The 286,086-nt window shown below is 51.3% G+C and overlaps 3 protein-coding genes and 1 long non-coding RNA gene across 17 annotated transcripts; 2 read left to right on the top strand and 2 right to left on the bottom strand.

Moving 5' to 3' along the window:
• Positions 1 to 55,327: 55,327 nt before the first annotated feature.
• On the top strand, positions 55,328 to 96,722 carry PRR5 (proline rich 5). 7 transcript variants are annotated; one of them, XM_084749787.1, is made up of 10 exons: positions 55,328 to 55,391; positions 73,031 to 73,150; positions 76,467 to 76,538; positions 79,819 to 79,899; positions 85,132 to 85,180; positions 85,423 to 85,480; positions 90,935 to 91,026; positions 91,609 to 91,749; positions 93,291 to 93,426; positions 94,374 to 96,722. In XM_084749787.1, exons 2-10 carry the CDS (start codon positions 73,041 to 73,043, stop codon positions 94,841 to 94,843), a joined length of 1,209 nt encoding a protein of 402 aa, XP_084605913.1. In that variant the 5' UTR covers positions 55,328 to 55,391; positions 73,031 to 73,040; the 3' UTR covers positions 94,844 to 96,722. The 7 variants fall into 7 exon arrangements, with proteins under 7 accessions (XP_084605913.1, XP_084605915.1, XP_084605912.1 ...); XM_084749786.1 differs by lacking the exon at positions 55,328 to 55,391 and adding an exon at positions 61,521 to 61,666; XM_084749789.1 differs by lacking the exon at positions 76,467 to 76,538.
• A 9,259-nt stretch (positions 96,723 to 105,981) lies between these two features.
• Positions 105,982 to 111,010, bottom strand: LOC311579346. Its single transcript, XR_014773127.1, has 3 exons — positions 110,918 to 111,010; positions 107,338 to 107,539; positions 105,982 to 106,529 (listed from the first exon to the last, which is right to left on the bottom strand). It is a non-coding gene; the product is annotated as an uncharacterized lncRNA (long non-coding RNA).
• On the top strand, positions 110,126 to 158,090 carry ARHGAP8 (Rho GTPase activating protein 8). 5 transcript variants are annotated; one of them, XM_084749778.1, is made up of 13 exons: positions 110,126 to 110,947; positions 110,980 to 111,060; positions 125,582 to 125,726; positions 130,050 to 130,137; positions 130,601 to 130,732; positions 133,618 to 133,704; positions 138,459 to 138,557; positions 139,129 to 139,239; positions 147,699 to 147,772; positions 149,372 to 149,449; positions 150,161 to 150,289; positions 152,230 to 152,333; positions 154,349 to 154,818. In XM_084749778.1, the coding sequence occupies exons 2-13, from the start codon at positions 111,055 to 111,057 to the stop codon at positions 154,643 to 154,645; spliced, it is 1,350 nt and encodes a 449-aa protein (XP_084605904.1). In that variant the 5' UTR covers positions 110,126 to 110,947; positions 110,980 to 111,054; the 3' UTR covers positions 154,646 to 154,818. The 5 variants fall into 5 exon arrangements, with proteins under 5 accessions (XP_084605904.1, XP_084605905.1, XP_084605906.1 ...); XM_084749779.1 differs by lacking the exons at positions 110,126 to 110,947; positions 110,980 to 111,060 and adding an exon at positions 111,209 to 111,296; XM_084749780.1 differs by lacking the exons at positions 110,126 to 110,947; positions 110,980 to 111,060 and adding an exon at positions 111,219 to 111,276.
• Positions 158,091 to 158,285: 195 nt separating this feature from the next.
• PHF21B (PHD finger protein 21B) lies at positions 158,286 to 232,589 on the bottom strand. Of its 4 annotated transcripts, none has more exons than XM_084749769.1 (14): positions 232,157 to 232,589; positions 231,243 to 231,308; positions 183,629 to 183,721; positions 179,983 to 180,333; positions 178,825 to 178,956; positions 171,153 to 171,204; positions 169,756 to 169,832; positions 167,981 to 168,035; positions 166,726 to 166,748; positions 164,327 to 164,485; positions 163,897 to 163,972; positions 163,617 to 163,720; positions 161,592 to 161,685; positions 158,286 to 159,633 (listed from the first exon to the last, which is right to left on the bottom strand). In XM_084749769.1, exons 1-14 carry the CDS (start codon positions 232,208 to 232,210, stop codon positions 159,347 to 159,349), a joined length of 1,623 nt encoding a protein of 540 aa, XP_084605895.1. In that variant the 5' UTR covers positions 232,211 to 232,589; the 3' UTR covers positions 158,286 to 159,346. The 4 variants fall into 4 exon arrangements, with proteins under 4 accessions (XP_084605895.1, XP_084605896.1, XP_084605897.1 ...); XM_084749770.1 differs by lacking the exon at positions 232,157 to 232,589 and adding an exon at positions 231,494 to 231,656; XM_084749771.1 differs by lacking the exon at positions 158,286 to 159,633 and having other exon boundaries at positions 159,662 to 161,685.
• Between the last annotated feature and the right edge of the window lie 53,497 nt (positions 232,590 to 286,086).

Genomic DNA, 286,086 nt, shown 5'->3' with positions numbered 1-286,086 from the left:
CCACTGCCCTCCCAGCCTCTCCTGGGCCTCCGCTTTTTTTCCCAGCTGCCTGGCAGGAACCAGCCGGAGCCTCTCCCAGACAGCTGTGCGGCTGAATAATTTATAAGCCTTTTACGGGGAGCATTAGTGAAATGTCTCTCTGGAGTCAGCCTTGTTCATCAAAGACAGCGTCATGCTTAGCTGCCCTTTCCTCGGGACGCCACCGGGGGAGCTGCCCTTTCTTAAAAATAGAAATGTCTTCATGGCCTCTCCTCCAGCAGCAGCCAGGAGGTCTTTCTCAAAGGCGGATTCCCATCTGCTGCTGAGCTCACAGGTCAGGCAATAAAGCCTGCACTTGTCACCACTGTGGTGGAGGTGGGACCAAGCTTGCAGCCCTCCCTTGGTATTGCTCCCCGAGGAAGTGACATTTGAACCAAGAGCAGCAGAACTTAGGATTGTGCAAAGGTCCTGGGGTGGGACAAAGCAGCTCCCCGGAAATTATCCTTTCTTCCTGGGCTGCATCTGGCAGCCCCCCTTGCATGAGACTGCGAGTTATGCCCCTGAGTCCTGGCCAGTGGAATGCAGTGGGCTAAATATTCATGAATGTGCCAACATCCTCTTTCCCCCTCCCCAATGGCAGGAGAGGTCTCATCTTAAAGATGAAAGTGGCCTGCACCCACTGTTGCCCATTGGTGAGCTCCAGGCTCAGTGAGAGACTCTATCTCAAAACAAAAACAAAAACAAAAAACAAAACAACAACAAAACAAAGGGGCTGAGAGTTGGCTCAGCAAGTTAACAACACTGCTGCTTTTCTAGGGAGCCCATGTTCAGTTCCCAGCACCCACACATCAGGCAGCTCATAACCCTCTGTAACTATGGACTCAACACCCTCTTCTGGACTCTGTGGGTACCCACACATCCATGCATAGAGATACACACACACACACACACACACACACACACACACACACACACAGATACACATATACACGTATACAAATAACACAATTTTTAAAGTGGAAAGTAATAAAGGAAGACACACTCAAGTTGTGTCCACATGCACGTGCATACATGTGCATGTATATGTACATGCTCAAGCACACATAAGCAACATATTCACACACATCAAGCAAGTACATGTAGCATTCACATTAAGTTAATTACTTTAATGTTAATTTTATTTGATTAATTTAAAATTAATTAGTTAAAAGATGAAAGGGTCTAGCTGAGGCTCCAAGTCACTGTAGGAAACCCAAAACCTAGGGTTCATTTGCACTTCTCATGGGAAAGAAAGGAAATTTGTGAAAAGCTGCGAGGTTTTAGAGAGAGAGGGGGAATATACGTATTGGGTTTATTGAACTAATTTATTGTTGAGATGTACTTCCTTGTCTCTTTAAGTGTGGCTACTGGGATCTTTCCTGCTGAGCCTGTGCGGCTCCGAAGACACGTCTCTTGTCTTTACTTTAACTGTAATCAGCATGGCCTCAAGTTGATTGGCATTTCTTAGAGTGCAGCCTTTGGAAAACTGATCAGGGCAGGCTGTCTGCATTTGTAGCTGGTGCTTCCACTAAATGGAAAGAGAGCAGAGTGGCACCTTTGCCATCAAAGCGCAGATCCCCACTCACTCCGGAGTCTTGTGTGGCAGTAGACAGCCTCACCAGTTGCTGCATCCCCAAACACAGTAAGTTCCGTGCTTTGGGAAGTCTGACCCAGGGCCTCATGTGTGCTCGGCAAGCACTCTACCAACTGAGCCACATCCGTAGCTCCTCTCACTAATTTCCATAGGTGTGGATGCACATACCAGTGCTTGCCTGGGGTGCAAATGTGCATGAAGAGATCAGAACACACCCTTGGTGTTATCCCTTGGGTGTCTTCCACTTTTTGATTGAGACAGAGTGTCACTGGCCTGGAACTTTGCCAAGGTGGGGCTAGGCTAGCCAGCCAGAGAGTGCCCAGGAATCTGCCTGTTTTCTACACACACCTTTAATCCCTGCACTTGGGTGGCAGATGCAAGGGATCTCTGAGTTCGAGGACAACCTAGTCTACCAAGTAAGTTCCAGGACAGCCAGGGCCACACAGAGAAACCCTGTCTCGAAAACCGAACAAGCAAACAAAAAAACAACAACAAGAAAAAAGGTTCAGAACAAATCTCAGATAAGTCCTAGACCCATTTCCTCCTGTCTCTCCCCTTCCCAGTGAAGATGAAGGACAACCCAGCCCCCCTCAGGTACCAACACTGCTGCAATGGGGCCTGTCTCGGGCCGCCTTTCACCTCAACAGCAGTGCAAGCAGAGGTCACTGGGTTGTGACAATGCACAGCCACACAACAGAGAATCCATGAGAGGCACCTCTATGCCTGCGAGTCACAGAGACCAGAGACTTAGGAAAATTGCTGGGGCTGGAGAGATGGATCATTAGTTAAAGGCACTGTCTGCTCTTCCAGAGGACCTGAGTTCAATTCCCAGCAACTACATGGTGGCTCACAACCACCTATAATTGTGATCTGGTGCCCTCTTCTGGTGTGCAGGTGTACATGCTGATAGAGCACTGTATGCATAATAATAAATTTTAAAAAATTTTTTAAAGAAAATTGCTACTGAGACCGAAGTTGATACTCTGTAGGCCAGGAGGCCTCCAATTTCATGATTCTCCTGCCTTAGGCACCTGAGTGCTGGGATTACAGGCCCATCTCATCAAACCCAATTTAGAAAGTTGCAAGCTGGAGTCAGGCGTAGTGGCACACGCCTGTAATCCCAGGACTCAGGAGGCAGAGGCAGGCAGATCGTTGTGAGTTTGAGGCCAGCCTGCTCTACACAGCGAGTCCAGGACAGCCAAGTCTAAACAGAGAGAAACCCTGTCTTGGGGGGGGGGGGGGGAGTCGCAAACTGAGACATGACTCCAGAGAGGATGACTCTGGCCTGTAAGAAGCTGACAGAACGGCTGGGGCCAGCCCAGACCCCTTTGTTTCTGTAGGGGCTGTCTTCAAGTCTTCCTTCAAGTTAGATCCCCAACAGATGACATCCAGGAGGCACTTTAGAAAGGGCTGGTTTCCTGAAAGTGATCTCCTGTGGTCCCTTTCTCCCTGTCAGCAGGCATTTGGTGATCATACGGTAACCCTGAGGAGAACAGCCACAGTGGAGAAAGACCAAAGGGAGCCTGGAAGCCTGTTGACTCCAAGAACTGGCTAGTTAGTTCTAGATGGCTGGCCCACGGGCTTCTTTGATGGATAATACATCTCTCGTTTGTCTGTGTCTCTAACAGTCTCTTCTCCCTGAGGTTTAAGTCAGTTTCTACCCTGAAGGAAGCGAATCTGACTTTAAGGGGGGATGGAGGAGGGATCTAAGCTGAGACGTAAATACAAGGGTCCCCATTTGTCCTCAGTGTTTGCCTGAGCCATGCCAAACCCTGTTTGTGCCTCGCTTTTCCTAACTATATGTAGCCATGACAAGTGGGCTCAGTTAGAGAATGACGAAGATTGAAAGGTAACCAGAATGCTATGCTCATCTCCCTCTCTCTCTCTCTCTCCCTCTCTCTCTCTCTCTCTCTCTCTCTCTGTGTGTGTGTGTGTGTGTGTGTGTGTGTGTATGTGTGTGTGTGTCTGTCTGTCTGTCTGTCTGTCTGTCTGTCTGACTCTCTCTGTGTGTCTCTGTGTCTGTCTGTCTGTCTCCCTCTCTCTCTCTCTCTCTCTCTCTCTCTCTCTCTCTATCTCTCTCTCTCTCTCTCTCCACAGCCCAGGGCACCCAGCTGCAGCTCCATGTTGCACCTGGCCTGGTCCATAGGGCCTCCCCCAAGATGGAATGCCTGCAGGACCCATGGGCATGCTGTCACAGCCTGGGCAGCCTGAAAGCTGAGGTTGTGGGGCGGCCTCTTCTCTCTATGACAGAGGTCCACAGGCCCCAGATTCTACCTCCTGGGACACCGCGTGCCTTCCAAGCCATTTACTGGAGCATGTATCCAACTAATAATAGGGTGAGTGGATCCTTTGTTCAAAAGTTACCTTTACACAGAAGCATTTATCAAGTTTAATTAGCGCGTCAGGGACTCCAGTGTGAAGGATGGCTCCAAACACAGACCTGATGGTGCTAATTTTTCTACATTAATGCCAACACAGCAACCAGCTACAAGCAGGAAATAGACTATCAGTGGTAACACCACGGAAGAAAATAGCGACTTCCCTCCCTAAATCAAATTAAACATGTGGTGGAGGTGGAAGGAGGGGCAGGAGCTGCAAGCCAAGCCCACGTGGACTGTGCCCAGTGCTGGCCAGGGACTCTGGCTGCTCAGCTGGGCCTCTGCCCTGCCCAAAGGCAGGGCCAGCTCGGCTGCTTCCCTCTCACAGAGGTCTGGTGGTGGCTGGTGCCACGACTGGCTGTGATTTTCTTTTTTTAGGTTTATTTACATATGCATTTGTGCCTGTGTGAGTGCCTGCGCATGTACAGAGGCTAGAAGAGGGAGCCTGGTATCTTTTATCACTCCCTGCCTAGTCCTCTGAGGCAAAGCCTCTTCCTGAGCCTGAGGCTTATGCTTTCTAGACTAGTGTGACTAGGGCAGGTGAGACAGAAGAAGAAAGCTAGGGCCAGGCAGGAAGTGGGTACAATGCAGAGGGGCCTGTGGGAGGACACAGCTCCTGGGGACCATGGAGAGAGCACAGAGCAGAGTCTCATGGGAGACCAGGACATAGGGCACATTCTCCTGTGCCCTGCCTGTGTGGAAAGTTAACAGCACAGATGACAGGGACACCTACCAGTGCCGTGCTGAAGTTCCCTGCTATGTGGCCTAGAGTGAGTCCCCACTCCTCTGTGAAGTGAGGCCCCAGGGCCCGAGAAGGCCTGAGACACACAGGTGCCCAGCCCTGAGCCTGCCCCAGAGCCTCAGTAAACAGATGCCACAAGTGTGAACACCCTGGTACAGACAACAAACAGTGGCCCCTGCAAGTAACTTTAGAAACTTAAAGAAAAGTCCCCAGAGGGACACCATACAAAGGCAGACTTTGCTCACAGAGGTAGGGGATGGTGATGTCAGAGATCCCAGAGACTACACTGTGAGCTCGCCAGCACAGCAACATGAAAATATAGCTGAGGCCAGGGGGAGAGGCCACTGGGCTCTTAGCTCAGGCTGTGGGTCTGGAAATGTCCCCACCTTCCTGCCCACCACGGTGACAGCATAGGCGGTGTCGTGGTCTGCTTCTGGGTGCAGAGTCATTGGTTGCTCTCTCCCGGCAGCCTCCTATCTTGCTTATGTATTGAGTGTTAAATGTTCCCTGCCGCAGAGACGCACGCTCCTGCACTGGATCCAGTCCTACTCCTTTCTCACCCTGAGGCTCTTCCTGGTTGGCTCAGTCCCCATGATGGACGCTGCCACCACCGAGGTCTGATGACCTCTGATAGCCATGAGCTACTGCACCCACTGGCTGATATGTACCCCCCGCCTCCCTCACCATGGGGACTCATAACTTGGCTTCTGCTTGGCTGCCACCCTCTTGGGTCTCTGGTCTCCCACAGTCTTCCACGGAGCCTTGAGCCCCATCCCAGCTGAGGCTACTGTCTAGTCTAGAGCCTTGCTCAGGGCTGCTGTGGCACACCTGTGACTCAGGCTGGAGTCCAAAGCTGCACCGAGACACTTTCCCATGGACCCTTGGACTCTGACTCTCGAGGCCACCTGAGGATGGGCTACAAGGGACTTGACGAACACTCAGGAGACACACACTCTTATGCTGAGAGCCATAGGGGCCTTGCAGGAGCCCTCGCCCCACTAAACACCACCCACCTTGGCTCCCACCTGTGGCATCTCTTTAGACAGGCTCCTGATCCAAAGGTCATTTAGTGACAGAAGGACTCGGAGTCAGCCTGCCACACACCCTCAGTCCCAGGTAGAAGGCAGGCAAATCAGGTGCCATCTGGCTCCAGCTCCACCCTGTGGGTCACTGAGTTTTGACCCATGTTCCCCAGGCTTCAGTTTGCAGGATGAGGGGGACAGGGGCTCACTGACTGTTCTCCCTAGGCCTGAGGTGGCCCTGACTGAAGGTCTCGGCCACACTGCCTGAGGCAAACAGGCATGCCAGAGCCTGTTAGGAAATGAGGGGACAGAACCTTCCCAGGAGTCAGCCCTAGGGACCCCACTGGAGACCATCACAGATTCCTCGGTTTCTTTGCCCCATCCTGGCCATGAGACCTGGTTCCAGCTTCAATGGCCACTTGGGAGACCCTGAAGACAGCCAGTACCCCTCGCCCTCCTCAACCCATCCTACCACCTCCTTCATCAGGATTGGCACTTTCGTCCACCTTTTCTGAACAGCTGCCTGGCTCGCTCATGTGCCGCCTTCGCTCAGCACCCTCCTCCCCTGAAGCTCCCATATGGCCTGCCTTAAAGGTACAGAATCTGGACATAAATCTACTCTGTCCCCAAGCCCCAAGCCACCTGGAGTGCAGTCCCTAGAGATGACATTGAAAAACAGAGCTGTTCTGGAAAACTGTGGGAGTTGTCAGGCAGTGGCAGACAGAGCCACTGGGTAATTGGATACCTGGGGCCCCCGCTCTGACATGGGCCACCCATGGCCGGAGGCTTAGCTCCCAGCTTTCTTCAGAAAGGTTTCCAGCCATCTTCTCTCTCCCGCAGACTTCACCCAGGTCCTCAAAGTTAATTATTCCCAGACAGAAAATTACTTCCAACTCTGAAAAAGGAGTGATTTGGGAAGGCAGATCTAATTACTGGCCCTCTTCTCTGCATGTCTCCGGGAGGCAAGGGAGAATTTCCTGGGCCTGGGAATGCAATTACGGGGAACATTAGAGCCACTGTGGTCAGCACCTACGTCAGCACTCAGCCAAGTCCTGGCAAGAACTGAGAGCCCTGGTGGCCAACAGCCTAGGAGCCAGAGACCAGCTCCTATGATTTGAAAGGGGGTGCTCAGCCGACTTCGGGGTTCATATGCGCAACCTGGCACCCTGTCCCAGTAGTGAGCTGAGCGGCATCCACCCAAACTCATGACCACTCCAAGCTTTAGAGTCCTGACCCTGCTTGGAAGCAAGGATTTGGTTTTGTTTGCAAATAAGACCAGGCAGTGTTTGGTGTCTGCTAAATTTGATGGCCTGAGGGACTCAGACCATCCATCCCCACTGCAAGGTAGGGAGTCCTCCCCCAAAGTCACTGTCTTCCCGGACCTGTAGCTGTCCTCCCAAGGACTGGGAGAGCTGAGACAGTACCCCCACCAACTCAACAGACTTCCAAACTGCTACTACAAACCTACAAAGCCACATGCGAGGACGGCTCCACAGCTAAAAATACCCAGGCAGGTAAGGAACAGGTGTCAAGGAAGCTTCCTTCCCCACCCACGTCACAGGCTCACCTGGCAGCAGGTAGCTGTACCCATATGCTGCTCGTAAATGCAAAAACACAGCCTCAAGGGGGAAAAGAGAAAGTTTACTCTGGAGTTGCTACGACCCCCAGGGAATACATTCAAGTGAGTGGTTCCGAGGCCACAGGGAAGTTTTTATTAACAGAACAAAGAAAGTCGTAAACCTGCACCCTTTCAAGTGCACAGAGGGAAACATCAGGCAGAGGGGTTACTGATGAGTGTGGATGTCTCTGCTTACAGAGTCCCAGATGCTATCAGATGACAGTTTTAGCATTTAGACTGGTGGAATCTGGTGGGGTAGGGTGGGGTTGGGTTGGGGGGGGGGAGGCATGTCTCTTCATACATTCCAAAAGATTTACCTAATAATCACAAGACTGCTAGGCCCTATACAGAGGCCCCTTTCCCAGTGAACTGTGCCCACCCTACCCCACCCCCCACCCCCCCACTGCACAGTAGCCAGCAAGCCATAAAACAGGTTGTGCTAAGAGGGGTTTGGGGGCTGGGGAGAAGATCCTGATGTTCTTGCCCAGAGGGCAAAGCAGTTTAGGTTCTTATCTCCGTGCCCCCTCCACCCCCCACCCCCACCCAAGAATTGGGCGGAGACCCACAGTTGCAGCAGAATCATTGGCCACTGATTTTCAAAAGATCTACTTCCAAGGGGTGAGCCCAACCAGCAGGGGCGCACAAGGAGCGCTGCTTGGATGGCACAGCTGGAAGGACCTGGGGCTCATTTGCATAACGCGGGCCTTGCTGCACTCGCTCTCTCTTGTAGTTCCACGTACAGCTTCGTGCATCCCATGTCTCATTGGCATCTTAAGTCTCCATCCAGGGGTGAGCCAACATGTCACCTGTAGACACTTTAGAGTGACTGCACCCATGACAGTAGCCAGACTTAAGGGTCCTCATCTGTTGTGTTCCCTCGCCCCCCCACCCATCCCCCATACTGATTTTTTTTAAAGGCCATCTAGGTCACGCTGTCAGCCCTGTTCTCCTGTCTCAGCATCTTGTAAGAGAGCCTGTAACCATGTCAGGCCACCTAGATAATCCAGGGCAATTACTTACTTGCAGGGCCCTAATCTTGTCACCTCTAGACTGTCCCTTTGGCAATGCAAGACTCAGGGTGAATTGGGGAAGGTCACCTGGCTAAAGCCAGAGCTGGCACCCAACCATAGTAGGAAGATGAAAACAAGCCAGCAGGGGCTGGCTTTGGCTCCTTCCATCCTCCCCCCAACATCTGCAGAGAACCTGGCTCTCAAGCCTCTAACCTGGGCCTGCATGCCAGAGTCAGGCCACTAAGTGGGAACGCAAGCAGCTCCTGTCTATCAGCCAGAAAGAGGGCGAAGTAGCTAAGAGCTTCCAGCACCAGCTCAGAGCCAGCTGAGCGCCCAGGCTCTGTGTGTACACACCACGCCCCTGCTCCGAGTGCCACCCAACGTGCGGGCACAAAGCTTGATCAGCCCTGTCTCTCCACAGATGTGGGAGCGCTGACATCAGCAGGAGGGCCTTGAATGCTATCTGAGGTGACGTGGAGAGCAAGTGTATTCTCGGCGCAGAACCTACCTACGCAGAAGACTTCTATGGGGGTCGTCTCTTTATAATGACACACTGGGGAGTGCACTGGCACCCCCACCAAACCCAGGCTGTACCCTCTAGTATCCTGCCCTTGCCTGTACCTGGACACCGGGAGCTTCCCTACTTCCGGCTAGCACACTTGCGTCTGACTGGAGAGAAGCCCCTTCCCATTGCTTCACTAGCCAAGAAGAATCAGAAATATTTTGCAGCTGGCCCAGTCCCAATCCTGCCCTTCTCAGCATTGCACAGCCTCTTCCTGTCCTCTAAGGGACCCCTGCCTGCTGGGCCCCCTCCAGTGTCAAGCGCCCGAGGAAATTATTTCCCTGTTCAAATATTCATGGGTCTGCCAAGCCTGAAATAGGCCTGAAAAGAAGAAAGGCAATTTGTGTCCAGCGTAAGTGCTTGACAGGGTGCGTAATACACCGCAGCTGGCTTCTGAGCTGTCCCTGGGCCCTCTTCTCCTCCCAGCCCCTGTCAGTAGGCTTCTGGGGCAAGTGCCCTATGCAGTCACCCAGGACCAGGATCCCTGCAACGCTCTGCCCTTGATCTTTGCAATACCGAACAGGAGCTTGGTGCTCCTTTGACACCACCTTCCACTTCTGCAAAGTGGTGATGTCCTGGAAACAGTGACCCCAGACTCTGGGAACACCAATGCAGTCCTCTCAGATGAGGCAAAGCAGTCACAGGCGTCTCCTCCATGAGGGGCCATCACTGTGTCACACTTCACCTTCTTCATCCTTAATCTTCCTCACAAGAATGAAGCAATCACAAGACAAGGTGTTCACATATGCCCTGCCCACCTGGAGCTCAGGTCACCCATGAGGTGGCCCCTTTACCCCAACAACAACGCCACCCCGGCCACTTCATTGTGAAGAACTGCCTGTCTGGTACTTTGGAGACCATGAGTGGTAAGCATGGAACATTCCAGAAAAAGTAAAAGGCCAGTGTGGGAGGGACAAGAGAGAAGAGGTGTGAGGCCATGCTGGCTGGGTAGGCACAGGTCCATCACTATGTCCATACAAGAGGGAATGTGGATGTAAAAACTCACAGAGGTGAAAGGTTGTGTGACTGCAGGGCAGAGATGGGAGGGTGGGACCACAAGGCCAGGGAAATGTCCCTGTTTCTAGCAAAACCTGGAGCTGGAGGAGGCAAGAAGGGACCCTCCTCCTGTATACTCAGGAGGAATCACCGCCCTAGCAACACATCAGTCTCAGATGTCTGGCCTCCAGAGTGAGAAAAAGAGAGTGGTTGTCTGTTTTAAGATAGCGTGTGTCAACACAGTCATCGTCGTGTGTGTGTGTGTGTGTGTGTGTGTGCACTCTTTGACAGCAAATGGACCCCGGAAAACACTTCCCTTTCCATCGCAGGCTGCCTCCAGCCCTGCCTGGCTCATCTGAGCCACACGTTTGATAATGGTTGATAACAAACAGAGGTTTACTGGGCTCTTGGTTCTGGAGATGGAAAGTCCCAGGTCAAAGTGCTCTCCTCTGGGGAGGGCTTCGGAGCTGCCTCATTTGTGGCAGAAGAAGGCCAAGAATGCTTCTATCATACCCAGAACTTGAGCGCTGAAGCCACTCACACACAGACAGAGCCTCACTTCATCACCTCTAAGAGCCCCACCTCACAGCGTTGTCGCATCGTGGACTAAGCTTCCAGCAGATGAACTGTGGGGACACTGAATCCATGGCAAATGGACTCAAGTCAGCACAAGCAGATGGGGCTTCCATCTGACCCATCCCAGAAAGCTGGGCTCTAGCTCTCATACCTGAGCTAACCTGGATCCTCCCTTTATACCCTGTGTCCCTTAGAGTTAATCTTGGGTCCGCTTCAGAAGACAGGAGCTTGTCACTAGTTAATGGTCCCTAGTCTGGCCCTATCATTGGTCCTGGGTGTCCCCAAAGCTCTCACCCTCATCCCAGCCTCTTTCTGAGCTCCAGAGGACTCTTAGCCTCACTCAGAGTAAGAGCCAAAGACTGCACATGGCTGAGTCCTGGTGCAGCCTGCTTTGCAGGCCCTAAATGGCTGTTGAACCCACCCTTGCCCCTCCCTGCCGAGGGTGGGAGACAACAAGGCCAGAACAGGTAGCATATTATAGACTCTAAAGATGTGTGTGCCATGCTGGAATTCCGAAAGGTACCTCAGTCCCTGGGTGGTAAGGGATACAAGATGGGTTAGGCAGAGGCAGCAAAGTCTTGTTTGGGGGGGGGGGGGCGGGTGGAAGCAATCACAGGGTTGTCTGTGTTTGTGTCCTCTGTCTAATGGAGCAGCTCTCTGCCGGGATCATCTGATGTACACTTGCATTTATCAGGCCTGCAGTTAGCACAGTAAATGAGGCTGCTGGCTCCTGACAGCCGTGGGACAAGCACAGGCTGGGTGGCATCGCGCAGCCTCAGTGCACCGGTAATTGGAAGCCTAAGAAGTGGCAGACAGATGGGAACCCATGCCAGAGGTATGGGGAGAGAAGCCTGGGAGGCAGGTGGGAACTCCTGGTTGGGGGAGGCCTGGGAGGTCCTGGAAACTTCTATCCATCCACCATCCTGCTAGCTATGCTGCCTGGAAACCCTCTAGAGGACACTGGGGAGTGCCCAAGCCTCCGGCCCACTGGATGACACCTGTGACTTAAATGAATCAGCACCTGGCACAGCATCTGCTAATGGCTGTCCCTCCCCATTGCTTTCTCTGTCCAGCCTGAGGGGGTCATGCATGGGAAGGGCCCAGGATAAGGGTTTTGGACCAGGTTCCTCCTCTGCCAGTTCTGACCAGTAAGAAGCAGCCCTGAGTGGCCCTAGGGACAAGAGGATCCCAGAAAGGAACAGCCTAGAAGGGAAGGGCTTATGGTGGAGGGGGCGGGGCTCCTGCCTCTACCAGGCTCAGCACGTAGAAGTAGGCCCTAAGCAGAGATGGAGCACGCCGCATGGGGCATGGGGCGACAGGCAGATGTGCCCTCCAGGGTCACCCCAGGCAGGGTGCATCTCAGAGGAGCTTCTCAGGAAGGTGGCAACGCTGAGGGGGAAAGTAGTGCCTGTGGGCAAGAGGCTGAAGCCTCCTAAGAAGGAAGACCCCACAACGTGCTCCTATACACTCTCCCGAGCAGCCCATACCACAGACAAGGGCAGCTGAGGCAAGAAGAGGATTTGAAGGAGATCACACAGCTGGGGACCTGGGCGCATGAGGGAAAGACCAGCTTCCTGTCCCTTCCTGCCTCCTTCTCTCCCCAAGCCCGGGGCCTCTTGCCCTATGCATCCATGTATAGGGCATCCCCCTTAAGGAGGCATGTGTGGCCCAGCAGGTCCCACCCAGTCTGCTCTGAACATGCAGACAGCAAGCTGGGACCCTTTCCCAAAGTGAGCTATGAGCTGCCACCCACAACATCACAGGGACCCCAAGAGGCTAGTAGAAGGAAGATGGGGGTGGGGCGTGACTTCAAGAAGCCCCCTTGCTGGAAGCCAAGGGAGCACCACCCTGATGTGACACCCAGGGCTCCGACCTCTCTCGGCCTCAGTTTCCCCGCCTGTGGGATGGAGTGATTACAGACTGAATCCTCGGATGCCGGATGCCGGCAGGCTCCATGAGTCAATGCCTGAGATTCAAATTAAGAAAAGCCAGGTGCTGTGGGCAGATGTGGGGATCTGAGGAGATTGGGCTGTTGCCATGGTGACGGGAGCTCCGCTTTTAGCGGTAAACATCTTCAACCCTAAGAAGCAGCCTCACCACTGTCATCTGACATCCTGAAGAGAGGCACAGCCATGGTGTGGCCACAAGCAATGCCCCGGCACAATGGAATGTCCAGGAACAGGGCACTTCCGGGTTTCCTGTACTCCACTACCCTTGTCTGTGAGTGTCTATCTAGAACCCAGAGCCAGAACCGTCCTGCTTCCTGAGTATGGCATAGACTCGGACAGTCCTCCTCTGTCTAAGTCTCCCAAGACTCTAGCAAGTATGAGGTCACCCAGCCCAGTCCCTGTACAGAGAGGGCACTCCAGCCATGCAGGTAGAAACAGCAGGACAGCGACAGGGCAGAAGAACTGAGATGGACAGGTGGAGTGGCTCCATGCTCGCCATGGCCTGACACACCTGACTCTAGTAACCACTGGAACAAGGGCTCTGCAAGCTGCCCCACCTGTCAACTACACCAGATCCTGGCAAACGGGAAGAACCCATAGGCCTGTCCACGTCGGTGCAAGGCTGCCCCCTAAAGGTATTTTTGGGGACTGCAGGGCAATTGACTCTACTTCAGGGTCAAGCGTGGAATGTTGTTGCCTTTAACACCCCCCCACCCCCCCCCCACCCCCCCGGGCCTGGGCCTGCTTTAGGAACCAGGCCCTTGCCTGGCCCACTTGTGGGAGGCACGGGAGCCAGAAGCAAAGATATGCTGTAATTAGCAGGCAGGAGACAGCCAAGGTAAATCCCCCAGGTAGAGGAGTCTTTTTTGCAAACACCTCACAGAACTCTGAGGTGAGGGAAGGAAGGAAAAAGGGAGGGAGGGAGGGAAGAAAGGAGGACTACTGGGGTTACCTGGGGTCCTTCACCTTGACCTTAACCTGGAGAGAGGTAGGATATGAACGCTTGGGAGTTTAGGGAGGGGGTAAGGGGAGACACAGCAGGTGCAAAGGCCCCCTGGGGTGTCTTTCTGCCTACCTGTTGAGAACAGGGAAACCTGTAACAGCTGGGTTGCTAAAGTTCCTCCCCAGGGAGAGACCTAAGCAATGGCTCCCCTCCTCCTCCTAAGGTCCCAATGACAAGCTGAAGCCCAATTCCACCCAAGTTCTCTCTGGGGAGCCAATGAGTGTATTGGGCATCCTTATACGGCTTGGATGAGGGGGTGACATGCAGGAGTAGGGTACTCCTACCCCAACAAGCAGCACCTAGAAAGCCCTTACCCAGCAAGGATGAGGGTTTTCCCTTAGCTGCACAGATGAAGCCCTCACCCCCACCCCCCCATCCCCACCCCTAGTATTCCCTGGTCCATATATTCGAGCCCCTCCCCCACCCGTGGCCACGTGCCATTAAGGCAGAGTTGCAAACAATAGGTGGTAAAGAGGCTAGATACTCAGGCGAAGGTCTCATAACCTGCCACTCCTCCAGTGTGGCTGCAGCCAACAAACCCTGCTGGGAAAATCATTCTGCAATGTGGGGGGCAGCGGAACTCCCCAAGATAACAGTTGCTTGGCTCAGAGGACCAGACACTCACAACAAGCCCTCGGAGAGAGAAGAGGTCAAGAGTCAAAGGGAAAACTGTGAAGGGTCCTGGAAAGTCAAGGTGCCCCGTGCTGTGCCGGAGCAGCTGGAGAGGGTCACAGGTCTGCAGTGGCTGTGAGGGAAAAGACAGGCTGGGCTAGGTGCTAAAAGCAGACAGTGGGTAAGCGACTGCTCACACCAAGGGATGGCCCTACAGAAGCTGGACACCAAGTCAGAGTTCCTGGCTCTGGGGTTGGCTTAGCAAATGAGGCCCCCAGAGCAGAGGTGAGACCTATTCCAGCTTAGAAGCTCTTCCCTGCTCTGGGCCTTGGTGCAGTGGCGCATGAGTGGGGGGGGGCGGGGGCGCAGGCAGGGCGGGGTGGAGGTTTCTGCATTGGCAATTACCAGAGGCTTCACACCCTGGAGAGCAATACCACCTCAGACCCAAACACACCCAGCAAGGAGGGGAGAGCACAGGGCCCCTCCAGGACACATCTGCCCTGGGTTGCAATTTCTGCATCGGTTTCCTCTCCAATCCTGCCAAGTCCTACTGGGGCAGGACATCCATCCAGTGAAGTCCCAGGAAAGCTGAAATAAAGGATGAGGCCAGCATGAAGGGCATTCAGATCATCTCTATGCCTCCTTTGTCCTTGTCCTGTCTGTCCCAAAGCTAGCAACACCACAGGGACTCAAACAGACAGACAGACAGACAGACAGACAGACAGACAGACCCAGGGGCTCAGGTCAAACCCACAGGTGAGGTACACAAGAGTCACTGGAGCCCAACTCCTGAAGAGTCAAAGGACAAGAGAAGAGCAGGCACTCCCAGAGACCCTGTGAGGGAAGTGGGAAAATCCCATTTCACAGACCAAACAGTAGAGGCTCTGGGAGGTGAAAGGAGCCCCGCCTACCTCAGCACCTGGGATGTATCACCCAGACCAGAAGTTCCAACCTATGGATCATGACCCTTCCAGGTGTCGCATATCAGATACTTGCATTACGATTCATAACAGTAGCAAAATTACAGCCGTGAGGCAGCAGTGAAATAATTTTATGGTTGGGGATCACCACAATCCGAGGAACTGTATTAACAGGTCACAGCGTTAGGGAAGCTGAGAGCCACTGACCTGCACCACGCCACTCTGCATCCAAGCAGCCCACTGTCTCCAGGGACCCCCAAGGCTAAGTTCGGGAGAGCAATCCTGTGCTGGGGATGGCTGCAGCCACCTCCCGACAGCCCTGGCCTTCTTAAGTGCCACTTGGGGTGCCCAGCCTGGTCTGCCATTTCCCCCAGCATCTTCAGGGCTTCCCTGCCATGTAAATCAATCCTCCTCTGGACCTTCTGAGGCTCCCTGGTACCCTCAGGAATCCTGACCTCTGCTGACCTCCCCCTTACCCGTCTTCCCGACGACTGGTAGATTCTCCCATCTTTATCCCCCTCCCTGCTCGCTACCACATTCCCATCTTTACACACCATTGTGACCCACGTGGCCCCGTCTCCCCCCAGGACCACAGGATGGAAACAAAACTATCTTTGTTTTGAAACAGGCTGACTTTGAACTCACTGTACAGACGAGGCCTCCCCTCAAACTCAAGATCTTCCTTCTCTGCCCTCTCACGGCAGGGGCCAGCATTACAGGCGTGTGCCACCGGCACCACCGGCACTCATATTAAAGCTTCAAGCCAACTTGATGCCAGGCCTCGCCTCTCAGATGTGTTACACTTCACCCATTCTTTGTCTGAAACGTGGGTGTTGATGTATGAAGGGCCCGTGTAGCCCATAAGCACGTGTGTTCACTTGGGTGTGTGTACACAAGGGGGCGCGTGTACATGGAAACTAGAGGTCGAGAGTAGGTACCTTCCTCAATCACTACTCACCTCATTTTTTTTTTAAAGACAGAGTCTCTCACTGGACAGGAGTTTATCAGGCCAATGAGGAAGCCAACCCAGGGACCCACCTGTCTCTGGTCCCCAGCATTGGAGGTACATGCATGAGCCAGGATGTACCATAACTGCTGAAGATTCCGACTCAGGTCCTCACACGGCACGGACTTTCCCAGCTGGCCTTCTCCCCAGCCCGCTCACCTACATTCTTGGAGACTTGTGAGCATAAAAGGAGCCAAGGTAGGGAAGGGAGGCCCAGAGGGTCCTGGGAGCCACAGCTGCCCCCAGGAGAGTTGAGGGAGGCCAGGGTAGAAGGCCACCGACCCTGTCAGTCTAGAAGGGAAAGGAGATCACTACATTTCTGCACAAGGAGAACCCACAGCCATGGGTGTATCACCTTGACGATACGAGAGTCTGCAGAAAACACCACATATAAGACCGCGCTGGTCTGGTCAGCCGCAGACCCCGAGAGAGAATGAGATTAGAGGGCCCAAGTTCCAGGGGCAGCTGTGTATTCTAGAAGCATTTTTGAGGTGGCTTAATTCCTTAGAGACTCTAATGAGCGCACATGAGATGGTGGGGTTTGGGTCCAGAAATCACCCTGAAAACCCATGTGTTGACTTGGTCTCTGCGAGAGGATCTCAGGGGAGACTGGGTCATGAGGGGTCTGGTCTCATGCGTGGATTTGTCCACTGATGTGCTCCTAGCCTAAGTGGCTACTAGGAGGTAGTGGGAACTTCAGCAAGAAGATCTAGAAGTCTCTGTCTGTCTATGTCTCTCTCTCTCTGTCTGTATCTATCTCTCTCTGTCTCTCTCTGTCTCCGTCTCTCTGTCTCCGTCTCTCTGTCTCCGTCTCTCTGTCTCCGTCTCTCTGTCTCTCTCTCTCTCTCTCTCTCTCTCTCTCTCTCTCTCTCTCTCTCTCTATCTCTCCGCTTCTTGCTTCCATGCAGTGAGCAGCTTTCTCCCTCTGCTGCAGATTCCCACCGTGACATCCTGCCTCACCTCTGGCTCTAAAACACCTACAGGGACCAACCCTGGATTGAATCCTTTCAAGCTAAGCTGGCAGACCCAACACAGAGGGAGGCTCGAGCTCAAGGCCAGACTTTGCCAAATCAAAGAGGCAACTGCCTGGCCAGGGTGAAGCCGGTAGCGAGTCAACGGTTTCCGATGCTGGAGGTCCAAGGGACCAGCAGAGCAGAGGGTACTTCTCAGATCTGCACTGCATTTAAATAGTACCTGAAAGTGAAATCTCTTCAAGCAGTCTTTTTCAGTTTAAAGGTTTGCACAGCCAGGGAGACCAGGCCTGGGCCTGGGGGTGCTGGGAGGAAAGCTTGGTGAGAGAGAGCCTGCCTGGCACGTGGCAAAGACCAGGGGCTCCCCACTCCCACCCCCTGTCAGGATAGTCACTGTCCCCTGAACACCGTCTCTGTGGTCTGAGGCTCTTACTCCAGACTGTCCAGCCTCAGGCTCACTTGGGGCACCACTGTATCTCAGAGGCTCATGGGAAAAGAAAGTTCTGAGAAGCCCCTTCAGACAGGGCAGACGTCGTCATGGCCCTCAGCTTCTGGCAGTTTTGCTGACAGTCAGTAAGTCTGAATAGGGAGGCTGGATCTCATTAACAACAGCACCTCAGGAACTTCCAGTCAGGTCTTGGACTGCTGGAGCCAGCAGGGACCTTTGCACTCACCTTGCCCACAGCTGCCATTGTTTACTTTGGAAACTGAGGCCCAGGGGAAAGCAGCCATGCACACCTGAACAATGGAGACAGGTGGGACTCTTCCGTACATCCCGCACAGCCCACCTCCATCCCCGCAGAGTCCCTCCTGGGCTGGGAGAATCCCCCATCTCTTCCCCTCCCCCAACCCGGGGAGAGGAAAGAGCTAAGTTCTCACTTAACAGCAGGATGCTTCTGGGCCTCATTACCATGATGCAAATTAATATTTATTATGCAATTATTCATCTTCGTAATTGCTAGTATTTCAAAGGGAGCACGGGAAGGTTTAATTAGAACACGTGGAATGTTATTAAAATGGAATGTCAGAAGGAGGGGTGCCCCCTCTCCCCTCTGCAGCCCCAAGCCCAGATACCTCCTGAAAATTCTCAGAGCTTGAGTCCACACCAGCCTGGCTTTCCTACCTAGATGCTCCCCCATGAGAGCTTGATCTTTCTTTTTTTTTTTAAGGTCTTGACTCCTAGAAACTTTGTGAATAATTGTGATAGCAGAAGTTTAGACTCAAAGAACCCGTTGATGCTGCAAGAAGCTGCAGATGTTATGAAAACCACTATCCTGGTGCAGAGGCCAGCACCTGGGTCTTCTAATAGGACAGTGGCAAACTGGACATAGTGGTGACATCTTTAATCCCGGCACTGGGAGGCAGATTGCTATGAGTTCAAGGCCAGCCTGGACTACAAATTGAGTTCCAGGCCAACCAGGGTTACACAGAGAGACCCGTGCCTGTCTCAACAAGACAAAGGCTTTTACATTTTAAAAATGAATAAAAAAGACAATGGCATCAGGGCAGGAGCCTGCCACTAGACATGTATTCTCTGCTAATGAAATGGTCCAGTTCAAACCAAATAAAGTATAAAGGCAGGTGTTGTGGGGGCCGCTCTCAGGCAGGTTCACTGGCCTCAGGAAACAAGGCCAGGGAAGTCGCTGTGCAGACAGGGAGACGGGAAAGTGGGAGTCGGGTGGGAGCACAGAGACAGGAGAAAAGGCAGAGAATCAAAATGTCTGGATTATACAGTGAGGAGCCTCTGCAGGAGAGGGAAGAAGCCCAACCTCTGGGCTGGAAAGTTAAGGCAGGGACTGAGGCATGCTGGGAGAATCTGGAGGATGGGTCTGCTGTGGTGTGTTAAATCGTCACCGCAGCCCCTTGTCCCGGGTTTGAATCCCAACACGACCCTGTGTAGTGAGCCAGCCTGGCCTCTGTACAGCTCGCCCAGCACCCTGCTTCTCCGCCCTCCTGCCTCTTCCTGCCACACAGCAGACAGTAAGAGCTTTTAGGTCTGTGCCTCCTTGTTCACGATAGGTTCTAATCTTTGGTGATAACCTGAGAAGGTCAGAAGGTAATTCTAGTGGTGAATTCTTTTTTTGTTTTGTTTTGTTTTACTTTCTGTTTTTGGTTTTGTTTTTTTTTGTTTTTTTTTTTTTTTCTGTTTTGTTTTGAGACAGGGTTTCTCTGTGTAGCCTTGGCTGGCCTGGACTCTCTTTGTAGACCAGGCTGGCCTCGAACTCACAGCGATCCGCCTACCTCTGCCTCCCAAGTACTGGGGTTAAAGGTGTGCGCCACCACCACCTGGCTGTTTTTTGGTTTTTGTTTTTCCAAAACAGGGTCTCTCTGTGTAGCCCTAGTTGTCCTGAACTCAATTTATAGACCAGGCTGGCCTCGAACTCACAGCGATCCACCTGCCTCTGCCTCCAGAGTGCTGGGTTTATAGGCATGCGCCACCACGCCCAGCTTAGTGGTGAATTTTAAGAAAGCCAATTTTTGGAACACAAAGACCTACCTGTCCAGGAGGAGCTGTGACTGACTCTGTCCCCTCCTGAACAGGCTGGGTGGGAAGAGAGTGAGTCTGAAGTGCAGTGGTGAAACCAAGGGCCTGGGAGCCTGGGAAATTAAGCGGGAATGGCTGAGAGTGCCTGCTAATACCAGGGTGGGAATAGGGGCGGGGTGAGAGTAGGGGCGGGGTGGGAGTAGGGGCGGGGTGGGAGTAGGGGCGGGGTGGGAGTAGGGGCGGGGTGAGAGTAGGGGCGGGGGTGGGAGTAGGGGCGGGGTGGGAGTAGGGGCGGGGTGGGAGTAGGGGCGGGGTGGGAGTAGGGGCGGGGTGGGAGTAGGGGCGGGGTGGGAGTAGTGGCGGAGCGGGAGGGACCAGCGGGATGCTCAAAGAGGTATCTGGTGCAAAAGTACTGGCAAGAGAGCAGGGTAAACTCAGGAGACCCTGGGGGCTTCGGGCTCCGGGTGGGGATGTATGGCTGGGTGATGAAGTGAGTCACAGCCAGGCGCGTCACTATCACAGAGACGGACGCTTTAGGAACTGAGGTGACCAGGGCGAGGCACAGGGAGACAGAACCTGTCTCTGGGTCCCAGGGCCTCAAGCTTCTTCCATGGAGTCCCTGTCTACTCTCAAGGAAGGGCCTCTCCCAGAACCTGAGGCATCTGTTTTGGCTGGACTGGTTGTCTCTCTCTCTCTCTCTCTCTCTCTCTCTCTCTCTCTCTCTCTCTCTCTCTCTCACACACACACACACACACACACACACACACACACACACACACACACGGGTTGAGGTTTCATGCACATTGCCACACCAAGCCCGGCTGTCACACCCAGCTTTTATGTAAGTGCTGTGAAATCTGAGCTCAGGTCCTCAGGGTTTGTGTCGTATTTATCACTGACAAATGCGTATTTTTGGAATGGCCTCACATAGACCAGGCTGGCCTCCAAGTAGCTCTCTGCAGCTGAGAACGGCCTTGAACTCTTGATCCTCCTGTCTCACTCTAAATACTAGGACACAGGTATGGGCCAGGATTCCACATAGGACTGTTGACAGGGAAACCTGCAGCTGAAGTGTAGAAAGTGGCCTAGTGACTCCTAGTGAGCCTAGTCACCCCAGGCTCCAGGTTAGCCCAGCTTCCCTTTACTGCTCTGGACCCCCACCCATGGGTCGCTGCACCTGTGAGTCACCACTGCAGGTGCCCTGACCTCTGTACCTTTATACCTCTCCTCCAAGGTCACCAGATGTTCATCCTGGGGCCCCAAGAGCATCGGATGCCCCAAATCCCACAGGGCCTCTACAGGCAAACTACCCTTCTATGGTACAGCTTAGGCAGGACAGACAATGGCAGGCTTTCTTCCAATGCTTTCCAACTGTTCCTAACCAGCCAGAAGTGTCCTCCTGCTGTGAGCCCAGACCACCTGCCAGGCAGAATGAATATGCATATATGCTAATCAGCAAAGCCTACGATTTGCATGATAATCGGAGGCCAATTCTCCCACTCAGGAGTGGCTTCCAAAGGCAGCTCAGATCTGCTTTGGAAACTGCCTAGGGAGGCACCATGGGACTCTTGCCTCCCAGGGCTCTGGGTGGTCTGTCCCTCAGACTGAATTTCCTACAGGGAGAGGAACTCAGGAGCCAGAAAGGCCAGATTGGGGGAGAGGTGTGAGATGCCAGCCTGTCTGTCCCTGGAACTGCACCTCAAGGAAATGGGGACAATAAGGGTGCTACCCTGTGGAGGTTCAGGGTAGCATGACGTGGGGATGGACTCACTAAAGGTCCTTCCCATGAACTTCCAAAAAGGAAGTTGTCTGGGTGTGGCCAGGTCTCTTGGCCACACCTTCCTCGGGCGCCTAGTTTTCAAAGTCCCTTCCTTTGAGATAGGACCTCACTGAACAGTCTCTGGCTAGTTGGGGGAACCCATGGCTCAGCTGGTACCTTCCATCCTGCAGGTAAGGGCATTCATACCAAGGGTTATGAAATATACAGCAAAGGGTTGACTACCTTTGCCAAGGTGTACCCCTGAGAAATTGTGCCATGCAACAGATCTGGCATAAGAGGGGTTTATTGGGGGAGAGAAAAGGAGTGGGGACCTGGGGAAGGGATAGAGCCAGACAAGTGGACATGTGGACAGACAGACAGACAGGGAACAGAGAGAGAGACATGAGAGCAGAGAGAGAAGGGATAGAGAGAGGGTGCAGAGAGAGAAAGAGGAAGGAGGGAGGAGAGAGAGAGAGAGAGAGAGAGAGAGAGAGCGCACAGAAGAGAGTTGGGTGGCAGATGGGTCCTTTTATCAGCAGCACACACCTGGCATACCTGGTGGCTGCAGGCGCTTGCTAGTCCCCTAAGAGGAGGCCAGTGGAATCTCCTGTATACTAACCAGGCATGAAGCCAGAGGGGGCCTGTGGACTGTACAGCTTGAACCACATAGATGCAGTTCGTCCCTCCTAATAGCCATCCCAGAAGGGGACACACAAAATTGCCATTTCTATTGGCAGTTTCACATAGTGAAACCACTAAGTAGTATTAAAGTATTGTGTGGACACTACATACGCCAGCACTACTGTAAGTTCTTACGTGTGTTTACTTTCTGATGTCTACAGTCATCATTCCATGGCCCAGAGCAGCTCAGTAATTCCCTCAGCCTCACAGAGCTCTAACATGCCATGGAGGTTTCTTTAAAAAAACAATCTCAACAAATTTTGGGACTGAATCTGACATGAACTCTGGTGCCCCATATTTGACCACCTCCCCTTGGTCGGGAGGCCTGGTGGCACTCAAAGAAAGAATAAGCAGGCTACCAAGATGAGACTTGATAGCCTGTGACCATATAGTGGGGGAGGAGGTCCCCCTCTGTCTTAGACCTAGGGGAGGGGAATAGGGTGAAAGTGGGAGGGAGGGAGGAACAGGAGGATACAAGTGATGGGATAACAATTGAGTTGTAATCTGAATAAATAAATAATAATAATAAAACACTGAATTGATAAACAAAAAATAAATGATCTCGAGCTGGGAGTGGAGGTGCACGCCTTTAATCCAAGCACTCGGATTGCTGTGAGTTCGAGGCCAGCCTGGTCTACAAAGCGAGTCCAGGACAGCCAAGGCTACACAGAGAAACCCTGTCTCAAAAAACCAAAACCAAAACCAAACAATCTCAACATGGTGGTGCCTGCCTGTAATCCAGCTCTTGGGAGAAAAAGGCAGGTGGATCTTGGTGAGACCCTATAACAAACAAACAAACAAACAAAAATCTCAGCTAGCCTACACCCCCACCGTTGCATTTCTCAGGTTTTATCTCAGAGAATGAAAACATAAAATAAAAGTAAACCCTGTCCACGAGGCTTGCAGTAGCTTTGTAACACCCCCACCCCCGGTGGCTTTCAGTAGAGTGGTCAGACAGAGGCCTACCCAGGCCAGGCGGAGGAACATGATCCAGCAGTGAAAAGAATACCGCCAACACACATGCAGATCAAAGTGTGCTGGTGGAAGAGGCAATCTCTCAGAGGCTTAGCACTGGCTCATGACTCCACTTATACGACACTTGAAATGACAGAGATGCTGGAGAGAGTTGGTGTCATCATGCAGGGATGAAAGGAGGTTCTTGTGGCATCAGGACCCTTCTGTATCTTGTCAGTGATGGTGGAGACTTAAACTTGCACACACGATGAAGCTGGGCAGGATTCACACTCACTAACACATGTACATACATGCACACACACACCTACACATACCCTAGTTTGAACACATTTCGGCTGTGACATCCTGCTAGTGCTCTGCCAGACGCCACCACTTCTGGAAACCAGACACTACATAGAGAAGATGTCCTTCCCCCTCTTCTCTTTTTTGTTGCCCGTGTTCTCTTAGGCTCTCACAAAGCCCAGGTTGACACTGAACTCACTACGTAGCTACAGACCACCTGAAACTTTTGGTTTCCCTACCTTCTGCTGGGATGACACGTGTGGCCACCACATCCATTCTGCTGGGATGACAGATGTGACCACCACATCCAGCTTACGCAGCACAGGGGATCGAACCCAGATCCTTGTGCATGCTAGGCAAGCGCTCTACCAACCAAGCCACACCCTCAGTCCCTTCTCTGCTATTTCTTATAACTCATGTGAATCTATAGCTGTCACCATCGCCTTTTAACTACACCTTTTTAAAAAAACTGTCACAGTGCGAGGAACCAGTAAAGAGGTGACAACTAAATGCCACAGAGGCTTTCTCGTGGAGTCTGTGGCTTTACTGTATGTACCAGTGGCCCCCAGGGTGCCGCACTGATGCCGGTGCTAGTGAGAAAGAACAGGCACAGGGTGTCTGAGAACTCAGTCCTGTCAGAATTATTATAAATCTGTAACTGTTCTAAAAGGAAAATAAAGAATGCTTTTCAAAAAAATCTTAAGATGAGTCCTAGTTAGGGGTCACTATTGCTGTGATGAAAAATCATGACCAAAAGCAAGTTGGGGAGCAAAGGATTTACTTTGCTTACACTTCCACATCCTAGCCCCTCATTGAGGAGAGTCAGGACAGGACCTCAAGCAGGGCAGGAACCTGGAGGCAGGAGCTGATGCAGAGACCACGGAGGAGTGCTGCCTTACTTACTGACTTTTCTCCTCATGACTTGCTCAGCCTGCTTTCTTTGTTTTGGTTTTGTTTTGTTGTTTGTTTGGTTGGTTGGTTGTTGTTGTTGTTTTGTTCTTGGCTTTTGAGACAGGGGTTCTCTGTATAACCTTAGCTACAGAGAGCCTGATTTTTTATTTTTATTTATTTATTTATTTTTGGTTTTTCGAGACAGGGTTTCTCTGTGTAGCCTTGACTGTCCTGGACTCACTTTGTAGACCAGGCTGGCCTCGAACTCACAGCGATCCGCCTGCCTCTGCCTCCTGAGTGCTGGGATTAAAGGCGTGCACCACCATGCCCGACTGAGAGCCTGATTTCTTATAGCACCCAGGACCACCAGCCCAGAAATGGTCCCACCTACCATGGACTAGGCCCTCCAACATCAATCACTAATTAAGAAAATCCCCAACAGCCAGATCTTAGGGAGACATTTTCCTAGTTCAGGTTCCCTCCTCTCACACATCTTTAGCTTGTGTCAAGTTGACATAAAACTAGCCAAGAAGCTGAATAATGACACAGGAAGGTTAGGAAGCTCATGAGAATGTTCCCGGGATGTCTGATCCTGACCGCATGTCCCTGAGTCCTGAGGTCAGGTACACATAAGGGAATACTCACCACAGCTCTTTGCTGAAACAGCTCAAACTGCCCACAACCCCACTCCTGGAACTTGGAGAGATGCACGCATGCTTCAAACAAAAGGCCACAAAGAGACAGAAATACCTCAGACCCAGGGAACTGGTGTATACTTGACAGCATTTGGAAAGTGGAAGTTGGGGGTGCGGGGAGGGATGGTATGAGACATTCAAGGTCATTTTCAGCTACCTAGTGAGTTCGGGCCAGCCTGGGCTACATAAGACCCATGAAATGTTGCTACTATAAGGAGGCAAGTTCTATGGAGAAGAAAAGAACAGGTCATGTGGACAGAAATGGTTCTGAGCTGCCAGATCCCAGGAACAGAAATCCAAAAACAGACAAAGCTATCTATGGGGGCAGGAGTTAGCAGGATGTCTCTTGTGTGGGAGAATGTTAAAGAGAAGACCAAGCACCCTGGGCCTGGGGCAGTGGTGCGGGTGTTTAGGTGGATACATACTGCCTGGAGCCCCGCGGATGCAGGCACCTAAGTGTATGTCATAACAAGCAAAAATAAGTATCCAAAGCTGGTATCCTTGATGCAAACCTGCAGTTCCAGGCGCCCACAGTAGGCTGAGGTAGGAGGAGGTCTTGAGGCCAGGAGTTTGGGGTCAACCTGGACGACACAGGGAGTTTCCAAATTAAATTAAAATAAATAAGTAAAAACTTTTTTGTTTAAAGTGTACAGGTATGGGCCTGCAGGTATAACTCAGAGGTAGAGAGCCTGAAGCCCCTCCCCCCCCCAGTGAACCTTCCAATAGAGGACTCTGGGGACCCAGGTCCGAGTCCCCCCAAGGGCTACACACACTCTACAACGATGTCACCAGCCATGCATGGTGCTGACATTGTGCACTGAGCAAGTTTGTCACTGAAGCATTTTGAACAGTGTCCCCGGCCTCTACTCAGAAGGCCAGTAGGCCTCCTCCGTCTATCAGGGACAACGTGAAATGACTCTAGTTGGCATTGTCTGGTCAAGTGTCCGCTAGGGACAGACTCACCAGCAGGAAGGGCAATGGCTGGGGAAGCTGGCACACAGCCAGAGAGGCCAAGGGGAATAATAATTAGGCCAACAATAGTAAAGACAGCAATGACTGTAATTAGAGAAACAAGAATCATTTTGATAGTCACAACTGCGACAGAAGTGACATAAAGCAGTTACAATAATCAGCCCTCCATTCATGCTGCACAACCCTGAGATGACAAACAAGGTTGAGATGATCTTTTAATGATTGGGGGGCGGGGTGGGGGGGCAGTCTTCATCCCAAAGCTCTGGGATGATGATGTCATAGCCAGATAGAGCATGATCCTGCTACACAGCTGCATGTCCGGCAAGATCACCCCTGAAAAGCACCTGTCCCAGGCAGTGGAGGGACCTCCTGCTGCTGCTGCTCCTCCTCCTCCTCATGTGAGTGTGAGGCATGGATCGTCCCTGTGTGTATGGGGAGGGGGTGTCTTTGTGGCTTGCAAAGTGTGTGTGTGTGTGTGTGTGTGTGTGTGTGTGTGTGTGTGTGTGTGTGTGTGTCAGGGCGCACCGTATAGGATGGTGCCCCCCCCCATGGGATGGGAAAGGATCCCTCCGAGGAAGCAGACCTAGCGAGGATGTATTGGTGGGGAAAACCACTCCTCACCAGCCCACCTTCTCTCAAGCTAATGCTGTCCGCTACAGGTCAAAGGGCAGGACATAGGCCTGACTAAGTGGGGCCTGTCCACACACTCACTGTGCCTGGGCAGGGTTGTTGCTGAAGGCAACATGTTGTCACTGAACGTAATGCAGGTGGCTGGGGTAGAACCAAGGTTCCTTGTCCCCAATATGGTCATAGGGTGCCCCAACGGACCCTTGATGGCTCCAGGAAGTTGCCTATTTCCTACAGCTGTTCTAAGCTGGCTGCACACATCCTGTTTGTACAGTCGCTAAGAGGTTTCCATGGCAACTAATAGAAGATGAAGGAAGCCTGGCAACTTACAACATCCTACTCAGATTTGGGCCCCTCTGACAGTGACTTCTGGGGACAGGACCCCCCCCAAATGGGGAGAGGGGTGGTTAGATCTGATGGACAGAAGCCAACACTCCCAGGAAAGCATATGACTTGCAACCTAGGGGCTTGAGGACAGAGAACAGAAATGGAATTGGGGTTAGGAGAAAGGATATGAGGCCAAGGTCTGGGACAAAGGTGACCCCAAGACAATATTCTTTCTGTGGCTGAGTGTGGGCGCAGGCTAGCCTTGGGTGGACACTCATGAGTGTTGGTTCTGCCTACAGCCCCTTGCCCAGGGACAAATAAGAAATCTGAGGCTGTAGGAAGCAATCGGCCTGCCCTTAAGCAATGGTCATTGGCTTGTCATTGTGGTGTCACGCTGGGCTGAGGTAGGCTGGTGTCTGCTTATCTTGCAATTAATAGCAGTCATGTATGCTGACCTTTGCCTGCAACTCCTGAAGGCACAGGCATAGGGGAGCAAAAGGTGTGCTCCTGGGCCATACAACACAAGAGAGGAAGCTAGCAGGAACGGAAGGTGGGCTGACCAGTTTTACCTCAACTTGACACAGCTAGAATCATTTTGGAAGAGGGAACCTCAATCGAGAAAAAAAAAATGCCCCCGCCAGCCTGGTTGATGGGCAAGCCTGTGAAACATTTTCTTGATTGATGTGAGAGGGCCTGGCTCACTGTGGGCAGTGCTACCCCAGGGCAGGCGGTCCTGAAGTGCTAGCAAAAGAAAAACCAAACAAGCTGAGCAAGCCAGTAAGCAGTGTTGGTCCATGGCCGCTGCATCAGTTCCTGCCTCTAGGTCCCTGCCTGGAGTTCCTGCCCTGATTTCCCTGGATGCCAGGCTACAAGTCTTAAGCTGGATTGAACTTTTTCCTGCCCAAGTTGCTTTTGGTCATGCTCTTTATCACAGCAATAGAAACTCTAGCTAAGATAGGAGATCATGACAGAAGCAACCAAAGTATCTGGTCAGGAGACTCAGAGAGGGGGGGAGGGGGAGGGAGAATATGAGAATCTAGGGACACATTGATGTCAATAGGGATGGCAGGAAATTAACCTGATGTCTGGAAGACAGAGCCGGGAGAGGACTTATTACAGAGAAGCCAAGCACCAGGAGGGCCAGGTGGAAGGGTGAAAATGGGCAGAGAGAGGTGAGCCCACCACCCCACTGCAGTCTCTGCAGCTCCCCAGGGATCCCAGGTACTGGTAAATGGAGGAGGGAGGGGAGGGGGGAGTGAGGAGGGAGTGGAGAGGGAGAGAGGGGGAAGGGGAGGGAGGGGGAGGGACAGAGATTAGCACCTGCACCTGATAGATGGAGAAACTGAAGCACCACAAAGCTGAAACACAAGTGAGTCTGTGGAAAAGCCAGAAGCAGATCCAGGCCTCTAACCCTGTCCTGGGGACCCCTCACCCCACAGCAAGCTCAAAGTAGGAAGAGGTGAAGAAAACCCCAGAAGACAGACAATCGAGTAGTCAGTCAACCCTAAGCCCATTTCTTCATCTCCTCACTCTGGTCTTCAAGATGGGGTGGGGGTGGGGGAGGGCAACAAGGCTTTTGCTACCTCTAAGGAGGTAGCTGTTGCTATGGTGACCCTTGTTACCTGGCAACTAAATTACGACGTCCTGGGCACCTGCTGTCCCTCCTCTGAAGCTAATAGCTGAAGCTCTAGGGATTGACCTGCATACGCCAACCCCTTTGTCTCAGAAAATCCAACTGTGGGGACAAGCCAGGTCATCCTGGGCCACATGAGGACATACAGAGACCAACCCTCCAGGTATGTGACAACCAGAAATGGAACATGCTTTTTCAAAGCTCGGAACGGTTGTATTAGTAAACTAGTCATTAAAATTGTGCCAACCCCTCCCCAATTAGTACCACACAGATGGAATTAGGACTCGTTGACATCGCATCTTGGCAGCATCTCCTGGCCCCCGTGATGTGTTATGCAAAGGTGGAATAGTTTTAATCCAGTTCTACACCACACACAGGGTGGCAATAAAAATCCTCAGTTGCAGTGTGCACTGAAGGGATTGCCCCAGGAGAGGGTTGTTAGCATCCATACGGGGACAGACACCAGACTCAGAACCGGAGTTCAGAGTCTTCAAAGTAAGAAGATGGGCCAGTGGATGTACGTTTCAAACCCCAGCACATCACCTGCCTCACTCACGTGGGTGGTACAGGCCCTACCTGCTGCTGGGACATCTGGCCCTGAGGATTGCAAGCTTACACAGCTGAGTGAGTCTGCCCGGGGATGCTGGTGGTCCCTTGAAGGAGATACTATCTGAGCAGAGCCTTGGAGGCAACTGGGGTATAGCTCCCCAATGTGGCAGGGTCTCTGAAGAGCCTTCTGTGCAGCTCTAAGCCCGAGCTGAGCTTCAAAGGTTGTAGAGAGCCCTGGGTAAGCGCCAAAGAAATGGAACTCTGAAGAACAGAGCAGCGCGCACACACACACACACACACACACACACACACACACACACACACACAGGCCCCTGCAGCTGCTGCCAGGGTAATAGATGTAACATAAGACATACTGATGGGGTGGGGGTGGGGGTGGGGGAGCAAGGTCCATACCCCAAGCTAGACAGGACCCTAGGCCACGCTTGGGAGACTGACTGGCCCGGGGAATTTGTGGCATGAATGTTCAAATCTTAACTCCTAGAAGTGATGGATGTTTCTTACTTAAAGGCATGGTCTCAGCATCCTGAACTGAGAAATGGGCTCCATCCCAGTCTTGGGGGTAGATATCCTTGAAAAAGGTAGACTGGGTCAGTGAGTTGGCTCAGCAGGTAAAGGTGAAGACTGCCATGACCAATGGTCTTTAATTCCCATGACCCTCTTGGTGGAAAGAGACAATTGACTTCTGAAAGTTGTTCTCTGACCTACATATGCACACAGACACACACACACATACACATACACAGACACAAATATACACAGAAACATACACACATACCAATATACACAAAGACACAGATAGACACACAGATACACATCGATACACACCTATACATACAAATACACAGACACAAACACATAGAAATGCATACACACAAACACACAACAAAGACACAGACACACAAACACACACACACATACGTATATACACATAGACACACACACAGGCACACACACTGACACACAAATACACACAAACACAAACACAGAAACACATAAAAACACACACATGTACACACACACATACATATGCTGTATACAGTGCTAAAAAAGAAACAAAGCGAAAGAGAAGACACAAGGCAATGGCCACAGGAAAGTGGAAGCAGACACAGAGCCACGTGCCCATAAGCCAAGGCACGCTCCGGCCTGTGGATCTCTATTTGCTTCTGGCCTCCAGAACTCAGCAGATAAACCCATGTTGGTAGCCTTGGGCTCTAATAGTAACCTTGGGCGGCTTGTCCCCCTCTGCACAGCTCAGGCAACTTAGCACAGCAAACTTGAGGCTTGCTCTCTCAAACAGGGTGATGGCGGCCCCTGCTGGCCCAGAGCCTTTCCCAACTTAAGGCATAGGAGGTAGCCAGAGCAGAGGTCTGGTAGGACCAAGCCCCCAAAATGGGAACAGCAGCTGCCTGTGCTTATACACCCATGGCCCATGGCGTTTTTCTCAATCATTATCTGTGGGTGCTCAGTGCCAGGAGCTTCCTGGCCACCCAGGGAGTGTCCCCTACAGTAAAGCAATGGGCTGGATCAGGAGCTGGATCAGGGGCTGGGACCTGACCTGAAGCCAGAGGCCCTAACCCAGGCTTTGTGGAGCAAGATGAACCTTCAGGACAGAAGATGCCAAGGTGGGAAGGTCTCAGGGATTCCTGCTCCTGTCTGAGCCTCAGTTTGTTCATCTGTAGAATGGGGGTCTGAGCAGCCCTGGCTACTGGAAGGGGTATGAGGGTGATGGGCAAGTGTTCCATGCATGGGGAAGAGACTCAGTCAGTCCCACAGCACAGTACCTGATGCTCTTTACTGTCATGAGCCTAGCATTCTTTTTTTTTTTTTTTTTGACAGGGTTTCTCTGTGTAGCCTTGGCTGTCCTGGACTAACTTTGTAGACCAGGCTGGCCTTGAACTCACAGTGATCTTCCTGCCTCTGCCTCCCGAGTGCTGGGATTAAAGGAGTGTGCTACCATGGCCAGGCACATTCTTAATCTTTTATTATACTCGCCTGTAAAGGTTTCTTTATTCTTATTTTATGTGTATGAGTGTTTTTGCCTGCATGATGTCTGTGCACCATGGACTTGCCTGATGCCCGTGGAGGTTGGGAGAGGGAGTCAAGATCCCTGGGAACCGGAGTTACAGACAGGTTGTGAGTCACCGTGTGGGTGCTGGAAAATGAACCACTGAACTGTCTCCCTGGCCCCAGTTTTATTGGTTTTCTTTTCTTAAGCAAGAATGCCTTTCCTCACAGTGCAGACTAGAAACCCCAAATCAAGGTGTCTGTAGGTCTGGGTGTGTTTTGGTTTTATCTTTTCATCACCCTGAGATCCTTAAGATTGTTTTCACTAAAGTATATAATATACTTGGCGCAATTCATCCCGCCAAACCCCACTAAAAGCCCCGTCTTACCCCTCCCATTAGTCCGATTTGCTCTGGTTTCATTTCTACTTTCTCACCACCTGTCCCTATGAACTTATGTATCTGTATAAAATCTTGGATCCACGAATGGAAGAAAACACACAATTCTTTCTGAGGGGACTTGTTGATACAATCACCTCTAGTTGTGTTTGTTTTCTTGCAAACAACACAACTCTGCTCTGTGGCAAAAAAACAAACAAACAAAAAACAAAACAAAAACAAAAAAACCTTGTGTGTATATGACATGTTTTCTTTATCTGTTCCTCTGTTGTCCGACACCTGGCTTGGTGCTTGTGTTAATATGGGGTCTTGGTGTATTGTTCAACCCAATTAAGAACTCGTGGGTGGGTTGGAGCAACCCTCAACTTCCCAAATAAACTGAAGGTACTTGACACTATCTCTCTTGGTCATTTTGATTGCCACCACCCCCCTTTCCCTTCAAGCCCCCGATACCATCAGGCAGGTGTGGATCATCCCAGATGCCATCTACACCCCCCGGGCCCCATCAACTCCCAAACACAGTATCCCCAGGGAAGCCCCTAACTAAAGGGTAGCAAAGCATACCTATAAGCATAGCTTCCCTACCTCCTTTCGCAACCTAACCCTAGACCTCAGCCTCAGCACAGAGCCAGGCCCTGCAGAAAGTGTCCCAAATGGTGATCATACAGAAACACAGGGGGTACAAGTATGGAGCCCCAGCTCTGCCTCTAAAGCATTAATTCTGTGCTGAAGGCATAGTGTCCATAGGGTTGGGGAGCTGGGTCTGACAGGGCAAGTGCGTCAAAGCAGCCATCTGTGGAGCACTGGTGCCCTCTAGTGGCGAATAGAAAGAAGGCAACACACAACCTTGGAAGATGCCGGAGAAGAGCTGCAACAGGGATGCCCAGGTGGGAAGGGACCTCCAGAGTTTCAGATAACTGATCCACCCCTCTCCCTGATGTTCTCTGACTAGTTACAGTCTGTCATACGGTGAATGAGGGGACCTAGAGGGAGTGAAATGAGGTCTTGAATGGCAAAGGACCCCAGGTAGGCATCCTAAGTCAGGGCTCCTGAACGCTTCCCACAGCATGCTCAGCTCCAGCAGGGTCCTCCTCAGGTGAGAAGGGAAGCTAAGGTGACTTATGGGAGTTTGGGAGCTGGTTCATCTCAATCCTAATTCCTGTCAGGAATTCACAAACATGGCTACTAGTGCCATGCCGCATGCCCCTGATGTACAGATAGACAGGAGCCATCGTAGCAGAGACCCCACTCTGATCTCAGCAGTGACTTTTGGAAATGGACAGGAGGTGGGTGGGGGTGGGGGGAGGGGCAGTTCAAAGGCAAGTTACACCATCAGACCCGGGTTCAAATCCCAGTCTCAACACTTTCCCACTCTAATTCACCTCCCTTGGTCTTCATCCCTCCTCGCTGGCAAGATGGGCTGTTGGTGTTTCTGTACGCGGTGGCATGGTAATCAAATATGAGCTGTTTGCAGAGCCCAAGTCAAAGGCAAGTGTGGAGATCCTGCAGAACCATGTGCCTGGGAGCACAGTAGCCTACAGGCGACCCAGAGGCACCAGATTTCACCCCCCACAGCAGGCAATCAATAGAGACCAAAGAGAGGGAGAGCAGGACCTGAGGCAGGGAGAGATCCAAGTGGAACAGACCCCACAGACCTGACGCATCTAGCGTGGGTAACTCCACAGAAGCAGATTGCAGGTTAGTGATTGCCAGGGATACGGTGGTTACTCTCTCATCTCAGATCTCTGGGGACCTGAGGATGTAGCTGAGGATGTGGCTCAGTTAGCAGAGCGCTTTCTCGGCATGCATGGAGTCCTGGCTTCCACCCTTAGTACCACATAAATTATTGTGGCAGAATACTCCTGTCATCTCAGCAGGAGGACCAGAAGGTCAAGGTCATCCTTGGCTACATAGCAAGCTCAAGGATAGCCTGGTCTACACGAAACCCTGTCTCAAACAACAAAAGTTCTGTATTTAATATAACTGTACTAACCACCACATCCCTCCTCCCGCCGCAGGGGGATGGATTTCGTGGCCTGTGGTTTCAGCTCAGAGTTTCAAAGGCCCACAGACTCCCTAGCTGACATGATGCCCACCTCCCTGGCCGGCCATTAAAAGCCTCTCCTGCTTCATTCCCGCTCAGCTCGTGTGTTAGTAACTTTTCTCATTGCTGATATAAAGTGTATTGACGGAACAGCGGGTGGTGGTGGGGAGGGCGTGGTGGCAGGAGCATGAGGCAGCTGGTGACGTTGCATCTGCAGACAAGAGGCAGGGAAAGACGAGCACTGGCGCTCTGCTTGCTTTCTTCTTTATATTCAGTCTGAGACTCCAACCCATGGATCGGTGCCACTACTTTCAGGACTCCCTTCAATTAACCCAATTTAGAAAATCTCTCTTTCAAACATGATCAGAAGATTGTCTCTGGGGTGGTTCTAGATCCAATCATGTTGACATTAACCAACCAACATGCGCGCGTACACACACACACACACACACACACACACACACACACACACACCAGCTGTATGTACACTGTTGCCATGGAAAGTCACAGAGCACAATCAGTCTCACCAGCACACCTGTGCCTGCATGCATATCTGACATTAGGGCGTTTGGTCTGTCTGACTGCCTCTCCTATGCCATCACGAACACCCACAGTGTTATATTGGCCACCCTTGGGTTCACCACAAAGCAGTGAGCTCATGAATCAGACAAGTAGTGGGGACAGGATCGAGGATAGATGGATGGATGGTGAATATAGGACGGATGCATAGATGGCAAAATGAGTGGTAAACAGATTATGGATGGGTGATTAATAGAAGATGGATGGATGGATGGATAGATTAATAAATAAATGATGAGTGAGTAGACTATGGATGATAGATAGATAGATACATACACACATACACAGACAGACAGACAGAGGGATGGATGATAGATAGATTGATAGATAGATAGATAGATAGATAGATAGATAATCACTGAATGAACTAGATAAATGAATCTTTAGGAGCCTGGAAAGCCATCCAGAGCCCTATCTGGGAACAGAGGACTGACCACCATTCACTCTACCCTCTCTGCCTGTTGACTAAGGCACTGTAGAATCACCGAGTCTGGTAAAATGTGTCCAGGCAGCTGAGTGAAGGGGCATTGAGGCGGGGGGGGGGGGGATCAGTATTGCTCTCTGCCTTTAGCTGACAGGCCAACCAAGTCTCCATGGAAAGGAGCAGAAGCAATGCGCTCAGGGCCCCAGGGAGTCAGAGCACACCAGGCAACCCAGGCCTCTGTCCAAGGGAGGATGGGAGGGAGGAGGCTCAGGAGTGGTCTCTTTGCTGAGCCAGGGGAAAGAAAGGCGCAGAGGAATCTGGGAAGGAAAGAAGAAAGGACCATCCACACTGAGCCGGAGCAGATCGGAGTCTCACGGATACACAGTGGCTCCTGCACACACACACACACACACACACACACACACACACACACACACACACACACGCTGTCAGGGGGCACACTAGTGCCCCACTACTACTGAGTAACACACAAATGTGAGGCAGTCAACAGGGTCTGTTATGTGTAGATGTAGTTTAAAAGCTATTTTTATTTTGGTTCCTTATATCTCTTTCTCCCTTCTCCACCCTAATCTCTTTCAACACCCCGACACCAGGTAGGAGAGAAATAAGGTTAGTGGGAAGAAAGGGCGTAGTTTTCCTTGGCTACTTACTGCTGTTCAGGGTCATCAGGTTCCTTGGGGCAAGTCCAATAATTGTTTCAGGATATCTCCAACTTCTTCTCATCCAGCTGCATCACCAGACACCAGGAGCAGCAGGAGAGAAACACCAGCAGCCTTCTTCTTCTTCTTTCTCGGAACCCCCAGTCTCTCCCTCTCTGAGTCTGGCATTTATTCTCCGCTGGCAAAGACCACGCCCCCACATGAGGCAGTTCCCAGCTGTGATAACCATCACACGCCCTCTCAGGAGGCCAGTATCAGCTGTGGAAAAACTGGAGCGGCCCCCATATCCCACACCTGGGATTAATAAACAAAAACATGGGGCTGGAGAGATGGCTCAGTGGTTAAGAGCGCCACCTGTTCTTCCAAAGGTCCTGAGTTCAATCCCCAGCATCCATAGGGTGGCTCACAACCATCTATAATGTGATCCGATACCCTCTTCTGGCCTGCAGGTGTACATGCATACAGAGCACTGTATACATAATAATAAATAAATCTTTAAAACAAACAAACAAACAAACAAACAAAACATGTTTACATGTCATAAACCAAAACTTCAGCAACAGTTATGCCCACTTCACAAAAAGCAAACTGAGGGCCCAGGCCCTAAGAAGCTCCATCTGGGCCTACCTCCCCACCCCCCACCCCCACCCCCACGGTTCCTAAACAACAAGGACCCATTTAAGGCAAGCCCACAGGTGCCTCCACCCTTCCTCAGGTAGTCAGGGTCAGTCACATCTCCATGGCTCCCCACCCTCATCCTGAAACAGGAAGGTATAACCCAGAGCCGCGTGGCCGATGCCCCAGACACATTCCAAGCTGGGGTGAGGGTAACTAGAAGCCTGCTCCCTTCCACCTAAGGCAGCCATGTGGCTGCTGCCCTCTCTGAGCTGGGTCTTGGGGGATTTCTCAGAGGAGATGGTTTTGAACCTGGAACCTAGCGGATGAGAAGGGGGTGTTCAAGTAGAGGGGAGCAGAAGAGACAGACCATCCTTGATGGAGCCAAACATGCTGGAAGCATGGCGCTAATAAGCCAAAGAAAAACCACAGCTAAGTCCGTAATCCGGCAATGAAGATGGGACCAAAGTCTGGAGGTGTGGAGCTCGTTGACTGAGCACTTGCTTCCCACACAGGAGGCTCAAGGTTTACTACATAGTTGGAGCCATTGTTGACCTGAGCGGGCCTCTGCATCCACAACTGAGCTGCGACTTCCGCACATCCATCAAAATGGCCAGCCCAGAGCATGGGTATATTGTTGGTTTCTGATGCTGCCATAAACACCGTAATAAAAAAGTAACTTGGGAAGGAAAGTGTTATTTTCAGCTTGCAGGATATAGTCCATCATGACCGGAAGTCAGGAAGTCAGGGTAGGGACTTGAGGCAGGAACTGAAGCAAGGCTTGCTCCCTTGGTTTGCTCAGCCCGCTGCTTTCTTATTCGACCCAGCCCCGCCTGCCCAGGAGTGGCCCCTCCCACAGTGGGCTGTACCATCCCACCTCAATCCTCAAGAAAATGCCCTACTGATTTGCCTACAGGCCAGTCTGAAGGAGGCTTTTCCTCAGTTGAGGTTCAGCGTCCCACGTTATTCTAATTTGTGTTAAACTGACAAGTCAGCGGGCGGCGTCACGAAATCTGGTGGGGACACAGAGCCACAGATCCGCTCAGTCATCTAAGTGGGGTGTGGCTCTGTGCAGAACCAGGAAACGTGCCACACCTATGGCTGGAATATGATTTTTTTAGTTACTTTTCTCAATGCTGTGACAGACACATATCGAAACCAGTTTAAAGAGGAAAGTCTTCGTTTTTGGCTTACAGTTTGGAGGGCTAAACCACCATGGCGGGAGGGGGGGGGTGAGGGAGTCACAAAGGCGGGGGCTTAAAAGCGCCCATTACATTGTACCGTGTCCTAGTTACTGTTTCTTGTCAACTTGGCACATCCTAGAGCTGCCTGGGAAGAGGAAACCTCAACTGAAGAACTGGCTCCGTCAGAGTGGCCGGTGGCCCCGTCGGTGAGACACTGCCTTGACTGATGTTTGGCCTGGAAGGGCCGCATCCACTGTGGGCCTGGGATGTGTGAGAAACACTAGCTAAGTCTGAGCCGGAGAGCAGGCCAGTGTGCTGTGTTCCTCCATGGCCTCCGCTTCAAGTCCCTGTGTGACTTCCAGTCCTGACATCCCTCAGCAATGGGCCGTGACCTGCAAAATGGAAGGAAGGAAGGGAGGGATGGAGAGAGGGAGGAAGGGAGGGAGGGAGAAAAACAAAATAAAAAAAACAAAACAAAGCCAAGGTGTACAGTCCCAAAGAACAATACTGAAGATTGCTCGCTGGCATCCGGCCTCCATATGTACACTTCTGTGCGTGCGAGCACAAAAAACACCAACAACCTTTAACAGGGCATGGTAGCTCACACCTATAATTCTTGAGAGTAGGGGCAAAAATAACAGAAGTTTAAAATAATTCTTGGTACGTGGTAAGTTTGAGACCAACCTTAGCTAATGAAACCTTGGCTCAAACGAATAACGCTGGCACTTTAGATGTTGAGATAGGAGTATTGTGGTGATTTGAACAGTAACCTGGGCTACATAGTAAGATGCTATCTAAAATAATAATTAAAAAACTAAATACATATTAATTTAAAACAAAACTTTAAAAAATTCTTTTTTTTTTTTTTAAAGAATAACACGCATACAATCATAGACTGAAAGTGAGGTGAGGTCCCAGAAGGTCCACACTAGGGGGCAGGCTTGCAGGATCAGTGTGCTGTTTCAAGCTTATGACTCAATGCAACCATGATTTAAAGCAAAAATGGAAACTGAGTATGGCTGTGCACTCTTATCATCCAGCACTCGGGAGGCAGAGGCAGGAGGATGGGAGCTCAAGACCAGCCTGGTCTGGCTACAAAGCGAGTCTGAGACCCTGATAAGAAGAAACAGCCGGGCGTGGTGACACACGCCTTTAATCCCAGAACTCAGGAGGCAGAGACAAGTGGATCTCTGTGAGTTCGAGGCTAGCCTGGTCTACAAAGCGAGTGCAGGACAGCCAAGGCTAACACAGAGAAACCCTGTCTCGAAAAACCGAAAAAGAAGCAAACAAAAAACAAAAGGAAAAGAAAAGTCAGAAACACCTATTATAATGTAGTTGCCTGCAGTCCGGTCTCCCAGCAGCCCAGCAGCCCACCACTCCAGCATTCAGGCTCAAGGACAGACACGGAGAGGAGCTGAAAAGACGTGGCTTTGGCGGAGCTGAGTGGGTGGGTGAGGGGAGCCCGAGAGCAGCAGCCATTGGAGGAGGAGCGGATGTGGGAGCTGGGAGTCTCTGAGCCTGTGGATGGAGGCTGTGAGCTTGTGAGCGATGGGGAGATCACGTCTATGAGCTCACTGTGGTTTGGGATACCCGTCTGCATTCTAGTGCTGTCTCAGGAGGCTGCAATGAAGGCCCTGCCTGGACTCCGCTTTTCTAGTCTGCCGCAAGCCAGGCGCACTTCTGATAGGATGTGCGGGGCTGCTCTTGGTCCGAGGGGAATGAACTTACTGCTCCTCCGCTGTGAAAATAGGGCATGTTGTTTGGCTGGGTTATTTGGGAAGTAAAACTGCTGGTTTGGAAAACCAGAAAGAGCAGAAAACTTAACCCATCATCATCATCATCTGAAGTTGCTGGCCCACAGTCATTTTCTTAATATCTGCATTTCATCCTGTCTCAGGAACCCACACGATACTTTGGCTATCGGAGAGCGCCCCCCCTCCCCCATTTACCTACTTTGTCATTTATTGGTTTTTAAGAGTCTTATTATGTACCTGAGGCTGACTCTGGACTTGCTGCACAGCTGCTGTGTCACTTTTCCTGGGGCGGTGTGGACAAATATCTATTTATCCAAGACAGAACACTGAAGGCAAGCCAGAGAAATAGTTCCATTCAAGTCTAGCTCAATGAACCACTTCTGTAAGAAACCCTGTAAGTAACTTACCAAAGTTACTTCTGTCTGGTGCTTTGTCATAGCCTCTCCCTCTCCCTCCCCCTCCCCCCCTCCCCCCACACACCCCATACACCCTGTTCCAAGAGTGGCCATTGCTAACTTCAATATGAGCTTCCGGTGTGAGTGGGCATTTCTGCAGCTATGAGCCATGCTCCAGTAGATGGTGTAAAACTTTTCTCCTGTTTCAGAAGCTCCCTGAGCCCCATAGAGTCATCTGACTTCCTAAACTCTCCAGCCAGGTTGGCCACTAGAAAATGCAGACATTTAAGTCTCCATCAGCGGTCCAGGGTAGCCCCACCGGGCCCAGACTGGCTGATTCTTCCTCTATGGCATCCATCCCTGGCCTAAACCACTAAACTTCCCAGAGCTGCCTGGCTGCCTGAGGGGTGTGTGTGTGTGTGTGTGTGTGTGTGTGTGTGTGTGTATGTGTGTGTCCGTCCGAAGAGAGAGGTGGGGGGGGGAGGGTATGCATCTGCCTTTGGAGGCTGCTCAGCTTCCGGGTAAACCATGTGTGGTTAAAGACTACCAGGCACCCAGGTCCAAAGTGCAGCCCCAGCCTCTGGACCTTCTTTAAATGAGCACACTAAAGAGGGCCCGAGGACAAGACAAAACTGCTCGCGTGGTTGGTGATGGCCGCTACGCGGTCATATGCCAAAGCCTGTGCACCCTGGCTGGCTGTGGCTGTGCTATTTGGGAGGACACTCTGTTCCAGGCCGGAATACTTCGGCCTCTTCCCAGAATGGAAGATGAAGGGCCCCGGGCTTTTGCACTTTGTTAACAATTCCTTTCTTCCCTTTGCCCAGCAGAAGTTTCCATTCAACCAGGGAAATGTTTTTCAAATTAAATGTCCCCTCCCAGAACTGCCTGGCTTGGAGGCTGCAGAGAGAGGGGGGGGGGGGGGGAGGGGGGCTGGGTTTCCTCACAGTCTGAATGACTGCATAATCTGTCCCCACTTTGGAGGCCCAGGGCCCTAGGGGCAGGCCCTTCTGTTTCCAGATGGGCTGAAAGGCCACTCAAGAGGAGAGCAAGGGTCAGCGTGCAGCCGGCCAGTGGACACTGCTCCAGTCTCTGAGCTTCTGCCAGCTGTGGCTGGGGAATGGGGGGGGGGGCAGGGACGCCCGAGGCTGGGGTGAGGACTAGGCTGCTTGGAGGCCAGCATATCTCTCTCTCTCTCTCTCTCTCTCTCTCTCTCTCTCTCTCTCTCTCTCTCTCTCTCTCTCTCACACACACACACACACACACACACACACACACACACACACACACACAGAGGCTATATTGCTGTGAGGACCCAGAGGCAGAAACAACACAATTGCATTCACTACACTGAGGAAAACATGTTTTCTGATTTCTAATTGTGAGCCACAACCTGGGCTTGAGACTGATGTTATAAAATATCTGCATCAGGCCAGGCATGGTGATGCATGGCTTTAATCCCAGCATTCAGGAAGCAGAGACAGGCGGATTGCTGTGAGTTCAAGGCCAGCCTGGTCTACAAAGTGAGTCCGGGTCAGCCAAGGCTAACACAGAGAGATTTTGTCTCAAAAAATCCAAAATAAATAAAATAAAATAAAATAAAACATCTGCATCAAGGGCTGAAGAGATGGCTCAGCGGTTAAGAGCACTGACTGTTCTTCCAGAGGACCCAGGTTCAATTCCCAGCCCCCATATGGCAGCTCACAATCCAGGGAATCCGACCCCCGCACATGGACATGCATGCAGGCAAAACACCAATGCACATAAAATAAAAATAAATAAATTTTTAAAACTCTTTGCGTCAGGTGAGTGCTTCATGCCTTTCGTCATAGCACTCAGGCGACTGAGGCAAGACGATTGCCAGAGCTGGGCTACAGAGTGAAACCTCGTGTCAGAATTAAAGATAAACAAGTAAAAATAAAAACCCCTAGATAGCTGAGGTAAATAGCAGCCCTAAGTCAGGCAGGTGCCCAGGCAGGATCCCTGTCGGCAACTGGTTGTAGCAATAAAGGAGTGATGCCCCTGGCACTCTGAGGTCAAATATCTTCATCTCATGACCTCAGACCTTCTATATTCCTTGCCACTTAATGATCCAAGAAACCAAAGATCAGAAATGCAAGATGCTGGCACAAAACCGCACAGCACACTGAAGCAGAGCCTGGGCTGGCGGACTCAAGGTCTGGAATACATCTCCCCAGAGGCATCATACAGCCAAGAAACACTACCAGGGCGGCACATTGGACACACACTCTATCTCATCTGACCTCGGAAGCTAACGAGGCTTGGGCCTGGCTGGCACTTGAATGGGAGAAGTATTTATAAAAAAGCATCTGCCCTATGCCAAGTCCTGGTATGGACACGGGATCTCTAGAGACCCCAGTAGGCAAGGATCAGCTCCCAAGAGCCCGGCTTCCAAGAAAACATTCCACACTGGCCTGGACTGCTTAAGCTTTTAGGATTCAGTTCAAGAGGATTTTATTAAAGCATTCACTCCACTCCATTGCTCCTTCCCAACTTGGGTGAGTCACTTGTTGACTCAGATCCAGGGCTGAGGCTGAAGGTTCACACACACTGAATCTGGTCACCCAGGGTCTCTGGTGCAGTGGGAGGATGACTTCAGAAGAGGATGCTGAGGAAGCCTTGTCTTAAAAGTCTGCACTGCTATATAGTAAGCAGCGTTCAAGACAACTTTCTAACCCCCTCCCCCAAAAAAATTCTGTGCCAAAGTTGGGGTCGTCTTATACTCTGGGTACTTACCTGCAGCTTGGTTCATATGTCCATCGCATATAGTAGGGGGGGTGCCACAGCCGATACTCCACTTTGTTCAGGGAGTTTGAAGCAGGGAAGAGCAAGCTGCACACATCTTCCTGTACTTTGATTGGCTCTCCACCAGAACCTGTCCATTTGACTCAGAGGGATGCATGTCTTTGGGTTGTGTGTGGAGCATGCCTTAAAACGGCAGTGTAGGCTGACACTGGCTATCTGCCGGCATTTAATAAAGTGCCTAGATGTCTGTGCCCTGCCTACAAGTAGACACATAGCCAAGTCTGCTTTTCAGGGTGTGCGTTGGAAGAGGGGTAGTCTTATACAGCAAATATATTTTAACTGGAAGTCCCTGAAACTGACCAGAATCACTAAGTTCACTTCCTCCTCAAGGTCAAATAAGCAATAAGTACTGCTGAGGAGATGCATATCAATTGAACTGTCTGGAAGAGGCTCTTTGACATATTGAGCTGCCTGCAAGTCATAGAGAAAGTTCCAGGCTTCTAGCTTTCATCAGCTGTCACCTACACTGGGATGACCTTTGTGACACAGCTGTCTTTGAATCATTCCTTCTCCCATAAGTAATCCTAAATCCATACTCCTGTAAGTAACCCCAATAAACTCACTGGTCCACCAAGTTAGACTTTGGTGGCATCCTTACTTTGGTCTGTTGAACTCTTTGTCTGGGTTGAGTAGACATTTGTTTGTGTTTCCCCAAGACTAGTGTCATACAACACGATAGGACACAGTATGCATTTGTAATGACTGAGCTGGGGCTAGGGCCTGTGCTCCGCCCATCCAGTGCTCTTCTTCATTGTACATGTATGTGCTGAGCACCTCCAGGGGCCAAGGACCACACCAAAGTTCCTGCAGTCAAAGCATATCTATAATGGTTAATACTGATTGTCATTGTGATGGTTTGAATGAAACAGGTCCCCCATAGACTCATGCATTTGAACACTTGGTGGTGCTGTTTGGGCAGGTTTGGGTGGTACAACCTTAATATAGGAGGTGTGTCATTGGAGGAGCAGAAGCCACTGACTTCTCCTCACCTGGCACCTTGCCTTCCTCTGTCTGTGACTTTCTTCTGGGGAGCCACCCCATTGTGACACGTAATTCGTGCCTATTGGAAGGTGCAGAGGGAACTAACAATATCTTCTGGCTCAGGGTGGGCAAGATGAGACAGCTTTTGAAAAGAAAAAAAAAAGTGTTGGCCAACAATGGTGGCGCACTCCTTTAATCCCAGCACTTGGAAGGCAGAGGCGGGCAGATCTCTGAGTTTGATGCCAGCCTGGTCTACAGAGTGAGTTCCAGGATGTCCATGGCTATACAGGGAAACCCTACCTAGAAAAAAAAAGTTGACTCACTTGGGCCCACAGAGTACTTCAAAGTCGGGTGTCTCTGCTTTTGTTTTCTGTTTGTCTCCTTTGCTTGGGCTCTCCTCCTCACCTCTGCATGCTGGTATGACAATCAGTGTCTCGCTTATCTGATCTTCTCTCAAGGTTTAAGACACAGACGCAAGTCATTGCCCTAAACCTGTAGTCACCTCAGATTGCAGGAAGAGCAAACCCTTGAGGGACAGATACCCTACATGTGCACAACCATCAGTGAGGAGACCCCTGGAGGGACCATCTTGAAGGAAACAGCTAGACTCTTCTAGTGAGGACAGAGATAAAGACATCTTCAGACCACCTTGCAGGACCTGAGTCAAGGAAGTGACAACGGGGCTGGGATACTCCATTATGCAAATTTCCTGCTGTCTACACCAATTCTTCCTCTGTATAAATCTAGACCTTATGTTAGCACCCAAAGTTGGACTGGGGGGATTCTCTTTACTCCTCTTCCCAGTGTGGCCACAATGAAAAAAAAATCTCTTTGCTCTTTTTTTGTGTGTGGCTTTCAAGACAAAATCTCTCTGTGTAGCCTTGGCTGTCCTGGACTCACTTTGTAGACAAGGCTGGCCTCAAACTCACAGCAATCCTCCTGCCTCTGCCTCCCAAGTGCTGGGATTAAAGACATGCGCTACCCCGCCTAGCTATCTCTTTGCTTTTTAACACTGTTAGTCTCTTTAATTGGGAACTAGTGGCCAAGTCCAGCCTGTAGTGCTGGAGTCCAGGATTTTGCCCTAAAAACTTCACTTATGTTGAGTAGTTAGTTAGACATTATTAAGCTTGAAAATCATTAAGGAATGGAGCTGGAAAGGTGGCTCAGAGGTTGAAAGCACAGGCTGCTCATCCAGAGGTCCTGAGTTCAATACCCAGCAACCACATGATGGCTCACAACCATCTATAATGAGATCTGGCACCCTCTTCTGTCTGATGCTGTCTTTTGTCATGCAGGCACGCATGCAAATAGAGTGCTTGTATACACAAATAAATAAATCTTTTAAAAAAAAAAAAAAGAAAAAGAAAATCATTAATGCTTGAGGCTGGAGAGGTGGCTCTGTGGTTAAAAGTACCTGCTGCTCTTCTAGAGGGACTCATATTTGGTTCTCAGTACCCATGATGGGTAACTGACAATTGCCTGTAACCCCAACTTCATGGGAATTGACATTATCTTATGGACTCCTAGGGCCCTACATACATGCATACACACATATGATTTTAAAATTATAAAAATAAAAATATGTCATTAAAAGAATAAGCAGGAAATATTGCTATCTAATACAGACTTTCTGGTAAAGAAGCAGGATATGCCTTCTTGTCCCCTCCTTTAAGAGTTCAACACCCCCTCCTGCAGCCAGGCCTTTAATCCCAGAACTTGGGAGCATATTGACATGTAGGCACCAGGACTCACACATATGCATCACACACACACACACACACACACACACACACACACACACACACAACCGAATAAGCTTCCACAAAAGGAAATTACAGGTTCTGAAGGGTTCACTGGTTTTTCTATCAAACACTTAAAGAGAAAATAACAGTCTTACAGAAGCTCTTTTCACGAGTGGAGGAAGAGGAAGCAACCCAATTTGTTTTTTTTTAAATATTATTTATTATATGTACATTATTTTGTCTGCCTGTATACCTGCAGGCCAGAAGAGGGCACCAGATCTCATTATTGATGGTTGTGAGCCATAATGTGGCTGCTGGCAATTGAACTCAGGACCTTTGGAAGAGCAGCCAGTGCTCTTAACCTCTAAGCCATCTCTCCAGCTCCCCAGTTTGTTTTAACATGATATAATCTTTCTGATATCAAACCTGTCAAGGAAGTGGGAGGAAGGAGCGATGGGAAGGAGGGATGGAGGATTATAGATCAATATCCTTCCTTGGTGTAGTTGCAGATATTGACACAGTTTTAGCATGCAGCATCTACGAATGCACACAAAGGGTGCTGAGCTGTGATTGGGTGAGCATTTTCCCAAAATGTAAGTTTAGTCTGTATTCAAAATCAATCAGTGTGAGTCACTTCATTCATAGAAAAAAATTTTTTTGTTTAATTTGTTTTTGTTTGGTTTTTGAGACAAGTTCCCACATAGCCCAAGCCAGCTTTGAAGTCCTGATCTTCCTGACTCACATCCTGAATTCCAGGGTTAAGCCAGGCAGTGGTGGTGTACACCTTTAATCCTAGCACTCAGGAGGCAGAGGCAAGTGGATCTTTAAGTTCGAGGCCAACCCGTTCTACAGAGTGAATTCCAGGACAGTCAAGGCTACATAGAGAAAGCCTGTCTTTAAAAAAGAAAGAATTAAAAAAAAAAAAAAAGCCAGGTGTAGTGGCTCATGCCTTTAATCCCAGCACTTGGGGAGGCAAGGGCAGGTGGATCCCTGTAAGTTCAAGATCAGCCTGGTCTACAAAGCGAGTCTAGGACACAGCCAAGGCAACACAGAGAAACCCTGTGCTAAAACAACAGCAAAAGCAGGAAGGAAGGAAGGAAGAAAGAAAGAAAGAACTTTACAGATATGTGTCATCACACAGAACAGAGAACTTTCAGAGGTTCCCATGCAACCCAAGGTGGCTTTGAGTTTGCTTTATAACCAAGAATGACCTTGAACTCCTGGTCGGTGCTGGGACCCTACCTGGTTTTATGCCGTGCTCTTGATGGAAGTCAAGCCTTTGTGCATGCTAGACAGACATTCTGCCAACTGAGCTACAGCCCCAGCCCCAGAATAAATAATTTTTAAAAGAACAAATGACTTCAAGAGATGCAAAAACTAATAGTCCTTAGACAAATTGGGAAGAGAAGGCATACTCCGTCAATCTGTAAAGAAATCCCAAGGACATATGAAGCTAACACGGTGGCAAATCAAGAGGTTCGGGCTTTCCCCAGCAGCCAGGCATAAGACATGGATGTCAGCTCTGCCCACTTCCATCCCGCTTGATCCCTGGAGGTAATAAACAGTCTGCCCATAGACTGCTCGCGCAGAGAACCTAGAGACGCTGTACACGGGCCTGGCTCTACAGAGAAAGCACTGAAATGACACGTTGAGAGGCCTAGGAATGCTGACCGCTGCCGGCTGCAGGCTCTTCAGGGCGACTGTGCCTGTCTGGACTCTACATGGAAACCTAAAAGACAGATTGCTGGCAGGCTGCCTGGCCACAGCCTTCGTCACTAATCCCTCCCCGGGGTATAGGATGTGGGAGAGTTGGGGGCTGGGGAAGGACTGCCTGCCAGGCTTTCAGAGTGGAGAAGGGAGCTGGCTAGAAGCAAAAGCCTCAGCGCGGACTTCTTTATCCCCAATTCTATGCCTTGGGGCTGAGGAGGAACAGTTACCGTCCAGAGTTCTTCCCATGGGGAGGGATCAAGGAAAGCCCCCACCCTGGGTAGGGACTCTGGAAGTGGATTTGGTCTACCCAGGAATCCCTCCTGGCCCATCTACTCAGCCTCTTCTCTGGGGACTCAGGGTCTGCGCTCAAGTTAAAAATCCTGAGACCCAGGAGCAGCTAGAGACTGCGGGATGACATGACGTGCTCCCAGGAATTGTAAATCTGTAACCTGACTCTTTCCCTCGGCTCCCTGGTGAACAAAACAACTCAACGTCCAGTTTTCTAGAGCGCCTATGGCAGTGGTTCTCAAACTGTGGGATGCGACCCCCCACGGCAGTGTCCCATATGAGATATTTCCATTACAATTTTTTTGAGACAGGGTATCTCTGTGTAGCCTTGGCTGTCCTGGACTCACTGTGTAGACCAGGCTGGCCTCGAACTCACAGAGCTCCACCTGCCTCTGCCTCCTTGAGTGCTGGGATTAAAGGCATGCACCACCACTGCCTGGCTCCATTACAATTTATAACAGTCTCAAAATTACAGTCATGAAATAGCAATGGAATAATTTTATGCTGTGGGGGGAGGGGTCACCACAACATGAGGAACTGTATTAAAAGGTTGCAGCATTAGGCGGGTCGAGAACTATGGCATGGGCTTCCAGTTACCATGGCAACTGGCAGAATTATATCTGAGTCTTGCTCACCCTGACCTACAAGATCTTCTGAATAGCCGTGACTCCTTCCGCATCCCAGATCCTAGGCCTCCATGTGGGCTTGTTACACGCACATTAAAGTCTGGGCCCTGGCAGCTCCCCGAACCAGCCAAGCTCAGCAAACTGTCCTCAACAGGCCAATTGCAGGCAAGTAACAAGCAGAAAAGAGAAAAAGAGAAGTTTATTCAGTGTGGCCACATTGGGAAGATGAACAAAGAGGCCCAGTGACTGCCTCCCATTCAAGGCCATCTTCTGTGTCCTAACATGACTTTTAGGCTCACATAGAGGGGCAGAGGTATGTAGAGTAAGGAGTCCTGGTTGGTGCGGCCCCGCCCGTCATCACTGTGTACAGCTGGTCTGTCCTGCAAGGTGACAGCCCGATAAGTTATGGAAACTGTGTGAAATCTCTTCCTAGGAGTCATGCTCCTCCTCTGGCCAGCCCCAGGCTTCAGCCTCTTTTCTCAGCATGAGATGCCTGGAAATACCCCTCAGAATCTTGGGGCGCATTGTCTCAACAGTCCAACAGCGAAGGGAGGGGCACACAAGTCTGTTCAGTATAGTTTTATTCCTGACAGATTGTTACAGGCTCAAGGAGAGGACTAGGGCAACATGGAAGCCATCAAAAGTCCTGGGCCCCTGAGGACTAGACAGGATTTGCCCAAAATGTAAGGTCTAGGTTGAGTTAGAAGGAACGTACAAACATCATGGCCTTATCTGGGTGCAGTTCATTCAGCTGCACCCCCAAGATGGAGCCAAGGTGGGGGGAATTGTGAATTATGTCTGTCCTCCCCTCCAAATCATGGGTGTATGGAACACAGGGGACACATCCTAACGAGTCCCCACAGAGAGCTGCACCCAGCATGGATGACAACTGTGGGGAGGGAGCTCTTCACCCCTGGCTTTTTAAAAAATTTTTGTTTGTCAACTTGACGTGTGTTTGGGCCGTCCCAGAAGAGGGTATCTCAATTAAGAAAATGCCCCCATCAAATTGGCCTAGAGGCCAGTCTGTTGGACATTTTTCTTGACTAATGGTTTATGTGAGAAGGCCCAGATGTCTGTGAGTGCCGTCACCTGAGGCAGGTGCAGGCCGAGAGGCTGGAGAGATGCCTCAAAGGTTAAGAGCACTAGCTGCTCTTTCAAAGGTCCTGAGTTCAATTCCCAGCAACCACATGGTGGCTCACAACCATCTACAATGAGATCTGGCGTGCTCTTCTGGCCTGCAGGTGTACACGCAGGTAGAACACTGTATACATAATAAATACATATTAAAAAAAAAAAAAAGCAGGCTGGGTGAGGCATGGAAAGCAGGCTTTTAAGCAGCGCCCCTCCATGGTCCTCCTTCAGCTCCTGCCTCCTGCCTCCTGCCCTGTCTACCCTTCATGACAGACTCCACATAAGCCGAAATACGCCCTTTCCTCCCCAAGTTGCTTTGTCGGTTATGGTGTTTGTTTCACCAGTAGAAACCTAAGCAGGACAGGAGTTGGTTCTAGGACCACGGGGAACTGCTATGGCACACCTCACCATGCTGTTTTCGGGAGGTCTGTGAAGGTGTTTAGAACTTTGAGTAAGAAAAGCTACTGAGTGCTCAGAGCTTAGTGGGAGCTTGGAAGATAGGCATGCTGAGAGGTAGGCAGGTGGCAGAGGCCTGACTGTGACGAGTTAGAGGGAAGTTTTAGAGGAATGTTCATACGATACAGTTGAATTAAGAATATGTTGTTTCGGTACTAGAAAGATGACTCGGTGATTAAGATCACTGGCTGCTTTTCCAGAGGACACAGGTTCAGTTCTCAGCACCCATACGATGGCTAACCCATACATAATGGTGTATATCTCCAGTTCCTGGGGATCCAGCGCCGTCTTCTGGCCGGTGGGGGCATTGCATGCATGTGGTGCACAGAAATACATGCAGGCAAAAACACCCATACACACAAAAATGAAAATAGATAAATCTGAGATGGAGGGAGGGAGGGAGGGAGGCAGGGAGGGCGAGAGAGAGAGAGAGAATTTTTTTCTGGTTAGCCAAGGTTAAAGTATCAGCTGCGACTAACAAGAGACCAGAGCGCCTTTTTCCTCCGTGGCCTGTATACTACCCCCTTCCTGAGATTCCGAAGGCCATATGCATTTAGGTAGTATTGCATGCAAGCAGCTGGATACTTAGGTGGAGGGACCCATGTACTTCCATGCCACAAGCCCAGCTGAGATGGTCCTCTGCAAGCAGGCACAGCTGTTCTTATGAAAACGGTGGTTGTTTTATTGAGGATGGTGTTGTGCCTCCAGAACCCAAAGAAGAGCCCAGAACTTTCAAAGAGACACAGCCAGAGGCTGCCCTGGCCTGGAAGCGGAAGATGGAGTTCTCAGGCCTGGCTAAACTCCAGGATTCTTCTAGCTTCCATGGGTCCTCTGCTCCTCTCACTAACATGGGTCTGGCACACAGGTGAGATGTGCCAAGTGTGGATCATGAGTGGGCAGGACAGTTGCAAGACATGGCCGTGAAGCATCCACGCAGAGCACAGGTGAGATGTGTAGGTGCAGGACACAGGCATAGAGCATGGGTATGGAAGACAAGTACAGGGCACAGGTGTGGAGCACAGGTGTGGGGAACGGCTATGACGCACAGGTGCAGGGCACAGGTGTGAAGGACAATTACAGCACATCAGTGTGAGGCACAGCTGTGTGGCGAAAGTACGGAGGACAGGCATGATGCACAGGTGTGGAGGGCAGGTGCAAGGCACAGGTGCTATGCTAAAGTCTGAACACAAGTAGTATGACTCTATAAACCTGCAGAGTACCACCATTAGGCAGGCATTCCTCCCAAGCATCTACCACACAGTCCACAGAGACACAGCTGAAAAGCAGGCTGTCCGCTTTCAAGGACTTTCCATTCTAGAAGGAGAGGAGGAGGAGAAGGAGGGAAAGAGTGCCTCTCAAGAGCCACTCCTCGTTATTATGTTCCAGAACTCATGGTGTGGCCGCATGGCCAGGACTGAAGCAAGCCTTCCCTTGAGCCCTGCACATAAAGAAAGTCCAAACCAAAACCAACAAGTGAGACAACAAGTCAAGACACAGAGGCTCAGTTGCAGAGGTCAAACAAAAGCGAGAAGGCAGGTTTGCACAGACACCCCTTCCTCACCAAGCCTTAACCTTCTTCCTTTCAGATCCCAGCATGCTGCACAGCAGCTGCCTTTTCATCGCAGAGCCTAGGTGGAGAGGAGGGGCGGAAGGAGACGGGAGTGAGGACTGAGCATTACAGTACAGTGGTCCCACGTGCCCCCTGATGATGGAAGAGCTGCCTGAAGAGGGACACTTGGCCCTGGTGGATTCTAGTTCTCCTACTGGGTACTCAGGACACTTGGGAGATGAGCTGTGCTCTCTTTTTTTACCACGTTGGTCCTCTACATGCATGTAACATTAAGTGACATTTAAGCACCAAGGGACAAGGGTCCAGCTGATCTCACCAGCTGCTGAGTTCTCAATGGGAGGCCACCGAGCAGGGACCCAGACATAGTAGCATGTTTGGGCCTTAAGATAGGGTAAACCTTGTGTCCAGGGTCCTCTAGAGCTGCTCCTACCAATGGCCACACGTTAGGGCTCAAAGCATCCAACTTGGGCCTCTTAAGGCTCCGGAGACCACCAGGAAGGCCACACTCCTTCAGTGGCTCTGAGGGAGAGCCACTTGTTTCCTTTGTCAGCTACTGGAGAGAGACACCTGCAGTCTTGCCCATCAGAGCCTCTTCACTATGGTCTTCTTCTATTTGGGGGTCCCAGGAATGGCCTCAGTTCTAGTGTGATAATCTGAGCCAGGAGTCCCACCTCAAAATCCCCCCCGCACAGTCACAAAGTTTCTCCTGCTGTAGGGACTATGTCGGGTCTCATAGGGGCTGAGAAAAGAACATCGCTGGGAGAAGATACAGTAGCCTGGAGCTGAGTGTGGCACTGGCAAGTCTCCTGCACTGCCTAGCCTGCTCCCCGCCGACATCGGCACACAGAGGCGGCAGTCCACAGGCTTTCGTACACCAAAGGCCCTGCTGGCCAAATAGGGGTATTGGTAGACCCTACCAGAGGGGAGCAGTTCCCCTCAGAGGCTGTGGAGGATGTAAAGAGAAGGAAGTTGTGCACCCTGAGTTAAGACACACCACACAATGCTCAGGAGGCAGAGGCAGGTGAATCTCTATATGTTTGAGGCCAAGGTGAACCACGTGGAGAGTTCCAGGCCAGTCAGAGCTATGTAGTGAGTCTCAGCGCTCTCTCTCTCTCTCTCTCTCTCTCTCTCTCTCTCTCTCTCTCTCTCTCTCTCTGTGTGTGTGTGTGTGTGTGTGTGTGTGTGACACATACACACAAATTCACAAAGCACTTCCTTCACACACAAGCAATGAGCAGATTCAAAGACTTCTTCATTCCTCAACCAGCCAATGAACAAAAGAAAATAAATTGATGTGATCAACTAGTGCAGTTGGCCTTTTGCAAAGGACAAAGCCTGAGGGTCACAGTAGATGGCCCCCTAAGCAAGGAACTACACCTGGCTGCAGGACCTGTACCAGGGGCTGCCTAGACTAGGGGTAGAGTGAGAAGTGGAGCAGACATCAGGGAGGGGGCTGTGGTGTAGCTCAGTGGGTAGTGTTTTCCCAGCCTGCACAAGGCCCTGTGTTCTATCTGCAGCAGAGCATAAACCTGGTGTGGCAGCAGCACGCCCACAATCCTAGCGGTGGTGAGATGGAGTCAGGAAAACCAGAAGTTCAAGGTCACCCTCAGCTACGCAATGAACTGAATCCATCCTGGGATACAGAAGACAGTTTCAAAAAATAAACAAATAGCTAAGCATGCACCTGTAATGCCAGCTCTTGAAAGACAAACACAGGAGGGTCTCTGTAAGTTTGAGGCCAGCCTGGTATATATAGAGTGAGTTCCAGGCCCAATCAGGGCCACATAGTGAGATTCTATCTGAAAAATTAAGACACACACACACACACACACACACAGAGAGAGAGAGAGAGAGAGAGAGAGAGAGAGAGAGAGAGAGAGAGAGGTTAGAATAGAGTCAAACAGCAAAAGTAAAGTACAGTATCAACAGGGAGGAGGGAAAAGAGGTGACTCTCATGGTGGATGGGGACAGAAGTGACAAAGCCACTCTGGAACACAGTTAAGCATCTTCTTACACCCTAAGCATGCATGTACCATACAACCCAGCAATCGTAATCCTGGGCATTTTCCCAGACAAACGAAAACATATGTTCACACGAAAACCTATATACGAATGTTTATAGCAGTTTTGTTCTGCACTTTCCCCAAACTAAAAGCAACGCAGCTGGCCTTCAGGAAGGGATGGGCTAAGTAAACTGTGCGCGCCCATCCCTTGGAAGACAACTTCAAAGTCGAGACAAGAGTCGGGCTTTTGACACCTGAACACTGTTGGGAGGGGTGCAGAGAAGGCTGTAGACTCAGCAGTGTTTTAGCTGGGATATGTTCTTTTACATTTTAATTTATATTGTAGATGGGGAGGGCAGGCTGGGGCCATGGACCACATGTAGAAGATAATCTTTTGGGAGATTCTCTCTTTCCACTTCATTTCAGGGCTGAGTCCCTCTCATTTCTGACCCTAGGCTGCAGTACTCCAGACTAGCTGGCCTGTGAACATGTGTAATAGTGGGATTACAGATGGCCGTCCATCTCCGGGGATGGAACTCAGGTCATCCCTGAGTTTGTGGGACAAATGCTTGTGAGCCAACTCCCTACCCCAACATATAACCTCTCTGAAATGACAAGTATGGAACTGAAGAGCAAGGAAGAAAACAAGGGCATAAGACAACACAGGCTGGCTTCGATCTCCCAGAGAGCCACCTGTCTCTGCCTCCCCAGTGCTAGGATTAAAGGCATGCACTACCACCGCCCAGCTTCTTTTAAATTTTTTTTCAACAGGGTCTCGTGTAGCCCAGCTGGCCTTGAACTTGGTATGTAGCCATAGGTGACCTCTCTTAATAGCCCTGCGTCTACTTCCCAGGTGCTGCAATTACTGGTGTGTACCGCCATGCCCAGTTAATCTCTTTAATTTTTTTTCTAACATTGATTTATTTATTGGTGCTCACGTGGAGGTCGAAAGCTAACTTTCAGGAGTTGGTTCTCTTCTTCCACTGTGTTGCCCTGGAGGCTCAAACTCAAGTCATCAGGCACAATGGCAAGTGCCTTCATGGATGAGCCATGTTTTTTTATTTGTTTGTTTGTTTTCTTTTTTAAGATTTATTTATTATTATGTATACAGTGCTCTGTCTGCATGTACATCTGCAGGCCAGAAGAGGGCATCAGATTACATTATAGATCGTAGTGAGCCACTGTGTGGTTGCTGGGAAATGAACTCAGGACCTCTGGAAGAGCAATCAGTGAGCTTAACCTCTGAGCCATCTCTCCAGCCCCCTGTTTGTTTGTTTTCAAGACAGAGTTTCTCTATGTAATTTTGGCTGTCCTGGACTCACTTTGTAAACCAGGCTGGTCTAGAACTCACAGCGATCCACCTGCCTCTGCCTCTGGGGTTAAAGGCATGTACCACCATGCCCAACTTGTTTTCTTTTTTTAAAATATTTATTTATTTATTTTTGTTCTTTATGCCTCTGGATGCTTTTCGTGTGTGTATATGTGTGTACCACATGTTTGCCTGGTACCAGTAGAGGTCAGAAAAGAATATCAGATCCCCTGGAGCTGAGGTTACAGAGTTATGAGCCACTATGTGAGTGCCAGTTGACTGAACCTAGGTCCTCTGCAAGAGCAGCCAGTGCTCTTAACTGCTGAGCCATCTCTCCAGCCCCCCTGTATCATTTCTTATAACTTCATATTATATCTACAACATTTTCAAAATAAGAAAATTAATTTGAGCCAGGCATGGTGGCGCATGCCTTTAATCCCAACGTTTTGAAGATCTCTGTAAGTTTTTGGCCAGGGCTGTTAGAGAGTTCCAGGCCAGCCAGGGCAACATAAACAAAAGAAAAGAAAGGTCTAAATTGCAAAAGAGGGGGTAAGTGTATGTGGTCACACACCTGGAAGCCTATTGGGTGGCCTTAAGGTCCACCATCACCTTTTGCTCTCACATCCCTCTAACACCTTGGCAACCTCAGCCTCGCCTCAGCACCCCTTCAAACACAGTCGGCTCAGACTAGATGCCTCATGAACACTTTAGCCCCAGGTTTTGCTCCAGCCTGTCTCTGCCAGATACGCCTTCTCTTCTGCCCACCAGGGAGCCTGCCTCACTCCTGGACTGTTTGGGCCACTGCATTTGGCTGGGTCAAGCCCTCTGGAGAGGAGCCACCAGGAAGGCTGGCACCTCACATGTCACCAGTGAACTCTACTTCCCAGACTTGGTGTTCTCACTCCAAATGAGCAAATGATGGGAGAGGAAAGGTGTCTGTGTCAGTGTGGACACAGACTGGCACATCTGCATCCTTAGAACCTTCAAACCATCTCTACACATGAAAACACAATAACTAAGGACCATCTGCACTGAGTTCTTGTGCCTGGACCCTGGATAGGCTTCCTGCGGTGGGAATTCTTGGCTCTGGAGTGATCTCTTCACCACCTTCCACCACATCACAAAGGGAGGGGGGGTTGTGTATATAAAAGATAACTCTCTAAGACAAGAGGATGAGGCTTTACGTGTAGGAATGCGTGTGAAGCATTGGGTATTCTCGCAAGAGCAGTTCTTTAGCTGCAAAATGGGAATGAAAGTGCTGTGACCCACCACCCCGGTGGACAGGACAATCCTTGTTTCTCTTCTCATCAAATGGAATGCTGATGTCGCCGAGATCCATGCAAGCTTGGAGAACCTTAGCCAGGATATTTGCAAATGTCCCCTCCACTCAGAACAAGGACTGTATCAGTCAGGGTTTTGTTTTGTTTTTGTTTTTTTAAATCACAGCTTGGACTCTCGGTGGGCATTTAAGAACCAGCAAGGGATGGGTTCTAGGGGGTTCTGGCCCAAGGGTGACTACCAGAGCCCCCCCTACCGAGAGGATGGGACACACAGCTCATGCATTGTACGCACTGTGATAGAAGGTGGGGCAGCACTGCCAGGAGGATGGGCGTGTCCCGCAGCCCCTTCAGCGCCCCAATTCTGCCAGCTAGAGGCAGAGCTCTTCGGGCTAGGAGGGGCCTCGCAGGGGCGGGGGCTCCGTGGGCGTGGTCTGTGGTGGGCGTGGTCTCTGCAGTCCCTCCCATAGCCTGTCCGGGCACTGCGCGGCGGAGGCGGCTGCAGCGGCTGCTCTGGGACCGAGGTGAGTGGCGGTGGGTTCTCGAGGAGGGGCGGGAAGGAGAAGCCCAGGCCCGGGGGAAGAGGACTGCACGCGCGGTCACGGGGAGGCGAGGCCCGGGCGGCACCGCGAGTGCGTGTGTGCGCGTGAGTCCTGCCGAACGCCCGGAGGTGGGGTACGGGTGGGGGCAACCTCTAGGCTGGAGCAGCCCCTGGAGGAGTACAGCCCCCGAGTCAGCCTCCCGGGATCTTCTTGGCTCATCTCTCAGAGGCCTCTGCCCCGCCCCCTTCTCTTGGTGTCTGAGTTTCCATCTCTGTGGGTGGGTCCCTCTGGGGTCCGTCCAGCCCTCGGTCTAGCCGCCTGGCCAGCCTATCACCCTCCCTCCTTCCTCCTCTCTATTGCAGCCTGCCCCTCCCTCTCCACCGCCCCCCTTAATAGAGCAAACAAAGATGGTCGAGGGAGGGGTACTCTTGTTTCCAAGCTGTTCCTGGCTCAGGCTGTGCATCCCCCCCACCCCCAACACAGGCACCCTTTGGCCTCTGGCCTGGGCCTCCAGCCACGTTCTGTCAGGGAGCTGGATGAGGACAGCAGGCCGACCCCCACATAGGCAGAGGTCCCAGGGTGGGAGCATTTAAGAATCTGTCACCTTCCCTGGCCATTGACAGGTAGGGACACCTGGCCCATTAGCCTGGCCAGGGTCTGAGCCAGTGATCAAATCACATGATTCCTACATGCCTTCCCATATGAGCAGCAAGGCCTAATGCTTTCCAAGATTTTACTTGCCAGAGCCAGGGTGAGAAAGAAGCACAGGGCTGTGGGAGGGTCCTTGGCCTTGCAGGCCCCTGGAGGCCAACTCCATCCTGTCTCCTGAGCCTCCATATCCCTGTCAGGCATGGGCGGGAATGACACTGTGAGGGACCGTGGAGAAGGTGACGTGACATGGAAGTGGAGTAGACTGCACCTGCCTCTGTGGCCAAGATCCCAAAGGCCTGGGGCCTGTTCCCTGAACTGCATTCAGAGAGGCCAGCATCTCCCCTGCCAGGGCCCAGGCTGGAGATTCTCCCGTAGGATAGACTAGGGGCTCTTCTAGTCAGGTCTCTGGCCATCCCTGGCCTTCTTTAAGGATGCTTGATACCTAGGATTCAGGCTCCTGGGCTGTCCTGGGATGCTTCTGGGGCGCTCGGAGTCTGCACTTAGCCCTTAGTCCCTCAGCCGTGTTCTGGTGTGTGTTCAGGTGGGAGCCTCACTGAGGGAAGGCTGGCCAGCAAGGGTTTAGAAGTGTCCCTGTGAGTAGCCAAGGCTTGGCTGTGTCTCTGAGCCAGCCATTGCCCTCTGTGAGCCTGAGTCCCCTTGTCAGAGGTTTTGACAAGCCAGTCAAGGGATCCTCTGCTGGTTCTGGTAGCCACGGTTCTTTGTAGAGTTGTCGGGCATGGGTGGCTATGAAGCCAGGCCAACCTGAACAAATTCTTGACACCCACTGCGGAGTGAGTGTGTGGCTCTGGGCAAGTCCCCGAGCTTCTCTGACCCTCAGAGCCTCATCTGAGAACAAGGAGTTGGTATTTCTATCCACACTGGGTAACCTGGGAGGATCCATTGATGTGCACAGAATGGGGCGGTACCAGCCACAGGGTGGGTAGCGTTTGTTTTCGGGATAACTGTGTTAATGGAGGGTGGTGGGGACAGTTGTATTTCCTCACCAGCAGGGAAAGTGTTTGTGCAGATGCCGCTTGGCAAATGGCTTTTGTTTCTAATGGATAGCTTGAAAGGCCTGGGCTGGCTAGGCGGAAATGCCTGGGGAGGAAGAGCGGGCACTCTGTGCGGTGCCAGCTTCTCTGAGCAAGCCAGGGCCTGGGGGTGGCAGTGGAGCCACCTAGAGAACCCCGCCCCCACAGAGTCAGGGAGTCAGACCCAAGCCCCCTCTAGATGCCCCACATTCAGCACGCTCCTGTTGTCACAGAATCCCAGTGAGACCCCCCCCCCCCCATCAGAAAAAAAGATTTCATTCTCAAAGCCTTCCCATGGCTGGAGGCACGGGGTGGGGAGGTGGGGGGATGGGACTGAGACCTCACAGAGGGAGCCAGACACATGGTGTGTGGATGCAGAGCTGGAGGTTCAGATGAGGGTAGCAATGGTCCCCTGGGTTATACAGCAGGGGCAGGAATCCTGCCTTGAAGCCCAGGTGGCTACGGGGACCAGTCACTCCCCATTCACAGGCAGGAGACAAGAAGCAGAGGTTTGCCTGGGATGGAGCGGATGCTCCTTAACGATCTTCTCTTTTAACCACATTCCTCTTTCATGTCTCAAAAGTGGATCTGGCTGTGGGACTTTTCTTCCTAAGAGACAGCATCTCAGCCGGGGCTTTAGCTCAATTAGTGCTTGCTCAAGGGTAGCTCAAGTGCTTGCTTTGCCTAGCATTCACAGGGTCCTGGGTTCCATCCCACCACCACATAAATTAGGCATGAAGGTGCATACCCATAATCCCAGCACTGGGGAGGGGGAGGCAGAGTGCTCAGAACTCCAAGGTCATTTTAAACTCCATAGTGAGATTGAGACCAGCCTGAGCTAGAGACTCTGATCTTGTCTCAAAAAGGGGAAGAATGGAGAGATATTTCATTATGTTATCCAGGCTGGCCTTGAACTCCTGGCCTCAGCCTTGTGCACCACCACAGCCAGCACAGGTATTTTCAAGGATTTGGGGGAAACCTAAACTTTGTAGCCTTGTGGTCAGTACTGTCCTCTAGCTCCAGGCCCTTGGCGCCTGATGGCCCAGGAAGAGAAGCTTGTAAGATGAGGGCACAAGGGGGAAACCCAGAGCCACCTGCCCCACGAAGCTGCCTGACCACCACCACCCCTCCCCAAGAGCTGTGGTTCTCTCCTCTGCAGAGTGAGAGCTGGAATTGGCAGATCTGGGCTAAGTGGAAACTCCTCCGGCCCGGCAGCCAGGATCTCTCTGTGCACCTTCGCTAGCCCCGTGGCCTTGGCAAATTCCCCAGTCCTCTGGCTGCCTCCTGCTTTGTCTATCAAATGATGAGAACGCCCAGCACGTACCTTATGTGTTATTGTGAGAATTAAAGGGGTAGCCCCAGCCAGGAGTGTTCTCTACTGGGGAGGAAGGAGGGGTGCTCCAGGGATGTGATTGGGGTGACCCTGTTGTAGTGAAGCCACCTTACAGCACTATGGTTTGGGGATCTTGGAGCACTTTAGACTCTAGGGAAACCATTCAGGCCCAAGCCGTAGTGTCATCGTGGGTCTTGACATCAGTGATGAGGTAACTAAAAGGATCTCTGTGAGGAAGGAGCAGGTACCCACGCAGTAGAGTACAAAGAACCTTCAGCAGCTCTGTAACCACCCCAGAGGAGGGGACCCCACTGACCTGCGTCTACTGAGTTCTGTTTAGTAGGGTGTGTGGGAAGAGGCCAGGGCAAAGCTCCTTGTTAGAAGATCACCCAGTAGGCATGCAGAGGCCTTGCTCCGCTTAGTTCAGCCCCAGAGTTTGGCTCGCCTTGAAATGACACACAGGTGTCCCCATGTCATGGTCATCTGCTCTGTGCTGGGCCCCCATGAGAGCTTCCTTGGCCTCCGTCTACTCTCCTAGCAGCCCAGGAGGTTGTTGTGGCCCTTCCCAGTTAGCAGATGGGTAGACTGAGGTCCAGGGCCAGCAAGGGAAAGGGCCAGGGCTCAGACCCCAGGTCTCTGTAGCCAGCTACTTGACACTTGCCGTATTGGAATGCTTGAAGATAAGATGGTTAGAGACCTAACCATCAGGGGCCACCATGTGGGCTCCTTGTATCCCAGCATGAGGCATGTGTGTTTTTCTAGAAGGTTCTCAAAGTTTGCTTGCTGGGCCGTTTGGAGGCTTTCATTAAATTGTAAAAAGCATTTTGTCAAGCAGAACGAATTGCCCCGTACCCAGAGGACGGTCCAGGAGAAAGACACAAGAGAACACCCAGCCTGGAAGACAAACCCCTCAGCCTTTAGCTCTAGACCCAAGTTCTAGACCCGGTTCCGTCCTGGACACTCTCTTTGAGTCTGAGGAGCTCTTACTGTCTGTGCCTCCGTTTCCTCAGTGTAAAACAAGCGTTCTAGCCCGTCTGGCTGCAGAATGTGTGATGGCTGCATCCTGCAGTGGTGAGAGCCAGCATAACCAGTCTCGGCCTTAGGGACGCTCTAGAAAGGCAAATCACAGGCACAGGCACCTGGCTCTGGGTTGCCCTCCGCGGGTCCTGTGAGGTTGCACTATGGTGACTCCATTGTACAGATGATGGCAAGGCTGGGAGGTCAGTATTTACCTGCAATTGTTAGTATAGGACTCGACAGCAGTCCCAGCCCCTGGTGCATAGTCTCAGCTGTACCAGGCAAAGATAGAGCACTGGTCCTGTTGCATGGGAGGGGCCAGGAGCCTCCTGTAGAGAGGGGAGACTCCTCTCCCACCCCCCTAGCCTCGCTTACATCATTCATAGCTGTGTCCATCCTGTCCCTCTTCAGCCAGGCCTGAGACGGGACAGGAGAGAGCTGCTGTGCTCCAAGACCCTCAGGTGGGCCAGTCCTTTGTCACCTATGACATCAGCCTCTTCATGCTGCCGAAGGCCCAGCAGGAACCTCCAGCCTCACTGCACCCACACCTCAAACCAATGCCACGATTGTGAGAGTTTGGGTTTTTAGTTTCAAAACAGGTCTTATTCTATAGCCCAGGCTGGCCTGGAGCTCACTATATAGCCCAAGCTGACCTCAGCAATCCTCCTGCCTCAGACTCATGTGCTGGAATTATGGGTGAGTACCACCCAGCTCCTGTTTTCACTTTTAGATTTTTTGGGAGAGGGGCGAGTGTTTTCCCTGTGTAGCCCTGGCTGCCCTGGAACTCTCTTTGTAAACCAGGCTGTCCTTGAACTCAGAGACCCGCCTGCCTCTGCCTCTCTGGTGCTGAGACTAGACATGTGCACCATCACCTCCAGACATGTTTTTTTCCCCCGTAATAGAATCTGGAGTCAGGTGATGTCTATAGTACCCAGCCCACATATGTCACCAGGCGACACATGAACGTGTGTCCCACTTTTTCATATGGTGTCATCCCAGCTTCCCTGTCCCTAGACAGTGCCCTGCTCCTAGCTCCTACCACGAGTTCTTGGCCATGAAACACCCTGAATCCTGCACATCCTCTACTTCACACATCCCTTTGTAGGGTCCCCAGGGCGCAGAAATGTGACCCACCATCCTCTGCGCCTCAGGTTCTGTCAAATGAGACCCAGAGCGCTGTATCCCAGCGGTGTCGGAAGAAGTGAGCCTTCGATGGGGTGAGATGGCAAGTCTCTGGCAAACTGCAAAAGGCCTCCATGGTGGCTGCTGTCACCGTAGTTGTTAGCACTGCGTTATTGTAGCCTCTCTCCGTGATAAATGGCTGTGTCCCTGAAAGAGGGGGGTGTCAGGCCTTACATTCTTTTTCCACCTGAAGCGATGCTCTGTTTCCCAGCTAGAATCGACCTTCGTATGGGCAGGTGCCAGGCAACACTGCATACTCACCAGCTCATCTTGTCCGCCCCCCCTCACCCTGCCCCCCCACCCCCCCACCCCCGTCTTTGGAGGACATTAACTCCATTGTAAAGCCAGGCTCCAAAATAGGCCTTTCCCGGATTACAGGATTACATGACAGGAAGGGACATCCAGGAAGGCTTCCTGAAGGAGGTAGCTGGCACTGAGCCAGCAGGATGACAAGGCAGAGTCTGGCTGGGATTCTAGGTAAAGTGAAGAAAGGGGCTTTGTGCCAGGGGCGTAACTAAGCCTCCATCAGCAGGGTTCAGTGGGGTATGGGCATTGTGCTGTTGTATGCTGATCTGATATGACGTCATCATGGGTCTGAAATGACTGTCCAGTTACACCTTCTGGCATCTGCCATTCTCACCACTTTAGGCCTGGACAGGAAGGGGTGTACTGTGGGCTCCAAGGCTACCGGCATCCGCCTGGGACCTGCTCCGTAAGCATGATAAAATATTTATCAGGAACCAGGCAGCTGGGCTTCCCTGTGCAGGCTGCCATGGGCAGCTCCCACCCAAGCTGGCTGCAGCCTCTCCAAGTTCCGCTGAGTCACAGCCCGGGAGCCCTCTGCCCAGCCCACCTGCTTGCTGTCCTGTGGCCACGTGGATTCCTCATAATATGTAAGCCATTGGGTTGCCCCACGACCAGGGCACCCAGCACAGTGAACACTGAGCCAATCTCAGGCCTCCCTGGACTGTGCAGGCCTCAGCCAAGGTCACAGGCAAGACCCCTTCCCTCGCCCACCCTGCAGCCTCTGGCTCCTGAGCAAGGTAGGTTCTCCGCCTCTTTAGCATGGGGACACTGAGGTAGGATGGGTCAGGTCTCTCGGGAGCTGGTGCTCAGAGGAGATTTGCCATTTGGCTGACCCCGAGTCTGTCTCTGAGGAGTCTAACTCACATAGGGACCCGTTCCGGTGTCCACCCTGATATGGCAGCGCTTGGGACTTTACTTTTGGACCAGCAACAACAAAAACAGCGGCAGATGGTACCTTCCTTCTGCTGCGTGGAGCGTGAGAGCGTCCAGGCTGCTGACTCTTGCTCACTCATTCATAAAACAGTCGGCCGGCCCTGGCTGCCAGTCTAGCTTGCTTCGTGTGTGTGCACGCTGTGCTGTGTGACCTTGAGTAGGTTGCTCGGCCTCTCTGAGGCTCACTCTTGGATCTGCGGCTTGGCCATAAGGCTGGATCTCCTTTGTGTCCTCATATCCCTGAGGCTGGATGGGCCTCAGTGGGCATTTGGAAAGGCTTTGCTTTTCCAGAAAGGCCCTGGTACAGCCTGAGGTAGACTTGCCAGAGGACAGGACTCCCTGGGCTGGGTGGAAGCGTCTCTGAGGTTGTCAAGCTCCCCAGGGAAACTCTGTGGTCCCTGGAGCTGCTGCCACATCTGGAAGTGGGACAGGGAGCTGGCCACACCAGCCATTAGTGGAGACCCTGTGGGCTGCCAAGCTAGCACCTCGCCTCGGTTCTAGGCGGGCCATCATGCCTCTGGCTGCCTGTGGTGTCTGCTGACCCCATTCCTGCCCGCTCAGCTGCCCCTGTAGGCCTCCCTCTGCTGCTGCAGCTTCTTGCTGTTCCTGTTCTGCTCCTCTGCACGCACACACACACACACACACACACACACACACACACACACACAACACACACACACGCCCAGCCATGTGACCCAGCGCCATGTCAGCCACGGGGTCCTGCTCCTGGCTCTGAGAGGTGCTTGCTACAGCACTGCCATGCCTGCTCAGGACTCTGTGTGAAAGCTCTTGGTCCTAGAAGTTCATCAGGGGTTTCCTAGGGTATCTGTTAGATGAAGACAGGGGATGCGGTGGCAGATGTCCAGTGACGGCACCGTGGAGCAGAGTGCACCCTGCCTGTCTCTGCAGATCTTAGCAAATAGCCTCTATTTGCCTGGCTTTCAAGGGTGGTGGAAGCTGATGGTGGTGGGGGTTAGGATAACGGCATCTGGGGAGGAGACACCTGTGTCAAGTCCAGGGGGCGGAGCCCACCCAGCGTTTTCCATTCTAAGGAGCAGGCAGGGGATGGGCAGGCTGGGGCTGTCACACTCCTAGTGGTGGCTGACATATATGTACAGTCAGGCGTGGAGAAGGATGACAAGGAAATGCCCCGGTGGGGACAAAGCCTACTCTACTGCTTCCTTTCTCTTTTTCCTTCTGCTTTTGGGAAACACTCTGGAGCTCCTTCGGTGACTTTGTGTGTACTGAAAGTCCTGTGACAAACCTGAATCCAGTGGCCACAAGGACATTCAGGGACACAGCCTGATGAGGCGGCTGACCACAGTCTGATGGCAGAGGCCAGCAAGCAGGTCTGTTAAGTTAAGTTCACCAGATTACAGCCCTGACGGGAGAAGTGGGGTGGGCAGTCTGATGGAGGAGGCTAGCCACCAGGCAATGTGATGAGGGAGATTTGCCGATAGTCTGACAGAGCCTAGTGGCTTGCTGATGAATCCCTAGAAAGCTATCCACAGAACTGGGCACTTGTCCCAGCATCCACATAAGGGACCTGTCCCTGTCACTTCCAGGTGTCTACTGGATGAGAGCTGCACAGCTGAGGGCCAGCTCCCCTCCAGGCAGGCTCCCAGGAGCCCTGTGCTTTGCAGAACATACACACAGTACGTGTGGGAAGCTCTTTCCCTTGGTGGAGAGATGAGCAGACTGCACAGCTCTGGGGAGGTGAAAGCCTGTTTCAACAGTAGAGCCTGTGGGGAGAGGGACCCTAGGGCCCCCTGGGCTGCCTGGGAACTCACTGAGCTGTCCAGTTGAATGTAATGGCTATAGTAGGTGGTTGGCCAGGAGGTGGCAGCCTAGTGCAAGGTGTGTAAATGCCTGCCCTGCTCCTCCCCCTGCTTACACAATGACTTACACTGTAAAGAGTGGGGTCTGGGCAGAGGCTACGAGGCAACGGGATGTAGACCGCCTTGCTGTGGCTACTGAAAAGCCCCATGTGGTCTAGGAGGCACGCTTTTCTTTTTTTTTTCTTTTTTTCTTTTTCTTTTTTTTTTTCACTTGGCAGCCCTAGGCTTCAGGATGACCTGGCCTTGACCTTTGAAGGCCAGCACTATGGAGACCCACTGAGTGTCGCTGCCCATCCAGAGCCTACCTCTAAGCTGGAGCCTGGCTCCTCCTTGTTGGCCTGTCCTCAGTGCTGCAGTGGGGTGAAGGAGTCGCACTACAGGGTTCCCACAGCATCTAGGCAGTGGCAGGTATACCCACCTGAGTGTACCACAGCAAGATGTACTCCAAGTCGGGGGTGGGGGTGGGGGGAAGGACTGTGTAGCGCTGAGCACCAAGGGGTGCCAACCTCAGAGTGAGCACCATGGAAACACCACCCGGACAGCGAGCACCATGGTGGCTCCTGTGAGTGAGCAAGGTGGGGCCTCTACCCCTAGAAGGAACACAGTGGGGCTACACCCTCAGAGGGAGCACCATCAGGGCCTCAGAGGGAGCACTGTGGGGCTGAGCATAGGGACTTTTCCTGGGATATTTTCTCAGAAGAACAGGAAAGGTGGTGCTGGCCAAGACATCTGGGGGCAGGGAGCAGAGCACATCCCATAGAGGGAGGGCAGTGGAGAGGAGAGAGGGCCATGTGACCAGTGACGGAGAGCACAGATGAGAGCCATGTGACAGTGAAGCCCAGAGGAGAGTTGGCCCAGCATGAAGGAAGCCCCTGCCCTGCAGAGAGCACAGAGTGGACTATTTACTCCCCATCCTGGCACCCGGGAGCTCCAGCCCCAGGGACACCAGCCCAAGATCCTAACAGAGCCAAGGGAGAAGAGGAATGAAAAGAGGGCTGAACTAGGTCAAGGAGCAAGAGGGCTTCTGCCAGAAGGGAGCCTAACAGTTGGGCAAGCTGGAGCCAGAGGTGACAGAGGCGGGCAGGCTAGCAGCGGTGCTAACGGTGTCAAAAAAAAAAAAAATATATATATATATATATATATATAATGCACTTCTTTGCAATTCTCAAACCTGCAACACCCAACTCCATAAAGACTAAAGGAGTAGGGCCAGCAAAGTGATTCTGAGGGTCTGGGTGGTGACCTGAGTTTGCTTCCTGGAAGTCATGGTGGAAAGAGAGAATTGACTCCCTCAAGCTGGCTTCTGACTTCTACATGTGTGCCAAGGCTCACGAGTGTGCACATATACAGTAAATAAATCAGTGTACACTAAGAAGCACCCTGACCCTGACGACAAAAAACGAGGGTCATCCACACTGACCCCGCCCCCCCCCCCCCCCAGGCTGGATCCTTTTCTCCTCTGAATTCCAGAACTCTTCAAAGGCCCAGCTGGACGGGAAACATTGAAAAGCTTGGGCTACACCAAGAGTAGAATTGGGCATGAGTCCCAAGAGTAAAAACACCAGGCCTCACGAGGCAAGAGGAGCACTAAGAGTTTGAAGCCTGTTACCCAGGGCTACGTAGTCCAGCCTAACCTGGGCTACATTGTCTGGTCTAACCTGGGCTACATAGTCCGGTCTAACCTGGGCTACACTGTGAGATCATGTTTCATTTTTTTAAAAAAATATATCTTATTTTTATTCACATGTGTATGAGCATATGTATTCAGGTGCTCAGAGAAGCTAAGCAGAGGAGGTCATATCCCCTAGAGTTACAGGCAGTTATGAGCCCGCCCCCAACTCATGTGGGTGCTGGGAACTGAACTGTCTTCTACAAGAGCAACGAGTGATCTTAACTACTGAGCCATCTCTCTAGCTCCCCTGTGAAGGGATTTAAATACATACACAATTAAGCCATCCTGGGCAAGATGTAGTCTGGGTGGTCCCCATGCAGGTTCTGTTCTGCAAGGTGGTCCCAAGTTATTCCTGCTATGTGGGAGTGGCCTGACTCCCATAAGATACTCTCAGTCTGGCATGTTGCTTGGCCACTCTAGAGGAGACCCTCCTTTGAAGAGTGTCCTGTCCCTTGAAGCTGTGCAGTTTGCCATTGTTTGGGGGGTGTTTCCTCTCCTTGTCATAAAGATATGTGTCTCTTGGGGTTGTTGCTGGGATCCAAGGTGACTGACTGCGAGCTTAGGACAGTGATTGGAAACCTTTGGGCACCGTTCAAGGTCTGGTACAGGACACTGTAAAAGTTGACTGCATCTGTCTCAGTTGTTCTTTGTGCCTTAGCCTTGAAGCAAGATGCTAAGGGAACGGGTACCACTTTTAGACAGACAATCCTTGAGTGGTGGCATGTCTACCCACAGAAGTAAGCAAGTGACCCAGAGTGAAAGAGACAGACAAAGCGAGGTAAGGGATACTGGGCTTGCTTTCTGCCTTCAGTGCCTTGTTGGACCAGAGAGAGCCTGTGTGCCTTTCACCAAAAGTAGTTTTCAGGTGTCTGTTGCAAGGACACTTCCTGACATTAGTGATTATGGTCTCAAAAACAAAAACACAAAAAAGCCAAAAGACATAGCCAAGGAGAGATGGAACCAAAGAAAGGTCGCCAGGCCCTCATCTAATTATGTGTGTGTTTAAATTGTCTGGCAGGACAGAGCCTGGAAAATGCTAGGTGGCAGGCAGGCAGGCAGGCAGGCTTCTGAGGACCCAGCAGCTACAGAGAACAAGGCGTGGAGGGCTCAAGTGAGGAAGAAGGACCCAAAGGCGTGCTGGGCTCTGCCTGTCTGGAGTCCTGAATGCCAGACTTTGGAATCTGGAGTTTTCTCAGAAGGCAAAGGCCAGATCTGAGGACTAGGCAGGCAGGGCAGGGGCCCATTTGGAGGGGGCCAGGGATCCAAGCAGGTGGCACAGAGGAGTCCTGAGCACATAGGCACTGCTGGTCCCTATGAAAGTTCTGGGGGGCAGTAGAGACCCAGGGCCCCTAGAGCCCCAGCTACATTGCCAGTCAGACAATCCTGGGCTCAGCTGTTTTCAGGTGGGTTCCAGTCTTGCTGCCTGGTATTAGGGAAGCTGGGGACAGAACAGGCAACAGGAACTCCAGCGTCAGGCCTGGCTCTGCCTCACACCAACCTGTGACCCTCGGGGGTGAGCTCAGGATTTGGAATCTCAGCTGGGCCTCAGTGGCCTGGCTAGGGTATGGCAGGTAGCTGGTAAATGTCGATGCATTTTTTGATCTTGGAGGCCAGGTCCACTGGTGACCCCACCCTCCAGGGAGTCTCTCCTCCACGGGGATTTTGAAGGAGCCAAGTTTCAGGTTTGACCCCACCCCTCCCCACCATGTGACATGACCCTTCCTCCCTTGTCCCCCAGCTGGGGGTGGGGGGGCAGGATATTTAATCAGGAGCATTTTCCTCAGATAATAGTTTCTTAGGTGTGGAAGTTGGGGAGTGGGTGGCTTGGGGAACACCACCCTGGGGAGCAGCACCCTCCCCCAGGAGGCCCTTACTAGCTTTTTGGGCTTCAACCAGGAAGTAAGGGGTAGGGCCAAGGGTTGGTTCTCCCAGTTCCTATCACCCACATTAGCTCTGGATCCCTGACTGGGAAGAGCTCTTCCTACACGGCAGGGCTGGGTGCAAGGTCCAGACAAGCGGAAAGAAAACGAACTTTCTCCGTTCAGATCTCCTATCGCGAAGGCTGCTGGCGGCGTAGAGGCGCCGGGAGCTGATTTCTATTCTATGGCACATTCATTCTTTCCAAGAATTTTAAGAAGGAAAAAAAAAAAAGCTACTGGCAAGAAGGTGCCATGAGGAAGGTGCAGAGCAGGAAGGCAAGCTGGCAGCCTGCAGGTCGCTGCTGCTGGCGCATGGAACTTCATCCACAGACCGGGTCAAACACCACAGACATCCACATGAAGCAGACAGACCGGCTGCGAGCAGAGAGCTAAGGTGGAGCTGCCTTTGGCTGGGCTGGATCTCACTAAGGGAATCGAAGCTTAGTTCTCTGCCACTCCAAGTTTCAGCCCTGAAGGGAACCTCACTGTCCCCCGGGTGCTTAGTCACAGATCAGAACCAGGGGTTCCAAAACTCTCACCCAAAGAACCTTTGGAAACTGATGTCCAAGACCTTCATAGATGAGAAACTGAGCCAGGAGCATAGGAGGGGAGAAATATTTAGGACAGGGGATTCCAGGACCAGCCAGGTTAGGTTGTCCCATGCCAGGAAGACCTGAGGGAAGGTAGCATGGAGTGAGAATGCATGAGCGAGGTGGCAGATGGCACAGTGTGCTGCGTCTCACAAGCCGGATGGGACACCTGTCCTGCCTCAAGTGCTGACTGGTCAGCCTGTTTTGAGGTGCAGGGAGGAAAGCCCTCCAAGATCCTCCTCCTAGCCTCACTGGGTTTCTGCAGCCTGGCTCAGTGCCCCTTGTCACTGTTCCTCTGTAACAGGAGCAGGTGCCAAGCTCCTGCTGTGACCCCGTGACCTTGAGGTTGTCTTGTGCCACCGTCCTCTCCCCACCAGGGAACAAGACGTGACCCCGGGGCACAGGCCAGAGAAACAGCACCAATCACACTCCCTAGCTACCTGCTGGCTCTCTCCTGGGTATCTGGGACCCCCCAGGGTAAGGAGCCTACATACCAATGCCGTCACAGGCTGCTAGAGACATGGCCCCAGTCAGCTTTGGGGGAACTGCCAGGCCTTGCGCCTTCTGGAGTGAGTGACTCTTGGGAGGAGAGCCTAGTGAGGGTGCATCTGGGGTGGTAGGTGACAACTCCTGAGCTGGAGCAGTTTCTCTCCTGCCCACCAGGCCAGGCTCCAGCTTCAACGCTTGCCCAGCCTGATTTTGTGCATGTGCCCCAGCCTCCCTGAGCCTCCATTTCTCTGTTGTGACATGGGTGGGACCCCCTTCACCTCCAGGGAGCACCCCAACTTGGGAGCACGAGATGGGGCAGTGTGTTTGAGTTCTGTCTCTCTGCCCTGTCTCTTGTCTTTCCCACCCCAGGCAGAGACACCCCCTCCCCTTCTTTAACTGGCTCCTTCAGATAAGTTCTCTGTCCCCTTTGATTGACATGGGAAAAGAGTCGGGGGAAACTATGTTGTGATCTTGCCCTACATTAGAAGTCAGGGGTTGGCAGTGTGAGAATACTGTGCCCTGAAAATGAACCACCCGGGGAACAGCTCCTCATACCTTCACAGCCCATGAGTCAGAGAGCACTGTGGGGGAGTGTGTGGCCCCCAAAGGCTTCAGTTTCTCTCTTGATCCTCAAATTCTGAGATGCTGCCCATCTCCCACATGTGTTCACCAAATCCCTAGAGGTCAGCTGACCTGGTAGCAAGGCCAGATGGACCCCCCATTCTGGCTGCTCACTTAGGGGTTCACTCCTACAGCAGGATAGCTCTGATGCCCTGCCAGGATCCTGTCTCAGGCCCCCTGTGCCAGCTAGGTGGGTGTTAGATGAAGAGCCTGGGTCTAATGGGAGATGGGTGTGGTTCTGAGGTGGGGACACTGGCTACTTAGGGGGGTGTGTAAATGGGTCCACTTGTCCCCTGTGTTCCGAACCAAGAGCCTTAGATACAGGTGATTCTCTTCAAAGCCACTCCCAAAACAACTGCTCAATCCTTGATCCAGAAACCAAACAAAGAAGTCCCCATCGGTGCCCAGAGGACCCAGTGGACCACACAAAGTCTCTGCTCCTGCTAACAGAAGTGATAGCTGTACCAAGAGCTGTCTAGGAACTCTGTCCCTCTACCTTATCAAAGCTGGCTTCATAGGGGGTGGGGTTTGTTGGAGTTTTCTGACACTTCAGGCCTCAGAAACACAGGAGTTAGACTTGCTCCTCCCCCAAAACTCCTCAGTTGTCTTTTCTGGAAGGGGTTATAACAGCCTGGTTGCCTCCCGGACTCTGCATTGGATTTCTGGGCCCAGAGCTCTCTGCCTTTTGCTGCCTACCACCAACACTTGCACCCAGCAACACCCTCGCTGCCTACCACCAGCCCCAACACCCGTCGGCACTGCACCCCCGCGTCTCTGCATTGGGCTGTGGGTGTAGCCGGTGTAAGTCTGTGCCAGGGCGGGGAATGGCTCATCTCTTCACTCTCTCTAGAGATATTTTCTTTTCTTTTTATTTTTTTTCCCCTTTTCTTTTCTTTGAGATGCTGTCTCCTAAGAGTATAATTCACTATGGGGCCCAGGCTGCCTGCAAACTCAAGGCAATCCTCCTGTCCCAGCCTTCCAACAATCAAGATTACAGACAAGCACCTCTACTCTTGGCTCGAGAGATGTCTTTTAAGTTCCACAGGCACACATCCCATTCTGCGTGTTATTTGACCCACTTCTTAGATCCCCTCCACTTCACTCTCGCCTCTTCCCCAAGAACCCCCTACAGCTCACTCCTTTCTTCCTTCTCCTGCCTTCTGTGCGCTCCCCTCATCTGCCAGCCATCTCTTCCAGAGTAGCCCAGACTGCCTCCCTGTGCCCATCTGGCCACTCCTGCCAGACAGACAGACAGACAGACAGACAGACAGAGGTCAGTCCTGCCCCTTGTCCTCCCCAACTGTGCTGAATACAAGGCTAGCCATCTCTGAAGGAGCCCAGGAGTCTGCTGCCATTACACCAGTGGCAGAGACACGATTGCCTCAAGCCTGCATCTTAGTTTTCACTCACCAATATGGCCTAAAATATGAAATGAATCTATCTAGCCATTCCTGTTGAGCAGCTACTGTGTGCTAAGCATAGGGAATGTAGGTCTGAACCGGTTACAGCTCCTGGCCCTGGTAGAAAAATGTCAAGAAAGCCATACTAAATCTAAACAAAGGCAGAGGCAGTCAGAGAAGAGGGAGAGGACCTTCTCCTTTGAGCTTCACTGAAGGATGCTCTGGACAGCAGAGAGGCGTGCAGGTCTTGAAGGCATCTCAAGGATTGGAGGCCAGGCTTGCTTTTCAGCACAGTGGGAACTCGGGAGGGCAGTGTTTGCCCTCCCCAGCTCCAGCTAGTATTTGTAAGGGCAGCAGGGGTGGCTTGCAAAGGGTGGTCACAAAGGGTCTGTAGTCCAGGCTGGAGATGCTGAGGATGGGGAGGGAAGGGTAGCTTGGGTCAAGAGAAGGGTCTAGTACATGTATCCAACTTCTTTGTTTTCATTTTAAAACTTTAATTACGTGTGTATGTGTGTGAGTGTGTGTGAGTGTGGGCCTATGTACTTGCGTGCAGTGCCAGAAATGGCCAGAAGAGTGCCTCAGATTCCCAGAGTTGGAGCTATAGGCAGTTGTGAACTGCCAGATGCTAGTTCAGACAACCAAACTTGCTAGTTCTGACAAGCAAACTTGTACCTGCAAGAGCAGAACTGAACCATCTCTCAGGTCTGATGGTCAGGGTTGTGATTTTATCTTGGCTGGCATTCGGCGCTATCCTGACGCACGCAGAGTTCATGGGCAGAAGATTGGACATGCCTGATACAGGATGAAAACCCCAAGGCCTAGAGTGGGTGTCCTGGACAGATAGGGAGAAGCCAAGGTTTTGTGGCCTTCACTTTCCACACTGGAGAAGTGACTCACCCAAAGATACAGTTAGTCCAGGGACCCGAGAACACCCACCTGGGTCTCTCAAAGATAGTGCTTCCCCTCCTCCTAAACAGCCACACTGACCACCCCTGCACACCAGCATGGGCTGGTAGGTTAGTAAATCATTTGGGATTTTCATCTAATTATTTTTACGTTAAGATAGGAAATCCGTGTTCAGCTGTGACAGTGTCCTGTGCGTGTCAGTGTGACTGGAAAGTGTCCAAGCTGGCTTCTTCCTGCTCACTTGAGCAGAGCTCCCGGCCAGTGTGCTCAACACTCCAGAGTTGGTTGAGCACTTTACACCTATCTGGGTGAGCGATCTCTACACCCCGACTCAAATGCCTCACCCCCAGATCTGGCTTCCTTGACATGGAACTGGTGCCGGCCATTGTCACCTCTGCCTTGGAGACTGGTGAATTCATCTGCTGTTGACCCCCAAGTCTGGTTCTCCCTGGGACAGTCAGACAGCCAAAACCATTGACTGCAAAGGAGGCAAGGGGAGCCCGGCCCTTCCCTGGCTGCTGTTTCATAGTAGGTTGGGTGGCCTTAGGCTCTGTGAGAGTTCCTAAGAACAAGGAGTTGTCTGTTTGTCACTGCATGTGGGGGTGTCCAGTACACTGTGGCAGCATAGGAAATGCTAATGGTTGTAGTTGAGCCATGACTCTGCTCTCCTGTAAGTCACTCGGGGCCGTGCCTGTCCCCATGTGCTTGGAGATGGCAGGCAAAACTATCAGGACTTCCAGAAGTTGGGTTGAACCAGGCTCTGTGTCATGGGCTGGGGCACTCTGTGTTCGTGAGGCCTAGTCCAGCTCTCTCTGTTTTGATGGCAGAACCCTGAAGAGGTTATTTTGCCCGACAACATTCCCAACAGGTAGAATCCAAATTGCACTCAATGCCCCCAGGACTGTGGCATCCTGTCCCAGGATCATTTTGCCCAGTCACGGGACTTAAGAGATACTGATTTCTGCCGTACAAGGGAACATAAAATTCAAGGGGGTGTCATGGCCCTCTGTTCCCTCAACTCCCAGTGCAGCAATCCCTCTGGCCAGTCAATCATCCAGGGTCCCTGTCTGAGAGGACCCTAGTCCCTGGTCCCTCCTCTGAGAAAGGGGTCTAGGACAGCCTGTTTCAAGTTGGACTCAGGTGAGGTGGGGCTGACTGCTCTGGCACCCTGTAGAAAGCTTTGATCCGCAGTGGGAGGAGCCTGTGTCCACGTGAGGGGGTCTGAATGGATCTCTGTGGGCACAGCTTTTTCTCCTGGGATGGAGACTGGAGAGGGAGTGACTTCAGGAGACATTGATAGGAGCCTATGGGTCGCTGTGCATGGTGTGTGTGCATGACCATAGTGATGGGTGCCGGGTAGGCAGTTGGGGTTGAACTGCCTTGTGTGCTGGCTTCAGAAAGGAAGATGGGAGGCGGCCCCCGCCAAGCCGGACCTTTGGCTGCTGAGGGCTCCAAGAAGCCAGCCCCGCCCTCCCAACGGGAGGCCACGCCCACCCTAGCCCCGCCCAAGCAGGAGGCTCCGCCCCGGCCTGCTTTTGCGCTTCGAGCGCTCCACGCTGCTCCGCCGCGAGCAATGGTTTACAGGGCCGGGTGCTGGGCGCGCGGCCCCGGGCAGAGGCGCAGGGCTGGGGCGAGACCCCACGGGGTCGCCGGACTTGCTGCTAGCAGCCGACTATCGTCGTAGGGGACGCGGGGCGCGCGTGGGCCGGGTTGAGCATGAGGACTCTCCGCAGGTTGAAGTTCATGAGTTCGCCCAGCCTCAGTGACCTGGGCAAGAGGGAGCCGGGCGCGGCGGGCGCGGACGAGCGGGGCACACAGCAGCGCCGGGCCTGCGCCAACGCCACCTGGAACAGGTAAGGCGCGCAGCCCGGAGCGGCGCGGCCGGAGACGACAGCGCGCCACTTTGCGCGCAGCTCGCCCCGCCGCCGGGCCGTGCGCGGGGAGGGAAGTGAGTGCAACATATCGGAGGCTCGAGCCCACGATCGCTCCCCTGGGGCGGGCGGCCCGGAGTAGGAGGCCTTCGCCGCCCCCCCCCCCCCACTTCCCAGGGGCGCACTCGAGCCTCGTGGGCCCCCGGTGGGGCGCCGCTGCACTTCCTGTATGCGTGTTGGGCCCTCGGCGCGGGGTGGGCGGTGGCTTCCCCGAGTTGGACCCCAGGCCTCCCAGCTGTCCGCCGGGGTGCGCCAGCTGCCAGACATTCCTTGCCGGACCCTTCCGGAGGCCCATCCCGGACTAGCCGGGCGTGGGAAGCCCCTCCCCCAGCTGTGCTCCCTGAACTAGAGTCACAGATAGTTCTTTTAAGCTGAGTTGCCCGGTGGGTCTCCTGTTGGTCCCGTGAAAGAAAGGAAAGAAAGAAGAAAAAAGTATTTCCACCCAAAGTAAAATACGGAGGGAGTGTGAGGCAGGCTGTTCAGGGAGGTCTGTGGATGCTGGCTCTCCACCTGGCAGTGAAATCCTGCCAGATACTTCACCCGCTCTGGTCTGCCACCAGGGACCCCGGCTGTCACTTGGACACATGTCTTCTGTTCATCTAGTCCGTGAGCAACCTGGGGACACCAGGCTGCCAGCTGGGACCCTAACTTACACCCACCACTAAGCTGCAGACTGCTTGAGAGCTTAGACTACTGCCTCAAGTTTCCCCCTCTATCCGGGGCCTAAACAGTTCTCCGTATTGGGCTGGGAGGAGACCCATGAGAAAAGGAAGAGCCCTGTCTGCCCCAGAAGGGCTCACCGTGGTCTTCTTCCTTGTCTCTAGGCAGGGTTTAGTGCAGCTGTGCTGACCTTTGGTTCAGATTTCAGCCCCACTTCTTTGCTTTGTGGCCTTAAGCAGTTTGCTTACCACCTCTGGGTCCTCAGTTTCTTCATCAATAATATGGGTGCATGACTGTAGTTGGATTAAATATGAAAATGTGTAGTAAGGCTCTGAGCATGGTTTCTGGCACACAGTGAGTGCCCTGTGTCACAGAACTCAAGTCTAGGCACATTTGGAGAAAACCTATAGGAGTGATGTCTAGGGAAGTTACTAAAAGCAACTTTATGGGGGGGGGCTGTCACCCTATCTGGGGGCCTTTGGCTCAGAAGGCTTAGACGGCTCCTCTTCCCACCTTAATGAGGCTGTGAGAAGATCTGCTCTTCATCAGAGCTCTGGGGGTGCCTTGCAAGGAGAGGCCACCCCAGGCCTCCACAGGTTTTTCCCCTTGGTGACCTGTCAGACTACAGAGGCTTGATGTTGCCTCCCACAGTCCTTGAACAGCTCCTAGCTCCTGTCTCTAGCCTTTGGCTGGGAGGCACCCCCCTGCTGGGGAGGCAGGGCTTTGCCGTGTTCTGAGCTCTTATCCCTTGCCCAGCCTGTTCAGGGGCCTCAGTTTACCTTGTCACCATCGTAGCCAAGAAAGGTTTTACCCCTCACCCCCTCCGGAGCTGCGAGAGATACAGGCTCACCCCAGCACCCAGGACCCATACTGTATGCACAGCATTTCGTGGGTGGAGTCCCGATCCCTTCCCAGGCAGGTGTATACTCAGACACAAATAAGTAAAGGGACTTAAGGGCCCAGAGTCCCCTCCCAGCCCCCGCTCCTTCCTGTCTGTCCTTCTCCCTCGCAATGTACTGCCTGCAAGGGTCAACCCTCGGCAAGGTCGGGACAGCTGTATCAGCCTGTATCCTGGCTGGCCCTCCAAGCCATGGTCCTCATCCTGAGTTCAAGCATGCACCCCTTTGCCTCTGTGACTTCTTAGTGTCCTGGGGCCACCGGAGTCATGCCACACGGGACCACTCCACATAACAGGAACATGTTCTGTCACCACTGGATGTGGGGGCGTGGCCTGGCTGTCCCTTTCTGGAGTTTCTAAGGAGGGTCCAGCTTTGCCTCTCTCTGCTGTCCTTGGCTTACAGCAGCTCCATTTTAGCTCCATCTCTGCCTTCTCAGGGCCTTCCCTAGCCAAGTCTCTAGTTTTTGGAGGGGAGTGCGATTTTTTTGTGTATTGTTGTTTCTTGATACTTATTTTTATTTAGTGTGTCTGAGTATTCTCCCCCTCCTCCGTGTGTGTGTGTGTGTGTGTGTGTGTGCGCGCGCGCGCGCGCGCGCATGCATGCACCTCGTTCCTGTAGAAGCCAGAAAAAGGTTTCGGATCCTCTGGCACTGGAGTTCCAGGTGGTTGTGAGCCACCACGTGGGTGCTGGGAGCCAAACCCAGGTCCTCTGCAAGAACAATCCAGTGCTCTTAACTGCTGAGCCATCTCTCCAGCACCCTAAATTTGTTTTTGTTTTTTGTATATTTGTTTGTTTGTTTGGGGGGGACGACAAGGTCCCAGTATATTCCAGGCTGACCTGGAGTTCACTATATACCCTAAGATGATCTTGAACTTCTGATCCTTCTGCCTCCACCTTCCCGAGTGCTAAGATTACAGGTGTGTGTCACTACACCCAGCCCAAATTTCTTTTTCTTTTAATAAAGTTATCAGCTACCAATTCAGGGCCACCCCAGCCCAGGGCCACTGCATCTAAGACTTTGAGCCCATTATAGCTGTAAAGAGTCTCATTTCCCAGTCAGATTGGAAACTTTAGCTATACAGGAACACCTAGGGACTGTGGCCAAAGCACTGCAAGTGACACTGGACATATCCCCCAAATTCGGTGCGCAGCTGTTGCTGTGTTGTAAAGACAGCCACACACTGATTCATCCATTCATTCATTCATTCATTCATTCATTTTCTTGATGTTGGCTGAGGTCTTGGTTTAGAAGCAAGCAGCCTGCTCAGAGCGAGAGACCCTAGACAGGGTCAAAATTTAAATAAGGGGGAATTTAGCACTTGGAGGAAGTAGAACAGGGGACACTGGACCGCTGGCCACTTGGCCTGCCCCTGCCCTGCTAGGGAAACTCTCTAAAAGAAGCAAGGTGGTGCTGGCTTGTCTCCTACAACAACCACCTAGAGTTGGGAGCTGTTTCCAGAGCACCTGCTGCTGCTTTCCTAGAGCTCAACAGGCCTCTCCACCTGGCTTAACATCTCCTCCCTGCCAGGGAGGCACCCTGCTGCTCCCAGCCTCCCACCCCCTAGAGGCTCCAGAAAGAGTCCCAGAAGATTTCCAGGATCCACCATAGGCCTGACATGCTAAGGGAATCCTGGCCTTCTGAGCTTTCATTCAACCAGTGACTCACCTCTGCCCCTCAGCAGGTGGAGGCCCCCGGGCAGGCAGGAGCTGGAGAAAGTACACCCCAAAGTGCAGGACGCCTGCAAAGTAAGGTGTGCACCCCTGGCCCCGTTCCTCCTTCTCCCAAGTGAGGTGTCCTTTGCCATGCCCATAAAGAGAGTGAGGACATGAGAGAATGGAGGTGACCAAGATGTCCCCTGACAGCGAAGTCTGCCATCTGAACCAGGCCTGCCAGGGAGCCCAGTGTCCAGGAATGCCTCCGAGTTCCTATCCCTGCTGGGACAGGGTGATGCGAGCTTTAGTGATTAGAGCGGTATTTCCAGGGCTGGTGGCCCTAAATCAGGTGGGGAACAAGGAACAGGGCCCTCAGGAACCCTAAGATGGCACTGAACACTCGTGTTGTACGGATGAGAAAACTGTGATTTCACAGAGATCCAGGGTTCACCTAGGCTCAAAATGTGAGAGGGAACAGAGGCTAGGTCCCACGCAGGCCTAAGCCAAAGCTCCCACGCTAGGGTCCTGGGGTGCTGGGTCCACACTCACCTCGCTTTTCCTACTCTGCCCCGGGCCCTAGTTTAGATGAGGTCAGCCCAGCAGTGACCCAAAAGTGTCCCTGCCCTAGTTCTCAGCCTATAGATGTGTGCTCTCCTGTGGCTAGGAGACTTTGCGGATGTGGGCCGAAGTGATGGCCCAGCCTGTCTAAGGTGGCTTTGTGTGACCACAGAATCTGTGATGGGTGGGACAGGTCAGAGCAGGAGTTGAGACCTAGAGTCCTGTCTTGCTGTCCTTGAAGACAGAGAAGGACCTGGAGCCAAGGGTCTCAGTGCTTCTAGAAGCCAGACAAGGTGGAACGTATCGCCTGGAGCCTTCCTAGGAGGCAGCCACGCTGTGATGCGCTTCGTTCAGCTCAGTCTGGCTTAGTAACGGATGTCAGCATAGATCTGGCTTGCTTTAGACTGCTCAACTCTGCCTCTTCTCCTCCTTCTCAAAGACCAACCTTCCTCTCTCGGCACTGAGAACCGGGTCTGAGGTGGAGGCATGGCCTCCCATCATGTAGCTCCCAGGTACATTAAGGAAGGTCCCTGGCAAAGAGTAAGCACGCCCTATTCCATTACCTCTAGGGGAGTCCAGCGAGGCTGGGAATCTGAGGAAAATGGTCTCCCCACCCCTCCCTACAGAATCTCAGCCTCTTGGTGACATTCTAGAGCCATCCTCCATGGAACTGGGGCAGCTATGACTGAGTGTCCAGGAGTCCCAGAGCTGGCCTTCAGAGATCTACCCTTCCTCTCAGGACTGGGCTGTCTCTCTCCTCCCTGTGTCCACCCAGTGAGGTCATGCAGGCTCCAGGGCTGGGATCTGGCCTGCCTGCACCGAGAGCTTTGTTTTCTACTAGAAGCTAGAGGCCAGAGAGAGGTGGGGCTCTACACCTGAGGATGCCCTCCCCTGCCTTCGCCCGGAAGTCCCTCCACTTCCTGTGGTTTCCTGAGGACCATCTGCACATGTCCTGGCTGGGTTTTCCACTCTGGCCAGGAGGCTGTGGCTGAGAAAGGCAGGGTTTCACTTCCGTGTTTCAGGATGACAAACCACATGGGGTCCTCTGGCCTTCTCCATCCTCCCTCTCTCCAAGCAACTGACGGTTTTTTTGTTTTGTTTTTTTGTTTTTTTGTTTGTTTGGACTTTGGGAAAGCCCACAGAGCCTTGCAGAGCTCAGGAGAGTAAAAATGAGCTGAGTCTAACCAGTGTACCTGCAAGGGGCCGGGAAGACCGTGGACCAGCAACTCATTTCAATTCTGGTTCTGCTGAGTAGTCATGTCCCTTGACTCTCCAAACCTCAGTGTTTTCCTCTCTGAGTGCGGTCTGACTGACCCCACCACATGTTGCTGTTTAGGACACCGAAGAGACTATACACACACACACACACACACACACACACACACACACACACACACACACGATGGCCCCTGGGTGGATGTGGCCAAGGTGTCGTGAGTACCACTCCTAAAAAGTCCACCGGAGGTAGGCCCTGTTTGTTCAGCTCATTTTATAGAAGGGAACACCAAGGCTTGGAAGCCAGAGCAGGATGTAAACCCAGGCCTGTCCCCCCAAGGCCCCTCAAGGCCATCCTCCATCAGGCTGGAGTGAGTGTAGGGCTCAAGCAGTGGGTGGGAGGGAACTCAACCCGGACTGGCCCAGGAGATGGTCAGCTGGCTATGTGGTGTGGGGCAGGGGGCCTTCGGGGCTGTTATCTCAGCCTTGGTGACCTAGGGTAATGCAGGAGGGGAGAGTGGCCAAGTGGCCACCTTCATGACAGGGTTGAGGTGTCTCTCCACAAAGTATAATGGGGGAAGTAAGGATAAACTGAGCCTTGAAAACCAGGGTCGCACCTCCTTCAGGCCGCTGTCTGCTCTGCTCTGATGGAGGCCTGGGCTCCCCAGGGCATGCTGTCACCCCGAACCCCTGATCTGTCCCTGTGGCTGAGGCCTCCACAGCATGGTAGGGAAGGACACACGGTGGTCGGGGGCTTGACAAGGACAGCCAGGTTTTACATAGCAGTGGAGGAAGGTTAGTCTGACAGTCACACGGAAACGTGTGTCCCGAGTTGATGTAGACTGTAGGGGCTGAGGGGAATGGTGACCCGGAAGAAGAAACTGAGCAGATAGCAGAGGAGCAGGAGGTAGGCATGTCCTGTGGCTGGCAGCAGCTGCCCCGGAGTGCCTGGGTGAACACAGGGAGGCTTGGGAGCTGAAGCAGCCCCACAGGCCAAACCCAGTCCATCGCCTAATGTATGAATAATAAAGTTTTATTGGTACACAGTTCCACACTTCCACTAACTTCACAGCATTGAAGCAAGAGACTATTTAGTCCTAGACCTTTAACAGCTGACCCTCTGGCCCTGTAGAGAAAAGTGTTCGCAGCTTCCTGCTTCCAGAGAGTTTTAATCAGCAGGGCCCGGACAGGGTCAGTTTCACTGTTGACATTCCTCAGCCCTAGGGAAGAGGCTGCCGCGGCTGGGACCTCAGTGACTCATGGGGGCTCCGCCACGGGGTTAGATGCATTGGGGTGTGGAGGCAAAGCCAGAGGACCTGGACATAAGGAAAGGATAGAGATGGTGTAGAAGGCCCCCAGTATCTGGCCCAGCTGACTGGATCAAGGGCATGCAGGAAGGAAGGGAAGTTCTGCCCAGGTTGACCTGCAGGGCCTGGCAGGTTCCTGTGAGCCAGAGTTTGTGTCAGGAGCCCAGGTCTGGAGTTGTAGCAGGGTGTGGGCACACCCGTGATTTCAGGAGGGGACTGGATAGGTGGGAAGAGGCAAGCCTGGAGGGAATCGCGAGGCCCAGCGCCTCTGGGTGACCACTCTCCCGTCTGCCCACAGCATCCATAACGGCGTGATCGCTGTCTTCCAGCGCAAAGGGCTGCCCGACCAGGAGCTCTTCATCCTCAATGAGGGTGTGCGGTGAGTGTGAACCAGTGTTGTCTGGGAAACCCATCTGTGTGGCTGGGGGTGGAGGAGGGAGGGCCCACACCCCACCCTCCTGGGGACGCCCGTCTAGGGTCAGCAGGGTGGAACTCAGACAGTGGCTTGAGATAATACCCGCATTCCCTCCCACCCCGGTGCATTACAGAGGATATTTATTCTGTCTAAGAGGAAGGGCCCACCTGCTTAATGACCCACTGCCATTCCGGAAACAGTCCAGCCACGAACACCCCTCATTTCCTGTGACTAGCCGGGAACCAGGTTGTGAGGCAACCGGGGACAGAGGAACGCTCTCAGGCCGCTGCTGCAAACTAGGCCACTGTGGCTTTGAGAGAGTGCAGTCAACATTCGTAGTGGAAGAGGATGGAGTTCAGAGTGGTCAAGCTACCTCTCCGGGGTCACACAGTTGGCACAGTGAGGTGTTTCCAGTCTGTGCTCTTAGCCTCCAGCCCTGACCCAGGGCACCCTGTCCCCAGATCCAAAGAATATCGGGAAAAGTCAACACTGAACCTTCCCCTTGCTAGTGAAGGCGGGGTGCAAGGGTAACTAGGATGGGGTCAGCTACACCACACCCACCTGAAAGGGTCCTTATGTGGGTAAACTGAGGCCCAGGGCACAAAAGGGGGCTGGGAAGAGTCAAGCAAAATGGAGGAAGATGAGTCCCAATTCCCTGTGCTCAGTGCTATTTGCTGTGCCCCGTCGTACCCAGCACATTCGGCCAGCCCAGGGAACCCATTTTCCTAATGTGTTTCTTACAACAAATCTATAAACAATGGCCAAATAGGGTTGGCCAGTGAAGAACTCTAGCCTGGCATGTGCGAGGCCCAGGTTCTAACCGCAGCACCACACACAGGCTGGCAGTTGAGTGATTTGGTGGCCAAGCTAGAACCCAGCTCCTGACTCCAGGGTCCAAGGCCATTCAGATCTGTCCCTTCCCAGTCTGGTTCTCCTCCACGTGTGACCACATTGAATGAACTAGGCCTAGGGCTGGAGATGTGTAGGTAGAGTGTTTACTGAGCATACATGAAACCTGAGTTTTAACCCTGATGCTGACTACATGGATGTTTTCACGCCTGCAGTCCCAGCACTTGGGAGGTAGAGGCAGGAAGATCAGGAGGTTCAAGCTCTATTTTTTTTTTAAAGGCCTTCCTGACATATCTGAGATCCTGCCAGAAACAAAAATTAGCTGGGTCTGATTGTGCTTCAAATGCATAGGTAGTCATTGGCTTTCATCCAGCGAGAGACTCCGTAGATGGAGCCACTAACGGTTGTATTCAAAAACTGCCCACCACCACCATAGTGGGGGATAGTTAGCGACAAGGACAGGTGTCTGTCCCAGGTAGGGGCAGTTAGTCACAACTGAAGACTCTGCTGTCTTCAGTTTCTCCCTTTATATGTGTATGTATGTGCATGCATATGCACACAGAGCCTCATGTGGTTTGATCCCATTGGCATCCCTGGGCACTTCCTCCGTGAGGCAGTCGCAGAGTGTGCCTCCGTAAACCCAGACTACATGGCTGTGGTGCAGAGTGTAGCCTGCCCAGTGCTTCCTGGCCACCCATGGGTCAGTCACTGGCCCGAGCAGTAGGCCACTGTGACACGGTGCTATGTATTATGGACACGTTATAAATACGTGGCTATGTAAACTTTTATTCACATGCAACTTGTTATGCCATAAAAATCCCTCTCTGAACATACCGTGACCTGTGTCGAGTGTGCCCGTGTTGGTTTTAAGATTGTCACCAGACTTCCAGGCTGTTTTGTATTGCCTTGAAACAGTCTCTCCCCTTTAACAGCCCATCAGTCACCCCAGCCTGGCAAGTATGTCCACTTCCTGTCCTGTTGACTCCCTTTTCTGGACATTTCATACGAGTGGCATTTCATGAGCGCATGCAGCCGGCCCCTTGGCACTTCTGAGGTGCGGCTGCCTGGATGTGTGATAACATTCATTTTTGTTCCATCCACCTGTGTGACCTGTGGCTGTGATGGAGTGCTGGGTGCTACTGCTGCGAGCATCCTTGTACAAAAGGTGTGGGGTTTTTCATTTACTTCCTGGTTTTGTGTTTGTTGTCATATTTATTTGTTTTGAGACGAGGTCTCAATTATGTATCATTGATTTAGCCCGGAGTGGCCTTGGACTCAGAGAGATCCTCCTCCCTCTGCCTCCTGAGTGCTGGGATTAAAGGCGGGTAACCACCTGGCTGGAGTTTTGGTTTTGAAGAGCGGATCTGACGACCTCTGTAAACTAGTCTGGCATTGAACTTGAGATCCTCCTGCCTCAGCCTCATGAGCGCCAGGGTTGTAGGCGTGTGCCCAGGTTCCATGTTCAAGATTGCACATAGATATGTGATATTGTTTCTGGGCGCTGGAGTTTCACTTCAGGGAGACTCCCAGACTTCCACAGAGTGAGCAGTGAGGTGGGCCCCAGCCTCTCACTACATTTCTCTCTGGTTGAGATTCTTAGAGCACTGTGGATGCCACAGTAGCTCCTTGTGGCTTTGGTTGGAGTGTCTTGGTGACCAACGGTGTAAGGCAGCTTCTGGGTGTTTGCTGGCTGCTTGTCTTTGGAGAAGCATCGTCTTTGGAGAAGCATCAGCTCGCATCCTGGGCTACATGTCACCGAGCCGTCTTTACTGTGGGTTGGCCAGTTTATAGTGTTTCTTGATCGAGCAGGTGTATCAGGCCTGCAGCTCTCAGGCCACATGCATCCCTGGATAGCTGTGAATGAGGCCTGGCACACACAGGATGATGACACACAAATGACTGGGCACCCCCTGTGAAGCCTAGGTCCTTATCGGGTGCCACCTGCAACATCAAGATTGTATGTAGGTGTGTGATATTGTTTCTCTTAGCATGTGTCTAGATCTGCTGGGTGCTAGAATTTCACTTTGGAAGGCTGGTTGTCTCCCCATCTTTCCTTCTCTTTTTTTGTAGCAATCCTCCTGCCTCTGCCTCTCCCCAAGTGTTGGCACCACAGCTAGCACCACCATGTATGGCCAGGTTACCATTTTTTATTTATTTATTTATTTATTTATTTATTTATTTATTTATTTTTATTTTATGTGTATAGGTATGGGAGTGTTAGAGCCCCTGGAACTGGAGTTACAGGCAGTTGTGAGCTGTAATGTGGGTGTTGGGAATTGAACCTGGGTCCTCTGGAAGAGCAGCAGTGCTCTTAACCACCGAGCCATCTTCTCAGTGCCCTCATCCCACTCCCAGGTTACCCTTTTGTGTGTGTGTGTGTGTGTGTGTGTGTGTGTGTGTGTGTGTGTGTGTGTGTGTGTGTTTTCAAGACAGGGTTTCTCTGTGTAACCACGGCTGTCCTAGACTCGCTTTTGTAGACCAGGCTGGCCTACAACTCACAGCAATCCACCTGCCTCTGCCTCCCGAGTGCTGGGATTAAGGGCGTGCACCACCACGCCTGGCTTCAGGTTACCATTTTTAATCCACAAGACTAGGGAGCCTATGTTGGATTCCCTGGCCTGAGTCTGACCACTTTATGTGCCTTCCTAATTTCAGTTTCTCCTGAAGACTGATTGCTGTGAGTTCAAGACCAGCCTAGGCCCCATAGTGAGTTAGTGGGCAGCCTGAGCTATATAGCAAGACCCTGTCTAAAACAAGTGGGTGGACAAGCCCCACAGGAGTGGCTCTGCAGCGTCGCTTGTTCAGAGGAGCTTCTCACTTGTAGCACAACCCTTGTCTTTGAGGTTCAGTATATTGCCTGAGCCAGCTCTTCGTGTAGGTTTGGACCAACAGGAGACCTAGCATGTTCTGAGCATGTCCAAGGTGGGCCCGGCCACATTGTTGCAATCATTAGATGGGACGTGTGTGGTTTTACACATTAAAGACAGGGTCTCTTGTAGCCCAGGCTGGCCTACAAACTGGACATACAGCCAAAGGTGACCGCAGTCTCCTGACAGCTGTTTGCCACTACACCCAGTTTCCTGTGTACCACTTTCAGCCTCCTGTGCCCCATTGTGGGAACAGCGCCCTCTCCACCTGGCTGCGCTCGCTTTTGCTTCTGTTGGTCACTTCTTCTTTTGTACTTTGTGTTTTGTGTTTGTGTTCGGAGTTTTATCCCTCGTGTGTTTCCAGTTCCTATGCGGCTTGTCCTTATTTTTGTTGTTTGCGGTTCTGGTGGCTGAGCCCAGGGCTTTGTACGTCTTTACAAAACACCAAGTTGCAGAGAGGAGTTTAGCCTGCAGTCGCTCCCTGCGTGGGAACTGAGCTAGGGCTGTGCTGTTGGGGATGGCGGTGGCGTGTATGTGGGAACCATGAAGGGCAAGGACTCCCTGTAACTCGGGGCTAATTACGTCTCCCGGGTGGAACTAGCAGCCAGAAGATGTAAGACTTCTGCCTGGTTTGTCGCGGCACATGAAGACTGTGCCGCTGTCAGTGGCTGTATTGGTTTCCCTTCTGGGGCTGTGCTCAGACACCATGACCACAGGCGGCCAACAGGAGGAAGCGTTCATTTGACTCGGACTTCAAAAGGATGAGAGTCCATCAAGCTGGGGAGGCATGGCGGCAAGGGTGGCAAAGGGCGGGCATGGTGGCAGGAGCAGGAAGCTGAGAGCTCACATCTTCGAACCCGAGCCTTATGCAGAGAGTAAACAGGAAGTGGGGCCTCCCCTCCCCCCACCTCCCGTAACACCTTCCCTCAAGGTTCCATATCCAAGAAGTCCCATAACCTCCCCCAAACAGTGCCACCGTCTAGGGGTGTAATGTTCAAGTATCTGAGCCCATGGGGGAGTCAGTGCCTGTGCTGCCTCTATGGCGACTCAAGCTGCTGCTTAGAATTAGGGAGAAACCACTTGAGAGAGGAGGGCCCTGCCAGCTGTGGGGTTCAGGCAGGTAGCTGGAAGGAGGCCAGGCCTGTGAGTGTCTGTCTGAGGAAGTAGAAGATGCTATGGTCCCACTGGGACCCGTGGGCTTCTCTTCTGTGAGATGGGTGGGGGAGCTACCTAGTGAGCCAGCCACTCTGTAAGCCACAGAGGAAAAATAATCTCCTGAGCCCAGTGCTGTGGCTCACGCCTGTAACCCTAGCACTCAGGTGGGCAGAGGCAGGTGGATCTCTGTGAGCTCGAGGCCAGCTTGATCTACAAAGCGAGTCCAGGACAGCCAAGGCTACACAGAGAAACCCTTTCCGGATGTTTCCAAGCCCTCACCGGTTCTGCATGACCTCAGCTCACTCTCATTTCCCCTCCCCCACAGGCAGCTGCTGAAGACGGAGCTGGGGTCCTTCTTCACTGAGTACCTGCAGGTACGTGGGCCTTGCCCCAGAGGGAGGCGTGGTCTGTCTCGCAAAGGAGGTCTCTCTAGTCCTATGGCCTGTGACAGCCGGGGCAGGCTCAAGGCTTGCTTCAGGGTGGATGGGGTTTTGGTTGTGTGGCAGCAGGCTGGGTCTCATGTCTTGGTGGCTTGTTGGTGGACTCCTGGGGGTCTTGTGGTCCCGACCACTCTGGAACAGCTGCAGGCCAGTGACGCACCTCTGTTCGGTTTCAGAACCAGCTGCTCACAAAGGGCATGGTGATCCTTCGCGACAAGATACGGTTCTACGAGGGTGAGTCTAGGGGCTGAGTGTGGCCGGCTTGGCTGTGGCGCGTGGTTAGGGTTGATGTTCTGCGACAGTGGCGTGGCTGGTACTTGGATGGAGGGGTGGCTCTCTGGTTAAGATGGCTGGAAAGGAAAGACGCAGCATTGGGCAGCAGGACCAAGGCCTGGACTGGGAAAGGACCTTGGAGAGAGTCTGTCCCCCTCCCCCTTCCCCCCTTGGGAGCCCAGGGAGAGGCCCTCTGCTTCCCCCTCACTGCCCCTCAGCTTCCAGTCACTGGGACACAGCCAGCACTTTTTTTTTTTTTTTTTACAGCCAGCACTTTAAAGGGGAGTCCTAGTTTGATTTCTATCACTGTGGTAAGGCACCCGCAAAAAAAAAAAAAAAAAGCAGCTTAGGGGAGAAAGGGTTTGTTGTACTTCCAATTCTAGGGTGCAGGCCATTGTAGCAGGCCATTACATCAGGGTGGGAGCTCTCACAGTCACAGTCAAGATCAGGGATGAGCGCTTGCGTGCTGCCGCCCGTTGTGCTCTCGGCTCTCTCTTACACAGTTTAGGAGCCCCTGCCTAGGAACTGGTGCCGCCCACAGTGGGCTGGGTCTTCCCATATCAGTTAGCACAGACACACCCAGAAGTCAACTGATGTAGACAGTCCCTGATTGAGTCCCTTGCCTCGTGACCATAGGTCTTTGTCAAGCCAGCAAAGCTAACCATGATAAAGGGGAAAAGGTTTCTTCTAGCTCACAGTGTCAGCAGTCCGTGGACACTTGACCTCATCACTGGGCGCCTGAGATGGAGCCAGTGTCATGTCAGAGAGCCATGTGGGTTGGCAAAGCTGCTCCCCAGGTAGAGCTGCCATGCCAGGAAGCCGAGAGGCAGGAAGAGACCAGAGGCAAAGCGTACCTTTGGTAGGTCCTCCTTCAGTGCACTCCTTCCTGTTGCCACGGCAAAAGCAGCTGAAGGAAGGGTGTGTTTTTGCTCACAGCTGCGGCCCGTAGTCCATCGTGGTAGGGAAAGCGTGGTGGCAGAGACCTGAGGCGATGGGTCACATCGCACCCATAGCCAGAAAGCAGAGAGGTGAACATCGCTCTCCGCTCACTTTCTCCTGTTTACTCAGTCCAGTACCTCAGTGTGGGGAATGGGGCTGACTGTGTTCAGGGCAGGTCTTCTCACCTCCGTTAACCCAGGCTAGAAACTCCCTCAGATACATACCTAGAGGCGGTGATTCTAAGTCCTGTCAGGTTAACAGTCAGCGTTCGCCATCACACCAACAACCCACTTCTCCCACCAAGCTCTGTGCCCCCAAGGCACAGTCAGCTTTGAACTAGTCAGTGGGTCCATCCAGTGATGAAGCCATCACCCTCATGAGCCAGTCACCTCCACATTGCCACTGGCTATGAACTAAGCCTTCAACACATGAGCTATTTTAGGGGCTACCCTATATCCAAACTGTAACAGGAGCCCCATCCCATTGCCTGAGAGATACCAGGTAGAGTTTGAACAGCCAAAGACCAGCGAACTAGCTTAGGGCAAAGGTCATTGTTCCTTCCTATTCAGGGACAGCCACACTTTAGGGATATTTGAGCCTTGGTGTGATGCTGGGGGAGGCCCCTACTTTTTTTTCAGGACCCATATTCCAGCATCCTCCCTGAGTGGCTGGCTCAGCCCTCATCATGGGGCAGAGGGCTTTGACCTCTTGGTCCTAGTACCTCAGGCTCCTGGCCTCTGATGGTCTTGGGGTCCCAGGAGAGGCTTGGCACTATGACAAAGCTAAGTAGTCCAGAGGACTCTGAAGATTCCCACTGTGTGCCAGGCCCTGTGCTGACTTTGGATCCCATAAGCATTTGATGAGTATCTACTGTGCACCAGGTCCGGTTCTGGTTTCAATATACGAGCGTTTTATATGCAGCTACTTTCTGTATACCAGGCCTGTGCTGGCTTCAGGCTGTGGGCGTCCACAAATACCGGTATGTGGCCATGCTTCATGGCCCCGGCTGTGGGCGCTATGAAAGTTTGTTGAGCGCCTCTGCTGGGCCTGGCACCAGGTGTGTTCCCCACTAGGCTATGTCCTGGTTGGGAGAAGGGGGCAGGGTTTTGCCCCAGCAGCCCTAGGAAGGAGCCACAGATGCTCAGTCCTGCTCTGGCCACACTCGATACCCAGTAGCCCAAGTGCAGAGCAGGTGGCTGGCTTCCTGGGGCCCCATTCAAGTCACTCACTGCTCCAGTTGTCCCCTCCAAATGCTGGGCCCTGGGCAAATGGCTGTCAGCCCACCTCAGAGGGTGGGAGGCTGAGGCCTGGGGTCCTGCCTCACTCCGAGTGACACCCCCCCCACACCCTGTTCCCCATCATCTTCCTACATGCGTCAGGCAAGGCAGGCCAAGGCAAGAATGAGAAAGTCCTGAGAACAGAGAGTGTGGGCAGGAGGCCCAGGCAGCCAAGGTCCAGGGGTGTCCTAGTAGCCAAGCCCCTCGGATGGAGCCCGGAATGTTTGGCACCTGAAGAAGAGGCCTCCCACACCCTCCTGACTCAGCACATTCCCTGAGGTGCCTCCCACCAACATGGCCCAGGGGAGCCGAGTCCTGGGAGAAGGGCAGCTTTGTGATGCCTGTGGAACCTCATGACTGTGACGAGGATGGGGGGGAGGGCTGTGTGCTTCCAGGGAAAACAGGAAAGATGCCCTGACTTTTATTGGCCACTCCGCAAGCTCCAGGCACTTGTGAGTACACCATGGTTATCACGTATTGCACCCTCCCTCGCCCTCAGGGCCCCTTTCTTTCCACTGTAGCAAACAATGATCTGTGTCCATGCTAGGGCCCCAGGGAGTCTCTGGGGACCTGGAGACGGAAAAGATACAGGTTCTACCCTGCAGGTTGGACTGAGACATAAACCAGATGTTGACAGGCTAGTGTGATGAGTGTCAGGTGAAAGGAAACTCGGGACGGAAGGGTGACTCCATCCCAGCAGACAGGGAGCTGTGTGCCTAGCAGCCCCGGATATGGCCTCCAAGTGTGGTCTGCACTTGTCCATCTCCTTCAGCCTCTTAACCACTGCTCGGTGGGTCAGCCATCTCAGCCTCCCTCCACCTCATGAAATCCATCCTGTTGAAGACCGCTCCCTGAAGCCAGCTGTACCCTCCTCATCCCATAACTGCTGGAGGGGACACAGGCAGGCAGGTAGTAGCCTTGAGAGGGCAACCCAAGACTGGGTGTCTATTCCCTCCCTGAACACTCTAGTAAGGCCTCTGTCATTATTCCCCAAGCTGGGTGATTCCTGGAGTTGGGAGCCAGCTAGAGCTGGGAGTGCTCCCTGCAGGGGAGCAGCCTGGTATCTCACAAGAGGATCCCAGATCAGCACCTGAGAGCCACACAGGGGGCAGCTGCTGCTGAGGCTGAGGCTGTGACCTGTATTTCTCACCCATGAGCCAAACTCAGTGTAGCTGATCCATTCCTGCACGCCTGTGTAGATGCCTCAGTCCCCTGCTCTACAGCATTAGTCCATCCTGTCCCCCCACCCCCACCCCCACCTTCGTCATCTCTTTGTGGCCTTCACCTGGAGCCTTCCCTTGCATACCTGTGGATTGGAGCTGTACCATCTGCCTCTCTGCTGTTGGTTCCTACCACCCCGGGGTTGTTGAATAAAGGCAAGACTGACTGCCCACTGAAAGCCAGCGTGGAGCCTGGCCCTTCACCAAAGCTTTCTGCTCCACCTCTGGCTGGGGCCCAGGCAGCGTACACAACATTCGCTGGCTGTGTTATACCAGCAGCAAACACAGGGTACCTTGTCATCCATTCCTGGGAACTTAACCTGTCCCTTACACAGACGGTGCCACTAGGGCTGGCGGGAAGAACTCTCTGGGGTTTCGCTACAGCCACAGAGCAAGGCGTCAGCCCTTGTCTGTGTGTCTGACGGTAGCCTCTGCTGACCCCACTCCCCGGCACACAGCCCAGCCCACAGTCCCAGGCAAGAACCCAGCCAGGGACCAGGCTATCCTTCCGGGTCTCTGACAGCACACACGGTTCCAGCTGGGGCCTGGATTCTATGTTTTACAACATCTGCTTTCTGTGGTGTGTCCGCCCTGTGGAAATAGAGGACGACCTTCACTTGGTGGCACACTGCCCTGGCCAGCGCCCAGGGGCCACCCCACAGCCAGCCAGGACTGAACAGCCTTTCTTCCTGTATGATGGCAGGAACTGAAGGGACTTTGTGTTCGGACAGGGCTCTGAGGGGCTGTGAGTATCCGCCTGCCCCGGGCATTTCTGCAGTCTCCTTGCCCCTGGAGCCAGGTGTGGGCCACCCGGGAGTGTCAGAGCTGTCAGCCAGCAGACAGCCCTGAGCGGCCACACACAGAGACCAGCCTGCTCCTGGGGCCAACTCTCTGTGTTCCCTACATCCTTGCTCTGCATGGACCTGGGGCTTTCCATGGGGGAAAGTTCCACAAGTACTGGAAAGCTGGGCAGAGGCCTTCACAGGCTTCCTTGTTCCCATAGAAACCTGGAAGACAGACAGGCTGGCCAGCAGTCACGGACCCCCCTCTCCCTGGTCAGACCCACATGGCAACAGAGGTTAGCAAGGGTTTCATGCTGGGGTCTGCTCACCCCTAGACCCAGAGGTTGCTTGTCTTAGCTGTCTACCCTGATGACACGTTCCTAAGTCTACAAGGTACAGAGTCATCTTGGGGTATCTACATTCCCCAGGGACTATCCACCTGGCATGTGGTGCCACTCCGCCTGAGGCCAGCTCAGTTCCTACCTCCAGTTTCCCACACAGCTGCTTCTTGCTCTTGGCAGGGGTGAGGTAGGGGTGGGTGTCACATGCCCAACGTGTATCCATCTGAGAAGCTGGCTCAGACCCCTAGACAACTCCTCCAGGAAGTCCTCCCTGGCACTCCTCTGTCCCATCTCCCACAACTAGGTTAGGATGTTGTGGCCTGGGCCAGAGAGAGAGAGAGAGAGAGAGAGAGAGAGAGAGAGTCAGAGAGTCAGAGAGTCAGAGAGTCAGAGAGTCAGAGACTGTAGCCTGGGTCACTGACCTTGGAGGCCACCCATTGTCTTTCCCAAGGCTGTACTGTGTCCTGCTTTGATGCTACCTAATAGGTGTCTAGAGCCATTGGGGGCTTTTCTGTCCCCAGTGCCCAGTATCAGGCCTGTCTCAACTAAGGGTTCTATAAATAGTTATGTGGACCGGGACAGGTAGGCGGAAAGGGGCTGAGCCCCACTCCTGCACAGGTATACTCAAGGCAGGACGGGAACTGGCTGCCAACATTCGCCGTCGCCTGGGCTGAGCACCTTCTTGGCTTACGTCCTGTCTGCTCCAGGCTGTAGGCTTGGTCATGTACCCATTTCACAGGTGGAGTGGACTCAGTGGCAGGGCCTCGGAGCACCTCCCACTCTTGCTTAGCCCCTTGTCCTGGGTGGGTCCGCTAGTGGGTTCAGGACAGGTCGTGACAGCTCCTCTTGCTCACAGGACAGAAGCTGCTGGACTCGCTGGCGGAGACCTGGGATTTCTTCTTCAGTGACGTGCTGCCCACACTGCAGGCCATCTTCTACCCTGTGCAGGTGTGTTATGGCTGGGTACACGGGAGTGAGGGAAGTATCAGTTGTCCAAGACACACCATGGGGACACACCGTGGGGACCCAGGATGGTGCTAGGAAGGAGGCCTCTTCTGTACTAACCCACGCCGTCACTTAAAGGCACATGAGGCTGACAGGCATATGGCTTCTTAGGGCCTGGAGTGGGGAAACCATGTTGGTAGAGCTGGGCTCTGCATGGTGGAGAATGAGGCTAATGAGGCTACAGGCAATCTTGTTTTTTGTTGTTGTTGTTGGGTTTTTGTTGCTGTTGTTTTGGTTTTGGTTTTTCAAGACAGGGTTTCCCTGTGTAGCCTTGACTGACCTAGACTTACTTTGTAGACCAGGCTGACCTCGAACTCACAGCCATCTACCTGCCTCTGCCTCCCAAGTGCTGGGGTTAAAGGTGTGTGCCACCATGCCCAGCTGGAATTTTGTATCTTTGTGGCAGGGGTCATGTGGGAGAGAGAACAAGGGAAGGGTGGGTGTCACTGGGCCTGTTCCCACATCCGGCCCCTGACCTAGGGTAGACAGCAATGGGGCCCAGCATGCCTCTTGCTATGTCCACAGGGCAAGGAGCCATCGGTGCGCCAGCTTGCCCTGCTGCATTTCCGGAACACCATCACCCTCAGCGTGAAGCTGGAGGACGCTCTGGCCCGCTCCCACGCGCGCGTTCCCCCTGCCATCGCACAGATGCTGCTGGTCCTGCAGGTGGGATGTGGGTTTGGGGACCCAAGACTCAGAGGTTGGAAGATGATGGAGACCGACCAGGCAGGGAGCGGGCAAGTGAGGCTTCGGGGCTGGGATGCGAACCGGACCAGAATTACTTACTCATGGCGGCAACTGGCTTCTGTAAGCTCAGTCAGTTACCGGGGCTGGGGACCCCACATGCACACTCATGTTTGGCAGTAGTAAAGCAAGCCACCCCAGGACCAAAGAGGGGTGGGCCACCACCAAGCACAGGTGCCCTACATCTGACATCTCCTTATAGTTCCGGCTCACCTTGCTGAGTTCTCACAACTTGCAGCCTTACAGGACTTTAGAGGTACCATCGACTGCCCAACTTTACTGATAGGGAAACATTTTTCTGTCCGTGGGACGGTGGCCTCACTCAGATTCTCATAGGCATCAAGAGCCCTGCTTGTTGTCATGAGTCCCCTTGCGTGTGGAAATCCTTTTAAAGTTAGGGTTTGTGGGGCTGGGCCTAGGGGCAGAAGGAAATGGCAAAGGTTTCATAGCAAGGAGCAGGCTGTAGTGGAAGGGTTTGCAGGGATCAGGTGCAGGTTGCCGGGTCCAAGGGCTGCCCTGGGTCAGAAGCATATGTGGTCACCTTGGAATGAGGCCAAGTGTAAGCCTTTGAGTGGGACTTCCAGTCTGGTCTGGCTGGGTGGATGTGAAGGGAATTGGAAAAGAAGGAAGTTCAGGTCAGTGTGGTGCTGGGGCCTGGGGTTAAATTTGAAGGAAGTGACCAAGGCCCAGCGTGGTGCTGCCCCCTGCTGGCTGCTGTGCCTCCTGCAGCTTCCCAGCTGTGCTTCCAACAGTCCCAGCATAGCCTCTATACACTGGTTTCCGTTGTCCCACCTGCTGCCTCTCCCCAGACTGAGTGACCATGCCCCAAGGCTGCTGAGAACTTGTCTCCTGACCTCACCTTGGTCCCCAGGTGAACCCAGCCCCCACTGCTTCAAGTCTTGAATTGCTCTGAGGATACTGACCACACTTAGCAGCCATGTGTGAGTTAATACAGATGACCCAGTGCCAGGCCTCTTACCTCTCTCTCGTATGGTGGTCAGGGAACATGTGACTTCATAAAATTTGCAAAACCGGTATGGGCTGGGTGTGCTGGTGCACACCTGCAGTGTCAGCCCTCAGGAGTCAAGAGGCAGGAGGATGTCACATTCGCAGCAGCCCAGGGTACATCATGAGATCTTATCTCAGAAATATCATGGACTAGAGACCTGGCTAGACCCATGGTCAGCCTGTCCTACCGTCCCCAGCCCCCAGGCATGAGCAATGTGTGCAGGACCTCAGGTGATAAACTGGGTACTCCTGGGTAAGGTCAGCTGTCTTTGAAAGGACCACCCAGGGCTTCCAGGTCACCAGTATCCAATGTAGATCACCTCATCCTGTTTCCGGGGCATCCAGCCGTCGAGGAGATTGCTGTAGCATCTTCCTGCCTGGGACCCCACCTGGGGATGATGGGGGAGAGACAAACCGCTGCCACGCCGGGGTGTGTGACCCCTATTCTCCTGCAGGGAGTACATGAGTCCAGGGGTGTGACCGAAGACTACCTGCGCCTGGAGACACTGATCCAGAAGGTGGTGTCGCCGTATCTGGGCACCTATGGCCTCTACTCCAACGAAGGGCCCTGTACCCATTCCTGCATCCTCGGTAGGTGCTGCTTGGGGTTGGGGTTGGGGTTGGGGCTGGGCCTGGGGGGCGTGGTGTTGGCAAAACCATGATTCCCACAGGGGACCAGCTACAGTTTCATGCACCTGCCTGGCCCTGCCACGTGCAGACCGGGACTCCCTAGGGTAGAGAGGGTGTTGGAGGGTAGCAGGCAATCCCCAGAGCAGTGATGACTCTCCAGAGACCCACCGTGTAGAGAGCGTACAGCATCCCTGAGATGTCACATCTGAACTACCTCAGGGAAGGGTGATTTGAAAGTAGACCCTATACAGCCCTAGTGCTGGGTGTGTCTCTGCTCAGGCGAATTAGAACTGGGGAACTTTGCACTTCCCAGGACCTGTTTAGCAACCGAGAAGGCAAGCCCTTCCGATCCTGTAAGAGGCTCCCTGAGTGCCTCATGAGTGCCACCCCATGGTCACTACTGGGCATTGCAGGGTCCTGCATGGAAGCCTTTCTTCTTCATGGCCAATGGGGTTCTGCTCTGCCCTCACTCCCCACAGTCTCTACACAGTCAGTGAGGCCTAGAAACAACTGCTTTATAGCACTGCCTCATCCTGCAGCTCCTCTGTGCAGGCTGGTCCCCTGGGTGCCCCCTCTTACCTAGGAAAGCACTGATGCCTAAGATCATAGGCTTCCACGGGTGAGGAAAATGAGACATGGATATAGGTCTGACATGGAGTAATTCACAGGTCATTGGAGGCTTGCAGATTTGAACCTGGCCAGCTGAGGTCCCACTGTCTGTTCAGGCCAAAGCTGGAAATGTTAAAGTTCTCCAGCTAAGGCAGGAAGCTTATATCCCTCCTCACAGGCAGGCTGGGCTGGTCCAGAACTCGCAGCCACTGAGCATTTTACTGGGTGGCCCTTCTGTGAGTAAGACGCTTGGGACCAGCAGCCGCCATCCTAGTGTATGACTGTGTCTGTCCCCGCAGAGAAACGGCTCCTACGCCGCTCCCGCTCAGGGGATGTCCTAGCCAAGAACCCGGTGGTGCGCTCCAAAAGCTACAATACACCCCTGCTCAATCCTGTGGCTGAGCATGAAGCAGAGAGCGCGGCAGCCGGTGGCACGAGCGTCCGCAGGCACTCCGTCTCTGAGATGACGTCTTGTCCTGAGCCCCAGGGCTTTGTGGACACACCCAGCCAGGGCCCTTCGGGGACCTTCAGGTCTTCTCCAACACCCCACTCAGGGCCTTGCCCCAGCAGACTGTACCCCCCTGCCCATTCCTCTGAGCAGGGCCCAGCCCATGGCTCCCCTCCCACCTCCAGCCCTGAGACACTGGTGGACCAGATCCTGGAGTCTGTGGACTCAGACTCCGAAGGGATATTCATTGACTTTGGGAGGGGCAGTCGCTCTAGTATGTCTGACTTTGAGGCAACCGGAGGGAGGCCAAGTGTCGTGTGATGGATGGCCTGAGGTCAGTTCATGTTTTTTACTGACCCGTGTGTGTGTGTGTGTGTGTGTGTGTGTGTGTGTGTGTGTGTGTGTGTGTGTGTGTGAGTGAGTGAGAGAGAGAGAGAGAGAGAGAGAGAGAGAGAGAGAGAGAGAGAGGAGTGTGTCTGTGTGCGTGAGAGACTTATTTCTCCTAACCTCGCCAGCCCCCTTGTCACTGCCTTGGTCACTTTACACTCCCAGTCTGTTGGAAAACCCGTCCACCCTCCCCTACTCACCCCAGGTCTGATTGGAGCATCCAGTTGGCACCATTCGGATGCCCACCCAATCATCTCCAGGATGCGGTCACCATGGGCCATCCCCTTGGTGCCCACACCTACCTAGGAAAATGTGAAACCCGTGGGTTCTGCCTATGCCAGCCCGGCTTGGTTCCTACAGTGACGGGATCCAAGCCTCAGCCAGACCTGGCTGCCTGCCTCCCTCTGCCCTGGGTGGCCACAGAACAGGAAGGCATGAAATAAAGTTGCAGCTCCAGGCTCCTGTCGACCCCCTGGTGTCCTTCTGGGACCCCACCACCACCTCCTGGGACCATGACCACTTGCCACTGTCCGCTCTTCCACTTGTTCTCAGGTCCAGTGTTGCTCTGTCACCTTGATGGAAGGGTCCAGAAAGCACATAAGGAAGGCTGGAGACCTGAATGGATTGTGCTTATGTATAAGACCCTATTATAAGGGTTTCTGGTCCTAGCCCCAGGATTTGACTGGGAGGGACCCACTGCAGCCAGGGAAAGGGGTCACATGGGACCTACTGACCTTGCCCTTTGGTGGGTGTTGCTTAAGACCCTGGCCTGGTAGGAGGGGCAGCCCAGTTTTCCTGGGTGCTCTGTTTTCCTGCCTCTACAGAGGCTTTCCCAGAGTCTGAGGGTCAGGACGTCCCTGGTCAGCAAATTGGCTGGTTCCACTCTCTGTCCTGGTAAATGGGCATGAATGAGTATTCTTGAGTGCTGGCAGTGTGGCTACAGGCTTGCCCTGGCCCCATCAACCTAGCTGGACAAGCCATGCCTGGAATAGGTCAATCGAGATCCTTTTTAAAGAGCTGGGGGGCGGGTATGGTCCTTCTACACCACATCCTGACCCCCTCACCACAGACCCTTCAAAGCACTCATGTCTTCGATGATTGTTGGGATTGGAAACGCCATGCTTTCCAGGCAATGGCAGCTCTGGGGACAGGGTGGCCAGATTCAGCCAGAAAATAATCGGGACAGGAGGCAGCTACTTCATGCTTGAACCGCAAGGCCTTGTGGGTCCACAGGATTCCCCCAGAGATAATAGGATGGAAGGTGGGAGAAAACAGCCTGTTCTAGCCAGGGGTGGCCTGCTTGTGCTTCAGTGCTGCTGCCTATGGTGAAAGCCCGTGCTCAACTCATAGGGTGACTTGTTAGGGTCACTATTGCTGTAAAGAAACACCACGACACAAGCAACTCGTGGAGGCAGGGGTTTATTCGGCTTGCATAGCCAGCGTCCAGTCCATTGAAGGAAGCCAGGGAAAGAACGCAGAGGCGGGAGCTGATACAGAGGCCATGGAGGCTTGCAGCTCGCTCTCCGGCTCAAGGAAGCAAGACAGGCCTGAGACCTGGCAAAGCTGTGCCACCCTGCCTCCCTCAGCACCAGCAAACTCATCTGCACCCCTTACTTCTCTGGAACCCCCTTGAGGTGGGAGTGGAGTTAGGGGCCACAGGATTCCACAGTGTAAGGAGAGTGACCAGTGTTGACTAGGTGTACTGGGGTTCTCCAGAACAGTGGTTCTGATCCTTCCTAATGCTGTGACCCTTCGGTACAGTTCTTCACGTTGTGACCGCAACCATTAAAGTATTTTCGTTGCTATTTCATAACTAATTTTTGCTATTGTTATGAATCATAATAGAAATATCTACTATGCAGGACAACTGATAATCGACCCCCCTGTAAAGGAGCCATTTGATCTCCAAAGGAGTTGGGACCCATAGGTTGAGACACACTGCTCTAGAGGATCAGAACTGATAGGAAAAATATATTTATATATTATATATTATATGTGTACTCTAACGTCAGTGAAGGAATGGACTTGCCAGTCAGAGTGAGGGCAAGCAGGCCAAGAGAGCAAGCCTCCTTCCATGTCCTTTTATTCATTGAGAGAAAAAAAAATCCCTTAGGACTGTACCCACCGTTGGGTTTTAAGTCAATTTCAGTTGTAGTCAAGTTGACAACCAAAAATAGCCACCACACCAGGTGTTCAGAGACTGGCACGCCAGGATGTGCCGCAAACAAGCACGTTGCTAGGGTGCCCCACCCACTCCTTGGAAGAGCCCTGAGCCAGTCGGACCCGAATTCCTGCTGCATGAGTCTCTAGGAGGCTTGTGCTGGCTGAAGTGCTCACTGCACAAGCCCACCCCCCACCCCACCCCCACATACAAACACTGCCCAGGCAGCTTCATTGTTTTTCCACTGAGCTCACAGGTGTGTCCTGGTGCCTGCCTTGTATCTGTTAGTACTAAGTCAGCATGGGGCAGGGCCTCAGGTCAGCAGGGGTGGGGGAGGGTGGGGGTGGGGTGCTCTCAGGCTGGTTCCATGGGTTCCCTGGGCCAACCTCCCTCCGCAGACCAGCATGTGGGTTTCTCTCACCCATGCAGTTGGAAGGCAGATGCGTGTCACAGATGACATGCCCTGCTACCTGATCAGAGGCTCCAGCACACGGAGAAAGCATGCAAGAAACCCATGTACTGCTGTCATGGGCGGAAGGGGGACGACACCAGGCCCTGCCTATTTGGCTATTGACTCTGAGCCCTCATTCACTCCTTTGTGTTGGGGGGCAGGACATAGGGAGCCCACATGAAACATCTGCTGGCAGTTTTTATTTTTGTAATGTTGAGTCAGGTGTGATGGCACTTGCCTTTAATCCCAGTGCTTGGGAGACATGGATCTCTGAATTCAAAGCCAGCCTGGTCTACATAGGGCCAGTTCCAAGCCAGCTCAACTTACATGAGAAACAACATCCCAAAACAACAATAAAATGACACTAAAAACATTTATTCAACTGAAGTGACCCCAGTAACTGACCCTGGTTGGTAAGGCCTCTATTCCAGTTCCAGGGCTCTTGGCCTTTTTCTATGCTAGCTCCCAAAGGCTTCTGGGAAAATAAACAGCGCCACACCCTTCTATGGAGAGGATGAAGTTATGGTCTTTAAAAACTTGACATGTAGGAATGTGTGTTCATCTTTTGCTGTTGTTTTCAAGACGGGTTTCTCTGTGTAGCCTTGGCTGTCCTAGACTCGCTTTGTAGACCAGGCTGGCCTTGAACTCCGAGATCTGCCTGCCTCTGCCTCCTGAGTGCTGGGATTACAGGTGTGCACCTCACACCCAGCGTGTTCATCTTTCTTCACATGGATGGCCGGTCGTTTGAGATGTCAGTGAGCCCTGGGGACACAATGGGGTAGGTTCTCCCCTTGCTAGCCAAGCCCTTGGCTTTGTCCCCATCACTAGACTTCGCTGATGCCAAGATACCGCTGCTTAAAGCTGAAGACATGGGTCAGTGGGTAGCCTTTGCTTAGGATGCACAAGGCCCTGGGTGCCATGATACGGTGACTCACATCTAACCCAGCACTCAAAATGAAGATCAGAGTTCAAAGTCATCCTTAGCTAGATAGTGAGTCTGAGGCCAGCCTGGACTGCATGGATGCTGTCTCTTTGTTTTGTTTTGTTGTTTTGAGATAAGAGTCTCACTAGCCCAGGCTGGCTTCCAACTCACTCACAGGCTGCCTCTACCTCTTGAGTGCTAGGATCAAATGTGTGTACCACCATCCCCCACTGAATCTCTGTCTTTAAAACAAAAACAAAAAGCCATAAAGTCATCAGACTCCTGGGCTTATCTCCTGCTGCTGAGAGGCAGAGGTGACCCAGGTCACAAGCCTCAGCATGGCTAATGGAAATCTGAGGTGCTTTTGTGGCCTCACACGGGGCCCTGGTTAGTGTTAACTGTGAGAACTGTGCTTCCTGCTTGCCTTTCTCTCACACCCATAAGACCTAGGACCCAGCAGAGAGGCTTGTCACCTGGATTCCTCTGTCCCCACCCTGTCCCAAGTCCAGGCACCATATTTTCTGTGGCTCCTGCACCCAACTGTCAGGCATCTGGCCCAAATTTTACAGAGGGATTAGGGCACAGAGCTTCTTTGTCCCCAGTTCTGCAGTGCTCCCTAGTGCCCTTGGGATAAGAGCCCCAGTTCTGCAGTGCCCCCCAGTGCCCTTGGGATAAGAGCCCCACTTCTGCAGTGCCCTCCCCCCCCAGTGCCCTTGGGAGAAAAGCCGCTTTGGTGGCTTGGTAGTGAAGGTCATTCCATTCAGAGAGGTGTGCTGGCCTCCCCACCAGGCCTCTCATGGCACAGGATTGTACCCCCTCGGTGCTCTTTCCAACAGTCTGTCTACCTGGCTAAAGCCTCAGCTCTTAGAGTTCCCAGGTTCCCCTGCGCCTGCCCCACAGCAAGGGAGAGGGAAAAACTGGGCCCCTCCCTAACTCTCAAAACCTTTGACACTTCTCCCAGGGACCTGGCTGCCTGCTTCCTGCAGCTCCAGGGCTCTTCCTGCTGCTGGAAGCCTCCTGTCCTATCTCCAATGACACTAGAACATTGGCTGAAGTCTCAGCACCCTTCATACATGCCGTCTCTCACACACATCCCCACTCACATGTTCATATACACGTGCAAATACATGATCCTACACACACGTACATGCTTGTATACTCAGTTCACGTTCATAACCTGTCTGTACACACAGCCCCAGAAAGGGTGGCCTCCTGGTCCTCCCCCTGGCACAGAGGTAGGTACAGAGAGGGTCTGTGACTCCTCAGCTCCCCCCATTTTCTCAGAGCACCCCTCCCCCCGCTATTGCTTCTGGGCACCAATATCTGATCACAGATTCAGGAAAGCGCTGCTCCAGGCTCTGCCTATGTTTGTCAGGCCCTGGACTTCAGGCAGCTTGGAAGCCACAAAAGGGACAGAGAGTGGGGCACTGGGTCAACAAGTATTCATTTTTTCCTATCTATCCATCCATCCATCTATCTAGGTTTTTTGTTTGTTTTGTTTTTTGAGACAGGGTTTCTCTGTGTAGCTTTGGCTGTCCTGGAACTTGCTCTGTAGGCCAGGCTGGTCTCGAACTCACAGCGATCCGCCTGCCTCTGCCTCCCGAGTGCTGGGACTAAAGGCGTGCGCCACCACTGCCCTGATCGTTCTTCTATTTCCTACAGACCACAGGCTGCAAGCACCAAGGGGTCACTAATGGAGTATAATAAGGCCTTAGCTATGACCAAGTGGTGAAGGAAGGAGGGTGAGAGGGAAAGAGAGAAGACTGAAGGAGGAGAGCGTGTTTGTGGTGCCATAACCTCACCCTCACGTGGCATGACCTGCCACATACGGTTGGTGTGGGTCTCTCAGTGACCTTGCCTACTCCTTTCTGAGAGACATTTGTTTGAGGAGAGAGAGGGAGACAGACAGACAGACACAGCAGAGACCCCACGAGATAGAAGTGCACATAGCAGCAGTAGCCTCTCTCAGGTCTCTCTGTGTAACCCAGGTTAGACCATCACACACAGCTAACACTGTGAATATATTTAGCACTGCTAAGCTACACTCTGGATTGACAACGTTCCCCAGACTGAACACATACTCCTGTTTTCCTACCTCAGTCTCCAGAGAGCGGTGATATGCACATATGCTACCGTGACCTGCTCTGAACTGTATGCTTTAAAATGGTCATGTGGGCTGGAGAGATGGCTCAGAGGTTAAGAACACTGTCTGTTCTTCCAAAGGCCCTGAGTTCAATTCCCAGCAACCACATGGTAGCTCACAACTATCTATGTCTTCTGGCCTGCAGACAAACATGCAGGCAGAATACTGTACAAATAATAAATGTTTAAAATGGTCATGTTAGCAATGTCAGCACATACACACACACTCCCCGTCTCCATACACAGGCTTGTGATGGTAAGTTTTAATGATATATATTCTATCACATTTATTTATTTATTTATTTATTTATAGACAGGGTCTCATTATACATCCCCTGCTGGTTTCAAACAGACTGTGTAGACCAGGTCCTGACCTCCAGCTCACAAAGATCCACCTGCTTCCCGTATGCTGAGGTTAATGGCCTGGGCCACTATGCCTGACCTGTCATACAGTTTAGTGGTTTGAATGAGAGCGGCACCCAGAAGCTCATATATTTGAAAATGTGTCCTCAGTTGGTGGAATAGTTTGGAAGGATTAGGGAGTGTGGCCTTGTTGGGGGGAGGTGTGTCACTGGGGGTGGGCTTCCAGGTTTCAAAAGCCCACACAAGGGCCAGACTGGCTTTCTGCCTCCTGCCTGGAGAGCAGGATGTAAGCCCTTAGCTACTGTTCCAGCACCACACCTGTCTGCCTTCCTCCAAGCTCCGCGCCATGATGTCTGTGTACTAACCCTCTGAAACTGTAAGCCTGCCTTCAGTGGGATGCTTCCTTCTCTAAGTTGCCGTGGTCATGGGGTCTCATCACAGCAACAGAACAGCAATGAAACAAACAGTTTTTAAATAAATGACATTTTTTGTAAGTGCTGGAAGTGGCTCCTAATCATCTGCAACTCCAGGTGCATCTGCAACTCCACCCTCTCCTGACCTCCATAGGCACCAGGCATACAAGTGGCGCAGACAAAACACACACATAAATAAGTCTAATAAAATAAAGAGACCGGAAGTTCATACAATTGACTAAAGCTCAGGGTTGGCCTTGAAGACATGTCAGAGGGCAAAACTCAGCAATTCTTCGTCTCCTCCCATAGGGAACATGGAATGTGACCTTCGCAAGCCTGGGTGCTAAAGACTAAGAGAAGAGGCACATATTCCAGCAGGGGACCTTGGTCCCTGAGCTCCACAAGTATGCACTGGCCAATTGGTGATGCCTTGAGGGCATAGGGTCCTGGGTAGAGGAGCCTACACAGATAGTCAGACACATCCACTGACCATAAGCCTCCAAAAGTCCTTTGTTCATCCTAGCTTGATGCCTGGCTTGATGGCCAAAGCTGTGTTATACCCAGGACTCATTACAATCAAATCGAATCCAGGCAGCACAGCACAGATGGAGGAAGACAGAGACCTGTGGACCACTATGCCACCCACAGACCCGTCCTCGGGTGGGTCATAGACTCCTGCTTGCCAGCACGCCACACGGCACAGATGGAGGATGCTCTCCAGGGGCCTGCCAGCTGCTTGGCCAGCCTGCATCGGGAGCTGCCACAGTGTGTGAGCGTGTGGTGGTCAGATGGGAGAGAGAGAGAAGTGGAGCAGTGAGCATTATGAGGAGAGATGGAGCTGGAGACTCAAGGGTGAGGAGGAGTAGCCTGTTGTGAGTGGCCATCCCCTCCACCAGGGTGAGGTCCCAGGGGCTGTGTCTGAATCTGTGGCTACACAGCAGCAGGTGTGGATGTCCATGGCTCATATTACTGGTAACTAGAGAACTTGGGAATGTCCCTGGTGGGACAGCTGCCAGGGACCATGTGGATGTCCAGGGGTTGTGCATAACTGGCCCCGCCCCTCGCGGGATGCTTTGGAAAGCTGACTCCACCTTTCTTTGGCAGCAGTGCCTGGGAGAGCAGGCCCTGCACCTCACCCCAGCAGCATGGTAGGCAGAGCTGGGCCTGGTGGCAGGGGTGTGGGTGAGATGGCCCCTAGGGAATGAATGTGGGAGAGCTGACCTTGCCACTAATATGCTGTGACACAGAGGTGATACGCACCGCCCCTGCCCTCCCCCCCAGCCCCTCACCACCTCTGGCTGTCAGGAAAGCTGCCCATAGGGTCATGAGCTCCCCTGTCCTTCACCAGCTGCAGTGTTCAGGAGAGCAGGCCCTACACCTCATCTGGACAGCATAGCAGAGCTGACCCTGATGGTGAGGGCCATAGGTGAGTCAAGGGCCACAGCACAGAACAGATGGCTCCCCCACTTATCTGGCATGAGGTGGTGTGAGGGAAGGAAGTGACACCCTCACCTGCATTAGCCAAGAGAGCTGACCTTACGGTCCTAAGAGAGGGAGAGTTAACCCTGCCCTCTCACTGGCTGTAGCACTGGGGAGAGTGGGTCCTGTACCTCACCTATGCAATACAGTGGAGCTGGCCCTAATAACAAAGGCACCAATGAGCCAGCCCCAAGGGAATGAGAGCAGGAGAGCTGGCCCAGTCCCTCACAGGCTGCAGCACATGAGAGAGTGGGCAGCACAGTGGAGCTGGCTCTGGAAGTGTAGATGCAGATGAGCTGCCCCTAAGGGCATGAGAGCAGGAGAGCTGCCCCTGCCTCCTCCTGATGGTGGCATTGGGTGCTGGAGAGCTCACCCTGCTGATGCGGAGAAGGGAGAGCTGGCAGGCTGACCAGCTCAGCTCTCAACCGGGCCCAGATCCAGGGCTCCGAATTGGCCCACTCCAAAATCTGTATCATCCGTGGATGGTTAGGATGCATGAAAGGGCCAGTTCTGCTGTTCCGAAGCTTCAGGATTTCCATGACACAGGGCAACAATGAGATAACTGGGAGGAGTTCCTGGTAAGGAACCAACATTGGTGGTATCACAGAAGCCAGAGACCTTGAACCAGCCCAATGACTCATTGCAATGTCCATTTGCAAGTGGAGATGTGTGGACAAAAGGGTGTTCTATAGGATACACTGTTACCTACTACAGCTTCCATGAGGAGATGTTTTGTATGATTTGGCTTTGTTGTGGTGGTTGGTTGGTTGGTTTGGGCGTTTTGTTTTGTGAGAAGGTGGCAAGAGTGAAGGATGGATGTGAGGGGATGGAGATGAGTGAGACTGCGGTGCATGGTGTGACACAAAGAATCAATAAAAAATTGGTTTTGTTTTTAGTGTATTGGTTTTTTGTTGTTTTGGTTTTTGTTTGTTTAGTTGTTTGGTTGGTTGGTTTTTGGTTTTTCGAAACAGGGGTTCTCTGGGTAGCCTTGACTATCCTAGACTCACTTCGTAGACCAGGCTGGCCTCAAACTCACAGCGATCTGCCTGCCTCTGCCTCCCGAGTGCTGGGATTAAAGGCGTGCGCCACCACACCAGCCTTTGTTTTTGTTTTGTTTTTTTTTAATGTAAAGTATCAGCCTGTCATGGTGGGTGGTACATACATATAATCCCAGCACTCAGGGAGGCAGACCAGCAGATCTCTGTGAGCTCGAGGCCAGCCTAGTCTACAAAGTGAGTCCAGGCCAGCCAAGGAGGCTACACAGAGAAACCCTGTCTCGAAAAACTAAAAACAGAAAACAAGAAGACAAAAACAAAAACAAAACAAAACAAAAAAGAATCTCTGGGACTCTCCTCCTCAGCCTGTGTTTGGTGGGGATGAGGGCAAATGGGGATACAGATCAGGGAGGGAGGGCTCTTACTGTTGATGAAGCAATGCTGGTTGCCTGATGGGAGGAGCTTTCCAAGTTGTCAGGAGTCGGGAGCCCACACTCAAGCTTAGTTTCCAGTGTCTAAAACCACTCCACACAGCAGAACGGGCTGAAGGGCAAAGCAGTGACTATTGCAGCAACCCACAGGAGACTCCACCTCACAGGAGACTCCACCCACAGGAGACTCCACCCACAGGAGACTCCACCTCATAGGAAACTCTACCCCACAGGAGACTCCACCCCATGGCAAACTCCACCTCACAGGAGACTCCACCCCAAGTAACACCCACTCAATAGGGAGTCTACCTTACAGGAGACATATGTTGCACTGAGCCAAAAATCAACAGCCACAGCAGTCATACTGTGCATATGATCCCAGGTCCTTAACCTGCAGCCACTGTGCACACATCCCCGCGTCCTCAGTGCAGGGGTCTCACTGCATGCACCATGGCCAGCGCAGTAAGAGTCTGTGAGAGGCAAGAAGGCAGTTTGGTTCAGATCAACTCAGTAGCCACTGTTGGTTCAAACTTTGAGAGTCTAACCTTGAGTAGTTTATTTTAGGCATATTTAAGCCCAGCACCATCTGATGGAGTTTTCTCGTGATAATTAACTCAATCTCGGGTGCACAACAAAGCTTTAGATAAGCCTACCTAGAAACTCTATGTAGACTTCAAGTGATATCTTCCATAAAGATAGGCCCCTCCACATTAACTGAGAAGACAGACTCAAGAGATGGGAGGGCGGGTGGGGGTGGGGGAAGAAAGCCTGGCCACACAATAGTGCAAAGGTCACCAGGCTGTTAACCAGGTCTGAGTTCGGGTCCGAGTTAGCTCCCTCACTCACTGTGGTGGGGCCTGTCACTCTCTCCATTCCCTGATGGCAAAGGAGCCTGGGTTAACTATAAGTTAGGATACTTTCCATCCATGAGGATGTCAACTTGACACAAGCTAGTGTCCTCTGGGTAGAGAGAACCTCATTAGAAAACACCCCCATTAGATTGAACTATAGGCAAGCCTGTGGGACATTTTCTTGCTTGATGATTATGGTGCGAGGGCCTGGAGGACTGTGGGTGGTGCCATCTATGGACAGGTGGTCCCGGGTGCCGTAAGAAAGCAAACTGAGCAAGCTATGAGGAACAAGCTAGTAAGCAGCTTTCTCTGTGATCTCCTGCGTCGGCCCCTGCCTCTGGGTTCCTACCTTGAGTTCCTGCTCTGACCTCCCTGATGGGCTTGTGATCAAGATATGTGAGCCGAAATAACCCCTTTGGTCATGGTGTTTGTCCCAGCAACAGAAACCTAAGTAAGACAGAGGTCTCTGAGGTGGGAATTCGTTGATAACACAGGCGGGCGTTTGAAGAGCTGGGGTGCCAGCCTAGGACACCAGTGGCCACGCCTCCATCCAACAAGTAAGAACTGAAGTTCCTGAGAAGACGCTGCACCTGCAAGGCGCAGTCTCTGGAGAGAGGTTGGAATGTTGCGGATCTATTCGCTAGTGGTATCTCTAACCTCTTGGTAAGCTATTCATTGCCCTCTTCTGTGTCCTTAGGACTATCGGGCGAAACCTTGGACTGTGTTAACAGACCCTTTTCCTCCCCTGGACCCAAAAGCAAACAATGTCATCAGACAGCCTCTGAAGTCGCAGCAATGATTACCCACCCGCCTTTGGGGAGCTCGCCTACCTGATGCTCCCACCATTGTGTGTGAAAGTGGCTTTTGTGGGGTTTTTATCCCCAGTCAGCAGGGCGTCCAGAGCAGGGGCCCCTCAGCTAAGAATGTAAAGGGTTTCCACACTGGGCCATAGGGTCCCATAGAACACCGTAGAAAAACGCACCAGGGTTCCTCCGTGTGACATAAGCACTGCCTCTGCTCTGAAACAGGAGCCCTGCATCACCTCTGCACTGGGCTACCGGCAGAAAGCAGGCCAGTAACTGGTGGGTTACAGTGGCCTGGTCAGCAGAGAGGCTGCAGGACACCCACATTCCTTTCTGGCTGCCCGTCCCCATGCGTCAGCAGCACGGAAATGCAGGTTTCCTGGAAGATCTGCAGTTCCTGCAGCTGGCTGGTTGAGCCACTGGGGGGTGGGGTGGGGTGGGGACACAAACAGGAAATCAGCTGGGGGGAGGTGGGGGGGAACACAAACAGGAAATCAGCTGGTGGCTGGATCGTTCTTCCTGCTGTCTCCTGCACTCCAACCAGGCACATGCTCATTAACTTAGAAGTTACCGCTTGGGAAAGAAGGGGGCCTCCGACTTCATAAACATCTGTAAGAGTAAATTTAATAAAGTCAGTAGAAAGACCACTCAGTGGTAGCTCTTTATTCCCTATTATCGTCCTTCGTTTTTTATTGCACAGCCTTTGAAATGCAAAGTAATTGTTACTGAAGCAGCCGGGAAAGACGACCTTTTGCTGATAACTGCAGAAGAAAGAACTAGAAGGGTGCCTGGTGTGCAGTTCCTCTTGGGTCCTCTGCCCTTTTACGTCAACCCATGCAGTCACTCTAGATTGGTGTGTGTGTGTGTGTGTGTGTGTGTGCGTGTGCGTGTGCGTGTGCGTGTGCGTGTGTCTTGGTAGACAACCTGACTGCATCTGGAATTAACTACAACCTGGGCACACCTGTAACCGATTTTTTAAAATTAATTTTTATTTTATATTTATTGGTGATTTGCCTGCATGTATGTCTGTGTGAGGGTGTCAGAAACCCAGGGAACTGGAGTTACAGACAGGTGTGAGCTGCCATGTGGGTGCTGGGAATTGAACCCAGGTCCTTTTTTTAAAAAAGATTTTATTATTATACACCTGCAGGCCAGAAGAGAGCATCAGATCACATGATAGATGGTTGTGAGCTACCATGCAGTTGCTGGGAATTGAACTCAGGACCTCTGGAAGAACAGTCGGTGCTCTTAACCTCTTAGCCATCTCTCCAGCCCCTGAACCCCAGTCCTCTGGATGAGCAGCCAGTGCTACTAACTACTGGGCCATCTCTCCAGCCCTGGGGATTTTTTTTTAATTAAATCATTGAAGTGGGAAGACCCACTTTTAATACAGATCTTTTGAGGTATGAGAATCTACCTTTAACCTGGGCCACAACTCCTGATAGCATCATATACAAAGGACGTGGAAGAAGGAAGATTGCTCTCTCTGCCTCTTTGCTCTTGCTGGCACGTTTATTCCTTTGCTGGCATTAGAGCTTCTTTGGGATCCCAGCGTGCACTGAAGACCAGCTGAAACATTCAGCCTCATGGGCTGGACAACTACTGGACTACTAGACCATCTGTTGATAGACAGACAGCCATGGTTAGACTAACCGGCCCACAGCCTGTGAGCCATTCTAAATACATACGTTCTGTTCCTCTAGAGAACCCTAACTAGTACAGTGTAGCTTAGACTCAGCTGAACCGAGGCCTCCTCTGGGGTAATTTTTTTTTTTCTATACTGCTAGCATTGTCAAATGTCAACAATTTGGGAACTTGGATAAAAAACTGGAGCAATAGTAGCATTGCTTTCTCGGTATGCCCTCTTCTGACCTCCATGGGCACTGCATGCATGTGGTACACAGATATACATGAAAGCAAAGCACCCATACACACACCAGGTTCAATCTCTAGTGCTGACAGGAAAAGATGCTTCCCCATCAAGACGCTATGAATTGGGTTGGAGAGATGGCTCAGAGAGTAAGAGCACTGACTGCTGCTCCAGAGGTCCTGAGTTCAATTCCCAACAACCACATGGTGCCTTACAACCATCTATAATGAGATCTGGTGCCCTCTTCTGGTCTGCAGGTGTGCATGCAGACAGAACACATGTATACATAGTAAATAAATAAATAAATCTTAAAAAAAAAAAGATGCTATGAATCAAGTGGCATAGAAAACTCAAGCTCAAGCCAGGAGTGGTGGTGCACATCTTTAATCCCAGCAGTTGGGAGGCAGAGGCAGGTGGATCTCTGAGTTAAAGACCAGCTTGGTCTACAAAGTAGGTCCAGGACCGTCTCTCAGGATGGGGAATGGGGGGATGGGAGGAAAACTCAAGTTCGAACAATCATATATGCTATATGCTTTTGGTGTATGTAGCTAAAGTAAGAAAGGCCTCGGGGCAGGTTTGATCCAGGGAACATGCAATGTTAACCACAGACTCAAGCCCTTGCCAACTCCACTTCATCCTAAGCCTAGATCCCAGTGTAGTGGACCCCACCAGAGGGCTCGTGATGTGGGTTCAGAACACACCGCCCCAAACACAGCACTTGGGAAAACTAGTGCCGGAAGGAGCTATCGTAGTTTGAGGGGTTAAGATCTAACCTAGGGGCGTGGTTGTGAGGGTGCTTCCAGAGAGGTTTGACTGAGGAGGGAGCCCCCAACATTGAATGTGGGTGTCACAGTCCTATGGGCTGGGGTCCCAAAGGGAAGAAAGCAAGGAACAGAAGAGATAGCTCTGCCAATAGACAAGCTTCCTGCTCTTATAGTGGATCTGAGTTTGATTCCCAGCACCAAGGTTGGGTGGTCCATGGTGGCTGTAACTCCAGCTTCCAGGGATCCATCGACTTCTTCTGGCTTCTGAGGGTACCTGCGCGTGCACGCACACACACACACACACACACACACACACACACACACACACACAAAGAGGTGAGGCGAGCACCAGCATATCTCTCTTTGCTGCTGATCTGCTTTTTCCTCAAACTCTGAACCAAAATGAATGCTTTTTTCCTTAAGCTGTTTCTGTCACAGATATTTTGCCAGGGCAACAAGATGAGGAAACAATACAAAGCTTTCATCCCTCCCTTTCCTTCCTCTCCTGACCAGGTCACAAGAACTGATGAGAGGTGCCTCATTACACCCTGAGGAAGAGATGTGGGGACACAAAGGAGGGGTTGTGACCATCCCCCAGTTCATTACCGTTAGTTAGGCCATGACCCTTTGCCCTCCTGTCATGTTCCTCCCTGACTGCTCCCCTTCCTCAGAGCCTGGTGTGAAAGTACTCAAAGCACCTGTTTTCTCTGGGCCTTCCTTTCCTTGTGAAGTTCCCTGTGTCCTGTAAAACTTGCATGAGAGGAGACTGGAAAGATGGCCCAGTGGTTAAGAACGTTGGCTGCTCATGCAGAACGATCTAGATCCTGTCCCTAGCATCTACATGGCGGCTCACAGCCCTCTGTAACTCCACTTCCAGGGCATCTGATGCCCTCTTCTGACCTCCATGGGCACTGCATGCATGTGGTACACAGATATACATGAAAGCAAAGCACCCATACACACAAAACGGAAATAAATTGAACAATATTACTAGTATCTTACATGAAGCCAACCACTTAGGAGGCAGAGGCAGTTCAAGGCCAGCCTGGTCTATAGAGACAGTTCCAGGACAGTCAGGATTACACAGTGAAACTCTGTCTTGAAAAATCAAAAAATAAAACAACAAAAAAACCTTACCTGAAATAATCTTGCAGGGTTGTTAAGCTGTCTTCTGTGTTGTTTGTTTGTTTTGTTTGTTTTTCCCTTTCCCTCTTCTCGAGACAGTGTCTCTCTGTGTAGCCTTGGACTCACTGTGAGTGTCTTGGACTCACTTTGTAGACCAGGCTGGTCTCGAACTCACAGAGATCCACTTGCCTCTGCCTTCCCAGTGCTGGGATTAAAGGTGTGTGCCACCATGCCCCACAAGCTGTCTTCTGTTATAGGATTTTCTACTATGGGCTCAGCAAAAGAGAGGAAGGATGTTTTGACTCTCACTAGCACTGGCAGTGAGCCAAGCCTCTCCGACTAGGGTGGGACAGCAGATGTAGCAAACCATATTTTCCCTTGTCCTCCCTCCACCAAGGTCCAACAGATCCACTGGAGGAGCCTACCCTCCCGGGTGGCCTGTGATGCTTGGCTGAGGCCCAGTTAGTTATTGCCAGAAGCTCTACTGATAATCCCCTGAAGCCGCAACACCCTCAAGAGGTGGGTGGTGTCAATAGAGCTGTGTCTTAGCTGCTCTACAAACTTTCCCCAGGACCATGTCCACCTCCGTCTATGCTAGGCAGCTTGAGCAGTGGAGGAGAATCTTGGTGTGAGAGTCTGGCCTTGTGTGGGGACAGACCCGGCCTGTGAGGTCAGGAGCCAGGGGATCGTTAACTTGACCCACTGGGAAGTGATGGGACCATTGAAGGAGCTATCAGGGACTGAGAGTGGGCCACACATAGTATGTAAGAAGCACTTAAGGGTTTGGATGCCCCACCATTGGAAGAATGAGATGAGGAGGCGTTGGAGAGCTTGTGTGGCCTTCCAGAGACTGGGTATCTGACAGACAGCTAGGAGCCCAAGCTTGGGGCTGGGGTGCGAGCTGGGGGTTATCAGCAAGTGGACAGCCAGCCGATGCAGGAGATGAAGTGTAGGTGGAAAAAGGTTCAGGCCATGCATGACGTCAGGAAGCAGAGGAAGTGACAGCCTGGAGGCAGAAGTATGCGTTCTGGTAAGGTCACCTTCCTGCCTCCACCTCTAGTCTGCTTTTCCTAGGACATCAAGGCCTCCCTGGTGCCTGGAGGCACGTCACAGGGGTGTAGGAGTGGTTCTGAGTCTCCAGCCCTGGCTTCCTGCTGCGACGATGGAGGGCCAGAGACTCAGAAGGGCCGGGACAGCGACGCAAAGAGGCCAGAGAGAGACTTCGGAGAGTCCCTTACCTGTACCTGCAGCCCGAGTCAGGCCTGGGAGTGCGGGTCTGGCCCTCGCTGACGCCTGGGAGTTGCGGGCCTCGCTGTTGCCGGCTAAAGTTTCCTAACTCAGCACAGATCTCCCCGTCTCACCAGGCACATACCGAATGCGGGTAAATATGCGGGCTGGCAGCGGGTGTGGAGGTGACACAGGGCTAGTGTCCCTCAGGTCCAGTGTTTGTCAGCTCCCTCCAGTCTAGAGCCAGAATCACCTGCCCTGCTCCCACCCACCGCTCCAAGCTGTGAGCTATTGGACGTTAGGCGGGGCCAGCAGGGGAGGGGCCTGCCAGTAAGCGAGCCAGGTGAGCGGCTGGAGTTGCCGAGGCCAGGTGAGGTGCTCAGTGATCCGGTGAGTTCCCCTGGGGGACCTGCTTGGGGGTGGGGGGGAGAGGATTGGCTCCTACACCTTTGGCCCCCGGCCTCTTCCCACCCCCCACCCCCCACCTCTGCCCTCTGTGTCCTCTGTCCTCCTTCCGACATGGACTGGGTCCTCTTTGGGGTCAGCACCTACCACTGGCCTCTCGCGCACTAAACCTGAGCTCATCATAGTGGCATCATTCTCGCTTCACCAGTGGAAACACTGGGGCCCGGACGGGTGCTAAGGATGCACTTGGAGCCTGAGACTGGGGTCTGTCCAGTCGCCTTGTCACTCGAGGTGCAACTCCCAGGATTTATAGGCCGCGGGTCTCGGAAGTCCCCACTTAGGCTGGGCGGGCAGCCACGGGCTTCTTTCGCTTTCCCAAACCTGGCAAAGGCTTCCTGAGAATTCGAGAATTCTTAGGAAGGAGGTGCCGCCAGTGTGACTGGCAGCCCGGGGCCCCCGGCTGGGGAAACTGCGGAGGCCATTAGGGGGGAGGGGTGGAATTCTTTCCTTCTTTTGGCTGGCCTAGGGGAAAGGGTCTGGAGGTCCCAGGCGGCAGACAGGTTCTGCTCAGGGGCTAGCAGGTTCTAGTGCGCGCGCTGTCAGGGAGAGTCAGGGCGAACTTGAGTCCAGGTGAGAGAACTTAGTTCGACTTAACAGTTTGGAAAGTGGCCAGCCCTGGTTGACTTCTGTGGTTTCAGGATCTGTTTGTGAGTTCCTTGTGGAATGTCCCGCCGAACCCTTCCTCGAGTCAGCGCTTGGGTGGGGGAGGGGGCAGTCTGACCCCAGCTGCTCCCGGAGGTGGGATCAGCCTCCTTTCCTGCCTGTTCCCAGATCTCAGGATCCCAGAATCAGCTAGCTCTCCTTGATGGAAGCCTGGGGATATGGAGACTTTCCTGGAGGAGGCTGCAATTGAGCAGGAAGATGGGTAGGAGATAAGCAGGTGGGGTGTGGCTCTTAAACTGCTGGGTGGTCCAGGAGAGGTTGAGATGGGCGTGCCCCAGCTATGTGCTTGGATCGGCTCACAGTAAAGACCTGTGTACTGTTGGGGGCTTCCCTGGCTAATACCCCTGTGATGCCCTGGTATTTAAGAGGGCAGGTTTTGGGTACCCTGTCAACGATTGGCTTAGAGGTGGCCTCGGCTAAAGGGGACGTAACAGGGCTAGGAATGTACCTAAGTTAGTAGAATCCCTGCCTGGGTTCGTTTCCCTGAGACACCTAACCCAGATGTGTGGAGGCTATAATCCCAGGAGTTATCAAAGTGAGGACAGAAAGCCATCCTCGAGCCAGGCATCAGGCATGGTGGCTCACGCTTTAACCCCAGTACTCAGGGAGGTGGGTCACTGTCAGTTCAAGGCCAGCCTGGTCTACAAAGTGAAGCCAGGAAAGCCAAGGCTACCCAGAGAAACCCTGGCCTAAAAAAAAAAAATCCATCTTTGGTCATCATATAGTGAGTCTGAAGCCAGGCTGGATGTGTGAGACCCAGTCTCTAATAATAATTAAAATACAAATAAGATAATCAAGAGCTGTCACCTAGCGGTACCTGACCTTAAACTCTTCTTTTTCTAAAAAAAGATTTATTTATTATTTATACAGTATTCTGCCCACATGTGTGCCTGCCCACCACAAGAAGACACCAGATCTCATTATAGATGGTTGTGAGCCACCACGTGGGTGCTGGGAATTGAACTCAAGACCTTCGGAAGAGCAGACGGGGCTCTTAACCTCTGAGCCATCTCTCCAGCCTGACCTTGGACTCTTACCACACTAGAAATGCATTGCATCCCATTCCCCGAGCCTCCCTCTTCTCACTGATAGGGAAATTGAGGCACTGGTCACATGACACAGATAAAACTTAAGGGAATTTTAGGAGGACTTGATTATTTTGTTTTGTTTGGAGATGGGTCTCACTAATTACCAGGCTGGCTTTAAACTCAACATCCTTCCTCCTCAACCTTCCAGATGCTGGCATTACAAAAATGGAGTCGGGCATGATGGTGCACACCTGTAATCCCAGCACTCGGGAGGCAGAGGCAGGTGGATCACTGTGAGTTCGAGGCCAGCCTGGTCTACAAAGCGAGTCCAGGACAGCCAAGGCTACACAGAGAAACCCTGTCTCGAAAAACCAAAACCAAAACACACACACACACACACACACACACACAAAACAAACAAACAAAAAATGAACCACTGCACCTAGCCTAATTTGTGGATTTTGAGCCAGCCACTTTCCTTGTATAGCCTCCACATCTGCAAAGTGTTCTGCTGGCCCATCTATTGTTCCTCCCCAGCCTGACCCTCCCTAGCAGAGGTCAAATCATCCCTGCAAGCTCTCCAACCAGCCTCCTGAGATGGTAGTGGCCCTGCCCCATTCTACAGATGAGGAAACTTAGGCAGGGCTGCCATAGGTCCGAGTGCTGGTAAACGGAAAGCCAGGCTTGACATCTGCCTTTGTGGGAGCAGGCTGGTGAAAGCTGCAGATCTTGGAAGCCCTCCAGCAGCTGTGTGCCCTCCCAGATGCCTGCGATGAGAGAGGCAGACATACTCACTTCCATACTTTCACCCTCAATAGTGGGAGAAGGTTCCCATGGACCTCACCTCATGCAAACTCAAGATCCGTGGCTTCCACTTAAAGGGGGGGAATTTCAGGCCTAGGCAGTGTGCAACAGGGTTGAAGTTTAGTTAAAAGTAGAAAGAAAGAAAAGAAAACCAACACACAAGGGGAGGCTTTGCAATGAAGAGTCGAGGTTTATTAAAAGGACTTCCAAGGGCTGGAGAGGTGGCACAGCCTTTAACAGCACTTACTGCTCTTGCAGAGGACCTGAAGCCGGCACCCAAATAGTGCCTCATGACCACCTATCGCTCTAGTTACAGGGGATCCAACACCCTCCTCTGATCTCAATGGGCATGTGCAGGCAAAACACCCACACATGTAAAATAAGATAAATAAATCTAAAACTAGTATAAGGACTTTTTCAAAAGGAGGAAAAAGGTTTTATTTTGAATTGTATGTGGGGTGTGTGTGTGTGTGTGTGTGTGTGTGCACATGAGTGCAGGTTCCTGTAGTGACCATAAGAAGGTGTCAGATCCCTGGAGCTGGGGTTCAAATGGTTGTGAGCTACCTAGTGTGGGTGTTGGGAACTGCACTTGAGTCTTGCGCAAGAGCAGTGTTCTTAACCGCTAAGCCATCTCTCCAGGCCCTAAATGACTTTTGCTGTTTTGAAACAGGGTCTCTCTATGTATCCCTGACTGTCCTGGAACTTTCTATGTAAGTTAGGCTGGCCTCGAACTCACCAGAGATCCTCCTGGTTTTTTGCTTTCTGAATGTTGGGATTGAAGTCATGTGCCACCAAGACTGTCCTCTAAAAGACATTTAAAAAAAAAATATTTTTATTTAATTTAAGTGCATTGGTGTGAGGGTGTCAGATCTTGGAGTTACAGACAGTTGTTACCTGCCATGTGGGTGCTGGGAATTGAACCCGGGTCCTTTCGAAGAGCAGGCAGTGCTCTTAACTACTGAACCATCTCTCCAGCCCCTAAAAGACATTTTTTTAACATAAGGAAGGAAGAAAGGAATAACGCAAGGAAAGAATTACGATACATCCAGGCACGGGTTTCTCAAGAGAGAGGCAATACATAGCTTGGCATTAGCTATATACACCATTTTAGTGGCTTTCAAGTTACATCTCAGAAGGTCTCTAAGAATCTCTCTTCTTTCGCCCTTTGCTAGGTAAAATTATGGGGTGGCTGTGGAGGAGGCCTTATATTCTGATAAGGTTAAATCAAGAACCACTAAGGTTGTGCAAGGGTATGGGGGATGTGTATCACTGTCAACAGGGTTTCTGGTGAAAGTCCTAGAAAATCTCAAGACTTTGGGATGAAGAAAGACCTTGAGCAGGTGGCAAGTGTGCCAGAATTCCGCTTCTCATCCGGGGAGAAGCTTCGAGCCGGCTCACGGGTGAGAGGTCTTTTCCTTTTTCATGCCTTCGTAATTTTCCATGCCTCTATCTCATGTCACAGACGTTAGGCTGGGAGATAGAAATGAGAAGACTTTCATCTTTCATGCTGACTCTTTAACATCCCCCCACTATTTGGTTAAATGTGATGCTTTCGGAAGATGCCCCACGTGTATCCAGAGGCTTCTTGGGTGGCGGCTGTGGGTGGGGACAGGTTTCGGTCTGGGCTACTGTTTGGAACTTCCGGCAGCCCATTCTGTCCAGGTTTTTTTTTTTTTTTTTTTTTTGGTTCCTGTAAGCAGGCTTGGGGGACTGGCTCTCCCTAAGTCATGTCTTGGGGTCCCCATCTTCTCATCTCTCTCACGGGCCTCATAAGGCAATTGAAGCTTGGAGGATAATGTGTGTTTTGTGTTCAGTGGCAGCTGTGCAGTGGTTCACAGCTGGGAATGGGGCCCCATACACTAGTCACAAGCTGTGTGACGTTGAGTCCATTGCTTGGTTTCCTTACCTGTGAAGTTATGGAGAGGTCAAACGGAGTTGATTTATGCAGAGTGCCTCAAGCAGGCCACACACATGAGAGATCATGTTTGTTAGCAACCCTCTCTCTGTGGCCTTTGGGAGCAAGCCTGGGTGTTGAGTGAATTTGTGTGTTGCTGACACTTCCCTGCTGAAGGCCAGCCAGCTCCAACTTGGAATCAAGAAAATGACCTTTCAGTTGGAAAGGGCAGGAGCCAGAGATTCTCAGAAGGAACTGGTCAGGCAGGTCTGGGTTCTGGAGACTTCAAAAGCTACCCTTGGCCTTCCTCCACTGGCCTTAAAATTAAACTCTACACTGTCAATGCTGAATGGACAGGCTATCTGGGCTAGGGTTTGCCTGGCTTGTGATCTGTAGTAAACAGAAACCCTAGGGTCCCAGGATAGATTCTGAGTCAGAGTCTCGGTCTCCCTGAGGTCCCTGCACTGTGCCATCAAGTTCTCAACATAGGCAGGTGTGTGTGTGTGTGTGTGTGTGTGTGTGTGTGTGTGTGTGTATGTGTGTGTGTGTGTATTGTAGTACCTTGTATTTTTCATAGTAGATTTTATTTATTTCTTCATCGTTAATCGTTAAAAAGATTAGTTTAGCCAGTCAGTGGTGGCACATGCCTTTACTCCCAGCACTTGCGAGGCAGAGGCAGGCAGATCTCTGTGTATCAACCTGGTCTACAGATCGGGTTCCAGGGCAGCCTGCACAGAGAAGCTCTGTCTCAAAAAAAAAAAAAAGTTCTCTCTCTCTCTCTCTCTCTCTCTCTCTCTCTCTCTCTCTCTCTCTCGTGTGTGTGTGTGTGTGTATGTGTGTGTGTGCATGTGGGAACATTCTCACAAATGCCGGGCATCTATTAGTCAGTTTGCTCAGAGAGCTGGAGGTCCAGGCAGTCATGAGCCACCTGCTGTGGGTACTGGGACCCCAGCTCAGGTCCTCTAAAAGACTTGGAGCTCCCAGCCATCTGGGCATCTCTCCTGTGCGTCTGCGTGTGGGTATGTGCACATGAGTGCAGTTGTCCAGTGAGGCCAGAGGGGTTTTGGATCCCCTGGAGTTGGGGTCACAGATGGCTGGGAACTACTCTGGGAAGTGACCTTCAGTCCTCTAGAAGAGCAGTAAGCGTTCCTAACTTTTATCTTTCACTTAATTTGTTTCTTCACTTTATATCCTGACTGTAGTGTTCCTAACTCTTGATGAACCATCTCTCTAGCCCCTATTTATCTGGTAAAGATTTAGTTATTTTTATTTGATGTGTATGATGAGTGTTTTGCCTCCATGTATGTCTGTGTACCATGTGTGTGCAGTGCCAGAAGAGGTGTCAGATGCTCCAGAACTAGAGTTATGGATGGTTCTTAACTCCTGTTAGGAAGCAGGGGAAGGTGAGAGCAGGATTATCAGGTCCCTGGGATCTCACTTGAGTTCCCAAGGAGCTGACTTGAGTCCAGACTGTACGATGAGTTGTATTTCAGCCAGTGATGATGGTTGGAGTTGGTTATGGATCCCTTGCCTCGGGTAGGGCCGTGTGTTCTAGTTTACGAGAGGACAGTATGTACAAAGGCTCCGGGGCAGCCACAGCATGGTGTTTGAAGAACGCCTGAGGCCCATTCGGCTATAGCAAAGGGAATGGGGTGAAAGTGGTCCATCTTGTTTTCTGGAGGGCAGCACTTGAGCGGGGGATGGGGCCTTCAGGAAGCCCTTGATGAGAAGAAAGTTGAAACAGGAAGCATTGGGAAGCATTGGATGGTAAAGTCTGATCTTGGTGGGATTGATGGGGGTGGGGGACATTCTGGTGGGTTTTTATTTTTAACTCAACACCTAGGATTACCTGGGAAGAGGGACCCTTAACTGAGGAATCATCCAGATGAGACTGATGATTGACAGTGGGAGGGTCTAGCCCACTGGGCAGCACATCCCTAGGCGGGTGGGCCTGGGCTGTCTAACAAAACTGAGCGTGAAGGGGCTGGAGAGATGGCTCAGTGGTTAAGAGCACCACCTGCTCTTCCAAAGGTCCTGAATTCAATTCCCAGCAACCACATGGTGGCTCACAACCATCTATAATGTGATCTGATACCCTCTTCTGCAGATAAAGCACTCATATACAATAAATAAATAAATTAAAAAAAAAACTGAGCGCGAGCTAGTGAGCAAACCAGTAAGCAGCATTCCTCCTCGGTTCTCAGTTCAGTTCCTGCTTGCACTTTCCTGCCCTGATTTCCCTCAGTGTTGAACCTTGACCTGGAAGTTGTAAGATGAAATAAGCCCTTTCCTCTTCATAGTTGCTTCTGGTCAGAGTGTTTTATCACAGCAACAGAAAAACAAACTAAAAACAGGGATGTTTGGGCCTGAGATTGGGCCTTGAGGGTGGGATCCTAGGCTTCAGCATCCTTAGGAAGAAGACCAGGGACCCAGCCCAGCACTGAACATGGGTGGTGGAAGCTGTGACAGAGGTACCAGTGATGCCCAAATGGTGATGGGAGGGGCCCCAGACTGTGAGAGTGGGGCTAGACAAGGAGGGATCTGGAACTTCAGGCTCCTGTCAGTCAGTCAGCCACGTGGACTTTACCACTGCCACGCCCACCCCACCCCGTGTTTCACCTGGATCTGGATCCTAGTGGCTCCCTATCTCTCCACCTAGACAAGTAAGTAGTCCCAGCACCAGGGACCTCGTGGTGTTGGTTGTAAGGTGGGGCTGAGACAAAAAGATGGATCCTGCTGTGATGTCGGAGGCAGATGTAGCCAGAGCATGCCTCTCTGTTTCTGAGCCTTAGAGGGTTAGGCATGGTAGTATGGGGCCCCTCTCCTGAATTCGGAGAGAGTCTGGAGGCGTGCACATCTCCTGAGCTCTTTATCTGTGTGCCCCACCCCCACAACAGGCTGTGCTACTTAAGATAAACCCAGCACTAATTTGCCCAAAGTAAGTAGGTACTCGTTTGTAGCTACAACATTAAGATAATTGCTATAAGGGTCTGCTTGTGTAATATGCAAACACATTTTGACAGCAACAAACCATTTTGCTATGAATGATGAATAGCAAAGTCTTGGGTGGCTTTGGAATCTGTTTTGCATAGCGTGCCTGCTGCTGGATCGCCTGTTCTGGTCTCAGGCTCTGGTGAAAACCCAAAGCTCTCCCAGTCTCACAGATGTCGGAGGCTCCCCCAGGGATAACTCCCTTCATGGGGGAGACTCTGGACCCGCTGAACTGCAAAGAGAGCAGCAAGTGGAGGCAGTGGACACAGGCAGGGGGTGGACACAGCAGAGCCACAACAGGCTGGGGACAGGGTTGAGGTTCAGATACATTTGAGCAGGACAAAGGGTCTGCTTGCAGTGTGACCTGTCACTCTGGCATTTATGAGGGCCCTTGACAATGCTGGCCTTGCACAGGGTATGTGGGGGGAGGGGGGCTTGGGCCCTTATGAAACTTAACTCCACCTATAGAGAACCAGAGAGTCACTTTCTGGTCATCTCTAGTGGGGAGCTGTGATGTGGGCACACTGCTAAGAGGGTTTGACACTCCTGGGGGGAAAGGGAGAATTTTCCAGAGTGAGGAAGTGCTCGCAGCCAGGGCTGAGACAGGACTTTTTGTTTGTTTTGTTTTTATTTTTGGAGACAGGGTCTCTCTGTGTAGCCTTGCCTGTCCTGGACTCACTTTGTAGACCAGGCTAGCCTCGAACACAGCAATCCGCCACCATGCTCGGCTTGAGACAGGACTTTTAAACATGTGTTTTGGCGAGTGCGGACTGGGGAGATGGCTCACTGAGTAAGAGTGCTTGTGGTAAAAGCATGACGATCTGAGTTCAGGTCTCCAGCACGCAGGTAAAAAGCTGTGTGTGGCTGTGCCCCTGTTACCCTAGCCCTGGGGATCGGGGCAGAGACAGGAGGATTTCCTGGCCTTGCTATCTGCCATTCTAGCTTTGGGTTCAATGAGAGACCTTGTTCCTAGGGAATAAGGCAGAGCCTGACAGGAGAGCTGATGTCTTCCCCTGGACTCCATGTTTGCATGTATGTGCAACTGTATTCACACACACATACATACTATATGCCATGTAGTTACATGAGAGCCATGTAACTCAGTGGAAGAGCAATTGTCTAGCATATGGTTGTCCTGGGTATATGTGTTTGGGGGGGGGGAACGGTGTATTAACAGCATTATTGAGTTCTTTCAGCTACAGCTGAGTTTATATTAATAAGGTGACTAAAGTGGCCCCAACTTAGCTTCAGAATGGGGGATCCAACCTGTCCTGGAGGGTTGAGCCACTCCTAGGGTCTTTACTGATTAGATAGCACCCTCCTCCATTAAAGGGGGTTATGTGCTTTACCCGAAGCTACCTGACTTAGATGTCAACATCACCCACAAATATCTTCACAGCAGAGACTCGTGTTTGAGCAAAACCTGGGCACTGGAGGCCCAACCAGTTGATATGCGTGAAAGGGACCCTGTCTCGGATCTGTGCTAAGCCTCACATTGGACCAGAGTCACTCCTCAGGAACTAGTGTCTGTTAGCATCACTGGTGGCTCCCGGGCCTGGAAAAGTCAGCCAGCCACATGGCACCTGGTCGGGGCATGATACGGGAAGGAGATCCTCAGAACTTCCTAGGCCTCTCAGAGGCAGTATGGTCCAGCTTCCTTCCTTCTTGGGTCTGTCCAGGCTGTCTACTCTGTGAAGCGTGTCCCCACTGCTCACAGCATCAAGAGCCAGGTGGTGCTGAGAGCCTCCCTTTAATTCCCACTCACTGGCTGCAGTGGGAAGAGGGCACCTGGAGCTCCCTGGCTTCCTGCACAGTGGTGCAGCAGGGCTGACTGTGCAAACTTCGGAACAGCACATCTGGGCTGTGCGAAAGGATGAAGACTTCATGCTTGTAAAGGGAAAAGGACCCCGGTGTTGGTTGGCTAAAGCAGAGGACGGGAGGAAAATGAAGCCATCACTGATGCAGAGGCGGTGCCTGTGGGCTCTGCATAGCTACTTGGCCCTGTGGATGGTGTGAGGCCTGGCTTCTCAGCCATTACTGGTTCCGGTCCAGCTGCCTCAGATGTGTGTCCATGGGTTGTGGGCTCTGAGGGCCGAGTTCCTTTACTAGGCTTTGTGGTAGGTTTTCCCTGCAAGATGTGGGCTCAGGGTCATCCCGCACTGGCCAGGCCTCCAGGTGAGCTGCTTTCCAGCATGGATACTTTTGAATTTGAGGAATGCTGGAGAGAAGGATGCCAGCCAGGGAAGCAAACCCGATCCTGAGTATGCATCTGGGGCCTGGGCCAGTGGCTCCCCAGCTCAGAGGCCCAGCATCTAGAGTTAGGTGACGTGGAAAAATACGAGTTGCAGGCCTGGGAAGACTGAGCGTGGGGTGCCACGGGTCAAGTCTCTTGTGTAAAGTATAGGAGGGCTGAGGTGGCCCAGCGATCCACACTGGTGGTGTAGGAAGAAATGTCACAGGCTAGGACGGGAGGGTAGGTGGCCCAGAATTTCAGGTGCTTTGGTCAGGGTTTGCATGTCTGTCTGTCTGTCTGTTGTAGGTGTGAGGTATGAAAAAGGGGTTCATGGGACACACAGCACCCCTCCCTGGTTGTCTCCTCAGGGCTTTATACCCTTGGCTCTCTCCTGGGACCTTTGCCCTCTCTGTTCCTCCCCCACCCTGGACTCCTTTCTTTCGGGATCTCCTGCCAGCATTGCCCTGGCAGCCCCAGGGACTTGGCAGAAGTTTAGCAACCGCCTTGCCTGTCTGACCACCCAGATAGAGGCAAAGCTCCAAGCCTGGCGGGGAGCGGGGTGCACACAGCAGCATGGCGGTGGCAGAGTCCTGCCTGTCTTAGGGTACAAATGGCTGAGGGCTTGTGGGAAGGAAGGGGAGCAGTACGGGGAGGGGGTAAGGGTGTGTGGCAGCTGGACACAGATTCTAGAAATGCCACTGTTGACATGAGAGAAGCTGCAGCAATCCCTCCGAATGACCTAGTTTCCTGTTTAGAGGTAGCCAGCTTACAACCCCCGCAGGGGGGCATCAGCAGGGAGAGCTCAGTACCACCATCTCACCTGGTGGAGAGATGCACCAGGAGAGATGCACTTGCAGAAGCACAAAGCCAAGAAGTCTGGGGCTTTCTGTCCCTGGGTCCTGACCTGTGAGTGACCTTGGGCTAGTGTCTGCACTGAAGCTGGTGCAGAGCTCTGGTAAACAAAGAGATTGGTTCTCCCCAGGGCACAGTGTTTGAGAAGGGTGCTCTCCCTCAGTCACTGCCTCTAGCTCTCAGTTATATTTCTGGGCGAGGTGTGTGCTTTTTTGAGACAGAGTCTTGCTGGGGAACCCAGGCTGGCCTCCCACTTACTAGTCAGTAGTCACGTGCCACCGAGTATACCCCCCTAGCATAGTTCTAAGAGGTTTCATACCCTATCCTAGAGAGGTCGAACCTCTCTCTCTGCTTATCAGAGCACAGAGCGCTGTGCTGCCTGTAGTGATGTCTCCTGGCTGTGGTTTTAGTTTCCCGTCTGTGTTTGAAGATGTATATTTTGTCAACTCTACTGCGCTTTAGTCAGTGAAGTGTCTTCCCCCTTCCCCAATGTGTGTGTGTGTGCGTGTGTGTGTGTGTGTGTATGTATGTGTGGTGTAGGTCAGTGTCCAGTGTCCAGTGTCCAGTGTCCTCTTCAGTTACTCTCCATAAGGACTGCTGGGAACTGAACCCAGGTCCTCTGCAAGAGCAGCCAGTGCTTTTTGTTTTGTTTTTTATTTTTCGAGACAGGATTTCTCTGTGTAGCCTTGGTTGTCCTGGACTCACTTTGTAGACCAGGCTGACCTCGAACTCACAGCGATCCACCTGCCTCTGCCTCCCGAGTGCTGGGATTAAAGGTGTGCGCCAACACTGCCCGGCCTTATTTGTAAAAATTTTAATCACGTTTATTTATCGTGTGTGTGTGTGTGTATGTGTGTGTGTGTGTGTGTCCCAGGAATGCTGGGGCCTCACATGACACCTGTTCTCTTTGGCTGCTGGCCAGAAGCCCTTTTGCTGTAGAACTTGTGCCTGGACCTCACACACCTGTCTGTGGGGACTCTTCTTACTGAGCACTGCAGGGGAGGGAGCGGCAAAGTCAGCCACCCTTGCCCTCAGTGCTCTTGACAAGCTCTGTTTCTGAATGTTTGAAGGAAGTTCAGCTTCTTTCTCCATGGTGGTCAGCCCTCATGAGGCCCCAGTACTCCATGGTGGTCAGCCCTCGTGGGGCCCCAGTACTCCATGGTGGTCAGCCCTCGTGGGGCCCCAGTACTCCATGGTGGTCAGCCCTCACAGGGCCCCAGTACTCCATGGTGGTCAGCCCTCGTGGGGCCCCAGTACTCCATGGTGGTCAGCCCTCGTGGGGCCCCAGTACTCCATGGTGGTCAGCCCTCGTGGGGCCCCAGTACTCCATGGTGGTCAGCCCTCACAGGGCCCCAGTACTCCATGGTGGTCAGCCCTCACGGGGCCCCAGTACTCCATGGTGGTCAGCCCTCACGGGGCCCCAGTACTCCATGGTGGTCAGCCCTCGTGGGGCCCCAGTACTCCATGGTGGTCAGCCCTCGTGGGGCCCCAGTACTCCATGGTGGTCAGCCCTCGTGGGGCCCCCAGTACTCCATGGTGGTCAGCCCTCACGGGGCCCCAGTGCTTAGCAGCTGTTGTAAAACTTGGTTTCTGACAACAGCCTGTGGTGACAGCATCCAGCAACAGGCAGTGATACTTTCTAGTGTTAGGGCTCTTGGGACTGGGTATCGGGTCCGACCTCTCGACAGTGCTTGGTGTTTGTTACAGCTCTCAGGCCTGGGTGTCTGCATCCCAATCCTCGACAGCAGTTAGAGTTGCGGCTTTAGGGCTGTGTGTCTGGATCCCAGCCCTCGACAGTGTCTGGTGTTCCGGCTCTCAGGCCTGGCTGTCTGAGACTGAGCCTCTGACAGCTCCCTGGAACTGTTCTAGCCATCGAGGCCCCTGGTTTCTTCTGACTCGCACCGCTCTTGTCTCTACCACATTCGTTCTTATTGCTTCTCCCTTAGCTTCTGGAAATCTTCATCTGCGCTCTTCCATTGTTTGGGTTTGCTGTGGTTGCTGGTTTGTTTTTGTTCTGTTTTGAGAAAGCATCTCACTACATAGCCCCCGGGGTGCCCTGGAACTCGCTATGTAGATCAGGCTGGCCTTGAACTCACAGGTAGCTTGTCTGCCTCTGCCTCCCAAGTACTGAGATTAAAGGCACAAGCCGCCTCCGCCACCACACACAGCATTAGAGGCACCTCTTATTGCTACTCCCATTGTCACAGCTGCTGTTGCCACCACCTTCCTTTCTTCCTGTTACCTGCTCAGCCCACTCTACCTGTAACTCAAGCCAGATAAGACCCTAGTATGGAGAGGGAAGGTGGGCACAAAGTCCCACCCCTAGCTAAGGACCTGTTGGCCATTGATGGTTGCTAGGAGAGGGACAGTCAGGGTTCCTTGGTTGTTTTTAAGAATGTAGCCCTGAGCAAGGCATGGTAGCTCATGCCTTTAATCCCAGCACTCAGGAGGCAGAGGCAGGCGGATCGATATGTGTTCAAGGCCAGCCTGGTCTACAAAGTGAGTCCAGGACAGCCAAGGGTAATGCAGAGAAACCCTGACTGGAAAAAAAAAAAAAAGGAAAAAAAAGAAAAAAGAATGTAGCCCTGATAAGTGGACCATGCTCCAGTGGAAGGCCGCTGATCCAGGAAAATGTAGGCAGCACAGACTTGACTTTCATGGGTTGAGAAAAAGAAAACAGGAGATATACAGGCGGGTGGGTGGGGAAGCCAAGGTGGATCTGATCTGGGAGTAGTTGCAGGAGGAATGTGAATGTGACCAAATCACACTGTATGACAGAACTAATAAGCCGGGTGTGGTGGCGCACGCCTTTAGTCCCAGCACTTGGGAGGCAGAGGCAGGTGGATCGTTGTGAGTTCGAGGCCAGCCTGGTCTACAAAGCGAGTCCAGAGTAACCAAGATAACATAGAGAAACCCTGTCTCAAAACCCAAAGAATAAAAATTTAAAAAAGAAGAAAAAAAAAAGAAAAGAAAAGAAAGAACTAATAAAAACAGAGGGAGAAAAAAGATCAGAATTGAGCAAGAAATGAACTCCAGAGAGACCCCTTTAATGGGCCCTGCTATTGCAGGACCAGGGGCAACACAGGAAGCTGCCTTCCTCTGACTCACAAAGGGATCCATTCACTTAGCCCACTCATATAAATGGGACAGAACAATGGCCCTGAGAGCCTGGCATGGGCATCTTTAACAACCATGGCAGGCCTTCATTCAAATGAGGAACTCTGCACCAGTCACAAGCCTTCTGCAGGTCTCGGTAGAAATGACTGCAGGGTCATGCAGAGTTCATGGGGGGGGGGGCGGTGTGATGGGCAGAAGTCCAGGGCAGCTTGTTGAAGTGGGTGTGGCTGGACAGAACTTTAGGAAACAGAGCTGTGCTTCCGCAGCAAGCAGGCAGCTGTAGTTGCCATGGCGCCTCCTCAAGGCCCTGTATAGCCAGCCCTCAGAGCAGCCAAGGATGGCTGGCTATTTGGCAGCCACTCATTCGCTCAAAATAGCAGGGGCACCAGGGAAGGGTCTAACAGCTGCCAACTAGGGGGTCCACTTCCCTCTGATAGTCAACCTCACAGCTTAAAACAAAGATACACCTGAAAAAGGATGGCTACAATAAAGGCTAGCAATTAATGGCTGACCAGTAGTGTTTAATACTGATTTGTCAATGCTTAGTTCCTGTCCTGGTGCTTTAGCAAGCGATAAGTCCCTCTAACCTAGCTTGCCTCATAATTCCCTTTCATTCCTGTGTCTCCAGCGGAGCTACAGTGACAAGGAAGCCACAACCACACTGGGGACCACAGGAGGGTCCTCAGTGGTGTCCATGGCTGGCCTGGACCCCGCGCTCAGCACAAGTCATCCGTTCTATGATGTGGCCAGACACGGCATCCTGCAGGTGGCAGGTAGGTTAACTGTCTGGCTGGTCCCCAGGCTGGGCGGTACAGTCTTCTGGGTCTTGCAGAGTGATGGGCTGTCACAGGCTGCCTGTCCCTAGTTGGATTTACTAGAACGAACAGTGTCGTGGGATCTCAGCCACAGCAACAGATGTCAGTAAAAAACGGACAATGGGTAGCTCACGCTCTCAGGTGTCAGGACAAAATACTGCCTCATATAATTTAGGCCTGAGGATCAGGAACTCTCAGTATGCACTTCCCACTTTTAAGTGCCCCTGCTCTGTCACCACTGGCTCTCACTTGTAAGGAGCTAGGATCCTATTGAGGAATCAGACAAGAAGAAGTACTGTCCCAAATAGTTGAAGACCCCAGAAACAGGAGTAGTGAATGTTCTGGCACCTGCTGAGTGTAGGAGGAATCTTAAGACGGCTTCGGCCAATGGGCACTTAGTTGTTTGAAGGCCCCAGTGTCCTTTTAAAAAAGCTTTAGGCTTAGGGAGGACGGTGCTAAATAAAATACAGGGGACATGGATTCACGTACCACATATATCAGCCAAAGGAAAGAAGGAAATCGTCACTTTTAATAAGACAAAATACATATTTAAAGCATGGTGATGCATGCCCGTAATCCCAGCACTCAGGGAGGCAGAGGCAGGTGGATCTCTGTGAGTTTGAGGCCAGCCTGGTCTACAAAGAGAGACCAGGACAGCCAAGGCTACACAGAGAAACCCTGTCTCAAAATAAATAAATAAATAAATAAATAAATTTAAAAAATCAGGGTTGGAGAATGCCCCTTGGGTTTCTGACCCTGCTGAGCCAACTTAAGTTTCTCTTGTGGTGTTTATTCATGAGTGTCTTTTCAAGCAGCCATACTGTGACTTGGAACTCCAGCTGAGGGAGCAATGGCCCTCAGACACAGGCCACAGCTGGTTTTGGAACCCACTGGCCCAGGCAGGAGGACTCAGTTTGGAAAACTCAGTTTTCTGGTGTTGTGCCCAGAGCCCCTGCTGGGTAAGGGAGGGGATTGTGTGGTGGGTTATAGCAGATTGTTCTGGAATCTTAAAAGCCTACCCATGCCTAGGCAGTCAGCACACGTGATTCTGGTTCATTCCTGTTCATTACCTTTCTGGGCATGCAGTCTTCTGTCCTGCATCATGTTTCGGGGAGCAGGGGAGGAGCACCCCTGAGGATGGCTGTAAATACTTCTTTACAACCCAAATGAGTTTAAAATGGGTCTCTTTCTAGAAGGGGGGCCCTTTGATTTATTCCAGCTCCTGTCCTTCAGGCAAGCAATCAGTAATGATTAGATCTGCAGAGGAGATGGCCAGGAGCCCTGGAAGTGGCTGGAGGGGGTCTCCTATGTCTTCTCCTCAGGGATGCGTATGGGTTGTGGACATCCAGCCTGCTGGGCCTCCAGAGGGCCCTGGGATGGGAGCCAGGCAAAGGGAGAAGGTGGAAGGGGCCACAAACAATAAAGTGGTGTTGAGGAGCCTGGACATCACAGGTGGTGGCCTGGGGGAGCTGCAGGGGAAGGGCAGGAGGCTCTCCCATGCACGGCAAGCAGAGGAGAATGGTGGGAGCTACAGATGGTGACTGTTCTGTGGGACCCAGGCTGGTGTGTGTGTGTGTGTGTGTGTGTGTGTGTGTGTGTGTGTGTGTGTGTAGAGAGAGAGAGAGAGAGACTTACAGGCTGATGCTGAGGTCTGGTGAGCAGCTGGGGGCCTTGGCCATATGTCCTGGTCCTGATATAGATGAGATAGGACGTGGGATAAAGGAGACATTCTCAATTCTGAATAGAGACACAATTGCCCTTCATTCTGAGAAGGGAGAGGAAGGTAGTGCTGCAGCCTTCCCTAGGAGAGGACAGGTTAAACCACGTCACAGTGGCATCTGCATAGCTCTGGCCTCTAGCTCATGGGCTTCTATACATTGTAAAGATGCCCACAGACAGAATGCATTGTGTCACTTCTCTCCTCGGTTTGTACAAATTACACATGAACCCATTTCCCTCCACCAAGTGACAGGTAACAGCACTAGGGCTGCTGGAACCGAGGGCCCCATCCAAGGAGCGTCAAACAACAGACATTCGGTCACGTGGTTCTGGGGTTCAGAAGTGAGAATCCAAGGTATGGGTGGGCTGGTTCCTGGAGGGTCTAGGAAAATCCACTGCAAACCTCCCCAGCATCTGGAGTCCTGGCATTCCTTTGTGCCTCTTGGCCTTTAACCTTTACTACACTTCATACCTCCTTTGGCTTTAACTTAAATTACATTTGCGATGACCCTACTTGCAAATTAAGTCACATTTGGAGGCTCTAGGAAGTCATGAGGTTTTTTTTTTTCCTTTTTGGGGGGAGGGAGCACAAGGAGACAGAATTCAACCCAAAGGTGTCTCCATAGCCACTTTCTCTGAAGTCTATCTGTGATGTCCACTCAAGGGCACCATTGTCCAGTGCAGTGTGACAGAAGTGCCACGTCCACTCTGTCCAGATGCTTGCTTCTTGACTTGTGTCACTGCTGAGCCTGTAGTGTGTGTGTGTGTGTGTGTGTGTGTGTGTGTGTGTGTGTGTGTGTGTGTGTAGTGAATACCCTGAGGGTACTAGGTGCCCATGCAGCCAGCAGCCCTTCACACACAACACACTGCCTGGCATCTCAGTCCTGTCCTCTTGATGTGTGCATGGGGTGGTGTGTTCACAGATGTGGGGCACAGTGTCAGGGCCAGGTGGGCAGCAGCTCCGTTAGAAGGACAGGTAGGTTTGGAGGTCAGGGGAATCGTATGTTTCTGTAAGAGAGTCAGATCTTGGAGTTACAGACAGTTGTGAACTGCCATGTGGGTGCTGGGAATTGAACCAGCCCTAGCTAGGTTTTGTTTTGTTTTTTTGTTTTGTTTTGTTTTGTTTTGTTTTTTTTGGTTTTGTTTGTGTGTTTGTTTGAGACAGTGACTGCCTATGTATCTCTGGCTTTCCTGGAACTCTGTAGACCAGGTTAGCCTCAAACTCGGATCTGCCTGCCTCTGCCTCCTGAGTGCTGGGATTACAGGGGGCGCTGGTACATCTGGGTAAGCTGGGTCCTTGACTGCACTGCGCAAAAGAATTTCAGGATGGAAATAAAAGAGAATAAGAAAAATAAAAATTTAAGGGCAGCTCAGAATGAATCAAGTTAGCAAGTTTTTGTTTTGTTTCATGTGTGTGGGTGTTTTGTCTGCATTTATGTCTGCGCACCGCATGCATGCCTGGTGCCTGTGAAGGGCAGAAGAGGGTGTCAGGTCCTCTGGGACTAGAGTTATAGATAGTTTGTGAGCCACTGTGTGGGTGCCTGGGTCCCCTTAATGGTCAGCCAGTGAGTGCTCTTTACTACCGAACCATCTCTCCAGCCCTGAGGATCCAGTGGGCAGGAGTTGGGACTCCAGGCTTCTGGTCCCCAGCCTAGCCCCTACGTCTTCCAGTGTGTTTCTGCAGTTCTATATAGATATGAGAAAGCCCCAGCCACAGGGCTCATGGCCTGGGGAGTAGTACATGCAGCATTTGGGACCTCAGCAGCTACCTGCCCCCTGCAGAGAAGCTGTGTGGTCTAGTTCACTAAGTGCCACTGTACGCCTGGCCTGAGCCTGCCTCAGGGGGATGGCCTTCAAGTCTCCTTGAGAGTCATCTGAAAGGACTCCTGTCACCAAGGCTACCATGGCTGCCACCAGCAAGCACCTCCTGTATTCCAGGGCCAGCATGCTTCATTCCTAGTCAGCTGAGCTGTGTGTGGTAACTCTCTTAAACTGAAGGCTGTCCCCAGAGCTCCAGACCCAGGAGCTGTTGCAAGTCCTCAGAACACATTCATTCCCCAAGGCCTCATGGCAGCCTTGTGTGCCATGAGCCGGTCCCAGCATAGGGTGACTTGGCCTTCACAGTGTAAGAAAAAGGGAGGCTCCTGTACTGGATGTGATTTCCCGTCCTGTCCAGGGCAACTGGGCCCTGACCACTCTGGCCTTCCCCAAGACTCGGAATTCCAGGAAACTACTGAGGGACACTTTGTGAGAAGGAGGCAACCAGATCCTGTTCTTGAAGTTAGATGTGGCTAAAGTTAGACCCGAGAGCTCTCGCCTAGTGGGACCTGTCACTGGTGGACCTAACCTGGTGGCTCCAGTGTCCCATCTGTTAGATGGGAGTGATGAAGGGTTGGAAGGTTTTCTCAAGAAACGTGTACATAACATGCCTTCCGTGGGCGTCAATTGGCCGAGCCCCAGCCCTAGGTATCCTAGCCCAGGCTAGACTGCTCTGGCCACCCAAGGCTTATGACTGAAGAAATCCAGCCCAAAGGCTGGAGGCTCACACCTTTGTTCCTCCAGGGGATGACCGCCAGGGGAGACGCATCTTCACGTTCAGCAGCTGCCGGCTGCCACCCTTGCACCAGCTCAACCATCAACGTCTGCTAGAGTAAGTATTGCCCTGTTCTCGGCCGCACGCATCTGCCTCCCAGCGCGGCCATCTTGGTCTCCATTTCCTGTGTGGATTTATAGAGAGCCTGAGTTCAGGATCTCCAGAATCCACTGCAGAGCTATCTGGGGGGAGGCTCCCACCACCAGGGCTACCGTGGCTTCACCAGCACTGGTAAAATATTGGACACTGGCTCGATTCTCTCTCAGCCAGCTGGGCTGTGGGCATTGACCTCTGAGGCTGGGGATAGGGCCCCTGTCCTGGGTGCATGGAAGTTCGTCTTCCATACCTGATGGGCACAAAGCCATCTAGAGAGCAGAAAGGTGTGTTTCTGGAAACAGCAGATCAGCAAGGCACCTGAGCCAGCTGGCTCACCATGGCTCCTGTCTCACGGGACTTCTGTAACTCACAGTGCTGAGCAAGTGATTGTCCTGATGGAAACCCCGTGTCTTGCGCCCTTCAGGTATCTGAAGTACACGCTGGACCAGCACGTGGAGAACGACTATACCATCGTCTACTTTCACTACGGCCTCAGCAGCCAGAACAAGCCGTCCCTAGGCTGGCTCCAGACCGCCTACAAGGAGTTCGACAGGAAGTACGCACAAAGCACCTTGGGGGGGATGGGGAGGGTGGGGAGGTGGGAGGGGTGGGGGTAGTGGGGGGGTAGGGAGGTGGAGTGAGGAGGGTGGGAGTTCCGAGTGGAGCACATCTAGGAAAGGGAAGTGGGTCTAGGGACAGGATTATGTACCTTGGCTTTAGGCACCAAAACAATCCAGCAATGTGATATATGGAGGAGAATGAGTCCTCTGTGCTGGGACTTCAGCCCTGATGTGTGCGGAGAGCCTTCTCGATGCCTCTGCTGTGCCCTGGAGGAGTCCTACCTGCATCCCTGTTGGCTACCACCTTCCACACATGCTAAGTGTCCACTCTTTACACAACCTGGTTCCAGGAGCCTTTGCCCTGTTCCAGGCTTCTAGTGAGAGCAGCTGCCTCTTCAGTGGGTGTGGCATAGCTCCAGGCTCCCCCACCTTGTGGCTCTTGGCTGGCCACGTGATGTAGCATCAAATCTCCAGATCTGGCTGATAGCCTTCTTCACGCTTGGCTTTAGTCTCACTGTGAGGGTCTGGGTGGTGATGGAGCATTGGCCGGCACTGACATGTAGGAAGTACCCTCTCTCTTACATCAACAGGGACATGTGACTTGGTGTGTTATTCTGTGGGGGTGTGTGTAAGAAATAAGTGAGTGGAGGAAGATGAAAGAACAGACTGTTTGACCTCGAAACATCAAAAGCTGACTTTGCTGGTCTGAGAGGTTGGCGTCCTTACGCCTCGTGGCTTGGCATCCAAGGGCACAAAAGACTGAATCCATTGTACAGGATCTGAGGATCAGTTTTTGTGGACGGTAGAGAGTGGGGGAGGGCCTGGATTTTCCAGGTCCAGAGATTGTTTTCATGATTTGTTTTGTTTTTCTGATAAACTGATCTTCGAACCGGTGAAGTAGGAGATAAAGTAAGCCACCTGTTTTTGTGACCTTGTGACCTTCTTAGCTGTAGGGTGAAAGATAAGTTAGGTTGCCTGTTTTTATGACCTCTGGGCTCCAGGGTGCACAGTGGAGGTTAGCTGCTTTCTAGAATTCCACCCCAGCAGGTTTCTTGAAGCCTGTCTTATGGCCACTGTTTTGGAGACATTACTTTTTTTTTTCTAGTATGTTCTTTACTATCATTTATCACTCACATGACACAAATGTGCCTCCACCATTGAGCCTCAGCCTGGCTCAGGGACCTGAATCACTCCTTCCCTCTCTCCAGGCTTCCTTCACCTCTGACCCCAGCCCTGGCACCTGTCATTTCTCTGGGGATCTGCCTCCCTCCTGAGGACTGTGTCTTTAGAGGTCCAGCTGCCTTTGTGGCCTCATGAGTTGACAGCGTGACTTCACAGGGAGCGTGTACCCACTCCTCCGCGTGCTCACTCCAGCTCCCCAATCTGGCTTAACTTCTGCCTAGTGCATCCCTTCCTCCTCCTTACCTCCACACAGTCTCACGCACTCTGCTCTGATGTCCCGTGCCGTGTCCCGTACCTCAGCTCTCTGCTTAGATGCTTTCTTTTCTCTGTCTGAGTTTGATTCCTGTCCTGAGAGACCTGTGTCACACTCACCCCCAAACCCTAACTTGGTCCCGGCCTTCTGGTGTGCTGGTGTAGTTTAACAACTGGCTCTCAGGCAGTCTAGGGGCCCTCACAGCAAGCTGTCCCCCCACCCCCACCTCCATGGCCTATGCACATTACCCACAAGTCATTAGTACTGTGCAGGTTTAATTCTGAAAGCCGCAGCTAGGTCATCCTGGCTTAGGGCTGTGCTCCATGCCCCTGTCCACCCGTCATCTGCACCTGCAAGAATATCCATAGCCGGGCTGGAGAGATGGCTCAGTGGTTAGGAGCCCTGGCTGCTCTTCCAGAGGTCCTGAGTTCAATTCCCAGTAACCACACTGTGGCTCACAACCATCTGTAATGGAATCTGATCCCCTCTTCTGGTGTCCACGAAAACAGAGCACTCATATAAAATAAATAAATAGCTGGGTGTGGTGGCGCATGCCTTTAATCCCAGCACTGGGAAGGCAGAGGCAGGCAGATCGCTATGAATTCAAGATCAGCATGGTTTACAAAGTGAGTTCAGGACAGCCAAAGCTACACAGAGAAAGCCTGTCTCAAAAAACCAAACCAACCAACCAAACAAACAAACACAAACCCAGTAAATAAATAAATAAATAAATAAATAAATAAATAAATAAATCTTTGAAAAAAAAAAAAAGAATGTCCATAGCCACAGGCTCCACTTCATACACTTGCAGTATAAAAAGTACAGTGGGTTGGCCAGGGTAGAGGGAAAACACCTTCTATGGTGTGTGTGTAAGTGTGTGTGTGTGTGTGTGTGTGTGTGTGTGTGTGTGTAAGCCAATTGTCATTTTCTTCTCAGGCACTATCCATCCTGTTTGTTGAGACAGGGTCTCTCATTTGCCTAGAACTTGCCCAGTAGGCTAGGCTGGCTGGCTAAGGTCCCTCCTGCCTCCGCCTCCTCAGAACTGAGAGTATAAGCACCTGACATCACACCCAGCTTTTCGTACATAGGTTCTGGGGTTCCCAGGCACTTTACCAACTGAGCCCAGCCCCTCCCTTTTCTGGTTTTTGGTTTAGTTTTGGACGTAGGGTCTCACAGTGTATCCCTGGCTGTCCCGGAACTCTCTACGTAGACCAAGCTGGCTTTGAACTCACAGAGCTCCACCTGGCTCAGTCTCTCAAGTGCTGGGGTTAAAGGTGTGCATCCCCCTACCCAGTTCCTTCTGGGTTTTGGTCCGTGTCCTTTAATTGAGCCTGTTGAGAAATGGGGATTTTTTTCCTGAGGTTTGGTCCTCCTGTGCAGTAGTCACTCGGTATAGGGTGTGCTGAAGTTGGGGGACCTGGAGTCATCTTACCCTTCTCTTCTCAGGTACAAGAAGAACCTGAAGGCCCTGTATGTCGTGCACCCCACCAGCCTCATCAGAGCACTGTGGAACATTTTCAAACCCCTCATCAGGTGAGCATGCGCCTGGTGGACCCTCACATCACCATCTCTGAGACACACTTCTAAAGGAAGGCTCGCTCCATGTGGGTCTGCCTCTGAGGCACCTATTGGGTCTCGTGGGGGTCACGTGACCACTCAAGCCAAGCACTACTGTGGCTCTCTGAGGTTGTGGACAGTAATGCTGGCCCTTGACATTGATGTCATGGCTAGTATTTTAAGTACCCCCTGACCCAGATGCCCACATTCTGCATCTGTATCTTGGTCTCCAAGGTCACAAAAGCCAGGAAGGAAGGGCTCTAGCCAGGGTAGCTGTATAAATGTAGAGGTTAGGACACAGGTACATGGGCTCCTTACCTCTGTCTTTGGGGAATGATTTGGGACAGCCTGTTTCCTGCAGGTAAGTGTGATATAGCGAGGAAGCTCACCCATGCTCAGTGCTCAGGTGTTTTCTTAGGGTTGGTCCTGTAGGTGTGGACACTCCATATAACTGGCCTCAGGGACTCTATCTCCTGCGTTCCCTCTGGCTTGCAGACAGACCACCCTGTGATGTGCTGTCTCAGTCCTCTACTAGTACAAACTGTATGACATGGCCCACAGCCACATTTCAGGCTTCCTTCCTGGAGCAGAGGAAGAGACAGACTGCTTCCTGGAAGCCCAGGATGGGTACCCCAAGCCCATGGGCTAGCCTTTTACCAGAGCCCAGAAATTCAGGGACTTCTGTGAGCTCTTTTCATGTCTGGACTCTTTCCCACTGGACATCGATTTCTCTGTCAGTATCAGGAAGAACCCCAGGGGACCACGAGGCCTGACTCTGCCAGGGCCCCGTTGGCATCTTCATCTCCTCCCCATTAAGCCACAAGCATCAGGCACAAACTGCGCACAGTCACATGATGGATGGATGAGCTTCACTCAGGAGGGCCCAGTTGTGCATGGGACGTGTTGGGACACTCGGGTGAAGCAACACACTCAGAGAGGGAGTGGCAGTGCCCTTCTCGGTCAGCCAGGAGGACTCAGGAGGGTTTTCAGGAGGAGCATTTTAGTGCAGGGAGGGCACGCATGGACATGACCCTTGAAACCCTCTGCCGCCGCCTCCATCATATCCCCCGCATCTCCTTCCTCCTGTTGATATCCAGCTACGGTGGCTCAGAGGCCTCTTGCTAGTAATGCACTTCACTCTCTCAAGACCACAGCCACGTGGGAGGTTCATGTTGAGTCCTGTGGATACGAGTGACAGGGTTAGGCACTACATCCTTTCTCCGTGTCTCCATTTTCCCCTCTGACTTCAGACAGGCAGCCCAACCCACCAACTGCATGGAAAACTCCATTTCTCCTGCATTCCCTATTTCCTACCTGCCCCCTTGAGGGCTAAGCTGGGCCTCACACCATGTTGTGTTCCGAGTCTCTGTCAACACACACAACATTCAGGACACCTCTGCCACCAGTCCTTGGGGCCTGCACGCCCTCCTTCACTAGTTAGACAATAAGTGATTGTAAAGGTGTCTGTACTCGGGTCCCAGAGCCTTCGAATATGTCATGTCCCACAGTGCAGGGGCTGTACAGGTGACATTAAGCTGGGGAGTCACAAACAGAAGACAACTTGGAATGTCCTACTGGGCTCTAGATGGTTGCTGGGGTCCTTAATGGAGAACCTTTCCCAGAAATGTCAGGAGAGAAGCTCAAAGGTGCCTCACTGCTGGCTTTGAAGGTGGAGGTAGGAGTCCCACATCAAGGGACACAGGCACCTCTCGGAACTGGAAGGATAAAGACACCGTGGCTCTGCCCAACCCTGGCCTTCCTCACTGACCTGAACTTGTGGAGGGGTACGCTGCTGCTATTTGAAGCTGTTTCATTTGCCCTGGGTCCCTGACAGCTGCCTGTGGACCACCCTTCTATATCCTAGGGCTCCAAGATGCCACTACTACATGCTGTTGAAAAATCTGCCCGCACTGATGTGTGCACACACATGCTTACTCCACATATTCCTGTTCCAATGTGTATGCTCATTTGAGTGTGTGCACACAGACACACACACAATCAGTGGCTTCTGGGCATTGCTGCACACACACACACACACACACACACACAATCAGTGGCTTCTGGGCATTGCTGCACACACACACAATCAGTAGCTTCTAGGTAGTGCTACACACACACACATACACACACCATCAGTGGCTTCTGGGTAGTGCTGTACACACACATACACACACCATCAGTGGCTTCTGGGTAGTGCTGCACACACACACACACACATACACACACACACACCTCATCAGTGGCTTCTGGGTGGTGCTGCACACACACACACACATACACACACCATCAGTGGCTTCTGGGTAGTGCTGCGCACGCACACATACACACACACACACACACACACACGCATGCACACACACACACCATCAGTGGCTTCTGGGTAGTGCTGTACACACACACACACATACACACACACACACACACACACACACACACACACATACACACACCATCACTGGCTTCTGGGTAGTGCTGCACACGCACACACACACACACACACACACGCATGCACACACACACACACACCATCAGTGGCTTCTGGGTAGTGCTGTACACACACACACACATACACACACACACACACACATACACACACCATCAGTGGCTTCTGGGTAGTGCTGTGCACGCACACATACACACACACACACACACACACACACACACACACACGCATGCACACACACACACCATCAGTGGCTTCTGGGCAGTGCTGCAGCCCTACCCTACCTCAAGCCTCATCCTACTGCCCCTCAGCTCAGCCTGCCTTCCCCCACAGTCCTCGAGTTCTATGGAATGTGGCATGCACCACCAGGCCTGGTTATTCGAGAGTGCTTTAAACTATCCTTTTGGAATTTAGTTATCTATTCGCCTTATGTTATGCACACCAAGGCATCTTATGTAGAAAGCCATGCCTTCATACTTCTAAACGGGGAGGCTGGTGCCCAGAGACGTCATACAGTTTGTAAAGGACTCAAGACTGGGATCCAATAACAGAATGAAACCAGGACATGAGCTGGAGGGTGGAACCCACCCAGGCTGCAGTTGGATCCTGAGCATTGTCCTAACGTGGGCTCTCCTGGCAGCTGCAGCTGTAACACAGACCCTGTCCCATGCCTGTGCTGGAATTCCTGACAGAGCTGCCCAAGGCCTTTCCACCTGTGTAAAAGGCCAGACGGGTCATGTGTGCTTGCTCTCGCTAATCCTAGGGCCCAGTGGGTGCCTGGCTAACAGGAGTCCTCAGGCAGCTACAGAGAGACAGATGTGGCTCCCAGGTGGGCAGGAGTGGCATGGGAGCACCCCGAGTGGCTGAAGCAGACAGCACTGTCTGGGAAGTTCCACTGGACAGCTAGGCCCCTGCTTGGCTCAGTGGGCTCCTCTTTTCCACACAGCACTTTATACCCCAAAGGAGCCTTTAATGTCCCCAGAGCAGAGGCCAGAGTGTTCCCGAGTTATCTGCTATCAGAATGCACAACCCCTTCCTCCGGGCCCAGGGCCAATGCTCTTGCACAGCCCAGGTTCCCTGGCAGCACCCTTGCCGTCTGGGAAAGCTACCTTTCTCATGGTTCGAATCCAGCCCCTAGGACTGATCCACTCTTGTCCAGGAGAGGGAGCCAGTGCACAGGCCTTCGCCTCCCTTGGAGTATGGGAACTGGTTTAGGCTCTAGCTGGCCCTGATCTCAGTTCTACTCTGCTCTCATAGGTGTCCCATCTCTCATGATCCCCCATGGTCTTGGTTTTTTTTTGGGGGTGGGGGCAGTGGTAAGTTGGATAATCTTATGTTATGTACAATGTGGAAGACACACAGATTGTCCTAACGGCAGCAGGATGTAACATTGCTGAGCAAGGAACTTGCCTTTTCTAGTCACTACAATTCTGCACAATGACTCAAGTTCCAAGTGTATCAGTGGACACAGGCCTCCTCGGCAGGTCAAATGGCTTGGCCCGGATCCCTGAGAGGGGATAGAATTGATGGCAGAGGCTGTACTGTCTCTCCACGGCCACCTGAAACACTCCTGCGGAGTCCCCCAGGGTCTCTCTACCCTTTGGTCTCTTGGGGGAAGAGAGAGCCCAACACAAAACCAGCACTCTCCAGGGATCATAGAGTCTCCAGGCATGCAGGCTCGGTCCTCAGGTCCTCTGAGCCTGGCACACAGTTATGGTCGGTATCAAGGTCGCCCTGGTAGAATCTGGAATCTCACGGAAGGGCCTCTGGGCATGCCTATGAGGGATTATTTTATTAACAGAGGTGGGAAGACCTGCCCCTGTGGGTGGGACCATGCCCTGGCCAGGGGATCCTGGGTTGCGTAAAGAGAGAGGGAAAAACTAAGCAGTAGTATGTGTGCGTGCTCTGCTGCCCCGGACATAATGTGACTTGCTGTTTCAAGCTCATGCCACCTTGATTTCACTGCCATGATGGACTGCACCCTGAACTTTGAGCTAAAACGAACCCTTTCGCCCTGAAGTGGTCTTTGTCTGAGTACATTACCACAGAAAAAGAAACTAAGACGCATACATCCAGTCCACACAGAAAGGCGCCCCTGTGCTGTCTGCTCTGTGTAAATTCACAGCCAGTTCAAATTGGAGACACATCATTTTATACAGGCGCGCCTCCGGGGCCTTTGGTCCATCCTGGGTCCTAGTGCGTAGCCTGTCTTCTGTGCGGCACCCTAACTCCTGCAGTCCTCTCTCCTTCGCCTCATTGTCTTATTCGCTGGTTTCTCCTTCCTCAGTCACAAGTTTGGGAGAAAAATCACCTACTGCAGGAACTTGCGTGAGCTCCAAGAACACCTTCAGTGCGACCAGCTGCTCATCCCCCCGGAAGTAGTACGGTGAGTGTCCACCTGGCTCTGGAATCCGGTATCCATGCACATGTTCAGGAGTGCAAGCCTCGAAGGTTGCGTGCGGTGGGCGGCTGGCTCTTCTCGGTGCCCAAGCAAAACTGATTAAGGCACGGGTTTGCGGTTCTGCTTCTGAGCCGGATATGAGAGGGGTTCCCTGGTGTGCAGATGAACCGTGTTTTGAATGAAAATGTTCCCGGAGTGGCAGGCACAGGGGCTCTGCAAGACAGCTGAATGCTGAATGCCTCGCCAGAGTGTCTGTGGCAAGCCAGGGCACAGGGTCATTCAGCAGAATAGGCGCTGCCTCAGGCCTGGGCCAGGCAGGTCAGCTCCAGCGGGGCTCCTGAGCCTGGTCAGCCTCTGAGCACTTCACTTCTCTCCGAGGGTGCAGCGCCCTGCCCAGGATGCCTGAGGTGGAAATCAGAGAGATAGCATATGGAGGGGTCCTATTGATGTTAACTGGGGGCCTGTTCCCCCCCCTCCCCCCACAGCACTGGGAGATGGCTTCCATAGCTAAAAGGCTGTTCCCGTGTGACGTGACGCTCTCCTGTTGTGTCCACAGCTATGACGAGAAACTACAAAACCTACACAAAGGCCAGCCGTCCCCTCCCACCAAGACTCCACCACCTCGGCCTCCTCTGCCCACCCAGCAGTTTGGAGTCAGCCTGCAATAGTAAGTGATGGGAGGTTGGAGGCTACTCTGCTACCCTGAACGCTGGGACCCCGCTGTATCCTGGGAGGTTGCCCCAAGCCTCTGCATCCAGTGGCTAAAGTTTAACTCTACAGGAGAGATTAAAGGGTCAAGTCCCCACTGAGTGGAGCTGAGGGCCCACTACTCTGTGTGTGTCCAGGCAGAGCACAAGAGCTTTCTGGTCACCTTTCAGTTCTGCCCTGCAGGCCTCTGGCTAGGACCCCCCCCCCCCCCTTCCAAGTGAGCTGTGCTCGTGGGACTTCAGTGGGACAGATTTTTGGTGAATCTGTCATCTCCTATTTGCTTACCAGGCCAGCTTCACTCCCATCACCTTGGGCCCCTCCTCCAGAAGCCTTCCCTGGTGCCCCTAGCCCCGCCCCCATCCAGGCTCCTCTGTGCCTTGCCCTCTGGGTGGTGAGTGTGTCCTTCTTTGGGTCCCCTGCTTTGGTAGTTAAACCTGCTGGTGAAGATCCAGGGCAATGCTTTTTGTTTTGTTTTGGTTTTGTCTTGGTTTTTCGAGACAGAGTTTCTCTGTGTAGCCTTGACTGTCCTGGACTCGCTTTGTAGACCAGGCTGGCCTCGAACTCACAGCGATCCGCCTGCCTCTGCCTCCCTGAGAGCTGGGATTACAGGCACCTACAGCACAATCTTGCCTCTAAAGAGAGCTTTCCTTTTCATGGCTTCTCAAAGTAAGCTGCTGGCACTCACAGGTGGTCCATCCATCAGAGATGGCCCCTGGTGGCCACCCCAATGGCAGGGCAGGTGCCTGCAGTAACCACGAGCTCCTCTAGGGGTTGCTGGTGAGAGGCCAGGCCGTGAAGTGGCAGTTTTCACACTGTATCTGAGGCCTCTCTGTGGCCGTTCTTCCTCTAGAGGTCTGCTGACATCCCTAGTGGCTCTTCCGTTCGGAGTTCCTTAGTGAAGAGGCTCCAGCCCTGTCGTCCGAACACTAAAAATGGGGCTAAGAACGCTTGCCACTAAGCCAGAGCATGCTGTATTTCACCACATGCTGTGGTGTCGTGTGTGCCTGTGATCCCTACACTGGAGGCAGAGACATACCTGGGCTCACTGGCCAGCTGGCCTTCCCTAATCAACACATACTGGGCCAGTGACGAATGGCACCCCAGGTTGTCCTTGGCAGCACCTCATACTCGCAAGCGCACATACACACAACCCCTTGAGAAAGAAAACCAAGTGTAATGCACAGATTTGTACAATGTGTGCCTGAGCGGCGACGTGAATGGGAAACTGTTGGTGGCTGTCATCGGCCTCTCAGCACTACTGTGTGGCTAGCTTCAGGAAGACTTGGTTTTGGTGTATGTGTGTGTGTGTGTGTGTGTGTGTGTGTGTGTGTGTGTGTGTGTACCATGTACGTGCCTCGTGCCCACAGGGGCCAGAAGAGAGCATCAGATCCCCTGGAACCATAGTTATAGATGCCTGTGAGATGCCGTGTGGGTGCTGGGAATCAAACCTGGGTGCTCTAGGGGAGTAGATAGTATTTGTAACCACTTAGCCACTGTCTCTCCAGCCCTGGAGAGGCCTGGCTTTGTCTACCTCAGATGGGAGGGATTGGTAGGCCAAAGAGGGAGTTCTGCGCAAATCTAGTCTGCAGACCAATGTGTTGATGGGGTCACTCATGGGGGCACAGGTGACTCAGGTGGCTGCACCGCTGAGAAACCCCAAAATCCAGCAGGGGTGACAGCTCAGGAAATCGGCATGCCTGGCTCTCCCTGTGGGACTTGCAGACAGCTCTAAGAGTCTCCTCCGCCCAGTAGTTGCTCACTGTTTATATAGCCTAATACAAGCCTCGTGAGTCCTGTAAGTTTCTGGTGAGCGCTGTGAGCCTTGTGGAGCTCCTTCCTCCTCCTTTTCTTCCCTACTCCAGGAAGGGACATTTCATTATGTGGCAAGCAGCTGCACAACCAGGTCACCTGGGACACCTTTGGTCTTGTGACTTGAGTGTTTGTAGGATATGTAGACACAGTTGTCAGTGGACAGGAGGCTGCTGGGACTGTTACGTTGCCAAAGTCATTTCTGTTCCAAGGCCAGTTACTGCTTTTAACAATCAGTACTTCAAACAAACAGGTAGAACTGGGGTGCAGCCTGGCGGCACAGTGCCTGCCTGGTATGTGTTATCGCCGCGGCCACTTCAACACCACACAGAAAAAGCCACTTCATTATCTCTTTAGGGAACAGCGAGCAACATCAGATGCCTTTGAATACATTCCGTGCACGCCACTTTAAAAGATAATCTGTGTGATTGCTTCTTTAAATTAATATTTTATGCTGTCTCATTGCCAATGACTATAATAAAATGGCAATAAACGTATTAAATAAAGCACCAGATACGTAATTTGTTTGGACTGTGAATGAATGGAAGACATTAAAATTCATAACCAAAGCCTATTCGCCAATGTTAATTTGCTGATTTAAGTTCATAACAGAAAACCATTACTTGGAGCGAGCTGCTTTAAGCCAACAGAGGGCAAATTCAGGGAGTCAGAGGTTTTACCCTAGGGCTGGACCAGGGCTTGGAGGCGCTTGCTCAGCATGTGCGAAGCCCTGGGTCCCATCTCCAGCACTGCAGAAATACACAGGCTTGCTTGCCATCCCCAGGGTGGGAAAGATAGAGATGTGTGAGTCTCCTCTGGGTAGCTGTGGGTCTGGGTAAGAGAACGGGTTGAGCAAAGCTCTCTAAGTTTAGGAAGTCCAAGCTAATTGACTTTACACAACCAGTTTCTCTGTGTCTACAACCAGTTTCTCTGTGTCTAGAGACGAGCCACTACCTTCCTCACTAACCCTGCTCAAGAGTCTTGCAGCCATGGGCCTTGCCACAGAACCTTCCCTGATAGCTCCACACGTGTGAGGCTGTGCGAGGCTCCTCTCCCACTCTCCCCCACATACATACATCACATCCTCCAGATGTTCCTCAGAGTAAAATGCAGTGTCCAGATGCAGGACTGACCCACACATACCTCTAGGAGCTGTGCCTAAATTGTTGGGTAAGCTTTCTTCTAAGTGTGCGATTCTGTGGGTTAGGGTTGTCATAGCCATGGGCAACTGTCCACATTGTCTAATGCCAGAACATTCATGTCTGTTGCCCTTCCTCCCTCACAAACCCCTCATAGTCGTGAGCCCACTTTCCATCTCAAGATTCTAGACATTTCATGTAAATGGAGCCACAGCACACGCGTGGCCACTTTTAGCTGGAATTCTTCTGCCTGGTGTCATGCTTAAGGGTGTAGCTGGTTGTGTTTATTGTACAGACACTGTTAGGGGTGCTGTTAGGTCTCTAGCGATTGCTGGGCATCTTGGTTGTTTCTGCCTTTTCATTGTTATGCATAACGGTGGCCTGAAAACCCACATCCGAGATTGTGAGCTTCCGGGTTTCCGATTCTCTGGGGTCTACAGCTAGGAGCCGTGTCCCTGGGTTGCACGGTGTTATCGGGGAGTTGTGAGAATCTTCAGAGCTGGAGCCTGGTAGCTAGGGGGAGGGACCTTGAGGTTTACAATCATGCCCTACTTCTTGCCTCCGTTGTTTCCTGATCCCCGGTGGTGTGAGGAAGCTGTGGGTGCCCACTGGCACCATGAGCTGGTCCTAGGGGTCATGCCTCTCCACCATGAGGGACTGTGTTTCTTCAAACCGTGAGCCCAAGTAAGTTCTTGCTCTGTTTAGTGGCTTTTTCTTAGGAATTGTGATGAGAAAAGTGGCTAATCCCTGGGGTGATGTGTTCCACGAGGACCCCCCCCCGCCGCCTGGCCATTTTCTAAGGTGGCCCCAATATTTCCCATTCCTACCAGCAGCTTGAGTTCCAGCTCCTTCATGAGGCTGTCAACACTCATCATTGTCACTCTTTATGGTGGCCGCTCCGGTGGGCACCGAGGGGGAGTCACCGAGTCTCCGGTTTTGTTCTTGTAGCTCGCAATTCAAAGTGTCTTTTTAAAATATAATTGGCTGTCTACATCACTTCTTTGGAGAAAAGTCCTTTGAGTTTTTGAAGAAAAGAAGAAGAAGAAGAAGAAGAAGAAGAAGAAGAAGAAGAAGAAGAAGAAGAAGAAGAAGAAGAAGAAGAAGAAGAAGAAGAAGAAGAAGAAGAAGAAGAAGAAGAAGAAGAAGAAGGCGGCTGACTGTTCTCCCAGAAGACCCAGGTTCAGTGCCTAGTTCCCTTACAGAAGCTCACAACTGTCTGTAACTCCAGTTTTAGGAGTTCTAGCGCCTTCTTCTGGCCTCTACAGGCACTGCACACATACGATGCACAGACACATGCATATGTAGATAGATAGATAAAATACAGTTTTAAAAATACATATGGGTGTTTTGCCTACATGTATGTCTACGTACCACATGTATACCTTGTGGAGGACACAAGTAAGTATCAGATCACTTAGAACTGGAGTTGGGGATGGTTGTGAGCCACCATATGGGTATCGGGAACCAGAGCCAGATAGGTGTTCTGGAAGAGTGGCCAATGCTCTTAACCACTGAGCCATCTCTACAGCCCCCAGATACTGGATTGTTAGAAGATATGGTTTACAAATATAATCTCCTGTTTTGTAGGCTGCCTTGACATTTTCAAGTGTGTGTGTGTGCGTGCGTGCATGTGTGTATTTGTATTATATAATATACATATATATATACACACACATTATGTGTATATGTGTGTGTTTGTAACACCCTTGGAGCCTCAGATCCCCTGGAGTTAGAGTTACGAACAGCTTCAAGCACCCAGTGTGGGTGTTGGGAACTCAACTCAGGCCCCTCAAGCCCTCTGGGTAGGACAGTGTGCACTCGTGACTGTTGAGCTATCTCTTAGCTTGATTTCAACCCTAGTTGTAACCCACACTAGGCAGTGTGACTTCAAGTAAAATGATTTACCTCTCTGAGATTCTGTTTGTCCTCTATAAAAATGGAGATGAAATGCTGCCACTAGCAGACTCCCAAAGACACGTGATGCAGTCAGCCGCCACCAATCCTTCGGCACTGTCCAGCTGTCTTGGCATCCAGGACCTCCCTGGCTGACTCTGTGGCCAAGGGGCTCTGTGGTGGTGGGAGCCACGGCCATTCCTCCTGCCTTGGGAATTGAATAACTATCTTAGAAGTCTGGGATAGGCTCAGAAGACAATGACTGTTTTGGAGGGCTGGGAAAGCCAGTGCCCTGGGACACGTGCTCACATTCCCTGCGACCAGCCAACCAGCTTCATTGCAGTAGCCACCCCCTCCCCGTCCCGCACTCCCCTGTTTGTGCATTCACCACATGCGATGCATGCACAAGTAGGAAGAAGCCTGCTCTGACTGACGGCAAGCCCTTCTCCCAGGGGACAGGCAGGGCTCGTGAGCAGAGTCTCCGCAGTGCCTTCCAGGCAGATGGCTGGACATTGCTCTGTCTCTCAGACTACTCCTGGGGATGCCCCCATGGAACCACAGCTCAGGCAATGGGTTTAATGTGCCCCGAACATCTTTACAGAGACCCGACCCTGCTCTGTGCCATTGAGGTGCCCAGGAGGGACATGGTATGACATCGCCCCATTGCCCTGGGCACACTCACCCAGGCAGGACGTGAGTGGGGCCCATCTGCTCCCCTGCGTGGCATAATTGTTATTCTAAGCACTGACTTTATGAGTCCATGGAGCAAGCCTCTCTCTGGGCCAGCGAGTAGGAACTGGAGGGGGACACTTGGAAATGGGGGGTCCTTGCAGAGACTCAGACCTGGGGGTACCCTACAGATAGCGACTTCTGGTCAGGCTCCTACTTGCTGTATGCATGCTCTGACAGATAGAGGTAGAATACTGCTTCTTAGGTCTGCAGGCTAGTGGACCCGAGATTTTGGGAATTTTTCTCTCCTTAGGGATCTGGGTTTTCTCTGCCGCCAGAGGAGGTGGGGTTGGACGGTCCCAAAGGCTCTTCCTATCCAAAGATCTGTTTTAAGTAGCAAAGTGCAGCGAAACCCCAGGCAAAAGGGTCCTTAGTGGCCCAACCTTGTCTCCCATGCTGAGCAGGACTCTCCAAGAATGGTGACCAGCCTGCTCTTTCGCTGTATGACCTGGACGGTCACCGCATCTCCCTGGGTCTACTTGTTTTCCTTCTGCCATGGGCAATTTGTGTTCTGCCTGGGGACACCACTCAGTCCTGGCAGGAGAATCTTCTCTGCCATCAACACCATTGTCTCCCTGTTTAACAATGCCCTTAGATGCCCCAGGCCCTGGAGAGGTGCTGCCAGCTTCCTTATTTTTCAGAACTAAGGAGGCTGAGGCCCAGGAGGCTAAGGGACTGCCTGGCAAGAACACAGCTCTGGCTGGGCGTGGTGGCGCACGCCTTTAATCCCAGCACTCGGGAGGCAGAGGCAGGCGGATCGCTGTGAGTTCAAGGCCAGCCTGGTCTACAAAGCGATTCCAGGACAGCCAAGGCTAACACAGAGAGACCCTGTCTCTAAAAACCAAAACAAACAAACAAACAAACAAACAAAAAAGCCCACAGCTCTGGGGAGGCCTGGCATGGGACATCTGGCTCCGGAGAAAGCAGTGGTACAGCTCCACTGCCCTGGTTCTTCCTCACCAGGGACACCATCTCCTCCCTGACAGGTGGCAAATAGGAAGCTGACATGGGACAGGCTGTGCAGGGCCCATCCATTCCTGGGCAGGGCCAGCCTCATGGCTACTCAGTGGCTATACAGGGTCCTACATGTGCGGCTTTAGCAGAGAGAAAGATCTCCGTGGCACCAACAACGCACACAGTCAGGATATATGTGGAGGCCATCGCTGCTGTGATGTGGGCATTGTGGTTGAACTAAGCCAGGCATGTAAGGTCCGTCCCTAACATCCCAGCACTGCCCACATGAGACTTGCTGGCTGCTTGCAGAGTGACAGCATCACTTTGGAGGACATTACGATGTGCCACCCTGATGATCCCTCAGCCAGCTCTGGAGGCAGGCCTCACATCACACTCACTTAACAGAAGGGAAAACAGGGTCTCAGGGAGGTCAGTGCTGGCTGAGGCTGGCAGAGCCAGGGCCATGGTCCACACTCCACTCCTCTGCTCTCTGCCTATGACTGGATTTATACTCCGAGTGGGTTGTTACTGAGCTCATGTGTTCGTGGAGGCCTTGACAATGTAAGTGACAGCATGCACAGAGTAGTGAAGAGGTGAGATTCTGGAGCTTGCCTAAGTTCAAATCTCAGCTCTGCCCTCAACTGAGCAAGTCATGTAACCAATCTGTGCCTCAGTTTCCCCATCCAAGTTCCAGTCAGCCTAAAACATTCATCTCAGTTTTGTAGAACAGAATGGGTGTTTTATGTACCTGGTTCTTGTATCCCAGGGTCCTGATCCACTTTCCTTGCAGTTCTTGGCCTAGCCTCACAAGCAGCAAGTGTGTCTCAGTCAGCTGTCACAGGCAATGCTGTGTAACAAGCTGTCTCCACCTCAGCATGTTACAGCAGCAGGCATTTTTTTTCCTGTGTCTCAGTCACTTCTTGTTGTTGACGCTGTGTAACAAGTAGTCTCACACTCAGCATGTTACAATAGACATTCTTTCCTGGGTTCCATGAAGTGTGCAAAGCAACGGGGTTTAACTCACTTTATGTGTCAATTTTGTCATTTTTGATACCCATACCAGAGGAGTGGCCTCCACCTGGGACATCTGTTCTCCCAGTAGGGGGCTGAAGTAAGTATGGCCCAGTCAGGAGATCTTGTAAAACATGTGTATTGTGTCCGCTTATGTCTCACAGCTGGTTGTGTGGGCAGCCCATGGCCAGTGTGCAACTTCCTGCAAGTGAAGTGATGCAGAGACACTTTTCCTAAGACACTGTAGCTCCCTCCATCACCGTCCCAGTCGGCACTAGATGCAAAGGACTCAGAATCTGTGTGAATCCTTCCAGCTATCTGCTGTTAACTGTGTCTCAGGCCCCATGTTTTCACCATGTACTTTTGTTTTAATTTTTCAAGACAGGGTCTCTCTGTAGTCTCGACTGTCCTGGAACTTACTATGTAGACCAGGATCCACCTGCCTCTGCCTCTCCCTCCCAAGTGCTGGGATTAAAGGCACGTGCCAACAAGCCCAGAACGTGCTTTTTTACAATTGAATGAGCACCTAGTCTAGTCTCCTGAGCCCACGCTCACAGTTAGACTTTCTTGTACCTCTGTCTGTCTTCTTGTCTGTAATGCTTTCTTCCCATCCCTCAAAACCCCCTCATTGAAGTAGCCCCTTGGGGGAAGCCTTCTGCCCCTCAGCATTTCCCACACCGTATTCTGGGTGGAATTCCAGCACTGTGCTATCCTTCCAATGTCCTTCTCGTGACTGCTTCATGGAGGCTGAAGGCTGAGTCTCTCCCTGGAGATGCCCTGATGTTGTGTATTTTCTCTTGAATGTGGAACCCGAGGGCCTTCCCCTGGCTGCACCTGCCATCAAGGTCTGACGTGAATAAGGCAGTATTTCCTTCTCCTTCAGCCTCAAAGACAAAAACCATGGTGAGCTCATCCCCCCGGTGCTGCGCTGGACAGTGACGTACCTGAGAGAGAAGGGTAAGGAGCTGGCTCTGGCGGGGACACACGACAGCGCCTTTCCAAAGGGGCTTCGTTTCAGCTCCTGAACACCCCACAGGCTAGGGGCTGCTGTAGCTGTGATCCAAGCAAGCAGTGGTGTGCAGGCACAGTGTCCTCTGGTGTGACCTCAGATGGTCTGGCTTTAAATACTTCTGTGTGTTGTGTGTGTATAGTGTGTGTATATGTGTATGTGCCTGCATGTGTATGTACGCTCATGTGTACATGTGTGTGTATAGTGTGTGTGTGCCTGTATGTGTGCATCTGTATGTATATGCTCATGTATGCATGTGTGTGTGGTGTGTATGTATATGTGTGCGTCTACATATGTGTGCATGTGTGTATAGTGTGTGTGTGCCTGCAGGTGTGCATATGTATGTGTATGCTCATGTATGCACATGTGTGGTATGTGTGTATGCATGTGTGTGTGTGGTAGGTGTGCACATATCTTGGATGTGCCTCATGTTCTGGCTGTGTGACCTTGAGCTACTTGCTTACCTTTTCTGGGCCTCCATCTCCTGGTCTGTCTAGTGGGCTTAAGAGGAATGACTGATAGACACTGTTGCTGGGTATATGTAGTAAGAATTCTGGAATTTTGATTTCTTTAAAAACACAAAAATGCTATAAAAATGTGCTTTTATTTTAACCTCAGGAGTAGGGGTGTTGGGCTGCTTTGGACTGTTCACAGCAGCTGACCATGATTTGCCTCGTGCTCTAGCAGAAACTTGATGCCAACTGCAGATAGTTTCTGTAGACTGTGTGGTGTTTGGAATTCTGGGAATTTTTTGGAGGATATATAAATGGTGGGGCCCCGAGAGGCAGGGTGGGTGGTTGTTGGCCAATCAGTTGTGGCTTGTTAGTAGTCATGCTCAAAGAAGAAACAGAAAGAAAAAATTAGATTCAAGAATATCTGTTTGTGTCTCTCCACCTCTGTCCTTGTTTCTCTCCTATCTAGTGATAGGGGTTGAAACCTGGGGGATAAAGGGTGGGAAAAAGAAGAACCCACAAAGTAGCAAAGACTGGCTATGGGTATGTGTCCCCCCCTGTGAGCAGTGGGTTCGTTGACCAGGTTGAGCCTGGGTCTGCAGGCCCCACGGCCCATGCCCTGTGGCTTGGAAGGCTTGGGCCCCACAGCTTTCTGAGACTGTGGCTGATAAGCAGAAAGAAATATTGCAGGCGCAAAGACACTACGGCCACCTTGGGTGTGGATGTGCATGAATGTGGGTCTGTGGAAAGGGGGTTGCTGCCCAGTGTCACCGTCTACCCTGGGATGACTTCCTCTCCTGGCTGTGAAGCCAGCAGAGGCCTGGCGGGGAGGCAGCCAACCGGTGATGTTGGATAGAAGGAGAAAGGCTGAGCATTTTCTCCAGGCTCACATAGCTGCTAGGATGCAGGGGCCCCTGGAGCCCCGGCCTGTGTGTTTCTGCACTCCTTTCTCTTGGGGAAGAAGTCGGGGAGGGACTGGAGATGGAAAAGCCTGACCTGTCGCCACAGGAGGTTGATGCCCCAGACGGGGGAGTCACAGACTCTTGGGAAGCTCTATAGTGCTGGGATCTGAGATGTCTACACCTCTCCCTGCAGGACTGCACACCGAGGGCCTGTTCCGGAGATCGGCCAGTGCCCAGACTGTCCGCCAGGTGCAGCGGCTATATGATCAAGGTGATGCCCCAGACCCCTCCCTCCTGCCAAATTCCCAACTGCCATCCCCCAGTCCTCAGGGTGGCGCTCCATACCTCACCTAGCTCCAGAAACAGGTCTGGGTGGGGCTGCTGCCAGGAACACTAACCACTGTAGAGCACAGGGTCCTGTGTCCCGCCTACCAGGCAAGGCACTGCCCCAGCCCACATTACCTATGTGCCTTCTCCACCGACACCAGGTGGCCACACGGTTTGAACTAACACTGCAAGGTAGGAAAATCACGTTAATGGCTCTCCATGGGTGGCTCCCACCTCAAGCAGAGGATTGGTATCTGAATTGGGGTACCCCTATAATAACACTAAGAAATCATCTACCTTGCTCCCAGGGACACTTGCCCTCTAGCCCTGCTTAAGCCCCAACCCAGCCCCACTTCTGTGATTACATGTTCACTCATCAAATAGTGGATCCACACAACCCAGAACTTTCTGTGTGCAGCCCCAGAGCCAAGGCCCTTTCCTTAGAGCTCAAACCGCCAACAAGAGAAAACCTTACCCTAAGGGAACCATAGCTGGGTCCACAGGCACCCTAGAAGAGGGGTACAGTAGAAGTAAGAGGGAAGCTTGTGGGGACAGAGGTATCCCCAGGACACATAACTGTGACCTACACCTCCTCCTCAAGCTCCCAAGCCACAGGCTGAGTGAGGCGCTCAGTCGTGTCATGTCCTTTGTTCAGGAAAGCCGGTAAACTTTGATGACTACGGTGACATGCACGTCCCGGCCGTGATCCTGAAGACATTTCTGCGAGAGCTGCCCCAGCCGCTGCTGACTTTCCAAGCCTACGAGCAGATCCTGGGGATCACTAGTACGTACCCACTTGAACCCTGGCCTTATGGTGTCCCTGTCTACTGACCCAGGTCAGCTTTGGCCTTGGCTGAGGCAGTGTCCACCCAATCTTGGTCCATTCGTGTCTAGCCCCATAGGTCAGCAGAGGGGAACTTGGGGCCACCCCTCTATTCAATGAAGGTGTAGCCTCTGCTAACATCAAATTGGCCATGCTGTCCTTGGGGTCAGGGAGAGTACTCCTGGCTTGCCTGGTGGCCCTACCCAGGCGGCTGCATCTCTCCTTCAAGTGAAGTGTGAAGGCCCTTCCTGGGAGCCCTGCAGAAGCCTTGTGCATCCCGAAGGTTGTAGTCTCCAGGGGCAAAGTGATATTTGGCTTCTCTGCCTGATAGATAGCCAAGGTGGCCTGCGTCCCTCCCATGTCCTCTCTGTGGTCATCGTTCTCAGAAGAGGGGCCTGATGCTATGTCATCTGCAGCCCAGAGCTGGCAGCCCCCTCATTTCCCTGGGAATGTGAATTGTAAGGAAATGCTTTGTCCATTGAGATCGCGAATCGGTCACAGCTCTGTTCCCCAAGATGATGACGTTTGTTAGAAAGCCCTCGAGCTTTTTATAAATGGGAACTCTGTGTCCCAGTGGGAGCGTTCATACAGTTTCAGGGTCTCTTGGTCACTGCACAAACTCAGTGGGAGGAGAGTGGTGTGTCAGAGGTTAGGGGTACAGGAACAGAGTCGCTTGAACACCTGTGGGTGCACCCGAGTCTCAAGGAGCTGTGTGAGCATTTGTTCATGGGTGATTTTTTAAAAAAGATGTATCTATTATGTATACAGTGCTCTCTGCCTGCATGTATACCTGCAGGCCAGAAGAGGGCATCAGATCACATTATAGATGGTTGTGAGCCACCATGCAGTTACTGGGAATTGAACTCAGGAGACCTCTGGAAGAGCAGGTGGTGCTCTTAACCACTGAGCCATCTCTCCAGCCCCCATGGGTGATTTTTTTTTTAAGGTGCTTCAGTTGGAGCCACCGAGCCACTTGCTCTGTCTCTTTTAAATTTTTCCTCTCAGAAATGGTCTCACTATGAAGCCTAATCTGGCCTTGAACTCACCATCTTTCTGCCTCAGCCTCTAAGTGATGGGATTATAGGCCTCTGCGGCCACACTTGATCTAGCTTTTACTCCAAGGCTATAGTGAGGGTCTGAGGACATAGGTCGGTTGCTAGGGTGACTGCTTAGCAAGCACAAAGCACAGGGCTCCGTCCACAGCATAAACAACATCTAGATCCCAGTCCTTGGGAAGTGGAGGCATGAGGTTTAGGAGTTCAAGGGTAACCTCAGCTACATAGCAAGTCTGAGGCCAGCCCAGGACACTTAGTACCCTGTCTCAAAACAAAACAAGACTCAAATGGAGGCCAACTGAAGGAACCGAGGGGCTCTGTGTGAAAGAGTTGCACCCAAGAGCCCTCCCACCCCTCCCCTGAACGTGGGCTTTCCTTCAAGAACAACACTCACTGAGAACCATAGGCAGACACGCTTATTGTAAAGGAGGCCAAGGAGTGAATGCTTTATCCTTCCCCGGCCATGCAGTCTCCCTGGGAGCTGCTGGCTCCATCCTTGTAAGCCACCAGCAGCCCTAGGCTACAGTTGCGTTCAAGTAACGTATTACCGAGAGCTGGCATGGTGGTGCCAGCACTTGGGAGGTAGAGAGAGCAAACAGAACCGTTATTAACAAAAATACGTACTGGCCCAGATGTGGACTGCTGTCCGTGCATAGATTCCCAGCCCTGGTCTAGCTTTTTCCTGTTTGCACAGTGACCTGCTTCCCAGCAGGCGGCAGTTTCTATAGCCGTTGCACAGAGGAGGAAGGAGTCTGGCAGAAGTAGTGGGGTGCTGAGCAGAGCCAAGTGGCCAGGCTGTCCTTGAGACTGTGCTCCCCCCGAGCCAGCAGCCTTATGTCATTGCAGGGGTGGAGAGCAGCCTGCGTGTGACCCACTGCCGCCTGATCCTGCGGAGCCTTCCAGAACACAACTACACCGTCCTCCGCTATCTCATGGGCTTCTTGCATGACGTAAGTGGGGCTAGCTGCTTCCCAAGAGGAGGACGGCCAGCCCCAAGACTGGCCCTGGGAGCCTCTTTACAGCAGTCCCTGCACAGGCCAGCCCTGTTGGCCTCAGGTCTAATATCACAGCCACCAAAGGATTTCACTCAAGGCCCAGGGAGCCTCCTCTGAGAAGCCTGAAAACCCAATCAGATGCCTAGGGATGGGAGCCAGGAGGGACAGAGGGGCAGTCTGTCATATGATGTTGCATTCTTGGCTTTGTGTGTGTGTGGTATATATGCATGTACATGTTCATGTGTGTGTGTGTGTGTGTGTGTGTGTGTGTGTGTGTGTGTGTATGTATGCACACGTGTGTGCATGAATATATGTAGATTGTATGAGGAGGACAAAGGTTAATGTTGGAGGAATCCCTCAGTCACTCTCATTTTTGGAGACAAAAACGCTTACCAAACCTGGATGCCATTTATTCAGCCAGACACTGCTGGCTGGACAGTGAGCAGTGAGGGCCAGGGATCTGCCTGTCATCGTCCTCCAGTAACTCAATGCCCAGACTGCAGACGTGTGCCATCACTCGCTCTTCCTTCCTTCTTTCTTTCTTTCTTTCTTTCTTTCTTTCTTTCTTTCTTTCTTTCTTTCTTTCTTTCTCCCTTCCTCCCTTTCTTGTTTTCTTTCTTTCTTTTCCCCCCAAGACAGGGTTTCTCTGTGTAACCCTGGCTGTCCTGAAACTCACTCTGTAGACCAGGTTGGCTTCGAACACAGAGATTCGCCTACCTCTGCCTCCTAAGTACTGAGATTAAAGGTGTATGCCACCTCCGCCTACCCCAGCATCACACTTATTTTTCTTTCTTTCTTTTTTTTTTTTTTTTGGTGGGTGCAGGAAGTTGAAGCCAGGTCCTGTGGCAAGTGCTTTAGCCGTCGAGCCCATCTCCCCAACCGCCTACCCCCACCATCACAAGATGTTCTGTCTGGTCGGTTACCTCTCACACAAGCACGAATGCACTCAGACCCTCTTAGTGGGAGAACGAATTCCTCAGGCTTCCTCAGGCAGGCGGGCTCTGGTGTGAGCTGTTCTTCCTTCCCACACAGGGCTCAGGTCTTCTTTGCCTTCTGGGCTCAGCTTCCTCATCTGTGAAGTGGGGAGTACCGAATCCTACTTCTCCAGGTGGCTGTGTAGGCCAGGAGGATGGGAGCCCTCAGCACTGAAAGCAACTTTCCTTCTCACCACTGTACCCAGGAGCCTGAGCTCCGTTCACCATCCATACCACCCTGGAGCCAGAGGGTGCTGGGTGCACTCCCCCACCAAACCCAGCCTGCCAAAGTGGAAGGGGAGTTGATGAGGCCCTCGGGACATTCTAGAAATCAGACTGTGAAGTCAGAGGGTCCCCGCAGTGTCAAAGCCAGAACCTTTCACAGACGGGGAAAACTCAGAAACCGAGGCCCCAAGTGGAGAAGCGGCTACACTAGATTTTGACACTGGCTGAGGCCTCCATTCCAAAACTCTTATTTATTTATTTGTTTGTTTGTTTGTTTATTATTTGTGTGGATGTGAGCGTGTGTATGCGTGTGTACATGTGCCACAGCACGCACACTTAGAGATCAAAAGACAGCTTGCAGCGAGCAGGCTCTCTGGGCCACCATGTGGCTCCCACGGATTAAGCTCTAACTACCAGACTCTGCAGAAGTTACCATAACTCACCAGCCCCACTGTTGTTTTTTGAGATGGAGTCTTTTCACTGGCCTGGAACTTGCCAAGCTGGCCCGTGAGCCCCCGGGGATCCACCTGGTTCTGCCTCCCCAGTGCTGGGGTGACAAGTGTGCGTCATGGTGCTCAGATTATTCTGGGGCTCAAATTCAGGCAAATGCTTGCTGAATCTTCTCCCCAGCTCACCCCTCCCCCTCCAGAGCTCTCTCTACCAAGCCAGTCTCCCTCGGGGGAGGGGGGTGGGGGTGGGTGGGTAAGGATGGAACGCAGACAGCTGATTCCCAGGAGTTCATTTCTCCGTTTTCTGTGTGGCCTCTTCCAGGTGTCTCGGGAGAGCATTTCAAACAAGATGAACAGTTCAAACCTGGCGTGCGTGTTCGGCCTGAACTTGATCTGGCCGTCTCAGGGCGTGGCTTCCCTGAGCGCCCTGGTGCCTCTGAACCTGTTCACAGAACTGTTGATTGAGTACTATGACAAAGTCTTCAGTGCCCAGGAGGCCCCCGGGGAACACACCCAGGACACTGTGGAAATGCCACGGGCTATCCCTGTCACCGAAGGATTCACGAGGACGGGCACTCCCCGGGCCTCACCATACCTGTCACGCCTCCGCATCCCCTGATTGACTGGAGGCACTTCAACATGGAGGTGACCCCTTGCAATCTATGCCTCTGTGCCCCTGTTTGTCTTATGAACTTGTCGTCTGTCTGTCAGAAGACGCAGGAATTAAATGGACCCGGGACTTTTTGTGCTTCCGGTTGCCGGGAGCATCTTGGTTCTGGGCTGTTGCTGAAACGAGACACAAGTGTGAGGTCAACTGCTCTGACCCACAAACCCAGTGTGACCTAAGGGACATGTGAGTTTGTGGACTAGGGGTCCAGAGCAGTCACCGATGCTGCAGGGAGGCTCTGGGCTTGTTGTTCCCACCTGGACAGGGAAGGGCTTATAACACACACACACACACACACCCGTTCCCACCTGGACAGGGAAGGGCTTATAACACACACACACACACACACACACACACACACACCTTTCCATTCTGGAGACTCCAGTGGTGGTAAAGAGGCTCGAGCTAGGAATTATATCCCTACCCGCAGCACTGTCAGCCTCAGCAAGTGTGTTTCTGCTTGACTCCTGTCTGGGCATGGAGCAAAGAGAAAGCTGAATACTCACCCGGAAGTGGATGCTGGTTTATTTGTATCTGTCACTGAGCAATAATGCAGCGGCCACATCATCTACTAGACACAGAGTCGCTCCCTGGCCAATTAGGCTGGACTGGTTGGCCAGCAAGTGCCAAATGCCTGCCTTTTTTTTTTTTTTAAATGGGTTCTGAGGCTCAAGCTCAGATCTTCTGGCTTATATGGTGATTTTTGGGTAGGTGGTGTGTAACTCACTCTTGCAGTTCTTGAGAGTGAGCTTGTAGGTGACATTGCGTCACACCATGGAAAGGTTGGACACTGGTGGGTATATGTGAGATTAAAGTAGACTCCAAAGACCTGGCCTGACCCTGCTGTTGGGATGAGTCTATTGAGTCGTCAGTGCCTTTGGTTTCAGTGCCTTCTGGATTCTTACCCCTAGGCAAGCTGCAGTCGCATGTGTCAGCTGCCCCATTGCCTGCCCACCATGCTCTGTAGTGCTCTCTGCTTTTTCTGTCTTTCTTGGTCACCCGAGGCTGTAAAATAAACTTTGTTCGCCTGTTTCAGTTGTTGCCCGGGAGGCTTACTGCCTCCATCTCCTAACCTAGGCCTAGTCCTAGTCCTGGAAGCTTCCAGACTCCATACAATCTAACCTAGGTCTAGAATGTTTTTAGCCTCTGAGACTTACTGCTTAATGAGCTCACCCTTTCTTGTTCTTACCGAGCTCTGGGCTGGCTGGTTCACCTCAGCTGTTCTGGCTCAAGCGCCTCTCCCAGCTGATTTATTTAATCTGGCTTCTCTTTTGGCCCAGAATTGCTCTGCTTGGCCTCAAACTAACTCCAACAGTCTCTTCTAATCTTCCAGCTTGTTCTGTCTTCACCTGTGTCTAAGTTGCTCTCTCTGCAACCTGTCTATTACTGTCCCAGTAAAACTGCCTGCCTCTCTCTGCCCACCCCCCTCTCTGAATTACCTCTTAAGTAGCTTCCCTTTCCTCTCTCCTCCTGAGAGTTGGGCATGTCCTATTCTGTCAGATCTTCTCTGATTCGTCACTTTTCCTGGCACTCAATTAGACATCACTTTCAAACATGGGTGCTTTCTTCTACAAACTAACTTTACCTTCATTGTTTGGGCTAAAGGCATGTACCCCCATGCCTGGCCCTAAGATTTTTCTTTCCCTGCTACTTGCTCTATACCAGGCTGGTCTTGAACTCAGATCTGTTTGCCTCTGTCTCCTTGATTAAAAACATGTTTGTATTCCAGCCAGATCTCACAGACCTAGAAGGTCTTTGGATGTGATCTCTTGCCAGAACAGCCATGTTCTGAACTAAAATTCCTCTACACGAGGCCACATGGATTCTTCTGGGCTTCATGAAACTGTGGCTTTTTTCTTTTTTCCTATTATCCTACAGAGTTTTTCTTCTCCCCCACCTTTTTTTCTTTATTTTTTCCTTTTATTTTTCCTTCTCTTTCTTTCCTCCATACTGTTTTTATTTCTTTCTTCTCTACCATTCATTCTTTCTCTTTGCATCTTTCTTTTTTCCTTTTTCTTTCTTCCTCTCTATTTTCCCTCCTCCCTCCCCTCCCCTCCCTCCTCTCCCCATCCTTTCTTCTTTCTAACAACCCTTCCTCTCTGACCCCAAACATTCAAACAAAGTGGGCTCCCAGCATGGCTCAGGATGGAACCCGAGGCAGCCAGCCCCCATGTCCTGTCCACAGCCTCTGGGAAGGCCACCATGCATCTACACACACACACACACACACACACACACACACACACACACACACACACACACACACACACACACACCCCTCCATGGCGTCAGCACTCACAGAATGCTGAATAACCCCAAAGGGTCTCAGAGTTCTGCTGCCAGGGAGAAAGAAAGGAAGAAAGAAAAATGATGACTCCCTTAAGAGCCCGCCATTGTGAGCCCCGAATTAACAATGACATTAAATCAAGCCTCATGCATTATGCAGCGGGGTTTACAGGGGAAAATGTGTTTCTGTGAAATATATGTTTCAAATTTCCTGACTTGGAGAGGTGCCCCCAAGATGGTCTCCTGCCGCTCCTTTGATAACAGTTTCTCTTCACAATCGGTAATTGTAGAATCCCAGCCCAGCGCTGCATGGCCCCCATCACCTTCCTGTGTCTCAGCACAATTTCCTGGTCCTTCCCGCAGCAAGAGAAAGTGATTACAGGGATCACATGTGCGAAGCACATGACATGTCCCAGCTTAAAACAATACTAACAATGCCTGGATGGCTCCAGGGTCACTCCAGGGTGTTGCCATTGCCAGGACACACAGGACAAATTATCCAAACATTCACTTTCTTTTTTTTTTTTTTGCAGAAATGACAGCCATTTGCAGGGACTGCAGAGGTTCAGCAGGCTGCTGCCCAGAACTTGTGGTTGACAATTCACAAGAATCACAGATACCTGGCCAGATCCACACGCCGGGGTCTGTGATGGTGCGGAATGTCAGGGAGGGAAAATGGAAGTTGGAAAGTAAAAGTCACTCATTGACGGCTGAAGGCCAGATTGACGCAGACACGGAGAGAGCAAATCAGAGCACTATGCGTCTAGGAATGACCCTGAGGCGGGACCAGAGCATTGCTGCAGGTAGATGCAGCCGGCCTGTCCTTAAGGGAGAATAGCATATAAGTCAAGGTGTGTCTCAGGGGTGACTGAAGAGTGTCCGGTGATGAATATGGCCAGAGCTGACCCGTGTGTGTTGATTTGGATCTCAGATTCTTCTGGTGACCGTCTGGCTGGTCAGCTGTCATACCTCTGTGACACCAAAACTTGCAGGAAAATATCACCGAAGGGCATCTCTGCAAGCCCGAATGGTTTTATACACACGGAATGATACAGAAGTAGTTATTAAAAACTGAATGGTGGCGCACGCCTTTAATCCCAGCACTGGGGAGGCAGAGGCAGGTGGATCGCTGTGAGTTCGAGGCCAGCCTGGTCTACAAAGTTAGTCCAGGACAGCCAAGGCTACACAGAGAAACCCTGTCTTGGGGTGGGGGGAAGACAAGCTTTGGTAGATTAAAGGGATTGTACTCAAGCAAAGAACACAATGGAATAAAAATCAATCCTGGCAATCAATGATCTCTGAGGGGGAGGCACCCAAGTATATGAAAGTGTTTTTTAAAAAAAAAGAAGTACACAACTCAGTGTGTTAAAGAAGAATCCAGAACAGAAGCCTCTTCTAGCTCTGCGATTGTGTTTAAGATTTTGTTCTTCCTTACGTGTATGCACGTGCATCTGTGTTGGGGTGTGTGCATATAAGTGGAGGTGTCTAAGGAGGCCCAGCTTTTCAGGTGCTGCATCACCTGGAGCTGCAGTTACAGGTAAGTGCTTGTGAACCACCTGGCGTGGTGCTGGCCACTGAACGTGGGTCCTTTGCAACAGCGGCCACACTGTCTACTAGACACAGTTTCTCCCTGGCCAATTAGGCTGGACTGGTTGGCCAGCAAGCGCCAAATGCCTGCCTGCCTTTTTTTTTATTTTTAATGGGTTCTGGGTCTCAAGCTCAGATCTTCCTGGCTTATATGGCGAGCACTTTGCTGACTGAGCCATCCCCCCGGCTCCCAAGAAAATAACTTGAATTCACGCTCAAAATAATCTAAAGACATGTGGATGTCATAATATATCAACATTTGTGAAGTGTTAAAGCAGGACCTCCAGGGAGAGCTAAAAGCTTGTAGGAAAAAAAAAAAAAGAAAAAAGAAAAGAAAAAGAAATGATCTAAAAGCAATGGCTAGTTCTGTGCCACTGGAGTCAAGGGAAGGAAGATGTACAGAAATTTGGGCTAAGAAGTATGTCCTAGCTTTCTCTCTCTTACTCTCTCGCTTTCTCCCTCCCTCCTCCCCTCTCTTTTCTCTCTCTGTCTCTTGCTCTCTTACTTTCTCCCTCCCTCTTCCCCTTCCTCTCTTTCTTTCTCTCTCTCTGTCTGTCTTTCCCTCCCTCTTCTCTCTGTCTCTCCCTGTCTCTGTCTGTCTGTCTATCTGCCTCTCTCTCTCTCTCTCTCTCTCTCTCTCTCTCTCTCTCTCTCTCTCTCTCTCTCTCTCTCTCTCTCTCTCTCCAGAGTCTTACTATGTATCCTTGGCTGCCCTGGAACCCACTGTTTAGAACAGACTGGCCTCAAACTCAGAAATATGCCTGCTCCTGCCTTCCAACGCTAGGATGAAAGGTGCAAACCATCACGCCTGGCCCTTAGTTTGTTTTCTGTTGCTCTGACAAACCCTACGGCTGAAAGCAGCTTGTGGAAGAAAGTGGCTACCATTGTAGACTCAGGAGTCGAGGGGAACAGCTGTCCAAGGAGCTCTGGAGAGAGCAGAGGCTGGTGTACACTGGAGGTCACCAGATTATGGGGTTCGGTAGGAAGAAGCCTGGAGTAGACATGGACAGTCATCTCAGTCATTCTGAAAGCCACCGAGGTGCCCCAGGGTTCCTCAGAGCCGCACACTGAAAGCAAAGACACAGGACCACCAGGTTTTGAAATTGGGTTTAATGCATCATACAGAAGGAAAACTACACTGGTATATTTAAGACGAACACTTTCTCTAGCCACTATCCACTGGACGGTCCTCCTTGGTCCCAAAATAAACTAAGTCTCAAGACACGTCAGCAGCTCCCCCTCCTGGGTCCAACCTTCCAACATCCTCCCACGTTTCTCACAAAATCAGTCCATCCAAGAAGAAACTCAAACCAACAACAAAAAAAAGAACCTGAAGACCGTTACCTTGCCAGCCGTGCGGTAGCGCACAGTCGGCACCGAGTAACCAATATATAAAGGCGTGCGCCTCACACGGCTCACGTCGTTCATCAATAAAAGAATATAAAAATCTTGTTCAACCCAGTGTAATGTGTATTAAAATAGATTTGTATCCTACAGCACAGTTTCTCCCGGAGTCGTGAAAAATGACAGGACGGAAAGTAGCCGGTGGCGGGATCCCAGCCAGCCTTCCCGCTCTGCACTTGTGTCTGCGTGCACAGGTGTGCGTCTGTGGCCCTGGTGCACGCATGCACGCACGCACGCACGCACGCACGCACGCACGCGCTCACTGCAATTCGGCACCATGTGATATGCTCAGGGGGAGCCCTGCGGCTCCTGGTCGCATGAGTTGTGCTGTGTCCCTCAGGACAGGGTGGGGCTTGCAAGGTGGGCTGCATGGCTCACAGAGTGCGCAGGGACCCCCAGGGCACCTAGGAGCCTACACTCCCTGCAAATGAGGAGACAGCATTGAGGGTAGCATCAAGGGCTCTGGGGTCTCCAAAAGCCAGGCCCCAGAGTGCACCGCCTTCCCCGCGGGATCTCTAAATCCCTTCCAGGTGCTCCACCTGGTCCCTCTCAGGGGGAGGTTACCAATTCCTGTATGGGAGCAGAGACCACCAGATGCCGAGGAAGGCAGGCAGGGGCGCGGTTCACATTACGGATCGTACAACAACAACGACAACAACGAAACGCTATACAAAAAAAAGTGTGAAGCTCTTTTTGGCATAGTGTCTTTAACTGGCAAGAAGTGGGCAGGATGTCTGGGGGCTCCTGCCAAGGGGAGTGCTCTAAAAGCTCCCACTGTTGTGAGGTGAAACCTGCCAGGTGCCTCTCCTGCTGGGTGACAGCTCCTTCTAGCCCAGAACTCCATGAGGAAAATTCCAGGGATTGGCAACAGGAAGAAGTGAGCGGCAGCAAGGACACGTGCTGGGAAAGGATGAGGCAGAGGCCAGGGCAGGCAGCCCATGCAGCGGTGACCCCAGGGATAAGCTGGCCTCTCGCTTGTCCAGTTACATTGACTGAAAGTTCAACATAGTAATACTGATAGGTCAGGGGCCAGCAGGGCACAGGGAGCCCCAGGGCCACTGGAGGACTACCTAGGTTAGCTACCCTCTCCTGTACCAGCGGCTCACCCCACAAACCAGCTATCTGTTGTCAGCTTGCCTCCCCACAGGCCGTGTGTGGCCTAGCATGCCTCACTCTCTGCAGTCGCAAGTCTTCCTCCACAAGAGAGCTGGCCGCACGAAAGCCGAAAGCCAGGGAGGCCTGACAGCCGAGGGTGAGGGCCAGCTGTGCCTCACGTGGCCTTCAGGTGCCCCCTGCAGCTGGTGTAAGGATCTACCTTATGCTGGTTCTGGCTCTAGGATGCTCGTCTCACTCCTTTCTCTCCTCCGTCACTCTGTCTAGTTTATTTTTTTTGTCTAAAATTCATAGAGTTTATGAATTAAGGCCGACAGATTCCCCCCAGGTCTTGAGAGCAAGGTCCCAGTAACTTTCCATGAATCTTAGACAGGTCCCTGGGGTCAGTTTTGGTTCTGGGGTTGCTGGAGGGCAGCGCGCATGGTGGTGGTAGAAGGCTTGGTCCAGGGCCCGGCCAGAAGCGGGGTGGGGCTGGTGGTTGCCATAGCGACCTGAAGCATCTGCTCACCCTGGATCAGTCTCAGAAGGGCCCGGATGCGGTCCAGTGAGGACTGTGTGCCCCTTTGGCGAGCCAGGAGGTTTGTCTTCAGCTCCAGGCATTTCTGTCAAGGGCAGAAGATATTGGAGATGGTCTCAGAATTGAGTTCTGCAGCATCCTGGGCCAGCCACCTTGGTGAGCCCACATTCTCTCACAGAGCCTTCCCCTCACCCCCAGCAGAGCCTGAAAGAGACCAAGGGCCTCACATAAATGGGATTAAATAGATGGCTGGGAGTGAGTGGCATCCTGGCACCGGGGATGCCTGTCCCTGAAAAGCTGCCAGGTTCCATCCAGGCAGGCAGCAGCCACTGAAGCCCACAGAACTTGCCAGCATGGTCTCCTCTCCTGCCTGCCCTCTAGCACACCTTTGGTACTAGCACTTGGGAGGCAGAGGCAGGTGGATCTCTGAGTTCAAGAGCAGCCTGGTCTACAGAGCAAGATCCAGGACAGTCTAGGTTACACACAGAAACTCTGCCTTGGAAAACAAAAACAAAAACAAACAAAGAATGAATACCAGTTGATCCAATGCCTCAGTCTATGTCCCTTTTGTGGCCTCCAAGCTGCCTGAGGCCTAGGGCCTGGCAGAGTAGCGATTTCCTCAATCTGTGGTCAGATGGTGCACAGGAATGATGGGGATGCTCTGGGAAAACGGGGTGAGCTGAGGACTCATAACCCTCTCTATAGCCTATCTGCACCCACCCCTTCTTGTGCTGTGTGTACAAGTATGAACGTGAACTGTGAGTGGAGAGTATACGAGCATGTATGTGTGTGTAGGATTATGTATTTGCACGTGTATATGAACATGTGAGTGGGGCTGTGTGTGAGAGACGGCATGTATGAAGGGTGCTGAGACTTCAGCCAATGTCCTAGTGTCATTGGAGATAAGACAGGAGGCTTCCAGCAGCAGGAAGAGCCCTGGAGCTGCAGGAAGCAGGCAGCCAGGTCCCTGGGAGAAGTGTCAAAGGTTTTGAGAGTTAGGGAGGGGCCCAGTTTTTCCCTCTCCCTTGCTGTGGGGCAGGCGCAGGGGAACCTGGGAACTCTAAGAGCTGAGGCTTTAGCCAGGTAGACAGACTGTTGGAAAGAGCACCGAGGGGATACAATCCTGTGCCATGAGAGGCCTGGTGGGGAGGCCAGCACATCTCTCTGAATGGAATGACCTTCACTACCAAGCCACCAAAGCGGCTTTTCTCCCAAGGGCACTGGGGGGGGGGGAGGGGGCACTGCAGAAGTGGGGCTCTTATCCCAAGGGCACTGGGGAGCACTGCAGAACTGGGGCTCTTATCCCAAGGGCACTGGGGGGCATTGCAGAACTGGGGCTCTTATCCCAAGGGCACTGGGGGGCACTGCAGAACTGGGGCTCTTATCCCAAGGGCACTGGGGGGCACTGCAGAACTGGGGCTCTTATCCCAAGGGCACTGGAGGGCACTGCAGAAGTGGGGCTCTTATCCCAAGGGCACTGGGGGGCACTGCAGAAGTGGGGCTCTTATCCCAAGGGCACTGGGGAGCACTGCAGAACTGGGGCTCTTATCCCAAGGGCACTGGGGGGCACTGCAGAACTGGGGACAAAGGAGCACTGTGCCCTAATCCCTTTGCAAAAAATTTGGGCCAGACACCTGAAGATTGGGTGCAAGGAGCTACAAGAAGTATGGTGCCTGGACTTGGGACAGGGTGGGGACAGAGGAATCCAGGTGACAAGCCTCTCTGGCTTGCTGGGTCCTAGGTCCTGTGGGTGTGAGGGAGAGGCCAGGCAGGGAGCACAGTTCTCACAGTAACACTAACCAGGGCCCCGTGTGAGGCCACAAAAGCACCTCAGATTCCCATTAGCCATGCTGAGGCTCGTGACCTGGCAGGGCCTTGTGCCAGGGCCACGTAGCTGAGAAAGGCAGGTTCAGAATGTCCCCAGCAGCTTGATAAGTATTCCCGGGCAGCATCAGAGCTGTAATCACCCAGGATTTGGTGAGTGGATGGCGAGGTGCCCACCCCACCTGTGCTCACCTTCACAGCTGAGGCCAGCTGCCGGTCCCGCTCCTCCAGCTGCTGGTGCTCAGTCTGCAGCTCGCTGCCACGCTGCAGCAGCTTCTGTTTCTCCTCTTCTTTCACTGGGAGAGAGAGGCCAGACCCACCAAGGGGGAGGTGAGTAGCTGGGCTGCTAGGGACCCGTCCCAGTCACCTATCACTACTCAGAACTCTGACCCAGAAGAACATGGGTTCACCCAGCACCCCCAAGGTCCCATATAAACCCATGGGTTCTTTCCCACTCCCAGGGACACCTTACCTGTCTTGTGGGTGACATAGGAGTGCACGATGGCCAGCATCCCAGTCCAGGGCACACCCTCGTCTTTCTTTAAGGCCTGAGGGGGCAGATGGGGTGATGAGAAAGAATACAGATCCTAGGACTTTCTGAGACCACATCCCAGCTATGTATACCACCACCCCCATCCCCTGCCCACCACCGGAAAGCATGCTCTCTAAGCCACAGATTCCCAGCTGTGACCAGGGGACAGTCGCCGTATCAGCCTGGTTCTCTGGGGGCTGCTCAGTGAGAAGTTTCCATCTAGGTTTCTCTCCCTTGCAGAAGCCAGGGGTGGGTGCCTAAGACCCCCTATCACCTTCTTGTGCATTCTCTGCTCCCGCCCATGCTGGAGGTCACCCAGAAAACTGTCTCAAATGTGCAGGGACGGGATATGAGTCCCTTCTGCCCACACCTTCCGCTGGCACTTGGGGCAGACCCACACGCCCTTGGGTGCCGTCTTGAGGGGCGGGTCCAGGCAGCTGAGGTGGTAGGCCCCCGAACAGGTGCCACAGGGCTGCAGGCTGGCTCCTCGTTTGCAGGCAGCACAGAATTCATCATGAGTGATTTCGCTCTGCAAGAGAAAAGAGGGTGGGAAGCAGCTCAGCCAGGCCCAGGCAACTCCAGAGAGTGGGAGGGAGAGACTCCCGGGCAGAGTGATAGTGTTGAGACATGCTGGACTCCAGCAGGAGGTGTGTGCCCCATGGGTACGGTTCCAGGGCACCCCTATACACCATGCGTGGGGAGTGAGCACAGGAAAGTCAGCACAGCAGGCCCCAGCAATGAGTCTCCTCCCATGGAGTAGGTTAGGGCCCAGCAGTGGTGAGTAATCCTCATGCATACAATGGCTCTCAGGGAAGGGGCTGTGGCCTGATCTAAGCTACACCTTTAGTCCCCTCAGATGCCATCCAGCAGGAACCACTGCCACTCAGGTGAGTCACACCTACATCCACATCCACGATGGGGATAAGGACAGCTGACACCGGATAGAACAGGACAGAACACACAAAGGGCACCCCTATTCGTGCCATGTACCCGGCAGTGCAGTAAGAGATAGGGTCCTTTGTGGCGGAAGACTTGGTTATGTTATGTAAACATGGTTTTGTTTTGATTCCAAGTGTGGGATGTGAAACTGCCTTTAGTTTATTCCCAGCTGATAACAGCCTCCTGAGAGAGCAAGGTGATCTTTGTCAGCTGGGAACGGCCGGGCACGGTCTTTGCCAACTGGAAAACATCCTTGTGCGGACTCTGCACGGGTATAAATAGGAACCCAGAGAGACAGGAGAGAGAGAGAGAGAGAGAGAGAGAGAGAGAGAGAGAGAGAGAGAGAGAGAGAGAGCCTAGAGATACGCTGCTCTGGAGACTGTTTCGAGAAAGCTGCTGCTGATTTATCCCACTGTTGCTGCTGCTGCTGCTGTTTAGCTGGACTACTGGAATCCTGACTACAAAGAGTGGAATCACACCAAGGAGCTGAGTTTAAAATGGTCTACACCCCGCCCCATCCCTTCTTTCTCTCCTTGGGTTGGAAGAGAGGTAGAGACAGTAAGGAACCCCAAATAAAATAGGCTTTAAAAAAAAAAAATCAAAGCCTAAAGCCGTTCTGTCTTTCCCAGAGGCCTCAGCTCTGGAGACTTTGCTCCCCAGCCCATCATCAGGCTGTGAGAAGGAAAGCTCTGCTGATGACGTACAACACCTGTCCTGCCACCCAAAGGGCCCTTGTCCCTGCAGGACTATCAACAGAGTTTCAGACTCCAGTGCTGAAGTGGTAGGAATGGATGGCTCTTGTCACAAGAGACTTGACACCAGAGGTGTCCCCAAAGGAGGCCTCTAATCCAGTGCAAAGACTCAGGAAGGGTGAGGCACCTGTCCAGGGTCACACGGGGAACCAGAAAGAGAGGTGGGGCCAGGACCACAAGCCCCGCCTCCTGCCTTAAAGCGGAGGTCCTCCCAGTACTATGGATGTATGGAAAAGGGGGGAATCTTCTACCACCTTGTGTGTCCCCTGCTGGGGCTTGTGTGGTCTGGGCACTGGTATATTGCTAGACCCAAGGGCACCTGTGTTTACTGCTACAGGGGGATCTTGGAAAGCAATGTGGCCATTCAAAGCCAGCTGTAAGCAGTCCCCTGGGCACGTGAGCATGTGGGACAAGGTTCATTTGGAATTAGATCAGAAACTTGGAAAGGACTGTTGAGATATTTCAGAGCATAGAAGCACCTGGCGCTGAGGCTGAGTTCCTTCCTTAAGACTCACGTGATGAAAGGAGAGACCTGAGCCCCCTCCCCCAGCCCACCCCTGCAAGTTGTCTTCTGACCTCTACACTTGCACAATGGTGCACACGAGTCTACACACACACAGACACACATGCACTCAAGCGCACACAACATAAAGAAACGAAGTGGGTCAGTAAGACGTTACGCACAGGATCCAGGTCCTGACCAGCTAATGCTTTGGGGAACAGGGGTGTGGGCTTTGTGGGTGGGTGGTGTTACAGGATCACAATGGGGTGAAACCCTGGGAATGGGTCCATAGGTTGGGCAATAGAGAACCAAAGATGGGCAGCTCTGTCCAGGGGCATACAGAGAAGCCCAGGCAGAGCCAGGGTAAAGGTCAGGTGGTACAGTGTGAGTGCCAGGCAGTGGAAGGGGGGCGGTTAGGGGGGGAAGTGCTGTCCTCTGCAGTAATGTAGGGCTCAGCCTGGAATGAGGGCACAAGGAAAGCAGATTTGGTGCTGGGCAGGCTCTGGATACCAAGGGAAGGCTAAAGCAATGACAGATGGTCCCAAACCCCTTCATGTAAAGATGGGGGTCACGTACCTTCCAGCAGGGGTCCTCATTGGCTAGCACAGGGAGGAAGAGGGTGGAGAAGATGTTAGTGGGGGTGGGAGGAGCACGGGTCATGGCTGAGGTCCCCCAGGCTTAGTGTGGCAGAGCCCTTGCCCTAGAGCATCATGGGAGTTATCACGAGGCCCAGTGACATCCAAGTTGTCAGAACCACCGTGCGATGAGAGAGGACTCTGGTTTGGTCCTGGTCAGGGACCAGGCTCATTGCATCTGAAGTCACAGTGAGGTGCCCCAGAAACAAAGCTAGAATTCAGATGACCCCTCAGAGTCACCTGCTTCCAGTTCCTTTTGGCTGTGGACCCTTTGCAGGTTAGGCTGTGATCTCAAACCACACACAGTAAGAACCACAAACAGGGTTTTCCTGCCAGGTGCCTAGTCACACCATCTGCAGTGAGGCTGTTCCTGGGAGAAACTGTCTACTGGCTCACAGCAGGTATCACGGGCCCATTGTGCAGATCAGCGGTCCAAGGGCTAGGGAACTGATGCCAAGAGCTACACAGAATCCTGAGAACCAGGCAGCCATTTCCTGCCTCCAAAACCACTGGTAGCTGTTTCTTTTCTTCTGAGACAAAGTCTTTCTGTAGTTTAGGCTGGCCTGAAGCTGACAGCAATCTTCCTGCCTCAGCTTCCTGAGTACTGTGATGACAGGGACAAGTGGCTCCCAGCCGTGGGGGATGGCTGGCACAGGAGAAAGGGCCCGGCTGAAATCTGGGATGTATGTCTCTGCCTGTCTGAGCTGGTCCCCAGAACCCAGCGCTCCTAGATTAGCTGAAGCTGTCCAACTGCCCAGAGCCAGGCCAGGAGGAAGGGCAGGGTTGAGATGAACCCCAGCCCAGCTAGGAAGGGAGTTGCTTACTCTCTCTAGTCCAGTAGCAGCAGGCAGCATGACTGAACAGGCAGCATGGGGCTTACACTCAGGCTGCGGGAGAGGGGGTGGAAAGTCGGGACATCCTCTACATGTGCCCTCGTGCCCTTGGCAGCCCAGCCCTTTGGTGGACGGCCCTACCACAGTGGCCGCCTTCAGCCTGGTCTCAGATCTGGACACCCAGCACAGGCGCACAGCTTGTGCTTTCCCACTGCAGTTTCTGTATCTGAAGGGATGGAGCCCGCCCTGGCAGTCCTCCTCTACTCTGAGAGCAGTGCTACATGAAGCCTTGAAGAACAGCTGAGAGACCAGGAAGGGGGGGTGGGTGGGGCTGTGGAAGCTGTGGCTCCAGCTGGCACTTACCTCGCGCTGTGAGGAACAGGGGGTTGTGGAGAAAACTGGAGGCCAGCCGCTTCCTCTATAGGGACAGAAAGCAGAACCAAGGAATCGCTCAGGCACTCTTATTTCACTACAACGCCCTTACCCAGGATGTTCCTGGGACAGCCCCAACACGGAGCTCTGGAGACTGGGGGTAGACTGTGCAGAAGACATCGGGTAGGGGGTGGGGGTGGGGGAGGGGGAGAGATAACAAGGGTACCAGGACCTCCAGGCCCAAGCCTGGCAGTTGCAGAGGCTTCCTTAAGCCCCAGGAGAGTAGCAGAAGCCTTAGTTTTAGTGACCTCACAGGCCACACCCCCCCCAAGACCTTGGTTGTCCCAAGTGGTTCTGGCTATAGCAGAAAGATTGTTCTAGAATCAGATTTGAAGCCTTCTCTCTCAAAGTAGCCAAAGCTGCATTCAAGGGCAAGGAAGGAACCTGCAAAGGGCTGCTCTTGGCTCCCATGCTCATCTAAGGCTCCAGGGTCACAGGGTTTTGAGCCGACTGACTGGGCTCTGGCTCACTGAATAAACTCTATGCCAAGAGCACTGGGGACGGTTTCTTAATATAATAACCACAGGACTGAAGCCCTGGTAACAGAATACATATTCTTGGTTGGAGGCTAAAGACAACTCAAAGTCTTTCCTTTCTTTCTTCCTTTATTTATGTTTAAAGTCAGGTTCATGTAGCCCAGGCTAGCCTTGAACTCTCTACGTAACCAAGGATGACCTTGAACTCCTGATCTCTCCATCTCCCAAGTTCTGGGATTACAGGTGTATGGCACCATGCCTGGTTTATGCAGCACTGGGGTTTGAACTCAAGACTTCACGGACACCAAGCAAGCGCTCCACCAACTGAGCTACAGCCTCAGCCATTGATGTTCATGTGAAAGGTCTCCATGTGTGGGGCCAGGCCTCGCTCACTAGACGCAGGAGAAGGGAATGGGATGTGTGCAAGAGTGAGCACCTTCTAAGGATAGGATGGGGCGGGGCGGTGAGGCAGAGCAAGGGATGGAGTTTGAGAAGCCACTTCCCTTGAACGAGGTACTATAGAACTGGTGACAAACATGCTCCGTGCAAGAGTGCCCCTTCCCAGCTACATTCAAGGTCCATGAGACATGGATTAAGTACCCACATCCTAAAGAAGGGAAATGGGGCCCAGGGCTTGGGACTTAGGAGCACCTGCCGTTCTCCCAGAGGACCCTCAATTGGGTCCTTGCTTCCTGCCTACCAGCTGCCCTGAAAGGTTGAGAGAACATAGGCCTGAGGTGTTACAGTCTGTCAGAGCAGAGAGACACCACAGGGGCCTCCCGCATGAAGGCAAGCACTAGTGGGCAGCCGGAGCCTTCGCAGTAGTCTCATGAGGAACCCAGCCCTCCCTGTAGCTAGCAGGTGTGTTCAATCCTCAGAGTGTCCTCTGATAGGAGGACTCCAATGGACAGCTTTTGTTTTGGGATAGAGTCTTACTATGTAAGCCAGGCTTGCCTGGAGCTCAAAATCCTCCTGTCTCAGCTTCCTGACTGCTGTGTTGCAGGTGTGTACACTCAGTGAGAGCACACTTGGCTGCTGTGTTAAGGTGCGTACACACTCAGGGAGAGTACACGCCTTGTTTCAATGGAATGCTTCTGGCTAGCAAGGATGGACAAGATAGCAGTAAGAGAGAGCTAGGGGAGGTCCCAGGGACTCTTCTGGTCCCATCAAAAGAGGGAAGGGCTCTATACTGTTCCTCCCAGCCCAAGCAGTGGCGCCCAAGAGTCCCACCTCGGTCTCCAAGAAGCCGCTATAGGCAGGGTTAGCAGTGCTCCTCCTCTTCCGCTCCTGCCGCTTGCTCTGGATTTCTGCAAAGGCAGACACAGCAGTCACAGGCTCCTCATCCGGCAAGCAGGGGCAGGCCAGAGCCCCCGGGAACTGCTTACAGCATGGGTCTGGTGGCTTTAGGATGAGTTTCAGGGATGGTGATGCAGGGACACACTCAACATAAGACCTTGTGATGATTTTAATAAGAATGGCCCCCATAGGCTCATATATATGAATGCTTAGTCACCAAGGAGTGGAACTGTTTGAAAGGATTAGAAGGATTAGGGGGTGTGGCCTTGTTGGAGAGAGTATGTCATTCATAGTGGATTTGAATGAGCCCTTGCTAGACCCAGGCTCTTTCTCTTTCTGTTTATGGACCAGGATACGCCTCTCAGCTACTTCTTACAGAACTGTAGCTGCCTCCTGCCATGCTCTCAGCCATGATAACAATGAACTAAGCTTCCGGAACCGTGAGCAAACCCCCAGTTAAATGCTTTCTTTTATAAGAGCTGCCTTGGTCATGGTGTCTCTTCCCCAGCAGTAGAAGAGTGACTAAGACAAGCTCCTCTCTGTCTCTTGGGACCCCTGCATGGCAGCAGCAGTGAGGCCCTGGTTCTCCCAGCCAGGCACAGCTTTGTGATGCTCATCAACCTCTGGCCCGCGCACACTGACCCACCTGCTTCCCCTTCTCCTCTCTTTTGCATGTTGCACCTTGCTCTGCCTCCCTCTGTAGCTGCCTAGGGTACCCATTCCAGATCGCTGTCATCTTCCTCCTGACCATTGCCAATGCCCCTCCCCCTTTTTCTTCCTGAGAGGTGCCATGAGCCTCTGAGGAAGAGGTCAGTGTCCAAATAACTACCGTGGGATGCCAGGTCATGGAGAGGTTTTTCTCCAAGTGAGGACCAATTGCGTATTAGGGAAAGTTCTATTCCCTCATTCCCTACAACAACTCAACAAGGATAAGGATACGGTTTCCCTTATGTCAGAGGTGAGGAAACAGGTCCAGAGTGGGCCAAAGACCAAAGAAATAAAGAAACACCAGCATCCACGGGTTAGCAAGTGGCAAGATTGGAGCGCGACCTCTGCTACTTCACTGCGCAGCCTCTAGGGTCGCAAGAGTGGAGAGACTTTTCCCTCCACAAGAACATGACAGTGCCACCTGAGGCATATGCGATCATAGGATGTGCAAAGTAGAATATTTCTCTGGCTTGTCCAGAATGACTGTGGTTCCCATTACCTGGGGCTGGGTCCCTAGGGGCCTTACATCCTGACAGGGCACAACCCTGATGTGGGGCACTCTGAAGACTGTGTTGCTTCTGTCTAGGGCCCCACCAAGCTCCCACCACTGTCCCCATCAATACCTTCCAGGTGTTCCGTTGTGACCAGGCCTAGAGCTACCATGAAGGCGATTTTCTGAGAAAAGGGACAGAAAGATGAAGTTAACACAGCTGTTGACCGACCCTCGTCCGTGTCAGCCAAGAACTATTCTGTGAGCCTCGGGGTTATAACCTGGGGCTGCCAACCACGAAACCACTGCTCTGCAGACACTGATGTTCCCGGAAAACTCGGGGGTAATATCATGCCCAGAGACTGTCCACAGTCAATGTAAGGGGCTCCTGGAAGTAGTTAGGCGCTGCTGATAGGGCTGGACAAACATATTCCTCAAATACACTTAGAAAACTAACAGCATGGGGCTGGCGAAATGGCTTCGGACCAGCTGACGTGCAGCTGCACTTGAGGAATGAGTAGGGTGACCTCAGCCCTCAGGAGGCACACACTATCGTGGCCCTAGTGGAAGCCAGAATGCATGCTGAGTCCCTTATTTAAAAGAAAAAAAAGTCTCCATAAATCCTACACATGCTCTCCTGAATACTCTGGCCTGTACTGCCTGATGTGACGGAAACCACATATAAATCGCTGTTTTACTGTGTTGTCTGGGAAATAACGACGGGAGAAGTGTCTTTGTGCTTCCTGTCAGGCCATAACTATCATGGCCTGATTATACAGCACAGGAGGAGAGGCAGGCGGGATCTGTGAAACTGGCCGCATCGCCGCAGGGCATGCCCACACTTCAGTGACAGGATCAACGCAGCAAATCCAAGCACTTCACTGACTTTCGAACTTTCTAGAATCAACATCCCCACCCCCACCCCCCACCGAGTCTCTCTTTTAATATTTTTGACTCAAGGTTGGCTGAGTCCGTGGACATGGACCTGAGGATACATACAGAGGGCTGAAGCAGCTGCCGTGCAGGGTGGCAGACTGAGCTGGGAGCTCCCTAGCAGCTGTAGTAAGAAATGGAACCGGGCCAGAAACATAGGCCCCTTCCAGTTAGCTCTACTGGCCTTGTGGAATATCTTCGGAGTGTAAGGACTTTGCCGAGGGGGATGACCCAGGCTTACAGCTTCATGGAAGTCAAGTAATAAGAGCTGCTTCTTCTTCTTCTTCTTCTTCTTCTTCTTCTTCTTCTTCTTCTTCTTCTTCTTCTTCTTCCTCCTCCTCCTCCTCCTCCTCCTCCTCCTCCTCCTCTTCCTCCTCTTCCTCCTCCTCCTCCTCTTCTTCTGTTTTTCGAGACAGGGCCTCTCTGTGTGTCCTGGACTTGCTTTGTAGGCCAGGCCAGCCTCGAACTCACAGCGCTGCGCCTGCCTCTGCCTCCTGAGTGCTGGAATTAAAGGCATGCGCCACCACACCTGGCTGTAATAGGAGCTTCTTACGTCTATAACCTTCTTTGCAGAGAGTTTGGGACTGTGATCGAGGAAGTCAGTCATAACCCCCAGCACAGTGGCCGGCCTCTGCAGCAGTGTTCTGGCTCCAGCACAGTGGTCATTACCATCCTGAGAAACTTGGCTGCAGCCTACCATGCCCCAACTCAGCTGCCCACAGTGGAGATGGCATCTCCAGTTCCCAATTGCAGGGCTGGGGAGCCAGGGCATGCCCCGGCTCTAGTGGAGACTACTTCTGACCTGTGCACGTGCAGCAGGCTCACTGCAGCTCTCACACACAGGGTGTTTGCCGTGAGGACATAGCCAACCTTGTAGAGCACTTCCTACAGGAAGCAGAGGCTGTGTACCCACCATCCTGTGCCCACATCCCTCGCAACTGCTCCTGATAGCCACCCTTCTCAAAGTGTCCAGGTGTCATTCTGAGTTGCTGGCCACCCAGAGTCCCTGTTGCTCCATCTCCTGGGCTGTTCTAGAGTTCTTCTGGCAGGATGCTTAGATGTGCAGGCCTCATCACCAGCTGTTTGTGTTCCTTTACAAAAGCCGATGTCTGTACCTAGCTTCACGGCCCAGGCCCATAATTCTGCTATTGGGGCAACTGGGACAGGAATAAAGCAAGCTGAAGGCCGGCCTGGGCTACAGAGAGAGTTCAAGGCCAGCCTTAGCAGTTTAGTGAGAGCCAGTGTCCAAGGAGGGAGTAAAGAAGGCTGGGGTGTAAAAGAGCTCAGAGATGGAGTGTAGCTCTATCCTGGGGACCACACAACAATCAAAACCCATGGCCTGCAACGGCCTGGAATCCCACCTCGGCCACAGAGGTGCCTGGGAGCTCCTGCTCTGTGTCCTGGGATTGGCACACAGCCTCTTGCAACAGACCTATGCTGCCCAACTCTCAAACTTTAACATGGGCTTCTACAGCAGGGTATGTTTTGACTGTTCTATTTAAGCCATTACGGGTGTTTACACTAATTACCGCAGTTAGATATAATTATACTAATTGTAAAAATGCGCAATAATTGACTAAGATGCACTTTGAGAGAACAAGGCGATGTCATCCAGAGAAATTTCTTGAATGTGGAGAATGCTGAACACCTCAAGACAGGGACAGAAAAGAACAGAAGAGCGCTGAAGGCAGCAAGCCAGCCGGGGCCTTAGCATGTAAACATGTGGAGGTCAGACATTGCTTCCAGCTGGACCCAGGGGATAGAGTCCCAGAGATATGGCCCACACATCAGCTTCATGTTCCAGGCAACCCAGTGGTGATATTTATTTATTTATTTGGGGGTGGGGTAGGCAGGGTCTCATGTAGCCCAGGCTAGACTCCAACTCACTATGTAGCCAAGGATGACCTCAAATGAATCCTCCTGCCTGTGCTAGAATTAGAGGTAGGCATCACCGCACCCAGTTTATGCAGTGCTGTGGGTTTTTCACAAACCCTAGAGCTCCGTGCATGCTAGGCAAGCCCTCTACCAACTCCGCTACCTCTTCCATCCCAGAAGGCCTACCGAACATGTGCAAGGGCAATACTCAAATCACCTTCTTGCCCAGATATTCTATGGCCCCCGTTACCTAGGGATTAATCCCCCAACCCTGACCACCTGCTTTTAAGCCTTCAGGAATCAGGTTCTGCCATCTCTCTGTTTAGGTCTGACCCTCAACTCTTAAGCTATCTGCTGTCTATAGCCCAGCTGACCTCTCTGGGAGTCCCCAGTTCTTTCCCACTTTGTGTTTCTGCCCACACTGTACCCTCTACCTCTAGACTGCATTCCTTTGACCTCGGTCCCTCAAACCCCTCTTATGCAATACCCACATAGATACACATGCACGCCCCCATAGATACACATGCACACCCCCATAGATACACATGCACACCCCCACACAGATACACATGCACACCCCCATAGATACACATGCACACCCCCACACAGATACACATGCACACCCCCACACTGATACACATGCACACCCCCACAGATACACATGCACACCTCCACACAGATACACATGCACACCCCCACACAGATACACATGCACACCCCCACACAGATACACATGCACACCTCCACACAGATACACATGCACACCCCCACACAGATACACATGCACACCCCCACACAGATACACATGCACACCTCCACACAGATACACATGCACACCCCCACACAGATACACATGCACACCCCCACACAGATACACATGCACACCCCCACAGATACACATGCACACCCCCACACAGATACACATGCACACCCCCACACAGATACACATGCACACCCCCACACATACACATGCACATCCCCACAGATACACATGCACACCCCCACACAGATACACATGCACACCCCCACACAGATACACATGCACACCCCCACACAGATACACATGCACACCCCCACAGATACACATGCACACCCCCACACAGATACACATGCACACCCCCACAGATACACATGCACATCCCCACAGATACACATGCACACCCCCACACAGATACACATGCACACCCCCACAGATACACATGCACACCCCCACACATACACATGCACATCCCCACAGATACACATGCACACCCCCACACAGATACACATGCACACCCCCACAGATACACATGCACATCCCCACAGATACACATGCACACCCCCACACATACACATGCACACCCCCACACAGATACACATGCACACCTCCACACAGATACACATGCACACCCCCACACAGATACACATGCACACCCCCACACAGATACACATGCACACCCCCACACAGATACACATGCACACCTCCACACAGATACACATGCACACCTCCACACAGATACACATGCACACCTCCACACAGATACACATGCACCCCCACACAGATACACATGCACACCTCCACACAGATACACATGCACACCTCCACACAGATACACATGCACACCTCCACACAGATACATATGCACACCTCCACACAGATACACATGCACATACCCACACAGATACACATGCACACCTCCACACAGATACACATGCACACCCCCACACAGATACACATGCACACCCCCACACAGATACACATGCACACCCCCACAGATACACATGCACATCCCCACAGATACACATGCACACCCCCACACAGATACACATGCACACCCCCACAGATACACATGGACACCTCCACACAGATACACATGCACACCTCCACACAGATACACATGCACACCCCCACACATACACATGCACACCCCCACACAGATACACATGCACACCTCCACACAGATACACATGCACACCCCCACACAGATACACATGCACACCCCCACACAGATACACATGCACACCTCCACACAGATACACATGCACACCTCCACACAGATACACATGCACACCCCCACACAGATACACATGCACACCCCCACACAGATACACATGCACACCCCCACAGATACACATGCACATCCCCACAGATACACATGCACACCCCCACACAGATACACATGCACACCCCCACAGATACACATGGACACCTCCACACAGATACACATGCACACCTCCACACAGATACACATGCACACCCCCACACATACACATGCACACCCCCACACAGATACACATGCACACCTCCACACAGATACACATGCACACCCCCACACAGATACACATGCACACCCCCACACAGATACACATGCACACCCCCACACAGATACACATGCACACCTCCACACAGATACACATGCACACCTCCACACAGATACACATGCACACCTCCACACAGATACACATGCACCCCCACACAGATACACATGCACACCTCCACACAGATACACATGCACACCTCCACACAGATACACATGCACACCTCCACACAGATACATATGCACACCTCCACACAGATACACATGCACACACCCACACAGATACACATGCACACCTCCACACAGATACACATGCACACCCCCACACAGATACACATGCACACCCCCACACAGATACACATGCACACCTCCACACAGATACACATGCACACCTCCACAGATACACATGCACGCCACCACATAGATACACATGCACACCCCCACACAGATACACATGCACACCTCCACAGATACACATGCATGCCACCACGTAGATACACATGCACACCCCCACACAGATACACATGCACACTTCCCATAGATATACATGTACACCCTCACATAGAGATACACATGTATACCCCTACACACAGATGATGCATGTACCCCCCATAGATACACATGCACAGCCATACACAGATACACATGCACACCCCCACACAGATACACATGCACAGCCACACACAGATATACATGCACACCTCCACACAGATACACATGCACACCTCCACACAGATACACATGCACCTCCACACAGATACACATGCACACCTCCACACAGATACACATGCACACCTCCACAGATACACATGCACGCCACCACATAGATATACATGCACACCTCCACACAGATACACATGCACACCTCCACACAGATACATATGCACACCTCCACACAGATACACATGCACACCCCCACACAGATACACATGCACACCCCCACACAGATACACATGCACACCTCCACACAGATACACATGCACACCCCCACACAGATACACATGCACACCCCCACATAGATACACATGCACACCCCCACACAGATACACATGCACACCTCCACAGATACACATGCACGCCACCACGTAGATACACATGCACACCCCCACACAGATACACATGCACACTTCCCATAGATATACATGTACACCCTCACATAGAGATACACATGTATACCCCTACACACAGATGATGCATGTACCCCCCATAGATACACATGCACAGCCATACACAGATACACATGCACACCCCCACACAGATACACATGCACAGCCACACACAGATATGCATGCACACCCCCCATAGATACACATGTATAACCCCACACAGATACGCATGTACACCCTCACACACAGATACATATATGTACATCTCCCTTTATCCCCCAAGTAACCTCCCTCTGTCCTTTCTCCTGTAGCTCACAGCTCACTAGAAGTTTCTTTCTTTCTTTCTTTTTTTGTTTTTTTCACTAGAGGTTTTTTTTTAAAAGATTTATTTATTTGTTTGTTTATTTATTTATTTATTTATTTATTTTGTATATAATGTTGTGTCTGCATGTACACCTGCAGGCCAGAAAAGGGCGCCAGATCACATTATAGATGGCTGTGAGCCACCATGTGGTTGCTGGGAATTGAACTCAGGACCTCTGGAAGAGTAGTCAGCGCTCTTAACCTCTGAGCCATCTCTCCAGCCCCCCACTAGAAGTTTCTTAACCCCTGTTGGCAGCCTTTGTAGCCACATTAGTCTTTGTCCTAAGAAGGGAGCTTCCCCGGGGCCCTTCCTGAGTCTCCTGCTCATAGCACAGAGTGTGAGTTGGGAGCAGACACCAGCGTGAACACCGAGGGAGGAGAAGCACAGAAAGCGAGTGATATCTTGGGACCCCAGGTCATTGCAATCGCCAGGAGTTTGGGGGCCTAGGCAACACTTTGCTGACGTGGGATGAGCTGAAGCAGAGCACCTGGCAGGGACCACGCTGACTGGACTCTTGTAGGATGAACGAGAGATCACCAGTAAAATCAGGACCTGAGAGGAGCATATAGAAAAGACCACAGCAGAGCGGGGATGTTCTGACTGTGGCGGGGCTCAGAGTATGAAGCCAGGTCCTTAGAGACCAGCCTTGATCGGCTGCTGCCCGACCCCACGACTGCAAGTGTCTGCAACTCAACTGTTAGAACGGCTCCGTTTACCCCTCTTCCTCTAGGGAGTGAAAGGAGGTGTCATATTGCAACTTCTAGAAAGTTCTTAGGGCATCTGAGCTCTACCCCTTAAGCTTCCAGGATGCAAGACCGACAGGAAGGAGCGGCAGGGGCTATTTGCTGCCCAAGATAGGGGAACAGCTCTTTCTGAGCTTAGCCCTGAGAGGGACAAGGCTGACAGCCAGGGATCCCTGCAAGTGGACGATGCCCCTGATCTACTGGCTTGTCCTCAACTCAGAATCCTCCAGCAACCCAGAGGAACAAGGCCTTTCCACTCCTGTCTGTAGGCAAATCACCACACAGGACACAACACTGCTGACAGTCAGCCAGACAAGCAAGGCGCTAGAATCCTATGCCGAGCAGGACCCTACCCTGCCTGCACAGCCTGGAGATCCGAGGGCACAGACTCAGCTCCCCTGCTCTTCCCAGTGAGGCTGACCCCACCCTCTCTAGAGCCTTGACTTAAAGCTAAAAAGGGGAGTGGTGCTCCCGCAGGCCACGCTACCTCAGGATTCTCCTGACTGGGGGGCTGATCTTCCTTGGTGGCCTGAGCTCCCTGAGATGGCTCCTCCGTGGGTGGCGGGGGCTCTGCTGAACTCTCAGGCTGCGTCTGCACTTGAGGCTGAAGGATGATGACCTGGAAGACGAAAAGGATGAGAGGGCCAGGGCAGGGCTCCGGGGAGGGAGGGGCCTGGAGCAGCTAGGAGAGTTAGGTAGGTCCTGAAAAGGTGGTACCACTTAGGAACTAGGTGGCTGCCCTGTGTTAAGGTCCTTGCTTTCCCCATTTCCTCCCACCCCCGTGAGAGCATTTGTGTGAGAGATGGCCAGAGTTACAAAGGACACAGGCTTGGGTGCAAATCCTATCTTACCACTCCCTGATTATGTATGTGGCCTCAGAGAGGTTAGTTACCTCCATACCACGCTGAGCCTCAGGGAACACGCTGGCAAAAACCTTGGCAATGCCAGCCTCCAGGGGGCGCTAACTCTTTACTCTCAGCTCAGATGCAGGCATGCTGAGCTTGGGAGCACTCAGGGCCTCCTCTGCCTAAGATCGGGTTGAGAGGCAGACGGACTAAGACGGTTTGGAGTTGCCTGGGGAACAAGACATCAGCTACAAGCAAGAAAGTCAGGTAGAGGGAACCTGACTTGTTTTTGTTTGTTCATTTCGTTTCCCAATCCAACTTTTGCATAGAACGGCTCTTGACCACCCGACTCTAGCAGCCGAGATGGAGCATTAGTATCAGACTCTCTTGCAGCTACCCACTCAGTCGCAAGTTATCAGTTTATTGCCCCCCATATTAATGACCAGCAATTCTCTCCGGCCCATACCCATTCACCTGTCCCCTTACTTATTCATTCAAAGATTCGCTCAGTTGTTCCCTTACTCGTAGCACCACTCACGCATGCTAACATTCATTCAGCCGTTTGACCATGCTCCGCTCACACACTCATCTGCTCACACACCTCCCGCTCCTTCACACTAATTCATCTTGTTGACTGTTGGTTCACACACCCCCCGCCACACACTCACCTGAGTCTTTCTCCTTCATTCTTTGACCATGTGACTATCGCACCACCCAGCTACCCATCTGTCTAAGGCTCAAGCCCCAACTGGACAATCTGCAACACATCATCCTTTCAGAGCTTCCGGTGGGACACTCACCTTTTTGTCAGCGCTGATGAGGAGGGGCTGCACTTTGATGCTGTCGCTGGCCACGGGCACGGTGGTGCTGGGGGTGATGGTGGCAGCATTGCTGGGGGAGGTGGAGACGATGGCATAGGCCACCCCGGCACTGCTCAGGGGTGAGGTGATGGCGGTGGGCTCGGTGAGGGCCTGGGTCTGGCTGCTGGATGTTGGCACATGGTTGACGGTGTTGTTGGCAGTGGGGAGGGCTGGGCTGGGGTTCTTGATGCTGACCACAGTGGCCTTTTGGAATGTTGGGGGTTGCTTGGGTGGCCGGTCCCTGCCCGGGGTGATAGGGAGGCTGTCTGGAATCAGAGTCTTTGGCCTAACCTGGGAGAGGAAGGGATGTGTGTCAGACAGACCACACCAGACACGAGCTGGTGACTGAAGGCTTGGCAACGGGACAAACCTCAAGCAGACAGGTTGAGTTCTGTATTAGAGGCAAAAGGACGACACCCTCTACAACCCTGCTCTGGGTCTCCCAGCAGGCATGGCCTTGACTCCAAGGCTCAGACTACTCCAAACACCATCTCCCTCGATCGGTTGCGCACTGACTTACTGACTGCTACCCACCCACCCGCCCACCCATCCTTGGGCTCAGATGAAGCTGCTCCTTCCGGGCCACAGTTCTTTCTGGCTTAAATGAGAGCAAACCACGAGGGGCATAGGAGATGGGAGTCAAACAGAGAGCTCAACTAGAATGCATCTCCATGTCCGAAGTCCACATGTCCCTCTGTGTCACAAGAGCTGGGGGTACCGCCCTTGGGCAGGACCAAGCCCCACGGGTTCCCTGACAAATATATTGGCAGCTCCTGCGCCTTGGGCACCAATCACTCTATAGAGCCCACACAAATGGAGGTGGAACATAGGCTGCAGTCACCACACGGTGGAGACCACGGCTCCAGTCAGCTTGTGTGGCTAATCCTGGGTGGCCTTGGAGACACTGCTTAATGTCTACGTCTGTGCACCAGGGGTGATGGAACCCACTTGTCACCACAAGAAGGTGACAGTATGCGTAGCTGGCTATCACCAGCCTCCTGTCACCTGCATTTTCATCATCACAGCCACCACAGCTGCAGACTCCTGACCTCATCTCAAGTGAAGTCAGTCTAAGCCCAGATAGTTCAGGCGGGTTGTGGAGAATAAGACTTAAGAAGGGACATGACTTGAATCCCATTGAAGCCGTGGGCATGGGTGTCCTGGCCATTCCATGGAGGGAAACTGAGGCAAAGCCAAAAGAGGAGAATGATGGTACAGTAGGTGTCGTTGTCATTAAGGGCAGAGGGACCTGAGCCAGGACTGCTGAAGCTGTGTGCTGCCCTTTCCACTCTCCCTGGCTCTGCTCTAGTGACACTGGGGAGATCCTGCTGGATCCTCACTCTTGGGAAAGTCACAGGCCTCAGTGTGCTGTGGTCAGTGGGTTGTGCCTATGAGATCCTTCACTGCCTGACACGAGCCGGCCCTCGATTCAGATGGCCTTCCTATCTCTTCCTCCAGTGGGCCCTGAGAAAACCAAACCAGCTCTCCCTATCTCGGAGGCCATATCATAGCTGGGCAGTGTGTCCAGCCTAGCTAAGGTGAGCCTGTTGCTTTGTCCTTGTCCAGTATCAGGGCCAGTCTCCAGACTCTAGGCACAGGACCACACACTGATTAGGGAAGGACCACCTCTCAGCTGCAGATGGCAAGTACTGAGGAGGATCAGTAGGGACAGTTGACATCTCAGGGATGCTGGGTCAATGGTGACACTCTCCTGGCTCCTTCCTGACCACCTGCACTGTAACACTGGCCAGATGACATTTCCTACCTCAGACCAAACACAGTGAACAGCCGTGGGGCACATGCTGGACACTGAAGACGGTTTAGCCAGGCTTAAACACAGGCCGTCCACCTCAAGGAAAGATTTGGGGACCTCAGAAGATCCAGTGTTCCCTGCAGTCACACAGAGAACCAGGCCAGCAGATCCTTATGGAAGATCCACAGCGTGCCCCTTTCCTTTCTCAGGGTCAGCTTCCACCCTTACGAACTTCCAAGAGCAGCAGGATGGGCCCAGGTGTGTGCTAGGCACCACTCAGCCAAAATGACGACCTGAAAGCCAGCGAACTCAGAGAAAGGCCGAATGGGAGGCAAGAAGGCCAGGCGCTGTGAGCAAGAAGAGGAGGCTGGGTGGGTGGGGCAGAGGGAGTGGGGAGTGAACACGTGGGACCATGTGTCTGTCAGTTGCAGGACTGTGTTTCTGTGGGGATGGGAGCAGCACGGACTGCTGGGAGGTGGAGAGCAAGTGGAAGGGTGGCTGGCTGGGAAGCAGCAGCCCCAGACGAAACAGCACAGACCCTGGCAGAGCCCCTGTAGGCCCTCCCTTGCTGAAAAGCCTTGTGGAGCTGTTCACTGCCAACAGGCAAGGACAACACTGTGGTCCTGGCTACTGTACCTCCCTGCCTGCTCTCACCTCACCCTCAGGGGGACAACTCTAGCCTTCCCAGGGCCTCTGCCTTGGTTTCTTCCTCCTGGGGCTCACCCCCAACTTTGCTCTACAATATCCCCACTGCAAGAGATCTTTGCGGATCTCAGCATAGGATAGGCCATCTCGGAGCTCCCATCAACCCTTCACACACACCTTGACAGATCCTTTAGACTCTGACCCTTTTAGGGACAAGGCCCTTTGGGCTTCGGGACAGGTGGGCACTTAGGTGGGGTGCATTACCTCATGGACAAGGGCTCAGGACAGCTACTTCCCTTTATCCTTGAGCTAGGGGCATCTGTTCAGCCTCAGAACTCTGAAACAAATAGGTTCCATTCTCATCTCTGCAGCCAGTGGGGCCTATGCAGGTATGGTACACATAGCAGGTGCTCACCAAAGCTGAGCCATTGTTAGGTGTCTGCTACATACTTTGTGCAGGTATAAGCTCTCCCTGTGACTGCCAAGGCCAACAGACTCAGCAAAGAGCAATCTGCCCCTCTGATGGAGGAGCCTTCTATCTAAGAGGGTGAAAGGGGCTAGGTGACTTGCCCAGGAAATGGAGGCCATCTGAGGATCTAGGTTGGCACTCAGAGCCTGAACCTGCCCCTGTACCACTTACCAGGAAAGTTGTTAGTGTGGAGTTCCTCAGACCTTCTGAGTCCCCCAACACCAGAATATACACCATGCGTAGCCCAGCAGAGACAAGCTTGGAGGGCCAGTGTGCCGAGGAGGGTCTACCCTGGTTGATCCTGGCCAGCCTTATTCTTCTACAAGAATTTCTGGCAGTGACCCACTCAAGGGTTTCACAATTTCTCATTGTTTGAAAAACCAGATTCAGCTAGGCACAGCAGGGGGGGAGGCAGAGGCAGGTGGATCTCTGTGAGTTCGAGGTCAGCCTGCTCTACAAAGTGAGTCCAGGACAGCCACGGCTACACAGAAAAACACTGTCTTGGAAAAAGAAAGGGAGGGAGAAAAGGAGGATGGAAGGAAGGAAGGAAGGAAGGAAGAAAGGAAGGAAAAAAGAAAGGAAAAACCAGATTCCTCACCATGAAACCTCTGTACCAAATGTCTCCCCTAATGAATGGACAGAGGAGATGGAGGAGGGAAAGGCACTGCCTGAGGGAGGGACCCAGAAGCCGAGCTGAGGGGCCGCAGACAGACACTCACCTGAGGTAGCACTGCTGCTCCTTGCCCGGCCAACCTCTGCAGGGAGCTGACCTGAGGACCCGTGACAGGCACTGCAGTGGTGGTTCCCAAAGCCTGAAAGACAGAGCACTAACAGTCAGGGTCCAGCACCAGTCCAGGACCATAGTCTCAGAAAGGCAAATTCCGCTCTTGCTTGCCATATGACACTGTGTTTGGTTTGGGTTTTTTCATAGTAGTCCATCATCATTTAAGAAATATTGGAAACAGCCAGGCATGGTGGCGCATGCCTTTAATCCCAGCACCTGGGAGGCAGAGGCAAGTGATCGCTATGAGTTCGAGGCTAGCCTGGTCTACAAAGAGAAGGCTACACAGAGAAACCCTGTCTCCTAAAACAAAACAAAACAAAAAAACCCAGCAAGACAAAATGTACGTGTGTGTGTGTATGTGTGTGTGTGTGTGTGAGAGAGAGAGAGAGGGAGGGAGGGAGGGAGGGAGGGAGAGAGAAAAAGAGAGAGATATCTGACTGGCCTTGTACTTGTCTTAGCTGAGGATGACTTTGAGTTCTGGATCTTTCTGCCTCCATTTCCCAAGTGCAGTAACTGCCAGGCATAGTGGTGCACACCTTTAATCCCAATACTCGAGAGGCAGAGGCAGGAGGATCTCTGTGAATTCAAGGCCAGCCTGGTCTACACAGGGAGTTCCAGGACAGTCAGAGCTACACAGAGAGACCCTGTCTAAAACAAAAAACCAGGGTATGGTGGCATTCAATGTCTGTAGTTTTAGCACTGGGGAGGCTGATAAAGGCAGCTCTCTGTGGCTCTCTAGCCAGCCAGCCTCATCAAATCAGCAAGCTCCAGGTCTGAGGGAGAGACACTGTCTCAAAAATCAGGGCAGGGGTTGACACACATGGACACACACAAACATACATGCACGCAAGCACAGGAGTGCATGTCAGCTCTGAGGACCGCCTCCCTGTCAGTGTGGATTCCACACCACTGTAACATACAGAAACTGTCGGACCTCTGTGAGTTCGAGGCCAGCCTCAGCTACAAAGTGATTGCAGGACAGCTAAGCTACACAGAGAGACCCTGTCTCAAGAACCTGTCTTCTCCCAGTTCAGCTACCAGCTAATGTAACTGAAGTGACTTGCTCAGACCCATGGAGGTGGGAGCCAGGCAAGGATGGCCATCCCATTAGCAGGCTTCCAGGAGCTTCCTGGGAACCAGAGGCCTGCCTGGAGAAGGCTGCCACACTCTAGCAGGCTCTGCCATGCCAAGGCTACACCTCACTCCACTGTCCTCTTAGAGCAGTTCTTCCCATGAGCGGCTATGTGAGGGTAGGGCCCTGGACGCTTGGGAGTGGGCCAAGGGCCTACTTTTCTCAAGGCCTCTCTTTTGACTAAGATGCCTAAAAACAAGACTGGTTCTGCCTACGAGGGACAGAGCACCCTTCCATGTGTCTCCGTGAGCCCCTGTGTGCTTGCCATGTCCAGTTGCTCTGGCTTCTCTGCTGGGGGTGGGGTGTCTCAGGGCGCGTGTCTGGGGCTACTTTGTACCATCTACTTCTCTTCGAGCCCATCCTGGTACACTGTTTCCATGTAGACCCCCTCAGCTGGGGGCGTTTCTTCGGCTGTCTCTATCTAGTGCCCCCGCTTCATTCAGAAAGCCTCAGACGAAATGTGACAGGGCCAGCTCGTGATTATCAGTGACTTACACTCAGGGAAGGGAAGGGATGGGAAAGCCAGGCGAGTGAGGGACAGCCAAGGTTCACTGGAGACCCAGAGTCTCCAGAGGGCCAACAACAGGGACAGTTTTGCTTCTGCTCTGTGCTTGATTCTAAGTTACCAAGAAACACAACCAGCTGTGTAGTGGGGGGGGGGGGCAGGGAGCGGGGTGCTGTTGTCCTGCAGGCAGTGGGAGATCTGCACAGCAAAGCCCGCTGGATGCTTCAATCAAGATCCTGGCCAACTCCATACAACCTCACAGCCGTGTGTCCATTACGGGGATTGGGGTGCCCGGCCTGTTCTTTAGAGAGTACTAAATACAGGGTGCCTTTAAGTGCAGTGTCCCACAAGTCAGGCTTGTGGGGACAGGTTCTGTATTGTACTGTGAGACCCACTACCTGGAGCACCAGAGACCTGACAGCTCTCAGTCCAAGCCCACACCTTCTACGATTCTGGAAAAAGTCAGTAGCAAACTCTTTGCTAAGGAGGGTGCTGATATCGTTGTTTCTAGACAAGGAAGGAGTGCCCTCAGAACATCCATGTCACGTCTCATAGATGGCCCAGCCCCCCTGCCAACGCTGCACGAACCAAGAGTGGGCACACTCTACCCGGCATGGAAGCTCACGCGGGCATCCGTCCTTCCCCAGCCTCATAAAGCGCTCATTAATAAGTGGGAAGGCATTTTGTCTGCGAAGGGCTGACCTCCCCCCTCCGCGCTTGAATTTATCGATACAACCGAAGCAGTCGCTTCAGAGGTTGGATTACTTAGAGCCGCACTTCCGTCAAGATAAATGAGCTGCTGATGACGACATTTATAGCTCTGAGCGTTTTAATAGGGGGAAAAGGGGCCATAAAAGTCAAAGATAACTTCCCTGTATTAGCTCAGCCCCACAGGCAGTCTGGGAGAGGGCGGGGAGAAGCTAGCACGTGGACAGAGGGCAGGTTCAGGCAGGCCCTTCAATCTTCAGGGGCAGAAGCTCCCGTGGCTTTGAAAAACTTGTCTTTGGCGAATGTTTCCTAGTGTCAAGGAAACTCGACTCTCGAGCTTGGGCAGGGATGAATGAGGGAGCAGATGAACTACAACACCAATTATACACAGGGATTCTTTTTTTGTTTTGTTTTTTGAGACAGGGTCTCTCTGTGTAGCCTTGGCTGTCCTGAACTCACTTTGTAAACCAGGCTGGCCTTGAACTCACAATGATCCACCTGCCTCTGCCTCCCAAGTGCTGGGATTAAAGATGTGCACCACCACCGCCTGGCTCTTGATGTTTGGGCCACAAAGACTAAAGGCAGTGGCCCTTGTCAGGTGGGCACTGCACAGCCATGGGGTGAGGGGACAATAGGAAGTATGAGAGAGGAACATCACCTCAGGCCTGAGTAGGTCAGAGGGCAAACCGAGAGTCAACCGATTCTGGTGACCTCCTTTGGAAAGGCTATGTGTGAAAGGCTTGGTCCCAGGGTGGTGTTGTCTTGGGGAGGTGCTATGGACCCGCAGAAGGTGGGGCTCAGCAGGAAGTCCTTAGGTCTTTGGGGACATAACCTAATGAAACTGTGGGGCCCTTTTTCTCCCTCCTCGATTTGTGGTTCCGCCTCCTGGCCATAAAGTGTGCACTTTGCCCTTTCATGTACCCCATGTATTCTCAGAGGTCTAAAGCCATCTTGGACACGAATGTCCAGAACTAGGGGCTAAATAAAACCATTCTCTTTACAAATTATCTTGAGTGCCTCACGACAGTGACACAAAACTAACGGATACACCCTCCTAGCTGGAAAGCCACAGCTGCCTTGCCTCCTCACCTCTTAAGGAGGGGGACGGGGTCTACTCATCTGCCTTCAGCACAAACAGAGCATATTAGAGCCCCATTGCAACTTATGGGTGGGACAGAGCTGGAGCCAGTCTGCTAGGGTGAAGACAGTGTGAACACTGTGGAGGAAGGGCTTCCATGTCACCTGCCTCTGTCCCACTGCTGTGGCTGGGGTGGGACATCTCAGCTCTCACATCTGAGACCATCAATGCCCTCTTGCCACCCTCTACACACTCCTGCACTTTCCTACCTCTGATGGCTTCGGCGAAGGCCGTCTCTAAGCCCCCAAGCCAGTGCAACTCTTTTTTAAAACGTATTTTTATTTTATGTGCATTGGTGTTTTGCTTGCACATTTGTCTGTGTGAGGATGTCAGGGCCCCCTGGAACTGGAGTTACAGACAGCTGTGACTGTGGCTGCTGGGACTCGAACCTTGGTCCTCTGGAAGAGCAGTCAGTGCTTTTAACCTCTGAGCCAAACCAGTGCAACTCTTAATGACAATACACAAAACCCTCTGGTGATGACTGTCCCTGTGACAGCAGAGATTGACTGAACAGGCTGTGTGTGGGGATCCCTTCCCAGACTCCCAAAGATCTTCTCTTCATTTTCTCCTCCCAACTCCAGGTGGCTAGTGCTGCTTTGGGTGGCACTTGGGACATCAGAAGTCATCCGGGCAAGGCCACCATGCAAGAAGCCTTCTGATACTAGCCAGGAGGGGGTTTGCCATAGCAATGGCCACCACAGCATCCAGACTGGACAGGGGATCTGGGGCTCGGGATGTCAGTTGTGTGAGTGGCTGCCTTCCAGGGACATGTGGCATGATTCTTGCTTGTGACTTTAGAGCTGAGTTCCGTGGGTCCATGAGGGCCCAACAGCAATGATGGCCCTGTTCTGACAGTCACCAGAGAAACACATCCTATGGCTGAAGTCCCACCCCCTAAGTCACAACCCAGTCAGGAGGTCCAAGGGCCAGAACCATAGGACTACAGCTAAGAGGCCATAGGACCCAGGTTCCTTGAAAATTTTTATATGCTAAGATCCCAGAGCCCAGGAGAATGAATTCTAACACTGAGGCTTAATTAACTTATAAAAGGCTCGTTTTCCCCTAGAGTTCTAGAAAAGTGGCTCTTAACCTTCCTGCGACCCTTTAATACAGTTCCTCATGCTGTGGTGACCCCCCCAACCATAAAATTATTTTCATTGCTACTTTATTAACTATAATTTTGCTACTGTTATGAACCGCAATGTAAATATCTCTGTTTTCTGATGGTCTTAGGTGGCCCCTTGAAAGGGTCATTTGACACCCCCCAAAGTGGTTGCGACTCACAGGTTGAGAACCACCATTTTAGAGGGTTACAACTGGATGCACAGCCTTGCTCCTTTGTGTACTGTTGGGGAAACTGAGGCTCTGTAGCTGGGAGATGTTTCCCTAAGGCCACACCAGTAAGGCAGAATCTCAGAGCCAAGAAACCATATGATAAGGACTGTGCTCTCAGAGAAAGCTGGGTGGGCCTCATCTTGTCCTGAGAAAGGACTCACTCTAGTGGGCCCTGCATCTGGGACGTCACAGCCAGATGGGGTTGGCATGAGTCTTCGGCTCACGTGGACTTTCAGCTACCAATAGCAGTGTAGACAAGCTGTTGAGAGCAGGCATGATGATCCAGTCTCGGATAACTTGGGAATGAAAAACAAGATGCTGTGGGGGATGGGGGCGGGGCATCAGCCAGAGAAGACAGGGCAGGACCAGCTCAAGCTAAAGGCTCTGGATGCTAGTCTCCACTCAGGCCAGATCCCTAAAGACTTCTTGGGGATGAGATACAAGGTGTGTCATGGCAGAGATGTTGCCAAGGAGTCAGCTCACAGAGTCTGTACTGAGGGGTGGGTAGCGGGGAAGGCAGGGCCAGTGTGGTGGTTTGAATGGGAGTGACTCTCCTAGGCTCTGGCATTTGAATACTTGGTCCCAGTTGGCTACTTGGAGACAACTAAGTAGTGTGGCCATGGTTGGAAGAGGGATGTCACTGAAGACAGGCTTTGAGAGATTTTTAGGTGCAATTTCCAGATCCCTCTGTTTCCTGCTTGGCGGTGAAGATGTGAGCCCTTGGCTTCTTCCTCCTGCAGCCATGCCTTCATCTCTGCCCAAATAAACACTTTCTTCTATAAGTTGCCTTGGTCATGGTGTTTTATCACAGCAACAGAAAAGTAACTAAGATAGCCAGTGAATCAGGCGTCCATAGCCTGGCTGGCATCTGGAGCAGAGGCCGGGATGTGTGTCAAAGCAAGAGCACCCGGGGTGAGGCCAGGTCAAATGGCTGGCCCTTCAGAGCTTAGATTCATTACATGTGTAGTGGGCCCACGAAACATTGTCACACCAGGCACATAGATGAAGATTTACGTCCCTTGAGCCATCTGACCCCTCTGGGTTGTGTCACATGGTTTGACCGTTGTGCTCCAGATGAAAACATGGGTTCCACATGCAGAGACTGCTGTTTGCCCCCCAGGGCTGGACCTAGGATAGCAATGGTGTCACATTTACCTAGATCCCAATTTCCCTGCAGGAAGGTCTTGGAGCTGGGTCCTGAATGCTTAATATGTTCCCAGCATGTTCCACATAGCCTGTCAATCTGTTGAGGGGGAGGTGCCAGGCATAGGACACTGGGGTCTGGGCCCCAAGATGTTCACAGGGTGTGGCAACAGAATCTCCAAATCTCTGTTTCTCTAGCCGGTCCCTTGCTGTTTAGGATAATACCTGGTTGGATGGCGGTAGCCAGGGTTCTGGCTTCCCATGGCCAGTGAGGTGTTTTCCTCCATTTTGGCTGGGTAGAGGGAGATGGGGAACCAAGTGGGGGATGACTGCTCCATGTGGCCCAGCCTTGGCGGACGCAGTCACAGGGTGCAGCAGTTTAATTGCATGTGGGTGTGTGATTTTTCCCGTATTCTTGCAAAACTGCTGTGATGTGTAGCTCAGATAACAAGTGAGCCTCAGCATCAGTAGCTACTAATAAATATTAATATGACATAAGCGCCGCTTTGACTGTCATGGGAACCAGCTAGTAATTCACAGATGAAATCGACAGTTGCCTCTACCACTGTCGGCAGAGAAAGGCTTGTCCCAAACAATACTGCTGGCTCGAGTTTCTGGGCTTACCCCACCAGCACTCAAACTTGGGTGTCCCCACTCCTGTTTCCGAGACACAGAGTCTTCATTAACCTCATTTTGATGGGTGCCACCTGAAGTCTTCACAAATACTCAGGGAAATCAGCTAGCTGTCCTGCCTCCCCCAGCCCACTGCTCACAGTCACGCAGGATACGGTGACAAGTCAGGACCAGTGCCTGCGTGTGAATTTCCATCCAGTGACATCCATGCAGTCGCTCTATAGCCTTGTCCCCAAGTCAGAGTAGCAAGCACCCCACCTTCCTGTTACCAGGGCCAGAGAGGAGGCTGGGAGGAACCCGCATGCTTGGCAATGGGACATTCCAACATCTCTGCTGCCCTGGGTCCTGAGCCCCAGAGGACAAATGCGTACCATTCACCAAGGCCACAGTGTAATGACAAATAGGAAGGATGGATGGATGGGTGGATGGATTGAAGGAGGGGGGGGAGTGATGGAGGGAGGGAATTGGGCAGATGAGAGGGGTGCATGAAGCTGACTACCAGGTGAAGACAGGAAGCTTGGGCCTCTGCTCCCCACTGCATACACCTGCATCCAAGAAGGCTGGGACAGCACCACTGTCCCTAGGTGGGGAGAAAAGAACCAAGAATGTTCAAAAGCTCCCAGCATCTGGAGGAACTAGACTTGGCTGTGTCCCCAGAAAGTCTTGAGCACACATCTTATCCTGCCCGCTACACTATGGAACCGTATGCAGTTTGGTGACATGCAGCCAGGCCTGCTGGGGATGGGTGAGGAAGGCAGGGAACACGGAGGACTCCTACATCTGCTACCCCTCAGGGAGCACGGAGCAGAGGAGGATTTAAGCACCTTTATGCTCGCTCAATAGGTGCAGACCATGGGAAGGCCTTTTCCAGTGCCTTCTGCACTGGGCAACTGGAAACAAGCTTAGGGAGGCAGAGAGCAGAAAGGCTTCCTGGAGGAGGCAGTGTCTGAGCTGGACCTTTTAAAGTTGATTCAGAATTTTTAAATGGGGAGTAGATGAAATACATGGGAGTTAGAAGTAGGGGGTGGGGGAGCCAGTGGCAGGAGCATGTGAGAACCAGAAGAAGGAGGAACAGGGGTTCCAAGTACCACTGATCCGAAAAGTGGAGAAGAGGAGACCTAAGCAGAGGCTCCATCAGTGGGGGCCTTGAAGGCCATGCTCAGGAGCTTGATCACTCTGGAAGTGACAAAGCAGAGCAGGGTCTTGACTAGCATCACTGGGGGCAGGTATGTCACTACTGGATCAGGAGCCCTGTATGCATAAGGCTGTGTTGGACCCACAGCTGATGCCCGAGGGCATGCAGAGGGTTGGCGTTCTAATCCCTTCTAATAGGTTGGATGCCAGCTAGCAGCCTCCCTGGCTCACTGTAAGAGCACAGCGAGGCAGGCAGGGGAGGGCACACCACGGTCTACGGACCCATCTGGACCTTTGTATTCTCTCCTGTTGGGAGAGAATTTTCCCGTGAGGTCCGCCCCTGCCCTGCAGCCTGCTCTCTCCCAGGATGCTAAGGATAACAACCTCCAGTGCAGGGCAGGTGCCAAGCACTAGCTGCCCCAAGATTCTCAGGGAACTGTTAGATTGTCAAACTATACCTTCGGAACAAGAGCCCTCTTTGAAACCCAGGCCCTTGACATCTAGGGAAGGGGTCATTTGTTATAGCTATAAGAAGCAAGGTGACTGAGGACAGTGACACCTGGCCACCGTGGCTCAGCTGCCAGTGCAGATGGCCCGTGGAGCCGGTGACCCTAACTGAGACTTGGTCAGCTAGGGCAAGGTGCCCCAGGCCACTCAGACAATGGCAGGGGCCCTTCTCAGAGAGCAGCTGTCAGTCAGCATGAGAAACACCAGTGACGAGGCTCTGCTGACATCCGGAAATAACCCTTTCTGCAGCACTGGGGTGGTGGAGTAGCTTAATTAACTTGAAAGGATATAATTTTATGCTATTTAGTACAAATGCACACTCTAAATGGCACCGAAGTCTAAAGATCAGAGGCTGTGATCAGTGGGGAAGAGAAAAAAAAATAATCATGGCCATAGGATATGGGCAAGCAAGGGGCATTCTGGAAACTTCTGCGTGTAAACGGAAACCTCTGAAACGACACAGCTCCTGCCACAGAAGGCAACCAAGACAATGGCAGCTAGCTGAAAAGGGTTCTGTCCCCATCAGCTCCCCTGAGGAATGAAAAGCATCTTGGGAAGAGAATTGGACTCAGCGGGCCTGTGGGACTCTCCTGTCCAGCCTGCCAGCCTTCCTGATGGGGATGCTCAGGCTGAGGAAACCATCTCTAAGAGAAGCTGTGCAGACTCACAACAGCTTGAGGACTTGGGCAAGAATGCGCCCAGAGGAATGGGTGGGGCCTAGAACCTCTGTGGAAGGACAGCAGAGTTAGACTGTCCATCTCTGTTCCCAGAACACATAGCAACATGTGATATATTGATGAGGGGGAACTGAGTGACGAGGGGTCCTGGAGCCTGGGGAAAGCGGAAACGACATGGACAGCAGGGGCAGCTCCTTCCTGTGTTCCGGGAGCCGGCCTGCGTTACACATGTCACCAAGCATCCATGCTTGGGCCTCAGGGGCGTTTACATCAGCTCCTTGACAGACAGCCAAGTCCGTGTCCTTGCAACATGTCGCAGAATAAGGACGTGTGCGAGACCCCACACATAGTAAACAGCCACTGGGAAGATGCAGCTTGCAACCGCTGACACGCCCCTCATGGGCCATATCACCTCCACTCCCCTTGAATCTAATTTGCACAATGTCCTGGTACATAAAGGCCAAAGAATGCCTGTTACATGAACCTCCGTCTGAAGAGGACCCAGGAGTAATGAGATGCAGGGCCTACCTTTAAGAAGTTTGTGGTACCTTCAGGGTCACCGGTCCTCGGATGGACGGTGACTACACAGACGGAGAGACATTCATCAAAGTTTACTGAGTTGCAAGCTCAGCCCTGTGCTCCTCCCTGTCTGTGACCTGCACCTCACTTTTAAAACGCTGGCCTTATCTTTGGAGAGGGGATGACGTTCACTATAGAGCACCCCACAGCCTGGTGCACGAGACTCACCACTCTGCTCTGGCTGAGGCTACGTTTGAATGAGGCTGGGACGGTCTAGGCCAGCGGTTCTCAGCTTTCCTAAAGCCATGACCCTTTAATACGACAGTCCCTCATGTTCTGGTGGCCCCCAACCATAAAACTATTTTCCTTGCTACTTCATAATTGCCATTTTGCTTCTGTTATGAATCATAAAGTAAATACTTGTGTTTTCTGATAGTCTAAGGTGACCCCTGTGAAAGGGTTGTTCGATCCCAAAGGGGTATTGACGCACAGATTGAGAACCACTGCTTTAGGCTGATCCCTGGTTCCTACAGGACTCAACTCATTGCCACTGTGCTCACAGCCATGGGGCCTCAGGTGGCATGCTCCGGGTGACTTTTCACTGCCAATCACAGGAGGGCTTTCAGAGCACATTAACTATAAAGCTGAGGTACCACTGCATGACATCCACGGGCTGGCTGAATGCTTGGCTCGTTTGCAGTCACGGACATGCAAAGACTCCTGATAAAGGAAGTAGGAAGGTGGCACAGGTGACTATAAGTCCCACACCATACTCCCTCCTGATGGCTCCAGTGGCCCTGTGTGGCAGGTGACCTATGGGAGGAATGATCCCAAGTACCCCCTAAATGCTGGCCCCTCTCTGACCATGGACCACCTACCCCTTTTGGTGAAGTGTTAGGCAGCCATGTGGCCACACATGTTCCAACTGTGAGCCCTGGACAGGGGCGAGGACCTTCTCCATACTCTGGAAACACAAGTTATGGTAACAGTCAGTGATCTGGGAATGCTCCCTAGAGATCGCCACAGACAACAGAGAGGCTCAAGGCTCAGCAAGATGGCACGTGTCAGCTGGGCAGTGGTGGCGCATACCTTTAATCCCTGCACTCGGGAGGCAGTGACAGGTGGATTGATGTGAGTTCGAGGCCAGCCTGGTCTACAAAGTGAGTCCAGGAAAGCCAGAACTGTTATACAGAGAAACCCTGTCTCAAAAAACCTTAAAAAAAAAAAAAAAAGACGGCGCATGTCTCCAATCCCAGCTACCTGGGAGGCTGAGGTGTGAGTGTGGTGGGACCAGCTTCTTAGTGAGAGCCTGACCCCACAAAAACAGAGGTGGGAGTGGGGGTTGGGGGATGAAAAGGAAGGAGAGAGAAAGAGAGAGTGGGGTTGGGGGAGAGAAGGAGGTAGGGATCCCTTGTATGATCAAGAGATAAAGTTAGACCACAAAGGGCCTGGAAGCTCCCAGCAGAGGGACAGCCCAGAGGTGCTGGGCGTTAGGGCCAGGAAGCGCCCTCTGCCAGAGCATCATCTATTTGTGAGTGGCTAGACTGTAGGACATCCAGGGGTCACCACATCTCTGGTTCAACCTCACTTCCACTTGGACTATAAGATGTCAAGCTCAGTGGCTCTCTAGGCCACCCTGAGAGTTGGGGGAGGGGGTCGTCCCAGCCCTCAGGGAAGCTTGCCAGGAGCATGGAAGGAGGGTTTACGCTCACACTGGCACTACACATAAACACTCCTTCTGGGGGCTGGAAGGAAGCATTACCACGAAGATGCTCCAGTCACCCGTCCTGATGTCACCCCAGGCCCATCAGTAGCCACAGGCATGTGGCTCAGAGACCTGCCACTGTGGCTGTGGGAGTGTGCGCCAGCCACGCAGACTTCTCGTGCCTGGGCTTTCCCCATTGCTAAGACAAAAACCGTTACGTCCTCAGGGTGTCTTCCTGCCATGTCTGACATACACGTGGCACTAGAAGGCTCTGAAAACCCAGAGCTGTTGTCCAAGTGAGACTGTAGGACACCCTGGCTCAGGCAGCCTTTGATGAAGCCACTTAACCCCCAGAACCTCTGTTTCCCCATCTATAAAATGAGGTTGGGCCAGTTTTATAAGGGAAGTTTGTGAGGTGGATGAGGCAGGTGTTAGCTGAGAACAAAGTGATCCGGCTCAGCTTAATCCTTCTAGAGAAGGAAGCCCAGGACTCACGCAATCTGAACTGAGCAGCTGTGTGTGTGTGTGTGTGTGTGTGTGTGTGTGTGTGTGTGTGTGTGTGTAGTGATGTTGCACCTGCAGCTGGCACAGCTGCCGTCAGGGGACACAACACCCCATTGTCTCTTTGGGGCTTTGTGAGAAGGTTGGCATGACTAATTAGAAACATGTTGAAAATGAACTTCAGATCCTGAGTTGTCTGGACTGAAAAGAGACAAGAGCCCTGGGCCCACCACGACCTGCAGCAGGAGACATCTTAGGAGCCATGCATATGACATGACTGTCTTCTCTAGTGAAATAATGGTAGCACCCCTCTGCGAGCTACTGCTCTGCGAGACTGAAGACCCCTTGTGTGGCCCCCGGGGAAGCGGTCCAGCTCCCTGTCTCCAGGTCCTGGAGGGGACGGCACTAGGAAGCTGCAGCAGCCAGTCCTGTTCATAGGCATTTCTCCGTTGAGGTGCAGCCGGGGACACTCTGTCACTCCCAACCTGTGATCCTTATAAGACTCTGACTGCCTCCTGACCTCTTGTCCTTGAGTCCTCTCCATACGACACTCTGCCTGAATGTCTTCGCCTCCTAGCTCCTGGCACCTGCTAACACCTGCTCTGTGCACCAGGTATAAGACACATGCTATTTCAAAGGCAGCGAGGGAAAAAGGAAAAAAAAAACTCATCACTATTTAAAAACATTAATTATATGTTAGAAATGATAGTATTTGGGACATGCTGGTTACACAAAGTATATTATTACAGTCAGCTGTCCCGGTTCTTCTGACTCCTCTCGGCGGCTGACGAGGCAGTGCACGAGGGGTTTTCTGAGGTGATGGGACTGTTCCCTATCTCCTCTCCACGGGGGGGTGTGAGTTACCTGGGTGTCTGCGACTGTCAAAACTCATCAGGCAGTACAATTAAGATCTGGGAATTTCAATGTATGTAAATTATATATCAAAGAAGAATTACACATTAAGAGGGCAAGCGCTAGTCACAGCTCCCATTTTAGAAAGGCAGAGCCCTGGGGCAGCTTGGGGAGCACCCATGGGGCAAGGCCTATACTATGGGGGCAACCCCAACTCTGTCTCCTATGGATAGCTCTAATGTATTGGAATGGAGTGGACATCCCTGACTATGTCTGGCAGGGCCTGGGAAAGGGATCTAGGATGCAGATGTGGAGCAGGAGGAGGGTAGGGATTTCCTGGTAGCACAGAATAAGTGTTGGGGTTCGCAGGGGTTACACCGCTGTCCACACCCCAGCTTTGCTGATCACCAATATAGCCTGAAAGGTGGTGCTTGCATCAGAAACAATAAAAAGTGGAAACCCAAGCCAGGGCAGGGAAGACAAGGGACTTCAGAGACCCACCCTGGCTCCCGGTCGGGCATACGAGGCAGCTGTAGACCGGACGCTGAGCAAGCAGTATAGTGGCTAACACAGTGCCCATCTGTCTTGTCCCCTGCTAGGAGCACTGAGGAACTCCTAGCAGGAAACCTAAGATAGTCCAGGCAGGGCTGGGGTTAGGGATATTCCTGCAGAGACAGACATGTGATGGGCCAAGGGCCAGTGGGTGCGGCGGGAGCCACATTCTCCATCAGAAGACACCATTAATCTAGGGTGGAGTAGGAAGAAGAAAGGACAAAGAATCAGGGGTCAGACTCCCAAAGCCAAAGCTTAGAACCGAACAGAGTCCTTATCAGTCAGTGTGTGAGGTAAGACGAAGGGTCGCCATACACTTAGCCCCGGCCGGTGTCGTCACTTTGGATGTAGGTGACAGAACATTTGTGCAAACTCCTGATACCAGGGAGGGAGTTAGCAAGAACCCCATGGGATCCAAAGAGTTGGGTGAAGTTAAGCGATGAAGGCAAAGTTACCAAGGTAGAGATAAAGTCCTATCCTCCAAAGTGCACCCAGCCCAGAGTCAGGAGGTTTGGAATCAGGGTGAGCCCTTGACGTTCCGAACCTCAGTCTCTCCACCTGCAAAGTCAGCAGTAGGTACAAATGCACTCAAAGTGACTCTTAAGTCATCAGCAACCTCTGTCAGGTCATGGGCACTGCAGTCACTAGGCAATGACCCCGCCCCCATGCATGCCTCCTCTTGGCCAGAGGCCCAAACCTGCAACTGACCCATTAAGACAGGTGTGATCCTTCAGGCACCTCAATCATTTGGATCTACAGACACAAACTGTGATCCCTCCCGTTGCTACCGTTAGCATCTCCCATCTTCTTCCTGCCTGCTATGAGCCACACCATCACACCTTGCCAGCAGCATGTCCATGTAAGCCAGGGTACAGAATGCGTGCTCAGAAATTTGGGCCCAGTGCACAAGGGAGTGTTTCGACTTCAGGCTTGGAAGCCTTGAGTTCTTGGTGGTAACTTGTAGGACAGGCTACATCCTGGGGCCTCAGGGAGGAGGTGGACCACTGGAGCTATAATATCTTGAGCTCTGTGTGTATTTTGGACCACTGGACACTAAGTACTCTTTGGAGAGCAAAAGGTGGTCCCTGCCAGGACCCTCAGTCCCAGTACCTGGACCACACAAGTGAGGGGAGAAGAGCCACAAGATCACAGCCAAACTGGCCCACCTTGTACTATACCTGACACAAATATAAATGTATCCTTTATTCACCTGATGTAATTGTCATCTTGGAGGCTTAATTCCTCTGTCTGCTAACCTAGGCCTAGTCCTGGAAGCTTCTAGCCTCCATACAATCTAACCTAGGCCTAGAATGCTTTCAGCCTCTGAGACTTACTGCCGAATAAACTCACCCTTTCTTGTTCTTTCTGAGCTCTGGCTAGCTGGTTCAACTCAACTGTTCTAGCTCTAATTCTTTTCAAGCTGATTGATTCAAACAGACTTCCCTCAGCTTCTCACTGAATTGCTCTGCTTGGGCTCAAACTAACTCTAACAATCTGTTCTGATCTTCTGGCTCCTTCTCGTTCTCTGGCTCGTCTGTCCTCACCTGGGTCTAGCTTGTTCCCTACGCAATCTGTCTCAGTAAAACTGTCTCTCTTCTCTCTGTGTCTGTCTGTGTCTCTCTCTGCTGTTCCCTTTTATGTCACCTCTCTTTCCTCTCTGTTCTCCTGGGAGTTGGGCATAGCCTGTTCTGTCAAATCTTTCTCTGATTCATCACTTTGTCTGTCCCTCAATTACACATCATTTTCTTTTCTCCCCGCCCCCCCAGGAAGACAACTTTTATTTTTTCTCTTTACATACTTAAGTTTGAATATGATTACCTAGATGAAGAGGAAACAAGTTTTTAAAAGCAAAATATCCCTTTTATTATATATATATTTTTTACATGTAACTTTTAAACCTAGATCAAGTAACCACCTTTCTCTCATCACAGGAAAAGGGTCCTGCACATTTTGACAGGCAAGAGATTTTAGGAAATATAATTGCCCCTGAGAACACAAGGAGCTCTAGATCCAAGACTGGCTCATTGCAACTCATCTACATGTCACTTTCAAACTTCCCCAGACACTTAGAAGGCACCGGCCCAGACCAGCAGGTTGTTCTTCAAGGTCAGTGTCCAAAGTGGGAGGGCCAGGAGCTGAAGAGATGAAGAAGATAGGGGAGCTGGGGTCACGTGATGCTGCACAAGCTGAGTCTTAGGCAAGGCAAGTGTGTTAAGAAGTACAGTTTGCAGGGAGAGTAAGGCAGACTCAGCAGAAAGCTGGCACACCATAGGACAAGGTCTGAAGGAAGCAATATGGAGGAAACACAGGGTATCTTAAGTGTGTCCCAGACAGAGCACATGACAGCCTTGGGACTGATAACCACAGTCCCTTAAGGGGAAAGAGCTGAGTTTCCAGGATCCAAAGTTGCAGCTTCTTCAAGACCCTGGCTCCAGGCCATCACTGGCCTTACTGAGCACATTCCTGGTTTTAGACTAAGAACTACATCCCTCTCCATACACCATCAGAGCCTTAGGGGAAGCCTGGGATCAGCTTGGCTTCCAACAATTCCTCTCTTTCACTGTTTAAGGCCGAATGAGTTACTCACGTCTGAGTGTCCAATGGACTCTGATATCCCCTAAGCCAAAGCCTCCTAATGATGTAAAAAGCCTCACTAACACACGCAGTCTCAGTATAAAATCAAATGAATGCTGAAGGACGTTAAAAGGGGTTGAGTCCCCGTAACTTGTACAGGAAGTCTTTGGCCAGTTCAGATGGAGAACTGAAGGCTCAGAAGTCAATAACTACTTGAGCTAAGAAATCTAAACCACCATCCTCAGGATGTCATTATTTCCTGTAAATATTCTTAATTTTATTCCATTTTTATTTAGATTCATTGTAGCTTAATGGAGTAAACCTGACGCAGCCAGAGCCAACATGACATTGAAAAATTAACTGATGCTGTATAGTTTGTATTCCATCTCCTAAGCAACAATTGCTCTTAAAACATTTAACTTTGCCTCCAGTTTTTAAAAAAATCTGTACGTTCTTGTGTTGCCAAAGCCACAGAAGTATTTTAAAAGCAAGCAGATTTCCAGGGAGTGGTGGTGCACACCTTTAATTCCAGCAATCTGGAGGTAGAGGCAGGTAAATCTCCAAGTTTGAGCCCTTCCTGGTCTACAGATGGAGTTCCAGGACAGCTAGCGCTACACAGAGAAAGCCTGTCATCGCAAAAAAAAAAAACAAGCCAAACCAAATAAAACAAGACAACCTCCCTCCCCCTCAAAAAAAAAACCCCACAAAAACCAAATGCAAGCTGATTGACAAAATGGGTTTGCACCTTTTGAGTAAGGGCCACTGTAGAAGCAGCTTCAGACATTATAACAATGACAGACTGTATCCCCTCAAACTGTAAGCCAAAACAAGCCCTTCTTTCCCCTTGTTGCCACAGCAACAAGACTAGCACTCCCAAGTGCTAGGTTTATAGCTGTGTGCCACCATGCCCAGCCTCCTGTACTTACCCAATGAACATACCCTCTCCGCCTATGCCCTGCCATCAGTCTATGTCAATAGACAGGGAGCATCCTGGTTCATGACAAAACAAAGAAAGCATGATGCAGATAGACGCTCCAGGTGTATCCAGGTAAGCACGGTTCCAATGGGCTGGACGTGAGGAAGGAGCCAGGTTGGAGGGCGGGGGTAGGGAAAGCCATGTGTTCTTGTTTGCTTTCTGTTGCTGCAATAAACACTACAACCCAAAGCAACATGGTGGGTGGAGATTTGTTTTAGTTTACAGAATATATATAGAACAATCATCAGGGGATGCCAATGGAGAAACCTGGGAGCCTGGACTGAAGCAGAGGCCATGAAGGAATGCTGCTCCAGGCTCTTGCATCTGGCTATTTCTTACACCACCAAGGAACGCCTTCCCAGGGATGGCATCACAGACCCTGGATGGGCTTTCCTTCTTCAATCAGCAATCAAGAGTCTTCGCCAGACCTGTCCACAGACCAATCGAAGGAGGTTCCATCTTCCTGGCTGACTCTAGTTTGTTAACAAGTAAGATCAGAGTCCTTGGGCACCCCTGGACGTTACGCTGACAAGTGTCTTCCTTGCTACTCAACTCTTAACAGGATGACAGCCAGGACTCAACAACCTTAAGCCACCTCAGTCCATCGCAGTTCCAGAAAGAGGCTGCAAATTAAATCTGATAGTCAATGAAATCATCAATATTTAATTTACTCGTCGCGGGTGGCAATTTACTTAGCTTAATGGCAGAAATATTGGGGTTTACCAGTCGGTCAAGTGGCTGTGAGGTGGCCGCCTGCCTTCAGGAGCTGGCTATGCCAGGCTTGTGGAAGGTGTATATCCTGCAGGACCACCCCACATTACCCCGTGCACATGCAGGCTCGATGCCAGCTTGAGTCTGACTGAAGTCATAAGTGGTCCCTGGGAACCACCTGCCTTCCAGGAGCACCCAAGGCAGGAGTTTCATTTTTGAAACTCATTTTGGAAACAGGATGCTTTTTTGCGTTTTTTCCCTTTCTTTTTAGAAAGAACTGAGGAGGGGAGGTGCTGTCTGGTGGGACTTCCTCTTCCTGACTTCCAACCTCCCTCATCAGGTTTACATGAACGAGTGTGGAGTTCTCTGGTTATTTCCAAATGCTCATAGAAAACTGGGGAACTGCTCACAAGTAAGTCAAGTCATTCAGCCACACTCAGGGAAGAGAGAGGAGGTGGTCATCGCTGCCACCGTCCATGACAATCCTTGTCTCAGCTTGCTTTCTGTTCTTGGGTACTGGATAAAGCTGGGGGCCACCATTCACCTGACAGTCCCACAGCCAGACAGCCACTCTCCTCCATATGTGTACCCTCTTGCACACTGTTGAACCGCTGCACCTCTGGACAACCTCCCATCCCCAGATGCCATGGTGCCTCCTGCCAGCTCTACTGCAGTCCTGGCCCCTGTAGAAGGACCAGCTCCTAAGTCCATGGTAAGCCAGGAGCCCAGGGGTCACACATATGGATCAGTTCTCACACATATGGGAACATCCTTGCTTGCATTTGTTTCTTGCAACCCTTAGAAAACTCGGTGTGGGGAGCAGGTGTGGTGGCACACACTTTCAATCTCAACTCTCGGGGAGGCAGAGGCAGGTGGGTCTCCATGAGTTCAAGGCCAGCCTGGTCTACAAAGAGAGTCCAGGACATCCAAGACTACACAGAGAAACCCTGTCTTGAAAAGAAAGCTCAGGGGGTCAGCTCCACATTAAGCGCTGAGGGGAAAGTGCATTTGTGCGAAAGGGCTGGTGCATCATGTCTGCTTTGGAATCCAAAGAGCACTCTCAGAGGGACTGTAGACTGCAGTTTTTAAATAATGTATGCACAGCCTCAGGAGTCAGCCTCCTTTCTTAACAACCGCTTTCCCACGCCTGAGTTTTCACGGGCTCGACTTTCCGTTCCTTGTGCTCACTGCCTCCAATATCCCTGCTACAGTGACCTCTCTTGTGCCAACACGGAGGCACTCTTCCAGGACCCCACCAGATGCCTCACCACCCCGCATGGACTTTCCTCAAGGCCGTGGGACCCCTTTCCTTCACTAAGGTTCCTGCTTTGTTTTCTGAGTATAACTCCTTATTTTAGGGGAGCACCTGGCCTGGGGCTCACTGAGAAAGGGCAAAGTGAAACAAAGGGGCTTTGCAAGATCATAAGCAGAAGCTAGGTTGGAAATTGCACCCTCCACACTCTGCACAGTGCTGATGGCTTCTTCCTGGGGGGCTTCTGGGGGGGTACACTCCACCATCTTTTACAACTGACCATGCATCCTCTCTTCCCCGGTGGCGAGGGTCTTAGGAAATCCTGCGTTCTGGAATATGAATGATCACAGATTTTGTCTCACCCTTCGTGAGAGACAGTCTCTCTTCTTCACGCTGCACTCTGTGGTCTCATCTGGGCTCCAGACAGACACTTCTCATTTCCCCGGCTTCCACTGCCAACCCATCCACTTAGCCTATGTCAGAGGCCTCGGACCCTCCTGCTGCTGATGGTAAATTCTCCATCACGCATCTCTCCTCTTCCTGGCTCCTGGCTCTGCTCTCCTGATGCTGCGCTCTACCCGATTCCTTGGAGGACCAGATTTTGGAACTGTTCCTCTGCTTCCCACAGCCCTCACCTTGTGGATCTTCTGTGGCATAGCCCTGGCTGTCAGAGAGCAGAGCTCAGCTTCTACACTGTAGTGGTTTGAATGAGAATGCCTCCCCCCCCCCCCGCCGCCATAGGCTCATATGCTTGAATTCTTAGTTCTAAGTTGGTGGCACTGTTTGAGAAGGACTAGGGGGAGTGGCCTTGTTAGAGGAGGTGTGTCAACAGGGGGATGGGCTTCGAGCCTTCAAAAGCTTGCATCGTTCCCAGTTTAGCTCTGTTTCTGCCTCATGCTTGGGGATCAAGATGTAAGCTCTCAGTTACTGCTGCAGTGCCATGCCTGCATGCTGCCATGCCTGTCCACACTACACAGAGAGCTTGTACCAGCTACTCCATTCCCTCAGTGGGAACAGGCCATCCTCCTGATCAAAGGAGTATCTAATAGCATGCACTGCATCACAGTGTGTGGCCTTGACGTCCCCGGGCCAGCCACTTAGTCCCCAGTGGCATGGGCTTCCATGGGTCACTCACACCACACACTGTACCAGCAGCAGAGATAGTATTGTTTAGACTCCCAGTCACTCAGGGGCTCCCCTATTGGAGGACGGCTGGTCTTGGGAGAGCCCTTTGCAGCAGAAAACAAACACTAATGAGAGAGAAAGGCTTGGCTTTGAAATTCAAATGCCCCTGTTCCTCCTCACTTTTTACAGACACCATGATCTAGCTTGTCTCCCCCAGGCCCCCCAGCTTTCATGTCCTAATGAAGATATAGAAGGGTATTAAGACCTCGTCAGATTGACTTTGGCAAAGCGGATAATGAGTTCCATTCTAAACATTCCCTTCAGGTAAAGGGGAGAGCCTTGAAAAGTCACATGTCAGAAACCACTCTTTCCAAAGCGCAATAGGAAGCTGTGAACGAGACACTCAAAAGCCCGATGCTGTCAATCACCCTCTTTCACACTCCATCCTAGCAGAGCTGACCTTTTGGAACAAATACTGGTCGTCCAAGGTGGGGGGAAGCGAGGAAGAAGAAAGAAGCAGACGGGAGGAGGGGAGAGGCAGCCAAGACATACCCACACCCACCTCGCCAGGCTGGCTGTCCTCGGCTAGCTCAACACCAGATGACTGTCACTGTAACAAGCTACCATTCCAGCAAGGACTCTCAGCTCGTTGCCAGGGGGCGGTGCCAACTTGACTAGTTCCCACCATAGCAATCACAGCCTGCGGGAGGAGCCTGGGAACCTGGCTTTACTACGTTAGCCCCTGAGGGCTGCATTCACAGAGGGCCAGGGCCCTGGTGGTTTCCATCCCGCTGACTCAACAGCCTCCAAACAGACAAAGAGGACTCTGTAAGTCACCACCTCCAAAACAGGAGAAAGCTGGGAAAACCGAAGTCTAGTGGCTTTTCCTAGATCTAGAGAAGAGAGAGGGCACAGAGCAAATCTCCAGACTGGAGAAACCACTGGCCAAAAAATCTCAGCTGGCTGCCCACAGAGGCTGCTCAAGTCAAGAACTTAAGGCGCTATCATGGAAGCTCTGGAAGCTTCATTCGTCCAAGTTTGAGATAGACTCCCGGGGGCAAAGCCTTAGTCGGGAGCACACTCGTGAGCTTACCTCCAGGAATACCGCTAGAGCCTCAAAGTGAAGATCAGGGCTAACAAGGTGGCTCAGTGGGAAAAGCATTTACTGCCAAGCCTTAGGACTTAGTTTGATGCCAGAGCCCACATGACAGAGGAAGACAAGAACCCACAAAGAAGGGGAGGACCAGTTCCCTCAAGTTGTCCTCTGATCTCCACATGCGCACACCCCCAGATAGACAAATAAATGCAAATAAAATTTTAAGTGAAAATCAGAGAAAAATCCCCTCATGCTTAGTAGGAGGAAGATGAGTGTCTTAGTTAGGGTTCTATTGCTGTGACAAGACATCATGACCACGGCGACTCCTATAAAGGAAAACATTCCATTGGGGCTGGCTTACAGTTTCAGAGGTTTAGTCCATTATCATCATGGTGGGAAGCACGGAGGTGTGCAAGCAGATATGGTGCTGGAGAAGGAGCTGAGAGTTCTACATCTTGATCTGCTGGCAGCAAAAGGAGACTGTGCCGTACTGGGCATAGCTTGAGCATAAGAGACTTCAAAGCCCACCCCCATAGTGACACACTTCCTGTAAAGTCCACGCCTACTCTAACAAGGCCACACATACTAATAGTGTCACTCCCTATGGGCCAAGCGTTCAAACACATGAGTCTAGAGGGATCATACCTATTCAAACCACCACAGAGAGAACAACCGTTCTGAAACATGCTAACATCTGTGCAGCACCTACCGTATACATAAACACAGATGGAGGAGCCCTTACTGAACTCCCAGCAGTGATAAAGCACCACAGGAAGTGCAATGGGAAGACAAGGGAGGAAAATGTGTGGCTCCTGCCTGCAGAAGCTGGGTAACCAGCCAAGGAAGACCTAGCTCATCACGGTGAAGTCTGGATGAGGTGGTATCACCACTAGGAATGACTTAAGTAGAGTGAACAAAGCCAATACAAGGTGTGTACGTTTTAACGCTGATGACACCCCCCACCTGGAGCGTAGCAGGAGATTGTTTCTTAAGACACCTGGCTCAGGCTGACCCCTCCCCCGAATCCTTCAGAAGCACCAAGAGCTGTGAGCCGGGGAGACAGACAGCAAGGCAAGGATGTCATCCTTTGCCCAGAGGGTTCTGTGAGACACCATAATAATGGACAACGGTAAGGACAAGTGGACCATACGGCAGGGTTTTGATGTGGTGTGACATATCTTCACACAAGTTACTGACATGCCTTTGTGCTGGTATCACACTAAGCAGGGTTCTACACTCACAGGCAAGGCCAGGAACCAGTGCTAGAGGATGGGCCCCATGCGTGCAAATCAACAGAGAATCAGAGAAAGCAGACAGCCGTGCAGACGGCAAGCATCCATCTCCCTCCCATGCTAGGCTCGCTGTTCAAATCAGAGCTGCCGAGCCAGTGTGAGCGTGATTTAGATTTAATAAGCCCTGGGTGGTGGGTGATGATGTAGACATATCAGCAAATAGCAGAGCAGCCCCTGTTATTGAAAGTTTCGATCATATAACATTGCGCAGCACTCAATCATTGGACAAGTAAATCAAAATGAAACATGAATTAACAAATGAATGCTGTCGGGTTTAAGGCCAAGGAAATCCTGTCAGTCTCTTCCTTTCCCAGCACCGAGCCACAGCCTGTCTGATTCTCCTGAAGGCTGATTCACCACCTCCTTCTATTGTATTCACACCTCCTGCGCCAAGCTTCCTACATCCTCAGTCCAGGGCCTTTACGAGTGCCGAGAATCTTCCAGAAGCCCACCTTGTGCACCAAGCCCATCTTTTCTCAGGATGGAGGCCACAGTCCTCTACTGGGACACTTCAGCTCTCTACTGCAGGCTAGTCCCTCGGGGAGTCCAGCCTAAAGGATGCCAGCACCTGCCTGGCCTTGGATGCTGTCTCTGAAGCTGGCACTGGCCTACCACTAGCAGCACTGCCTGCTCCTGTCTGACCACAGCCAGCCTACAAAGTGTATGACATGGGTCATCCATCACTCACGGGCATCTCTCATGAGCTGCTGGAGCCCAGAACACAGGTGCCTGCCTGACCTGCTTGTACTCATTGAAAGCTCCACCATTCTTCATCCCTCCCCGCTGATAGCAGAAGACGTTTATGACTTATCTGCTCTTGAGTACAAGCTGGACAGCATGGCAGAGCCTCCTGGAGGAAACGGGGTAGCTGTCCGTGGTCCTGAACCTAAGCCCAAGCACACCAGTGGTCACACGTCTGGTGCTGTCCGCAGTGCTGATCCGGCTCAAGTCCACTGGCTGCTCTGGTGCTGTCCGTGGTTCTCAGAGAGTGGGGCCCAACCTGGGACACTCCTACATTTGGCTGCTATGCTCTGTTCCCAGTTTACCCAAGAAAGGGACATGCATCCGTTTTCTTTTGCTTCCAGATTTTTAGTTTGATTAAAAAGAAAAGCTAAAGTACAGTGTTTATGCCACACCAGGGGGAAAAGGCAAATTACAGCTTACCTTCAGTTGACACAGCTGGCTTCACACACTGTTCTACCTTGTCTCTTAAACTTACACATCTACCTCTGGGAAGCTCGAAATGCCAGGGTCTAGAGGCAACACACCTGACCCCCACCTTGGACACAGATGCTCACACCTCCAGGCATGCTTTATAGATGTACTTTATGCTGGAGATCAGAATGTTAAAATGTGTAACTTTTGAAAATAACAATAACCAAATTAAAGGAAGCTGGGAGCCTCAGAACAAAAGGCCAGTGATGCTCCCTAGAGTCACTGGTGTGAGTTTACTGAAAAGCTGAAGAAGCTGGAGCCTGGCATCACAGGCAATGACAGCAACAACAGACAACTCACTCAGGAAGAGATGCACATGCCCACACTGGACCACTCTGGTCCACTCTGGCCAGCCATATCAGCTCCCCACGTTTTTCCATCCAGAGCGCAGTCTATTATACAGCAGTGACCACATGGAAGGTTCTTCCTCACTTGTTGCTCCACATGTCAATCCATTCTGAACACGGCCACAGCATCACGGACAGACACACTTAGGTGACTCTCAATCCACTCGAGTTGACAAACCAGATTACTATCATAGCTTCTAAAATCGCTCTTAGCTTCTTAAGTTCAGGTAAAATCTGCATTTCATCGGCTTTTCACAAACACACCATTAAGTGACACTTAGCACCCACCCTGTTGTACCATCACTTCCCTCTCCTTAGTCCATGAAAGGGGGACTTGACGCCTCCTCTCTGCAGGATGTTTGCACATCTGACTCTGTAGGGAAAACTAGGAATCCTGGGGGGGGGGTCAAGTGCAGGGATCCTATTCATTGTTTGGGGCTAAGGACATCTTGTTGAGGTAAATTAATGTGTGAAGATGTGGTCATGTAGCCCCTAGGTTGACCCAGATACATTTCCAGCACCACCACACATCTAACAAATGTAACCTCAGGCTGGAGCTGCACTGAGAGACACAGCACAGACCTCTTCTCAGAAGGCGGACTTTAGTGCACATGAGCAATAGGGTTTGGAGGGGACCATGTTCTGATAAAGGTCTGTAAAGACATGAGAGCAAGGCTGGGGAACGGCCATGGATAAAGTGCTTGGTTCACAAGCATGAGGACCTGAGTTCAGATCCTTGGGACACCCAGAAGCTGGACACAGTGACATGAGTCTGTACTCCTCCTCCTCCTATGGCAAGAGAGGAGGCCGAATGGAGAATCCCCAGAAGTTCACAGTCAGACCAGTGTACAAACTAATAAACAACAACAAGTCCCATCTCAAATATGGTGGAAGATGAGACCCAAGCTGTCCTCTGACCTCCACATGTTATACTATGGCAGTCTCACATGCGTACACACTCTCTCTCCCTCTCCTCAATATTCTCACACACAAAGACGAGAGAGAGAGAGAGAGAGAGAGAGAGAGAGAGAGAGAGAGAGAGAGAGTACAAAGGAAGCCCCAGTCATTGATGGCGCTAATTCAGGGTAGCTTGGAAGCTGGGAGTTCCACAGGCGCATTCCCCACTCCATCTCCCTACACACCATGAAGTCACTTCACACACAGGTATAAAGTGCTGCACCTGAGTCTCTCCAAAGTGACTAATTAGCTTTTACTCAGTCTTGACCGTAATTGGTCCAGGGTCGGCCACCCCAGGGAGCCCAGACACTTCACGAGGGGACTGTGCCCTCTCAGGTTAACCCAGGACCAGGAACCAACATCTGCCACCCCGCACTGAGCTCTGAGTCATCAGCACGGCTAATTAGCACTAATTGTAATATCGTTTCTGTCTCGTGGCTAATACATTTAGACTTGCTAATCAAATCAAACCATTCCACCTTGCTTTCTGCCTTCGAGTAAACATTTCTGCAAAATGAGAAATAAACAACTCCTGGGCTTTGTTGGCTTCTCTGAGCTACTATCTGCAGACATGGGTTGGGGGTGGGGGTAGGTAGGGACCGAGTATAAGGTACCCTGCTGCTTCTCTCTGGGACCAAGGGAATAAAAGGAATCTGAGAAAGCTCAGGCTTGGTTGTCCAATCAGGTTGAGAAAGAGAAAGAGAAAGAGAGAGAGAGACCTGGATCCTGGAAGGGAGAAAGAAGGGAGGAAAGAAAAGAGGAGGAAGGGACAGAGGTAGGAGGAAGGAAGGTGAGGAGCTGGCCTGGCTTGACTGTTAGACAAACACCTTTGTAACTTCCAGCATCTTTGGAGACACTTCTCCAGCAACCTCTGGTAAGGCTAGTAGCTCCTTAGAAACCCCCCTTCTCTCACCAAGGTGGTGCACCTAGATCTGCCTCCTCTGTTTGGCTGAGCTTGCTGAGGGCAGGCCCTAGGTCTCCAGATCTGGGTTTGCCAGCACCTCACCCTGAACCTATCCTGTAGCAAGTGTACTGTGGCACATCCCCACCCCCACCCCCACCCCCAGCAGCAAACACTCAGCCTAAGGATTGGGCTAATGTTGCAGAGGAGGGAACCAAGAGTCAAAGCCACCAGGTGATTGCCTGGCGGTTCTGATCGGCACAGAGTGGAACTGGCTCAGAACGAGTCTTTGCTGGGCCTGGCCCACACCTGTGCTCTTTCTGGAGTTGGGGGGGGGGGAACGACGGACACGACACTGTCATCCCAGTGGCCACACACAACACGCCCCCAGGAACTGATAGGAAAACAGCCAATGACAGCAGTACCTAGGGCACTCTGTTCAAGGACGGAAGGGAGTGATTCTGAGAATTCTAGAAAGGAGATTGACAAAAGGGTGACCATGGATGCAATTTAGTATAAATGGGACCGGTTACCATGGCAATCTCACTATAGAAATGACTCGCCTTACATACTACCCCACTGCCCAGGAAGGGCTAGGCTGCCCCCGGGGAAACGTCAGAACTCCCACATGGCACCTGGGCTGTTCTGTATCTTGACAAACACCAAGCACTCAATCACCATTTTAGAGGGAGCAGGAGTGTGGACTTAACCCGGTTCTGTCAGATGTGACCTAGACAACATCACTTTGCATTCTGCGTCTGTGGTCCTACCCAGAGAACCCCAGCAGTGTCTGGCCCTGGTCCACTTCATAAATGAGTGTGACAATAGGACAACAAGATGAGAGCAAGCTCTGAGCACCAGCTGTAGGCACAGGTCACTACCACCTTCTGCGAGCCCTCAACACTGGAGCTGCTAAACGAATTTCACAGATGAGAAAGCTGAGGCTGGAAGTTCAATTACACTCCTGTACAGTCCTGTACAAGGGGTACAGGACTCCCAGCTGAATCTGGACCTCGTCAAGGCCATGTGTTCCTAACTCCTCTACAGGACCACACAGCTTGGCTTGTCCTGCAAGGCTGTCCAACCCAGCATCTCGCGGCTACTTGCCCAGCAACGACCACAGGGTTCATATACAAACTAAGACAAGGGAAGGCATCCCACATCAGATGAAGCTGTCGATTGTCATTAATTTCAGATTTTGTTTCCGGAAATAATCGCTAGCAAGGCTTATGGAAGGCATTGGAAATAGGGATTTTTTTTAATGCAGTGGTCACTGTTCATCTTTTAAGTGGCTCATTAGAGATAAGTTACAGAGTAGCAGGGTTAGTGAGGACGGAGGCCCCAGGGGCTGATGGGAGCATCTAAGAATGAAACAGCAACTGAACTGTGATAGATTGGAGCTAGCAGCACCCCAAGACAAAGTCCAGGGGACAACATAAAACTGGATATGGACGGAGTTGTGTGCACAGGCAAATGAGGTGAGGGTGGGTGTGAATAACCTACAATGGGGAAAAGGGATTGGCTTCTCGCACCCAGCAATTGGCTGTAAAGTTAGCCAGTACTGGTGGCTCTCAAGGAAATCTGGCCATCCCTAGGTCCTGAGCTCCGGACACACGCTGGTGCAGGCAGCACACACACTGTAAAGGCTCCTTAGTGGAAACTGAGCAAAGATTGAGAGGAAGAGCCCCTTCCTCGGAGCCAGCAGGCAAGAGTAGCAGAGCACACACAGGGTCCATCCCACCACCAAACAGACCACAGGGTGGTAAGAGGGACCTGATAGTCTTCTCTCTCTCTCTCTCTCTCTCTCTCTCTCTCTCTCTCTCTCTCTCTCTCTCTCTCTGTGTGTGTGTGTGTGTGTGTGTGTGTGTGTGTGACTGAGGACTGAACCTAGGGGTCCTCATTCATGCTAGACAAGCCTCTCCCATCCCTAAACTATATTCTCAGACATTTTGTGTGTAAACTTTAAACTACTTTTTTTTTTTAAAGAAATGGTCTAAAATCTAGCCTAAGAAAAGCCAAAACAGACAAACAGAAACACTCAAACAGTAACCACTTGAGACCAAATTGAAACCAATGTTTGCCTCCTGCTATGGATCCATTAGGTAAAATCAAGTGTAGTCAGGGGCCAGTAAAGGTACTTGTCACCACACCAGACAATTTCAGTCTAATTCCCACTTGGTGGGAAGATAGAGCCAATGCCCACAAGTTGCCCTATGACCTTCACATGCAAGCCATGGCACACACATACATACAATCAATCAACCAACCAATCAATAAAAAAAAATGTACCACATGTCTAGCTTTGCTACACAACCCCTGTGGCTTTGCCACGGTCTGAGGAGAAGAAATGCAGTGAGTAAAAGAACACACAGAAGTGTTGAAAATTTAGACTTTCAGAAATCTGTCATTCAAACATCCCAGGCTGTTTAACAAATAATCTACAAAGAAAAGACAGCAGGCACGAGAGTGATTCAGGCAGTAACAGCACCCACTGCACAAGCTCAAGGACCCAAGTTCAGATCCCCAGTTCCCATGTAAGAGTCAGCTGTGGTTCCATGCTCATACACACACCTGCAACCCCACTGCTGGGGCTGGGAAGAGACTAGAGGGTTGAGATGGCTTGCTAGCCAGGGAGCCTAGCCGAAAAATGATGTCCTCTGACCTCTGAGATTGCACTAATGGATGCACATATATCACTCAAATGTAAATACATGTATATACATCACACATATGTATACATATGTACATATGTCACACATGTATCACAGACATGTACACAAAAAAAAGAAAAAGAGGGCAGAGGAACGGATAAGGAACCTTAGGTTAAGAGAGATTAAAAGATACCTGTTGTTTAATAGTGTCCTGGGTACTTTTTATATCAACTTGATATAAGCTTGAGGCATTTAAAAGGATGGAACCTCAATGGAGAAAAATGTCTCCATAAGGTCCTTTAAAAGGCATTTTCTTTTATTGTTTTTCTTTCTTTCTTTCTTTCTTTCTTTATTTATTTATTTATTTATTTTTCTTTGTGTAGCCTTGACTGTCCTGGACTCATTTTGTAGACCAGGCTGGCCTCGAACTCACAGCGATCCATCTGCCTCTGCCTCTGCCTCTGCCTCCCGAGTGCTGGAATTAAAGGCATGCACCACCATGCTTGGCATAAGGCATTTTCTTAATAAGTGACTGATGGGGGAAGGCCCAGTCCATTGTAAGTGGTAACACTCCTGGGCTGGTGGTCCTGGGTTCAATAAGAAAGCAGGCTGAGCAAGCCATGGAGAGCAAGGCAGGAAGCAGCACTCCTCCATGGCCTCTGCATCAGCTCCTGCCTCTATGTGCAGCTTGAGTTCCCGTCCTCGCAGCCTTTGATGATGAACTGTCATACGGAACTGTGAGTGAAATTAACCCCTTTCCTCCTCAAGTTGCCTATGGACATGGTATTTTATCACAATAGTGACTCTAACTAAGACAAATAGATTCAGACTAAACTATCTGGTCTAGAAATATACTTCGGGGTAAGAAAACACTGTTTAGAAAAAAAATTAAGAAAAGCAGTTAATACAAAAGACAGGACAGTTTCCTCAGCAGTGGCTGGGAGTCATTTTGTGGGAGGCTTTTAGTGTTGTTGACAGAATTCCAGTTCTTGGCATAGGTGCTATTTGTAAGCACCATACATTAGGCCATACATCAGGTTTTTATGGTATTCTGTATCTATGAGTTAGCTTACAATAAAAAGATTGTTTTAACTTGTAAAAAAAAAAAAAACCAGTGCATCTTGAACCACAATAAAACACTAACATCTGCAGGGGAATTAGTGCCTGTGAAACCATTATCAGTTCTGTTTTACAGACAGAGAAACTGAGGCTTAAGAGCTTCCATGCCTCGCTTAGGTGGGTGAGGAGGTCCAAGGCTCTAACTGAGCCTGTGGTGGCTGTTCTTGGTCGTCACCTTGACTCATCTAGAATTATCTAAAAGCTAAGCAGCTGGGCACACCTGTGAGGGATTTCTTCTTCTTCTTCTTCTTCTTCTTCTTCTTCTTCTTCTTCTTCTTCTTCTTCTTCTTCTTCTTCTTCTTCTTCATTAAATCATTTGAAGTGGGAAGACCCATTTTTAAATCAGATCCTTTGAGGTGGGAAGACCCACCTTTATTCTGGCCTTTCTGCCGTCACCCTATATAGAGGGCATGGAAGAAAGGGCTTGCCTTCTTTGCCTGCTTGTCTTAGCTCTCCCTGGAAAGTCTGTTCCTTCACTGTCATCAGAGCCTACTTCTTCAGGATTCCAGCTTTTACTGAAGACCAGCTGAGACATCCAGACCCATAGACTAAACAACTGCCGGATTCTTGGACCTTTCACTGGTAGACAACCGTTGCTAGACTAGCTGAACCACAGGTTGTAAGCCATTCTAATAAATCCCCTTTCTATACATAGATTCATTCCATCAGCTCCGTTCCTCTCAGAAGCCTGACTAATACCGGGCTCCTTATCTGTGAATCTCCTCAATCATTCTCTGACATTAGTAAAGCATGACTGCCATCGCTTTGATGATAATCATCTCTCCATAATCACCATCATCACTATCACCACTACCATCTTCCATCATTCATCACCACCACGCCATCCTCTCCATCATTCATCATCATCATCACCATTGTTATTATGATCTCCTCCATCATCAGCATCATCACCAGAGTCCTCACCATCATTAACATGATCACCATCTCCATCAATCACCTACCAATCATCATCACCATTATCATCACTACCACCATCATCATCTCTATCAATCCTCATCCCCACCACCACCATCTCCAGCAATCATCGTCATCTTCCATAAATCATCATTACCATCATCACACCACCATCTCCATCAATTATCACCATCATCACCATCATCACCATCTCCCTCAATCACCTACCAATCATCATCACCATTAACATCACTACCACCATCATCATCTCTATCAATCATCATCACCACCACCACCATCTCCAGCAATCATTGTCATCTGCCATAAATCATCATTACCATCATCACACCACCATCTCCATCAATTATCACCATCATCACCATCATCACCATCTCCATCAATCACCTACCAATCATCATCACCATTAACATCACTACCACCATCATCATCTCTATCAATCATCATCACCACCACCATCATCTCCAGCAATCATTGTCATCTGCCATAAATCATCATTACCATCATCACACCACCATTTCCATCAATTATCACCATCATCGTCACATCCCATCCCATCAATCATCATTACCTCCATCAATCATCATCACCACCACCATCATCATCAGTCACCATCATTGCCTCCCACAACCATCACCACCATCATCACCACCACCATTTCCATCAGTCGTCACCATCACCTCCCATCAGTCATCACCACCACCATCATCCTCACCTCCCATCAATCATCTCCATCACTACGATCCCCATCAGTCATCACTTGATTAGAATCTATCCCTTTGTCATCCCCATCATCTCTTTCATCACAGTAATCATCACTGCCAACTTCCCAAGAAGAAAAGATCCAACAAAGGTTGGGAAAGCAAAACCAACTATATCTTTCCAGTTTTTTTTAGGTGTCCAGACGGTCCACCTCAACCAGAGCCAGAGTTCTCAAACTTCAGAGGTACTGGGATCTTGTGGATGGCATGTAACACACAGAGCCCTAGATCTAATGGTGAAGACCCTGACCTCTATGGGCGGAGAGGCACCAGGCACTTGTATAGGTAGACAGATGTGGGCAGGCAGTCAAGCCTGCTGTGATGGAGATGGTGGTGGCAACGTTGAGGAACCTGTGTGAAGCGTGTATGCAAGTCATGGACAGCAGATCTCAGTTAATCTATGACTGCTTGTTCTCAGGAGTAATGGTGGAAGTTCCCAGCACACCTTGTATTTGCTTATGAGCTCCTACATTTTGTTCCATGATTTACCAACCTAATCTTAGAGCTTCAGTGTCCTGTCAATGAAGGAAAGAGGTGTGCATTGGAAGTGGAAGCAGGAAGCACGGTCTTTTGTTGTAGGGGAAGGGCTTGGGGACCGCCATTGCTTACTTTATGTCCTTGAGGATGCAGTGCAGTCAACTCAAGTAGCCACCATCTTGGGGTGAAAGTTCAGTGACCCCTCAGGTATTTGGTGACTCTGACAAGTGGTCAACAGTGTGTCAGGAGATGCTGCTGAAGAACCTGGGGCCAGACTGTGAAAGGACCCATCTGTTCACTGCAACCACCTCCTAGATTTTATTCCTCAGGCCACAGCTTCTGAACTGAAGCCGACTGCCTCCCCACAAAGGCTGAGGGCAGGCGTGCAGGGTTCCAGAAGCCCACGTAAGCCTGCAACAGAAACTTTTCCACTTCCACATGTGCACTTGGATGAGAAGTCAAGCAAGCAAACATCTGGAGCAACTGTCCTCGGCAACCGAGGTGGTGAGAGCATTTGGCATGTTGGGGTCAAACTTTAGAATAAACAACATTGTAACAACGCAGAAGACACATGCTGCAGGGAGGAACCACTTAGGCTGCTGGACTTTCCCACGTGAGTGCTGCTGCAAAGGGCAGAAGGGCAGCTGCAGAAGCAGGAAAAATAGAGGATAAAGTTAGCAAGATGAAGATGTAGGGACCAATGGGAAACTGGAGGCAATGGAGGCCTGTGCAGCCAACAGCGGAGGGAAACAGCCAGGAGATGTGAGCAGAGACCACATCACTCCAGAAGCCACCTGTGCCAGGCTTTGCCACACCCACCATGTATCCTCCCACCTCCAGTCCTACAAGGCTTGATGATCCCACTCAGAGCATGACTCAGGTCCAAGAGCGAGCTCCAGCTCACAAAATCCATAAGGTTTAGGGATAGAATGTGAGAGTCGATGTCACGGAGAACTGGTGACGGCTCAAGAATCCCCAAGTCCTCTGATCCCTGAACACAAGCGCCCACCACTTGTCACCATCCCAGTCTTTTTCCTGTTTACAGAAGAAATGCCTACAGAGGTACCAGTGGTGTGTACACAGAGCCTCTCAGTGGTGTGCAAGGATGTCAGTCCTAGCCTCGGCTTCTAAGTAAGTTTCACAAACATTAGCCAAGTCCTCCAGGGGCTCCTGCCTGGTCATCCCCACCACTGGCTCCTTCTGTGACAGGGAACTCACACCTCCAACTCAAGCTGTTCCATGCCTAGAGGAGTCTGGTGTGAGAGGAGCCCACCTTTTCCTCAGGTTGGTAAATCCGGTTCTTCCATCTTTTATGAGCTATGGGCTGACTGCTGGTGGAGAGAAGGAGGGAGACTCACCAGCCCTCAGCCTTGGCATTTTTCTCACGAGATGTTCCGTTAGGTTAACACTCAGGATGGTGCCTGCCACCTTAAGATACTGCTACACAAATGTTACTGTTTTAATGAATGAGAGTGTTCAGGGGAACCAATCGCCCACACCTGTGATGAACATGCAAGTGGGAGAGAAAGGAACAAATGACATAATTTAAAGCCTAAATAAACACCACAGCTGGTCTATACTTTGAACACCCACATTCTTAATGTCAGTGTGGACACCCAGTGGGATGTCACTGCACTGTCATCAGACATCAGTGCACTCGGAGGAAGTATGTCCATGTCTCCATGTCACCATGTCCCCAAGACAAAGACTTGCTAGGGGCTGGGGAAGCTGCTCAGGAGACAACCACTCCCTGGCAGACAATAATATCAAAGTCATGGCTCCCTTGATCACAACATTGAGTCAGATGAGCAGTGGCTACAGCCAGACTATCTCCAGAGAATAACCAAGTTAGCACTTCAGGCTACTCTCAGGACCTCTGCCCTGCTCAATTTGTCTCGGAGGCACCCCCAAAGACAGAAAGGAGGGCCTTGGATACCACAGACTTGGCAGCCGCCAAAAGAGTCAGATGATGACACAAAGGGGTCTATACACAGGAAACTCTTACTCTGCCTTTAAAAAGAAGGAATGCCTTTAATCCCAGCACTCGGGAGGCAGAGGCAGGCGGATCTCTGTGAGTTCAAGGCCAGCCTGGGTCTACAAAGCAAGTCCAGGACAGCCAGGACTACAAAAGAAAAAAAAAATGAAGAAGGGGCTGGAGAAATGGCTCAGAGGTTAAGGGTACTGACTGCTCTTCCAGAGGTCCTGAATTCAATGCCCAGCAACCACATGGTGGCTCACAAGCATCATAATGTGATCTGATGCCCTCTTTTAGCGAGGAGGAGGAGGAGAAGAAGGAGGAGGAGGAGGAGGAAGAGGAAGAGTAGGAGGAGGAGGAGGAAGAGGAGGAGGAGGAGGAGGAGGAATTTTTTTCTGGGAGGAGGTTGTGCATGCCTTTAATCTCAGCACTTGGGAGGCAGAGGCAGGTGGAACTCTGTGAGTTCAAGGTCGGTTCAGTCTACAAAGCGAGTTCCGGGACAGCTAGGGCTACGCAGAGAAACTCTGTCTCAAAAAACCAAAAAGTAGAGCAAAACAATAAACAAACAAACAAACAAACAAAAAGAAGGAAATTCCCATTCCTGTTTGCACACAGACAGGCCTGGATGGCACTGAGCCGCATAAAATAATTCAACGTGTGGTCCTTTATCTGAAGCCCTCTGAAGGAGTCAAACTAAGATGCAGACGGTTGAATGGGAGCTGCAGGGTGCTGGGAGGGGTGGGTGAAAGGCTGTTTAGTGTTGACAGGAGTTTCAGCTCTTAGCAGATTTGGGGGCTCTGGAGATGGGTAGTATCAGTCACACAACAGGCTGAATGAGCACCACATATCCATCAACAGTGAGGTGGTCTTATATCGCCTACACTGTGTCACTATAAACAGTTTCAAATCTTGGGTTTTCTGCGAAGTAGGTAATAAAGCTTGCAAGAGTAAGGCAGAAACTTCTGCAATCTGCTGTTCCCTGCCCGTCTCCCTTGCGCTGGAATGGACCTTGGGCAGGCTCCCACCACTTGGAACCTTCGGGTGTAAAACAGAAAGAATGGTACCACTGATCTGCCCAGGAGGAGCCAAGCACTAGAAACCCAAAGCTAAAACACAGGAGGCCTGAGCCAACATGCCTGCCTGCTCTGTCAGCCCTGCTACACTGTCACTCTCACTTGGTTCTGACATCTGCCCTCCAGCAGGTCCTAGGTTGTCCCTCAGTTGGGACAGTGGGTGAAGGCTGCATAGGAGAAACAGAAGCCCCAAGCAGGGTGCTGCTGGTGACTCTTGACAATGACAGCAGCAGTGGGGGTAAAGCCAGGCCACTGCCTCTTCTGCCGGGGTCAGTGCAAACCCTGGCATCCCCTTCTCCTAACCTATAACCCGTACATGTGCCAGGCTGAGGTGACATCCATGGTTCAGGTCTACCTGGAACCTTGGACTATAACCTTAACCAGAAATAGGGCCTTTGAACCTCACCTTGTTGAGGTCATCCTAGGTCAGAGTGGCCTCTAAACCCAAAAGACTGGTGTCCTCATATGAAGAAGGCAAAATGGCACAACGAAACAAATCTGTGGCTATGTGTAAGGAGCAACAGGCTGGGGCTATAGCTCCATTCACACGTAGCTTGCTTGACATGAGCAAAGCCTTGGATCACTCAATCCCTAGCACAGAATTTGAGGCCAGCCTGGGCTACATGAGGCCCTTTCTCAAAAAACAAAAACACAAACCAAAAGAAGGAAAGATGACAGAAAGCACTGAAGAGATAACACAGCTTGTGAAGACGCAAGCAGGGGCTAGAATAAAGTGTCCATGAGCTAAGGCATGACAAAGACCAAAGCTGGAACAGGTGGGAGGGCTCCTTCCCTGGGGCCTCTGAGAAAACTCAGCTCTGTAGATACAGTAATTTCAGACTTCGGGTGCCCAGAGTCATTAGCTATGCTCACTGTTGCTTCAAGCCCCAAACTATATCCATCTGATCGATACCCAGAAAACGCACAGCTGAGGAACAGAAGACAGCAACTGGATGAAGTCTCTGGGATCTGGCAGCCCCAGTCCAGCCCTGAGCAGCTCTTGTTCCTATCCTGGAGGCTCCGTCTATCAACCTCTCTACTATGACTCCCCACTTACAGGCTGCTGCTGAGCCAGGAGTTGCACACCCCCCTCTTCCACTGCCATCTCCAAATCAGTGTGATTGTAAGAATGAAACACACATAAGAATACTCCAGTCCAGGAAGCACAAGAGAATCCACAAGGCAGTGGGCACCACTTGTGGGACCCCAGCTGGGCGAGGGCTGCACACTTTGCCAGGCCAGGCCACCACCCCTCTGTGCAGCAGTCCCAGGCTAGAGAGTCCTACCCCCACCCCCAGCACCCCCATAGCATGTTTATCTTTTTTATTGATTAAATAAAGCCTAAAAGAGACAGAGCCTTGGGAAAGCACGGGAGGGGCACACACACACACACACACACACACACACACACACACACACACACACACACACACTCTTCTCTTGAGTCACCAGGGCTGGGCCATGAAGGGGTGGGGGATAAATTACTACGCAAGTCCAGGCGCACTGGGATGTAATAAAATGTGTTGCTAAGATACAAGCACCAAGGAAGTTCATTAAAGGCTGCTTTAACCCCACTGCCAGACTCTTCCTCCTTCCAAGGTGGCTTATTTGGTGCCGTCCCTTGTGTTTATAATTAGATCCACAGTGCGAGAGGCCTGTGCTGCCCATTCATGTCCACTCAGCAGAATGCATTAATAAAATAACTTAGATATGCTGACCTGGGCCTCAGTGTTGGGGTAGAGCTGCAGGTCTATTTTACTTAAAAAGCCTCACTCACTGATCTAAATGGCTAACGCCCTGAGGAACCTCAATGGCTCTGTGGTTACGCAATCTCTCTGGCTACGCTGTGCTCGGCTACGCTCAGCCGTCCTCGCCTCGTGGGATCTCATACGGGGATCGCAGAACGGTTACACCTGGGAAGTTCAGACACACCACAGTCTCCGAACACCTTAGAGTCTCACGTTTGCAGTCTCAGTGGGTCAGCCCTCGTGTTCTCTTAAGTAGCCACCATGAGATGCTACCACGGGACAAGAGGTTGAGGGAGAGAAGAAGTCACGTCTAGGCTATGACCCAGCCCAGTGGAGCTACCAGAAGGTTGACCCAGAGGAAGAAACCCGACCTTGTCTGATAGATCAAGCAGCTGCCTACCCCAGCGAGGCTCTGGATGAGGACAGCCAGTCCTCAGGGTTTTCTCCCAGGTGTGTTTGGAAGCCTGCTTCCAATGCACCGACTGACACATCAGGCACCTTCACTTCGCACTCACAAAGCAGGTATATGAGGCCATGTCACAGGCCCAAGGGACTATGCTGAGGTGTTCCCTCCCATCTGAAGTTTGGGAACCCAGGTTGCCATTTGGCCAGAATCTCCCTGTTAGGGAGAAGCACCTGGCCTTGGCCACGGTTAACAGTCATGGCCTCTTCTCCTCTAGGGTGGAGTGTGGCTTGACAGCACAAGTCCCCCACAAGCTCTTCTCGAAATGGTGTCAATCCTGACCCCAGCATGCAGGGCTAGGGGCTGATTTAAAACGGGAAGGAGAGCCTGGCGTAGTGGCGAATGCCTTTAATTCCAGCACTCAGGGAGGCAGAGGCAGGCGGATCGCTGTGAGTTCGAGGCCAGCCTGGTCTACAAAGTGAGTCCAGGACAGCCAAGGCTATACAGAAAAATCCTGTACTGAAAAAACCAACCAACCAATCAATCAATCAACCAATCAATAAATGGGGGATGGGAAGGGAGTAGCACAGCAGAGAGGCATCCATCCCTACCTCAGCTCTCCTCTCTACACTCACTTGTCCTCTGGCCATATTCCTGACCCTGCTCTACTTGGCCAGAGTGCCTGCCGCCCCCTAATTGTCATGTTTCACTTGTGTTGGACTATCACCTGCCTGAGGCTGGCAGCACCACCTGTCCTTGTCCTGTCACCATGTTGACCCAGCACTGTTCCGCATAAGCTAAATGTCAGCATGTTCAGGAGCCATGGCTACTGCAGCCTTACCCCTGCCCACACACTCAAGAGCGTGTGCCCCTGAACACCCACCCACACTCACAAAGGTCAGGGGCACACCAGGGAATATGCAAAAAGGGCTTAAGACATGGAGATCTGTCACCCCAGTGTACTTCCAGTCCCCAGTGCTCAACGCTCTGTGCCTCAGCCTCAGCTTTAAGAAACCAGCTACGGTGGCTCTCTGAACACCTTTCAAAGTGCCCACATTTGCCATGATGCCTGCAGCTGTGACAACCTTACACCATGACCACACCAGTGGCTAGCATGTGCCTTTTCTTTCTTGGCCAAGACAGATTGGAGGGTGTGTGTGTGTGTGTGTGTGTGTGTGTGTGTGTGTGTGTGTGTGTGTGTGTGTGTATGCCACAGTATGAGCAGATGGACCTCTCACCTAGCAGCAGCTTGCCCTGGCACACATGTCACCACCAAGCAGCATCATTAAATCTAGGTGTGCAACACTCCACTGATTACGGGGATGCTGCCCGTCACCTGGTGAGCTGTATCTCACGGTTTTAGGCTGGAGTCTCCGATATGTATTTTAATGACACTCTGCAGTTTGTTTATATGTGTAGATTGTCTGTCTACCCAAATGACATGAGATCACGGCCCCCTTCCTCCCTTCCTACTCTCCTATTCCATCCCTGGCCTGTCCCTTTCCAGGGGGCAGAAAGCTTCCTACAGCTTGTCCCAGTGACAGCTTGCTGGGATCTCCAGGCAAAGCCATCTCACCAGACCCCCACCCCTCACCTACTGCTGCCATCTCTTAAGACATTGCTACACCCATTGAGGGATCAGAGAGTGGGTCTCTGCTAGTTCTCTGCTTCTAGCACCTCTACTCAGGGAGCTTACCCTCTCACAGGCCCGCTGTAGACCTCTATGCCCAAGTGTAGACTCTAAATGCAGCATGGTGTATGCATAGGCTGGACGACAAACAGGGACACTGGGGCTAAGGCAACCAGCCTTCACCTACAGTGCTGGAACTAATCTAAGCCAACAAACTTCACACACAACTCTAGATGGAACACAGGGGCCCTGCCCACGATGCCCACTTCTTATTTGTGTGGTTTGGAAGTCTGCTGCCACCAGGCATCTAAGAATCACTTTAGCCATGAGTGCATCACCTGGGGACCCTTTCTTGGTGATCCTGTTGTCAGTCAAAAATACAAGGACATCCCACATAGGACCTACTATCTGAAAGCAGCAGCTTCTAGCAGAAATAAATATAGGACGCCCTTCCTTTTGGTTACAATGTGGCAGGTGAAGACTACACCTTCCAGTTAGTTCTGTTCCCTAGACACAGACCCCAGGCCCATTCTTACCCATGGCCTCAGTTTCTCCTTTGTGAGAGGATGTGTCCTCCAACATCTCCCCCTTGGTACTCATATCTGATACATTCAGCCATATCCCACTGGCCGTTTCTGGAAGATGCTGGGAGACACCCTTATCTACCAATTCCCAAGTCTAGCATCCAACTCCAGCTGTGCTCAGAGGAGTATAAAGACTTAGAGCATCTCTAAGTTGCTAGCCGAATGGTGGTGGTACATGTCTTTGATTCTAGCACTCAGGAGGCATAAGCAGACGAATGTCTGAGTTCGAGGCCAAGCTAGTCTACATATTGAGTCCCAGGTCAGCCTGAGCTACATAGTAAGACTGTATCAAAAGAAGAGGACAGGAGAGGGGAAGGGAGGGGGGAGGGGAGGGGAGAAGAGAAGACACAACAGTGTCTGCATTCTCAGGCTGTCAGTTCTCTGTCCCTTGCAATGTTGTTAACAAAGCAACAGTGTACTCAGGAGGCAGAGGCAAGCGGATCGCCATGAGTTCAAGGTCAGCCTAGTCTACAAAGCGAGTCCAGGACAGCCAAGGCTAAACAGAGAGACCCTGTCTCGAAAATCCACCCCCAAAACAAAACAAAACAAAAAAAAACAACTCCCTCCAAAAAACAACAAAACAAAACAAACAAAATAAAACCCAAAGCAACAGTGAGAACAGCGCCTCCTTTCAACTGCCCTGCCGCACTCTGGGAACCAGGCCCAGCATGTGAGACACTGGCCTTCACCCATCCTTGGGACCCCACTTCGAGACCTACAACAGCTGCTTTTTCAGGCTGAGGGTTTGACTACCTCCAGGACACCCCACCCTCCTCCACATCCCTGTGGATGCTTCATTTCCTTGTCTTCAACAGGACAAAGGCCAAGCCCCGTCCCCCAAAAGCACAACCCAGCTGAGAGCTAAGGCAAGGCTGCCTGTTATTGACCATCAGAAGGAACCAGAAAGAAGCTGCATCAGCAATTTCTCCCACATTGGAGACACTAGATCCACAATGATAACCACAAGAAAACATTCTTAAGGAAGTATGCTTGTCCCTTTAGAGAATAGAGGCTATTTCAAAATTAGAGGAGCCAGCCCACCTTAAAGCAGAGCAACATGTCAGCTGCCATCAAAAAGAAAATCCCAAACCCTGCAGAGAAGGGCTCAGGCCAGGGCTGCACAAGCACAGTCAGATGTTAGCAGCAGGCATTGTAGGGGCTCATCAATAGGTCCAGGGGCTGTCCACTCCAGTCCTGCTGGCCGGGCCTCCCAACCCAACCTGCCACATGCTCCCTAACTGAGACTCTAGGACTTTTTCTGTCTGTGGAAAAGTCCTATCGTGACCAGCAGAATAATCTCTGGCTGGTGGGAAACTATGCCCAACTCATGATCTCCATTTCTCTCACCTGACTTTCTCTCCAGACTACACACACACACACACACACACACACACACACACACACACACACACACACACACGTCTATCACCCCATGTAGCCAGTAGTCAACACCCAGAGCGTCTCCACTTACTAATGTGTGACTCCACATACCACTCAACGCCCCTGGGCTTCAGCCTACTCCTGAATAAAACTAAAATTATCATCAGTCCTTCCTCCAAGGACCAGGTAAGGGACGAGTGAGAAGGAGTGGGAGACGGAAGGGGCTCCAAGGCACAGGTGTCCAATAGGCAATGCTGTTTAAAAAAAAAATGGCAAAGCCTAGAGCTTCTGCACCATCTCATCCAATAGACTGCTGTCTCTTTAAAATCACTTTATGAACCACTTGTCCTGTACTCTATGGTCTTCACAGGCAGCAAGCTGTTGATTTCCCCCTTTCTTGCTGAGGAACACTGAGTGGGACAGAAGAGGGTTCCAAGGCTGGAGCTGATTTACAGATCTGCTCAGTCTGAAAACCTGTGACATAGACCTTTGCTATCCGCCTCTTAAAGACACATGAGAGCCTTCTGAGAAAAGGAGGGTAGGGGAGAGCCAGAGGGACTGCCACACACCCTAGGAGGCCTCTGGAGCCCTCCCCATAGGTGACCAGAGACCCTGCTCTGCATCAAGAGCCTCACGGCCAAGGGTCCTCAGAACGAGTGACATCTCCAAGCAGAGCACCAGCTCACGTGCATAAGCAAAATAAAAAGACTGAGGGACAAAGGCGTCAGACAGAGACCTGCTCCATCGCAAGGCGAATCTCATAGCCAGGAGCTCTTCTAATGAGGCATCGAGGGATTACCAAAGTTATTATCAGCATCATCTCATTGAAAAAATTCAGGCTTAATTGAAATCAACCACACAGTTCTGACAGCAGGTGCTTTTGAGAGGCGAAAATATCAAAGTGAACTCTCTAGATGAATTGAAAAGGGTGCCACCACCAGCAGTCACCAGCATCAACTGTCCCCAGGGATGGCAAGTGCATGACACCTCCCACAGAAAAGGTACACTTCTGGAACAGTCTATAGACCTGCTGGTACATCTGGTTTCCTTCAGGAGGCTGAAAGCCAGGTCCAGTGGAGAATCTCAGAGCAGTCCTGTCACTCACTCAAAGTTTTCCTTGACTTTGGGGTTCCTATGAAACTTTCCCAACCCCTGTCTTACTTCCTCCCAACCCCCTGGTGGGGGTGGGGTCGGGGGAGTGGGGTCTCATCCTTGCCCATAGAAGGAAAACAAAATGCAAAGAGGCAGAATGGCTTATTCAAAGTGGCCTGGCCAGAGCAGGCCCTGGGACTTGAGGATTTGCGGAGCGAGGTAAGTTTCTATGCAACTTGTCATACCCAAGAGTGCTGAACATGTCCCCCCAGAGGATGCCGATGCCACAGGCAATTCCATTGTCCATGAGTTTCCCTTCTCTTATCTGTTCAGCAGAGAAGACTGGCCAGTCCAACTGAACCCAAGATCCAAGAACACCCTGAGAATCAGATAGGAAGGTGTTTGCCTGAGAGCCCATGTGACAGCCTCTTTAGGCACAGGCAGTACAGTAAGGCCCCGTGCATGTGTCTCCACCTTCTTCGCCAGTGCAAACTCACCTCAACCCAGAGAGAGCTCACCGCTTCCTCGGCTACCGAGAACTGAGTGACTTGAGTCAACCTCACTGGGCCTCGAGGAACAGATAGGCACACCTACCTTCCCAGCTACTGATGAGCACACTCATCAGTAGAGGCCATATGGAGGTCCTCCACATCCCCAGCACTGGGCAGGAGCCCTTCACACACCTGTGGGATCAGTTGGCTGGAGCATTTACAGCAGAGACCCACTATGCTCTTCCAACTGCAAGAACCAAGTTCAGAAACAGGGAGATTGGTGCATTCACTCTGTCAGAGAAAGGCATTAATCTATACTCTGTGTGTGTTTGTGTGTGTGTGTGTGTGTGTGTGTGTGTGTGTGTGTGTGTGTCTGTCTGTCTGTCTGTCTGCCTGTGCCCATATACCCATACAGATCAGCTGAACATGCCCCAGGACTCAATGATTGAACCCCTAAATTAGGATAGGCAACTAAGAATTAGAAGAGGAAGTCTATAGCCAGGACTATATAGTTAGATCTTGTCTCAAAAACATTAAAAGCAAATGGAAATTCTCCTTTATCCCTGAAATGCCACTTCAGAGAATGAGAGTGACACTTAATTTCCTGATCTCAAAGACCCACGGGGCTGGAGAGCTGGCTCAGCAATTAGGAATGCTCGCCGTTCTTCCTTAAGGACCTGGGTTCATCTAGGCACCCATGTGCCCTCTAACGCCAGCTTCAGGGTATCCAATGTCCCCTTCTGGCTCCAACAGGCATCTATACACATGTGTCACGCACATACAACCCACTCAGGGGAGATGGCGGGGGGGGGGGGGGGGGAGGAGCTGAAGAGTTGGCTCAGCAGTTAAGAGCATTTGCTGTTCTTCCAAAGGACCTGGGCTCAGATTTCAGTTCCCATGTTGCGCAGTTCACAACCACCTGTGACTGCCCTCCTCCCTGGGGTTTAACTGCCAGGAAGACCACCAGCACCCTGCCTCCTACTCACAAGGTTTACTCAGGCCACCAGCCCTACCTGGCTACATCCGAGTTCTGAGGACAGACACCTTCTGGAAGTTCTTCAAAACTCCGCTATCCACAGCCCACCTTGTCACGGTTCCAGAGAGCGGGTCTCCCTCTTTTCTCGGACCGCTCGTTTCTAAGACGTGCTTTAAAAGTCTACCATTCACTGTGTGCTTACCCCTGGAAACATCAGATCATCACTGCTATTTCCTCCCCACCCTGAGACAAACATAGGGCGGGGGCTCCCTCCCTACGGAGCTTACAGTTTAAGAAAGAAAACCATGCAAGAGGAAGCCAGTGGACAGCCAGCCAGCCAGCCCCAAAGGCAGGGGTGTGCTTGGGGCACAGGAAAACTGCAAAGGAGCGACCAAACTGTCCTGTACTAAGTGTGGGAGCTGGAAGAAGTGGACAACTCCTTCGGAGAATGAACAGTAGGGGGCACCCTAGGGTTCCATTCAGGAGCAAAAGTGGACCACTGAAGGTTTTGAGGCCCCAAGAGTACTGCGATCATAGCCCAAGTTATATAAGTCACTACGATGAACATATTAGGAAGGGCCGGGCAGATTCCAGGTGGCAGGTAGGACACACATGCCCATCAACAGGTGAACGGGTAAGCAAAATGTACTGTATCCACTTCCAACATGGCGGTATGGAGGGAAAGGGACCAAGTGTGAGCACAGACGAAACATGCATAGTTACAGCTGCATTCCTAAGAAGGTCCAAACCAGGCAGCTCTCAGACAGAAAAGCAGAAGTGGCACGGGGCCAGGGAGAAAGGCAGTGCCTAGCTTCCAGGGGATGAAAATGCTCGCAAACAGACCCGTAGCAATGACCCAGGACCTTCGATGTAGGAAAAGCATCAAACTTCCTGTAGGTGACTGGGATAAGAGACTTGTGTTCCCCAAGGCACACAAGAGAAAAGGCTTCTGAAATCTTCCAGGAGAGGACAGCCCTGAGGAGATCCAGTGGGAGAAAGCGGCTCTGTGGGAGAGCTCAGGTGGGAGGGAGCATAGATCCAAGCACTTGCAGGGGCTGCTGTCCAAGTGCTTTCCTGCAGAATAAATCACGGACCCTTTCTCACCGCTATCTTCTCTTTAGTGTGTAACCATGCTGTTCCAACACAGACCCGCCTTCTTGCTTGGAAGGAGATTGAAGCTGACCTTTCTGGAGCACAAAGCTCAGAAAGAAAGAAAGAAAGAAAGAAAGAAAGAAAGAAAGAAAGAAAGAAAGAAAGAAAGAAAAAAGCCCCTTCAGCCTCCCGTCTTGTGGTGAGTGCTCTCAGAATCAAGGAGCACACAGACTCAGGTGTTGAGCCTCTCTGGTGTCTGACCTAGAGAGTGAGTCAAGACATGACTCAGGGCCCTGGGCACCTGCTACATACTTCCTTTCAAGAAGACAGATTTTTATCGCCACGCTTGAAGACAGCCCACTCGGAATGCACAGTCCATAAAATTAATAGATCAGGTGTTGCCCCAGACCCCAAGTTCACCTCCAAAATCTCTCTGGCCAGACCACAGGAACTCCAACTGCAGCTCAGACAGAGGCTAACCCTGCTCAGGCTGGGCTGAGGGAGGTTGGGTCAGGTGAGGCCACCATTAGCTTTAAAAGGCTGTACAGAACTCCAAAGGAGTGGGAAGAGACTCCAATATTTATGACATGCCTGTTATGTACAATGCAGATTAAAATGTTACTGCATCTCAGCATGTGCTGAGTAAAAAAAAAAAAAAAAAAAAACAAGAAAAAAAAAAACCACTGGGGCAGCTAATAGAGACTTCACACAGCATGCCTGGAGTTCGTCCTCCTCCAGGTCCAAGACCCACATGGCAGGATACCTGTTCTTTGGGGTCACCTCCACACCTTCCCTCCTTCTCTTGGGGAGGAGGACATGAACGCCCCTTGAAAAACACAAGGTAGGTAACCAGATACTTTGTATTTAACCCCAAGACCTTCCAATGATGGGAGAAAACCCGGATGCAGAATTTCTCTCCCTTCCTTTGAGCAAGCCACTTCTAGTTGTCCTTTCAAACGTGTCTTTATTTCTAGAAGTAACTAAAAAGCAAAACAAAACGTTCCAGTGCCAAGGGCTGGGAATTGCAGGAGGGACACTGTCCGGCCATTACCCTACTGCTACTTTGTGTCTAACAGAAGAAGTTAACAGGCCAGATGTCCCCTCACTGTGTAGTTCATCTCCTACCTGTGAACTTTCCATTGAAACTGAACCCTTTTATTTCATATTCCAAGGGGCCCCCCCATAGGAAAATATCTCTGGAAGTGGAAAGGCTAAGATTTTCTCCAAGTAACTCTATGGAGAGGCTGTACCTTTAAATTCTTCCTTGAATTAAAACACACATGATACTACACCTGACTTATAAAAATTTTTCACCCTCACCCCTGCAGTGCAACTCCTCCTGAGCAAGTTTTGAGGTGTCCACGACGATCTCATTCAAAACTCTGACTGGATTTTTAGTCGCCTCTGACCTTGTAAATCCAACTGCCCCTAGCAAACTGCCAATCACCTCGAAGTCCCCTGCCGCCCCGCCGCCCCCCCCCTCCCCTCCAGAGGACAGCACGGAATGTTAAAACCACCAGCTCATCGCATAGGTGAACTCAGAGAGCCCGCTGCAGCCAGCGTGGGAGAGGCAGGCAACTCTATTAGCATGCTGAACCGGGCCTCGGGGAGCCCCCTCCTCTCCCTCTTTTATGAGCCCTTGTTATATAAAGGCCACAAAGAGAAACGGAAAAGCAGACTTGCTGTCACAAACACAAGTTCTTACAGCCAGGCCAAACCCTGGCTGCCTACCAGACGTTATTTTTAGGCATCTAAACGAGAGACATTTTTAAAAGGCCAGAGAACAAAAGTTTTTCTGGCTTCCTTTCTTTATTTTAAAGCACTCACACAAAAAGATGGAGGCACTGTGCGTTTGCAGGCAATATTCCCGAGTTTAAATTTAAAGGCAAAGACGTCCTGGGGGTAGGAGGGCTCCTTCCCCAGCCCCCAAGCGGCAGCTTCTACCTTCAAACAGGATTTTTCAAAGATTTCTTTTATGGTCTTATCTAAATTTTGGCATGTAAGATAATAAACAACTATTCAGTTACTATCAAAAAATTTAAAGCCCTGAAATAGTTGCCACTATACAGAGGAAACGATCGCACGTAAGCTCGGAAAGAACCACTTCAGATAGTGTAACTACTGCCAAGAAGGGCCCACATAAAAGAGACATTGTTGCAAGCAAAGGCTCCTAGCATTGGCTTTTCCCTTTTAAATCTTCGACTCCCAGCCTAACACTCCACAACTTCGCGTTTTACTCAGGCTATCTCATGGTTCCACGTTTTCTAGATTTTTTTTTTTTAAGTATCTGGTTTAATTCTACACACTGATTAAACATCTTTGTGCTTTGCGGAAAAGGGTCTTCCAACCCCTCCCCCTCCAAAAATGGCATCGAAGCAATCAAAATGGTAATGCCGGGCCTGGGTCCCCTCCCCCCGCGAACTCCCCGACTTCGCCGGGGCCGCGCGCAGGCCCCCCTCCGGCGGGAATGGAAGCTTCCACTCGTGGACGGGGGCGCGCAGCTGGGGGGTTGGGGGGGCTGGGGGGCGAGCTCCGACAGAAAGGAGCAAATGCTTGACTTCCCCGCTTATGGTCCAGCTAGGCGCCCCCTCTGCTCCTACGCGCCCCCCTCCCACCACTTTGCAACTTTAAAGACTCGGCCTGGAGCACAGACCTACGAGCCAGTGTGTCTTCCCAGGGGACTGCGGGCTACCGGCCGCTGAGGAGGCAGGGGAGCCCCTGGGCTGGGGGAGGGGAGTCGGCCGGGCGGGGGTCTCCGGGATGCCCTAGTCCGAAGCGGGCGGCAGCATTCCGAAGGAAGCAAGAGCAAAGCCCGTACCCGGGCGGAGAGTGGGGGGAGGGAGGGGCGCGCCCCCGCCCGCCGCCTCGGAGACCCGGGTGCACCATTGGCTGTATTGCTCAAAGTTCTCGGCCGGCGGCGCGCAGAGGCGGGGGCGCGCTCGGAGGGGGAGGGGCTCGGGGGCGCGCAGCCGGCCGGGCTCTGGCGGCGGCATCTGTTCGTGGTGCTGAAACCCAGAGCGCTGAGCTCAGCGCAACTAACTCACAATGGACAACTTTTCCTCGCCGAGGGGGCGGCGGGCGCGCACCCCCATGGCTGGAGCTCCTCGCAGGTCCCCATATCCCCTTTCAGGCACAAATATCCAAGTTGGGGCAGAACTGGGGGGTCCCGGGGCGCCTTTCTTTTGTTCCCCAGGAGCTGGCGTCAGGTTCCGATAAAAAGTGAGGCCGGCCGGATGGTCCGGAAGGGGCCGGCTGGGAGAAGGATTACCAAACCAGGCCGGCCGTGCCACGAGGCTTCCAAGGAGTTTGGGGTGCAGGCCCGAATTGCCGCCCCCTTGCGTCCCCCTCCCACCGCAGCAGGGATCAGGGGATGCCGAGGCCGGGAAATGTCCACGTTCCCAAAACATGTCCACCGCTCAAGATGGACGCCGGCCCGGCGCCTCGGAGGTACAGAGCGGATCTTTTGGCGGCCGCCCGAGCCTCGCGCACCCCTCAGCCGCCGCCAACCAGCTCTTTCTATCAAGAAAGGGAGGACGACAACTTTGAGAAACGCAGCCAGACCCCCAAGGGAGTTGGTGCGTGTGGCGTCCGCGCGGGTACTTTTTAGGGTGCTTCTAAAGTGCCCGGCGACCCTCCGTGGACCCCGGTCCTCTGTGGGGGACAGGCTCCCTCCTTACTTGTTTGTCGCTGAGCGCTGCGATCCGTGGCTGCCTTTCGTGGAGCTGCTTCTTGAGGTCGCCGTTCTACGGAGACACAGAGAAGTGGGCTTAGCCTGACCGCCTGGGGAGCGGGGGGTACAGGCGAGCCCCGAGCCCTGCACCCCCACCACCCAATGCCGGGCGGGCCAGGCCATCCGCAGCACGTCCCAACTTTCCGGGGCCGCTTCCCGTACACCGGCGACCGTGCAATGTCGCGCGGAGCCGCTTACCTGTGGCTGCCGCCTCATTGGGGCAGCTCCCGGGGCGGGGCGGGGGCCGAGGCCACCCGGCGGCGCGCCCCGAGCCGTGCAAGTTTGCAGGCCAGGGTGCGGGTACGAGTGAGTGTGAGAGTGTGTGCCGGGGGAGGGGGGACGAACAAAGAGCCAAGTAAACACGGCGAGTCCGTGTCGAGCAAAGCTCATAAATATTCAAGTCGCGTCCTAATCTCCCCAACACACACACGCGCACGCCGCAAAAACGTTCGGGCACCGGCCGCCACGCCGCCTCTCGCCAAAACTACTTTTGCTAAGAGTGAGGGTCGGTGGCAGGCTGGGCCAGAGCCGGAGGCTGGGAGCGGGCCTGTCATGCACCCCGTTCCCAAGACAGTTCTAGAAGGGTCCCCTTTCTCGGTGCCAGAGTTGTGCAAACGGGGCGGCGACGAAGACGCCGCGCTAGGGTCCCACGAGCCCTGGACCTGGAAACAGTGCAGGATTGCCGGGGTGCGAGGGGGAGAGGGAGACCCAAGGGTACATCCCAGCCCCGGGACATACTTCCAGGAGGGAACCTGCTTCCAGCATCCCTGCGATCAAGAGTTAGATACGGAGCTCGGGTCCCTCTGGCCTCCACTCCCCAGGTCACTGCTGCGCCCCAGCCCAGGTTCCCGGACCACCTACCTGGTGGCGCGTAAGTTCCACCGCTAGCGCCTCGGACCGGCTTTGTAGCTCCATCGTCGCAACTTGGGCAGCACTTTGCGCTCACTTTGGCCTGAGCTCCCGGGAAGTTGTGCAGCTCCGCAGAGACCAGACCGAAAGAGCTCGGATCTGGCGTCCCGGCACTAGGGGACACGAGTCCCCTCCTTCACCGCCGATTAGAAAGGGGGCTGACGATGGGGGAAGAAAGGGGAGCTGGCGCCCAACTCTTCCGGTTGCTGCTAACTTGCGCCGGGTGCCCGGGCTGCCCGCGCCGCCCGGCGCATGGCCCCCCGGCGCCGGGAGCCCCGCGCAGCCCCCTAGCGCGCGCCCTGCTGCTGCCCGCGCCAGCTGACCGCTGGCAGGGACTATATTTCCTCCGGCGCGCGCGCCTGGATCTCGCTGGGGCCGTGGCAAAGTTGTGCCTCGGCACGATGCTAATTCGGCAGTGCCCGGATGGAGCGGGCCGGGGCGGCAGGGGGCGGTGCCGGGAACCCGCCACCCGCCCCGCCCCGCCCCGCCGGCGCTTGCGCACTGCGTGCGGCCCAGAAATCAGCTCGAGGAACAAAAGTGACGGCTGAGCGGAGCGCAAAGTCGCAGCTCTCAAAACTGGGCGCCCGCGCGATCTTCTCGGTGCGCAGCCAAAAGAAGGGAGAATCAGGAATGCTCTCACAGCCCCATTCCGGAGGCGATACTTCCCGCCGCAAATTGAGATGCCACCCTACTGCTTCTCGCACCTCCTCCTCCGCTTCCTCGCTCTCAGACTTCATTTAAATCACCTTCGTCCTCTCTCGCATGCGAGCCCAGCGCTGCGACTCAGGAGACTAAATCTCTCATGTCGCTAGAGTCTCAGAGCCTGGTGGCCGCCGTGGTGTTTAAACACTATGAAACTGATCTCTTGACTGCTCCTTTAATTATTTTTTTTTACGCCCACAATTAAACTCTCAACAGATGTTACTAGACTTTTTTTCGCCCCCAGACAGTTGTTAAAAATCGTAAACACGCCGGGTCATTGTGACATAAAGCAATCATAACTACAGCTGCGGAGATGGCGTTTCAGAACTCCCAGTCCGGGGTCAACGTCTCGAGTCGAAATTACTGTGGCGGAGTTTCCTGTCCTCATCAATTAATGTCGGGGGCTTTGTGCCCTGCTGGGCGCTAGCACACTAGTGTGTTGCAAAGAGGCAGGGAGAAAGGCGGCCTCCGCTTCAGAGTAAAAGTGAATTGATAGCGACCCATAAGTAACTCTTTCCGTGGGTCACAAGAAAGGAAAAAAGGAGAAAGAAAAATCTAGCCACACCAGTCAGAAATGTGCCTTCTATGGATGCCAACATTTGAGACATTCCCTTTACCCCTCAGCAGAAATCACACACACACACACACACACACACACACACACACACACACACACACACACACACACACACCACAACACTGGTCACAGACGATTAAGATTGAGACCTGACTGGTTCCTCCCACTTCTGGGTTAGACCCAATTCAAAACAATGTCTCCTACACTAAGTAAGCCTCTGCTACTGAGCAACCCTCCCAGCTCCACCCCCGCCCCACAGGGTTTCTCTATGTTAGCCTTGGCTGTCCTGGACTCACTTTGTAGACCAGGCTGACCTTGACCTCACAGCGGATTGGGATTAAAGGCATGCGCCAACATGCCTGGCTCAGCTCCACTTTTTTGCTGGACAGGACAGAAGTCTAGTTGAAGACTGGTATTTGGAGGGCCAAGGGAGGGTATATGCTGGCCCAAGACTCTCCCTCTTATGACTTCTGTAAATGGCATTGGCTTTTAGTGAAAACTAAAGGGTTACCTTATTGGCCATGTGGTCCTTACATCAACAGAGCAGACATTCTGGTTATCCTTGGCCAGCATGGACTATAGCAGATGCTCGCTGAAGGTGAAGCGCTGCTTGGGTTGGTGATGGTCCAGCATGCTTTGTAGTTCCGCCTGCTGTCCATTGATTCCGGCTTCCGTAGTGATCAGCATGTCACCTACTTCCTGGGTCAACAGCACTGGCCATGGTATGGGAGCTCTCTGACGGTGCAGGAAAGGCTAAGTGAGCAGCCAAGGAGCAAACCCAAGGCTTGGCCTATGCTGAGCGCATACCCTACCACTGAGTTGTGTCCCCCAGCCACCTACTTTTAGAGACTCTGGACTTGTGGTCCTCCTGCCTCAGCCCCCTAAGCAGCTGGGAGCAGATGTTCTTGTAAGCAAAAGTGGAGGGTGTTCTGAGCTCCTACAGGCTTCTGCACACCAGGCTTCCCCTCTTTGCCTGATCCTTGTCCCCTACTAGAATGTTCTTTCCCTCATTCCACCTTTTCTCCACAAGTCCTTTTCTTCAAGATTCACTTCACTGTGTCTTTTCTGGGATACCCTCCCCTGACTGCCACAAGGAAACCCCTCATCGCTCCTGGAGTCTGGAGGTCAACCACGCAGTGCTTACTTGTGCGGGGCATTGAGGTCCAAGTCTACCACGAACAACGTCAGACAAGACTCTCTACACCTCCTAACCTCGCTCTTCTATGCAAGATGGGAATCTATCCCACTAGACGCAGCTACTCCAGACCCCTCAGCTGCTCACCCGCTCCTTACCACGTTGACTTACGCAGCAGCGGGGAGGTTGGGCTGCTCCCTGTTGCTAGCTCTGTTTGTCTCCAGCAGCAAGCCTGTCATTGGGGAGCTATTCGCTACTTTCCTGTTGCTGGGATAAAACACCATCCCTAAGGCAACTTAGAGAACTATGGTTTTGTTTGGTCTTACGGTTCCAGAGGGTTAAGAGTCCATTGTGACAGAGGGAAGGGGGTAGGCTGAGGGCTTACGTCTTGAACCGCAAGCAGGAAGCAGAGAGAGTAACCTGGGAATGCCCAGTTGCTTTGACACTCCAAATCCAGTGACATTCTTGCTCCAGTTGGGGACACACTTCCTAACCCTACCCAAAAAGCACCACCACCTGGGGACCACATATATAAACATCTGAGCCTAGAGGGGACATCCACAAACGCCATGGAGGCACCATAGCCCAAGTCCACTCTAGACTGTAGAAGGAACAGCTCTTTGTAGATGAAGTGCCACACCCTGGCACGCAGTCCTGGTCTCCGGTGGTCATCCAAGCCCCTGCACGCAGCCTTTCAGGGTTCTAGCATCTCCACTGGACATGTACCCCTAACAGCAGTTCCAACCCCAGATCTCCTCCCAGGTGCAGCCTGTTCTCAAATCCCCCCCCCACCCCCCATCAAACACACTGCTAGTCTTACGTATAGTATCGAATGCAACTTGTTGTCATCCTTGGCTCCTGGCCTAGAGCTTCTAAGACCCTTGACCTTTCCCGATAAGACTGAATGATGTATGTCATCCATCAGGACCCTTCCTTAGTCTCAGCTGAGCCTGGACTGAGGCTGCGGCTGGCAGTGAGGGTAGACGGCCTCAAGATGAGGCCAATAACCACAACAGGAATCCTGCTGTCCAGCCAAGCTAGGCTGGCTCACAGCGGCTGTCCGGCTCTGCTTAGGACTTGGGGAAGATGGTGTGAAGACCCTGAGGGCTGGGCCAAGGCAAAGTGAGAAGATGAGGCCAAGGACAAGGAGTAGCTATCACACTGTGCTAGCCCAGGCTGCCTGCCTGGGTCTTCTCACCACACCGCCCTCACTAACTTGTCATGCTCCCATAGACATGATGATCTCCCGGCCCAGCCACAGTACTGCAAATGACATAATTTCCTTCATTTTGGTGGCAGAATGAAACTCCCCAAGTGCATAAGTACCACGTTTCTTCATCCCATCATCCGTCGAAGGACACCTAGGTTGGTCTTAAAACCTGGGTGGTCAGGTATCTCTCTATACTGGCTGACTTTGATTCCTTTGGGAAAATACATCTGGGTTTTCTGGCTCTTCTGGTCTCGAAGAACCACCATGCTGATTTCCACAGCAAAGTTATATGATGTTAAGTGGTAGGATGTTTGGGACCTCTCCAGTGGCTGTTGGCAGATGAATGTCCATTCTACCCAACAGCACTTCTGGTGAGCGGCTCTTTTGAGAAGATGCTCCAAGGCCTGCCCTATGCTGACAAGTAGGGTGAGCGCCCATGGCTGATGGTGACCTAGCCACACAGCAGAGAGCAGGTCTTCTACAACTTCACAAAATGTCTATCCTTCTCCCTCCTCTTCTTTGTTTTCATTTTCATCTTTGTCACCTTCTTTAGGGGGTGGGGGGAAATGGATTCCAGCTGCCCTGGAACTTAGTATGTAGCAGAGGTTAACTTTGAACTCCTTTCCAGTGATGGGAATAGAGCAGTGGTTCCTAACCTTCCTAATACTGTGACCCTTTAATACAGTTCCTCATGTTGTGGTGATTCCTCCCCCCCCCCCCCCCCCCCGCCCAGTGGTAAAATTATTTTTGTCGCTACTTCATAACTGTAATCCTGCTACTGTTATGAATCATCAATATAAATATACGTGTTTTCCAACTTAGGCGACCCTGGGAAAGAGTTGTTCATTTCCCAAGTCAGTTGAGACCCACAGGTTGAGAACCGCTGGACTAGAGGAATGTTCCACCTTGCCTGGTGCTGGGAATCAAACCCAGGGCTTTGTGCTAGGCAAGTTCTCTGCCAGCTAAGCCATCTCCCAGGCCTGCACTGTCCCCTTCTGATGTACCAATTCTCCCATCTGAGACTCACAGTTTTGGCTAGAGGGAATTTGGAAATGTAATTTCATGTGGGAAAAGAAAAGCCAGCTTTTAAAAAACCCTGCTGATTGCGAGCCAGATTCAGCTGCCTGTGACCATGTTTAATCCTTACTGTCTCCCCATTTACAGATGAATAAACTGAGACCTCACGGCCCCATCTGTACATGGCAGAGCTTGTCTTAGCACGTGAGCAAAGTGGGGTTGATGCATTGTCCTGCCACTGTTAAAAAGTGGCCCCAGAGATGAAGTTTGACCTGTGCCATGTATGTAAGCCTCGTCTCCTGTGGCAGGATAAATGAGGCCCAGAAATGGTAAGGAGGACCTTGTCCTGCAGTAGCTGGTTGGTGGCAGAATGAATATTCAGCCTTTGCCGCTGCCTCCACCGCTCCATGCTGCCGCAGAAATGAGGACAAGGGGTGTGCACAACAGGTGGCTCTGAGCAACCCACGGGAGCCTGCTACCATCACTTCCGGTTCCTAAATGGTGATGCCAGGAGGTTAACACAGGCAGAGCGATGAAGATCAGAACCAGGGAGGTGGTAGCCAAGTATGGGACTGAGATTTGCAGAGGACATTTAAGGAAAGTGATGTCAAGGATTGGGTACAGTATGTTACAGGGTGGTAGGCTTACAGATGGAGAAACTATGGCGGCCCAGCCTATGTGTCGGGCTGTCTCTACCTGAATCCAGATTCCCAGAACCCAAGCACATGCTCTCAGAATTCAAGTGGTCCATGAGCAAAGGAAAGTAAGTGGGGGATGGGGAAGGTGCTGAGGGCGGGGGTGGGATGTTTCCCTGGACCCAGCATAAAGGAAGTGGCAACAGGTCAGGGGTTAGGGGATCCTGGCTGGGGTAGGAATCTTGGCGCTTTCTGATATGAGGTGTGATTCTATCTCACACAAGCCCCCTTCTCTCAAAGACTGCCAGCTTCTCTGCTTCTTTGGAGCAGAAAACGACCTATGGGGAGGAGGCCTCCATACCCCCTGGATAACTGACAGCAGCTGGCATTGGAGGCCCGGCAGGTGCTGGAGATTCCTTCCTTCATTTCAGGAGTCTGGGTTTCCTCCTGGGTCCAAAAAGGGTAGGCTGATGAGATGAAGGGGGGAAATGGCCAAGTAGCAGGAGATGAGACACAGCCTTCATTCACTCCTAGGGGTCCCTTAGTGAGAGCCATGAAACAGGAAAACTCCACCCTGTGCCACCTGAGGATGCTCTGTCCCTGGGATTCTATAATTAGCAGCCCATCCTAATTAGTGCTTTCACACCTACGTCATCATATATTCCAAGTCAGCTGCTCAACTCGCTTTTGAGAATGAGTCAATGCGTGGCACGTAGACGTGGGCCGCCCTTTAAAAAGGAAAGGGACGGTTGCTGGCACAGACCGAGTTCTCACCCTCCCTCAACTCTGCACCTTGAAGCCAGCAGAACAAGAAGCTTGGAAATGGTTTGGGTTTTCCTTTTTTTTTCCACTTTAAAAAAAATGTGTGTAGTCAGGAGGTAGCGGTGCATGCCTTTAATCCCAGCACTCAGAAGGCGGCTGGCGGATCTCTGCGTTTGAAGCTAGCCTTGTCTACAGAGTGAGTTCCAGGACAGCCAAGGCGACACAGAGAAACAAAACAGAAACAGAAAATTGTTTTTGTCTTGAAAAACAAAAACAGAAAAAGTGTATGTGTGTGTGTGCGCGCGTGCGTGCATGCACAGCACATGTGTGCATATCAGAAGACAACTTTTAAGAGTCTGTCCTTTATTTCCACTTTGTGGGTCCCAAGGACAGAACTCAGTTCTTTAGGCTTGACACGCTTGACTTTACCACCCACCAAGCCATCTTGACAGCCCTTGGAACATTTTAGCTTCTGGCCGACATTAAACCTAAGCCTGTGCACCTCTTGCAAAGAAACATAAAATCTTTGTCTCTGGTCCAGCCCTGAGCTGCTGGCAGTCCACCCTTCAAGAATTTGGCCACAGTGGTCCTGGGGAGGTTCCTGGGAGATCCAGGAGGCAAACTAGCTCTTGTTCCATCATTATCACCTGGGCTTCTGGCTTCCTAAACTGTCAGGTGTGTGGGACTCTTACTGAAAGTGCCCAGTTTGTAGCAGGACATTGAGTTAGCTGAGCCTCAGGAAGCTTATGGTTCCCTTCCTCTTCCTCAGCCAGTTTTCTCTTCCTCTTCCTCAGCTGGTGCAGCCATGGGTCAAAGTCCTCATCAGTCTCTTTACTTGAGGGACAGTTCATTACACCTAGCCTTCCCTCACTGTCCAGCAGGCTGGGCTGCAATCCTCCCTCTGCTCACAATGCCAGGAGATGCCACCTTCAAAGCCCAGCACTTGTTCTCAAGTCCTGTGGACGTCTTCTTCATCTGCCTGTGTTTTCAGACATAGAAAGTTGCTTCAAATGTCTATTCACAGGCCTAGGTCTTTTCCTTGCCCTGCCAATAGTTCACTGAGAACTTTCAAAGTTCTTTTTTTACCCCTACCAGTTTTAGTCAGCCACATTCAGAAGCTGGCTTCCTGCTTCCTGTCCTTTCCTTCCCCTTTTCCTGTCTGTGAATGCAGATCCAAGTGTCATCAGGCACTTACTGGATGCCCACCACATATCAGGCACCACTGAAGGTACTTATCACCACCATCGTCTACATCATATAACCTTTATCACCACCACCACCATCACCACCTCATCACCATTGTCATCATAACCAACAGCATCAGCAGCACCAGCATCAGCATCAGCACCATTATCACCACAATCACATCATCATTATCATCATCACCGTTATAATGATCACCATCATTTGCATCTAACATTTGCTGGATGAGGAGAGGTTAGATGTCACACATCATGCTAAGAGCTTACCAATATTGTCTTGTTTTCACCTTTCACAAAATCCACTACAACAGGTGTCTTACGGTTTCTAATGCTTTAACAAAGTACCATGAGCAAAAGCAACTTGGGGGAGGGGAGGGTTTAATTTTTATTACAATTCCATATCACTGTTCATCATCAAAGAAAGTCAGGACAGGAACTCAAACAGGGCAGGAACCTGCAGGCAAGACCTGATGCAGAGGCCACGGAGGAATGCTGCCTACTGGCTTGCTCATCATGGCTTGCTCAGCCTGCTTCTATATAGAACCTGGCGGCCCCAGCCCCAAGGATGGCACTACCCATGATAGGCTAGGCCCTCCCACATCAGGCTTACCTACAGCCCAATCTTATGGAGGCATTGTTTGAATTGAGGCCCCCTCCTCTCAGACAACTATACCTTGTGTTAAGTTGACATGAACTAGCTAGCACAATAGGTATTATTAAACCCTTTATATATATATTAAGGCCAGTGGATGCTGGGTGTTGTATCTAGGAGACCCCAGCCTGAGTAGTGGTCCCCCTTCCTTAGTCAACCTGGGTCCAAACCTGATGTTCTATTCCCCATGTCCAAAGAGAGCTGGGTTGGCCAAGAAGCTTAGCCAGCATTGGCCAGAGGCTGCCAGCAGAGGCCTGGGGACAATATTCTAGGCTGAAGGGTCAGAATTGGGGCTTGCTTTATCTCCCTCTAGAGAGTATATATGTAAAAGTATCCCACCCAGTCACTGGTGAGATAGTAGTTAAGGAGTTATGAGTTATTAATATAACCAAATAATAAAATACAAATTATTGTTGTAATGATGAGAGGTGCTACCAATTAATGCTAATTGCAGTCATTAGTTCTGATTTATTGAGACAAGAGGGAATGGCTCAGAATGGTACACCAGGAAGGTGTGTGGTTGCTGGGTGTTCCAGTTTCCTTTCTGTTGCTGTGAAAAACACAGACCAAAAACAACTTGGTCTATTCGGCTTCCACTTCCAAGTCACAGTTCAACACTGGGGGAAGTCAGGGCAGGGACGGAGGCAGAAACCAGGGAGGAGTGGCTTAGTGAGCTTATTGGCTCACTTGCTGGCTCATGCTCAGCTAGCATTCTCATACAGCCCAGGACCATCTGCCTAGGGATGGTGCCGCCCACAGAGGGCTGGGTCTTCCCACGTCAATTACCAACTAAGACTATCTCTCATGGACATGTCCACGGACCAATCTACTGACGTTCCCTCTATCTGAGTTGTGTCAAGTTGAGATAGAAAACTAACCAAGACATTAAAAGTATGTGAAGAAATGGGGGAAACAGGAGTTCAAGATACCTGCCTGAGTCCAGGTCAGAGAGAAGCTTTAAAATGCTGCCTTCCCAAGAATGTGTTCCTGGGGTAGCTATTGGTGAATTGGCACTCCTAAAAATGCACAGTGTCCTGGGCACACACTGGAAACTGAACCTAGGGTTTAGCGTGTGATGGACAAATGCTCTACCACTGAGCTACAACTACAGCCTCTAAGCCCCTTTTAAGGTTTTTTTGTTTTTGTTTTGGCTTTGGCTTTTCAAGACAGGGTTTCTCTGTGCAGCCTTGGCTGTCCTGGACTCACTCTGTGGACCAGGCTGGCCTTGAACTCACAGCGATCTGCCTGCCTCTGCCTCCCAAGTGCTGGGATTAAAGGTATACGCCACCATTGCCTGGCCTCCCTTTTAAGTTTTTTTTAATACTTTTGATATAGTGTCCTCACTAAACTGCTCAGGCCAGCCTTAAATTCACTCACAGTTCCTCACACAGTGGGGGAGTCAAAGCTCAGTACTAGGAAGCAGTCGGTCACGTTGTAGCCACAGTCAGAAAACAGAGAAATGAATGTTAATGCTCGAGTCACTTTGTCTTTTGTATGTAGTCGGAGACCCCAGGCCATTGAATGGTACCACCCTCCTTTAAGGTGGCTCTTCCCACTTGTGGTTGGCGTGATCAGTATTGGCACCCTCAGAGGCTAACCTAATCTAAACCACCCTTCCCAGATCTGCCTGAGGTTCCTCTACTTGGTGGCTTCAGATTCTGTCAAACTGACAACTTTATCTGTCAAGAGCATTTCCTTCTTCAAGCCCAGGCCCTGGGTCCTGGGCCCTGGGACTCTGCGCTGATAGTGGAGCTCAGCCTGGGTCTGGCTTCTATGTTTGTGGCCTTGGAGACTGTAGGCCTGACCCATGCAGACGTGGGCCTAAGCAGCTCCTTCCCAAGAGGTGGTCTAACGTGGGCAAATAGCTTAGCCTCTCCAGTTCAAAATCACATCTACAGACCTAAGTTATATGGGGCCACAGGCCGAAGATGTAGTGAGAGTTAATGAATGTTTGGCTCTGCTTCCCTTTGGGCAAGGGTGGGGGGGGGCTGCAGAGCCCCAGGGCTGGTGCTGCATTCACTTCTTGCTGTCCTGAGGAGAGAGCTGAGCCCTGAGGTGGAGTGAAGTCAACTGAAGGCCTGTACACTTGTCGTGGGTTGAGTATAAAGTGTCCCACCTTAGGTAAGTGTGCTGAATGCTTGGTTCCAGCTGGTGGCACTTTTGTGGAATATAGTGGATTCCAGGAAGGGGGTTCCCTAGCCAGCACAAGGAGGGCACTGAAGAAAGGCCTTTGATGGTTATACTTATCCTAGTCCCTTCTTTGCTCTCTGCTTCCTCTCCTCTGTGAGGTCGCATCTGCCTCCCCACACACCCTGCCTCCTTCATGACAAGCCCAGTACGGGAATATGCAAGGATTGTGAATTGAAACCCTAGAAAATGAGGAGCAGGAGCATCTGGTCTCAGGGACATCGCTGATGGTCTCCAAGATTGCCCAGAATTCACAGGCGCATGGGAGGACATCACCGTGACTGTTGAGTCTCCATCTTAACAGATGTCGCCAGCTCTCCCCTGCACCCAGAGCCACATCTCCGACCTTCCAGGGTCAGGTTACACCTGGGACAGGACCCTGCTCTGGCCCTATGCCTAGCCCTCTTCCCACTCCACCCAGAAGAAAAGAAAGTTCTAGAAATTCAGTTCTCCCATGTCCCAGATGGCAGTGGTGCACTGGGCCCCAGTCCAGAGCCCCACACAGCAATGTTGATCTTGGGTGCTGTTGACAGTGTTTTTCCTCTCTTACCACGGACACCTGTCACCCCAGCAATCTGTTGGCTTCTCCTCCTAAGTCTCGTGGACCTAGGTTGGAAACCAGAACACTGTGATCTGCCAGGGAGGCCCACTTCCCCTGGGAGCCAAACAGTCCTATCCTCCTGTCTCTGAAGTCTCCCACAGCCCAGGAAGCCACCAGGCCCAGGGCCTGTCCAAGAGAGTGTTGTAACAATTCCACCCCCAATGGGAAGATGTAAACAGTGTCAGTCCCCTTCTCATAGGGTCTCAGTGACAAACGAAAGAAAGTACAAACCCCACCCAAGTGCACCCTGGGGAACCAATGAGCTTATTGGACTGAGCATGGGTGAGAGGCAGCTGGTGTAAGTGTGAGTGACCCCCAAAGCAGCCACACTGGCCATCACCCCTCATGTATCCCATGACCCTAACCCTAACCCTAAAGCCACTGCCTTGCTAGGAATTCTAAAACTGCCCTCAGCTTCTCGTGGCCCAGGCTCAGTGGACACAATGCCCTGCAGAGCCACTGGAATCCTGGCAAGCAGAACCAGAGCCAATCTTACGCCAAATCCGAGTAGCCATGTGGCCTTAAGGAAACTACTTAACTTCTCTGTGCTCAAGATCTCTGCCCTCTTGCCAGGAACACTAACTCTTACTATGCCCAGATTTGGCAGGAAGCCAACACGACAGTGCTGTCATGTGCCTCGGTGCTATCAACTAAACAGCTGCTGCAGTTGTAACAGTTGCAACGGTTGAAACAACTGCAACCCCACAGTGAAGGCGGAAGGTATTTTTAAAGTTCAAAGCTATTTATGGTAAGCCAGGTACTATTCGGGCCACCAGTGTCTGCCTGAGTGAGTGGCTTGCCCTTCACAGGGTGATCCATGTAATTATTAACTTGCAGAGGTAGGCTCAGTTCTCAGACTGCTAAAACATCCTGCTCTCTGATAAGGACCGCATCCCTGGGTCGGCAAGGGGGGGAGGCGTTGACTGTAAAAGGAAAGCGATAGATTGTGGAAGATCCCTTCAAGCTAGGGATAAAGGGGGAACTATATATGGAAAAAGAAGTGACACACTTTACTCCAGAGATGGGAGTCCCAGGTCCTCCAGCAAAATCCCTCTTCTCCCTTCATCTTGTCACCTGAGGCTGTTGGCCCCTCAACACTGGTGTGTCTCAGACACGGTCAAAACCTCTGTGAAGTGCAGTTGGCACTTCTGTCTCCAGCCAGCTGCAGCCCCAGAGTCAGTACTCATTTGGCATGGCCTCTGCCCTGGAGTTCTAAAGAGAGCCAATGACCTGAGTTCCAACTGTGCAGGGCCTGGCGCTGACCGGAGCCATGAGCTCTTTCACCCGGCCTGTTGTAGTAGGGTCTTCACTTTGTCATCCCTGTAGTGGTTAGTGTTTTCAGCTGAGTAAGAATGTCAGTGGTGTGCTCTCTAGATCAACTTAGCCTGGGGGTTTGTTTGTGGGGATCATCTTGATCCCTAAATAAGAGGTATCGTGCCCAGGCTCGGGTTCTGAATTGCTTAAGAGCAGAGACACGGCGGGTGGTGGTGGTGCATGCCTTTAGTCCCAGCACTTGGGAGAGGCAGAGGCAGGCAGATCGCTGTGAGTTCGAGGCCAGCCTGGTCTACAAAGCGAGTCCAGGACAGTCAAGGCTACTGTCTCGAAAAGCCAAAAAGAGAAAGAAAGAAAGAAAGAAAGAAAAAAGCACGTGTACATCCATTCTCTTCGCTCTTGAATGTGAGTGTGACTAGCTATTTAATATACCTGCCTCGACTTCCCCACAGTGATAAACTGTGACCTGGAACTATGAACCAAAATAAAACCTTCCTCACCTACACTGTTTGAGTATTTGATCACAGCAACAGAAATGGAACCAGGACATGCCGTCATGGGCAGCTCCTGTGTTCTTCCAGGGCTCAGCTGGGAAGGCTTCTAGTTCAGGCTCTGCGGGTGCTGGGTCAGGACTACATGCTCTAGTTGCTCTGCACTTGGCTGCTGTACTGGCTGGCTTTGCGTGTCAACTTGACACAAGCTAGAGCCATCAGAGAGGAAGGAGCTTCCATGAGATCCAGCTGTAAGGCATTTTCTCAACTAGTGACCAGTGGGGGAGGGCCCAGCCCATGATGGGTGGTGCCACCCTTAGGGTGGTGGTCCTAGGTTCTATAAGAAAGCAGCCTGAGCAAGCCACAAGGAGCAAGCCAGTAAGCAGGACCCCTCCATGGCCTCTGCATCAGCCCTTTCCTCCAAGCTGCTTCTCTGTTCAAGTTCTTATTCTGACTTCCTTTGGTGATGAACAGAGATATGGAAATGTAAGCTAAATAAACCCTGTCCTTCCCAACTTACTTTCTGGTCATGGTGTTTTATCACAGCAATAGAAACCCTAAGACAGCTGCTATATGGCACTGGGAAAGTGCCTCAACTTCTGTGACTCTGTTCCTTCATTGTTAAGTGGGGACCATTGTAATAGGGTCCTCCGTCTCTGGGAGGCTATGAAATACCTGACAGTGAGTGCTGTGGGAGTAGCATCGCCAGACAGTGTCAACCTTCCACGTCTACTTGTGTCCCCAAAGCCCTTTCTGAACAGCAGTACGCTGAAGAAAAGGAACTTCACTGGTGATTACTTAAGATACAGGGAGCATGTAAAATGCACAAGAGTGAGGGTAAACTGAGGCATGTGTAGGAAGGTCAATCTTCCCACTGGACACTCAGGGGTGAATCTGGAGAAAGACTCACAGGAGGATATGAGCAGAAACTGCTCAGTGACAAGGACCAACACCAGAGGACAGTGCCTCACCCTGGTGTCTGCAGCCCCTTCATGGGGCATTCAGGATCCAGGGCTCAGAGATGCTCAGAATAAACAGGCTCATGGGAGAGTGGGCTTTGTGCAGTGAGGGTCTAGATGCTTGTAAGATGGATTCTTCCTTCCTTAGTTCTGGTTGTAGCCTGGGACTTTAGTGGCAGCAACTGAGCAAAGGAGCAACGGGGAACTGTAGGAGGGGGGCTTAAATGGTGGGCTGCAAGGCCTAGCCCTACCAGAGACCATCCAAGTGTGTCCTGAGTGACCGTTCTTTGGATGCTCAGAGTAGTGACTGTCACTAGCCTCCTCCTGGGGAGAAGACTGAGTAGCAGTAAGGTCAGAAATGGCTCTTACGGCTGGTTGATTCTTGGTACCCTTCGAGGTCACCTGAGAGGTTGATGCCTGCCAACTGGAATAGGAGACTCAGCTCATGGCTTAGTCATCTCTGTGATGGGACGTTATCTGGCAGTCCTGTGAGCCCTGCTTAGAAATGACTAGAAGTACGGCATGCTCGCCCCTGGCTCTCAGCTTCCACAGCCCCTGCAGAAGGAAGCATTTGGGCATCAGGCTGTGCCATCAACAATATCTCCTGATGCAATCTATGCAGAGTTTTGCAGAAAATGACCATGTGCCAGGTGGAGAAGGTTGGGAGCAGTGCTATGGGCACACCCAGCTCTGCACGGGGATGTGATGAGCCAATACAGGAAGATTGACAGGGAAGAAACCCTACACCTTCCACCAAAACCACCTTAGGGGGTGTATACATGAGGATGAGGAATAGAGACCTTCCTGGACTGACTGGAAGGGGCATAACCATCTAACCAATCTCTTCGCCCAGTACATGGTAAGAACAGACCACCCTCCAGCCAGAGATGGTCCCTGTGGTGGTTTGAAAGAAAATGGTTCCCATAGACTCATAAGTAGGTGCACCTGATGGAGGTGTGGCCTTGTTGGAGGAAGTGTGTCACTGAGGGCAGTCTTTGAGGTATTAGATGCTTAAGCAGAGCCTAGTGTAGCTCCCAGTCTCCTCCTGATACCTGCAGATCCAGATGTGTAACTCTCAGCTACCCGTAAAGCATCCTGTCTGCCTGTGTTCCGTCATGCTTCCCGCCATGACGATTATGGACAAACTGAAATGTTTCCCTTTCTAACAGTTGCCGTGGTCATGGTGTCTCTTCACAGCAATAAAACCTAACTAAGGCAGTGCCCTTGCTCAAATTCTAGCTACACTTGGTTACAAGCGGTGTGACCTCACTGGGCTTCGGTCACTCACATACAAAGTAAGGTGATGCTGGTGTCCCCCAAATAGGATTTTTCTGAGGGCAAAACAATGGGAATCCTAGAACAGTGCTGGTGCCTGGTAAATACACAGTTCAGCTCTGTGGCTCTATTGTAAGCAGTTGCAATGTCATGATAAAGGAGGAGAATTGATGGGTGCGTTACGAGCTTTTGGGGGTGTCGGGGACAGTCAGATATGCAGACACTGTAGATGGAATATGCACTCAAGCTTGTAGTGCCTGCATCTTCTAGAACCAATTTCATCTTGCTTAGAAGCCTCCATTTTCAGACAGCGGAGACAACAAACCACTTAAATTTCCAATTAAGCTGGTACAGGATCCCCCCTCCCCCCCTCCCCCTCCCCCATTGTGTGCTGTGTGGCTTGATGAACATGTCTTCTGTAACAGCGCTTCCATTCTGCTCTGAGGCTGTTTCAAGGTGAGAGACTCCACTGTTCTTCATTGAAGCCCCTGTACCTCAGGCAAGGGGTAGGATGGCCTTGCTGTCCCTATGCACTCAGTCTTCTTCCAGGGACGATAATCCACTAGGCTTTGGCTCCAAGAGCCAGGTCACCCCCACTGAAGACCTTTGGCTTACTGCTTTCCTGGTAATAGCCCTTGGCATCTAAGGTCTCTCTGACTCCAGGGCCTGACCACCTGCACAGCTCCCAAGACCCCTTGATTCAGGCCTGGGAGGGGGTGAGGCCCCTGTCCTTCCATCCGGACCTCCACTTGTAGGGCACGCGGACCATGACACAAGGGGAACGGGCAAGGCGGAGCATGTTCAAACCCCTGCGATCTCACACTTGAGACAGCAGGAATAATAACCTCTCCCTCCCTGCTCTGGGCCTGCATGCCCTGGCATACATAAGCCGCACTGGAGGCAAATAGAACACCTGCATCCCAGCCACGGCCAATTAAAATGCATTCACACACACCCAATACCCTCCCCACTCCTCAAAGTTGGTATAGTACTTGTTCACCATGGAATAAAGGACATAAGCGTCTTCATTAATAAAGATGCACATGAGCTGGAGAGATGGCTCAGAGGTTAAGAGCACTGGCTGTTCTTCCAGAGGTCCTGAGTTCAATTCCCAGCAACCACATGGTGGTTCACAACCATCTATAATGTGATGCAATACCTTCTTCTGGCCTGCAGGTGTACATGCAGGTGGAGCACTGTATACATAATCAATCAATTAAAAAAAATAAAGATGCATAAGCTCTTTCACTAAATATCATCGAAGAGTTATTGTTTCACTGGGATAGTGTGAGCTAAGAGAGGTGAAACACTAAATCCTCAGGGAAGGCGGTCTCCCTGTAGCACTCCCAGCCAGACCAGGATCCTGCAGACCCCACCTGTTCTGGACTCTGCTTCGTTCTTCCTGGGACCTGTGTACGGTTCTGCCCTGACACCCTGAAGGATGGAGCAGAATGTGGAACCACACCCACTGCTCCACCCTTACTATAGAGACCATGTCCCAGGTCTCTCTGGACTTGTCTCCCTCCCCACATATCCCACGGAGGAGCTCGTCTCTAAACAGACAGCAGGTGCGCCCATCTCTACACCCTGAGTCTCAGATCCAACCCTCTGGAAACCAGGTCAGCAGGACCTCAGGCTCTCTGCTAGGCAGCTCAGTGCGGGTGCGGTAGATGAGGCCCCAGAGCTTGGTCGCTGAGTGGGAGGGTTAGTTCCGGAGCACCAACATCTGACTGACAGTCTGCCTCCATGTCACTCTGCCTCCAGGTTCTGGCAAGAATCTGAAGTTCCTTAGCATAACACAGCCCTGAGTACCCCTCTTGTCCAGTTGCAATTTACTCTTCCCGCTCCCAGTTCCCTCTTGAAGCAGGGAACCCCATATACTGGCTGAAGCCCAGGGGTGGTCCACACTGAAAACAAATACAGTCCGTTTGTTGATTTGAGTAAAGGCCCCACCATGTGACTCTAGCTGTCCTGGAACTCACTATATAGACCAGGCTAGCCCCAAACTCACAGAGCTCTGCCTCCCAAGTGCTGCGCTTAAAAGCCTGCACCACTATGTTGCAGGATATTTGATCAGAATATGATCCCTGAGATTGTGACCTGTAAAAAACTTGTCTTTTAACCGGGCATGGTGGCGCATGCCTGTAATCCCTGCACTTGGGAGGCAGAGGCAGGTGAATCTCTGTGAGTTCGAGGCCAGCCTGGTCTACATAGAGAGTTCAGGACAGCCAAGGCTACACAGAGAAACCCTGTCTCAAAAAACCAAACCAAACAAAACAAAACAAAATTGTCTTTTGTTTGGTGTAGTTGACCCCTAACACACACCTTTAATCCAACAGCTTTCTGTGCACAAGATTTAATAAAGTTAACCCTGGGTCAAGAGACAGAGCAAGAAATCAGCTGACAGTGACTAAAGAGTAGGCGGGGCCTTGAGTTGAGGGGTATTTAAGACAGTGTGTAGAAGTGGAAGGGGTCTTTGGCATCTTTAGCTCTTGAGGCTTGGGATTTTAGCTTTCGCTCTCTAGCTCTTGAGCTCCTCAGCTCCTTTGCTTTTGGTTTTTTGGGCCTTGAGCTAGCAAGCCTTTTGGCCTTAGGTTTTTTGGCCTTTTCCTCCTGGGCTGTCAGCTGAGCTAGTGAGCCTTTGGGGCCTTCTCCATCGGGATGCGAGCTGAGAAGGCAGTTCAGCTGGGTGCTTTCTCTGCCTCTCTGAGCTAGCAGGTTTTTAACCTGGCTCCTGAGTCTTTATTGGTAAAATAAAATGATCCGGGGTTTTCAGTTAAGCCACCACCAGCACACCTGGCTGGAAACTGGTATTTAAATAACTCAACAGTGGGTTTGATCGGGGTTGAATTCGGAGACGCAGAGCACAGGCTTAAATAAGAACAGCCTCTGTAGGCTCCTGTGTTTGAATGGTTAGTCATCAGGGAGTGGCACTATTTAGAAGGATTAGGAGGGGTGGCCTTGTTGGAGGAAGTGTGTCACTGAGGTTTCAGAAGCCCAAGCCAGCCCCAGTGGCTCTCTCTCTCTCTTCCTGCTGCCTGCAGATCCAGATGTAGAACTCTCAGCTTCTCCAGCACTGTGTCTGCCTGCTTGCCTCCATGTTCCCTGCCATGATGACAATAGACTAAATCTCTGAACTGTAAGCAGTCCCCAATTAAATGCTTTCTTTTATGAGAGTTGCTGTGGCAGTGTCTCTTCACAGCGATAGAACACTGACTAAGACAACAGGTTAGCTCTCTGAACTTCTAGGGAAAAGTAGGAATATGCAGGGGACACATTCTGCCAGGAGCCATCAGAGAGGAGAGCAGATGCGGAGGATGAAGGCAGGCTCCTGCAGAGACGCAGGGAGAGCAAGATATTGCAACTTCCTCAGCTGCTTTGCTGTAGGCACATCAGGACCTTAGTGTGTGGTGTGTGCCCTGTAGGGAGGTTCCACCTTCCCTAGGGATGAATATGAGGTGAAAGGAATAGGCTCACTGCCCTGCATGGGGGTGGGGGGAAGCTGTAGGCAACTGTAGATGGTAGATAGGGTTTTGTTTTTGTTTTTGTTTTTGTTTTTGAGACAGGGTTTCTCTGTGTAGCCTTGGCTGTCCTGGACTCGCTTTGTAGACCAGGCTGGCCTTGAACTCACAGTGATCCGCCTGCCTCTGCCTCTCCCAAGTGCTGGGATTAAAGGCGTGCGCCACCACTAGATGATGGCTTTCATGGACATAGAATGGGCCCAGCCACCAGTGATGGCCCCTGGGCTCTAGGGTGCTAGGGTGCTAGGGTGCAGCCCCTTCCATAGTGGGGAACCGTCCTGGTTAATGGAGTCTCAGGGTGAGGACTGAGATCTCTTTTCTGTGGAGCTTGTCTCCAGGTTCATAGGAACTCTGTAGACAGACCCCCTGCCCCCTTCCCTCACTTCAGAAGGGAAAGGTGCCCTCAGAGGTGCCCATGCATCCGTGTGCTAAAATAGAGCTGACAGAAGCCTGGGCCTCTGGCGTCTTGAAGAGGTTACCTGGAGGGCTGTCCACAGGGAAACTGACAGGAGAAGGCAAACACTGAGAAAGGCACAGGTCTTTTGGATTCCTCGTGTGTAGTCCCGGAAGCTGATGGAGAGGCGGTATTTATAGGCCCGAGCAATAAACTGGTTTTTATACCACAGGAAAACACACAGATTACAACGAGCGCCTCTGAAGCAAGCCTGCGTATGGCGCTCCAAAAATAACACCAGGAAGCAAAGAGACCCAAATCTCCTTGGAGGAAACCTGGCTTGCTCGCATGAAGTAGCCATCGAGGTGGTCTTCTTACTTCACAGGCTTTACAGGGATGAGATGTGTGCATCATAAGGTAATGTTAAAGAAGCCAGGCTTCTAGGGTGTGGTGACACCACACCTTTAGTGCCAGCACTCAGGAGGCGGAGGCAAGTGAATCTCTGTAAGTTCCAGGCCAGCCTGGTCTACAGAGCAAGTTTCAGGCCAGCTTGGATTATATAAAACAACTAGCAAGCAAAGAAGCCATACTCTTTTCAATTTTAAGGTGATCATTTTTGGGAGGTAGAGGTTTTGAGACAGGGTTTCTCTGTGTAGCCCTGGCTGGCCTGGAACCAGTCTGTAAACCAGGCTGGCCATAAACTCAGAGTCACCTGCCTCTGCCACCACCACCTACCTGGCTTGTGATTTGTTTCTTGGTGCATGGTGTGTGTGTGTGTGTGTGTGTGTGTGTGTGTGTGTGTGTGTGTGTGTGTGTGTGTGTTGTGGTTCTGTGTCACAATCCGCCAGTTCAGGAATTCCAGGACTCTGCTTCTGGCCTCTGGCCCGGGTGTAACAGCAGGTTCCTCAGCCCACCTTCCCACCCCACTCATAAAAGCATCTTTAAATACCATGCTTTGTGCTCTAAAGACACTGACGTATTTAAGCAGAAGACATGAATCATGGTAGGGTTCTATAAATAGCACCCTGCTGTTGACAGACCAGTCCTACACCCCAGTCTCACTGCCAGATCCTGGCTCTGGCACCTGTTGCCTTCTGTGCTGGTCCTTCATCCACTTGGCAGAGCTGGGATTTTTGTCCCCAAGGGCCTGGGTAGGCCGTGTCCACAAAGGAACCACAAGCACCCTAGCTGACACCAGGATGCACATTGTAAGGTTCAGGTTCAGTGAGAGACCCTGCCTGAAAGAATGAATAATGTGGAGAAGACTAGCAGAAGACACCTGATGATGACCTCCGACCTACACAGGTATGAGCACACAAACCTCCAGGTGTGTCTGCTGACACATGATAGTGATTCTGCCAGAGTCCCTGCGTTGGCTTCTGTCCTCATAGACTGGGTTTTTCCACCCCAGGAATTCCCACATTAACAGAGCACTGAACCATCTGACTTCCGGGGAACATGGTTCCTGGGATATCCATCTGCATCAAGAGCATCATGGCTAGTTTTATGTGTAGGGTATTTTATTAATTAGTGATGGATGGTGGAGGGCGCAGCCCATTGTGGGTGGGGCCATCCCTGGGCTGGTGGTCCTGGGTGCTATAAGAAAGCAGTCTGAGAAAGCCATAAGGAACAAGCCAGTAAGCAGCACCCCTCCATGGCCTGTGCATCAGCTCCTGCCTCCAGGTTCCTGCTCTGTTTGAGTTCCTGTCCTGACTTCCCCCAATGAAGAACAGTGCATGAAAGAGTAAGCCAAATAAATTCTTTCCTCCTCAATTTGCTTTGGTCAGTGTTTCATCACAGCAATAGTAACCTTAACCAAGACAGACAGCCCTCGGATGCTGTCCAGTTAGCTGACAGACAAAAGTTCTTATTCAGCCTGGAAGGCAGCACTCCAGGCTGCCATGGTCAGCTCTCCATCAAGTAGGAACAGAAGTGTGATGGGTTTTAAGTAACAGAATGTATCTTACCTACCATCCGTCATGACACCGAGTGACAGCAGCGTTTGTCATCCGAGCCAAGGGGAACTGGTTGGGCTTCTGCCATGGAAACCCATACGGGGACCTACTTGTTGGTAGATGTTGTGTAGCCACGTCCTCCCAAATAACACTGTCCATCTTGGAAGGAAGACCCTCAAGACGCAGGATGTTCTAAGGGAGGGGATCTCACCCTTCCTAACACTGAGACCCTTTAACACAGTTCCTCATGTTGTGGTGACCCACAACCATAAAATGATCCCAGTGCTACTTACATAACTGTAATTTTGCTACTGTTGTGAATCATAATGTGATTATCTGATATGCAGGGTATTTGACATGCAACCCCCCAAGAGGGTCGTGACCCACAGGTTGAGAACCACTGGCATACACAGCATCGCTGTAGTCATTCTCTGAGCCATACACTGTCCCTGCATCTTTTTCCTCCTGTCCAGCGTCTCTGTGGTACATCTCCCTGTCCCCACGGTGTTCCCCGCAGCCCATCCTCTTTCCACTGTCCCTTTGATTCATCTTGTTCTACGGTTTCCGACAGTTCATTCTCCTGTCCACTCGGTGTCCTACAGCCCATCTGCCCATCCTCGCTGTCTCTCTGCGGCCGCCGCCACCGCCGCCACCGCCGCCGCCACCTCCTCTTGGCAGTGCTATAGCTGCAAGTTCTGACGCTTCTCTGACCAGGAAGTCTGTGACAGTTCTCTCCTCACTGAGCCACTCTGCCCTGATGACCTCCCTCATTCCTTTGCAGCACTTGTTCCCACCTGACATCCTCTCCTTGAGCTTCTTACCTGGGCATCATCCTCCTTTCTGCCCCCAACTCTCCAACACTGGGGTCTAGAATAGCTCCTGCACATGGTACTTGCTGAGTATATGTTGATGAATGGGGAGGGGTGTCTTTTCTTTCACAGATGAAAAACCCAGAACAGTTCAGTGACAGAGCCAATCACATCCACTAAGACCAGGTACGCGGCATGGGAGTCCCTCTATGGAGGCCCCGAGAGGCCATTGTTTGGAGTCGTGAAAGGGAAGCCTCGATTGCAATGGAGACCCCAAGATGTGAGCAGTGCCAAAGCTGTGGGGTGTCTGCCAAAGACAGCTGACTACAAGGGGGTGGAACCAGCCCAAGAGAGAGAAGTGTGCTGCAGCCAGTGAAGGCAGAAGGGTGAGACCATCTAAACCCTTTGACATGAAGCTACCACTGGGTTTCAGACCTTGCTTTGGTTCAGTATTTTCTCTCTATACTGCAATTCCTACCTTTTGGAGTGGTAACGTGTATTCTGTGCCATTGAATGTTGAAAGTATGTAATCACCCTTTGATTTTGCAGGGTTACTTACAATTAAGAGATTGCTTTGAGTCTCAAGAGAGACTTTAAACATTGGACTTATAAAGTGTTAGGAATGTGAAGGACTCTGGGGACTGAGTTGGCCTAATTTTACATGACATGGCTGATAGCCAATGGTATCCAAGGAGTGGCACGTGATAATGTAAATGAGAATAGTCCCCACATGTTTGTGTGTTTGAATACTTGGTCCCCAGTTGGTGGAACTGTTTGGGAAGGACTAGGAGGTGTAGCCTTGAGGAGGCTTTGAAGTATCAAAAGCCCATGCCATTCCCAGTGTGCTCTCTGCCTTGTAATTATGAATCAAGATGTGCGCTCTCTGCTGCTCCTGCCACCATGCCTTTGCTCTGCCATCGTGGACTCTACCCCTCTGAAATCATAAGCCCAAGCAAATGCTTTCCTTTATAAGTCATCTTATGTGTTTTATCACAGCAACAGGAACATAACTGAGACAGCTCCTGAAATGAAAATAGTGTTTGTGGAAATGCTTGGTTTGTCCAGTGCAAAGTGAAGTGGGAAACCACCATGTAAATTCTGCTTTGATTCTGGAGACCTGCGACTTTGGTAGCTTTTCCAGCAGGCATGCTAATGGAAATGTTAGGGATTTGTTGCTTTTGAATATTTATCTTTGTTATTTTTATTTTTGCATAGATGTATGCATGGGTATGTGTGGGCATGCACATATCAGTGCAGTTGCCTGCAGAATTCAGACGTGGCTATCAAATCCCTCAGAGTTAGAGGTTCAAGTGGTTATGAATTGCCCAGCGTGGGTTCTGGGAATTGAACTTGGATCCCCTGGAAGAGCAGAAAACACTCTTAACCACTGACCCATCTCTCCAGCCCTGAAATGCATTGCTTTTAATCTACCATAAGTGAGAAGCACAAGGTTGTAAAATCAGGTCCATATGAATGGATTAGGGTCTGGGGGGCGGGGTGTTTTTAGTTACAGACACAAATCTTAGGGCACAGTCTCTGAGCATATATATCTTGAATGTTCAATGCCCCGTATTTGCTATTTCTAGTCTTAAGAATGTTCTAGATGGCTTGGACAGATTCTATAACATCTTTAAGAAGGCCAAATGTCACTCTGGATGTCACTCCATCACAAAGCCTATGTCTTACCTTTCTTTCATTTGGAAGATGTCACAGATTTCTCTTTGTGGGGCTCTGTGGTGGGACTTGTCACTTTCTCCTAAAGGTGGAAGAGTTGGGAGGAACCAGCCTTGGGTACTGGGAGGGCTTTCTGCTTGCTGGCTTCCAGCTGCCCACAATGACTAAGAATGATGCGTGAAAATAGCAGCTGAAAATGTCACCACCCACCTCCCCAAACTTTCCAAGAAAGAGAAACATTGGCCCAGGCGGTGCAGCCTGTGAGCAAAAGGAAGCAGCTGCTGCCTGTCTGGGGCTGGAGACAAGGCTTCCACTGAAAGTGCTATGGCTTGGGACTGTGCTTGTTCGTCCACTGTTGGATACACTATTCCTAGGACATGTAAACAAACGTCTACTCCCCAAAGTACAGGCAACACCAACATCCAACTTGGCGAATGGATTGATTTTTCAGTGTTAGAGGAATATTAGTGAGGAGTTACTTGCAGGCACAGAAATGACTCAACGGCATTTGAGTGCGACAAAGCGCACCACAGTATGTGCCATGCCTCACACAAAGATTTTTTTTTTTTTTTTTTTGGTTTTCTGAGACAGGATTTCTCTGTGTAGCCTTGGCTGTCCTGGGCTTGCTCTGTAGACCAGGCTGGACTTGAATTCACAGACCCATCTGCCTCTGCCTCCCCAAATGCTGGGATTACAGGTGTGCACCACCATGCCCCAGTTCACACAAAGATGAAACACACCTCACCACCAGTAAGAGGCTCAACAGGCTGTAGAGTTTCTGTAATTGGTCTGAGGCTCTTCCAGGCAGCTCAGCTGACTGAGCCTGTCAGCAGTCCTTCCTGCTTATATGAGCTTGGGGAAAATCGGAAGCTAGTGAATCTGGTCAGTTTCAGAGAATTCCTGAGGCTTTTGGGTTATTTTCTGAGGTCAAGGAGCTTCCTTGAATACTGGAGCATTGCATTTTACCTCCTCTTAGAGCTGCAATTCTCAACCGGTGGGTCATGACCCCTTCGCAGTTGTTTATTAGCTATCCTACATATCAGATATTCATATTATGATTCACAGCAGCAAAATTACAGTTATGAAGTAGCAAACAAAACAATTTTATGGTTGGGGGTTGGTCACCACAACATGAGAAACTGTCACCACTTTAGGAAGGTTGAAAACCACTGCGACAGAGTGTGAAAACACCATGAGAACAGAAGGATGGACCAAAGGGACAGTGGAGGGGAGGATGGGTTACGGGGACAGAAAGTTGGGACCACAGGGATATTGTAGTGGGAAAAAACTTTTCATGAGAAACGAGGCCTAACCAACTTGTAGTGGAAATAGGTTTTGGCTGGACAATTAAGCAAGGTGTGCCTCACTCTTTTAAGATACAACATGAAGCAAACTGGGCTGGTGTTTGTCCATCAGACATGCACATCTGTGGAGAGGATGGCAGAGGTCTGGGTTCCTGGGGCTTTTCTTACTCTAGCACCGTGGTTTTCAAACTGGAGGTCACAACCCCCCAGGGTGAAGCAATCCTTTTACAGGGATAGCATCAGACCATCAGAAAACACAGATATTTACTTTAAGGTTCGTAACAGTAGAACAATTAGAGTTATGAAGGATCAATGAAATAATTTTATGGTTGGGGTCACCACAACATGAAGAACTGTATTACAGAGTCGCAGCATTAGGAAGGGTGAGAACCACTGATGTAGTTTTAAGTCAGTCATGAGTCCTTCCCCTGTTCTCAGTGTCCCTCCTCTGTGTGGTACCCTCTCCACCTATATATGGTAGGTAGAAGGCTCACGACTTTTTATGATAATGTAGTTGACCCATAACATTGCCGTTCCCTAGGTCACCCCTAAAAAACTCTTCTGGTTGGGCTTGAGTGAGCCATCCTTTGAGCTGTTGGTTGTGTCCCAGTGTAAGGACACACGTTATCTTTACAGGTCACAGCAAGGAGGCTGCTCACAGAAGCAGTTGCAGGAAAGGATGGATGGTGAAGAACTCATCTTGGGGGGTCAGTTCCAATACAGATCTTCCACAATGGTACTGAGGGACTCTGGCCAAGTCCTAGCACCTGTCTGAGCCTCTGATGAGTGATGAGGTTGCCTGAGATACACAAAATGATGCTTGTGTAGTACAGGGCCCTGCCGAGGCAGAGCCGAGGGGATTAGTGGCAGTACACAAAGCAATGCTTTTTAAAAGCTTCAGATGACCCCATACTCCTTATTTCCTACAGTTGTCACACAGAGAATACAGAAGTTGTCAGTCACACTGGCACCAAACATCCTTTCCAACACACGGCACACAGGGGTCTGTGAGCAGCTTGAGGCTGAAATGGATCTGTAAGCTGAGTTGGCGACTGTGAGACACACACACACACACACACACACACACACACGTGCATGCATGCGCGCTGCGCACTTCTGAGAAGTCCCCTCTTGGTGCTGTTTGTCAGGCCAGTTGATGACACAGAAGGACCCCCACAAAGGTTAAGAGGGGCCAGCCTGAGGTCTCAATCTCTAACAGTTAGCAGCACTCAACTGAAAGCCAGGTACTTGGATTCTCATAGTGCTGAGAGAGGAAGAGATGCAGCTGAGAGGTTTACAACAAAGCAAGAGGCAAGTAGGAGTTCAGTTCTTGGTAAATAGAGTGACGTGTCCCTTAACAAAGGGGACCCATTCTGAGAAACGCAGTCAGACTCTTGGTGTCACAGCGTGTACTTACACAAACTAGGACAGCTCCTGTGCCACTGGTGACTTAGTCTCTGAGGCCTCCAGCATAAGTGATTAAAATGTTAGATTGGGCATGACTGAATGAGCAAATAGGACAGAAATTCTGGGATGTTCTCCCATCTGGATGAGTCCCCAAGTCCCCACAAGACTTCTAACACTCAGCTCACAGGGACAGATGAGCCATAGATTGAGCTGGGGCCAAACTGAGGACCCGTGAATGGCTCAGCCACATTGGTGCAAGGCTAATTTTCAAGGAGACTTTCACTTCTGCACTATTTTCCTACCTACCGACAACTGTCTAGACGTCTTTGTCATCTTTGACTGCAGTACTGCCTAAGGACGTGTATAAAAACCATATCTAAGATCTCCCTGGCTTGCGGCATGGCTCAGTGGCAGAGCCTGCCCTGTATGAGGCTTTAGGAGGCTCTGGGTTTGATCCTCTAGTGCTGAAATGTGAATCTCGTTAGTAAATTTCTCCCTGTGTATGTGCAGATGCAAAGGCTAGAGGTCAACCTTGGTGGTGTTCATCTACCTTGTTTTGAAACAGGGTCTCTCGCTGAACCTGGAGCTCACCAGATAAGCTAGGCTGACTGGCCAGTGAGACATGATCTGCCTGGCTCTGCTTCCCCAGAACCAGGATTAAAAGTGCACGTCACCACCTTGGAGTGATGGTTGGTTTTTGTCAACTTAACACTCAGAGTCACCTGGGAAGAGAGTCTCTATGAAGGACTCTTGAGGTACGGTTTGTGGCCATGTCTGTGGGGTTTGTCCTCATTTTGCTAATTGATATGAGAAGCCCCAGACCATTGTGGGTGGACTGTACAATGGGCTGTAACCTGGAACTGAGAAACCAAGCAAACCCATGTTCCTTAAGCAACAGAAATGAAGCAAAGACACTTGGGATCAATGCCGACGCCTCCTCTCACCTATGTAGACTGCACCACCTACTGAACCATCTCTGCAGACCCCATTGACTCCTTCCTGTGTGGGCTGCATGCTGAACAGATAATATTTTGCACATAAAGAATTAAATAAGGGGCTGGAGAGATGGCTCAGAGGTTAAAAGCACTGGCTGCTCTTCCAAAGGTCCTGAGTTCTATTCCCAACAACCACATGGTGGCTCACAACCATATGGAATGAGTTCTTCTGCCCTCTTCTGGTGGGCAGGTGTACTGCAGGCAGAATAATGTATACATAATAAATAAATCTTTAAGCAAAAAATTAAGTATAACTTTAAAATCTATTTCCTTTGCTAATGCTGCTACCATGCAGTTTAAAGTTACCTGCATGGCCATCTTGCCTTTTGCCAATTTCTTTGATATTTCTACATGGAGTCTGAGTGGGATAGCCTGTTTCTCTTTATACTATTGGTTTGGGTTTTAATTGTACCATATTCAAAAAATACATTCAGTATATCAAATATTTTAGCACTCCATTTTAGAAACTCATTGAGATTCATTTTGTCTACTTTAAAAATACTCTACTTTTTAAAAAAGAATCTTTTTATGTGTATGAGTGCCATTATGTATGTCTGTGCACCTGTGCATGTAGTGCCTGCGGAGGCCAGGTGAGGGTGTCAATTCCTTTGGAATTGGAGTTACAGACAGTTGTGAGCGGCTATGTGGGAGCTGAGAATTGAGCCTGGGCCCTCCGGGAAACCAGCCTGTGCTCTCAACACTGAGTCATCTTCTCTCCAACTCCCTGTGTTTTTATCTCCTTCCTTCCTCTTCTTCTTCCCCGCTTCCCTGCAGGGCCAGCCTGGTCTACAGAGTTCCAGGACAGCCAGGGCACCACAAAGAAACCCTGTCTTGAAAAAGAAAATATATTCAAGTTTAATTAAACATCGTGTGTGTGTGTGTGTGTGGTGTGCATGTGTGGTGTGTGTGTGCGTGTGTGTATGTGGGTACATGTGTGAGTGTGTATGTAGTTACATGTGTGTATGTGGGTGCATGGGAGTGCACTTGGGTGCATTGCATGTGTGTGTATGTGTGAGTGCGTGCGCGTGCACTGTGTGCATTTAGATGTTAGAGGACAACCTTGGGTGTCCATTCCTCCTGATGGCATTAATCTTGCTCTTCGAAATTGGGCCTCTCACTGGCCTGACGTCACTGACATAGCAAGGCTGGCTGGAAGCCCCAAGGATCCTCCCATGTCTGCCTCTATGGTGCTGCGATTACAAGCAGGAGCCTCCGCATCTGGCTTCTTTACATGAGTGGTGAAGACTGAACTAAAATCCTCATGGTTGTAAGGCGGCCACTACCTCCCCAGCCTGCCCTATGTCTTTTCGAATGAGTACACCAACTGTACTGAATAGGCTCTGACATGACCCCCCGATAGGTCCCACCTCTACAGTTGCACTGGAGGGCAGAGCTTTAGTGTGCATTCTTAAAATTTTTAGTTTTTATGTGTATATGTCTTTGTACATACATGCACATGAACGCAGGTATACAAGGTGGTCATAAGACAACACCAAATTCACATGGCTTGGAAGTAGAGTTATGGGAGTTTGTAAGTCATCTGATGCTTGGTTTCTTTCTCTGCAAGAATAACAAATGCTCTTAACTGCTGTGCCATCTCTCCAGCCTTTGGGCGGGGGGCATTTCAAGACAGGGTTTCTCTGTATTATTTTTGGCTGTCCTGGACTTGCTTTGTAGACCAGACTGGCCTCGAACTCATTCGCTTGCCTCTGCCTCCCAAGAGCTGGGATTAAAGGTGTGCGCCACCATGCCCAGCATCTCTCCAGCCTATTCAACATGGCATTTTGGAGAGACATGATTTCATCAAAAACACTTAAAATGTGTTTTATGTAATATATGTTGCTATAATTTTTTTAATGAAAGAAAGTAGAGGGACTTGGTAGCCCATGCCTATAATCCCAGCACTTGGGAGGCTGAGGCAGGAGGATTGTCTTGAACTTGAGGCCAACTTGGGCTGTGGGTACCAGGCCCACCAGGACTACAAAGCAAAATCCTATCTCAAAAACAGACAATAGAGGGCCAGGCGTGGTGGCGCACGCCTGTAATTCCAGCACTTGAGAGGCAGAGGCTGGCAGATCACTGTGAGTTCGAGGCCAGCCTGGTCTACAAAGTGAGTCCAGGACAGCCAAGGCTACACAGAGACACCCTGTCTGAAAAAAGCCGGAACAAAACCCAACAACAACAACAAAAAAAAAACCAGACAATGGAAGTGGGCATGGTGGCACATGTCTATAATCCTAGCACTCAGGGAGGCAGAGGCAGGCGGATTGGTGTAAATTCGAGGCCAGCCTGGTCTATAAATTGAGTCCAGGACAGCCAAGGCTACACAGAGAAATCCTGTCAAAAAAAAAAAAAAAGACAATGGGGCTAGAGTGATGGCTGTTTGCTGCTCTTTCAAAGGACCAAGGTTTGATTCCCAGAACCTACACTGCAGCTCACAACCATCTCTAACTTCGTTTCTAGGGATCAGACATCTTATTCTTGTCTCCACAGGCACCGGACATGCACGTGCTGTGCATATATTATACAGGCAAAACACCCACACACATAAAATAAACATAAACAAAACCCGCAGAAAGCACATTATCAGCTTTATATGTCCCCCATCTAAGAAGTTCCGTTGAAAAATGGGTTTGACTGGGAAGGTGCGATCAACCACTGTGGCAAATGCAGCGTGCTTGCCAGTTGCTGGACGGCGGCCAACATTATCTCCTCTCACTGTAACTGGATTAGCTCCATTAAAAGTGTTTTTAAAAATTAATCATAGAAATCTATTTGTACCCAGGGCACTGCAGTCTCATGGGCACAGAATTCTCATATGTTAATATACTCAGTGCCTATTAGATTCTGTGACACTAAGAGGAGCAAATAGCCTGTAGATTTCCCACTGAGATCTTCACATTTTCTTCCAGGTACTTCACTCTCCTCCGAGGCCTTCCTACATGTTGAACTGTGTACCTCATTGGGGAAGACGGACTTCTCGTGTTTCTTTTTATCTTGTAGAGTGGTGAGCATGTTCCTCCTACACCTGCGGCTAAGGCAACCCCATTGTGTCAGGGAAAGACACAGCCTCCAGCTGAGGAAACACCCTCAGATCTACAGCAGTTCCACTGGGCTCCCACCAGGCCATGCTGGGCAAACACAGAGAAAAGGAATCCATCCTGCATCACGGAAACCCCAAGTCTGGTGATGGGGACAGCTCAGAGATAAATGCTTCAACTTGAAAGGATGCTTTGTTTGCCCCTGTCATGGAGATGGTAAGAAGGTACCCAACTATGACCAACTATGAGGAAGACACATGTCCACAGAGAACATGCTCACACGTGCACAATGCAGTTCTCTCTCTCTCTCTCTCTCTCTCACACACACACACACACACACACACACACACACACACACACACGCACGCACAGTTCTAAGTTAATTCCAAGAACACTGAGGGTGAGGTCAGACAGACAGCTTGCCGTCACTGGTGACAGACTGTCCACTCCAGACACTGCTCAGCTTCCGAGAAGGGTCATGTGATGCTAACTCTTGAGTCTCAACTTGACTGAACTGAAAGGCATCTAGATTAGTGAAGTGGAGCTCTGGCTTCGTCTGGGAGGGCATTTCTGACCTAATAGCTGGTTTAATCCATCCATTTGTCTGAAATCTGGGTGGGCCATGGAGAGGCGATGGAACAGTGGAAGGTGGAGGCCGGTTGGTCTCTGGGTCGCATGAGGGGTCCCTGCAAAGGACCCTCACCCTAGCCTATTCCAGAGGCTCCTCTTTGCTCCCAGGCTGCCATAAGGTGAGCAGCTCTGCTCCTCCACACACTCCCACCTTCACAGAGTTCTGCCTCACCTCACAGACAAAGCAACCGGGCCAAGGCGCCATTCCTTGAAAGCTTTGAAGCAGGGGGGCCCACGATAAACCCTTCCTCCTTTTAAACTGCTTTTTCTCAGGTATTTGTCACAACAAGAAATCTGACTGACAATTACATGTACCACTATTACTAACTAGATGCCTGAGAGTGAGGACAGCAACACCTCCCCGAATACCTACATACGCGTGCTATTACAGCGTTATTCCTTCCAGCCCCAGACTGAAAATAACCTGTGTGCATTAGCAGGCAGACGGGTAAGGGAAATTATGGTGTCTGTGCACTGGGGTGATGGATGAATTGGTGGAATGAATGACACACACGGTCACAATGCTGAGGGAAAGAAGCCATACTCAAAAATCAGGCTAGTGTGATTTAGTTCATATGCAATTCTACCAGCAAGCGGGGGCTGGCAGAAAGTCGCCTAGAGATGAGGAGCTCAGAGGAGGAGGAGGGAGGGTCCGAAAGGGGGCAATGCTTCGGAAGCCAGCAAGCTGGGGTGTCCTGTTTCAGTATGAAGTAGGCTCACAAGCTGGAACACCTGCCAAAGCGCACCAGGTTGGATAATGCGGGTGGGTACCACGTGCTGCACATGTCACACCTCAGTAAAGTAATTCTAAAGGCACGAGAGCCAGGTGCAGTGGCACACACCTGTAATCCCAGCGGGAGTTAGGGCAGAGAGGCCTAGAGCTTGAGGACAGCCTTTGCTACACAGCGGGATGCTGTCTCGAGCAAATAAAAGTTTAAAATGGAAGGGCAAAAGGAAAGGAAATAAAACAAACAGAATGTTTTGTATGTGTGTGTGTGTGTGTGTTCAGATGTGCATGTGCACGTGTTTTTGTACACAGAGGCTGGAGTTACATGCTGGGTATGTTGCCCACTCTCCATCCTGTGTGTTGAGTCAGGGCCTCTCACATGAACCCAGAGCTTGCTAATTCGGCTAGTCTAGGCAGCCATCCTGTCTCCGCCTCCCAGGTGCTGGATTCGAAGTGGCCCACCAGAGCTGCCCAGCATTTGTGTGGGTTCTGGGGCTCTCAACTCTGGGTCCTCGGGCTTGTGTAGCAAATACTTTACCTGCTGAGGCATCTGCTCAGTCCAATGCAGTAGTTCTACAAAACAACTTAAAGTACAAATAATGTATTTTTAAACTACATATTTAGTGTCTATAATCAGATGTGGTTTTTTTTTTTAATGAAGAAAGAATTCCCTGAGAGTGGGTTTGTGGCTGAGCCTGACAGATGGCAGGTGAGGGCTCTTTCCAGAAATAAGGGGCAAGAAGAGAGTCTGTGGAGACTCGGTGTTCTCTAAGAAGGAGCTTGCTCTGTTAGAATTGGGGGGGGGGGGGGTGGCTGTCTCCGGGGAGACCGTGAGTTCAGGATAGAGTATCTTGCACCCCTTTACTGTGAGAAAGTTGGTACTGAATGTTTGTGTTACCCCTAAAACTTTTAATTTTTTTTGAGACAGGGTCTCTCTGTGTAGTCTTGACTACTGGACTCACTTTGTAGACCAGGCTGGCCTTGAACTCACAGAGATCCTCCTGCCTCTCCCTCCTAAGTGCAGGGATTAAAGGCGTGCGCCACCACACCCGGCAACCCCTAAAACTCTTTTTGAGACTATAATCCCTAGGGTAACCACATTCGGAGATACAGGGCCCGTACAGGGATATCTGTGATTAAATGAGATCAGAAGGGTGGAGCCCTTGTAAAATAGCATTAGTGTCATCGTGTCATCATAAGAAGCCTGAATGGCAGAAGGTTGCTGCCTGCATGCCAGGAAAAGAGACCTCCCAGGAGCCTGACCCTGTGACACCTTGACTTTTGATTTTATAGGGAAGGAAATGGAGGTGGAGGGGACCTAAGATTTACATGCAGGGCTTTGCAGTACCCTTCCCAATGTTCTACCACAATGGCACTGCCAGGACCATTTCTGCTCTTACCCAGATTACAGAGGGAGGTTTGCCTAGGAATGGAAGGTCACATGACGCAAGACAGGAACATTGAAAAGCTACCCTCACCCCTCCTGGTCTGAGCATCCTTTCCTAGCCTAGAAGAGAAGAGAGCTTCTTTTAGGAGGCCAACTCCAAACTGTTCCCCAGCCCCATCTAGTAAGCTAGAGGCATTCAGATCAGAGATTTGGGAAGGAAAAAAAATGGCCAGAGTTCACTCTAGGGTTTAACAGTAGTCCCGGAAGTGACAGGGGAATATCCAAAAAAAAAACAAACAAACAAACAAACAAACAAACAAAAAAAACTCCATAGACAGAGACAGGTCATAGGGCTGTAGCCAGGGAGGTGGGGCCTGGGGACAGTAGGAGTTTACATGAAAATTGCGCATTTTACTGAGAAAGAGAAAGGTAAGCCTGTGTGCAAAACAACTCTAGTCACAATAGCCAAAAAGTGGAATCTAACCTAGACGGAGTCCTGCTAGATGATGGATGGACATCTGTGGCTGTCTACGTAAGGAACGGTGCTTGGCCTTAAATGGAAGGGGATTCTAACACATTCTGTAGCGGCCTTGAGTCCAGACACAAGGAGACAAACACTGTGTGATTTCACTTGTATAAAATACATAGATCTGGGGATCTGGCTCAATGTAAGAACATTTGTCTAGCATGTGAGCCCTAAGGTCAATTCCTAGCACTGCAAAAAGGTTTTTTTTTTTTTAACTGGTTAGGTGTAGCTGGTCTTAACTACTTCGTGGATTCTTTTTCTTACCCTCTATCCCCCACCCGTTTCACCCCCTATCACTAGACAGGGAAAAAAGGAGGATAGAGGGAGGGAAGGAGGGAGGGAGGGAGGGAGGGAGGGAGGGAGAAAAAGAGAGAGAGAGAGAAAGAGAGAGAGCGAGAGAGAGAGAGATCTGAATCTAATTTCTTTCTTCTTGTTTCTTCTTTGAACACAACCATTAACAAACCACAACCAACCCCCTGAGCAACCAACAACCACCTATCCCAACTATCAGGCCTCTAGATTTATTCCTAGAATTCCAAAGGTCACACAATCACAGAAACTACCTGCAGGTGGCAAAATCACGCCTTTGCTAGAGCATGAGGCAAAACATAGTAAGCTGCTGTGGAGAGTTCAAAGCAGCCCCACACCCCCACACCTGGGATTAAAACAAAAACATCTTATGGTATTTCTGTGCTTTTAAAGAAACCAAAATTCAGGCTGGAGAGATGGCTCAGAGGTTAAGAGCACTGGATGCTCTTCCAAAGGTCCTGAGTTCAATTCCCAGCAACCACATGGTGGCTCACAACCATCTATAATGAGATCTGGTGCCTTCTTCTGGTATGCAAGTGTGTGTGCAGGCAGAGCACTGTATACACAATAGACAAACAAACAAAGAAAATCATTTAAAGAAACCAAAATTCCAGAACTCTCACTACAGATAAGCACGTAGAGGAGCAGTGAGGTTCGCCAGGGAGAAAGAGATAGCAGGAAGTGGTGATTCCAGCAGAAGAGGCGGGACAGGGGAAAGGGCTGTCATTTAAATGGCAGGATGATACCTGGCAAGAGACCCTGGGCATCAGGCTGTCACAGAGGCCTTTGGGAACCCCCAAGCTGAGCCCCACATCTAGAACACACCCCTGCCGCTGCACTCCACCAAGAGCTGACGTGGCATGGGGGCAACCCCCACCAGATCCTGCCCCACAGCTTTTCCACGTTCAGTCTCCTTAACTGTGACATAACCAAACTGTAAGTTAGCCTGCCTCAGGTATTTCATTACAGTCATGGACACTGACCCCACACCTCCCCGAGTCTCCTCCAGACGGAAACATGGAGCCCAGCCTGTCTTTTGAAAAGCTTGTGGACCCTGACAAACTGACCCAGACAGCACTGAACAATTTCCTCACAGGTTGGGAGTGTCCAATTTGAGCCTTGACAAAAGGGAGTCATGGTAGTATGGACGTACAGAACTGTGGAATGTAAAAGGATCTTTTATTCACCTGTTTCGACTGCTGTCTGGGAGGCTTACTGCCTCTGTCTGCTAACCTAGGCCCAGTCCTGGAAGCTTCCAGCCTCCATGCACTCTAACCTAGGCCTCAGACACTTGCAGCCTCTGAGGCTTACTGCTTAATAAGCGTACCCTTTCTTGTTCTTACTGAGCTCTCAGCTGGCTGGTTTCAACTCAGCTGTTCTGCCTCAAACTCATCGCCCAGCAAACTTACTAAATCTGGCTTCTCTCTCAGGTCCTTCGTTGCACTGCTTGGCCTCAAACTAACTCCAGCTGTCTGCTCTAATCTCCTGGCTCCTTCTCATTCTCTGGCTCATTCAGTCTTCTCTCTCTCTCTCTCTCTCTCTCTCTCTCTCTCTCTCTCTCTCTCTCTCTCTCTCTCTCTCCCTCTCTCTCCTGGTTACACTGCCTCCTCTGTCTGTCTCTCCATCTGACTCTCCCTTTCCCCTCTCTTCTCCTAAGAACTGGGAATATCCTATTCTCTCTGTCAAATCTTTCTCTATTTGTCACTTTTTCTGCCACTCAATAGGACATCACTTTCAAACATGGGTGCTTCCTTCTACAAACTAACTTTACTTTCACTGTTTGGAATTAAAGGCATGTACCACCACGATGCCTGGACCAAAGCGTTTCTCTACCTGAAACGTGCTCTATACTACGCTGTCCTTGAACTCAGATCTGTTTGCCTCTGTCTCCTGGATTAAAGGTGTGTTTGTATTTCAGCCGGATCACACAGACCTAAAGGTCTTTGGATGTGATCTCTTGCCAGAGCAACCATGTTCTGAATTAAAATTCCTCTACAATGGAATATGCGTAAGCCCAAGAGCTCACAGTGATAATTAAAGGGAGGCATGTGATTGCCTAAGGAACATGAAAGGAGACTCATTTGCTACCTGGAAAAAACCTAAGGGAACGAATGGAATTTCCTACTCAGACAGAATGAAGGGAAGATTCTTTGTTAAATAGTTTTTTTAATGTTTAATTGCATTATGTGCACATGAGTGCAGGCACCAGAAGAGGGTCCCTGGAGCTGGAGTTACAGTGATTGTAAACCACATAGAGTACATGCTGGAAACTGAACCCTGTTCCTCTGCATGCTCTTACCACTGAGCCGTCTCTTCAGCCCCAAAGGGCTCCATCTCTTGATAGAAGGATGTCACTCACCAAAAGGATGATCAAATATCACCATATTGCAACACCCAGTGATTCACAGATCTTGGCATTAGTCAGTACTTGCCTATATCACCCAAGGAGACCCAGACATTGCATATCTCCAATGGAAAAATAGGCACAAGCCCTCTAGCAGCAATAGACGTGGTCACTAACACTCAAATCCCAGCACTGGGGAATTTGAGGCAAGAAAACCATGTATCCCTGGAAACCTGGTGTCTTAGTGAGGGTTTTACTCCTGTGAAGAGACACCACAATTACGGCAACTTTTTTTTTTTTTTTCGAGACAGGGTTTCTCTGTGTAGCCTTGGCTATCCTGGACTCGCTTTGCAGATCAAGCCGGGGACTTGAACTCACAGCGATCGGCCTGCCTCTGCCTCCTGAGTGCTGGGATTAAAGGCGTGCACCACCATGCCCGGCTCATGGCATGGAAAACATTTAATTGGGGCTGGTTTATAGTCCAGAGGTTTAGCCCATCGCTGTCATGGCGGGAAGCATGGCGGCATGCAGGCAGCCTGGTGCTAGGGAAGGAGCTGGAAATTCTGCATCGGGATCCACAGGGAGAAGAGAGAGTGAATGGGCCTGGCTGGAGCACCTGAAACCTCAAAGCCCAGCCCCAGTGAGACACTTCCTCCAACAAGGCCACACCTCCTAATAGTGTCACTCTCAGACCATTTTCATTCAAACCACCTCGCCTGGCCTACACAGAAAGATTTTATCTCATACGCAAGTGAGATGACTCAGCAGGCTACTACTGCGCTTGCCCCAAGCCTGGTGACCTGTGTTCAATCCCCAGGATCTATAGGGTGCAAAGAGAAAACCAACTTCCACAAGTTGTCCTCTGACCTCCACACATGTACTGTGGCACATCTTCCCCCACATCCACACAAAGTAATAGAAATGTCATACATTTTTGAGGATTCTATCTTTTAGAAAAAATACAGAACAGTCCTATGGCGGTGCTGGGGAGAACTTGGGGCCAGGGTGCTGACACTCAGGGACTAGCAGATGGACAGGTTGAAGAACTCTGAGAGTTGCATCTCGAAGCCTCAGTCAGGCTAGCAGCCCTAGCCCCCAGCAGGTGAACTGTAAAGAGGATAAAATAAAATAGAAAGGAAGCTTGTAGTTTAAAATGTCATTTCTAGAGCCGGGCATGGTGGCACATGCCTTTAGTACCAGCACTTGGGAGGCAGAGGCAGGTGGATTGCTATGAGTTCGAGGCCAACCTGGTCCACAAAACAAGTCCAGGACAGCCAAGGCTACACAGAGAAACCCTGTCTTGAAAAAACAATAAATTATAATTTCTACCTAGGCAAGAATCTGTATGTCCTTGCTTGCTTCACTAACAAAATGATCAAAAAATCCAATTCAACTTGACACTTTTTTCCTGAAATAAATGGGCCTCACTGGTTACCTCTATGCAACTGTGACCCTAACACTTGAGAGGCCATCAGAAAGGAGGGAAGGGCTGGAGAGATGGCTCAGAGGTTAAGGGCACTGGCTGCTCTTCCAGAGGTCCTGAGTTCAATTCCCAGCAACCACATGGTGGCTCACAACCATCTATAATGTGATCTGACGTCCTCTTCTGATGTACATGCAGACAGAGCACTGTATGAATAATAATAAATAAATCTTTTAAAATTATAAAAACTTATTTATTTATTAAAAATAAAGAAAGGAAGGAAGACCTCTCTTGCTACACGTACTCAAAGGGTTTGGTCCCTGGGCTTGTGGTCCCACGCACTTGGGCAGAATGTGGTGGTAGGAGCATGTGGGGGAGGCTGTTCGCCTCATGGAAGACAGAAAACAGAACAGAGCAGTAACAGGAAGGTGGGTCAGGGCAAGATAAAGTACCCACGGACATAGCCCCATGACGTAATTCTCCAGCCAGTTTCGCCACCACTACCTCCCAACAGTCTATTCAAAATGCTTAAATTTTTTTTTTTGTTTTTTGTTTTTTTTGGTTTTTCGAGACAGGGTTTCTCTGTGTCACCTTGGCTGTCCTGGACTCGCTTTGTAGACCAGGCTGGCCTCGAACTCACATCGATTCGCCTGCCTCTGCCTCCCGAGTGCTGGGATTAAAGGCGTGCGCCACCACACCCGGCTCCAAAATGCTTAAATTTTTATGTTGTGGTTTTTTATTGTTGTTTTTTGTTTGGGGGGGGGTTGTTGTTTGGTTGGTTTGGTTTGGTGTGGTTTTTTGTTTGGTTGGTTTGGTTTTGGTTTTTTTGAGACAGGGTTTCTCTGTGTAGCCCTGCCTGTCCTGGATTCCCTTTGAAGACCAGGCTGGCCTCAAACTCACAAATATCTGCTTGCCCCTGCCTCCCTAAGCGCTGGACTAAAGGTGTGAGCCCACATGCCCAAATTTTTTTTTTTTTTTATTGAGGCAAGATCTCAGCCTCACAATGACCACATTCACATAGGGTAGCCTAAAACCTCACAAGACTAGTCCTGAGCTCACAAGCACCAATCCTGCCCCACCTTCTTGAGTTGCTAGGATTACAGATGTGCATCACCACTCCTGGCCTTGGTTTTATTTTTTTTACTTTTACTTTTTATTTTTATTTTATGTGCATTGGTGTTTTGCCTGCATCTATGTCCCTGTAAGGGTGCCAAATCACATTGAGCTGGGTTACAGATAGTTGTGAGCTGCCATGTGGGTGCTGGGAATTGAACCCAGGACCCCTGGAAGAGCAGCCAGTGCTCTTAACCACAAAGCCATCTCTCTAGCCCCCTTTTTTATTTTTAATTGTGTATATATGTGGGTACCTGTGTGTGGCTGTGTGCATGTGAGTGCAGATACCTGCAGAGACCAGAAGAGGGCACTGAATTCCCCTGGAACTGGAGCTTTAGGCAGTTATAAGTTACCTGATATGGATGCTAGGAACCAAACTCAGCAAGATCAGTATGCTATTAACTATTAACTTCTGAGCCCATGTCTCCAGTCTATTCAACTTGTTACTCTATCGGTATATTAAGCCATGCAATAGGCCAGAGGCCCCATGATCCAATTCTCCCTTGAACCCCTATCACAATGCACATAGTATGTCTAACCCAGATCTTTTTCAAGCTAATCAAGTCTAACCAAGAAATATGTTCAGAGTTCATACTGGCCTTTGAGTGTTCAGATGTGGGTGGCTCAGGGGCCCATCTATACTCCCTGGTCTGTTGTAGGCAACTGACTAGTGGGCTGAGGTCAAGAGAGCTATCACTCACTTAGGAAACTCCTTCTTGTCCTTATGCTAGGATGGGGACACTATAATAGTGCAAGCCTCTCACCAAGGTTCAAGAGCCCACTGTATGCCAGGACCTGTACGTGAACTGCTTCCTTTAGCCCAACAAAAGGCAGGGGACAAGATCAAGATCCCATCTCTCTCTTCCTAAGTCCCGGGACATGCAGAATTAGTTACGTGTGTCCTGCTCCAAGTCAGATGTTGTGTCCTGTATCAGTCACTTTTCCATCATTGTGATACAACACCATGACCAAGGCAACTTATGGAAGTGTTTATGTGGCTTATGATTCCAGAAAGTTCTAGTCCATCATGTCAGGGAAGCCTGACAGCAAGAGGAAATATCGTGGCTGGAGAAGAAGCTGAGGGCTCCTATCGTAAACTGCAAGCAGGAAGAAAGAGAGAGTTGGGAATGACATATAGCTTTTGAAACTTCAAAGGCCACTCTTAGTGACATCCTCCCTCTAGCAACACCTCCTAAAGTTATCCAAACAGCATCACCAACTGGGGACCAAGTGTTCAGACATCTGAGCCTCCTAAGGACATTCTGCAACCATGACCTTCCTTCTATAAAGCTGAGGGCCTGGTCCACGCCAGTCTACCTGAGCCACGTTTCTGATTCTCTTTGAGAAATCTGATCAATAGTCCCAGCTAGCTGAGGCAGGCTCAGGCTCTGCTTTTGTCCCGCTGGCCCCTCAGTTCCCATGCCAGGCTCTCGGAGACCAGCCTTGCAACTTCCCAGTACAAGGCCCCCAGGCTGACCATCAACACACCTCTCCCAGACATCTTCCTGCATTGGAGATATGCTTCTATCATCTTCCTCCTAACCAGGTAGCTTAGTATTTCCAGCATACCACCAGGGTTCTCGGATGGAGGCTACAATGTTCCCATTAAGCAGATGAGAAACAATAAAGGGCTTGTGACTGTGTAATAAAATCACTTTGCAATCTGTTTTGGGGGAGGAGACGCCAGTGAGCACTTACTATAAACATGCAGGGGATAAGGGATGACTCTTAGCTTTGAGATACAGGAAAGTTATCAGTAGAGTGAGGAGCTGAGATTCCCTGGGGGGATACAAGTTCAACGCCAGCTGCTATGATCTCCGAGGAGGCCCCTGGTCTGCTAAGTATGTAGCCTGTGATCTGAGTCTAGACCCTAGTTCTGCTTCTGAATAGACTCATAAACAGGGAGAGTCACTTAACATCTCCTGCCTCAGTTTCTTCATTTACAGAACGGAACTGACATTAGCTGGCTTCCCTTGGCTCACTGTTGAACTGCACTGGTTTTAATATGGAGGATTTAGAAAGGGTTTCAGAGCAGGTGGCCCAAGGCCCACAGCCCTGTGCCCACTACATGTTGGCTTTCATCACTCTCACCAACAAAGTTGTCAGTGACAATGGTTGCAGGGAAAGAGGGACAAAGGGGAAGAACTGTTTACAAACGGCACTGTCGAGTTAACCTCTGGCTGTGCACTGGATGGCATTCCCAGTGCAGTGCACACTGACCCGACCTGCTGTTCCTCGGGGCATTACAAAGAGTTTGCTGAGATAGGGGCTGGCTGCCAGCCACACAGAAGGCTGTGTGCGGAGACGGGGAAGAGGACTCAGTGATATTTACAAGCCCATTAAGTGCAGAAGTGCTTAAAGCCTGGAGTTCCAGTAAACTGCCTGCCAATTTTCACCCTGCTGGGTTTTGTGCAAGGCTGAGCCCTCCCCTTCTTACCCACTCCACTCCCTCCTTCCCAAGCCCTGGACAGACTGCTGAGGTCTTAATGACTCTGGAGAGCTATTATGAGCTGCCAGGTGAAAAAAAATTTTTTCTTTTCGAAGTGGTGTGATTTTCACTACTGACGGTGATAGCAGAGAGAATCATTTTGGTCACTGACTGCATAATCTGTGTGCGTTAAACTTCTCTAAGCGTGGATTTACATAATAGAGGAAAATAGCCTCCCAGGACCACTCTGCCCCATGGAGTAAATCCAAGTGCTTTTAAAAATAGGCTGAGTATAGCGCAGAGCCCCTGCCCAGGGCCCACCGATTTCCATCTGGGAGACATAGAATTTAGACACTATCTCCACTCATTCTGTGGTAACACAAGAAAAAGAAATGTGAGAGGATGGCCAGCCCAGGAGGCATGCACCCTGCCTCTCCTCCTGCGTCCTACTGACAGGGCGGATCAATAAAGGCAGGGATTAGCAGAGCCAATCCTGCCTCTCGATGCGTGTTGGTGTAGCCACAGGGCCACGGCCTTCAAGAAATGTGGCTGGAGTGTCAAACTGTTTGACAGTATTTTCAGATCCACTTGTCTCCTTTCCCTGTCATCTCTCTATCCCGCTGTGGAAGTCCCCAGGGCCATCAGCACAGAGTCACACCCAGCTGCAGAGGCTGCCTTGGCCTGCCTCGAGGCAGACATTTCGTGGGGTCCCTCACCAGTTTCCCAATCATGATCACAGAGACATCGACTCAGGCTATGCAGACAGTATGAGCAAAGCCAGTATGAAGGAAGAAAGAGGCTGGCAGCTGGTGTGACTACCTTCTAGAGACAGCACCAACAATGACTCTCCTACCTTTTTGTACTTCTCGGGTTTTCTGCAATGAGCATGCAAAATGATAACAACAACCACAGATTTCAAGAAAGCAAATTCTGAAGCTACCCCAACCTCATCGACTTCACTAGAAGAGTGGGGTCCTGACACATCGTAAGCTGCTCATATCAAGATGGGACATATGATAAGCATGGTGGCACACGCCTTTAATCCCAGTACTCAGGAGGCAGAGGCAGGCAGATCTCTGGGTTCAAGGCCAGCCTGGTGTACAGAGTGAGTTCCACCACAGCCAAGACTACACAGAGAAACTCTGTTTCAAAACAAAGGGGGCGGTATAACAGAGTCCCACAGATTTCATCTTTTTCCCCTAATTATTTATTTTGTGACAATTTCCGGGAGTGTGTTCTCTCTTTCCACCATGTGTGTTCTAGGAAGCACTCAAGTCATCAGTTTTGGCTGCTGGCGCCAAACCCCATACATGTTATTAAAACATGCAGTGGTGAAGCCTCGGGGAGAGAGTCCAGTCAGTAAAGTGTTTGCCTTACAGATATGAGAACGCAAGTTCTATCTACATTTAAAAAATAAAAATTAAAGTCCAGGGGGCTGGAGAAATGGCTCAGTGGTTAAGGGCATCACCTGCTCTTCCAGAGGTCCTGAGTTCAATTCCTAGCAACCACATGGTGGCTCACAACGATCTATAACGTTATCTGATGCCCTCTTCTGCAGATAAAGCACTCATATACAATAAACACAATAAATACATCTCTAAAAAAAATTAAAGTCCGATGTACTAGCTTTTTATCCCAGCACTGGGAGGTAGAGCCAGGAATATCCCTGGGGCTTTGGGGCCAGCCAACTTCACCTACTTGGTGAGTTCTCAGACAGCAAGACCCTGTCCACTGTTTGTGAAACAGATGAGGGAGTTCTCTGGCCTCCACATGGACCCTCACACATACGCAAACCTGATATACAAACATGAACACACACACACACACACACACACACACACACACACACACACACACGTACAAGAGAAAGGACACAGGTGAGAATCAGACTCCTGTCCCTGTCCCATGAGTTAGTTAGGGCTAAAGCCACTTGCTGACCTGGAATCTCATAAGTCCTCACCTGAAGGCAAAAGTTGGTCCCACCTCCAGCATTTCACTCCTGCTCCCTCCCTGCCCAGGTCCCTTCTCTTTCCCTTGGTGGCTGCCAATTGTCCTATCTCCCACCATGTGCAACTCAGCTTGAATGTCCCGGTTTCTCCCAGACATAGTTGGGCCCAGGAGCAGCTATACTAGAGCAGGGACAAAAGGCCTGAAAGGGGAGGGGACACCAAAGACTATGGAAGATAAGGGCTGCTACTTTTGTGGCTGCCTGGGGAGGGAAAGTTTGTCTGAAGATGAAGCCCCAGAGGAAAACTGAGCAGAGGAATGAAAGGAGGCCAGCCTGTGTCTGTCACCAGAGCCTGAGCCCTGAGCCCATCCTGGTTCACCTTTTACAAACCTTCCAAACTTCCCTTTCTCCCTCATGGGAGTGTGGGAAACACAAGGAGCCATAAGCAGGGACAGCCAACAGTGGCTTCTGGATCCAGGGTCCACATGGAACTGAATAGTTGAGTCTGAATCAACACTTTAAAATCTGGATTTCATCTCAAACAGTTCCCACGGGAACAATACAGACGATCAGGCAGCCTGTGCCCTCCACAGTTCAGTCAGGAACCTACAAAGAAACGGTCCCCCAACTTGCCATCTCTCTCCCCACTGAGGCGGGTTGTGTTCGACCCCTGTGACTGCTGGCGTTCAGCTCGATGTCTCAGTCCATCTTCTGTAGCTCTGACCTCACTGGGTAGCTTATAGAGAGGTCTGCAAGCCTGTACTAAGGTGAAGACACGGGAGCAGTTTCTGTTTTAGAGGCCATGCTCTCTACACAGTAATTACACTCTTGCATCCACAGGGGTGGGCTGGAGAGATGGCTCAGTGATTAAGAGCACTGTCTGCTTTTCCAGAGGTCCTGAGTTCAATTCCCAGCACCCACCTGTGGCTCACAGGGGCTATGCTCTCCTGACCCAGTGCCTTCTTCTTTAAGCTACACCTCCCGACACCATTGCACTGGGGATCAAACTTCCAACGCCACTGCTGGGAAAGGCTTTGAGGCTTTCCATGCTCAAGCTATCCCCGCTGTGATCGCCAGTTTTCTTCCACCGCTTGCCAGTCTAGATGTAGAACTCTCAGTTCCTTCTCCAGCACCATGCTTCCCGCCATGATGACAATGGACTAAGCCTCTGAAACTGTAAGCCAGTCCCAACTAAATGTTTTCTTTTATAAGAATTGCTATGGTCAGCATGCCCCCTGGAGGGGGAGACCTGGTGGCACTCAGAGGAAGGACAGCAGGCTACCAAGAAGAGACTTGATACCCTATGAGCATATAAAGGGGGAGGAAGTCCCCCTCAGGCACAGTCATAGGGGAGGGGAGTAAGGGGGAAATGGGAGGGAGGGAAGAATGGGAGGATACAAGGGATGGGATAACAATTGAGATGTAACAAGAATAAATTAATTTAAAAAATCAGGCACAGTCATAGGGGAGGGGAGTAAGGGGGAAATGGGAGGGAGGGAAGAATGGGAGGATACAAGGGATGGGATAACAATTGAGATGTAACAAGAATAAATTAATTAAAAAAAAAAAGAGTTGCTATGGTCAGGCTGGGCATGGTGGCACACGCCTTTAATCCCAGCACTCGGGAGACAGAGGCTGGTGGATTGCTGTGAGTTCGAGGCCAGCCTTGTCTACAAAGTGAATCCAGGACAGCCAAGGCTACACAGAGAGACCTTGTCTCAGAAAAAAAAAAAGAGTTGCCATGGTCATAATGACTCTTCACAGCAATAAAACCTTAAGACAGACAGACAGACACACACACACCATAGTAACACACACCATAGCAGTTCTACACAATTCACTCATACACACACACATGCACAGACTTACATATACATAGATACACATGCAAATACATATACACACAGACACACACATGGGCACATACATATACATACAGGACACACATATACATACATATATGCAGAAGTATACATACACATAAACACACCTTTCCTAGTTCTAGCTGGAGGCCTCTTATGAATGTGAACTATGGATTTTAACAAACATTTAAAACCCTTCCCCTCCGAAAGGACCTCTAACATGAGATGACTGCATCACTCAACAGCTACGTTGTCCTGCCGCTCTGATGCACAGTCCTTTATGTCCTGCTACAGAGTGGGCTACCGTGGGAAGGACACAGCCTTGTTGAGGATCTCTGAAGGTACACACTGAGGAGGCTGCCGCCAACCATTCTCCCTGCAGCGCCTTTATCAGTCTGTCATGGAGAACTGTGACTTGGGTATTAAAATGTAGCCACTGGCATGACACAAAGTCCAGAGATAAAAAAAAAAAAAAATGGAGGCTGACGGACCATGAACCAAAGATGGTGCCTCCAAGCTTTGAAGGCATGGTCTGATTCTGCCTCAGTACCCTCAGGCAGGTGCTGGGATGCTGTGTCATGGAGGGAAGAGAACAGTGAGACCTTGGCCCCTTTCCCTTAAAAGGCCATCAGGCACTCCACTGACAAACTCTTTTCTTGTGGCTTTTCCCCCTACCAGCTCCAGGGAACAGAGCTGGCAACACACCTTGCTTTCCTCAGAAGTGATTAGAGCAACTCTACTCTCTGGGGGAAGGTGATGAAGAGGGGAAAGACAGAGTAAGTATCTCAGGCTCTTCCCTAGAGATGTAATTAGTCTATCTCAGCAATCGCTCATTTTTAACTCTGTCATAATTTTCGTCAGCAGGTTAAGCTGCCAAGAGAGAAGTTAACAGTATTAATTAGTATGCAGATTCATCAAGCAATAAGAAACAGGGAGAAATCGTCTTGGGAGTAAAAGATATAGATCATTCCCAGCTGTCTCCCACTCCAGGGTGGTGGGTATGGTGGCTGGTGGAGGTCAGTCTGCTGTCCTCTCAGGCTTAGTGAAAGTAAGGCACACTGGTCATGAGGCAGTACAGGGTCAGCCTCCTCTGAGTCAGAGTTGTCAGCTTGGCCACAAGTCTTGAGACCTGTTGTTTTCAGGGGCACCTTGTCCTGTCTGGGTATCAGTATGCATTGTTAAATGCAGAGTTCAGAGCAGAGGGAGGCTATAGGATAAACAGGAACCAAAGCAAAGAGTCCCTCTTAGAAGCAGCCTTCAGGGCTACCACCAAAGCTCTGGAACCCTTTAGTGGCTCACCAAGTGTGATGGAGTTGATGGACATGAACTGATTTGCTGATCTACTTGGAGTCTCCTGAAAGTTGCTGTTTTGTCTCCTGGTTTTCAGCCAACCCTTCATGATTAGCTTGGGCCATGGGGTCAGCTCAGGGAAGAGTTGCCAATCTTTTCTACCAGGCAGTGTCTTGGGGAATCAGGTATTCAGTATGCCCTAGCCTGTGCACACTACTGCTGTGAACAAGACATGGGGTTAATTAGCTCCTGTGTGCAGAGGGTGGGGACTGAAAGGTGGAAAGGAAAGAAGGCAGAAAGAAGAATAAGGGTCAAACCCTGCTGAGTGTTTGGGATGGGGTGGCAACAGCTTTAGCTAACAAGTAATTTCAGTACAATAGGGAACAAAAGGAGGACGTAGACAGGCGGATTCCAGGAGCTAGCTGGCTAGTCAGTCTGGCCAAAAAGGGCAAGCTTCGGGCCATAGAGATGCCCTGCTTTGTTTTGTTTTTAAATAAAGTGAAGAATAGGCAGGCGTGGTGGCGCACGCCTTTAATCCCAGCACTCAGGAGGCAGAAGCAGACAGCTCTCTGTAAGTTTGAGGCCAGCCTGGTCTGCAGAGCAAGTTCAGGACAGCCAGGACCACACAGAGAAGCCCTGTCTCAAAAAAAACAAAATAAAACAAAACAAAATAATAATAATATAGTAAAGCGAAGGATGATAGAATGCACTTAATGTTGACCTCTGACCATAGGTGTATACTCACGCATATAGCATACACATACACACACATGCATGTATACACATACACAGATATGCGCGCACACGCACATGCACACATACACGAGGGCAAAAACTGTGTGGCTACACATAGAATTGCAGTGAGAAAATTTGTAAGAGCCTGAAACTATACTGGAGGCTGCCAAAACTAGGGAAAAGAGGGGCCATGAGCTACTGTCTAATTTTGGCTAAATATCACCTAAAGGTTCTGGAAATGGATAGTCGTGAGGACAGCATGACACTATGAATGTATTTAATGCCATTGAGTGTACACTTTGCCTCTTAAACATGACATCAGGACAAGACTGTCAGCTCATTCCACGAGACCACCGCTACTCTGAAACCAAAGCCAGACAAAGACAACACAAGAAAACTACCACCCCACATCTCTTCTGAATGCTGTGCGGCAGTCCTCAGCAAAATGCTAGCAGACCATCCGGAAACTCATAAGGAGGCATTCACACCGTGACCAAATGGATTTGTCCTGGAATCCACAAGGATTCTTATCCTGGGGATGGAAATTTGGCTTAGCATCCAAAAATCAATTATGATACGCCAGGGTAATAGGATAAAGGACAAACCCCACAAGATCATCACAGCAAGAAAAGGCACTTGGCAACTATAAAAGCCTTTCACAAAAACACTTGGCAAATCGGAAATGGAAGGGAATGTTCTCAACTGGAGAGAGATGGATGGTCTGTGGAAAGCTGGTTACACTGCACTTGATAACAGAAGGCTGAACCCCTCTTAAGTCAGGAACAAGAGTGTCTTGCCCAGACACACTTACACTCAGCATGTCACTGGAGGATCCAGGCACAGTGATGAGACAATGACAAGACACACAGGGCACCTGGACTACATAGAGGCCTCGAGCCTGTGTACAGAAAACGCTAAGAGACTGACAACTGTGGGGAGCACAGAGCAGATTCAGCAAAGTTCCAGGCTGCACGGTCAGGATCAGGTTCAACTGCGTTTCTCCAGCGAGGCTGTGAAACTGGGGTAAAGGAGACAATTCTGGTAATGACCAGAATCTGACACACTGTTTAGGATGGCACTGAAACAGGACAAGTAAGGAGCTGTACACCAAAAACTTCAAGAGATTTTTTAAAATTAAAAATTAAACACCCAAAGCCATGCTGGGTGGTACATTCCTTTAGTCCCATCATTTGGGAGGCACAAGCAGGTGGATCCCTGAGTTTGAGGCCAGCCTGGTCTACATAGCAAATTCCAGACTAGCTAGAACTGTATAATAAAACTCTGTTTCAAAAAAAAGAAAAGAAAGAAAAGAAATAAAGAAAGGAAAGGATGAAAACTAACCAAACAAACAAAAAGCCCAAACATAAAAATTATCTGTGTTGGATAACTTATTGTTTGGATGACAATCTTTTTTTTTTTTTTTTTTTTTTTGTCTTTCTGTTGAAATTGACAAGCTGATCCTAACATTTGTAAGAAAATAAGAAAATATGAAAAAGAACAAACTCAGAAGCTCTCATTTCCGGATTCCAAATTGTAGTACAAACTACACCAAGCCAGTGTGGTCTCGTCTAAGAATAAACATCCGGAGAATAGGACTGATTGTCAAGAACCAAAACTTCACGTGCATGGCCAGTGATTTTGCTAAGTACGCAGAGATTATGCAATGGAAAGAGAAGAGTCTTTCTAACAGTTGGTGTTGGGACTAGATCTTCATAAACAAAAAGAACCATGAATGGGCCCAGGAGATGGCTCAGTTTATAAACTGCTACCTAAAAGGCAGGAGGGCCTCAGTTCAGATCCCCAACACCTCCACAAAAATCCAGGAGTGGTGGTGCACATCTGTAACTGCAGTTCTGGGAAGGCACACAGGCAGAGCCCTGGGGATCACTGGCTAGCCTAGTCAGTAAGCTCCAGGTTCAGTCAAAGACTCTATCTCAAAAAAGAAGGTAGAGTGTGACTAAGGAAGACATTTGGTGTCAATGTCTGGCCTCTACACACACATACACACAGCCATACAAACATGTTCACATGTATATGCCCCCCAGAACGACCATTTGTTTACTGAGACAAGGTCTCTCTAGATAGCCCTGACTGTCCTGGAACTCATTATGTGCACCAAGATGTGTCCATCGGAGTTAGATATAACACACAGAACTTACAGAGGGCCACCAGCTTCTGACTTCCTTCTGAGTGCTGGGATTAAAGGCATATTCCACCACACCTGACCTCAGAATGATAAATCAGCCTCAGAACGACAAAGTAAAAAATAAATAAATAAATCAAAACTAAGTAGATGCAGGGTCAAGAGACTGCGAACTCCGTAATAGCCGAACTGCTAGAGCGCAAAAGTCAGAGCAAGAGAGCAAAAGGGCAAGAGGTGGGGGCAGGTGCTGAAGAGCGGGTGTGCGGTGCAGCAGGCTGATGTCTAGCAGATCCAGAAAGGGTCCAGGGCAGACAACAGAGGAAGGGTAGAATGAGAGGAGCCTCCAAGACTGAGGCTGTGAGTGACAGGAACGAGTGCAGGTGACCTGACTGCTGCTCAATGACAGCAGCGAGAACAGAGAGTGAGGAGTAGAGCAGAGGATTAGTGAATGGTTGCTGCAGTATTACCATGATTTGGGGGTGTCTAGAGCTCAGCTGAATGGCTCTCTTTGTCCCCTGTGGAGATCTCTCTTGAAGCTTCGGCCAGATGGTTCTGACTGTCCCTGTGTGTGCCTGAGACATTGGTCAGGACGGTTGGGACTGCTTGGCTAGGTGCTCACATCCTCCCTTCTTTCCTCCCTCTGCCTCTTACACTCCTCCTGCTTTCTCTTCTGTGGGGTTCTCTGAGGCTTGAGGGGATGGATTTGATGGAGACATCCCACCTAGGGCTGAGTCTCCTAAGCTCTCTCATTGTCTGCCCGCTACGGGTCTCTATTCGTTTTCCATCTTCTGTGAAAAAAAGCTTCTCTGATGATGGCTGAGCAGGGCACTGGCCTATGAGTATAGCAGAATGTCATGAGGAATATATATCCTATATATATTATTATATTGGAACAGTAGTATTTGGTTTCTGGGCTTTCTAGTCTCTGGTTTTGGCAATCCATGTAGTGTCGGGTACGAGTTCCATCTAGTGGAGGGGGTCGTAAGTCACATCAGATATTGGTTAGTCCCACAAGCTTTGTGCCATCGCCCTAGCAGATCTTGCAGGCAGGAAACCACCGCAGATCAAAGGGTTTGTGGCTGGCCTAGTGTTTATGTTTCTCTTTTGGTAGTATGAAGAGTGCCTTCCTGTACTAAAGACAGCAGAACAAAGGGTGAAGGCTCTCTTTAGGTACCAGCTCAATGTCTCCATGTTCAATGAGTTGGGTAGGTCCTGAGCAAGAACCTATCTTAAAAAGTTACTGTATTATGTCTTTATCCTACATAGAAAATAAATAATACATTGTCATAGACCTTATGTTAGTGGGAAGCTGGGAGATGGCTCAGTTGACAAGTATGCTTGCTCTGTAAGCATAAGGACCTGATTTTGAACTCCCAACACCCATGTTAAAAACCCAGATGTGACTACAAAAGCATGAAGCCCTAGCAAGGGATCGTGGAGAAAGGAAAATCACAAGAGCTGGCAGAACACCATCCTTGTCAATCTGGTTCAGTAAGGGACCCTGTCTCAAAGCAATAAGGTAAAGAGTTATAGGTATGACATCCTAGTCTGGCCACCCAGGCACATGAACAACTTATAGATGTGTATGAAACACACACACACACACACACACACACACACACACACACACATACACACACCTGCCAACCTGAGTTCAATCCCCAGAACCCAAATGCTGGAAGGAAAGAACAGGCCCTGCAAGTTGTCTTCTGGCCTCTGCATGCTTGTCATGGTGCACATGTGTATTCATACACACGAAGAAATGTGAAAAACTAAAAACCTTTTGCTTGGCGCAAGAAATTCCAGGTTAGGCATCTGGAAGGAGGGAGGAGGGAGAGAGGGAGGGAGGGAGGGAAGGTTGTTTTGGATTCAGAGAACTGATTACACTTTACTATGAAGGACCTTTGGGAAAGCCAGAACATGGTACAAGTAGGTGTAATCTTAAAACAAGTGCATGAAATTCTAGCTCTGCCCTTCTTCGTTAAAGCCAATTTTCTGTGAGAAATCTGCATCTGACCACTTCTGTACTGCTAAGATATATAAACAAGCATTCATTGAACTGAGATTCCGGGCTCTGGGAACTCCGTTGTACATCCAGTCTCCCCAGAACAGTGAAAAGCATTTCACCTCACCTGGGACTGGCTTTCAACTGGGACTCCTGTCTATAACAGGAGATGTTTTCTGATAAGCCATAGCCCATGGGGCAGGTGGGGGGAGGAGGTTACTCAGAAACATTCTGTTTTTAAGTTCTGACGGCACGCTACCCTTGGTACACGAACAAAAGTCTTCCTGGTTTAGAACACCATTACAGGGCTTAACAAGTCAAAATCTCAGGAGATATACATATTAGACTTTTTAAAAATATGTTTTTATGAATTTGCCTGCATGTATGCATGTGCACCACCACATACATGCCTGTGGAGGCCAGAAAAGGGCATTGGACACCCTGGATCTGGGGTTACAAATGGTTGTGAGCACTCTTGTGGGTGCTGAGAACTGAAGCCACATCCTCTGGAAGAGCAGCCACACTTTTACCCTCTGAGCCATCTCTCAGCCCCACATATTAGGTCTTTAATGTACATTAAAGAGAACAGTCACAAGATGCTCATGTATATATGGGTTTAATAAAACCATGAATTCTCACCAACAGTGGACATTCCATGGCCACAGACTTCCTGCCTTCCTAACAGTTGACAACAATTTAGTTTTGGTATAAATTCTGAGGATACACACCTCTTGGCAGAACCCTGAAAGTGTCGATGAGCTGAAAGTGAGCTGAAAGACCAAGGAAGGGTCCTATTCTGATGTGCAGGGACATTCAAGGACAAAACCACTTAGTTTCTTTGTGGAAATGCCTCCTAGTGGTAGAATGGAGTACTGCTCTCAGAAGAGGTAATGATGCAGAAGGCAGATGGGTGGGCCAGATCATGGCCTCTCAGTTGGATGACAAAATGGGTGGGCCAGATCATGGCCTCTCAGTTGGATGACAAAATGGCCTCCTAGCTCTTCTTCCCTTGTCACTGTTCTTAGGCTTCTTGAAGCATTGCACAGCATGTCCTGTGCTTGATCCCTAGGGCAAAACTAAGATGCTCCCTGACCTTCAAGTTAAAGGAAACTTAAGTTATTCAGGATTTACTTTGGAATTCTAAAACAACGATACATTTATAGCTCACAGAGAAGAGCAAGGAATTTCTATAATTGTGATATCCAAAACTGTGGTGTCACATCCTGTGTTAGTCATTTTTCTGTTGCTGTGATAAAACATGGCCAAGGTAACTTATAGAAGGAAGGGTTAATGTGTGGACTCGCAGTTCCAGAGGGATAAGAATCCATCACCATCACAGTAAGGAAGTGTGGCAGCTGGAAGGCATGGCAACGGGAACAGCAAACTGAGAGCAGGGCACAGGACCAACTGGGAACGTCCTGTGGCTTTTAAAACCCCAAAGCTGGCTGGGCATGGTGGCGCACGTCTTTAATCCCAGCACTCAGGAGGCAAAGGTAGGTGGATCGCTGTGAGTTCGAGGCCAGCCTGGTCTACAAAGCGAGTCCAGGTCAGCCAAGGCTACAGAGAGAAACCCTGTCTTGAAAGATCAAACAAACCAAAACCAAAACAAAAGCAGGTGATACACTTTTTCTAAGAAGGCCACGCCTCCTAAGCTTGTCCAAATAACACTCCTAACAGGAGACTAGGTGTTCAAATGCCTAAGTCTCTGGAGGGCATCTCATTCAACTCAGCACACTGCCAAAATCCAATCAAGAGACCCAGGCAGCGCTGTGCTAGCAACTGTTTAACAAGTGGCTCTCTCAGTAAAGTCTCGGTTTGTGATGTTTGCCAATTACTGGGCTGTAAACACTCCCATGATTATGAATTCAAACCAAGAGCTTGATGTAATTAAGTGGAGAATCGAAGAGAGAGGTGCACAGCCAGCTCCACCAGGAGAGCACACTCTAGTCTTAGGGGGACATGGGCCGAGGATGTGACTTGTAAGCATATAAGCTTAAACCAAGTTAATCATATTTTATCTTATTTGAAGGAATGCTGAGCAGACTAAAGGAATGGTGACTGTAAAAAGACAGAAGAGGAAAGAATAAGGAACTGAACTGGCAGTGTCTGTCCGGGTAACTGACCAGGGAGAGGGTACTCCAGCTGGGACCACAAACTGTACCTCTGAGACACAGCCCGTGCACATGGTGACTGCATGAGATTGGAAACAGAACTCTACTGGTACAGTTAGAGTCCTGCTCACCAAGCAACTTTCAGACTCAAACTCACTTTCTCTTGACGAGTTATCGTCTGTCCAAGGGACAGAACCCAGGCTCTACTAAGTAACAGTTCACTGCACAGTGTGTCACTCGTTTCCTTTCTAACTAGCTGTCATTCACAAACAGTCTCATTCACTCCCTCATCACACTTTGCTTTGGTGGCAGTACACTCCAGGGGTCTCCATATTTTAAGACCGTGCGGGCTCTGGGCAGCTCCTCCTTCTGCCTCCAGGCCTGGTACACATCAGCTGATACCTGGAGTGGGTAGCAAAGGCAGCACTTTGGCTGCCTGGTCAGCCTCCAGCGCCTCCAAATAGGTGTTCTTGTCCCATTGCCTTTCTGGCTCTTCTTAGGAGATAGGTCTGACACAACATGCCTTTGAGAATACCCTTCCACACCTAAGATTTTATTTATATGTCATAGCTAGTTCAAATGACACACTGTATGGTTTTTCTCAACACAGGAAGAAGTGTGTCCACAAAGGCATCCACATAGCCTCCATTCCTCCACTGAGCAAAGGAGGAAACAAAAACTGCAACGGTGTACAGAGGCTCCTTCCAGCCATGGGCTACCTTCTGCTAATAACGATGAAGAGCAGAGAGAGGGCGAGGACGCCTAGCAATGGGACCTACCTTCAAAGTTAAAGTCCATATATGGGGTGGCCTCTGCCCTCTTAACATTTATGTGCTTAAAATTAGACTCTGCTCTGTGTCAATGCTGCCACCTGCCATAGGCCTTGGTGCTTGCTGGGGGCCAGAGGGCACATTAATTAGCTTCAGCCCTATACATCTGGGTGACTTCACTATGCAGACACCAGAGGGGGCAGACAGACTGACACACAGGAAGCAGCTTTAGAAAGTCCATTGTTGGATCAGCAGAAGAGAGGAGCTTTCCCAGTGCCCGCACCACCAGCTTCACTTATGTGCAAACTGCTGTGTGTGAAGGTCTACATGGCCTGGGACCAAACACAAAGATAG

This window comes from Acomys minous, assembly GCF_964271855.1.
Source record: "Acomys minous genome assembly, chromosome: 12".
Taxonomy (NCBI): domain Eukaryota; kingdom Metazoa; phylum Chordata; class Mammalia; order Rodentia; family Muridae; genus Acomys; species Acomys minous.
The sequence above is the reverse complement of the archived record's forward strand: the minus strand, read 5'-3'. Positions and strand labels throughout refer to the sequence as shown.

Excerpts from the sequence above, each read along its gene's own strand:
- PHF21B (XM_084749769.1), bottom strand. The coding sequence starts at position 232,210 with ATGGAGCTACAAAGCCGGTCCGAGGCGCTAGCGGTGGAACTTACGCGC. Across the intron at positions 180,334-183,628 it reads GAGCAGCAGTGCTACCTCAG|GTTAGGCCAAAGACTCTGAT; the intron begins GTGAGTGTCTGT and ends TTCCTCTCCCAG. Across the intron at positions 164,486-166,725 it reads ATGAGGACCCCTGCTGGAAG|AGCGAAATCACTCATGATGA; the intron begins GTACGTGACCCC and ends TTTCTCTTGCAG.
- ARHGAP8 (XM_084749778.1), top strand. Across the intron at positions 139,240-147,698 it reads TTTGGAGTCAGCCTGCAATA|CCTCAAAGACAAAAACCATG; the intron begins GTAAGTGATGGG and ends CTTCTCCTTCAG. Across the intron at positions 147,773-149,371 it reads GACGTACCTGAGAGAGAAGG|GACTGCACACCGAGGGCCTG; the intron begins GTAAGGAGCTGG and ends CTCTCCCTGCAG.
- PRR5 (XM_084749785.1), top strand. The coding sequence starts at position 73,014 with ATGAGGACTCTCCGCAGGTTGAAGTTCATGAGTTCGCCCAGCCTCAGT. Across the intron at positions 73,151-76,466 it reads GCCAACGCCACCTGGAACAG|CAGGTGGAGGCCCCCGGGCA; the intron begins GTAAGGCGCGCA and ends TCTGCCCCTCAG. Across the intron at positions 85,481-90,934 it reads CAAGATACGGTTCTACGAGG|GACAGAAGCTGCTGGACTCG; the intron begins GTGAGTCTAGGG and ends TCTTGCTCACAG.